The sequence below is a fragment of the Dipteris shenzhenensis genome, chromosome 33, assembly GCF_047967505.1.
Source record: "Dipteris shenzhenensis isolate YYH24624 ecotype China chromosome 33, Dip_SZ_1.0, whole genome shotgun sequence".
Lineage (NCBI taxonomy): Eukaryota > Viridiplantae > Streptophyta > Polypodiopsida > Gleicheniales > Dipteridaceae > Dipteris > Dipteris shenzhenensis.
In genome coordinates, this window is record NC_141628.1 from 83,558 (window position 1) to 371,915 (window position 288,358).

The 288,358-nt window shown below is 45.9% G+C and overlaps 1 protein-coding gene across 4 annotated transcripts; it reads right to left on the reverse strand.

Annotated features, from left to right (window-relative positions):
- Window positions 1-5,424: 5,424 nt before the first annotated feature.
- On the reverse strand, window positions 5,425-228,028 carry LOC147879503 (uncharacterized). Of its 4 annotated transcripts, XM_087371949.1 has the most exons (20): window positions 227,862-228,028; window positions 225,755-225,823; window positions 216,223-216,294; window positions 216,014-216,091; window positions 199,808-199,873; window positions 192,385-192,457; window positions 184,689-184,792; window positions 156,591-156,650; window positions 150,058-150,105; window positions 129,247-129,381; window positions 129,053-129,157; window positions 117,312-117,425; window positions 106,848-106,919; window positions 97,214-97,316; window positions 96,975-97,069; window positions 85,365-85,548; window positions 78,349-78,502; window positions 57,802-57,928; window positions 29,472-29,705; window positions 5,425-5,755 (listed from the first exon to the last, which is right to left on the reverse strand). In XM_087371949.1, exons 1-20 carry the CDS (start codon window positions 227,937-227,939, stop codon window positions 5,639-5,641), a joined length of 2,088 nt encoding a protein of 695 aa, XP_087228075.1. In that variant the 5' UTR covers window positions 227,940-228,028; the 3' UTR covers window positions 5,425-5,638. The 4 variants fall into 4 exon arrangements, with proteins under 4 accessions (XP_087228075.1, XP_087228076.1, XP_087228077.1 ...); XM_087371950.1 differs by lacking the exon at window positions 156,591-156,650; XM_087371951.1 differs by lacking the exons at window positions 216,014-216,091; window positions 216,223-216,294.
- Window positions 228,029-288,358: the final 60,330 nt, after the last annotated feature.

The following is a 288,358-nucleotide window of genomic DNA, read 5'->3' on the forward strand; positions in this document are numbered from 1 at the left end:
TCCAAACTATAGGCACTACACACACAGATACACACGCTCACACAGAGATAAAGAGAGTTGTGTGAAATTCTAAAGAATAACCAAGATCCAACTTGAAATTTTCATTAAAATATTGAGATTTATAAATAAAACTTAAAATCCCAATTCTTGAAATTGAACACATTCTAAGATCACACCTTGAGACTTGGTGAAGCGGGTCATGCTACTTGTCTCAACAAATTAGGCTAGGCACGTGCTATGCAGAGAGTAGTACCACATGAATCTTGACAGGCACAACTTGTTAGACCACTCCCCCATATGGCTTTGTCTAGAGCAGCACGAGTGATCTTGTTCAACAAGAAGTGCAAATATTTACTTGAAGAAGGTCAGGGAGGGAACCTCACGCATCTAGAGAACTAAGGGCTCCTTCCAACAAGATGGATGGGCACAATGGACTACGGAGGCCATATAAAGGAGCAGTGCAGCCATCCAAGAGCAAGCATTGACATGACAAGATTCCAAAAGCTGGCCTTGCAATTGAATTGAGAGACTCATAGAGCAACAACTAGATTCTCAAATTGTAACCATGATATTGACATTTAGGCGACATCCAATGCAACGTGGGAAATGAGGACACAACCAAGACGCCTTCTAGAGGGACAAATTCACTTGGCCCCTTCTTCTATATTTGTGCCTAGGTCCCTCGAGTGGTCTGATGAAAGACGTAGAGGTACTTCACGCAGTCAAGGTCTTTCCAGTGCACAAGTGCCAAAGACCTATTTTCTTCCGATGGTTTTAAGATTGTGTGATCACTCCGCTCCGCTTCATCTTGCCTATGAAGAGATCTTCAAGCTTTCCCATAGTTAAATATGCCTCATACATCAGGCAATGGTCGTCGATTACACTTTTGGACACAACCTACAAGATCTTGGACGCGATCTTGAGTTTGTTCCTCCATACGCTAAACTTGTTTCATCCAGGATTCAACATCTCCACTTTTTGGACAACCATAGCCTCATGCAATCCTACTTCTAGGTTTTGAGAAGGCTTAGGCTCAATACAAAAGCTAGATTTTTCACCTCAAGTTGTCTTCATAGGAATTATTGCTCTCTATGCAAGCAACTCTAGCTAGATGGCATAAGATCACTCCACAAACATAGCCGTGTCAACAATATATTTTGATGCCCATAGCTCCTATTGATTCGGGAGATGCTTCCTACCTACCTTGCATCTTGAGATACGAAAAAGTAGCCCAAGGTCTCTACAACAAAGAGAAAAAACAAAGGGGCCAATGAGCACTTTTGTTGGACGACTGTCCTGCATCAGTGGTCATCGAAGAGAGACTGCTTAGCCTCAATGAATTCAGGAATAAGTTGATAGATTTTCACATTGTGATGCACGAACAAATAGCGCGATGCCTAGCATGCCAAGTCGGGATCGATATCACAATTGAGAAGGAGATAGTGCTTTGGTGGTTAATTAGGTGCTGTTGGCCTTAGCTTGGTACATCGCCTCTCTTGCTAGTGCTTCCATCAAGGTTGCATGGAATAACTTAGACATCTAGTCCATAACTTCTAAGGGGAAAGATTGGATGGTACATGGAACATCAAGGCCAAAGTGGCATGGTAAATCATCATTCTTTCTCATGTAGAGGGTTACCTAGGTATCATTGACCCAAAAATGTACAGAAGAGCCCTCTTGGAAAGCTTATTTATTGGGGTCTCACTCTAGGCTCAAAGCAATGGAAGGTCTTGCTACAATGAGCGTTGCTCAGGAATACCCCACGGACCAGAGGACAATGGCAGCCCTCTCACAAGTGGATGTTCAAGGGTTTCCCATTGACTAGGATGGGTTCTCCCTTGATGAGGAGCTTGATGAGGGTCTATTAACACTTATCAATTGGTCTCACTTGTACCAGCTCTCATTGCATGGAGAAGATGAGGGTCAACCCGTTCTTTGGCACCTAGAGGTCCGTTATCGAGAGGGTTTCATACATGGGCATAGGACACATCAACTAGGTACTGAAGGTAGTCGACTAGCAAATCCATGAGATCATGGAGCTATCTTTTGTATCAGTTGGAGGAGCGATTGTGGGCATTGGTGTATATGAGGGGCGGCTTCAAGATAGAGGTGATTGATGCAATCATCCTAGAAGCCTAGTGCGAGGGACCTAGACAGAGGGTTGCATATGCCACAGAGGCACATTTGATTTTGTGTTCTCTTAGACAAGCTTGGTGAGGGTCTACTAACACTTATCGACTAGTATCATTTGTATCAGCCCTTAGTGCACAGAGGAGAGAGGGGGTCAACCGCTTCTTTAGCACCTAGAGGTTAGTGATCAAGGGGTTCATACTTGGGCACTTGACACATCAACTGGGTACCATAGGGTTGTGGACAAGAAAGATCCATTAGATCGTGGAGCCGTTCTTCCTATTAGTTAGGAGCACTTGCGGGCATTGGTGTATATGAGAGGGGCAGCTTTCAAGACAGAGGAGATTGATGCAATCATCCCAAAAGCCTAGTGCAAGGGACCTAGACAAAGGGTCGCAAATGCCACTCCATTTTTGTTCTCTCAGCCCTCAAGGCCCTCTTCACCACTCATGATTTCATGAGGTGCGAGAACAACAATTGGCAGAATATGCCCTATTCAATCTCCTTCCGCATAGGCCTAGGAAGGGTCCTATGGTTTTGAGTCGAACGACAACCTATGGATGATGACATTTCAGTCTCCCTGGAGTGCCAAAGGATGAGAATTGTGGGATGATTGGGATAGAGATGGGCAATTCATGCTAGACTAGGGAGAAAGGAGTACACACAATGGAGGCTCTAGCTCTTGAAGGGCTATCCTTTAAAAGGGCTGCAACAGAATCTAGGTGAGAGATGAGCTGTTGATCCTAGGCTAGGGAGGAAGTACACCCACTGGTGAGGCTCTAGCTTTGAAAGGGCTGTCATTGAAAGAGCTACAACGGAATCTAGGACAATCATTTTGGCCATCCCGAGTAAAGTAGTTAGAGAGGATAGTTCGGGTACCCTTCTCCTACACGAGTCACGGCTAGCTTTTGATTACAAATGTGACCACAATCTGCTAAGGAGGCGGTCTTCTACTTGGAACATTTGAGTGGCAAGCTATAACCTAGTGATTGGGCAGCACTAGCTTCCACCCTCGTCAACATTTGTCTTGACATCATCTACTATGCCCATGTGGAAGCAAGGTATAGAACGTTCCAAAAAGACCACTAAGAGGTGGGAGGATTTGTATAAGGCTTGGCTTGTTACACAAAATGCAAAACCGTTCTATAATCCACCACACTACTTGGAAGTGAGCTGGGATCCCACATGAAGCACGCTGCTAGACAACTAGCTTTTCTCGCTTCACAAATATCTGCATCTTTGTATTATTTTCAAAATCCTAATAGAATGTACTTTTCTATGAAAGAAAGAAGAATTTTGTAACCCTCATGAAGAATCGCAAAAGCCAAGGATGACTGCTTTTTGTAAACTACACCTTTTGTAAACTACAAAGTCAAGGTACCGTGGAGGTCTATAGAAAGAAGGTTGAATTTGTTAAACATAATACCACTTCCAAAACCCGCAAGGAGAGTGAAAATCAAAACCATGAAGGGAAGAACCAAAAAGGATGATTACAAGATGAAGCTAACATATGCCACACATTAGTCAGAAAGATGAGGTTGTTATATGGCAAAGGCACCGAGAACAGATGATGTTCACTGAAGAAGCCAAAAAAGATGATTACAAGCTACCCCACAAAGGATTCATATACCTAGATGAATCCAGGAACATTCCCAAACTCATCCTCTAAAAACACAACATAGTGCAGTTTCAATCTCATGATAGTCACAAGGTTGAAAACCATAAACTCCATCATGCATAGCAAGGACTAGCTACTACGACATCCCCACTGACGTCATCAGCGCCCAACAGTGGGTGTAGACCATAGTATAAAAATATGCTCTCACACATACAAATCCACACACCCACACATATTTGAGCATACATTTATACAAAGTCTTCGTACTGAGTTTCTGTCGGCACTCCGGAGGTGAAGGGCAGACTCAGCCATGATGAAGGCTAGCACTAAAGGAGAAGGCTAATCAAAAGGTAAGTCCAAAATCTCTTCATTCAAGCTACAACTGCTTGTGAAGTCTAAACATTTTCATTTGTCTCTCCCCAACGAGCATCTAAATCTAAATCTAGCTGATAGGGCAATGCACCATTTTAGATAGAAAGAATTATCACAATACTAGCAGGCCGCAACTTGGACGAAAACTTCACAAGGTGAAATTTGCATGTCCGCTAATACGGTAGAAGCATAGACCTAGATGAATCCAGGAACATTCCCAAACTCATCCTCTAAAAACACAACATAGTGTAGTTTCAATCTCATGATAGTCACTCACAAGGTTGAAAACCATAAACTCCATCATGCATAGCAGGGACTAGCTACTATGACATCCCCACTGACGTCATCAGCGCCCAACAGTGGGTGTAGACCATAGTATAAAAATATGCTCTCACACATACAAATCCACACACCCACACATATTTGAGCATCCATTTATACAAAGTCTTCGTACTGAGTTTTTGTCGGCACTCCGGAGGTGAAGGGCAGACTCAGCCATGATGAAGGCTAGCACTAAAGGAGAAGGCTAATCAAAAGGTAGTCCAAAATCTCTTCATTCAAGCTACAACTGCTTGTGAAGTCTAAATATTTTCATTTTAGTCTCTCCCCAACGAGCATCTAAATCTAAATCTACCCCACAAAGTTAAGTTGCAGCTAAGGAGAGATTGGAGGAGTTGTGGGGTAGGAGGGCTCAGTTCCGCCTCTACTCGCAGACTTTCTGGGTACAAAAGGGTGACATATGTTCTTCATAGTAGTAGGACAGAGATCTTTTTCCGATAGCCTGTGGAGACTTAGAGATGATGTGGGAGTATTGTAGGAAGACCCCCGTCATCTCATGGAGATTACATCCTGCATATTTTTTATGAAAACACGCTTGCTTTGGGGTCTGAGCCCAGAACAAGGTTAACACTGTTCCCTTGCCTCTGGCCATTCATGCAGAAACAAGGCTTACAGCTGAAACATAGCACATATAAGATGCCTGACATTGTCGGAAATTCGATTTACCAGCTCTTCTTTGATAATGTTAACTCAAAAGTCACCTGGAATACAACGTACACCAGTGCATGCTGTTTCTAGCACTCTCTCCAAATAGACACATAATGGTGACTAGACACTGGTACAAAGAACTGAAACATTCCATCATTCAGAGAAAATGACAGATTCATATTTCATTTGTAGATCCAAATTTATTCACAAATGTTTTCATGAAACCATGCATAGATTTAACATTTCAACCTTCTGTCACATAAGGTTGTTGAGCACACATGCATGCATGCGTGTGCCCACCTGCAGGTACACACGCACTGAATCCCTTGCATGCATGCACACACACACATACACGTGCCCAGACTATAAGTATATTGAAGGTGTGCAGGATTGAGCACTCAAAACCTGATATGGGAATGGCATCATTTTACTTATATTTATAACCCACAAACAATTGATTGCCTTACCATAGCATATTCAAAATCTGATATTTCCTAGTGGGTCTGCCATATGGAAATCAGAAAGACAATTTCAGCTATATGCAGAATCGTCTTTAACGTTGTAGTTGCGCACTTTTGGCTTGATTGGTTGCAATTCTTCACGCCTCCTTAAAAGAGATTTGAAGCGTACATGTTGACTTGATGTCCCCTTTGTATTGAACGAGAGTACAAATGCCATTTCAGCCGAGAAGAGAAGAAATACATTTCAGTCCCGATATGAATTTTTTACATCCCCTTGTTTCAGCACAATTTATTTTTTTCCATTCCCAAGATGTACAAGCTTCATAAAAAACAAGCAGCTCATGTCAAAACCTCAGAACTCAGCCAGCAACTTAAACATATCCTAAACATAGAATTCCCTAAAACCAAACTTTGAAGAAACTCAACTTCAAAATGCCAAGTAAAGTGAAGTATTTCTTTGCAACAGCTGCCGCTGCTCCCAGCCCTGCTGCCTTGACTTGCCCTCTCCCATCCATAGCTTTCCCTACTACGCTCCCCTCCCTTGTTGCACCTCTCCCTAGCCCTCCTGACTTCTCCTCTCTGGGCGCTTATGGTCTGTCTGGGCTGTTGAATGCAGCTCCTCCCTCACCTGCCTGATCACTGCCCTCCCACTGCCTTCACTTGCTTCTCCCTACTTGCCCCCCTCAGCGCTTGCAGCCCTCCCCTCCCTTAGCCTGTACAGCCTGTATGGATGCCCATACAGGACCGTACTACTGTTCCGTACGCATTGCCCCCCTCACCGCTTTGCCCCATTGTCTCCATTCCTCTGCTACATGCCTTCCTTCAATCTCCCTTCATCCCTCACCCACCCCTGTCATCTCCTTTAGTCTCCCTTAAGGTCTTACAGGGCTGAGCAGCAGATTGTTCTTTTAAAAGATTCAAACCATCTTTCCATTAGATTCACATTCACCCAATTCCTCTTCCACCCCACAAGGCCATGAGATCATGTCTATTCTCTGAAAACGAGTTGCAGCAGCTGAAGAAGGACATTGGAGTTAAGAGTGCAGCCACTCTCTTTGCACGCATCCATGGCTTTCAACCTTCTCGAGGCCAAGCTAGGGATTGGATGTTGGCAGCTCTTCCCCCGGATCTTTCTGTGCACATTCAAGATGTTCGACTTTTGGAAGGAGTTTTTTCTAGGTGGTCTTAGATTTCTCAAAAATTGCCTCATCTATTTTGGCAGTTAGTCCCCTAGCCCTTAGCTCCATAACATTTTTCTTCCTTCCTTTTCCTTGGGTTGTGATCTGGTTGTTGAGGAAGACAAGAGAATCATTTCCATATTCCTCAGTTTTCCTGGACTTCCTCACATGTACTATCGTCTGCTTCCTACCGTCAATGCCCTTTGGGGAATCGTTAGTGCCCTCTTTAGTGGTAGAGGCAGTCAAGATGGATGGGGTGCCGCATGTTAGGATCTTTGTCTTGGACCCTAACATCACTTAGGACCACATTTTGCTTCAGCGTGGATGGCTCCCTCTTTAGGTAGAGGATTATGGTTGCAGGACCATGAGACCAGTGCTGCATTTGTAGACCTTAGCGCCTACCAAAGATTGTCCAAAGAAGAAAAAGAGGTCTAAAAAGCAAAAGAAGAACACTTCTTCCTTGGATCAACAGGATCATTCTATTGCTCATGCATCTACACGAAAAAGGTGGGTAGTAGTGCGCGATGGCAAGTTCTAGTTACAGATCCAACATGTAAAGATCCACTTGATTCTGGCCACTGACAGTCATCCTAGTAGCAAACAATAGTCTCTTCCTCCTCCAACATTGCGAGTGTTTCCTTCAAGAGGAGAACCTCCATTACCTTCACTCCAAGTTTTATGCCTACTGATATTCCTACTGGGCTGAAGACTTCTACACACAACATAGCTGCCACTTCTCGGGTTGTGGGCTTCACTTAGTACAAACCTTTCAGCTTGTGCAGCATAATATCCTTACTCCCTTGGCTGATTGTGGAGACTTTATGGAGACTTGATGTATTCTATTGATATAGAATGTGGGGCTCTTAAGATCCTGGCATTCGATTCATTGTTTGTCGAGAGGAATGTTTGATTCAATGTGTATCGAGAGCAAAGGATGAGGCTTCGATGTTGAGGCGCGTGTACAACTTTGGACCTCATGGGTGGATTTGAAATATTGACAATGTCAGTAATTTTGAGTTCAGTGTACCCGCTTCTTGTATTGATTTGTATTGAGGTTGTGCTCTTAACAACTCCCCTTGAGATTGTAGAAAGTGTATGCTTGGAGATTGTTGGGTGTCTTATGCTGTCTAAAGCAAATTTATTTATTTTTTTCAAGAAAAGTACTTCATTAAGTATGAATAAAAACCGCAGAGCAAGCTCAAGTGCGGGAGTACATCATATCAAGCATGAGAAAAAACAGCTCAGAATGAGCAAACAAAAATCTCATGTTGCGGCTGAAAATGCCACCTCATCCCTGAAAAAGAGTTAGAGAAGAAAGGACAATCCTTCCAGACTTTGAGAAAGGCAACCCTCCTAGCAGTAGCAGTCCTCGAGGTTCCCTGTATGCTCACCCAAATGGCCATCAAAGTGTGTATAGTATCTGCCCAGATACTGGCCATAGTCTGCCCTAAAGCAAATATTTAATATAATCACCTATTCATCTAAGGATTCTTGAGGACTATGCAATTGATTTTGAGATTGAGTGCTTGACATATTTGTGCCTTCATGGGGTTTTGTTCTACATCTATCATGTCTAAATTAGAAAAACTTGTGCATATGCTTGAGGAACTAATATATGTGCCTAGGTGTGCGGACTTACGAAGTTGTAGGATTCGAGAGAATCTTATCCACAATTGTATTCATTGGTGCCATGGTCGTGGAACCATGTTGTTATTTGTGGTATGGTCCCCAAATGTAGACTTCTTTATTTGTTCTTATCCTTTTTTCTTTCAAAGGCCAAGATCATCATTTCCTTGAATCTCTGGGACTTGATTATTGTCAAGTGTTGAAAGTATTCCATTTGCCATTGGGATGGGGTGTAGCCCTTTTTGTTGAGGAACATTTGCAATTGATGACTTCATGCTCCCGTTTTTGTAGACATAGGACTAACAAAAATCCAAGGTGGAGGCTGAAAGTGCCACCTCAGCCCTGAAGGAGACTTAGAGAAGAAAAGAGATCCTCTCTAAAATGTACCTCTCCTGGCTGTAGCTGCTCTCGCCTCCGTAAATATGACCCTCCAAATATGCCAAGCTGCAATGCTAGCCAAAATCTCCCATGATGTGTCCCCCGAGGAATGAGCAGCTCTGAAAGGAGTGAAGGGAACATCCTGGAGAGAACAAGACTCCAAAGAGTGTTGTCATATAATGAAGGCTGAGTCTGAGTCATGTCCCTCAAAAAACACCTAAAGACCCAATAAGAGAGAACCATGCCACTGATCCCGAAGTCATGAAGAAGGGTGCTCTATGAAATATGCTAAAAATCCTAGCAACACCCTTCCAAATTGTCCTCGCCTGTCTGCACTCCCAAAGGCAATGCTGAACTAACTCAACTGCTGCGTGGCATCGAGGACAAGTAGGGTCAACCCTGAACTTGGATCTCCACAGGTTCACTGCAATCCCTCCATGCATAGAAAGACAAAAGAAGAGAGTGATCTTTCTATTCCTGAGGGATTTTCAGAGCCTCCTCCAAAAGTTTTTCTACACCTCTGCAGAAATATGAAAACTATCCCAATGAGGAGCTCTGGAGGGCCTCCAACCTCTACTGCTAAGCTGAAATATCCTGGCATTTCTGATTGTGTAATGAAAGAAGGGGATGCTCTTCTCTCGGTGCCCTTCATCAATCCATTCTCACTCCCCTGGGTCCCACTGCAAGAACCTAATGGGGGAGCCACCATATAACCAGAGTCTCCAAGACCCAAGTGCCAGGAGATCAGGGTCAGGATCAAGATACCACTGCCAATCCTCGCCCCACTCCATGTACCCTGCAATCCTAACAAGCTGGAAGACAATCTCCAAAAGAATATCATCTGAAGATCTAAGAAGTCTACCTCCCAACTGAACATCAAAGACAAGGGTCTCCTCAAGTGCATTCGGCAAGGCAATAACTTGTAAAGGAATACCCGTCCCTATAAAAGCTCCCAACCAAGTTGGCTTTGTGACAGGCATGTCATCTGTATCTATCCACTCTGTTGGTATGGCTGCATCTATTTGATGCATCCTGACTGTACTCCCTTTGAGGTGTCCAACTGATAAGAGTCTCTAATCCTCTGGAAGCTTCCTAAAAGCGTTCTAGGCACCTACTGTGGAAGCAGGTTCCCTCTCCTATCTAGACCACTGCATATAATATGACACTCCTAGTGATCTGCCATGCTCATCCAATATAGAGTCATTCCACATCTGGCTGCCTGTCTATTTCTTCACGAGAGGAGGGTGGAACTCTCCGAAGAGTGTCTCTGAAGTTGCCCCAAGCTTTCAGAATGGCAGCCATGAGAGGAGAAGAGGGAGATCTAAGATGGGCTGAGGTAAAGATCCATCTCGAGCTGTCCATCACATCTCCCCCGTGAGATGGTGTACAAGATTGAAAGCTGTGTAAGAAAAAATCTTTCCAAGGCTCTTGTCTAGGCATCAATCCTCTCACTACAAACTTGCAGAGCAAGGCCATACACTACAAGTTCAGATCAATATAACCTCCTTCCCCTGTGGGGAGAATGAGGGTCTCCCAAGCCACCCTGGCTACATATCTGAAGTGCCATCCAACCCACTCCGTAGGAAGTTCCTGATAGCTCATGAGCTGAGAGATACAACCTCTAGATCTGTACCAACATGAGCAAACGAACCAGGCAGTAGCCAATAATACCTGGTTCACAACCATTACTCTGGATGCAAGGTCAACTCTGGCAGAACTCAAAAAAATAAGTTTTCTCCTGATGCTCTCCAACACAGGAGCAAATTGTTGTGCTGTGGAGAGATGCCCACCCCAACCTTGCATCCTAGGTACATGATGGAAACACCCCTCTGAATCCAAGTGAATCCTTTGTCATTCCCCCAGTCTTGAGTGTCCTCATCACTTACCCAAAAGCCATTGGATTTATTCCAATTAATATGAGCCCCTGCTGCTGTTCAAAACAAATCCAAGGTTGTCCTGAACAAGGTGAGTGTCTGTGGTGTGGCATCCAAAAAAACAGCCGTGTCATCTACTATCCAAGAGCTCTTCCTCCTGCCTCAACGGAAGCCTCAACTCTATAATATCAGCTTGAGCTCTAAGTAATAGGTCATAGCTTCAACCACAAACAAAAAGAGAAAAGGGGTATCACTGAATTCAATGTTGCACCACCTTCTCCAGGAGCAAACGACACATACGTTTTCTTCTGTATCTCTACTCCAGTACCACACATACACCGATCACTCATACCACTTATCACACCATACACTTTGACCACATTCTTTTACCTAGCTACTCTACCTGACACTATACACTACTCACACATATCGATTTCATAGAGGATCGTGCAGCTTTGATCACTCGTTCACTCCATGAGGCTGCACTTCACCCCTTTCCATACAGTATTCGCTCCACTCATTTGCCACCTCTTGGAACCATCCCCTACAATAGTTGGTAAAATAATGAATGTAAGGCTCTGCATCATCAACTTAGATTTGAGACCAAACATAATCTTTCGACCAAACTGGAGACGATGGCTATCGCCGACGAATGGTCCGCCGGAAGAAGCATGCTTTTGTCCGTTGGAATAAGGAGTACTGAACATCCTATTTAGTAACTCCAAATATTTATGGAGGAAATTGCTTGAGTGACGGTCCCCTTCACCTCTAACAGATACTTAGGTTTGGCACACTTATGCACACACATTATATGACATCATATATCAGCCTGCTCCCAACCTCTCACACTCACCTTGCCCAACCTTGAATTCATTACGTATGGGATTAATATCCTAGCCCCGATCCTAGTGAAGCTCTTCAATGAAGTTGTTTGCAACTCTATTTTAGGCTGATCAGAGATGACACCCCTCTGATCTATGCATCTGTGAATCCAAAGTGAACGAGGGTACCCTCTAGAAAGCCGGAGTCTACTCTGTCATAAGCTTTCTCAAAGTCTAGGAGTAGAATGGCAAGCCTATGGCCATTATGCATGGCCTAGTCAGAAGCCTCCCAAAATGAGAAGATGTTATTGAAGATGCTCCTGCCATGCACAAAGCCCGTCTGTGTATCATGTATAAGATCTGGAAGAAAGGGCTGCAAACGTAGGCTAATTGCTTTTGCTAAAATTTTGTACAAAGTACCCAGCAGAGTGATCGGTCTCCCCACTGAGACACTAAATTCATGCAACCAACTTTTGGGATAAGATGAATGAGGCTCTCCGTAAGTGGGTATGGCATCTCACCCGAGTCCCCAATGCCCTACAAGGTTGAGGTACTGTGGTCCCCAATCTGATCCCAAAATGAAATAAAAAAAGAGGGGGTAAACCCATCTGATCCAGGGCACTTGCCCTTGTGAAGGGCAGAGAGAGCAATCCTGAACTCTATGTTGATGAAGGGTGCATCAAGTGAGACTATCATATCTCTAGTCAAAACATAGGTAAGAGCTGCCAAATAGCAACTCGAGCATCATCTCTGGCCTGTGTGTCTGAATCTGCTGTAAGAAGGGAGGCATAGAAATTTGTGGCTACCTGCAAGACGACATCTAGATGTGTCTGTAAAACTTCGTCTGAGTCAACAAGCTGTGAAACAGCTCTCCTTACTATGTCTGGGGCCAAGAGTAGAGAAGAACTGTTTGTTGACTCTACCTACCGTGTGAGTCCAAAATGACTCTTTGGCATGAAAGTCATACTTTGCGCTATAGGCCTCTTCTGCTTAAAAACAACTCGTTTTTTTCCGTTTTGGGGACTTTTTTGTGAAGGAAATAGTTGCTTACTATTGTAGAGATGTTTCTACTATTGGTCTCCCTAAAAACGACCTCATTTGGAGTCAATTTTTGAAGAAACGACCTACTTGAAGAGAGATGCTGCTACATCGACCATTGGTGTCATTATTTGTGCCATTGCTGCTCATTGCCAATTCTCCTCCACATGAGCTGAGCTATCCTCATTTCGCCCACAAATTGCTCCTCCATCTCCCGCATGATGACATCTCTATCCTCCGCCTCTTCTGCCTTCAGTTCTAGTCCTCAGCTTCATCTCTTTTCCCGCTCCTAAAGTCTTGAAGTCTGAAGTTGCCATTTCCTGAGATACACAATGAGTTCTCTCTCTTCAAACTCATTGCTCGTGGAGAAGTTCAAGGGGGAAGGATTCCCTACTTCGCAAACTAAGGTTCAGTTGCTCCTCATGAAAGAAAATGTATGGGATGCTATTGAGGATGATGCTCCCACAACGGATCCTCAACAACTCAAGACATGGAAGCAACACAACTCAAAAGCTATTGCTATCATCGAACTTTGCCTCAATGATACTTTGATTCATCACATCGACTTCAAATCAACGGCCAAGGAGCTATGGGCGCGTCTGGAGAATTTTTTCGGTAATAAAATCACAAACTCCAAGATTTTCTTGAAGTTGCAATTTTATAATTTGAAAATGGAGGATATTAAATACCTTGAGTGTACATTTAGCAAAAATGCAATCTCTTGTGCAACAACTGTCCAGCTTGAAGTGACCCCTAGACGACGAGGACAAAATGGTTGTCCTCATGAACAGTATAGAAGGAGTCACTCGCTTTGAGCATACTCTTGAAATACTTTTTTTTTTTTTTTCAAAGAAAGGAACCTTCTATTAATGCTTGAAAGATTTCACACGAGATAGCAGCCCCGAAGGTGTTGAGTATGGAAAAAACCCGGAAAAGGCTGAAAGAGAGAAACCGGCCTGTTCCAAAAACCCAGCTCACTGCCTAGGGGGTCTCTGGAACTGTGGCTAACAACCAAGTGGGGGGACTATATAGTCAACAAATCCCTCGCGGGGTGAAGATGTATAAAACTCTTGCAGGCCAAGTCTTGCAGAAACGAGCAGGCCTCTCGATAGTTGCCTTGAGCCTGGAGTCCCACACTCCTAGGTGGACCGTAGAGTGTATATGATATCTTGCTAGATGGCAACTAGGGTAGCCAAGGGTGGAACCGGGTGCTCACCCATCACAAGACGACAGCGAGCCACCCAAATGTTCCAAGCCGTGATACTGGCTACAACCTCCCAAACAATGTCCTCCCTAGGAGGGCGCTCCTGAAGGATCCTCCTCTGCCTAAGGGAGTGAGCCTGCAACTCCTCACTACTCCTCTGAATCGCATCGGCCACCCACGCAGCCCAACCCTTGCACGGTGTCATCTCTGACTGCTCCCAAATCCCTCTCCTGCAGGAGGTCCTCTGGAATGCGGACCCCCTTCTGGGGAAGACCTCAACGGGGCTGATCCAAGTGAAGTACCACTGGAGAGTGGTCTAACATCGTGGTACTTGCCAGAATCCCGGTACATCCACCTCTGTGTAGAACCCAATCCCCAACATAGAAATGGTCTAGTCTCTCTAGCAATCCATCGTGTCTCCTCTATCCAAAGGAGAAGAAAGGGCTGCCAAATGTCTTGCTGAAATCTGGCTCTCTCCACGGGTCTCTGCCACTAATCATGAAAATAAACTACTCCTAGGTGCTACGCTCTGCTGCTAGCATCTCAGAGAACGAGGCGCCACCCTGCTTGTCTTCCCCAAACTCCAGGTTGTTGAAGTCACCTCCAACAATCCAGGAGTCTACATCCGGAAGACACTCTGATAGCCTCCTCCAAAAGACCAGGCGGTGCTGTCTACACGCTGGGGCACACACGTTCAAGGTCCCAATCCTGGACTCTCCCGTCTGAACTCCCATCCAAACTGCCCGTCCTTGAATGAGCTTGCCCTGATCGTAGACCTCTGGAGCCAAAGTCTATGAGACTGAGATGCAGACCCCTCCGCTCCGTCATACTGCGGGGGACCACTCCTTTGGACCTCTCCTTGGGAGAAGGCGATGACGTCATTTGATGTCTGCGACTGAAAACATGTGCCCCTGAATCATAAGGATGTCCACTATCCGCCCTACCACTGCCCTCTGCAACTCCAACCGGAGTATTAGGTACTATGGCTGGCTACGAACACGGTCGTAGAGCTTTGTACGTTCCAACTCACTATGGTCCAGCTCATGAGGACGGGGGTGTTGGGAACAAGGCTCTCCTGTGAGTGGGTGCCTGTCCCAGAAAGACTGCCTTGTGTGACTTTGCCGAGGGTTTGAAGGGCAAGTAGTCGATGTCTGTGCGACGCCGTACTAGGGTGGATACCGGCTCAATACCAATCTTCCATGCCCACTTCATCATGAAGGAGGCTTCCACCCCGAACAGCTCCACACACTTCAGGATGGTGAGCCAGAAGTATGCATGTTGCACCTTTGCCTCCAGCGGCAATCAGATAACTCCTGTCGCCAAACTACACACCGGCTCCTCGCGCGTGAAGCTCAACTGAAAGTTCACCTTCACGCCATGGGCATGCCAAAGGTCCAGTCCTTGTGGCCCCATCCACTCGTCCATCATGAGTGTAATCTGATTTCCCATAATAGCATCGAACACCTCTGGGGACCACTTCTCCAACCCTATGAAGGCAAACTGAAATCTCCAAACAGGGTGTGTCTCAGATCTCACTGCATTGATCAAACCTCCCTTCCAAGGCTGAAGGACCATGAGCTTTACCTCCAGTGGTAGAGGATATGAGTCCGGAATCTCCAGATAGTTCCAGGGTCCTAACCTCCAGAAGTCCTGCGGTAAGGGACGCCCACGCTGGAGGTTGGGAGCTGCTGACCGGGAGGACGAGCCTCGTCCCTCAGGATCCCTCCCTGAACGGACCTGCTACTGCGATGAGGAAGCAGAAAGGGGCCTCATCGTTCCCTTGCATGCTGGCAGGGGTGTCGAGGTGGAAGAACCTGCTGCTGCTGAGGTGGAGAGGGGGGCGGCGGGAGAGGGACGCGGGGAAGAACCTACTACTGAGGTGGAGAGGGGTAGTGACGCGGGGGGTAGAGGGAGGGACGACAAAATGGCTGTCCTCATGAAGAGTATGGAAGGAGTCACTCACTTTGAGCATATTCTTGAAATACTTAGGCTTGCCACGACTACCTTTGATGATATGGTGACTCTTCTTCTCGAAAAAGATCGCCAAAACAAAGATTCTTCTTTGATCTCTTCTCAGATACTACAGAGGCTCTTGCCTCCACTAGCAGATGGAAACCCAAGCCTACACCAGCACATGGAAAGTCAAAGCCATTCAAGCCTCTCAAGTGCACCTTATGTAACAAGCTTGGCTACCAGAAGCTTGCCAAACAACAAACTAAGAATCATGCCAGTTGGGTTGCCACAAGTAAAGCAAACTAAGAATCATGCCAATTGGGTTGCCACAAGTAATGATGAAGATGGCAACCCTCCGACACAAGTTCATGCTCTTATTGCTGAAATCCGACATTTCTCTTTCCCTCCACAAGACGATGGAGATGATGATCCATATATTTTCTAAGCATGTTCTATTTTGGATACACTACCCTGTTTCCAAAAATGAATGGAATAAATGATATGTGTTGAGTCAATAATGATCTATGCCTTGGATAGTCCTCGTAACATGATGTATTGTTTTTATATTTATGCTGTTTGGCTTCATGTCCCTAATTAGTCCTTGGAGCCAAGAGAGGGATATATTGTGGGAGCCATGTGTTGGCTTTGATAGGTCTATTTATGAGGCCTGGCATGTGAGTTCCAGGATGTTGGTGCATTAGTCTCCTAGACCTCTGAGTTGGCCACACATCCATGCATGATGAGCCTCTGAGCCATGTTAGTTGAGCCTCTGAGTCTATATGAGCCATGCTCACTAGCCTCTGAGCCATGCTCACTTGCCTCTCAGATAGCATGGGAGCCATGCCTAGTTCTAGACTATCATTGCACAGTTCGATGACCGTCATTGTCATGTTCTTGGTTCCATTCCAATAGTCTCTCACCTTGCCTTCATGGGGGGGTGTTAGAATATGAATCCAAGTTGAGTCAGTTTGGTGTGTCCTAGAGTGTTCTAGTGTGAGTTCTAGTCTAGTGTGTCCTATGGATGTCATGTGTCACATTGGGAGCTATCCCATATGCATAGGTGTTCATATGCGTGTGTGTACTCTTATATAAGAGTTGTACTTGTCTAGTGTCACATCAATCAAGTATCAAGCCTACAAGCTCTTTGGTCTACATGTGAATACTTTCATTTTGTTAATTGCCCTTGCTATTTCATTGCCATTTCATTATGTCTCTCTTTAAGTATTATTATCTCTCTTCCTAGCCTACCCTCTCTCTCTCCCTCTGCCTCTCCACCATGTACCTTCAGTTTCGGCAACGGCTTGCTCCATAGATGGAAGCTCCTTCACATGAACATCTGAAGGGACAAGAGCAACCTCATCAGCACAAGGAACTTGGATAGGAATATCTCTTGCATGTAAGGGAAGGTCCATGGCGCCATCAATAGCCTCTAGAGGTGGAATTGGCTCAGCAACTCTAACTGGCACCCAACACGGGACAATTGGAATAGGACGTGCTAATGGTCCAGCTCATGCTATTGAAGAAGGTTCAAGACGAGAGGCTGTAGCTGACGGTCTTGGGGGAGAGGTGGGAAGGTCTAGCAGCACGAGAAGTGGTTGGATGTGCGGTAGATCGTGAAGTAGGTCCAACCGAGGTGGTGCTATGAGGCGCTACATCGGCGGACCTTTTAGGCCTTTTCTTTTTTCTCTTCCTTGGGCAATCTCTGGCAAAGTTCCCAGGGGTTCTACAAATCCTACACTGATCTTGTCTCCCAGAGCTATCTCGACTCTCTGTCTGAAGAATGAGCCATCTAGATGCTGGAGCATGATGTGGTCATCCGTAATGTTAGGTTCAGAGACAACGACCCTAACACGTGGTACCCCGACCTGACTACCTCTGCTGTCGAAGAAGGCATCCCAGGGAGGGGGGGATGTTGGCGGTGACCATCTTGAAAGCGGCTCCAATGAAAGATAAGAGTCGATAATACACTTGAGGAAGGTCGGGGAATCTAAGAAAGAGTGAAACTGTCAGGCTATCCTCCTCCACAGGGTCAGAATCCAACGAGAAGGGCATCAAGAAATCCTCGTAGAGCTCAATGCTATAGAACTGGTCTGAAGCACTGTACTAGCTGCATCCAGGGAATCAAAAACAACCGAAACCTCGACCAAGCAGACGAACATCTATGAGGTGCCCTGCAAGGTCTCTAGGTAAAGCGGCAAGCATCTAGTCCATGGCCTCTAACCTGGAAGGGTGGGACCCATGGATGGGAGCAAAGAGTGATGTCAAGCCCTCCTGCTCTGTATCTTTTCTGAGCTACTACTGCAACTCGTCTTTTGAGACTATGATGGTTTTCGCGGCCAGTGGAAGCAGGCGAGGATTGGCTGAAGGCTGAGCCATTGTCAATTGAGGTGGGAAGGCCGATTCGAACACTGTTGAACTCCGTCCGACTAAAAAAGCTGCTATGAGAGCAAAAGGGGAGGAGAGAGGTGGAACGGGGGAGAGGCTAGGATAGGGGGAGAGTAGAGAGGGAGGAGTAGGAAAGAGGAGGAGAAGGGCTAGAGAGGGGCAGGGGAAGAGAGGGAGGGAGAGGGGCTGAGGGAGGCGGGGAGAGGGGATGAGAGGGGTGGGGACAGGGGCTGAAGGAGGCAAGGAGGGGTGAGGCTAGGGGCGGGGGTAGGGAGGCGAAAGGAGGGGCAGAAGGAGGAGGGGAAAGGGGCTGGGGTAGGGAAGCGAAGGGGGGGACTGAGGGAGGAGGGGGTAGAGGCGGGGGTAGGGGCGGGGGTAGGCAGGAGTAGGGGCTGAAGGAGACGGGGGTAGAGGTGGGGGTAGGCGAGGGTAGTGGTTGAGGGAAGCGGGGGTAGGGAGGCAGGAAGGGGGCTTAGGGAGGCGCGAGAGGCTAGGCAAGGAGGGGGCTGAGGGGAGGGAGGAGAGAAGGGTGGGGATTTGGGAAGGGAGGCAGGGAGGGGCTGAGAGAGGGCAGCAAGGGGTACGCGGGGAGCAGCAGCAGCTGGAAACTTTCCACTTCCATTTTTCTTTTTTCCATTTTCATCTTCTCCCCCATTTTCCATCTTCTCCCTAATTTTATGTCGCCTCCCTTCTTGCTTCCTCCTCTCCATTTCGGTCTTCTACCCCATCCCCGTCACTTTTTTGTCGTCTCTCTCATTTCCCTCAATTCCATCTCTCGTTTCACCCATTCAACCGACCTCAGTTTCCCTCCCCCCGCCCCCCCGGCTTCCATCCCCTCTTTCCATCTCTCTTCCCCCTCCCTTCTGTTTCCTCTTTCCCTCCCTTGCATCTCTGGATTCGGATCGGACACATGGATAGCCGATATTTGTTTATCGCAGTTTGCTACTCCCCCCCCCCCCCCCGAGACCTCCCCTTTGCAAGAGATATTTGAGGGGAGGATGAGACATCCCCATTTGCTGCTCTGGATCATCAGTCCATCGTTGACTTCTCTAGCCGCAGGGAAGTCCTCTTAGTTGGGGACTTCAACGCGAGAACAGGCGCTCGTCAGGCACCATTCCTCGACTTCAGGGATGATTCCACTCTACTGCCAGACATTGATTTTGAGGAGGCAGGCATGCTACGAGTTTCGGCTAACAGACAAGGACCACTCACATCCTATGGGCAGGCCCTATTAGTTCTCGGCAAGATGCATGATCTCATTATTTATAATGGTCTTGACAGATGGCCCGCATCAGGTGGCTTCACTTGCTTTCCACATGGGGGAGGCTTCAGTGTTGTGGACTACATCACGGGATCCCTTGCCTTCACATCACGCATCACTGACTTTACCGTCTCCCTCTAGGGGCCAACCATACCTATCGTTTCTTTAGCATTTCTACTCCCCGCCGCACAGTACTTTCTACCCCGTTGAGCTCTTACTCCACTTACCATGAGATACGCTTTGATCGCGATCACTCACCTACTTACTCTGGCCGTCTGTACATACTTCTCGCATACATTGACTTTATACCCTTACTAGAAGACCGTGCTGCCCTAGTCACTCGCTCACTACAAGGCCGCTCTTCACACCTTTTCCCACACTACTCGCTCCACCTGCCCACCACCTCCTGGGACCGTACCCTGTAATAGCTACTACGATGATGAGTGTAAAGCTTTATGCTGTCAGCTCAGATTCGAAACAAAAAACAGTCTTCCGAGCAAACCAAAGATGCTATGCGAGTACCGCCTTCTCGTACGCAGGAAGAAACTTGACTTCGGGCTTCGGAACGAGGAGGAGCTACTGAACATTCTGTTCAGTAACAACTTTAAAAACTTCTTGCGGAGATTTCTAGAGGGACAGTCCCCCCCATCACTCACTGACACTCAGGTGTGGTCTGATTATGCACGCACGCTCTATGATATCCCTAATCAGCCAGCCCCTAACCTATTACATATGCCACGCCCCACATCCTGCACCCTCTTCACTAGGGGGGATAAAAGGATGCCGTAATGAAACTTCATAATGGCCGAGCGAAGGATCATGAGGGACTATGCACTGAGTTCATTGCATATGGGATTAACCTCCTAGCTCCGATCTTAGCCAAGCTATTTAATGAAGCTGTTTGCTTGGGGTTTCCACGCACCTGGACCATCAACACTATCTCACCCATCCACAAGGCAAGGGATCCCAGGAACCCGAAGAAGTACAGGACCATCATGATTGGACATGTCATGTCCAAGATTTATGCATCAGTACTTGCTTCTGAGGTCAGCAGATTTGCGGAGTGTCGAGGACTCAGAGCAATGGGACAGGCCGGTTTCAAGCGGGATCGTGGGACCATGGACCACATTCTCACGCTCAGATGTATCATCGAGGAGGCGAGGGCACTGAAGCAGAGGCTCAACTGTTGCTTTATGGACTTCCGCAAGGCATTCGACACCATTCTGAGAGCCTGTCTCATACGACGCCTACAAGATCTGAGTTATGAGCAAGAGATCATTTGGGCTGTCATGGCACTTTATGAGCGAGTTTCAGGCAGAGTCCGGACAGGATCTAGATGGAACAGACGAGATCATGAGCACTATCAGGGTCAAACAAGGATGCCCATTATCACCTACCTTGTTTGGCCTCTACATCGACAAGCTTGAGACAGTGATGTAGGCACAGGGTGGGGTAGGCTGCTCTCTGGCGGGCACGCTGATCCGGATATTACTTTATGCAAATGATGTGGCTCTCGTCTTCCTCAGCAGAGGGGCTCCAGAGACACCTTGACGCACTACAGTCCTTTTGTTAGTCTCATCATTTGAAGGTCAACTTGGGTAAAACCAAGGTTATGATCTTCAATACATCTCGAGTCGTCATGCGCGATAAGCATTTCACATTTGATGAGTCCCCTGTTGAGGTAGTTTCATCATATACTTATCCGGGGGTCGTCTTTTCCGGACCCACCTTCACCATGAGATCGCGATGCACGCGCGCTTGAGCAGAGGATATGCTTCTTTGGCTAGACTAGAGAGATGGTGCTTCCGCTCTCATTTTTAGGATCCCTGACCAAAGGGTTGCTTTTTGACTCCTTGGTCCGCCTTGCAGGGATGTATGGCAGCCCATGCTGGGGGGCAGATTTGTCGGATACAGAGTGGGCCAGGGTGGAGCGGCTACAGGTTCTTATGTTATCACGGATGATCCGTTGTAAGCCATCTGTCCCTCACCAGATCATTTGGGCGGAGTTTGGGTCACCCCCATTACAAGTAGATGCTGCATTTCAGGTCATTACATATCTGTACCGAATCAGGGAGTATGGGGATTACACATCCAGGCGCAGCAAGATACCATGGCTAGCACTGTCCTCTTCTATGGCACTTGCAGCAGGGGGAGATCAGAGGTGTTGGTATGCATGCACAAAGAGATTGTTTGCAGGACTAGGGCTCCACATGGACAGACTACCTCCTTTCTAGTACAGCATGGATGCTCCTTTCTCTCCTCTCCTATCACACGAGATCAACCAGGTTATCCATGAGGATCTTCTACACCTACACACATTCCGGACTTGGTTGGGCCCGAGTGATCTTCCAGTGAAGATGAGCTTCTACAGAGATCACTTCCTACATATCACAATGGAGGGTTTCATTGATCCACCAGGATACACGCAGATTCACCTACCCCACTCGGTGAGGATCTCCCTTGGGCAGTTCCGGGCCTCTTCACACAGACTTCGTATCAAGAGCGGCCAAGCAGAGCGGTTACCTAGGGAGAGGCGCATATGCACACTGTGTGACATGCATAAGGTTAAGACAGAGGAGCACTTTATCTTCAGGTGTCCTGTTTACTATGAGATCCGAGGGCATTTCTACTACCTCTTCAGAGATAGTTATGGGATGTTGGCCCATGTCCTCTCCTACCCAGACCAGCGACGCTTGGCTGGTTTCTTTCATGAGATGCTTAGACACCGCGATAGGATACTCCAAGCACAGAGACAGGAGCACACCCGAGGGGCTCCAGCGACACCTGGATGCACTGCAGGCTTTTTGTTTATCCCATGATTTGGACGTCAACCTTGGCAAGACCAAGGTCATGATATTTAACACCTCTCGAGCAAGATGCAACGGAAACAGTTTACTTTTACTTTGGGTGGGTCACCAGTTGAGAACGTATCCTCATACACTTACTTGGGGGTCATCTTCTCCGGCCCGATCTTCACGATGAGACCAGCAATGCAGGCCAGACTGAGCAGGGGATACGCCTCACTGGCTCGGCTAGAGAGACAGTGCTTTCACTCCCACTTCCATGACCCTCAGACCAAGGCTCTTCTCTTTGACTCCTTGGTCCGCCGACCAGCCGGTATGTATGGCAGCCCTTGTTGGGGGCCTGACATGTCAGAGATAGAGTGGACACGGGTGGAGCGCTTGCAGATCCTCATGCTCTCACGGATGATCCAGGGGAAACCGTCTGTACCACATCACATCATTCAGGCCAAGTTTGGTGCTTCTCCACTCCAGCTCGATGCAGCCTTTCAAACCATCACATATCTACACCGGGTTAGATCGTATGGGGACTGCACATCAGGGAGATAGAGGTTGCCGTGGTTGGCTCTCGACTCCTCCATGAGGTTGGCAGCAGAGGGAGACGAGCTAGGCTAGTATGCACGGACTCACAGATGGTTTGTGAGACTAGGGTTCCACATCGATAGGATACCTCCTTTTCAGTACAGTTTAGATGCCCCTCCGGTACTCCCACCCACCATCCGGATTGGGCCACATACCAACCAGGTCATTCGAGAGGACCTCCTGCAGCTACACACCTTTAGGACCTGGTTGGAGCCGAGGGAGCTTCCAGTGAAGCTGAGTTTCTACAAAGATTACTGTCTTCGCATTTCGGAGGAGGGATTCATCACACCACCGGGGTACACTGAGCTTCATATGCCTCACTCACTATGGATCTCCATCGGACAGTTTCGGGTATCATCACACCGCCTCTGCATAGAGAGCGGCAGAGTAGAGGGGATTCCTAGGGAGCATCGCTTATGCATACTATGCGCCTATCAGGAGGTTGAGTCGGAGGAGCATTTTATTTTCAAGTGCCCAGTGTACTACGAGATCCGAGGTCGCTACCACTGCCTCTTCGGAGACGGCTCCGGGCTCTTTCGAGATTCCTCGCCTACCCAGATTAGAGGTGCCTCGCAGCCTTCATTCACGAGGGTATCTGACATAGAGAGTACTCACTCAGGCGACGGGGCTTGGCCACATCATCAGACACCTCTCAGAGCAGGATCACAGAGTTCTTCCCATTGAGTGACATTGATCATCCAGTCTCTAGCCGCCGACATGACAGAGACCCCGACCCGACGATTGCAACAGGACACACGAGACATCGAGGGGACACACAGATCACTCTGGGGGACCTCCCGTCATTTTTTAGACCCGATATACGTCCCACAAGAGTCACGGTGGCTCTGGTCTTGCATCGAGCCTCGTCTAGGAGACCAAGACGCATCGCACCCCTTGACGGGCACCAACGTCCCATCACCAGCTATGCACCAGCCAGGGGGACATGACATACGGAGGATTCCGCTCCGCTCCGCTCGAGCAGTCCTTTTCTTTTCATTGTTACATCCAGATGTATTTGATTATGTATAATCAGACTTAGGATTCAGCACGGGTGATGATGCTCGTTTCAGTAGCTCCACCCTTACTGTGATTTGTATCAGGTTTTCTTTCAGTCTCATAGACCCATCGGTCTTCCGAAGACTCTAATAAAATTTCTTTCTTTCTCCCTCGACTGATACCTCTCAGAGCACTATCACGGAGTTCTCTCAGCTAGATCACATAGACTCCCTCGAGGCAAGACCCCGACACGATCGCGACCTGGAGCCTGTGACCCGACAGCTCAGACAAAGGGTTGACTCACAGATCACACTTGGGGGCATCCCCTCCTTGTTTAGAGTCGAAGCCCGACCGATTGGGGTCACAGTGGCCTTGGTTAGACACAGAGGTACGACCAGGAGACATACCAGGACTGCACCCTTTAGCGGGCGACAACGTTCTATTGCTAACCTCATGCCTCCACTTCCACAGCCTCATACATCCTGATGTCCTGTTGTTGATGATGATGATGGTTATGGTGATGCCGATGATGATGCTGAGATGGATATATATATAGTCAGGATATGACTATGTTGTACTTAGGACTTAGTACTGCCATTTTGCATTTTTTTGCATTCTGCATTGGTATGGATGCTCATTTAGTAGCTCCACTACCACAGCTCATTGTATCACGTTTTTCAGTCTCATAGACCCATTGGTCTTTCGAAGACTTTAATAAACTTTCTTTCTTTCTTTCTTTCTTTCTCATTTTCCCCCATTTGTCCTCTCATCCCCCCTCTTCCACTCCCCTCTTCCATCCTCCCATCCCTCTCCTTGCATTCCCTCTTCCTTATCCCTTCCATCCTCCTCCCCCCCCTCCCTCTTTTCCATTCCCTCTTCCTTTTTCCTTCCATCATCTCTCTCTCCCCGTCCCCCCCTTTCTATTCCTCTTCCCCTTTTTTCGTTCCCTCCTCTCCTCTTTTCCTTTTCCTCACCCTTTTTGCTCCCTTTCTCTTCCCTCGCTTCTGTTCTCTCCCTCCCATACCCTTTCCTCTTTTCCTCCCTTTCCCACATCCTCCCCCTTTCTCTTTTGCCACCCGCTTCTGTCTATTCCCACGCCCGATCCCATCATTCTCCCCCCCTTCTTCCCCTCCTTTTTCCCCGTCCCAACAAAAATCTCCTCTCCCCCACTAAAACTTCCTTCCCTATGTTCGAAGCCTCTACTCTACCCGCCGCCCCCCCACATCCCTTCCTCCCTAGCCCCATTCGACGCCTTCTTAGGCTAAACCCTAAACCCCCAGTCCCACCCCGCGCGACCCTTCCCCGCCATCCTAATCCTTCCTCTCTGAGTCCCTCCCCTATCACCCTAATCCCTCCAGTGGCATTGTTGCCGCCCCGATACCCTAACCCCACCATCCCCTTGCCATACTACCCCCTCACAACGCGCTCTACTCTACTTCCCCTCACCCCCCCCCCCCCGCCTTTTGCTCATTTCTTGCCACCTCCGCCTATGTCTTTGTATTTTTTTGTTCTTACAGCCCTCTATCCTAACCCCCTCTGGCCTCCTAGCCATAATATTCCAATTCGTGCCGCCCCTATTCATAGCCATGTCATCACCCCTATCGACAAATAAAAAAATCCCTGTCTGAGGGGGAGGTCCGCACAATTCGGGAGGTGTTACGCCTAAGGCCACTGATTGGAGAAGTGTGAAGTGGGTGATGCGTAGACGTATGACACAACTCTACCTCAGTTGCACTACATTGCGTGATGCGTGAACCGATGACACAACACTAGTTGAAGGTGCTACAGAGTGCTGAGACCTAGAATAGGAAGAACAAACCCAGAAAGGAGATAAGAAGGAACAACGCTAATAGCAGATAATGAAGAAAGAGGTAGACAAGAGCAAAACACGAGTAAGTGCGTATGATAGAATGAAGGGGTACTCATACACTAGTCTCTCCGAACAGAGATCAGAGATCAACAACAATGCAACAATAGCAATACACCATAACAATGCAACAAGTGAGCTCGTAGCTCTAGCCTCTCTCCTTCTCACTCTCAATCCCCATACAATGCTGAATGAATCCCCATCCCCCTCATTTTCCCTCTTCACCCTCGCCTTCTGGATGGGAAATCCCCTCCCTCTCTCCTATTGGCTGTCCCCTCATCCTTAGCCATCCCGCCGCCGCTAAGTCTCTTCGTGTCTCCTACAACGCCAGCTTGTGCTGAGTCGGTGCATTATAACTACTCCATGTACACCGCCTACAGGCACCCTGTATCTGACAAGGCCCCGCTAGATGAACATCTTTGCCACCAATGAGTCTGCAAAGGTTGGCAGAGCCTGACTGCACGGCCTGACTGCACGACATGAAGACCCTTGACACATGACCATGTGCTTGGGTGATATGTCCTCCTGATGACTATGTCCCCATGTGACTATGCCATCCTGGTGACCATGTCCTCTCCATGACTTGTCATTCTGCGACCATGTCATCGCCATGACTTGTGTCATCCTTGTGACCATGTCATCACCATGACTTGTGTCATCCTTGTGACCATGTCATCCCAAGGTCATCCCCTGACTTGTGTCATCCTTGTGACCATGTCATCCCCTCACTAAGTGATTGGACATAGCTGGTTCTGCACGATCTCAGTATAACAACACCCTTACCACTATCATTCACTGTCCCGGTGAATAGGTGATGTTGAAAGATGTGTAGGAAGAATGCCTTCGCTAAATACAGGAATCGTCATAGCTGAAGCAAAAAGTCCTATCAAAAATATATCAGAGTCACCTAACTTCCAAATGTATCACCAATCCAGATCCATTGTGTTTCACAAGAGTGGAGTTGAAAGAAAGCCCACCTTAAACTTTATTGAACCACTGGTTACAACAATTTGCTGATCAAACTGCTTTACAAAAGCCATTGGCCTACAAAAAGACCTCCTTTATTACGAAAGTGTGCTGAAATCCAAGAAAAACACCTAGAGAAGGCGGACTACGTACAAATTTCTTGAGCTGAAAATGGAACCAACCAAAGTAACCCAATACCAAAACCAGCGGAGAAGCCAACATGCTAACAAGAGATGGATCGAGAATGGTCTTGAATACCACCCGGAGTTGGGAGGGATGCTCATCATCAGTGGGTGCATCCCGAGGTGCCACTTGTCGTGGGGCAAGAGAGGGTGAATAATCGGAGCCGCCATGGTCCGAACTGGAGTTGCTTGAGGAAGTGGGAGAATGAGCTGTAGGATGATCCCGGTCCTCATCAGAGCTCATTGCTGTGAGGCTGGGACCCGCTGGAGTAGTAGATAGAGCAGCAGATACTCTCCCGTTTTTTGGTGAGTGGGGCAAGGACTCACAATGGTATCTTGACCCCGATCCTCTTCTCCTTGCACTGGGCTCTTGCAGACTCTAGTTATATAGTGGTTCCCCTATTAGGTTCTTGCAGTGGGACCCAGGGGAGTGGGAATGGATTGATGAGGCACACTGAGAGAAGAGCTTCCCCTTCTTTTACTATACAGTCATGCCCGGAGATTTCAGCTTAGTAGTAGAGGTTGGAGGCCCTCCAAAGCGCCTCATTGGAATAGTTTTTAGATTTCCACAGTTGTGCGGAAAAACTTTGGCATAGGCTCTAAAAATCCCTCAGGAATAGAAATATCACTCTTTTCTTTTGGCTTTCTATTCATGGAGGGATTGCAATGAACCCGTGGAGATCCAGGTTCGAGGCTGACCCTACTTGTCCTCATTGTCACATTCCAATTGAGTCAGTATAGCATGGCCTTTTGGACTGCAGACATGCGAGGACAATCTGGAAAGGTGTTGCTAGGATTCTCAATATCTTTCATACAGCACCTTTCTATATGATCTGGGGTTCAGTAGCTTGGTTATCTCTTACTGGCCCTCATGTGTTTTTCGAGGGACATGATCCAGATCCAGGTCTCATTATACGGCGACACTCAGTGGAGTCTTGTTCCCTTCAGGATGTTCCCTTCCCTCCTTTCAGAGCTGCTCATGCCTCAGTATACACGTCTTGGGAGATTTTGGCTAGCATTGCAACTTGGCATATTTGGAGAGCCACGTGTAGAAAGGCGATGGAGGGTACCCAGGTTCACCCTTTCCAGGCTATGGCCAGTATTTGGACCGACACATGACACACTCTGATGGCCATATGGGCGAGCATGCAGGGATCCTCCAGAGCAGCCACTGCCAAGAGAGTTACTTTTTTCAAAGTTTGGAGAGGATCTCCTTTCTTCTCTGAGTCTCCCTCAAGGTTGAGGTGGCATTTTTAGCATCCGGCTTGGTTTTTATTAGCTCCTTTTGAGCTGTTTTTTTCCCCCCTCATGCATTGCATGATGTACTCCCACATTTGAGCTTGCTCTCGCGGTTTTCATTCATAATTAATGAAGTAATTTTATTGAAAAAAAAAAAAAGAACATTATCACATTATGCACCAATTTGATGGTGCCATATATGTTTATATCTATGATCAACACCAAGATTGTTATGGCGATGGATCATCTAAGTAGATAGGGCTCATTGAAATGAAGGCCTTGCTTTAAACATCACCAAATTTGGATATGTAAGACTTATTTTATGAATGAAATAAAAAGAAACATGCATTAGGTACCAAAGAAGGGGTAGATAAACTAGAGTGCACTTTTATAAGGTCCAAGACCTTAAGGAGGGAACTTTAGTCATTCAATTGGGATAAGTGTATCCAAATTGAGTAAATGGGGTGGTACAAAGAGTTGTGATCCTCTTCATGTCTCATCGTGTATCTTCTTGTTCACATTCACTTCGTGCACACATTGCATGTGCTGTCTACTTGAGTATAAGTCAACATAACACCAGCCTGGGGCGCTCTTCCCCATGGAGGGCCATTTCTTGCATCACTTTCTCTATCCCTACATGCTTGTCTCCTGTAAAACATAAGAAAAAACAAACCGAATTTTGAAGTATTCATGAAAGAGAGAGAGAGTACTTGGCATTTCAGTCCTATTCTGATGAGAGGTGTAGGCTAAAGTGTGGAAAGCAACTCTTGTATGAGCCTAGTGAAAAAGACGTATTGTTTATGAGGTTTGCTGTAGGTTCTCACCTCTAGGGTTCAAGGGTTTAGGAAAAGTTTGTAGGTTTTTGAAAGAGGATAAGAAAGAGGAGAAGGGGATCATATGTACTATAGGGAGAGGAAGGAGAGAGTGAGATGATAGAGGCTTGAGCTATGAGCTCGCTCGTTGTATTGGGGATACTTGGTGAGTGATCTCTATACCAGCCCAAAGGTGTACTGTGTACTTTGGTTGGCATGGTAACATTGTGGCAAGTCAAATTCCCATTCTATTTTGCTCTAGCGCATGCATTCTTGGTCTGGTCGTTACAAGGATATGTAAAGATCTTTCAATCCATCTCTTCTTTTTGTTCCGTTCCTTTGTTGCACCATCACCAACATTGTACTCCCCATCAGTTTGCAAGTTCCACACATTTCTTGCACCTCACACTAATGGCCTTTGTCTTTTAGTAATACCTCCGAAAGAGACTAGACCCCACCTTAGACACACCAACAAGAGCAAATAAACCAAGACATGGCCAACAACACTTGTTTGGCATTTCTATTGGGGTCTACCATTATATACATTTCCTTACATGTACAAGATGAGCTTGAATCACTACAAAGTAGTCATATAAGATCCTATCAAGAGAAAATGAGTTGTAGAATGTAGAAAATTTCAATTAGGTATAAAAGAATGCAAATATTACAGCCAATAAAGACAAACTTGAGGTGAAAAGCAAGTTAATAAGAGGTCACATAAGACACAAGAAATATATTACCTTGTGTGTAACATTGTCTATGGCATTTGATCGTTCATGGTATTTGGCCATGCTCCCTTCCATTTGAAGCTTATTTTTTGATATGGTAGGATTTTGCTCTTGCATTGCACATATATTAGCATTTGGCAGTGGAGCCTCACTGTAACGTTTACAATCATTTGCATCCCCACAAATACTCCAAGTAGGACAACACTTAGGATATGGACATCCACATTTTGGAGAGGTTGCTGTAATCTAAAGAAATAAGAAGAAGAAATTGGTGTCAAGTAGCATAAGATTTTCATTATTTCACACAACGGAATTATCAAAGAAGACATTATCGCATTTACTTAAACTTTCAAACATAAGACAAAATTATGGATTTTTGAAGTTTCAATATGTTGGAAACATGCGCTCTCCTTGCTAGCTCCCCCTCCCCCCTTGTGTTGCCTGCTCCTGACCTCCATCCACCTCGCTGCTTGCACTTGCGAGCTCCACCCTCCCCCCCCCCTTCCATGGCCTACTACTCCATCTGCATAGGAACAAGAATGGAGATGGATTGTGAACACAAGAGAATAAGAAGCGAACACATTTGAACCAAATAAAGTACAAGTACTTGTATATATAGTCCAAGTACTAGAACACACTAAAACACCACAATAGACTACGTCCTAGTCTATCCTACATCACCATATCATTGTATATATCTCTACAAAACCCCCTCAATGATAAGGCTGAAGTACTCTGGAATGATCTCAGAAGTACCTAAAGTATCATGGTTGCACAAATTCATCCACATGTGGATATATCAACCTATGGGAGTACAAAAGAAAACAATGTCATTTTACAACCCCCCTTGACATTGGTTGAATGTCTCGTATCCCCAAGCTATGTCGATGTCATGTGAAGAGAGGCACTGATAGGATTTAAGTGAAGATATCTGCCACAATGTCCTCAGTGGAACAATATGTGAGGTCAATGAAGCCATCCGTGATACAATCCCACACATAACGATAGTGATTTTCTATGTGTTTCATGTGAGCATGATATATAGGATTGTTTCCGATAGCAATGCAACTCTGGCTGTCACAGAAGATCGGAGTTGTGTCACCATCCTAAGCATGATGCAATTCATGCAAAAGCTTCCTTAACCACATACATTCCATAGTGGCTGAATTTGCAGCTTTGTATTCTGCTTCACTGGAGGAGAGAGACACGCAGTCTTGCTTCTTACTAAGCCATGAGATGCATGCTCAGCCTAATGAGAAGCAATAGCTAGAAGTGGACTTGCGATCATGGATGTCCCCTGACCAATCTGAGTCGGTGAAGCCACTCAAAGAAATGTCACCTTCTGGAGCATAATGCAGCCCATAGGAAAGTGTACCCTGTACATATCTGAGAACCCTCTTCGCTGGACTTTTCGACTGTATCATGCTTACTCAGCTTGATTCCCTTTTCCAATGGAGTGGCCACAGGCTTACAGTTCTCGTCTTAAATTTCTGCAACAACCACTTAAAATATTTTGACTGTGACATAGAAATCCCCCTTTGGGTTTGCCAAAATTCAATGCCAAGACAATAGTGTAAGAGGCCCAAATCTATCATGTCAAAGTATGACACAAGACAAACTGCACTGCTGCAATTTGCTGCAAATTACTACCAATGAGTATGATGTCATCATCATAAAGCACAAGCACAATCAATTCTGATTTTTGTTGTAGAACATATAAATTTGGCTCTGTATGAGTGTTGACAAAGCCCTAGGACAGCAAGAACTGAAAGATCATAGTGGTAGGGAGAGAAGCAAGCTAACACTAGGAATGGAAGGGAAATATAACAAGCATAATGGAAATGAAATGCAAAGAAAATGAAAGCAATGGACAAGCACTCACATGATACCAAAGAGCTTGATGTTGACTGATATGATAGACAATAGACAAGTACAACACTATATAGTGAGCCACTAGACTCTAGAAAGTCACAATGTCTATGGGATATCTCCCAATATGACACGTGGCATGTCTAGGACTCACAAGACTATAAAACCACTCCTAGAACACTCATTTTAGACTCACTTTGGCTTCATATTCCAACACTTTGGCCTCATGAAGGCAAGGTGAGAGACTACTGGAATGGAACCAAGAACAGAACATGACAATGACAGTCATCAAACAGTGCACCCTATGTAACTCAAAGGCTAAAGTCTGAGCGTGTTCAGAGGTTGATCCAAGCACTCTCATGGCTTGAGACTCAACATGCTCAGAGGCTCACGTTATAGCATGGCTACATGGTGAACAACGTGCAAGTGGTGGGGCGAGAGCGGCTTGGCGTCGGAGTGTCACTAGTCGAGCATGTGAATCTCTGAAGCCAATGACTAGCGGCTGCTCTCGGTTGGGGTCTCTCCCAACACGCCATGCTCCCTCTATGCCATGGTCGGGGACCCCCATGGTGGTGGTCACAAAGGTGATCGCCTCCTCCATGGGCGTCGTAGTGGTGCTAGTGCTGTCTCGCGTGATCCCTCGTATCCGGATGTAGAGGGCCTTAGAAGCCCTCTGCTGCTGCTCTTGTATGGTGGCTGAAACGATTGCCTTTGCGGGCTCCCGTTTCGCCACGTCTACCCATCTAGTCGTCTCTGCTATAGCCGACTGTATCGTCGCTATCTGTGCCTCCATCTGTGTGACTGGGTCTCTGTGACTGGGGTCCCTCCAGGCGCTGCTTTGAGGGTCCCGAGCTCCTCTCGAAGCTATGTGATGTCGTGTCTGAGCCCCTGGATAAGGGTGCCCTACTCGTGTATAATGCGGGCCTCTGCCCCTGGGTGTATCGGGCCTGCTCCTGAGTGTAATGTGTCAGCTCTGCCTGACGGGCCTGGATGCTATGTATCTCAGCCGATAGGGAGTCCCAAGCATCTGGTGGGGGGCTAAGATGTCCTGGTCCAGGTGGAAACTGCATCTCGAGAGGGGTTGGAATGAAGGTGGGCTGCTGAGGTTGTACTGAGGGTGGGGACAGTATGATCTGGGGCGGGGGAGTGTTATGTAGGAGTAGTGAGGCCGGACGAGGTGATGAAGGGTGGCTGATTGAGAGGTAGAGGTGATACGAGGGGAAAGTACTGTGGAGCTGTGGCCGGTGGGGCCAATGGTGAGGCTACTGGAGAGGAGACCTGTGATGATCATGCAGGAGAGGGGGAGGAGAGAGGTGGCGTAGATGATGAGGCGAATGATGGTGGTGAAATAGTGGTGGTAGCCATAGAGGTCGAGGATGTGGTGAGCGGCATGGGCTTTGGGTAGGCCCCTTTCTTCTGGGCCACGGTGCTGTCCACTGTCAAACCGCTCCGGCTGCTGTGTTTGTTGAAGTCCTCCAGACTGAGTTGCTTTTGTGTTTTCCCCTTGTCACCGTTCCCCTTCCCCATCTCCACGCGTATGTAAATTTGGACCGAAAGTCTCCCGCCTAGTCTCCTGTCCTCATCCCCCTGTTCCCTTTATTATGGGGGAGGAAACAACGGGCAAAGACGGGATTGCAGGAGGTCGAAGCTGCAAGCGGGGGGGCACAAAAAAAAAAGGGGGGGGGCGGGAGAGCTAAGCGAGGGGAGGGGGGGCTGAGCGAGAAACCATGGCTGAGTTGAGCGGGGGCTGAGTGAGGGGGGCAGCAGGAGAGCTGAGCGGAGGCTGAGCGAGCAGGGGGCTGAGCGAGAGGGGGCTGAGCGAGGGGGGAGTTGGTTGGGGCAAAGGAAGAGGGGGAGAGGTAGCAGAGGGGTGGCGGAGGAGTAACGAAGGGGTGGCGAGGTAGCAGCAAGGGTGGTAGGGGGGTAGTAGAGGGTGGCAAGGGAGCAATAAGGGTGGCAAAGGGGTAGCGGGGGCATGGCGGAGGGGTAGCAAAGGGGTCGCGAGGGAGCAGCGAGGGTGGCGGAGGGGTAGCAGGGGGACTGAGCGAGGGTGGCGGAGCGGTAGCGGAGGGGTAGCGATGTTACGCTCTAGCCGAGGTAGCATGACCTTGGAAGAATCAGTCGACATTTCCCTTAAAGGATCTATATTTGTAATATATTTATTTGCGCTTCATGTAAATGATCAGGAGGGAATTAATGTCAAGGTCCTAGGTGAGGGTCGATAGCACCAGACTAGGTGGATCTAAGGCTAAGGGTCTAATGCAAGAAATGTGCCTAAGGGCAAAGTAAACTAAAGCATCCCAAGAGAGGGGTGAAATGTTGCATTAGTAAGGCCCTATGATGATGGCATGTGGCATCTAGATCCATCTAGGGAATTGGGGCTTGTTGGAGTTAGTGAGAGAAGAGAATGTACTGTTCACGTATGTTTTGAATTTGAATTCTCTGTTAGCTCTCACATTTCAGCAAGAAAGGCTGGGTGGAACAATATCGGTGCTACTCCCGTGATCTGCAGTAGGAAATATAGGGAATTGTGTTAGAGTACCAGTACACTGAATTGTGTCAGGTTGTAAATACAGTGTTCTAGCGGTGTTAAAAATAAACAAAACAAAACACCCATTGAACTGAATGGAAGCAGAAGAAGGGGCTTCCAGAAGGGACCCTGGTGAGTCAGGAGTCCGGCCGACCCAGCAGGTGTCGCGCCCAGGAGCTCACACCTTATCTCGCAGGATTGGATTGCTTGAGGATGCCTTGCAACAATTATTAGTGCAACAGTTACAGGCCAATGCAGGGCAGTCTGAACTTAGAAGAGTGATACACAGTATGTCTGCCAGACCTTCTCGAGATGAGAAGGGAAAGGCTCCAATGGAACCGGAGTCTAGTGTCCATACGGTCGAGCCTAGGAAAGCTAAAGTATCAAATTTTGCCAATTACAGGCCGAAAAAGTATTCTGGTCGGATGAACGACCGTAGTTCTGATGTCATTCAGACCTAGTTACACAAATGGGACGAGGCATTCGCCATTTGTGAAATCAGAAATGATATCAAAAAGATCCTCGAGGCCACCCACATGTTTAGTGAGGCAGCAGATCGGTGGTGGATTAAGCAACAAAAAGATGGTATAGCATCTACTACCTGGGAGGGGTTTAAAAGAGAATTCAGGAAACACTTCTTACCTCCTGACTAAGCATCCTGAGCTTGGGATCAATATAGGAACCTTTGTCAGAGAAATTTGTCAGTGGCAGAATACACTGATAAGTTTCGAGAGAGCGTAAGAACCCCTGCCTCAATCAATCCAAGTGAAAGATTTCATATTTGGATTGAATGATCGGATAAAAATGGAAACTCGGGCTAAGTACGCGAACACATTAGATGATGCAATAGCCATAGCCCTAAACTATGAGGATGCCAAGGGCAGCAAGCCAAGTGGGTTTGCACAGGTCGGAACCCAGTATGGGTATCCGAAGAAATCTAGGTTTAAGAAGAAATGGATTAGTAAAAAGAGTGGTTCTCAGCCGAGTGGTCAAGCCAAGCAAGCGAAACCAGCTGAAACTCCTAAACCAATTACCACCATTGAAGTGAAGAGGAAAGTTACCAATGGCAGCCCGGGCTTGGTCTTAGTCTCCCTTAAATCCAGAACAAAGAGAAAAAGCAAGGAGAGAAGGCTTGTGTTTTGGATGCCTTCAGCCTCATCAGTGGAAGGATTGTCCACGAAATAAAGATCGTCGGATGGCTGAGATGGTGGTCTCAGAATGCGACGTGGAAATGGAGGGAAGTCCCAGAGCGGAAGAGATGCAGATTCAGCTAGCGGGATCTTCTCAGAGGTCAATACCTTGTTTGTTATGTGTGTCTGTTGCTAAGGTAACGAGTGCACCTGATAACATCCTATCTAAGCCCGCAGCAACGGGGTATACAGCCTTTAATGATACGGAGTTAATTAAAATGAAAGGGCAAGCGGCCAATCATGATGTCATTGTGTTGTTTGACTCAGCGTCAACTCACAATGTGATTAACTCCAAGCTCGTGAAGAGGCTGAAATTAAAGACAAGTCCATCTGACTATGCGTATACAGTCAGGATGGCAGATGGAAGTTCAACTGAAGTATGGGACCAAAGGGTTACCCAGTTGGAGCTTTGTATTCAGGACTATGCTAAGAAACTTGATTTTAAAATGACCAAGCTTGCTCATGCAGATATAGCCCTGGGTATGGCGTGGCATTGTAGGAAGAATCTAGCCATTGATTGCAAAAAGCACGTATATCCATTCAAGATGAATGATGTGTTTTATGTCTTGCGAGGTGAAAAAGATGTACCTCAAGGACCGTTGGTTTCCGTGATGGAAATCCGAAAAGATCAAGAAGAGTTTTTACTCCTTTGCACAGCATCGGTAGAGCCGGTTGATGATTCTTCGGCTAGCACTAATGTTGCGCAAAGTGGTGAGATGGCCAAGCTGGCTAATCTTATAGCAGAGGAGTTCTCTGAATGTTTTAGGGATGAACTACATTATGGGTTACCTCTAGAGTGGAATGTTCAGCATAAGATTGAACTGATCCCGGGGGCAGAACCTGTAAATAGACCTCCCTATAGAATGAGTTTTACTGAAGAGGCAGCGGTGCGTAGACAACTGGAAGAATACCTCAAGTTGGGGCAGATTCAACCAAGTTTCTCACCTTTTACTTCGAGTGATATTAAAGAAGAAAAAGGATGATACGTTTCGCCTCTGTATAGATTATAGAGCATTGAATAATATCACTGCTAAGCACAGGTATCCGATGGCTCGGATTGATGATTTGCTAGATGCATTACATGGAGCCGTGATTTTCAGCAAAATAGATCTTAAGTGTGGCTACCATCAGATCCGGATTAGAGCCGAGGATGTGCATAAAACCGCTTTCAGAAGCAGGTTTGGTCATTATGAGTTTTTGGTAATGCCCTTCGGACTTACCAATGCTCCTGCTACATTCGTCATGCTTATGAACGATTTACTACGTCCGTATATCGGAAAGTTTGTAGTACATTTTATTAACGATATTCTAGTGTTCAGTACTTTGAGGAAAGCCATTCTTTATGTAAATAAAAAGAAAACTATACTGTGTATGGTTAGGCTTGAATATTTAGGATTCATAATTACTCCGGAGGGGGTAGAAATGGATCCAAAGAAAGTGGCTGCGATACTGACTTGGCCAATCCCTCAGAGTCTAACCGCATTGCGATTATTCTTGGGGTTTGTCCAATTTTATAGAAGGCATATCAAAGGATATTCCGAAATAGTATCGCCATTGACTGATCTGACCTCAGATAAAGTACCTTTTATATGGGGACAGAATCAACAAGAAAGTTTTAACACCATAAAACAAGCTGTGGTCACAGGACCGGTGTTAAAAATAGTTGATCTCCAGAAACCATTGTTCCTGGAAACCGATGCAAGTGGCATTGCGGTAGGAGCAGTTCTCCTTCAAGAGGGAAGGCCAGTAGCCTTTGAAAGTAAGAAGCTTTCTCCCTCTCAAAGGAATTGGCCAACTCATGAATTAGAGTTGTATGCTGTTATCCATGCTTTGAAAACATGGAGGCATTATTTGTATGGTTTAGAGTTTTATGTGGATGTAGATCATGATACTCTGAAACATTTTTGTTAACAGCCTGACTTGAGGGGCCGCCAAGCTAGGTGGGCAGAGCTCATGCAGGAGTTTAATTTAACGATTCGGTACCGAAGCGGGAAGGATAATAAGGTTGCTGATGCGTTGTCTCGCATTATGTACAATATGAGTTTTACGGTATTAGAGAGTGCTCTAATGACCGAGATTAGAGAAACTCAAAAGGTAGACGAGTTTGTCCAGAGCTTATGGCCTAAAGCTCATGTGTTAAAACCCAGGGAAAACGAAAAGGATGGCCTGGCATCCAGAAAAGGCCAAACATATGCAAGATATACCATAAGGGATGGTATGCTGAAAAGAAATGGCAAGGTTGTAGTACCTAGTCAGAATGATCTCAGGCAGAGAGTCGTTCGACAGTGCCATGATAGCCCGTGTGCGGGACACCCAGGAGTCGAGAAGACATATGATCTTGTAAAGCGAGATTTCTTTTGGCCAAAGATGAAAAAGCATATTCATGAATATGTGACACGGTGTTTTTCGTGTTAGGTAAGCAAGGCCGAGCAGGATAAGCCACTCGGACTTTTACAACCCTTGGAAATACCACTAAGTAAGTGGGAGAGCATTTCCATGGACTTTATTGTAGGGCTGCCTACGACACAAGGAGGGTATGATTCTATCCTTGTGGTGGTTGATCGTCTAACCAAAATGGCTCACTTCATTCCGACTAGAGAGTCTGTTAGTGCCCTGCAAGTAGCGGATTTGTTTATTAGACATATATTTCGTCTGCATGGATTGCCTAGATCCATAGTGTCAGACAGAGATGTTAGATTTATCCGTCAATTTTGGACCGCGGTATTTGAGACACTAAGGACTGAGTTGGGAATGAGTAGTGGGGATCATCCTGAGACGGATGGTCAGACGGAGAGAGTCAACCAGACTTTAGAGGATATGCTAAGGGCATATGTGTCATTGAGGCAACATACATGGGACAAGTGGTTGCCATTGTTAGAGTTTGCCTACAATAATAGAAAACATTCCTCTACCGGGTTCAGTCCGTTTGAGCTGAACTATGATTATATACCAGCAAATCCAACTATAGTTGGAGTACCTCAAAAAGTGCCTAGTGCCGCGAACTTTGTGGTTCAGATGCGGGAGATGCTAGCACTTGCGAGAGCTAATATCTGCCAGGCTATGGATAGAGCCAAGGTGTATGCGGATGAAAACCGGTCTATAAGAGTATTTAAGGAAGGAGAAAAAGTTTTTCTCAGAGTTCCTTCACACTCGAAGTCGTTAACTTCAGGAGAGTGTGCTAAGTTATCACCTCGATACTGTGGGCCATGGTTAATTCTAAGGAGAATAGGCAAGGTAGCCTATAAATTAGAATTGCCACAGGGGTGTAAGGTGCACCCGGTTTTTCATGTTTTGCGCTTAAAGAAATTTTTACATACAGGTGACTCACTAATCGAAGGTGTGGTTTTGTTTCAGAAGATAGAGGATAATGCGACGCGCAAACCAACAAGAATCCTGGACCGAGAAACAATGCAAATACGAAATCGGATGATACCCACAGTGTTGGTTGCATGGCATGGTCAGCCTCTATCCGAAGCTACCTGGGAATCCGTATACCAGTTGCGGAGAGTGTTCCCAGACTTTATCATCGAGGACGCTGATGTCTGAAGAGGGAAGGATTGTTACGCTCTAGCTGAGGTAGCATGACCTCGGAAGAATCAGTCGACATTTCCCTTAAAGGATCTATATTTGTAATATATTTATTTGCGCTTTATGTAAATGATCGGGAGGGAATTAATGTCAAGGTCCTAGGTGAGGGTTGATAGCACCAGACTAGGTGGATCTAAGGCTAAGGGTCTAATGCAAGAAATGTGCCTAGGGGCAAAGGAAACTAAAGCATCCCAAGAGAGGGGTGAAATGTTGCATTAGTAAGGCCCTATGATGATGGCATGTGGCATCTAGATCCATCTAGCGAATTGGGGCTTGTTGGAGTTAGTGAGAGAAGAGAATGTACTGTTCACGTATGTTTTGAATTTGAATTCTCTGTTAGCTCTCACATTTCAGTAAGGCTGGGTGGAACAATATCGGTGCTACTTCCGTGATCTGCAGTAGGAAATAGAGAAGGTAGTTAACAAGCGAGGGGGGACTGAGTGAGGGTGGAGGAGGGGTAGCGGGGGGCGTGGCGTAGGGGGGCTGAGCAGTGGGTAGGGGGAGAGGGGCTGAGGGAGGAGGGAGAGGAGAGGCGGGGAGTGGGCTGAGAGGAGGGAGGAGAGAGGGACGGGGAGGGAGGGAGGAGGAGGCTGAGAGGGAATCCTTAAAAAATATACCTAAAATAGAAAACTAGCATATTGTTAATTATTATGACGATGGAAAAATAGTTGAGAACGCTCAATGTTGACCTGGTGTTGGTACGCAGGGTACACGCAGGGGAGGGGGGGCACCTTATATATGTGTGACATAGCATGTACAAACAAGAGAATATTATTAATTCTCTTGTACGCATCCTAGTACTATTTTTAAAATCCCCTTATTTCTTCCTAAATCCCTCATGTACATACACATCCTTGTACTTTTTCATATATACCCTTGCTTGAATTCATTAAGTACTTACATCTTTTGCAGCATGCATATCATGTAAGAGAAAGGCCTTATGATTCAATTGTAACAAACTATATAAAGTACACTTTGAAAGCACAACTGAATTTCCTTTAGCATAACATATAATTCAATATATAACAAGTTGAATACTCTAATAGTTTTTAAATTTTAAATGCAAAAATAATCGAAAATATAATATCATATTTAATTTCTTGATATGATTATACGATAGACTTGTGTTCGCTGGTAGTTGACATTCTCTTATAGAGAACCAATGACTCAAACTCATTTAAATTCCATCCTCAAATTTATAGACCTGGATCACATGTGCTTATAACAAGGCAATAATATAAAAGGGAAAAATCTATAGAGAAACTATCATAGAGGCTAATTTCTCTTATTTCTTGATATTCAATGGCATCCTCAAACATTACACAACACATTATGTGTGTTAGTGCAGAAGTGATGATCTATGTGTTGGTGTGTCTGCAGACATTGTTCCAATGATGGAAGCATCTATAAAGCTAGATAGCAAGTTGTGATTTTTTTGCCAAAACATCAAAAGGACACTTTTGTGTCCTGTTTTGCTACCAAACTAGTGTTCAAACAATTTAACCTATTCATAAGACAGGGGATCCGATGAACTCGGAGAACTACAAGACCATCATGATTGGACATGTTTATCAGTACTTGATACTGAGGTCAGCCGCTTCGCATGCAGGGACTCAAAGCAGAGAGGCATGCCATATTCCGATGTGACGACGAGACCAAGATCGCATACTCATACTTAAGTGTATCATCGAGGAGGCCAGAGCATGGAAGCAGAGGGTTTATTTTTGCTTTGTGGATTTTTGCAAATCCTTTGATATGGTACCGAGGACCCGCCTCATTAGATGATAAGGGATGGATAGGGGTTGGATGGACAGAGGAGAGTATGAGCACTACTGGGGTCAAACAAGGGTATCCTCTTGCGCCCACCTTGTTTGGCCTCTACATAGATGAGGTTGAGACATTTATGCAGACTTTGGGAGGGGTTGGATGCTCCTTCTGGTACTTTGATTTAGATCTTACTATATGCAGATGATGTGGTGCTTTTATCCTCCTCTGCAAAGAGCTTTCAGAGACACTCAGATGCACTACAGTCCTTTAGTAGTCACATGATTTGAAGGTCAACCTTGGCAAAACCAAGGTTATGATCTTCAATACCTCCCGAGAAGCCATGCATAGAGAGCAGCTTACCTTTGATGGATCGCCGATTGAGATAGACTCATCTTACACATACATAGGAATTCTCTTTTTTGGCCCTATTTTTACGATGAGACTGGCTATACAGGCCTTTCTCAACAGAGGATATGCCTCCTTAGCCAGGTTGGAGAGGCCATGATTCCACTCACACTTTCCGGACCCCCGGACCAAGGCCCTCTTATTTGACTCCTTGGTCTAACTAGTTGCGAGCCCTTGTTGGGGACCGGATCTCTCGGATGCAGAGTGGGCTCGAGTGGAGCGTCTCCAAGTTCTCATGTTGTCATGGATGATTCACTATAAGCCGTAGGCTCCCCACCACATTATTCAAGCTAAGTTTGGATCATCCCTAATGATGCAGCATTCCAGGTCATCACGTATCTATATTGTGTTAGGGGACATTTCAGGATGTCGCAGAAGACTGCCATCGCTGGCATTCTCCTCTATGTAGCTGAGGGTGACCAGAGATGCTGATACGCACACATAGACAGGTGGTTTGAGAGACTGGGACTCCACATGGATAGGCTTCCCCCATTCCAGTACAACATTGACGCGCCGTTTCTCCCACTTAGGTACCACAAGATTAACCAAGCCATACGCAAGGACATCCCGCAGCTCATTCCGGACCTGGTTGGAGCCGAGTGAGCTCACAGTGAGGCTTAGCTTCTACAGAGATCACTGCCTATGTATCTTTGACAAGGGTTTTATTGTTCCTCTTGGATATACTCGGATTCACCTCCCCCATTCACTGAGGATCTCTATTGGGCAGTGCCAGGTTTCTTCACATCGACTTTGCATTGAAAGTGGACAAGCTCAGGGAGTACCTAGGGAGGGAGAGGCATATATGCATTACAAGATCCGAGGCCACTTTTACTCTCTCTCAGAGATAGCTTTTGGCTCTATCCCACTTCCTTGACTCCCCAAACTAGAGATGTTTTGGCCGCCTTCATCCATGAGGCAAGTAGACATCGAGAGCGCTTACTCAGATCATCGAGACAGGGATGGGGCGCATTGGCAAACTCTTTTTAGAGCATGATGGGGCCCACTGATAGTCGATAGCAATTTAACTCTGACTTATTCTACCACTTGTCGCTAGGTCCTCCATGATATTGGGTCGGATTTTTGCTTTGTACTTTGATGATATATGATGACAAGCGTGATGGGGAGGCTCATCTTGACATTATGTAATGACTCTGTTCATGTAGCATGTAGTATGGGTGTTGATGCTCACTTAGTAGCTCCACCCTTTAAGCTTGTTTGTATCAGGTTTCTCAAAGTCTCATAGACCCATCGGTCTCCTGAAGACTTTAATAAACTTTCTTTCTTTCTTTCATTCTTTCAGCGCTTGCCTCTAGCTAGGTCCCCAGGTCAAAGTGCATCGTCGTCTCATAGCTTTAGCCTCCTCCTCATAGCTTGAGGGCAAGACTCCTCTTTCCCCTTCTCTTAAACTAAAGGGACAACCCCTCCCACAAGAGTTCTAGTAGCAGCTAGGACATTGGATTTATCTTAATGTTTCATATGGCTGCTCTAGAGGTGTCAGTACTAACTTTGTAGCCCTAGAAAGGCATTTTATTAGCGCAATTGGGATCCTATCTTGTTCTTTCTAGGGCTTCAACTTCCCTTCCACTGGGGAGGAGCGGAAGATGCGCTTAACTGCCTGCCAATGCATAGTTTTTGGGCTGTGCATACACCTGCTCACTTGAGATACTGCAAATAACGGAAGATGCGCTTAACTGCCTGCCAATGCATAGTTTTTAGGCTGTGCATACACCTGCTTACCTGAGATACTGCAAACTGAATATCAGGTCTAGTGTTGCAGAGATATATGAGCATCCAACAGCTTGACTGTAAGATGTGGCATCAATTGAGTCTCCTGCATCATGCATTGTGAGTTTCAGCCCCGGCTCCATGGGAGTGGCTATGGGCTTACAATCATGCACGTTAAATCTGTCCAAGAGTTTCTGAGACATAACAGTGCCACGTCTCTCTTGAGAGAACTGAATCCCCAAATAAAAGTGAAGCAGCCCCAAATCTGACATGTCAAAGGTGGTCTGCAAATCAGCTTTGAAATTTGCAATATTATCTTCATTGGACCCTGTGAGCAGTAAGTCATCGACATAAAGAAGGATGACTAAAATTTCCCCCCCATCCATCTTGATGTAGAGGGTGCTCTCAGTAGGACTATTGTGCAGCCCTTTGCTAGTCAAAAAGGCATGAGTCTTGGCATACCATGCACGAGGGGCCTGTTTCAGCCCATACAAAGCTTTATTTAGCTTGCATACCTGAAGTGCATTTGCTGTAATTTCAAAGCCTGGAGGTTGTTTCACATAAACCTCTTCCAACAAGTCTCCGTTTAGGAAGGCTGTTTTAATGTCCAACTGATGAACATTCCACTCAAAATGTACAGCCATTGCAATAACAGATCGGATGGTGGTCATCCGGGATGTAGGAGCAAAAGTCTCCTCATAATCTATGCCCTTTTTCTGAGCATAGCCTTTAGCAACCAGCCTTGCCTTGTATCTGTCAATGGAGCCATCTGGCTTCCGTTTCACCTTGAAAACCCATCGTGTGCCAATGGCATGTTTACCTGGTGGCAAGTCTATAACATCCCAAGTCTGATTTTTCTTAATGGACTGCAACTCATCGTGCATGGCATTCATCCAATGCACATTTTCCTTTGCTTCTTCGAATGTTGCAGGCTCCTCCTCATCGAGAAGAGTACCTGCATATGCTGATTCCACTGAATTAGCACCTTCCATGTGCCTTGTTGCACTGCGAGTCCTGCCAGGTAATGGAGCATCAATCTTACTCTCCCTGAGAGTCTGTAACAGCCAGTTTGGGACTGTTTTTGCTGCATGTATGTCTGCAGTTTCTTGCTGAACCACCTGTTCCACTGCCTGTGGAGGTGGCAAGACATCTTGCGGCTGAACTAGAGCATCGGGAGGTGGCTGTAAATTCTGATTTGCATCAGAAATATCAGCAAGGGAACCCAAGGCAATCGGTAGCAACCCCTCAAAAACATCCTCTGAAGAAGAAGGCAAATGAAATTCAGCCTGAGTGTGAGCTGAATTTTCTGCAAATATCACATCTCTACTAACAATGATCTTACGTGTAGCAAGATTGTAGAGACGGTACCCCTTGCTTTCTGCACTGTACCCAATAAATATGCACTTAATTGCCTTATCTAACAACTTATGCCGAAATTCAACTGGCACATGAGCATATGCAAGGCATCCAAAGACTCGGAAATGATCCACTGAAGGCTTTCTCCCATTCCAGACTTCATAGGGAGTTTTTGTTTTCAAAGCCTTAGTGGGAGCCCGATTTAAGATGTAGTTGGCACACATTAGACCTTCAAGCCAGAATTTGTGAGGCATGTGTTTGCTTTTCAGCATACATCTGTCCATCTCCATAAGAGTTCTATTTTTCCTCTCAACTTTGCCATTTTGCTGAGGGGTCAACCTCACTGTGAGCTGATGCACAATACCCTTGCCTTTCAGAAAAGCATCAAAATCTGTAGACAAGTATTCCCCACCTCTATCTGTGCGCAATGTCTGTATCTTGAGTCCAGTTTCATTTTCAACCATGGCCGAAAAGTGTTTAAACACCATAAACACTTCTTATTTGCGCTTCAGCCCATAGACCCAAGTGAAATCGGAGTAATCATCAATAAAAGTGACAAAGTAGAGATGACCACCCAATGATGGAGTCCTCATGGGACCACAGACATCACTGTGTATAAGCTGTAATTTCCGGACAGCTTTAACTGAACCATCCTTTTTGAAGGGGGATCTATGCATCTTGCCTAAAATGCACCCTTCACAGGCATGTGGAGGAGGTATCTCAAGAGGTGGCAATGCATCAACCATAGAGTGCTTCTGAAGTGTCATCAAGCTATTGTAATGCATGTGGCCATATCGGGCATGCCATAATTTTGCATTCTGCATGGCAGCAGTAGGGGTAGAAACTGCAAGAGCATGGGCTGCTCTTTTCTCAAAAAGATCAAGCTGAAAAAGCCCACGTAGCAGAGTACCAGATAATCTCAAGGCATAATCATTTTCCCTGTCTCGGACAGCACATTTGTCATCCTCAAAGATGACCTAAAATCCAGCCCTGTTAAGAGTGGACACTGAAAGGAGATTCTTGGTGATACCATGCACATATAAGACATCTGAAAGTCTAAAAACTGAGCCATCAATGGCAATAAGCTCAACTTCTCTTGTGCCACGTACTGAATATGACGAGTTGTTGGCACAAGTGACTTTCTTACCAACGGGAGGTGGATGCAAGGAAGTAAAGAGACACTTCCTACAATTGATATGCTTGGATGCACCGCTGTCAAAATACCAAGTATTCAGTGTTTCATTGACACTGAAAGCAGATGCATCTGTAGAAGAGTCATAACTGCAAGTCAAAAAGGCATATGCATCATCATTACAAGTGGCTGTACTATCCCGAGCATCTGGAGCAGCCAGCCTAGAATCTGAAATGCAAGATAAAAAGGCATAATCCTGTCCAACAAAGTTGGCTGCAGCATCCCCACTATCAGATACATGAGGAGCTGAATCTGAAACAGCCATACCGGAGCTGTTTTTCTTCTCTTTTGCAAGCCTTTTCCTGCACTCTGCAATGTGATGACCTCGCTTTTTGCAGTAATGACAAAAACCCTTCTTCTTGGGCTTACTTGCATCATTTTTAGCCTTTTGTGAAGGCTGTCCTGACCCACTGGAAGGCTGATTTACTGATGTCTTTGCCTGTCTCTTTGTTTTTGACTTGAACTTTGAGAGCATAGCTTGTTCACCTGCACGTGAAGCCAAGTTTTTCCTGGTCTGCTCTTCCTGAAGCAGAAGTCCTATCAATTCATGAAAAGTGAGAGGATTTGCACCCCCCCTCAATGATAAGTTCAGCGAGGTATGAAAGCTGAGATAAGACTCAGGAAGAGAATTCAGAGTGGTGGTAATCATCTCTGAATCAGGAATAATCTCATCAATGTTCAACAATTTGCTCTTTGAGATCCTGTAGCTTTGTGAGGTGTACTGACATGGAGTCACCCTCTTCCATATGTGTATTACTTAACTCTCTTTTCAAGAAAGACACCCTTGCATCATTCCGGGCTGCATACATGCTTTCTAAGATATCCCATGCTGCCTTCGAGGTCTTACACGACCGGATCTGTGGAATGATAAATCTTTTCACTGAAAGAGAGATGCATGACAAAGCTAAGGCATCCCGTGAATCCCATCTCTTCTGCTCTGGAGTAGTGACTATAGCTGCACCAACAACTTCGACAGGATATGTGGAATGATAAATCTTTTCACTGAAAGAGAGATGCATGACAAAGCTAAGGCATCCCGTGAATCCCATCTCTTCTGCTCTGGAGTAGTGACTATAGCTGCACCAACAACTTGTCCTGCAGCTGCACCCTGTGCACGACATCTTCCACCTCCTTGCTAGGGAGGGGTGTTAGGTGCCATATCTTCTGGTCGGATCTCACCCCCATTCACATAATCCCATAAATTGAGAGAAATCAAAATATTGCATACCATAAAACTCCAGAGGGAGTAGTTCGTACCATCCAACTTGTCTTCCTGTGAAAGACCACCGAACTGGAAGTCATTCTGATTTTGCTAGGCCTTATCTGAGAAAGAGATTTAAGCAGATACAAAACTGAATTCCCTCACTAGGAATGAAATGCACAACTCCCAAAAAACACAGCCAAGCACTGGCTGTAAATGCAACTCAGATTTCTGCACTTGCACTGTCATAAATCTGTCCAAGCATCAAAAACTCTCCAGAATCTGCCAAAAGTGCTCCAAAACACTTCAAGAAAGGCAGTATGAACTGAAATCTCCAAAATCGCTAAAAGCCCCAAAATAGGCCCGAAATTGCAACCAGAAAGGGGCAAATTGATCAAAAGCCCCAAATGTTGCAAGAATTGCGCTCTGTCTGCAAAAGCCCCAAATTTCACAGCGAAATTGCAGTGTAATCACAAAATCCCCAAATTTCTTCAAGAAATTGCATTGCAAAATTGAAAGCCCCAAATTTCGAGCTTGAAATTGCAACCAGAAAAGGGCAAATTTACTAAAAACCCCAAATTTGCAATTTTTGAACAAAAGCCCCAAATTTCAGACCAAATCTGCAGATCTGTCTGCAATGTTTGCTCCAAGTGCAGCCCCAAATTTCTTCAACACCGGCAAATTGACCCTTGCAAAGAATCCTTTGTTAAAAAAGACCCTGCAAAGAAACAACTGATGCATGAAGCAAGTTCAGCGTTGTACGGGCAGTATGGCATTGAATCTATGTACGGGCCTACTGGTACGATCTGTACGGATGACAGCATGTACAACTGTACTGAATGCCTGTGTACGGACGACCTTGTACGGCAACTCTACGGACTAGCTGTAGGAACTGTACGTTGTACGGGAGTTCCCTACAGAGCAGCTGTACGACGACGAGACTACAAGTGTGTTGGTACGAGCAGCGCAGGTATGTACGGCTAACTTAGACTGTACGGCGACGAAGATGCAAGTAGTCGACGGAGGTGCAGTACTTGATGTACGGCGCTGCAGTCGTGCTGTACGGATTGTGTAGGATGGTACGGCGAACGTACGGACGACGATCAAGAAGGAAGCGCATGTACGACAGGACTGTACGGAAGGTACGGAAGCAGCATGTACATACGGTACGATAGGTACAAGCAGGTATGGACGCAACACTTATGGCATATGCGAGCAGGTACAGGATGAAGAGCTGCAACAGATAGAAGGTATGGCTAGCAAAGGGAGCGCTAGAGTCCAGGGGCTGAGAGCAGCAGGTCCAAGAGCACGATCTGCTCTGATACCAAATGTGAGTTTTGGGGAGAGAGAGAGCAAGAGAGCAGAGAGGGTATGGTGTCTATGTGAAGAGAGGGCTGCATTGTGAAGGGAGTGGGTGATAAGAGGAGGGAGGCGAGGGAGAGAGGAGGTGGGGAGGGAGGAGGCAGAGAGGGGTAGGCGGAGAGAGGAGGCGCAGAGGGGGTAGGGGGAGAGGAGGTGAGAAGAAGGACACGGGAGGGGGGGGGGAGGAAGGTAGGTAGAGGGGGAGAGGAGGCGGGGAGGGAGAGGGGGAGGTGGGGAAGGGGGAGGCCGGGAGGGGGAGGCGGAGAAGGGGGAGGCATGGAGGTAGAGGGGGAGGAGGGGAAGGGGAAGGCAAGGAAGGGAGGAAGGGGGAGGCGGAGAAGGGGCTGAGGGGAGAGCTGAGAGGAGGAGGGGCTGAGAGAGGGAGGGGAGGGCTGAGGGGAGAGCTGAGAGGAGGAGGGGCTGAGAGAGGGAGGGGAGGGCTGAGGGGGAGGGGCTTAAGGGAGAGGGCAGCTAGAGGGGGAGGAGCAGCAGCCGAAAGAGTTTTTTTGAACCGCCAGAGTCCATAAAATCCTTGCCTGTAAGAGAGCTGCAGATACGATCCCTAAGGTCAATATGAGCTACTTGCAATCCTGAGGGCTGCTCAGAAGGAAGGCCATGATCCTAAGATGGTGCTAAAGGAATGTCATCACTGGTTGCAACCAAAACAGGGTTAGAAACAAGAGAGCTCCTTCTCTGTAGATGGCAGAGAAGCGTCAATTCGTGGGACACGCAGGTGTTAGACGTGCAAGAGGTGCCACTCTGGAAAGATGGGACCACAAAAAAAGACTTCTTGGGCCTGCTCTTCTTCTTTGGGCAACCTCTTGTCAAATGCCCAAAGGTCTTGACTCTCTGCCAAAAAAGAGAACCATCCGGGCACTGGAGCATGATGTGGTCATTGGAGACGTTAGGTTTTGTACCAATGATCCTAGCTTTGGGAAGCCATTTGACCTAATAGAATTACTGTGGAAGAGAGTAAACCAAAGAGGGCGAATCTTTATGACCAACCCAAAATATGCTCCAATTCTGATGAAGAGTGAAGTGACCCATCTATCCTCCTCTACAAGGTCAAAATCTAGAGAGAAGGGTGGTGATAAAATGATCATCCTGGAACCATTTGCGAAGAGGCTAGCCTATGAGCACTGTACTCGTGGCTCCGCGAAAATCAAATGGCACCTGAAAGGCTTCCAGAAGATTGTCAACAACAATTGGTCAGTCACCTCAGAGGAACTGCACGGAGGATACTTCATATAGATGTAGCCTTACCCCACTCATGATTGGGTGGTTACAGATGATAGACCTATGGCCTGCTCACTTTGGAAGGGGGTTTTCTCTAGGACTAGTATTCCTCTTCAGGTCATTCCTTTCTTGGGGGCACAGGAGGATGCCTTGGTTTTTGATGTACAATCAGGTGGCCAGCTGTCTATTTCCTCATATGATATTCTTTTGGACACGCCATTTCAGCCTGTCAAGATTCATTACGTGGGGACCAGTGGTTTGGCTCTATTTATCAGGTCCTCATATATTCTACGAGTGGCAGGATGCTTCTTGCGCCATTTCTATTCGACAACACCTAGTTGAGCCTTGCTCTCTGGAGGACGTGCCTATCTCCCGGTACCAGTGCTTGCTGTTGGAAGATATTGGCTAGCATTATCGCTTGGCAGATCTAGAGGGCCAAATGCACAGAGGCCATTGATGGATCTCCAATCCACCCTTCTCATACCTTGGCTAGTATTTGGGCTGATTCCATTCACACTCTCATGGCTAGTTGGACGAGCATGCAAGGGTCCCTCTTTCAGGAGGGTTATATTCCTGACGGAATGGAGGGCCTCCCCTTTTTTCTCAGAGACTACGTCACGGTTGAGGTGGCATTTTCAGCCTCAACCTTAGAGTGTTTTCTCTTTTTTTTTTCAAAAAAGAGACTTCTATTAAATAAGAAAGAAACTCACTAGAGCAAGCTCTCTGCGGAAATACAACATGCTAAGCATGTAATAAAAAACACCTCAGAAGAATGAGGTAGAAAGAAACCAAGGCTGAGGCTGAAAATGCAAACTCAACCCTGTAGAAGTCTCATCAAAGAAGGGAGAGTCTCTCCAATCCCTGACAAAAGTAACTCTCCTGGAGGAGGCTCTGCAGAAATCTGAAAATTCTCCCAATGAGGAGCTCTGGTGGGCCTCCAACCCCTACAGCTGAGCTGGAATTTCTTGGCATTCCTGACCGTGTAACGAAAGAAGGGGATGCCCTTCTCTCGGTGCCCTTCATCTATCCACTCCCATTTCCCAGGGTCCCACTGCAAAAACTTAATTGGGACACCTCCATAGAGCCACAGCCTCCATGAGCCCAGGGCAATGAGTAGCGGGTCAACATCCAAGTACCACTATGAAAGAGAGCCATGCTCCATGAAGCCCACTATCCTGACTGGCTGAAACGGTACCTCCAACAAAATACCCTCTGTGGATCTGGACAGCCTGCCCCCCGAAGAAACATCAAAGACTAGGGCATCCTCATGTGTGTTACGTAAAGCAATCACCTGCAAAGGAATGCCCAATCTGGAAAATGCCCCCATCCAAGTGGAACAAGTAATAGCCATGTCATATGTGTCCACCCAATCCAAGGGCAACGCTGCATCAATCTATTGGACTCTCCTTGCACTCCCTCTAAGATTATGAACCACCTGGGCCTGTCGCTCTGTAGGAAGCCTCCTGAAGGCTTTCCATGCTCCCACAGTAGATGCAGGGCCCCTCTCCCATCTGGGCCATTGCATGTAAAGAGAAGCTCCAAGTGGTCTGCCATGCTCATCCAAAATACTCTCGTTCCACATGATAGGCTGCCTTTCAATCTTTTCACGGGTGGACAAGGGAATCCTGCGAAGAGTACTCCTGAAGCTGGCCCATGCTTTCAAGATAGCAACCATAAGAGGGGAAGAAGGAGATCTTAGGTGGGCTGTGGTCAAAACCCATCTGGTACTGTGTGTCCAATCATCTCATCAAGTGGTCGTGCGAGACTGTATGCATCTGATAAAAAAATCCTTCCAAGACTCTTACCATGGCATAAGTCCTCTCACAACGACCTTGCAGAGTAAGGCTCTGCACTATAGATCCGGGTCGATGATGTTCAAACCCCCTTCTCTTGTAGGAAGAATCAAGGTCTCCCAAGCCCCCCTGGATGTAACATCAGTTGTGCCATCTAGACCACTCCATAAAAAGTTCCGTACGGGCCTCTTGAACTGAGTGATACAATCCCTAGAGTGGCACCAACAAGAGCATACAAACCATGCTGTGGCTAGAAGAACCTGGTTAACCACCACCACTCTGGATGCCAAGTCAAGTTTGGCTGAGCTCCAGAAAAGGAGCTTTCTTCTGATGCTCTCCAACACCGGAGCAAACTGTTGTGAAGGAGAGATGCCCACCCCAACCTGGCAGCCCAAATATCTAACAGAGACACCCCTCTGTACCCAAGTGAAACCAATATCACTACCCCAATCCGGGGTGCCATCATCGCAAATCCAAAAACCATTGGATTTATGCCAATTAATGTGTGCACCTACAGCCATGTAAAATAAATCCAAGGCTATCCAGAAGGAAGTGAGTGTCCTGGGGGAGGCATTCAAAGAAACAGCCGTGTCATCTGCCAACTCACTATCCAGGAGCTCTTCTTCCCGGCGGAGAGGAAGCCTCAGCCCATAAATATCAGCTTGAGATCTAAGGTAGATACTCATACCTTCCGCCACAAACAGAAAAAGAAAAGGGGCAAGAGGACATCCTTGGCGGACTGATCTAGAGATCTGAAACCTATCCCCTCTTACCCCCCCAATAAGCACCTGGCTATGGGCTGATCTGTAGAGAGAGGATACTCCTCTAATCCATGCATCTGAAACACCAAAGCGAGATAGAATACCCTCTAAAAAATCCCAGTCTACTTTGTCGTAAGCTTTCTCAAAGTCCAAGAGTAGAATGGCCAATCTCTGGTGGCTCTGCATGGCTCATTCTGAGGCCTCTCAAAATGAGAAAATATTATCGAAAATACTTCTGCCATGCACGAACCCTGTCTGCATGTCATGAATCAAATCTGGAAGAAAAACCTGTAGCCACAGACTGATGGCTTTCGCCAAAATCTTGTAAAAAGTGCCCAATAGAGTGATGGGTCTCCATTGTGACACTAGATTCCTATTACCCCCCTTTGGGATGAGATGAATGAGACCATTTGTAAGTGAATCAAGCATCTCACCAAAGTCTCACACGCCCTGCAGGGCTGATGTAATGTGATCACCAATCTGCTCCCAAAAAGTAATAAGAAAAGAAGGGCTAAACCCATCCGAACCTTGGCACTTGCCGTTGTGAAGGGCAAGTAATGCAGTCCTGAATTCTGCATTGGTGAAAGGTGCATCAAGAGAAACATACATCTCATCCTTCACCAATACAGGAATTCACTGCCAAATAACCTTTCTGGCATCATCTATGGCATATCTGCCCGGATGTGTAGTATGAAGAAATGCAAAAAATTCTGACGCTACACGCATGACGGCATCGAGATCTGACTGTAACACCCCGTCTGAGTCAACAAGCTGCGAGACACTATCTCTACTATGTCTGGATCCATGAGTAGAGAAAAAGTGTTTGTTGACCCTGCCATCCATCTGAATCCAAAAGGATTCCCGCGCATGAAAGGCATACTCTACTCTCTGATCCAACAATGTCTGTATATGAGCACTTGCTGCAACAAGGCGCTCTGAATCCAAGCATCAGTGGGCCTCTTCTGCTCTTCCCTCTGAAGGGACGCTAACTGCTGGCGTATACCAATCTCACATCTCCTGGAATCAGCAACTGTATGATAATAGTCACTAATATCGGATAAGGCTGCAGCTACCTGAGATGGGCAGGCAACTCCACCCTGTATGTGAGAAACCCAAATCTGTAAAATATCCTCCGTGAGGCTCTCCTCTACATGATGTATTTCCGCATTGAGCTTGCTCTCGCAGGGTTCTTTTCATACTTAATAGAAGTCTCTTTCATGAAAAAAAAAAAAAAGAAAAAAACGGCACCTAAAAGAAACCTCGCCCAGGAATCAAACATGTTAAAGGCCGAAGGTGAGGTCTGCAGGTAAGGCAACAAGCATCCACTCCCTAACCTGAGTCCTGGAGGGATGGGACCCATGGATGCGTGTGAAGAGGGTAGTCAAGCTCTCGAGCTCCAGATCCTTTTGGAACTGCAGCAACTCGTCTTTAGAGAGAATGCATGTTCACTCGGCTTGTGGAAGTGGACGAAGTTTGGCTGAATGGGTAGCCACTTGCCAATCAAATGTGCAATACTGACTCAAACACAATGAAGATGCAGTGCCTCACTTAAAAAAACTTATGAAGAAAAAGGAGGGGCTGAAAGGGGGGAGAGCTGGAAGGAAGGGGCTGAGAGGGGGGAGGGGCTGAGAATGGAGAGAGGATGAGAGGGAAGGGCCTCAAAGGGGAGAGAGGGTGAGAGGGGAGGGCCTCGAAGGGGAGAGAGGATGAAGGGAGGGGCTGAGAGGGGAGTGAGGAGGAGGGGAAGTTGAGGAGGGAAGGGTGGGAGGAAAGATGGAGGTAGAAGGGAGAGGAGAGGCTGAGGGAGGAGGGGGAAGAGAGGAGAGGGGAGGGGAGAGCAAGGAAAGCGGGGGGGAGGCAGAAAAGAGCAGTGGGGCACGGGCAGGAGCAACGGTGGGCAAAGAAAGGGGTGGCGGAGAGGAGGCAAAAGAGAAGAGGGGAGTAGCACGCAGGGGGAGGGGGCAGCGGGGCAGGGAGAGAGGATGTAGAAGGCAGCAGGGGGTGACGGAAGCAAGGGGGACGAGAGAGGTGGGGGCAGCAGGGGGGAGGAGGAAGGTGGGGCAGCAGGCAGGGAGGGGGAGAGGAAACAGCCGGGAGGTTTCGTTGTAGGAAGGGAGCCGCATCTCCAACGAAGCAGCTCAAAGTTGCTTGATAGACTTAGGTGCCAGCAAACATGACAGGTCGAGCGTAGTGGTTTCAATCAGGTGTTGTGAGGGTTGCAAATGCCTACAAGCTGAATATCAAAGGGCATGGCACAATTCTAGTGCTAGCTTCACTTGAAAACTCCCTCCCTTCCTCTGCCCCTTTCTCAGCCTCTAGCCTGGCCTCAGCACCTCCCTCCTTCCCTCCCCCTCCCCTCCTTCTCACCCCTTCCCCTCCTTCCCTACCCTGCCCCTCCCTTGCCTGCCCCCCCCCTTCTAGGAAAAAGAGAGAGATTTTCTCTTTCTGGCAGCAGATTTTCGGACGGACAGAGCTTCTTCGTGTTTACGTCGGCCATTCCACCTTGATTGACGAATGGGTTCCCATTCAGCCAATCCTAAACCGCTTCCACTGGCCGAAAAAATGGTTACCTTTTCCAAAGACGAGCTTCAGCAGCTCAAGACAGATTCAGAGCATGAGTATGCCACCTCACTCTTTGCTTGCATCCACAGTTCCCACCCCTCCAAGCTACAGGCTAGGGATTGGATGCTTTCGGCTTTACCTAGAGACCTCGCAGGGCATCTCACCGATGTTTGTCTGCTTGGACGAGGGTTCTTCCAGGTGGTCTTTGATTCTCCAGAGTCAACATGTTCAGTACTTAGGGCTAGTCCTTTGGCATTGAGCTCTAGGAGGATCTTTTTGACACCCTTCACTTTGGAATTCGATCTAGTAGAGGAGGAAAGCAGGGTTACCTCACTTTTCATCAGATTCCTCGGCCTTCCTCAAGTTTACCATCGACTCTTACCATCCATAGGAGCCACTTTTGGGTTGGTCAAAGAGATGCCCCTCAATGGCATGCCCTCTTCAGCGGCAAAGGCGGTCAGATCGGATGGGGTGCCACGAGTCAGGGTCATCGTCTCTAACCCTGATATTACAAATGATCACATTATGCTTCAATGACCAGATGGTTCCTTTTTTCGACAGAGAGTCGAGGTTGCTAGGAGACAGGATCAGTGCAGGATTTGCAGGACCCTTGGGCACTTTGCCAGAGATTGCCCAAGAATGAATAAAAGGCCCAGTTTATTCCGCCTTCTCGTCCTACTTCTTCTACACGCGCTACCAGAGCCCCCCCTTCTTGCCCAGGACCTTTGGGACCACCAGCCCCTAGACCTAGACCCTCTTCTTCAGTGCGCACAATACGATCAGTACGTCCTGCTCCTGTCGTCCCCCGTTGGACGCCTGTGAGGGTTGTTGACACTCCGCCACATCTACGAGGCACCTCGGACCATTCTCAGTTACAAGCAGGTGATATTCCTGCAACTGCAGGCATAGATGTGGTTGCCCCAGTCCCCCCACCCGCTCATCAGGAGGGGCGACCCATAAGCTGAATGGGAATGTGCCCAACTTCGATGGTGTCTTGAGAAGCATCATTGGCACATGTAACCTGTCTGCCATGAACAGGTGTGATGCTCTCAAACCACTCCTGGCAAGAAGTCATGTGCTTAGTAGCACCACTGTCGATATACCATGTATCACTTGCAACAAGGGAAGCATCCCTTGATTGATTTTCAGTATTCAAATCCCCCCTGGCATCCATCTTCTCACTAAATGCAGCAAACACAAAATCTCCATCACCTTGGGCAAGATGAGCTTCACCATGTACATCTAAAGCACGAGTTTCAATGGGGGCAACAAAATTATTACTAGAGCTGTCCCTTTGCCTTTTCTTTTCATTGGCAATCCTTTTTTGACACTCTGCGATGTAATGTCCTGGCTTCTTGCAATAGTTGCATTTGCCCCTTGTGTGCCTCTTCACATTTGTGGCAATCAAAAACCTCACTTGGGCACTGCGGCAGTCAAACTTCTTCTGCTCCTCCGTCGACGCTATAGGACTAGCAAGAGGGGCTGTAGCAGTCTGCTATCTGCCTGTAGTCTGACCCAAAGAAGCTGTGCTAGATGTAGATGAGCCTGCTGGCCTCACCTCATCCCCGCTAACAATATCCCACAAGCCCTTACCAGCCAAGATGTTCTTAAGCATGAATGACCACAAGGCATAGTTTGGTTCATCCAGCTTGTCACCCTCGGATAAATTGCCAAAATTGTCTGAAAGAGTCGACATGATGCAAAATGGGATACCCACAAGCTGCAAATGTACCTGCAAAAAGAACTATAAGTCCTAAAAGTGCAAATGTGCCTGCAAATCCCAAACAAATGCTTGCTACAAATACAAAGTACAATTGGCTGCTCTGAAATGCCACTGACTGCACAATGCAATCACTGCAAAAATGGCATAAACCAATCATTGCACTCTGCTGCAATCTGAAGTGCAATCCCAACTGAAAATGCACTACCCAAATCTGAAATAGCGCACCCACAAGTGCTCAAATGCATCCAACGGAGCTCCGAGGCATCCACAACTGTAAAGTAATTGCAAATGCACCCAACAATGCAGAGTATCTGCAAATGCACCTGAGAGTGTAAGAGTATGGGCTGCAAAAACAATCCCGAAGCGAAATACACAGCTTAAAACACTTACTGAAAGCGCACCTTGGCCCGAACCACTTCTGAACACAATACATGTATAGGGAAGAGCCTGGAGAAGTATGGAGACACCTGGGGCTGCTGGAACACACCCGGGAGAGGCTAGAGCTGAAAAGGGTCCAGATCTGAGCAAAAACGCCGAGAAACAGCCAAAAACTACTCGAAATCTCCTTCCAACAAGTTGCACGAACTCCCAACACTGTCGCGCAACCTTATGGGCAGATCCGTATGGACGTATGGACGTCCGTAAAACTGTACGGACAAAAAAACAAAATTTTTCCCCCACCTAAAATGATGCAGGACATGTTTGTTTGTATGCGGCCAGCTCAAAAATTTCGAAAAACGTCGAAATCGGACCTCAAAAGGCCAAAAAACAGCCGTTGGACTGTGCGAGCTACCGAAAGCTGGAGAGCTGAATGTGAGAACCAGGAGCACGCACTAGAGCACCAAGCTTGCAAAATTCTAGAAGCAAGCGTGGGAATGGGCTCTAGAGACGGAAGCGCTCTGATACCAAATGTAGGAACAAAGTGGAGACAAGTTGTGAACACAAGTGAGCAAGAGTGCACACACAAGAAAGCTCCAATAGAAATGTTCAAATGAAACAATACAAGTACTTGGTATATATAATACCCAAGTACTACTGGTCAACCATAGGGTTGACTTTATGCCTACAACACCATATCTTTGTAATGTCTTATAAATCCCCTCTCAAAGATATGGCTGAAAGTACCCTAGAAACGTCTCAGGTGTACCCTACAATACCTAAAGTACCATGGTCGCACAAATTCATCCAGATGGATATGCAACCTATGGGAGTACATGAAAACAATGTCATTGTGAATCACTTCACCTAAAAGGGCTCACTATTGACCTTTAGTATAAGAGCAGAGCTCATCACTTGATGCTCATGGAATTTCTTCATAATCCATCACTTGATGCTCTTTACATTAGAGGAAATTTCATTTCAATTGATGCAAAATGAAAGTGTGGAAGAGCATAGACCTACTTTGTCTCTCCACCTCCACATCCACATAGATGTGCCATCGCTTCTTCTCAATCCCCTTTTGCTTGCCATTGGTGTGATGAGAACCATCCATGATCAGCAGCGTTTTGATGAAAGGCAGACAGGTTCCACCAGTTAGTTTCAATTTCCCACCACATGGAGCTAGTGTAGGTGGTTAAGGGCAGCCAAAGAATATGCCCGTATGAGTAGCCACTGTGCTAGACAAGCAACCAGGCGATATACGCTTCCTAGTAGCATCCACATATTATGTATGAGAATCATCCACTCAGTCACAAGCTGCCAAGTCATATGCATGATGAGCATCCCAACACAGGTACACATGATGGAAGGCAGCAATCCAGAGCAGAAACACCGATGACTTGAAGAGTGACCCAAAAAAGAGGACAGCCTCACACAAAAGAGGATTCCATGCAAGTTTTCTGAGGCATCAGTGTCCAAGGTCAATCATCTCCAGGTCTCTTGATGAAAGACGTTGGACTCATAATCAAAGCCCTCTCAGGATACACTTCTTTGAATGGTACAAAGAGTTTGTATTATTTTTCATTACACTGGCTGCTTCTGCATCTCCAAAACTGCTTTGAGGAACTATTTGTCTTAGTGGCATAGATAAACATACTAAACCGATGACTTGCCACATACGCAACAAAAAATTAGTGAAATTACCAACTGGTGGTTCTGTATTTGAACAAGTCTTTCAGGACAAGTTGATTCATGGCAGCAAAGCCCCTCAAACTTGTTCATATCTCCCACACCTTGGTGATGATGGCTTGCACATCTGCAATGCATTGATCTGCACATAAGAACAATCTAATTAGCAATGAGCTAGAAAGTTACACACCCAAAAAAAACATTTATGTTCAAAAATTGAACACGCATATGAAACTATATACCTACATATGTCTGAGGTGCATTACCATTAAAGTTTTAATACCACAATATGCATTATTAACAAAAACTAGCTGGCAAATGACATGATGACTTCTTTACTCAAAATTTTTACATTTTAACTTCAATTTTAAAATAACACTAAAAGTTAGATCCTTTTTATGTGATTAGTGTGACCTTCCAGAGTACACATCTGTAGCAACATTTGAAGAGATTGTAGGCCATCCTTTGCTGGTTCTAGTGATGCCCTATAGGCCATGGTATGTGCCTTGTAGGCATAAGTGTAGGCACTTATTGTGTTAGTGCCTTCTATGCCACATAGGACACATAGTCCTATGTGACACCTAGGACACTTAGTCCTAGGCCTAGATACAAGTACTTTGTACTTGTGTTTAGTAATGTTATCCATCTATCTAAGTTTGTGTGACTATCATCTTCGACTCGTCCTGTACTGCATACACTCTCTCTCTCTCTTTCTCTCAATCGTACCTTCAGTGGTATCAGAGCGCTCCTGGATCTGTTCTCCTGCCTCCGGATCTGCATTACACACAGATTCCAAGAAGTTGCGCTCCATCCGTACAATCCGTACGATTGTACGGACTTGCGTACAGATTCCTGCAGTACCCGTCGCACCTGCTCCGTCATACCTACGCGCTGTACCTGCACGCTGCATCGCTGTACTGCATTCCTGCTTCGCCGTACCTTCCGTACGTATTCCGTATTCTGCGTCATCACGTACCTTGCATTCCTGCTTCGCCGTACCTTCCGTACGTATTCCGTATTCTGGTAGTTCGCCGTACGCCGTACCTGCAGTGCGCAATCGTACTTTCAGTGGTACCACGCATTAAGTACTTTGCTGTACTTTGCCGTACTACCTTCCTCCCGCTGTACGGAATCAGCATCTACAGTGACAGCCGTACATTCTTCTCCGTACAGGTGTACTAGCTCCGTACGATCATCTGCTCCGTACGTACACCTGTAGATCAACCGTCGTGCGAATTTATCTACAGGGCTTTTGCAAGACATTGCAAAATTTGGGGCTTTCACACATTTGCCCTCTTTTTGGCCTATTTGCCCTAAATAAATTTGGGGCTTTTGCCAAATTTGCTGTTTTTGCATCAGATTGCAGTACATTAAATCAGATTGCAGGACATTCAGTTACATTTGCAGGACATTGAGTCAGATTTGCAAGATATTGAGTCAAATTTGCATACATTGGGTCACATTTGCGAAATTTCAGCAAGATTTGGGGCTTTTCTGAATTTGCCCTCTTTTTGGCTTTATTGCCCTCAATAAATTTGGGGCTTTTGCCAAATTTGCTGTTTTTGCAGTGAACATTGCCTGTCACAGTCACATTTGGGTCAGATCTGCATTTGCCCTTTCATTTGGGTCAGAAAGTTGCAGATATTTGCTGTCATTTTCTGACAGCCAGCTTATTGCAGTGATAGCCTTGAGGCTTTTTGGTTTTCAGGTCTTTTACAAGTTATCACAGTTGCTATGGCTGGGAACAATCAGGATTTATTTGGAGTTCTTTGTGAAGATGATAAGTTGGATGGCACCAACTATCCGATGTGGTCTTATCTCATGAAACATATTCTTGTTGCAAAGCATTTGTGGAATATTGTTTCTGGGGCTGATCTGAGGCCAGCCAATCCTTCAGTGGTTGTTTCTACTGCTGCACCTTCTGCAGGTGGTACTACTTCTGATGCCTTTTCATCTAGCACTTCTGTTGTTGCTCTTCCAACTCAAGAACAGTCTAGATGGGATGCAAGAGATGCAAATGCACATTCATGCATTGCTTTATCATGCAAGAGAATCATTATTCCACACATCCGTTCTTGCAGGACAGCAAAGGATGCTTGGGATAAATTGGCTTCTCTATATCAGATTCACAATGAAGCTCGTGTTGCATATTTGAGAAGGCAATTACAGGAAGTGAATATGAATGAAGGTGAGTCAATGGATGCATATTTGACAAAGGTCAAGGACCTCATGGAACAGCTTGCCAACATTGATGAAGTGGTGCCAAATTCACAGCTTGTCAGTACTACATTGAATGGACTACCAGATACATATCAAGGGTTTGCTACAACCCTTCGATTAGTGGCCATGGGTAATCCAGACCACTATTCTTTTGATCAGCTTGTTACTTTGCTTTTGCAGGAAGAGCAAAGTAGAGCTAACAGACAAGCAATTATTCCTGATCATGCATTTGCTTCACAGCAAACAGGAAGAGGCAAGGCTCCCAAGCCTATGGGCAAGCCAAAATCTGCACACAGCAGCTGCAATTCCTCTACGCATAGCAGCTGCAATTCCTCTCATGCATCTAAAAATACAGCAGATAAGGGAAAGAAGAAAAGATGCAATTATTGTCGCAAGCCTCGACATGACATTTCAGAATGCAGGAAGCGCATTGCTTCGGAGAAAAAGAAAGCAGGATTGACAGCTAATGCCTCACATGCCATTGAATCCCATGAGCCTGCAGATGCTTCACATGCACATGCTCTTCAGGATGATTGGGCATGGGCTGTCCATTGCTCATTTGATCCCTCCAAAGCTGATGCACTTTTTACTTCTAATGATGCTCAGTCCTGGTACTTTGATAGTGGTGCTTCCAAGCATGTCACATCTTGCAGACAGTTGTTTCATTCTTTAGCTGATGCACCTCGAGGGGGGACTGTTACATGTGCCAATAATGCTTCATATGCTGTAAAAGGAGTTGGAGATGTGCAGCTCACATCCATTTCCAGTCATCCTGTCACTCTGACAAATGTTCTTTTTGTGCCTGGAATTGAAGTCAACTTGATTTCAATTTCAGCAATTGCTACTTCAGGTTTCAGAGTAATTTTTGATGGCTACAGATGCCTAGTATATGATCTTCGTGATGACAATGCCATAGTTCTCACTGGCACCTTGCCAAAAGGGCTTTATCACCTTGATCATCATGCAGCTGCACTTTACACCGAAGCATTGGCTATTTCAGATTCACAGCTTGCTGAAACTCATCTGTGGCATGAGAGAATGGGCCATCTAAATTATAGAGCTCTTGCAAAGCTGCATTCACACCAGATGGCTAATGATGTACCTCAGACTCACACAGTTTCTAAACATGTGTGTGAGGGTTGTCTCTTGGGTAAGATGCATTGATTTCCTTTTCAAAAGAATTTTCCAAAACTCTCACAAAGGAAATTGCAGCTAGTACACAGTGATGTCTGTGGCCCAATGAGGACAAATGCCATTGGAGGATACAAGTATTTCATGACTCTCATTGATGATTTCACAAGGTATTGCTGGATATATCCTTTAAAGGCCAAATCTGAAGTTTTCTTATGCTTTCAGAGATGGCTGAATATGGTTGAGAATGAATCAGGCTGCAAGCTTGTCACCCTCAACACAGATAGGGGGGGTGAGTATATGTCAAAGGAGTTTGATGCATTTCTTTCTTCACGGGGCATTATTCACTCATGCACTACTCCTTACACTCCTCAGCAGAATCCTGTTTCTGAAAGGAAAAACAGGTCCACAATGGAGATGGCCAGATGCATGCTCAAGGCCAAGTCTTTGCCCAATAAATTTTGGCTTGATGCAGTAATGCGTGCCAACTATGTGCTGAATAGATCACCTACGCGGGCATTACAGACTATGACACCTTATGAAGCATGGAAAGGCAGGAAGCCTTCACTTTCACACATGAAAGTTTTTGGGTCTCTTGCGTATGTTCATGTACCATCTCAGCTGAGACATAAGCTTGATGACAAGGCAATCAAATGCATATTCATTGGTTACAGCCAGGAGAGCAGAGGGTATCAGTTATATCAACCAAATACTGGGAAGATTATTGTCAGTAGAGATGTGATCTTTGCTGAACATTCAGCTTCTCCTCTTGTGGACTGCAAAGCAAAGCCAGATATTGACATGTTTGATGCCTTTGAATCTTGGTTACCTCTACCATCATCAGAAGAAGATTTTGAGCAGCAACATGCACCTCCTGCAGGCCCTGCACAAAGCAATAATCAGCCTCAACCTCATGCTGATTTGCAGGCTTCTCTTCCGGCACCAAATGATCCCATTACTCATGATGCAGTCCTTGAAGAAAGAGCTGTTAATAGACAGCAAAGGCAAGTTCCCAGATGGCTTCTTGATTCATTGAGGGACAGCAAACAAGATCAGCCTTTTGCTGCCCGGACAAGATCAGGGAATAGAGAGCATGGTCACTTTCTTGAGTTTGCACTCCTTGCTACAGCTTGCAATGAAGAGCCTTTGTGCCATAAAGATGCTTTTGACAGCAAAGAGTGGATGGATGCAATGAAAGCTGAGTTACAATCTATTGCCAAAAATGACACTTGGGAATTAGTAGATCTTCCACCTGGCAAGCATGCCATTGGAACGCGTTGGGTCTACAAATTAAAAAGAAAATCTGATGGCAGAATAGATCGATACAAAGCCCGTCTTGTTGCAAAAGGGTATGCCCAACAACAAGGCATTGACTTTGAGGAGACATTTGCTCCCACATCCAGGATTACTACCATTTGATGTGTCATTGCCATTGCAGCCCATCATCATTGGCAAGTGCACCAACTTGACATCAAGACTGCCTTTCTTCATGGGGATCTGCAGGAAGAAGTCTATGTCACTCAACCTCCTAGTTTTGAGGTTGTTAATTCTGAAAATAAGGTATGCCGGCTTAGAAAAGCCCTTTATGGTTTGAAGCAGGCACCCAGGGCATGGTATGCCAAAATTCATGCACACTTACTATCCCTTAGTTTCAGAATAGTCCCACAGAACCCACTCTTTATTTCTGTGGGAGTGGATCTGATTTTTTAGTGCTGATTTTATATGTGGATGATATGCTTATCACGGGCCCCGATACTCAGCAAATTGCAGCTTTCAAAGCTGATTTGCAGCAGATTTTTGACATGTCCGACATGGGACGGCTCCATTATTATTTGGGCATTCAGTTTGCTCATGTTGAGGGGGGTATCATGATGTCTCAGTCCAAGTATATTGGACAGCTCCTTGATCGTTTTCAGTTTGAGGATTGCAAGCCAATCTCTACTCCAGTGGACCCTGGCTTCAAATTCTCAGCTCATGATGGGAGCCCAACATGTGATATCACTCTTTATCAGCAGGCTGTTGGATGCCTTATTTATTTATGTCACACCAGACCTGACTTGCAGTATGCAGTATCTCAGCTCAGCAGATTCATGCACATGCCCAGTTCACAGCATTGGCAGGCAGTGAAAAGAGTCTTCAGATATCTCAGAGGCACTCAGGATTTAGCCCTCTTCTATGGTGATCAGGGTTCACTTACCATGCATGCTTACACGGATAGTGACTGGGCAGGATGTTCCGACACCAGAGTGTCACATACTGGCAATTGTTTTTTGCTTGGCAATTCATGTATTTCTTGGCTCAGCAAGAAGCAACCGACAGTTGCCACGTCTAGTTGTGAGGCTGAGTACAGGGCAGCTTTCACCGCTACAGTAGAGTGTGTTTGGCTTCGACAGTTACTTACAGATCTTGGTATTTGCCAGACATCCTCCACTATTGTCTACACTGACAGCCAGAGTGCTTTGGCCATTGCGCGTAACCCAGTGTTTCATGCGCGTACCAAGCGCGCGTACCAAGCATATTGAAGTTCACTATCATTATGTTCGGGAGCGGTTGTCAGCAGGTGACATAGAGTTGTCCTATCTTCCCACAGAGGACAACATCGCAGATATGTTTACAAAGGCACTTCCTCGTCCCAAGTTCGAAGTCTTCCGACAGGCTTTACACTTGGTTCCCTTTGTTACATGATCTGACATTCCTTGTACATTCATAGGTGGCTATATCCTTTTGGAGGAAAATGTGCCACCATGACCAGAAACTACCAGGTATTCTGAGACGTTTCCAGAATACTTCAGCCCATCCCATGGAGGGGGGTTTGTAGGCCATCCTTTGCTGGTTCTAGTGATGCCCTATAGGCCATGGTATGTGCCTTGTAGGCATAAGTGTAGGCACTTATTGTGTTAGTGCCTTCTATGCCACATAGGACACATAGTCCTATGTGACACCTAGGACACTTAGTCCTAGGCCTAGATACAAGTACTTTGTACTTGTGTTTAGTAATGTTATCCATCTATCTAAGTTTGTGTGACTATCATCTTCGACTCGTCCTGTACTGCATACACTCTCTCTCTCTCTTTCTCTCAATCGTACCTTCAGAGACCTGCTGCACCAGATCTGTGCAAATGTTTCTCAAAATTTTACTCCTTTCGTCAACTCTGTTTGGAACAGTAATTTGAGATAGTAGATACAGTTTCTGACCCTATATACCTAGTTTGTGTGTGAAATGATTTGTTCAATTTTCTCGCTCTGTCCACTGGTTTAACAGGGAGACCTCCATGTAGGAAAAGCCAAAAAAACAGAGAGATTTGCTTTTTCCTGGATGATCTCCATAGCCTTCTCCAAAAATGGATATGCGTCCAAGGATTAATGTCACGAATCTCCTAGTGCAGCCTCCTGGTGTGAGTTAGATGGTGCTCCTTGTCATAGCTTATACTCTACTTTCTAGGCATGAAATATCCTTCTCTTCCTATGTTTTGCAGAGTGTCCCAAATGATCCGGCATGCCATAGTTCTTTTGATCCAGAGGATGCAGATTGCCCTTGCTGTAGTCCCTTAGGCATCTATAGCTTGGTTGGCCCAGATTGGTCCACAGCTCTTCTTAAAGGGAGCACCCCTAGACCATGCTTTGCTGTTTAAGGTAGCATCTCACAGGCTATTCCGTAAGCGTTGTTCCCTACTTGGGTCACATTGACTCAGCATGTGAGAGATCATCGCTAGTCTCACAACATGGCAGATCTAGTGAGCGAGATACACTGAGCCTATTGAGGGGGCACATATATTTCCCGTACAGCCTATATGCATCATTTGGTTGGACATGTCGACACCCTCATGGCTACAAGGGATGAGATACAAGGATCATCACGCACAGCTGAGGCTTGTTGTGCTGCTTTTTTAAGGGAGTGGGACCATGGTCTATTTTTTTCCCACTCCGTTTCTGGCCTTTCATGGCAGTTCAGATTCCTCTGGCTACTAGTCTCCCAGGTTAATTGCATTTTGTAATACTTAATAGGAGTACTCTTTCTTGGAAGAAATAAAAAATAAAAGATACAAACTATATGTCATATTGTGCCCCTTGGCAAAACATTATGCCTCTCATCTTTCTTTCACATGTTGGAAATACCACTAGGGTTCATCCTCATCACATCATCATGGTTCAGCATCAAAATCTCCATGAAACTGGTACACCCATTCAGTACAACCCCCTTCCCTTTATCTGCCAGGAAGGAAGACGTGGACGAAGGATGAGCCTGCTCGTAGGGTCAGGTGAGGGAATTGCAGTATGAGCGGCATCTGGAGCAAAATCATGAGGTAAGTAGAGGGAAGCCTCAATTACCACTGGGGGGATTGAGGTATGGGCAACCTCCTGAGTGATAGCCACTGGAACTACTGAATAAGTAGCAATGGAGGTCCCAACATGAATGGAGGTCCCGAAATAATGGTCATCTAAAATGTCGGTGGTGGGGATTGGTGGACCGAGACCAAAGACCATTGAAGGGCCACAGGTGCTGGTCATCTAAAGTGTGAGGATGATACAGGAGGAGCACTCTAATGAGGAGCTGTACTAACACTCTATCATGCTGGGGCTATATCAGTACGCTGTTGTGGATCAGCACTCCCTAGAGGTCAAGAAGGAGTTGTACGAGAAGGCTTTTTAGGCCTCTTCTTCTTCCTAGGGCAATCCCTAGCGAAATGCCCATAGGTCTTTGCTCATCCTGCACTGATCCTGTTTGCCCGCAATTTCGACTCTCTATTGAAAAAAGGATCCATCTTGGTGTTGAATCATGATATGGTCATCAAATATGTTTGAATCATCAACGATGACCCCAACTCTATAGGTACTCCGTCTAATTTGATTGCCTGTACTGTAATCAAAGGCAATCTAGGGATGGGGGGCGAACCCCTCAGCAATGAGGCCTAGAAGGTGATGATAAACCTGAGGAAGTCCAGGGAATCTGATGAAGAGGGAGGTTCCAAGCCTATCCGGTTCTACTGGGTCAAAGCCAACTATGAAGGGAGCCAAAAAATTCTTCTTTAAAAAGAGGGATGTGGACTGATACAGGAGGAAAGGATCCTCTTCCAAAGCTTACTCCAACCTTCACTAAACTGACACATGAACTGATGCCCCTCTCCTTCATGCATGGATTCGTTACGGATGATCATCATGAGAAGGACTTTTGGAATCCAAACGTGGATGCTCACACTGCACGGGTCACTTCCGTCCATTTTCCTCCCCTGCTCAACACTAACGACACTTCCTTGCATGAGAATGAGCTACGAAGCAATAGAAGCACCCTCTCCGAGTAGCCAAATACTCGTAGTAGATCCTCGTAGAAGACAGTAAGGCCCTCATACGCCAGGGTGGTGCAGGAGTTCAAAGGAGGGTTGTTCACTCCCCGTTCACGTGTAGTCCTCTTGGCGCTGCCAGCGACGGCGGAAAAGGAAAACCAGATAAGAGCTATAGCTTCTCCCCACAGGGAGCCACAGGTGGAGATCCCCGTGGTGCAACAAGAAAGCTTGAAAAGGTCCCAGCCAATGGACGGAAGAGAGGTTCCATTGAGTAAAGCTCCACGAGGAGGGGGGAGATACAGGGCCAGAAAAAAGCAAACCGCCAAGAGCACCGACGCAATCTCAACATCTGGACACAGAGCAGATGTCTACCCAAAGATCAAAACAACCTCCAACGCATGAATTACCAATGATGGAGCCACCAGAGGGTCCAAGCCAACAAGCACTAGACTCCAAGCTCAAGGCAATGAATCAATAGATACACAATCACCTCAGCAAGAGGATCCTCAGTCTGAGGATGAGGAGAAGTCATTTACTAAAGGTAAATTTGCTGCTTTTTTGGATGAGGATAGGCTAGAGCAATCTATAGAGTGGCTTTCTTCCCACACATTGATAGGATATCTCCCTAGATCTAGACCTCCTGCTGCTTTTCTTGAGGGTTGGCTGAGAGATAGCTAGATAAGAAAAGGCTTAGTTGTCACTAGTGTGAGGTTCTAGGAAGAGGTTTTTTTTCTTCTTATTTGAAACTGAAGACATGGCTTGGAAAGTGTTACGCTCAAGTTGAGGCAACATGACCTCGGAAGGGTCAGTTGACATTTTCCTTTAAAGGATCAATGTTTGTACTATATTTGTTTGGGCTTCACGTAAATGATAAAAAAGGAATCAAGGTCAAGGTCCTTGGTGAAGGTGACATGGCACAAGACTAGGTGGATCTAAGGGCTAAGGGGACAAGATGCCAAAATGGAAGAGGATGAGGTTAAGCCTAGATGGTCCAAGGAATTTGAAGATGATGTCAATCAGCAGGATGCTAGCATGAGTGAGTTAGGAGACTCAGAGGAGAAACTCCCTTTGGTTCAAAAATAGGAAAAGAATATTGAAGCCCCTGTGAAGCCTCAAGCCATAGTTCAGAATAAGAGAAGAATCTCTCAGGTCAAAGGCTAGAGTGCCCCTCCCAAAAGCCATGCCCCCAAGGCAAAAAAGGAGAAAAGTAATGATGTGTGTGGATTGACTAACCCATGGAGGAGTCAGGAATTCCCTCTCTTGGGTTCAATTTGTTGTCTGTCTACATCAGTCACTGGCTGCTCAGCTCCCCGTCCGAGCTGCTCCTTGCTGGCCCTCCGTCCTGCACTCCTCTCCCCTCCCTCCCCTCCCTTCCCTTCCCCTACCTCCTCCTCTCCTTCCGTGCCGCTCCTCATGGGCTGTTGCTCCCTCCCCTGCTGCCCTCTCACGCTCCCCTCCCTCCCTCGCCCACTGCCCTCCCTTCCTTGACCCCTTCCCTCCCCTACCCTCCCTGCCTACCCCCCGCTACCCCTCCCTCCCTACCCTCTGCTCCCCCTACCCACCCCTCCCTCCCTACCCCCGCTGCCCTTCCCCAGCCTCTCCCTACTCCCCTGCTGCCCCTCCCTCCTTACCCCCCACTCCTCCTACCCCCCGCTCCCCCTACCCCGCCTCCCTTCCCCTCTCCCGCCCCTACCCCCTGCCTCTCCATTCCTTCCTCCGCCCCTTCCTCAGCCCCTCCCCCCGCCTTAGCACCTCCCTACTTCCCTCCCCCGCCCCTCCTTCCCTACCCTGTCCCCCCTTGCCTGCCCCCCCCCCCCCACCCCCACCACCACCCTCCCCCCCCCTCTTCAGCCCCCTCGAGGAAAAAGAGAGAATCTCTCCTCCCGGCCATAGGTTTTCGGACGAACAGATCATCTTCGTGTTTGCATCGGCCTTTCCACCTTGATTGACAAATGGGTTCTCATTCAACCAATCCTCAACCGCTTCCGTCGGCCGCAAGAACGGTTACCTTTTCCAAAGACGAGCTTCATCAAGACAAATTTAGAGCATGAGTACGCTACCTCCCTCTCTGCTCGCATCCACGGCTCCCACCCTTTCAGGCTGCAGGCTAGGGATTGGATGCTTTCGGCTTTACTTGGAGACCTCGCAGGGCACGTCACCGATGTTCGTCTACTTGGACCAGGGTTCTTCCAAGTGGTCTTTGATTCTCCAGAGTCAACAGGTTCAGTACTTAGGGCTAGTCCTTTGGCATTGAGCTCCTAGATGATCTTTTTGACACCCTTCACTTTGGGTTTCCATCTGGTAGAGGAAGATAGCAGGGTTATCTCACTTTTCATCAGATTCCCCGACCTTCCTCAGGTTTACCATTGACTCTTACCGTCCATACGAGCCACTTTTGGGTTCGTCACAAAGATCCCCCCCTCCCTGGCATGCCCTCTTCAGCGGCAGAGGCGGTCAGATCAGATGGGGTGCCACAAGTCAGGGTCAGCATCTCTGACCGTGATATTACAGATGATCACATTATGCTTCGGCGACTAGATGGTTCCTTTTTTCGACAGAGAGTCGAGGTTGCTGGGAGACAAGATCAGTGTAGTATTTGCAGGACCCTTGGGAACTTCGCCAGAGATTGCCCAAGGAAGAAGGAAAGGCCCAAACGGTTTATTCCGCCTTCTCATCCTACTTCTTCTACACGCGCTACCAGAGCCCCCCCTTCTCGCCAGTTGATCATTGTTAATCATTTCAAGGATTTACTCAGCACAGTTGACCCAAGCAATGAACAGGTTTTGGAGGCTAGGAATAGATGCCAACTAGTCAGACACTGTAAAGTCTCTAGCTTGGACAGTGTAAAGTCCCTAGCTTGGACAGAATGCAGCTAGAGAATGCTCTCTCTTTGCAAGAACTTAAAGAGGCTTCTTTCTCTATGGCTGATGGCAAAACTCCAAGGGAGGATGGTCTTCCAGTAGAATACTACAAGTTCTTTTGAGACATTGTTGGCTCTTTTTTAATGGCAGTTTGGAGAGAGAGTGTTGAACAAGGATTCTTACCCAATCACCTAAATGGAGGAGTTACCAAACTCATTTCAAAAGATGGGAACAACATTGTATCAAAAAACTGGAGACCTCTAACTATGTTAAACTGCTCTTACAAGATCTTGGCCAAAGCCCTTGCATTGAGAATGAGAAACAAGATGGATAACTGGATCCTTCACGAACATAAAGGATTTATAAAAGGCAGACACCTTTTAAAGGCAATCATAAACCTATGGGAAGGATGCACTCATGCTGTGGAAACTAAACAAGATGTATGCTTTATAAAGATTGATTTTGATAAAGCTTATGACAAACTTAACTAGGATTTTCTTTTGGAATCCCTCAAGAATCTGGGGCTAGGGACAAAGTTCACATCATTTGTTGCTTTACTGCTTTCCAATGCATCTGCAAAGGTCTGTGTAAATGAAGAAATGCCTCAAAGTTTATTTTTGAAGAGATCAATAAGAGAAGGGTGCCCTTTGGCCCCTTTATTATTTGCCATAGCAACTGATTCTTTGGGGTGGTTAATAAAATAACAAGTGTCCATGAGGGCAATTAGAGGAATTGAGCTTCCCTCAGGGAAACATTTAGTTAATCAACAATTTTCTGATGACACAACACTAGCTATTAGAAACACAGATGCACACATTTAAGGGGCAATGGAATGTATGGATATATTTTGTGTGGCATCAAGGTCTAAGATAAATCACACTAAAACAGGTTATGCTCTACTCTCAGGTGGCTCTCAAATGCTTCTGGACCAGATGGGATGCACAAAAATACCACATGGACAAATTTTCAGGTTGTTGGGTATTCCTATGGGATTTAAAGTTAAAATGAAGAACATATGGGAGTGGTTCTTAGACAGATTCACGAAAAAAATAGACAAACTCAGAGGGTTACAAGCAAATCTTACAAGGAGAAGAGTTTTCTTAAACCATTGCATTTACCCAATTACTATTTTTTATCTCTCTTGTTGGTGCCCCTCTAAAACAGGCTTAGAAAAATTCATCAAAATCTGCAGATCTTTCCTATGGGGGGGAAGTGATACAAAAAGGAAAATTTCAAAAGTTAAATGGGCCTTCTGCATCACACCTAGAAAGGAAGGAGGATTGGGAGTAGTCAATATCCACTTGGCTGCTTATAAACTTACTGCCACTTGGAGTAAATAGCTATTACCTCTCCTTCCTGACACTGTCTGGGCCAACCTTTTGCTTAGAAATTTTGTCAAACCTTACAGGGCCCCTACGTGGAAAGGATTTCCTCTCCTCTCTGCTATTGACAACTCTGAGCCCTTTATGACTAAGGGGAGTCAACTCTAAAAAACTTTATGGGGGGCTTTTAAACAGATCAAGAGCCACATAGTCCTCTCTGGTAAAGGGAGTTTCATGGCTTTGGACTCAATTTGGGCATCTATTTTCTTTACTAAACAACAGCTAAGTGATGATGAGTTCCTGAAATTCTCGCAACTATCAAAGAAAGGTTTAACTACTTTGGGAGTTTTATGGGACAAGGCCAACTTTAAATGGAAGACATGGTTGGATATCATAAGGAAATTCAGGCTCAATAATGCAAATTAAGACCTGGTCATGAGTAGAATACAACTGTGGGAGGGTGACATTACTTGGAAAGGGAGCAGTGTCTTAAACTTCATCAGAGAATTTAGTTGGGTTGGCAGCTCATCTTTTTTACCCATACCCACTCCTTCTGAGGGCATAGAAGAGGTGGTTTCCATCCTCAATTTTAGGCGGAAACTCTTGGATATTGAAAGGAAATGGGATGTTAGGTTCTCATTGATTTGGGACAGAAAGATACCATAAAAAATGCCCACTGTCCTGTGGTGGCTAATCCTCCATAAAGCTGTCTGGACCAGCTGCACGAGCTTGAATATTGGCGAGGGAGATGGAACCTGTAAATCTTGTTTTAGAATCAAAGAAGACATTTTTCACCTCTTTATTTCCTACCCCTCGGCTAGAAAAGTATGGAAGGTGATCCAACTAATGCTAGGGGAACCAATCAATTGGAAATCACTTCTACTGGGAGATGCACTCAAGCTACTTTATGCCACATGGGTCAACATCAGAGCACATGCACTGTGGTTCATATGGAGTGCCAGGAACGCATATCAGTTTAATGATGAGTACATTTGTGCTTAACAGTTATTCATGAATTGGTATGGAAAGAATACAACTGCACTTACTAATTGATTCCTATTTTCTATGGTCCAGGACAAATATTTGTTGGATCACGAAATACATAACTTTAATGATCAGATCTATCAATTACACGTTGAATTGAATGAACACATTAGAGATGCTGGCAGCTATACCAACTCCAACCTGGACCTGCAAGCCCAGCTCTTACCTTCTTTATTTCATGTTAAGGATGGACCTACAAGCTGATTGCTGTTTACTTTTTCTTTCTACCTAGGAGTTACCAGAAAGCTTTTATGTCACCATGGGGAGCAGTTTTTGTCATTTCTCCTCTGAGCAGGAAATCTTTTGCCTACATACTAGATATCCCTCTCTAGAGAGGAGAATTTTGTTCATTTGAGACTTCTTTGTACAAAGCTTATTTGTCCATGTGAAACTTCTTTGTACATTCTTATTTGCCCCCAAAAAAAAAAAACTTCTTGTAGCCCAACTGCAAAGAGCCGAAGGTGCAACAAGCCGCGAGGGGGGCAACAGCCTGCAAGGAGGGGATGGAGGCAAGGCAAGGGAGGGAGAGGGGAGGAGGGGCTGAGAGCGGAGAGCTAGGGAGGTAGGCGAGGAGGGGCAACTGCTAGTGATCACGTTTTGGAGTAAGTAACGCAAGAAAAAATGTGTTAGGCAACCCTATTTGACTCCAATAGTGCTCCTAATCTCCTCTGTCCACCTTGTAGACATCCAAACCTATCTAAGACCCTCTCATAGAGTGCCATGACTACCCTAATGATCCTAACCATACGCCAAACCATGCAAGTGTGTGATGAGATGAGCTCTTGGCATTGTGTAAAAAGCCTTGCACAAATCCACAGAGAAACCATAAACCCTCTGTCTCCGTTCCTTGGCCTCCTCATCAATGACACCTCAAAGTGTGAGGATGAGATCTAGATTCACATGGCCAGCTCGAAAGCCTGCCTATCCATTAGATTTGAGTCTCTAGAGCTCTGCAAACTGGCTAACCTCCTTGTGAATGGGAGTTATGGTTTTTTTTTTTTTTTTTTGCAAAAAGGAGACTTCTATTAAGTAAGAAAGAAAGTCGCTAGAGCAAGCTCTGTGCGGAAATACAACATGCTAAGCATGTAGTGAAAACACCTCAGAGGAATGAGGTAGAAAGAAACCAAGGCTGAGGCTGAAAATGCCAAGTCAACCTTGTAGAAGTCTCAGCAAAGAAGGGAGAGTCTCTCCAATCTCTGAGAAAAGTAACTCTCTTGGAGGAGGCTGCTCGATATGATCCCTGCACGGTCGCCCAAATGGCCATCAGAGTGTGTACCGTATCTGTCCAAATACTGGCCAAGATCTGAGAAGGGTGAACCTGAGAACCCTCCAGAGCCTCAGTGCATCTGGCTCTCCAAATGTGCCATGCTACAATGCTAGCTAAGATCTCCCATGGAGAGTCAACCGAGGAATGAGCAGCTCTGAAGAGAGTGGCCGGAACATCCTCTAGAGAGCACGACTCCACAAGATGCCGTCGGATGTGAAGAGCCCAAGAGGAGTCAAGTCTCTCAAAGAAGACTTGGGGCCCTGAAAGAGTGAGCCAAGCCACTGATCCCCAGGTCATGAAGAAGGGTAGGCGAACAAAAGTGCTGAATGTAGGATCGGATAGGAGAGAGAGACTGCAGGTAACTAAAGAAGCGATGAGTTAGCCGTCACGTCAAATCTTGGATAAAACCAAAAACAAATGAGTACAAGGTACAAGTACCTAGACCTAGGACTAAGTGTCCTAGGTGTCACATAGGACTAAGTGTCCTATGTGGCCTAAAAGACACTAACACTATAAGTGTCTTTATTTATGCCTACAAGGCACATACCATGGCCTATAGGGCATCACTAGAACCACCAGAGGTCGGCCTACAAACCCCCCTCCATGGGATGGGCTGAAGTACTCTGGAAAAGTCTCATAATACGTGGTATTTTCTAGTCATGGTGGCACATGTTCATCCAAAAGGATATAGCCACCTATGAATGTACAAGGGATGTCAGATCATGTAACAAAGGGAACCAAGTGTAAAGCCTGTCGAAAGACTTCGAACTTGGGACGAGCAAGTGCCTTTGTAAACATATATGCCATGTTGTCCTCTGTGGGAAGATAGGACAACTCTATGTCTCCTGCTGACAACCGCTCACGAACATAATGATAGTCAACTCCAATATGCTTGGTACGCGCATGAAACACTGGGTTACACGCAATGGCCAAAGCACTCTGGCTGTAAGTGTAGACAATAGTGGAGGATGTCTCGCGAATACCAAGATATGTAAGTAACTGTCGAAGCCAAACACACTCTACTGTAGCGATGAAAGCTGCCCTGTACTCAGCCTCACAGATGAACGTGGCAACTGTTGGTTGCTTCTTGCTGAGCCAAGAGATACATGAATTGCCAAGCAAAAAACAATTGCCAGTATGTGACACTCTGGTGTCCGAACATCCTGCCCAGTCACTATCCGTGTAAGCATGCATGGTAAGTGAAACCCCTTCACCATAGAAGAGGGCTAAATCCTTAGTGCCTTTGAGATATCTGAAGACTCTCTTCACTGCCTGCCAATGCTGTGAACTCGGCATGTGCATGAATCTGCTGAGCTGAGATACTGCATACTGCAAGTCAGGTCTGGTGTGACATAAATAAATAAGGCATCCAATAGCCTGCTGATAAAGAGTGATATCGCATGGTGGGCTCCCATCATGAGCGTAGAATTTGAAGCCAGGGTCCACTCGAGTAGAGATTGGCTTGCTATCCTCAAACTGAAAACGATCAAGGAGCTGTCCAATATACTTGGACTGAGACATCATGATACCCCCCTCAACATCAGCAAACTGAATGCCCAAATAATAATGGAGCCGTCCCATGTCTGACATGTCAAAAATCTGCTGCAAATCAGCCTTGAAAGCTGCAATTTGCTGAGTATCTGGGCCCGTGATGAGCATATCATCCATACATAAAATCAGCACTAAAAAATCAGATCCACTCCCACGGACATAAAGAGTGGGTTCTATGGGACTATTCTGAAAACCAAGGGATAGTAAGTGTGCATGAATTTTGGCATACCGTGCCCTGGGTGCCTGCTTCAAACCATAAAGGGCTTTTCTAAGCCGGCATACCTTATTTTCAGAATTAACAACCTCAAAGCCAGGAGGTTGTGTGACATAGACTTCTTCCTGCAGATCCCCATGAAGAAAAGCAGTTTTGATGTCAAGCTGGTGCACTTGCCAATGATGATGGGCTGCAATAGCAATGACACATCTAATGGTAGTAATCTTGGATGTGGGAGCAAATGTCCCCTCAAAGTCAATGCCTTGTTGTTGGGCATACCCTTTTGCAACAAGACGGGCTTTGTATCGATCTATGCTGCCATCAGATTTCCTTTTTAATTTGTAGACCCACCGCGTTCCAATGGCATTCTTGCCAGGAGGGAGATCTACTAATTCCCATGTGTCATTTTTGGCACAGAGGCTCTTCATTGCAAGCTGTAGCAAGGAGTGCAAACTCAAGAAAGTGACCATGCTGTGATCTTGTCCGGACAGCAAAAGGCTGATCTTGTTTGCTGCCCCTCAATGTATCAAGAAGCCATCTGGGAACTTGCCTTTGCTGTCTATTGACAGCTCTTTCTTCAATGATTGCATCATGAATAGTGGGATCATTTTGTGCCGGAAGAGAAACCTGCAAATCAGCATGAGGTCGTGGCTGATTATTGCTTAGTGGAGGGCCTGCAGGAGGCTCATGTTGCTGGTCAAAATCCTCTTCTGATGATGGCAAAGGTAACCAAGATTCAAAGGCATCAAACATGTCAACATCTGGCTTTGCTTTGCAGTCCACAAGAGGAGAAGCTGAATGTTCAGCAAAGATTACATCTCTACTGACAATAATCTTCCCAGTATTCGGTTGATATAACCGATACCCTCTACTCCCCTGGCTGTAACCAATAAATATGCAGTTGATTGCCTTGTCATCAAGCTTATGTCTCAGCTGAGATGGTACATGAACATATGCAAGAGACCCAAAAACTCTCATGTGTGAAAGTGAAGGCTTCCTACCTTTCCATGCTTCATAAGGTGTAACAGTCTTCAATGCCCGTGTAGGTGATCTATTCAGCACATAGTTGGCACACATTACTACATCAAGCCAAAATTTATTGGGCAAAGACTTGGCCTTAAGCATGCATCTGGCCATCTCCATTGTGGACCTGTTTTTCCTTTCGGAAACACGATTCTGCTGAGGAGTGTAAGGAGTAGTGCATGAGTGAATAATGCCCCGTGAAGACAGAAATGCATCAAACTCCTTTGACATATACTCTCCCCCCTATCTGTGTTGAGGGTGACAAGCTTGCATCCTGATTCATTCTCAACCATATTCAGCCATCTCTGAAAGGATACCATTTGATGGTTAGGAGATGATAGAAGGATCAATGTACTCCTGAGGGGTTCGGGGGTAGCACCCTCGATCCTGGGGGTCTAGGGGCAATGCCCCCAACGACAGGATCTGGCCCACGGTATGCCCTCCATTGCATGCGCACGATCATTTGCATGTGAATTTGCCCTCACGCACGTGATCGATGGTCGGTGGTCAATGGCGGTGGTGAAAGTCAAGCAAACATGTGCCACCATCCTCACACTTAGTCACACACTATGCTAAGTCAATATGCATGTGCCACTGCCAGCCCACCAATGTGGTGGAGTTGGTCTACTACGAAGGGCTATATAAGGAGGCCACTTCTCAAGCCTCAACATCGAATGCCAATACCCGTACCTCCAGCCCTTCTCCCTCTAGAGTCTGTGTAGATCGCCATCAAAGCTCTACTGGAGAGCGCACGGGTGGATAGCACCATCAGTTGTATCTGATACAAAAATTTTATTCTGCTCTATTGTGACTATTCTCTTACTATTGTACTATTGTTGTTGTCAAACGATCTCTCCGCTGCATCGTTTTTCTACATTGTAGACTTAAATAGTTTCTTGTTCATATTGCCTCTTGGCACCCATGCTACTACAACCACCCAAGACCTTCAACCAAGGAATGTGGATTGTAGGGCTAGGGCTCCAAGTCAACATGCTTAATTAGCTAATAAATATATTCTTTGGTGAGAAAAAGTGAATATTCCTATTGGATATAAATACAAAATTATGAGGTGTAGGGAAATGCTTGTTTCTCCTAAAAATTTAGGTCTAATATCTTGTGAAATCATCAATGAGAGTCATGAAATACTTATACCCCCCAATGGCATTTGTCCTCATTGGGCCACAGACATCACTGTGTACTAGCTGCAATTTCCTTTGTGAGAGTTTTGGACAATTCTTTTGAAAAGGAAATCGATGCATCTTACCCTAAAGACAACCCTCACACACATGTTTGGAAACTGTGTGAGTCTGAGGTACATCATTTGCCATCTGCTGTGAATGTAGCTTTGCAAGAGCTCTATAATTGAGATGGCCCATTCTCTCATGCCAAAGATGAGTTTCAGCAAGCTGTGAATCTGAAAATAGCCAATGCTTCAATAGAAAGTGCAGCTGAATGATGATCAAGGTGATAAAGCCCTTTTTGTAAAGTGCCAGTGAGAACTATGGCATTGTCATCACGAAGATCATAAACTAGGCATCTATAGCCATCAAAAATCACTCTAAAACGTGAAGTAGCAATTGCTGGAATTGAAATCAAGTTGACTTCAATTCCAGGCACAAAAAGAACATTTGTCAGAGTGACAGGATGGCTTGAAATGGATGTGAGCTGCACATCTCTGACTCCTATTACAGCATATGAAGCATTATTAGCACATGTAACAGTCCCCCCTCGAGGTGCATCAGCTAAAGATGAAACAACTGTCTGCAAGATGTGACATGCTTGGAAGCACCACTATCAAAGTACCATGACTGAGCATCATTAGCAGTAAAGAATGCATCAGCTTTGGAGGGATCAAATGAGCAATGGACAGCCCATGCCCAATCATCCTGAAGAGCATGTGCATGTGAAGCATCTTCTGGCTCATGGGATTCAATAGCATGTGAGGCATTAACTGTCAATCCTGCTTTCTTTTTCTCCGAAGCAATGCGCTTCCTGCATTCTAAAATGTCATGTCCAGGCTTCCTTTCTTCTCTGCCTCTCCTTCAGGGATGAGGTGGCATTTTCAGCCGCCACCTGGAATTTTTGGTTGCTGATTCTGAGCTGTTTTTTCTCACGCTTGACATGATGTACTCCAGTACTTGAGCTTGCTCTGTGGTTTTTATTCATACTTAATGAAGTACTTTTCTTGCAAAAAAAAAGAATGTCACACCCTAACCCGCAATGCGACGAGTGTTCACTAGAAGCCTACGTTAAAGCCAGAACTTGTAGTAGGGCTCTGTGCCTAGAATGATCCTCTAACAACAAGCTTGCTTGGAAGGGGGAAGATCCTAATTTCACAAAAGAAAAGAAAGAATATAGCTATTGTTCAACATAAGGATAGATCACAGTTTGAATAATTCCCTCATATAGTAAAGGTTTAGGGTAGGATAACTTTCTCTTAATAAACATACCTGAAATTACGTAACTTTCATAACATTTACCTTATTTTTTGGGCATGAAGTCAGTAAGCCTTAGGCCTATTCCTGGGTTCAGTAAACTGAATGAAAATCAATTAGGTGCATCCATCAAGAGGGCAGTCAAAGGTAGGCCACGATCTTGAAGCTACAACTGAGAAAAGTCCATCAATATTGAGACTTAAGAAAGATACCTGCTCAAACCGGAATGAAGTGAGTTGTTGAGCTCCATGAGCAGATCCCGCTCATCCGCAAGTCGTGCTGCATTAGCCACTGTAGCTTCTAGCTGCACTTGTAATTTGGCTTGAGCTTGTTCCATTTCAGCAATCCGTGCTGATGTTTCCTCATCTAGACTACCAGTATAGAGCGAGAAATTTATTTGGAGCATTAAAACACATTCAAAGGTCAGAGCATTAAAATGCATTCAAAGGTCAACATCTAAATCTCAAATACTTCAGATACTTAAACTGAACTAATAAATAGCACGTAAATATATGCACAACGAAAAGGAAAGTAAAGCTAGTGAGTCGGGGGAAGCGGGTGAGGCTGCGTGCAAAGAAATGAGAGAGAATTTTTAAAATTTACAGATCCTATCCCTTTCAAGATGGAAATATTTTCCCAGAAGTTTGAATCAAAGATCTTAAAAAACCTGGAAATTTTTAGAAGACCAAAAAATTTCCTTTCTGCATCAGAAAATCAACATGGTATCGGAACTTGAAGATGCAGTCTTTTATATGTTCCTAAGCACTTAGAACACTTTCCAAATAGTGTTCTAGTGTGAGCTTCACCAATCCACAAAACTGTTCTCTCTCCTGCTCATTTGAGCAAAGTTTGAGCAAAAGATTAAAAAAGATGACGAGCTTCATGAATCCACAAAGTTGTCTCTCCTGCCCAATTTAGCAAACTTTTCAAATGGTGTTCTAGTATGAGCTTCACAGATCCATAAAGGATGGACAGAAAATACAAGAGCCGAAGATAAGACAGGGGGACGGAAACAGGGGGTGGGAAGAGCAAGGACTGGAAGACAGGGCACGGGTGGAAGGAGGAGGGGGGGATGGGAAGGGACGGGGTGGGTGGAGGGCTGGTGAGCGGGCAGGATGCAGGGATGGAAGGCACACTGGGATGGTGAGAGCTAGCAGGGAGGAGGGAACCAAGGAGGCAGGAAGTGCAAGTCCTTAGGCCTCAGTATTGACCTTACCTCCCAGGAGTTATATATAAAGCATATCCTCAGGACTCAATGGTATGAGACCTTGAGGTATCCTGAAGCATGATCTCAATGCATATGACAAATGTATCCAGGGATATCAGGGTCTTTTGATAAATCTGTCCGCTGTGGTATAGATGATGTGATGTGCATCACTTGGGATTTGTGGTAAGTGTCTAATGCTCTGTTTAGGTCCTTTAGCTATGTAGCTACTGCAACAGATTTGATATTGATAAGTTGGCTCCTCTGATATGTTGATAAACACAAGGCTGAGGCATCAAAAGAAGAGACTTTCTATTTCCAAGGGATTTCCAAAGCCTCCTCCGAGTCTTCAAGGTGATCTGAAAGCTAACCCAATCATGAGCTCAACCTCTTGCAGTTATCTGAAATTTTCTGCCAATAATTACCTTAAAGTCAAAAAAAGGAAGACCCTTCGTGTGCTTGTGTGCAATAATCCACTCCCAATTGCCCGATTCCAAAGTAAGAAACTTTATGGAGATACCCCTGAAAAGCCAAAACCACTAAATACCAAGAGGAATATTCTCCGGATGAGGGTCTATGTACCCGGGAGAAGTAAAATAACACTGCTCAACAAAGCCCAGTACTCTGATTTTCTCCAAGTGTGCATCAATAACCACATTAAAACCAAAGGATCTGACCAATACGGCTCTAGATTGCACATTGAAGACCTAAGTGTCCCCACCTCTATCCCACAAGAGAGCTATGACCTAAAGAGGGACACTTATGCCTGAAAATGCACCCATCCAGCTGCCCCTCTCCCCGAGCTCCTCTGCTTCCCCCTCTCCTTTCTTTATTTCTTTCTTTCTTTCCTTCTCTCTCCTCCCTCTCCTCAGCCAGCCCTCCTCCGTCTCCCTCCCTCCCTCCCTCCCTCCCTGCCCCTCCCCTGCCTCTTCTCCCCCCTCTCCCCCACCTCCCTCACCCTCTCCCTCCTCCCTCCTTCTCTACAGTGAGACGGAGGCACATGTAGCTCTACAGTGCCCCCGATATGCACATATCAGGGAGGACTACCAGCAAATACTGGGGGACTCCGCTCGGTTGACATCAGTTCTCTCCACTGCCTCTCCGGCAGCATTGGGATCTTTTGTCACTCGTCTTTTTACCTGTCGTCACGAACTCATGACTCCTTACCCCTCTCCTTGACGAGACTCTTTTTACATTGTATCGAGACGGGTCCCATGGGTCATTTTTGGCCCCCCGAGGACGCTAATAAATTCTACTTCTACTTCTACTTCTCTGCCACTACACCCGCCTCTCCTCCCTCCTCCTCTGCCCCCTTCCCCCTCCTCTAGGCCCACAGCCTCCCCTCCCCCTTCTCCGCCCTTTCTCCTCCTCCTACTCCCTCCCCCTTCCCCACCTTCTTCTCCCCCCTTCTCTGCCCACCTCACCCGGTTATCCTACCTCCTCCTAGCCTCCAACTCCCTCTCCCCTGCCCCCTTTCCTCTCCTCTCAGCCTCCCTTCCCCCGCCCCCTTCCTCTCCAATTAGCCCTCACTCTAAGCCACCCTTCCCCCGCTCCCTTCCTCTCCTTTCAGCCTCTCCCTCATCCACTTTCAGCCCTCTTCTCTTTTCCCTTTTAGTGTATTCCACACTTTGTCCCACAGGCCCGCGAAGGCTCCCGCGGACATTAATATTTCTTTCTTTCTTTCTTTCTTTCTTTCTCAGCTCTCCTCCCTCCTCCTTCCTCTCCTTTCCCGCAGCAATAGAGGTTGGCGGACAGATCTTCAAAGGGATCGAATCGGCCTCTTCACCCTGATTGACGAATGGCTTCCCATTCAGTCAATCCTAAACCGCTTCCACCGGCCACGAGACAAGTAACCTTTTCTAAAGACGAGTTGCACCAACTCAAAAAAGATGTAGAGCTGGAAAGCTCTACTTCTCTTCATGCCGGGGTTATTGGATCCCATCCCTCCAGGCTACAAGCCAGAGATTGGATGCTAGTAGCGTTACTTGGGGACCTTGCAGCCCATCTCACTGACGTCCGCTTATTGGGATGTGGGTTCTTCCCCATGTGGTTTGACACTCCAGAGTCTGCGGCCACAGTGCAAAAAGCTAACCCTTTGATGCTAGGCTCCAGAAGGAACTTCATCTCACAGTTCTGTTTGGGCTTTGACCCTGTTGAGGAGGATAACCAAATCTTTTTCCTCTTCATCAAGTTTCCTGGCCTCCCTCAGGTTTATCACCATCTCCTTCCTTCCATTGGTGCTGCATTTGGTCTAGTCACAGAGATCCCCCCCTCCCTGGCATGCCCTCTTCTGCACAGCAGAGGCAGTCAGTCTAATGGGGTGCCTAGAGTTAGGGTCTTAGTCACGGACCCTAATATTGCGGATGACCATATCATGCTTCAGCATCCAAATGGTTCCTTCTTTCACCAGAGAGTTGAGATCACAGGAAAGCAGGACCAGTGTAGGATATGTAGAGCCCTTGGGCACTTTGCCAGAGATTGCCTAAGGAAAAAGAAAAGACCCAAAAGGTCTTATGGTGCAGCTCCTCCTCGTACCACTCCTTCGGCACCATTTGCACGTTCCGCACCTTCGACATATGCTACTAGACCTTTGACAGCACGTCCAAGACCTTTGGCTTCAGCTCCTCGTCCAGGACCATCACATCCAGCATGTCTTGGACCTTTAGCACGTCCTCCCTGTTGGGTACCAGTGAGGGTTGTTGCTCCTACTTCTCCACATGAGGATGCCCCTAGTGCCACGAACCTTGCTAATAAGGCCTTAAGTGTGGGCTGCTCTGTACCTTTGATCCATGAATCCAAGAATCAAAAAAACAGCAGTGTACACTCCAAGAAACCCCAATCTTGGTAAAACCAAGGTTACAATCTCCAACACATCCAAGGCAGCCACACATAGATTTGAAGTAGTATACATGAGACAATAGTTGGGTTTGATTGATAATCCAGTCAAGGCCAATCAACTGAGCTACATTTTCGTTGCCATGTCGAGGACTATCTGAGGCGGGGGGTGTAGGGCAGCCTCTGCATGGCTACCATGTGTCCAAGGAAGCGCCGAGTATGGGGGGTCCCACTCCCTGACCTCCTAGCCACGCATATCTCCCCACTTCCCAAAAAGAGCCGGCTAGGATAGTGGGGAGGGTCTGAAGTCTTCTTTATAGCCAAGGACCCACAAGAGTCACCATTGTATATGGGATTTCTATCCCCCATTTTTCACGTGTGACCAACGCATCTAGGAGCCTCAATACCCCTTTAATCTTTTATATATCCAAGGTGCCACCATAAGGAGGGTCAGGACCACACAACAAGGCCCATAATTCCAACCCATGGGCCTAACCCCACGAATGTAGAACTACCAATCAGATGTTGTACACCCATTCAGGGCCCTAACAGCCAATCATATGTGGTCGCCCACTAAGGGCCCAGGCCGCCAATCAATACTACACAGTCCACTGATGCAGGCTATCAATTCCCGTGCCTAGTCTTCACATCATAGATGTACACACAGCACACGAGGGTTATCACTTCCCACGTGTGCAGTCACCATAGAATCACGCACGTACGTGGCTTTCAACAAACATTCGCCATCGTCGTCGCCACATGTCATCACCACAGTCCGTAGGGCAACCGCCTACTCTGATACCACTGTAGGGCAGCCTCTGTATGGCTGCCACGTGTCCAAGGAAGCACCGAGTACGAGGGTCCCACTCCCCCTCCTCCTAGCCATGCATATCTCACCATTTTCTAAAAAGAGCCGGCTAGGATAGTGGGGAGGGTCTGAAGTCTTCTTTATATCCAAGGACCCACAAGAGTCACCATTGTATATGGGATTTCTATCCCCCATTTTCCACATGTTACCACGTGTCTGAAACGGATTGTCACCAGAAAGCAAGACACATGATGCGTCGACTCCATGTCCTCTACTACTGTGAAGCCATTGTACCAAGGAAAAACGTAAACAAGGTGCAAGCCAAGATAGATGGGGCTCTTCTCTACCAGTGCTAGGGTGGTGTCGGGTGAGCAAAGTTGGAGAAGAAAGACTCCTCGCCCGTAGATGGTGACCTCCTGAATATGGTCTCCCTCTAGTGCTAAACTTGCATGTAACCAATCTCTGATCTTACTCCTAGAAGGTGTGAACCCTACTATTTGACCCACTATTGCCTTGTCCGTGAGGGACTAAACTGCATTCTTAACCTGTTGCTTATCCTAAGGAGAGAGTAAAACCTTAATTTTTGGGGGAGTCGAAGGTGTTGCCATTGAGCCCTTCTAGCCAAACAAGTGTCACAATCAAGGCTTCTTTCTCTGAGGCATAAACAATTAACCCGAAGCTGCGTGAAGGAAGAGGAGGGTCGAAAAAAGGAAAAAGGAAAGCTCCAACAGAGACCATGCGGAGAGGGATGGGGGAGAAAGAACGGGAGGACGAAGGGGACCGGGGGGGGCAAAGCAAGAAGGCAGGGAGAGGAGTTGGAGGTGAGGGAGACAGGGGGGAGAAAGAAATGGAGACGAAAGAGGAGGCAGGCGAGAAGAGGCAAGAGGAGGAGATGGAGGCTGGCGGAGGCGAAGGGATGGAAGCGAAGGCGAGGGAGGAGATGGAATAGGGTGGAGAGTTGGAGGCGGGCGGAGAAGATGGCGGGGGGAAGAATAGCAGAAGGCGGTGGAGATGGGGGCAAAGGAAGAGGGCGGAAGAGGAGAAGGCGGGAGGCAGAGATGGCTAGAGGCAGAGAAAGTGCTAGAGGCGGAAGAGATGAAGGAAGGCGGGGGGGCTGAAGGGCAAGGAAGAAAGTGGGAGGAGGAGACGGCTGAGGCAAGGGAGGAGGCGGAGCAGTTCAGGAGTGCAGCTCCAATCCTCTAACTAAACCTCTAACTAAACTGCACTTCAAGAGGGGATTCTTGTGTTTTCTTAGATCTTAGACTTTCTCCCTGAGAAAGCATATAAAGGGCATTGATAAGTAGTCTTCTAATCCAAGGGAGCAAGAACAACTACTTGGCATCTCTAACTATCCTTGTTTTTTATGAGGAGGAGCAGGGTCCAAAGAATGATCCTGTCCAAAAGAGAAAGGAGCATTACTCCTTTTTTGCTCGGGTCCTTTCTTCCAAATGCCGAAAGAAGAAATGCCACTAATCTTAATGACCTGAAATCTTTGTCAAAAAAGAGAGCCGTCTGGTCATTGAAGTATGTTGTGATCATCAGAAACGTTAGGATCGGAAACAATGACCCTAACATGAGGGACCCATCAAACCTGACTGCCTCTACTGTCAAAGAAGGCAACCCAGGGAGTGGAGAAACCTCCATGTGATGACTCTGAAAAAGGCTCCATTGGTGAGGATGATCCGGTGATATACCTATGGAATGCCCCAAAACTTGATGAACAAAGAGGTGATCCTCCTATCCTCTTCTACTAGGTCAAAACCCCAAGGCAAAAGGAGAAGGGAGAACAAAGGAAGCTAACAGAGAGAGGAGTGAGGGAGAGGTATTGGAGAAGGAGGGAAGGGGCTGGGAAGGAAGGGAAACTAAAAGGAAGACGACAAAAGGGGAAGGGAAGGAGGGTGGAGGGGCTAAGAAGGAAGACAAAAGGGCTTGTGACAAAAAGCTGATAGAAGGAAGGAATAGGCGGGTTATATGGAGAAGGCAATGGGGCTGTACGGGCACCATACAAGCTGTATGGCAGGAGGTGGGGGCTGGGAAGGAGGGCAGAGAGGCTAGGGAGGAGGGTGACAGGAAGGGGGGCAAGGAGGGGCAAAAATGAGGCAAGGGGCAGCGGGTAGCACATCGACAAGCAGAGAGAGGAGCGGTGTTTTTTATTCTTTTAGTGGTGGAGGGAAAAAATAAAATGACTTATGCCTACTTACTTGAGCTATGCATCAGAACCAAGACAAAAGAGTTGTCCTGACATGCATAGCAGTGTTCGCCCATTTATCTTCCTAAAAAAGATTAGATATGAAACAAGTAAAATAGACACTAAATCACTAATAAAGAGCTTATGCAAGACTTTTTATGTAGCTGTAATACATGTTTTCTTACCATCTCACCTTGAAGGATATTGGAGTCATGAACCTGTTTCGCACCCTGAGCTTCTTGTGATGATTTGAATCTTTTGCTCGATGTCAACGTGCTACTTATGCTGTGTTGAATTCCATCCAGCTTTGTAGCCATGTTCAGTATTCTTGACTTGACATATTTAAGCTCTTCTTGAAGCTCTTCTACTATGCCAATCTATAGATAAAAAGAAACCTTGAATTAGAAACGCTGTCTAACATAGGACGTATGTATTTTTCACAGGCATGGTTTTTGTACCTGTGAATGAGCATACTTCCATGTGTTTGCAGAACATGCATGTTTGTAAAATGGGGAATGGAATTCTAACCATATGTAAAATAGGGATGGAATTCCAATCATTTAGTATGCTGAACAAATAAAAGAAATCACTTAAGTACATATCTAAATTGTTGGAACCAGGCCAGGTGAAGGGCTCCCAAACGTAGAAGTTCCATTTAAGCAGTTACTCATGGCCGACATGTAGCTTCTATGCACCACCTGCAGCCATATGCGGCTTCCATGCACCACCTGCTTGAATTTTCCTATGAAGTTAGAAGTAGAGCACCCAATGTCAACCGTGGAACTCCTTGCTTAATTTAAGTTAAACGTCACATCATAAACTTCAAACTCATCCAGTCACTGAAGTGACCTTTTCCATTCACTTTTAGTCAGTTCCAATCTCTTAACTCGCTCTTGGAGGTAGATATTGGCTTGGGACCTCCAAACTTATCCATTGACTTTGAACCTCATGTGACTTTTGGAGATGCAACAGCCCACAAAGCAGTAGTTTTTTAGCCTTTGGATCCACCAAAAATTGTTTCGGTCAGTCTTTAGGGAGAGCATGAGCTGGGAGCCGGAGACAAAAAGAGAGATGGAAGAGAAGTACATCTGTTAGAGAGACGGTTTCTCGGAGCATCACAGTTGGCCAATACATAGAGAGAGTCAGACATTGGAGGATCACATCTCTTGCTTTAGTCCTAGGAGGCTCCATTGATGACATCACCACAAGATTCTTTGTAGAGGTTTAGTGGTGGCCTTATTTCGTCAAAGGGAGAGCCAAAGATAGGAGGTGCTCGTCTCACATGGCAGTCTCAAGAGGTCCCAGTTGCAAAATTACAGCAGGATGGGCTTCTCCTCCCAGTAGTCAGATCAGATGACCCATTCACATCTCAGGTGGCCTTATCAGACATACTTACAGGAGCAGCTCATGCTTTCGTCACTTGTCACAGTCCACACAACCTTGTCACTCTATGCTGATTTTTGTACCATGCGGAGCCTCATCCGTGACTTTGTCGCTTTTACATGAGCCCCACTGTCTTTGCTGGTCAGAGGTCTTATGCACATGTGGTCTCACAGTTTCTTGATAGGTTGGATGCTTGGGAGTCCCTTGGGGGGCAGAGATGGAGGGAGATAGTTATGCTCCATAGTCTCCTCCCACTGTTGCCATCCTAGTACTTGCCCCAAAGATTCACTTCACTTATAACCAGGAGAGGGACTAGGGTTCCCATGCAGTCTCTCTCTTCAGGTCTTGCTTCCAGCTTGGGAAGGGATGCATTGCCGTAGATTAGTGTTTTCAAGATAGGTAGTAGGTTGGCAGACAGAGATCTTACCTCTACCCTCTGGTCTCCTTGTCACAAGGTGCTAGAGAGAAGGGCTATCGCAGACTTGAGACGATCATAGTTCTTTGATGAACAATTGGGCGGGTTTGAGAAGTATCTAGGCTCTATGGTTTCTACCAGGGAGGGCCATACCTTACACTCTACTTCATATGGTTTAAGATCACATAGGAGCAAGTTATGGGTGTCAGAGCAGGTTGATAGCAAGATTGCTGGGCACACAAGACACAAACTTCTACTGTCCATAGTTTGGTCGGATCTCAAATTCACTTAGGTCAATGGATACTTTGGTTGGGCTTTGGAGGGTGAGCGTTTCTTTTTTTGTTCTTCACAATCCTTGGCAACATTTTCTTAGACTGTTAGGCCGCGTTGGTTTGACATTCGGGACCTCACTTTGAGATGGTGTCCGAGGCTATAGAGGGTGGCAAGACTTAGGAAACAATGGATTTTGAACCGGGTATGGATGAGCGGGCAACCCGCATGCTGTAGCTGCAAGCCCACTAGATGTCAAGTCCAGTGCTGAAGTAGGCACTACTCCCATTCAAGTGGTCGAAGTGGCTGTTTCTGATGAAGACATCATTCCAAGAGGAGAAGAGGGGCTGTCTTGACCTTGATAAGCTTCTGAGGAGCCCTCGTCCTTTGTACTTTCCTCTTTCACCCATTCCAAGAGGAGAAGAGGGGCTGTCTTGACCTTGATAAGCTTCTGAGGAGCCCTCGTCCTTTGTACTTTCCTCTTTCACCCGTTCCCCGGCCGCCGCTTTGTACTTCTTCTTTGGAGTCCGGATCTGACCACCACAGATCTTGTTGGTCCAAATCGATGAGAATTTTGATGAAATTACTCGCTTTGGCTATGCAAGGTGATGGTCACATCGGAATGAGAGTCCACAACATGAACACAAGGAGAGACAAGTCATCATGCACCGGAGAGTCATGAACAATCCCCATATACTAAGGAAACAGAAAGGATGAGAGAATGGCCAGGTTGGCCGAAGTACACATCACTGGAACAACAGCCACAAGTCACAAGAGGTGGCCATATCTGCCAAAATACGTAGGCCTATCCCCATAGTGAACATAGAGCTATAATAGGCAAGCTCATAGCTCAAGCCTTTCCACACACTCTCCTCTTGGCGAGCTCATAGCTCCAGCCTCTACCTCTCCTCCTACTCTCCTCCTCGAGGGCGGCCCGCTGAATATTCCAAGCCATGTCCCGCTCATGTATAGCTGATTCTTGCTGTTTTTTCCAGCCCTCTTCTTGCTGCCGAAGCGTCACCTCTGAGGCTCATTGATGTGCTGCTTGGGCTTTTTCAAATTCCATCTTCAAGTGTTGCTGCTGGTAGAGCAATTTATGTGTACAGCCTGTTGAATTAAATAGTGTAGCTCCCAATTGGGTGAAGGTGTCATCCATGATGCGCTGTGCTAGATGCAAGGACCTCTTCAGCCATGCGTATCTGTCACTGAAATTCAGCCGGTCAGCCATGTTTATCACATCTCCCAACGGCTGGCATAGCACTACTAGGGATTCCTATAAAGGGATGGGGAAGGTCTGATCAACATCCTCCTCTTCCAAGCAGACACAATAGCGTTTCTTGTGAAGGAAAACAATTTCCTGTAGTCTGCATTTTGTTACTCTAAAAGGGACACATTGGAGAAGGATGGGCTGGACGAAGCAGCTATATATGATGTCATCATGTCATTTTGATAAAGGGGTGGACAATCAGCTAACGTGGGCAATTTCCCCCCTTCACATACCTGTCCTTCGGGTGTAGCCGCCAGAAAGTCGACCTTGCTCCCATCTATGCACTGTGGAGTGTGTAGGGGGGTCTGTTGTGCTCTCCTTACTATGTTTGGGGCCAATAGTAGAGAAGAATTGCTTGTTGACCCTACCTCCAATCTGAGTCCAAAATGACTCTCTGGCATGAAAGGCATACTCTACTCTCTGATCTAACGGTGACTGCTGATGAGCCCTTGCTGCAGCAAGGCGCCCTTGGATCCAAGCATCTGTAGGCCTTTCTTGCTCTTCTCTCTAAAGAGCTACCAGCTGCTAGCGGATACCAATCTGTCACTTGAGAATTTCACCTCTTGTGACACGAGCAACTAAATGATAGAAGTCGCTAATATCAAAGAGGGCTGCCGCTACATATGTAGGGGATAGCTGCCCACCCTGCATGTGAGATACCCAAATCTGTAACACTTCCTTTGTGAGGCCTTCCTCTGCATAAAAGGCATCTGGAATCCTGATATTGGCAGAACGGCCTCTCACCAGAGGCTCTAAAATCATCAAAACAACCAGAAAATGGTCTCAAGTGGACACCCTTGTGCTAATACATACTGTCCCACCTCTATCTAGAGTCCAATCATCCACATAGAATCTATCAATCCGTGCATGGATAGACATCTGCAACCTCCTATTCGACCAAGAAAACAGAGGTGACTATGGCTGAGTGTGAAAAGCATCATCATACCAAACACCTCTGCCCACTGAATTGAAAGAGGAAGACATCCCAGGCTGCTCTCTCTAGGAAATGAATGCCACCTTCCCTACCCCCTCTTTTGTCTGCGGGCATCTCAACCATGTTGAAATCACCCCCAATAATCCAAGACTCTGCAATGGGGGACCAAGAAAGCAGTTCCTTCCATAGAAGGGCACGATCCCCTCTCAAATTGGGGGCATACAGGTTTTAAAATCCAGCCTTCATTTTTTGGCAGAGGCTCTAGAAATCCCACCGGAACATCGAGCTGCTGCTCCTCCCCACTCCCTTGCTGCCCCCTCTCCCTCAGCCCCTCCCTCCCTCTCTCCCTTGCCCTCAGCCCATCCCCCTCCCCCTCCCTCAGCCCCTCCCTCCCTTCTCCTCCTTTCCCTCTCAGCCCGCCCCATTCCCTTCAGCCCGCTCCCTCTCCTCTCCCTCTCAGCCTGCACCGCCACCCCCTCCCTGCCTCTCAGCCCGCCCCCTCCCTGCCTCTCCTTCCTCTCCCTCTCCTCTCCCTCTCAGCCTGCGCCGCCCCCTCCCTTCCTCTCAGCCCACCCCCTCCCTGCCTCTCAGCCCACCCCCTCCCCGCCTCTCCTTCCTCTCCCTCTCCTCTCCCTCTCAGCCTGCGCCGCCGCCCCCTCCCTCCCTCTCCTTTCCCTCTTCTCCCTCTCCTCTCAGCCCGCCCCCTCCCTGCCTCTCCTTCCTCTCCCTCTCCTCTCCCTAGCCTGCGCACTCCCTCCCTCTCAGCCCGCCCCCTCCCCTTCAGCCTCTAAGCCTCTCCCCTCTACCCCTCCTTGTCCCCTACCCCCGCTCCCTCCTCACCTCCTTTCCCTCTTCTCTACCCCCCTACCTCCGTCTTTTTACTTCCTCATTCTCCCGCAGCATTTTTTGGAGCGGAAGGAGCCCCCAAAATTGTTAGAGTCGGCCTCCACACCTGGCGATGGATATTCCGTCAGCCAATCCTACTCCACCAGTGGCCAGAATCTAGCCATTCTACTTTTGGATTTTGAGAAAGCTTATGACAGAGTAGATTGGGGTTTTTTGGAGGGCACCATTCTACGTTTTGGCTTTACTGATGCTTGGATCAGAGGTGTTTCCTCTTTGTACAAATCAGCCCACAGCCAGGTACTTATTGGTGGGGTAAGGGGTGAGAGATTTCAGATTTCGAGATCAGTCCATCAGGGATGCCCCCTTGCTCCTTTCCTTTTTTTGTTCGTGGCCGAAGCTATGAGTATCTATGTTAGATCTCAAGCTGGCATCTTTGGGCTGAGACTTCCCATCAGAAGGGAAGAGGAGCTACTTAACAGTGAGTTGGCGGATGACACAGCAGTTTACTTGGATGCCACTCCACAGACGCTCACTTCTTTCAGGACAGCATTGGATTTATTTTGCTTGGCAGCAGGGGCGCAAATAAATTGGCATGAATCTAATGGCTTTTGGATCAGTGATGAGGACACTCCAGTTTAGGGGCTTGATATAGGATTCACTTGGGTTCAGAGGGGTGTGCCTGTCAGGTATTTGGGCTGCCAAGTCGGCTTGGATATTTCTCCCACGCAGCAGTTTGCTCCCGTGTTGGAGAGCATCAGGAGGAAGCTCCTTTTTTGAAGCTCAGCCAAGCTGGATCTTGCCTCTAGAGTTGTGGTGGTCAACCAGGTCCTCTTGGCCATGGCCTGGTTTGTTTGTTCATTATGGTGCCGTTCTAGGGACTGCATCATTCAACTCAAGAGACCGATCAGAAACTTTCTTTGGAGTGGGCTTGATGGCACAGCAGATGCCTTAGCCAGGGTGGCTTGGGAGACCCTCATCCTCCCTACACAAGAAGGGGGTCTCAATATTATTGATCCAGATTTACACTGCAGAGCTTTACTATGCAAGATGGTGGTGCGGGGACTTATGCCAGGGCAGGAACCGTGAAAGGACTTTCTTATTAGCAGCATAGTGCACACCTTCTTTAGGAGGAGACTGGATGAGCAGTATTAGGTGGATCTTCACCACAGCACACCTCAGATCACCTTCGTCCCCTCTCATGGTTGCCATTCTGAAAGCTTGGGCCAGTTTCAGGAGCACTCTTCGGAGGATTCCTCCTTCCTCTCGTGAAGAGATTGATAGGCAACCCATCATGTGGAATGACAGTATTTTAGATGATCGTGGCAAACCACTGGGTGCCTCACTCTACATGCAGTGGTCCAGGTGGGAGAGGGGACCTGCATCATCTATGGGGTCTTGGAAAGCTTTCCGCAGGCTTCCAGAGGAGACCAAATCAAGGTTGACAGGACATCTCAAAGGAAGTGCAGGGAGGATCTTGCAGATTGAGGCAGCCCTTCCAGAGGTTTGCGTAGACACAGATGATATGCCACTCACTTGCTCCACTTGGGCAAGTACTTTTACGAGAGGCGGTGTTCCGCTTCAGGTTTTGGCCTTTCGAGATGCATAGGAGGATGCTTTAGTTTTTAGTGTGCAGGATGGTGGCAGATTGCTCAGGTCCACAGAGGACATCTTGCTTGAGTCTGCTTTTCAGCCTACAGCGTTGTAGGTCTTTTGGTACAGGGATCAGATTCAGAATGGTTCCTAGACCCAGACCCCCGGCTACTCTCCACATGGTCTTGGAGGCTTTGGCTCTATGGGGGAGTTCCCATCAAGTATTTGCAATGGGACCCCGGAGAGTGGGAGTGGATTGACGCAGGGCATCGAGAGAAGAGCATCCCCTTCCTTTGTTACACAGTCAGTATTGCCAGGAGATTTCAGCTCAGTAGTAGAGGTTGGAGACCTTCCAGAGTTCCTCATTGGGAGACATTTGATATCACTGCGGATCTGCAAAGGTGCTTCTGGAGGAGACTCTGGAAATCCCATAGGAATAGGAGGATTACTATCTTCTTTTGGTTCTCTATCCATGGTGGGATTGTAGTGAACCTTTGGAGATCTAGGTTCGGAGCCGACCCTACTTGCTCTTGTTGCCTCTCTGCTTCGAAGACTATTCAGCGTTGCTTATGGGATTGCAGACAAGCGAGGATGATTTGGATGGGGGTAGCCAAGATTTTCAGTCACTTTGCCCACTCCCCATTCTTTATGACATGGGGCTGAGTGGCTTGGCTTTCTCTTACAGGGCCTCAGGTATTCTATGAGAGATGGCCATTTCGGTTCGATGTCATCAGATTGAGTCCTGTTCGTTGGATGTGGTACCACACCTTCCTTTTACAGCTGTACATGCCTCTGTGGATACTTCTTGGGAGATTCTAGCGAGCATAACATCCTGGCATATCTGAAGAGCCAGATGCACAGAGGCTTTGGAGGGTACTCAGGTTCATCCCTCGCACATATTGGCTAGTATCTGGACAGACATCTGGACAGACACCGTACATACTTTGATGGCCATATGGAACGAGTATGCAAGGAGACTCCCGTGCAACCTCAGCTAGGAGGGCTTCTTTCTTCAGGGAATGGAAGGATTCTCCTTTCTTCTCTGAGACTACTACAGGGTTGAGGTGGCACTTTCAGCCTCAGCCTTGGTTGTTTTCCACCTCACTCTGAGGGGGTTTTATTTATCCTCATGATTTCATGATGTATTCCGCTTTGAGCTTGCTCTCGTGGGTTTTTTCTCTTACTTAATAGAAGTCTCTTTCTTGAAAAAAAAAAAAATCCAACCTTACGCCCACCAATGAAAAGAATGATCCACTGAGCTCTAGAGGGGACTATGACTCCGTGTCCAATCACCAAGGGGAGCATTAAAGAAGAGACAAAAATGCAAGTACCTCCCTTGGTGCCTAAGGAGGGTGACAAAAAAGTATGACTTGAAAGAATCTTACCCAACTTGGCACAATCTCTGACATCCAATTTGTGTTCCTAAAGCACAAGGATATCAATGGGTCCCCTAGTAACACCTGGATGAAGTTTGTTATGAATCAGCTGCCTATGGCGGCAATGCGGCACACCTCTGAGGCTCTGAATGTCCTAATTGACAATCCTCATCGATAAGAGGAAAAGGTCGGAGACAACCCTATGGAGGACTCAGAGAATAAGGGGAGTCCCTCTACTCCCTAAGAAAGAAGCCCTCCTAGAAGAAGCTACTAGGTTGTAAAAAGGATATCAATATAAGTTGATTTTCTTTATCTATTTATTGCCTATTCATTTATGGTGTCATGCACTCAATATTATTTCCATAAGTAATGTGAACTCGGTTCTCTCGTTACCATACCGTTCTCCCTTCAACAACTATCCCCGAACTTCGAGTGTTTAATGCTGGAATCAGTTCAATCACCTGAGCATGTTGCACTAAGGATTGCAAGAGCGAGCATCTTCACCGAGCACTACACAGAGTCAGGATGGCACCTAAGTTAGTCATGGGTGAGTGAACCGAGCCATCAACAACTGGGTACCTTTCATGGAGTGCTCCAGTTGGGAGAAAGGACCTGTCTCCACTGTGGCTACTTGGAAAGATTTCAAAAAGCTTACAGAACATAGGAAAGCTCAAATGATTAGTCATCTCAGAGGGAGTGCACGCAGAATTCAGCAAATCGATGCAGCCTTGCAAGTGGATTGGATGGAGACGGATGACAGGCCTATCCCTTGCTCCACTTGGATGGCCGCATTCTCTAGTACAGGTATTCCACTTCACATTATTGCAGTCAAGATGCACATGAGGATGCCCTAGTTTTGATGTGCTTTCGGGAGGCACGCTGTCCACATCTACAGATCACATCTTGCTAGAGAGAGCATTTCAGCCGGTCAGGATTGTAAGCTATGTGGACATTGGTCCGACTTTCAATGGTACATAGATCGTGACCCTCTTCTCATTTCCCTGGGATCTTGGAGACTACGGCTTTATGGAGGTGTACCCATAAAGTTTCTGCTATGGGATCTAGGAGAGTGGTAGACGAAGGGCACAAGAGCCTCCCCTTCTTTCATTACACGGTTCCTAATGCCAAGAAATTTCAGCTCAGCTATAGAGATCAAAGGCCCTCTAGAGTTCTTCATTGGGATTCCTTTCATATTTTTGCTGATTTGCAGCAAAGCTTTTGAAGGAGACTCTAATAATCCCACAGGATTAGAAAAATAACTCTCTTTTCCTTTATTTCTATTCGTGGTCAAATTCCAATGAACTTGTTAAGATCTAAGTTTGGAGCTGATCCTACTTGCCCCCATTACCATGCTGCTATGGAGACTATTCAGCATTGTTTATGGGATTGTAGACATGCAAGGGTTATATGGAAGGGGGTTGCTAGGATTTTTAGTTCTTTTGCACATTCTCCCTTGTTCATGACTTGGGGCTCATTTTCTTGGCTTTCCCTTTTGGGGCCTCAAGTCTTCTTTGAGAGGCATGACTCATCATGAGCTATAGCTATCAGTTTGATTGAGCCATGTTCTCTAGACGATGTTCCTGCCTCACCCTTCAGGGCTGTGCATACCTCGGTAGACTCTTCTTGGGAGATGCTAGCGAGTATATCAGCGTGGCATATATGGAGAGCCAGGTGCACCGAGGCATTGAATTGATCCCAGGTTCACCCCTCTCAGACTATGGCCAGTATATAGACAGACACTATACATCCACTGATGGCCATCTAGATGCAAAAGTGGTAGGAACCCCCCCCTCAGACAAGAGTCCACAAGTCCACTTGTGACTTGCAAGGAGAAAAATTGAAAGGTGCATTCGAAGCTGCAAAGTCATAGGTCCTCCACATGTGAGTTGCAGGGAGCAAAGTCCACTTGTGAATTTCGAGCCTTGATGTCCACTAGTCTGCTTGTGAGTTGAAGGAAGCAAAGTCCAACAGTTATTTCAAAGCCCTTAAATCCACTCGTAAGTTGCAAGGAGCAAAGTCTAAGGTTTTCGGAGCCCTAAAGTCCACAGGTCCTCTAAAAATGGATAGGTGAGTTTTAAGGCTCCAATTGAAGGACTGAGTTTGGGTGCTCCAAGTGAAGGCGTGAGTTGAAAGGATGCAACTCAGCTCTAAACATAGAAGACCTCTAAGTGAACTCAAAGGATGCTACTCAACTCCATAAAGAAACAGGTGACATGAAAGGCTTAGATGAAAAAGTAGAACTCAACTCTAAAAATAGACAGATAAGTTGGAAGGCAGCAGATAATTTTGAAGGCTCCAAATCAAGGGGTGAGTTGAAAGGATGCAACTCAACTCTAAAAATAGAAACTGATATTGGAGTCTCCACGTGATCTCAAAGGATGCTACTAGAAGGCTTAAATGAAACGGTGACTTAGAAGGCTACAACTCAACTCTAAAAATAGACAAGTTGGAAGGCAGAGAATAAGTTTGAAGGCTCCAAGTGAAGGGTGAGTTTCGAGGTACATAAGGCATAGGTGGAAGAGGAGGCTAAGGAGGCTCACTAAGCACAGAGTCTTTGGAGGTGTGGACAACTGACCATCAGGACGATGGCCAATTGAAGTAACCTCTTGTCTATGCCCGTGGATGGTGCGAGGGCATCAAGATGGACAATCCTTGATGAAGTCCCCTCGTCTCTGAAAAAAGAGACATTGCTCTAGCAGGCCCTCATAAGTAATCTTCTATTGTACCTGATATCCATTGCCAATGGAGTATGTCATCAATGTAGGCAAAGGTTATGGCAATGGAACTCCGAGTGAGTTTTACCCTTGTGGCTCTTATCTTTGTGACAGTATAAGCATAAGACAACCTAGCACTTGTAGAAGACTAGCCAGGTCCTCCATTGCCTTGCAGCACGAACCGATCTCATCAAGGAGCCTTGGGGAAAGGATCCAAAATGTAGTCTATCTGGGTCCCAGGGTGGCCGTGTGAGAAATTGTTTTTGCCATGGCAAAAGGTGGATTTGGAACCACCTTATTACTCTAGATGTAGTGCCATCCTCCTTGCACAGACATCCCCCCGCCCTCCCCTCCCCCCCCAATGCCGTTTGAGAGGTCATTGCTAATCTCAACGCATGGCGAACTTGGGGATCCAAATCCACAGAGGCCCTAGATGTGCACAGCAATGGCTGGGACCATTCACTTTCATAGCCATGGCACTTCCAATGATGCATCACATCTACATATGATCATTTTGGCCATCAAAAGTTAGGAATGATCAATATCTTATAATTCCTCCAGTCAAATGAATATTTTGAAAATTGGTTGTAAAGTCTACAGTCCAAAGCCTAGTTGTTTTCTCCCATAGTTGCTGAGTGATACTTAGTTTTGTTTTCCCTTATCTATACAAATTGCCCCCTTGATCCTACATCTGTGCATATCTATTCATCTGAAATTCCAGTGGTTATGTGCTGCAAATTTTGTCCAGTCTGTAGTGTTTTGAATTGAAGTGTGAAAATGATTGAGTATATAATGGGATTTCAAAGAGGGTAGCATAGTCGTGGTCAGAAGGTGCAAGAAAAATAAACCTGAACACAACCGTCCACACAGTTTGAGAAAGCATATCTTTATGTTAGGAGATGCTAACATCAGCACTGAAACAATGAATGACTATTAAGTGAGTTGCAAAAAGGATGAAAAGCTTGACAATAATAGGCCCAAATGGGGGGGAAAAACCGGTCTTTTTACCTCCATCTCTTTCCTTGGAACAGTTTCACATTTTATTCTAAAACTATCTTCAGTTGTGGCCTGTTGCAAAGCTTCCATTTCAGTCCGCAATGCAACTGTATACCAATATTATCAATTGTACAGTTAGAACATCAAACATCTTTTATTGCATTGAATTACATGTCATCAGATGAAGGTTGTTGTATTACTGTGGAAATTTCCATGTTTGATAATTAGTGTTTGTCTTAAGGGAACATTACCAACAACTTTTTGTATCCTTTCGTTTTGATTCTTCAGGTCAAGCAAACTCTCTTGCAAATGGTGATTTTCAGCTTCTAAATTGATCTTCTGAAGACAATTTTTCTGCAAAAAGTAAAGCAGCAAAGCCTCACGTAACATGAAACATCTTGATTTCATTTTTTATATTTTTCATTCTGTAATAATTTTTTTTCCCTGCAGAGAATCAACTGCTGAAACTATTTTCGAAGTACATTTTGAGTAAAATATAAATCAAGTACTATCAAACAGTTTTGAGAAATACTAAGTTTGCAAAATAGAATTAAACCTTGTGAGAAACAGTGTAGGCAAGTCCCTACTGTGAGAAATCCTGCATATGTAACTCGTAAGTCCCAATCCTAAAAGAACTGAGATGTATATCAAGTGGGAGCCAATATAGCTTCGTCACCTTTCAAAGCTAGTAAGCTGAAAGAGTGTGGTATGCACTTTATGCCATACACTAAGAAACAGAAAAAAATGCCGCCATGCTGCACCCTAAGAATCCTGGGTGCTATATCTCTACATCATGGGGCATCCGTCCCATTCCTCTGTAGGTTCTGTACAACCTCTAATTAGACCTGTGATATGACCTTGCCATCCTCTGTGCAAGTCCTTTCTAATAAAATGTTGGTAATGTGTCCACAAATTCTCATCAGGGTTTTACTACAAAATATGCCATACAACAAGGCATTCCTTAGCAGAGGTAGTGATGGTACAAGTGAAAATGGAATATAAAGGATTCCTCTAATCCGCCACTGCTTCATCCTATTAGAGAAAACCACCGGACAGTTGATCTCCATACATCAATCGAAAAATGCCACAATGCCTTTAGAGGATTCTAGCTGCCTGCAAGGCCACATACAATGCTGTAAACAGTCTACCTATAAAAACTTTGCATGGTTTCATCCTCTACAATCAGATATCTACTCAAAATCCTATTGAGTGTGAAAACGTGACTGAATATTCACAATGACATCCATAAATTTGAGCCTTGTTTGATCTAATAAGCAAGACTAGTTGGCTTGTGTTGACAAGCTTTCTATCCACTTTACCATGCAGAGATCCAGCATATTGTAGCCTTATGAAGGCTAATAACATGTACAACCATGAAACTTCAAGTAGCCTAGCTACTCTTCCAACTTTTCAATATTTTCATCAAGGGGGGCATTTGAGGATATAACAATGGAATGCATCATTATCTCGTAGGACCATGTAGGCATCATGTGGACCACATAAGCTTCCTTCTGTTAATTTATATTTTTATTTTGTTTAGATACCAATGTAACTGATTTTTGGGACCTTGTAAATAAGCCAATACCTTGCTTTGATTTCATTCATATCACTCATTCATTGTGAGATACAAGATTTACAATGTATTCTTATCAATTGAAAATCTAGTTCTCAATTTGTATCTTCAATGGTTAGCAATCACGTGAATTCCAGACAGAGTCATGGAATACCCTAAGGCACATATTACATTTGGTTCTAGACATGCAGTGAGCAACAGATTCATGAAAGGAACTCTTCTTCCAAACTAAATTCAGCCTCTTCTTTTCCTATTTAAAATTCTATTCTAATCCTATTCATGTAAGGAACTCTTCTTCCAAACTTGCTGCTCCTCCCCGACCGCTCTTGGTTGCCCCTCCCTCTACTTCAGCCCTCTCCGTCTCCCTTGCAGCCCTCCCTTCTCCCTCCCTCTCCGCCCTCCTTTGCAGCCCCTCCTCACCCTCCCCTCCACCCTCTCCCTCCCCTCCCTCACAGACCCTCCTCCCCGCCCTCCCTTCCTGCCTCCAACCCCCCCCCCCCCCCCGGCCTCCCTTCCTGCCTCCAACCCCCCTCCCCCCCAGCCTTCTGCCCCTCCCACCCCCCTACCCTGCCCCTTCCCGCCTCCTATTCCTCCCCCCTTCCCCCCACCCCTTCCCGCCCCCCCTCCTTCCTGCCCCCTCCCCCGCCCTTCGACTCCCCTCTCCTCCCAGCCCCCTTGCTTACTTTTTTTCCGTACCTCCTCTCAGCCTTGCCGCCCTCTCCTCTCAGCCTCGCTCCCTCTCCTCTCAGCCCCACTCCCTCTCCTCTCAGCCCCGCTCCCTTACCTCTCAGCCCCGCTGCCCTCCCATTTGCCGGACAGCTGTACAGCCCCCCTCTCTACCTACCCCCTCGCTCAGCCCCCCCACTCACCCCCTCGCACCCCTCCTCTCACCCCTCCACTCAGCCCCCGCAGCCCCTCGCTCAACCCCCCCACTCCTCTCGAGATCCAGTTCCCACCTAGACTAGGACATCTTAGGCCTCCACCAGATGCTTGGGACTCCCTATTGGTTGAGATACACAGCATCCGGGCCCGTCAGGCAAAGCTGACACATTACACCCAGGAGCAGGCCCACATAATACAAGAGCACAGCACCCTTATCCAGGGACTTAGACACGACATCACACAGCTTCGAGAGGACCTCGGGACCCTTAGAGCAATGCCTGGAGGAACCCCAGTCACAGAGATGGAGGCACAGATAGCCACGATACAGTCGGCTATAGCAGAGACAACTAGATGGGTGGACGTGGCGAAACGTGAGCCCGCAAAGGCAACCGTTTCAGCCACCATACAGGAGCAGGAACAGAGGGCCTCGACGGCCCTCAACATCTGGGTACAAGGGATCACGCGAGACAACACCAGCACCACTATGACGCCCATGGAGGAGGCGATCACCATTGTAACCACCACCATGGGAGTCCGCGACCATGGCATAGAGGGAGCATGGCGTGTTGGGAGAGATCCCAACCGAGAGCAGCCCCTAGTCATTCGCTTCAGAGATTCACATGCTCCACTAGCGACACTCCAACGCCGAGCCTCTCTATGAGAGCATCCCACCTTGTCCATGGACGAGGATTTGACACCACTACAGATTGAGGAGCGACGAGTTCTTCTGCAGCAGCGGGATGTTGCCCGCAAGGAGGGGAAATGAGCCGTGGTCCGAGATGGTAGGTTGCTGACCGGCACCCGTTGGGCTCCCACCCGTACCTCCTAGGGGGACGAGGCCTATGAGACTCAGGTTTCTGAGACCCTAGACTGCACCATTTGGAACTGTAATGGTACCTTATGGTCAAACCTAGGGAACTTCTCGGAGTCTTATACAAGACGAGACATAGTCTTTTACACGGAGACACACCAGAGCCCAGAGCGTCCACTACCGATAGTCAGTGGCTACACATGGGAGTCAGCCTTCTGGGATGAGACGAGGGATACAGGAGGAGTTCGAGGATCAGGCAGGGTCACAGTATTGTACAGGTCTTCCCTCGTTGGAGCCATCTCCATTGAGAGGAAGGACGCACACTCCCAATTCATGTGGATCCGGATCCCACGCACAGACACTCGTGACCTTTTCATAGCAATATGCTACTTCCCGCCAGACATATCCCACTTCGCTAGAGTGGCACGAGAGGAGGGTGAGACATCGCCATATGCACCCTTACATCAAGATATCCCAGACCTTTCAGCCCGTGGGGAAGTTCTCCTCGTTGGGGACTTCAACGCCACGACGAGCACACGCCAGGCACCACTCCTAGACTTCCGAGATGACTCTATCATGCTACCAGACATGGACCTAAACAGAGCAGGTATGACCAAGACCTCATCGGACCGACACAGGCCTGTTACACCATATGGGCACGCGCTCCTTGATTTGGGCAGGATGCATGATCTCATCATCTACAACGGGCTCGACCTATGGCCCTCCTCAGGTGGTTTTACTTGCTTCCCATAGGGGGGGGCACTAGTGTAGTAGATTACATCATGGGATCCCCTACCTTCACTTCATGTATCACCGACTTCACCGTAGCAGCACTCCCTCCAGGAGCTGATCACACATACCTATTCTTCACTATCGCCACCCCACGCTTAGCCACACCACACACACTACATAGGAAGCACGACACCTACCATGACATACACTTTGATCACAGCCTCTCACCGGCCTACTCTGGACGCCTAAACAGACTCCTAACCTACATCGATCACATACCACTCATAGAGGACCGTGCTGCCCTGATTAGTCGCACACTCCACGAGGCTGCCTTCCAAATCTTTCCCCACACCACATGGTCCACTAGACCACCACCTCTTGGTTCTGTACCCTGCAACAATTGGTACGATGCGGAGTGCAAGGCTTATCACCAATAGTTCCGATTTGAAACTAGATGTCACCTTCCGAACACACCAAACACGGTACGCAAGTACCGACGTCTCATACGTCGGAAGAAGCAAGCATTTCTTCGTCAAAATGAGGAGGAGCTGCTGCACATCTTGTACAGCAGCAACTCTAAGGATTTTTGGTAGAGATTCCTTGAGCGTAGGTCCCCATCACCCCTCACCGACACGAGAGTTTGGCACACGTATGCACACCATCTTTATGATGTCCCACACCAGCCCACTCCAAATCTCATACACATACCTCGCCCCACCACTTGCATGTTGTTCACCAGAGGGGGAAGTCAAGGATGCGACATTGAAACTGCACAATGGCCGAGCGAAGGATCACGAGGGGCTATGCAATGAGTTTATCGCATATGGGATCGACACGTTAGCCTCGATCCTAGCAAAGCTATTCAATGACGCTCTTTGCCTTGGCTTTCTCTGCACCTGGACACTCAACACCATCACCCCCATCCACAAGGCAAGGGATCCCATGGACCCGAGTAACTACAGGACTATCATGATTGGACATGTGATGTCCAAGATCTATGCAGCTGTATTGGATGCATCGGTCAGCCTGCTCGCAGAGATGAGAGGGCTCAAAGCAGAGGGTCAGGCCGATTTTAGGCGAGACCATGGGACTATGGATCACATACTCACACTCAGGAGTGTCATTGAGGAGGCCAGATCACGGAAGGAGATGGTATTTTGTTGCTTTGTGGATTTCCGCAAAGCCTGACACAGTACCTCGAGCTCGTCTCATCACACGCCTACAGACACTGGGATTTATCAAGAGATCATCTGGGCAGTCATGACACTGTATGAGAGAGTCTCAAGCCGAGTTCGGACAGGCGTAGGTTGGACAGATGAGATCCTGAGTACCATAGGGGTCAAACAGGGTTGTCCCTTATCACCAACCCTGTTTGGCCTCTACATCGATGAGCTTGATACTTTCATGGGGACGTTCGGAGGGACCGGTTGCTCACTTGCCGGGATCATCATCAGGATTCTTCTTTATGCAAATGACGTGGCACTCTTGTCGTCCACACCCAAGGGGCTCTAGCGACACCTAGATGCACTGAGGGCTTTTTGTTTATCCCATGATTTGGAGGTCAACCTTGGCAAGACCAAGGTCATGATCTTTAATACCTCTCGAACAAACATGCAACGGAAGCAAGTTACTTTTACTTTTGAAGGGTCACCAATTGAGATCGTATCCTCATACACTTACTTGGGGGTCATCTTCTCCGGCCCGATCTTCACGATGAGACCAACGATGTAGGCCAGACTGAGCAGGGGATACGCCTCACTGGCTCGGCTAGAGAGACAATGCTTTCACTCCCACTTCCAGAACCCTCGGACCAAGGCTCTTCTCTTCGACTCCTTGGTCCAACCAACCGGTATGTATGGCAGCCCTTGTTGGGGGCCTCACATGTCAGAGATAGAGTGGACATGGGTGGAGCGCCTGCAGATCCTCATGCTCTCACGGATGATCCAGGGGAAACCATCTGTACCACATCACATCATTCAAGCCGAGTTTGGTGCTTCTCCACTCCAGCTAGATGCAGCCTTTCAGACCATCACATATCTACACCGGGTTAGATCATATGGGGACTGCACATCAGGGAGACAAAGGTTGCCATGGTTGGCTCTCGATTCCTCCATGAGGTTGGCAGCAAAGGGAGACGAGCAATGCTAGTATGCACGGACTCACAGATGGTTTGTGAGACTAGGGTTCCACATCGATAGGATACCTCCTTTTCAGTACAGTTTAGATGCCCCTCTGGTACTCCCACCCACCATCCCGATTGGGCCACACACCAACCAAGTCATTCAAGAGGATCTCCTGCAGCTAAACACCTTTAGGACCTGGTTGGAGCCGAGGGAGCTCCCAATGAAACTGAGTTTCTACAAAGATTACTGTCTTCGTATTTCGGAGGAGGGATTCATCACACCACCGGGGTACACTGAGCTTCATATGCCTCACTCACTACGGTGGATCTCCATCGGACAGTTTTGGGTATCAACACACCGCCTCCGCATAGAGAGCGGCAGAGCAGAGGGGATTCCTAGGGAGCATCGCTTATGCATATTGTGCGACTATCAGGAGGTTGAGTCGGAGGAGCATTTTATCTTCAGGTACCCAGTGTACTACGAGATCCGAGGTCGCTAACAGTGTCTCCTTAGAGACGGCTCCGGGCTCCTTTCCAGATTCCTCGCCTACCCAGATCAGAGATGCCTCGTGGCCTTCATTCACGAGGGGGTCCGACACAGAGAGTACTTACTCAGGCGACGAGGCTTGGCCACATCATCAGACACCTCTCAAAGCAAGATCACAGAGTTCTTCCCATTGAGTGACATTGTTCGTCCAATCTCTAGCCGTAGACGTGACAGAGACCCCGACCCGACGATCGCAGCACGACACACGAGACATCGAGGGGGGACACAGATCATTCTGAGGGACCTCCCGTCATTGTTTAGACTCAGGATATGTCCCATGGGAGTCACGGTGGCTCTGGTCTTGTGTCGAGCCTCGTCCAAGAGCGAGACGCACGGCACACCTTGACGGGCGCCAACGTCCCATCACCAGGTCCCATCACCGGCTATGCACCAACCAGGGTGACATGACATACGGAGGATTCCACTCCGCTCCAGTCCTTTTCTTTTCTTTTCATTGTTACATCCAGATGTATTTGATTATGTTTGATCAGACTTAGGATTCAGCACGGGTGATGATGCTCGTTTCAGTAGCTCCACCCTTACTGTGATTTGTATCAGGTTTTCTTTCAGTCTCATAGACCCATCGGTCTTCCAAAGACTCTAATAAAATTTCTTTCTTTCTTTCTTTCTTTCTTTCTCCCGCCTCTTCCTTCTCCTCTCCCGGCCCGCCCCTTCAGCCCCCACCCTCCTCCATCTGCCTCCCCTCCTTTCCTTTCCTTTCCTTTCCTTCCCTTCCGCCCTCTTGTGCCCCTGGGCTTCATTCTCTGGCACCATCGGCCTTCCCACCTCGATTGACGATGGATCAGCCTTCAACCACTCCTCGTCTGCTTTCACCGTCCACGAAAACCGTTACGTTCTCAAAAGACGAGTTGCAATAGCTCAGAAAAGATAAAGAGCAAGAGAGTTCGACATCACTCTTTGCTTGCATCCATGGGTCCTACCCTTCCAGGTTACAGGCCACGGACTAGATGCTCTCCACTTATCTGGAGACCTCGTAGGGCACCTCATAGATGTTCGTCTGCTTTGGTCGAGGTTTCTTCTAGGTTGTTTTTTACTCCTATCTTCCATTGGAGTTGCTTTCGGGATGGTCACTGACATCCCCCCCTGGGATGCCTTCTTTGACAACAGACGTAGTCAGGTCGTACGGGGTACCGCACATTAGGGTCATTGTCTTTGACCCTAACATCACGGATGACCACATCATGCTGTAGCATCCAGATGGCTCATTCTTCAGGCAGAGAGTCGAGATCGTTGGGAGACAAGATCAGTGTAGGATTTGTAGGACCCTTGGGCACTTTGCCAGAGATTGCCCAAGGAAGAGAAAAAAGAAAAGGCCTAAAAGGTCCACGGGTGTAGCGCCTCATAGCATCACATCGACTGGACCTACTTAACAATCTATTGCACATCCTACCACTTCTCGCGTTGCTAGAGCTTCCACCTCTTGTCTGAAGGCAACTCAACCATGTTGAAGTCGCCACCAATGATCCAAGAATCTGCAATGGGGGCCCAAGAGAGTAACTCCTTCCAAAAGGAGATCCGCTCCCCTCTGTTGTTGGGAGCATAAAGATTGAGAAGACCAATCTTACGCCCTCCAATCAAAATAATGATCCATTGAGCTCTAGAAGGGGAGATAATACCATGACCAGCAACCAAGGGGAGAATAGAAAGAGAGACCGAAATGCAAGTACCTTCCCTTGTGCCCATAGCAGGCGACCAGAAGGTATGTCCTGAAAGCAGTTTGCCAGACTTAGAGCAATCACTAGCATCCAGCTTGTGTTCCTGGATAAAAAGGATATCAATAGCACCTCCAGTGACACCTGGATGAAGCTGGTTCCGGATCAGCTGCCTACGGCGACGGTGTGGAACTCCGCCTAGGCCCTATATGTTCCAGCTGACTATCCTCATCGACAGGAGGATGCTGGATGGAAAGGCTCACCCGACCTAGTAGAGGAGACCAGCTTCCCCTGGGCCGAAACACTCCTGCTGAGGGCAGGAAACTCAACAGGTGAAAGGATCCCCACACCTACTCAAAGGGAGGCCCTGTCAGAAGGAATCCCAATGACCGGGACCCCTACGGTGGAGGGCACACCTCATCATCCATGAAAGTTGTCAAATCTGCCAGTGCCGAAAAAGAATTCATGATAAGCAAGTCTGGCCGAGGAGTGCGAAGAATGCCTGCACTCGTGGAAGATGGAGGAGAAGGACCTGCCAGGCCTCTATCAGCAGAACTGGAGCTGGAGGTTGAGGAGGCCTGTGGCTGAGGTGGAGAGGAATCAGGAGCCCTCATCTGCGCCTGCACTTTCTCGATTGTCCTGACTGTGGCAGGAACAGTCTGCGGGGGCACAAACTCCTCATCATCCATGAAAGTCGCCGAATCTGCCAATGCCGAAAAAGAATTCCCGATAAGCAAGTCTGGCCGAGGAGTGCGAAGAAGACCTGCACTCGTGGAAGATGGAGGAGAAGGACCTGCCAGGCCTCTATCAGCAGAACTAGAGCTGGGGGTTGAGGAGGCATGTGGCCGGGGTGAAGAGGAATCAGGAGCCCTCATTTGCGCCTGCACTTTCTCGGTTGTCCTGACTGTGGCAGGAACAATCTGCGGGAAAAAAGTACCTGTAGCCCCCTCGTGGTCAGAAACCAAGGGGTCAGAAACCAAAGTGACTGGGGCTGGTGGATCTAAAGGCCCCTCCTGATGAGGAACTGTAGTGTCTGGGGCTGTAGCAACATCCACCTCTGGAGTCTGGAAGGCATCTGTCTGAACAGGATCAAAAGTCTCCTCCTGAGGTAAGGGAGCCGCTCTGATAGCTCTCCATCGTGGTACTGGGTGTGCTGCGGGCATTGGGCGCTATTTGTTTTTTCATGCCTTGCATGATGTACTTTTCCATTGAGATTTTCTCTCAGAGTTTCTCACACTTGATAGAAGTCTTTTCTTTGAAAAATAATAATCATAAAACAAATCTACTTTCTCCAAAACAACGGTGGAAAATTAAAATTTCTAATTGATTATTATTAGAACTTCCATGCATAATCAGGATACTCCCCTAGAATGTGAAATGTCCATTTAAACAGTGGTAAACCAAAAGTATAGTTCATTCTTCATTTGTGTTACAAGGACCGAGACCTTAATTGATAATAATGACATGTACCTTTAATCGTATGAAAGGCTTTCCATAAAAAAATCACTGAAAATCTGAAAAATATTTGTAACAAATTCATTATACCTCTAAGTATATACACTTCTGATGAAGTACATTGTACTCCTCTTTCCACTTTGAAGTTTCATTATTTGCTTCCTGTCACAAAGACAAATTGTCACACTACAATATCTAACAGTACATCATGCTGGGTAACTATTAAAACATTGTGGAGATAGTGGAATATTCTTTAGCACTTTTGGGCATGTTCATTTGCTTAAAATTGATGCTTCATATATAGTTAAGTTGTTAAAATAAATATTATTTCAAATGAACAGTTGAGTACGCCAAAATGCCACTCACGTCCAAAACAAATTCCCTATCAAACTACACTAGGTTATTCTGCCAAGAATGCACAAAAAATATAGGCAAGTTTCTCTTTGCTGGCTGGTTGGTAGAATATTTCTCCTTGGGTGTTGGCAAGCAACTAAGATTGCAACTATATATACATATGTAGATGTCTGCATGCTAACCTGATGTAGTGCCCATATCTAGAGGATTTTGTCACATTTCATCAAAATCGTGCATATGCAAATATTTGCCTTAATGTTAGGTATTATGCAACATGCTTTTGACTACTTTGTAGGTGCTTTGTGACTGCTTATGCATTTAACTATATTGACCTGGCATTTTTGGCACTTTATTACATAATCTTGGATATCCTTTTTCATTCCAAGATAATGAAACTGTATTTTCATAAGTGCATAAGTTCTTTGTATTCATGGATGTACATCACTTGGACCATCATAACATCCATACAACCTAACATCAACTATCCAAGACACAATACTCTACCCTTGCAGGGTAAGTAAACATCTTCTATACTAAAGTTTTCCATTGAAGTCCTTCGCTAATCTTTTTTTTTTCCTTGCAGTGCCTTTCGGGGCCTAGTAGTTAGTTGAACTCACACATGCTCACACACATCCACCTGCCTCAACCACCAGGCTAGATTCTTTGATTGCTTTCCATATTTCAAAATACTAGTATCGTGCCTGTATTTCTTTTGAAGGAGTCTAGGAAGTGAGTCTAGGAAGTCATTTTGGAATTGAGTAAAACTCAATTTATTAACCATTGGCATTCAACTAGCTAGCACATTAAATATCATTTTTGACATCTCAATTGAAAGTAAAATTTTGCATTAACTCAACCGATCAGCTATTCTTCCGTTAACCTCTGGCTCATTTCAAATCCATTTGATACTTTTCTAATGAAATAAGATTTCAAATTTGGCACTAGATAAGCAATGCCTCCATGCCTATCGAGCTTTTCTCCACTTAAGCTCTGGTTGGTTCAAATTTGGGCACCATATAAATAATGTTTCCATGTTCTCAAAGAATAGAGTATAGCATATAAGTCCTTTTCAAATGCTGAGTAATTTTGTTGTGTACACTCTACCCTTTTCCTCTCGAAAGCAACTGTTTGACCTCTTTGTAAAGACACCACACCCACTTCTAAGTTCTAAAGCGCATCTTGAGGACCATATCCACCATAAAGTATTACTGGTTACCATCTCCCAAGCCAAGCCATCGTGTGAGGAGGGATGTGAGGAGGGAAGTGGGTTCTGACGTGTAGGACCTATACCAACACCCTGTCGAGGTCGAGGAGGGGTGTTGGAACTGTACCAAGACCATGTCGAGGTCCAAGAGGAGGTGTTGGAACCGTACCACCCCCCTGTTGATGTCTAAGGGAAGACGTTCTACCAAAAGGTCTTTTGGGCCTCTTCTTCTTTTTAGGGCATTCCTTGGCAAAGTGCCCAACGGTCCTGCAGATCTTGCACTGGTCTTGTCTACCCTCTATCTCCATTCTTTGTCGAAAGAAAGAACCATCTGGACGCTAAAGCATGACATGGTCATTTGATAAATTAGGGTCTAACGAAAGGATCCTAACTCTAGGAACCCCATCAGAACTGATCACCTCTGCAGCTATTGTGGGCAAACCAGGGGGGGGGACCTCAATGACAATACCAAAATACTTCCCAATCAACAGAAGTAATCGATGGTAAACTTCCGTGAGTTCACTCCCGTGAGAGAGATTTCCGTCCATTGAGAGTTCTTTAATCCTTGGACGAATTTTCGTTTTCAAAAGCGTTGAGAAAGAGAGTTCTTGATCCTTCTTTCTTCATTGTGAGTGAGAATTGTCCATGTCTGTTCTCTGAAAGAGATAGGGAGAGACTATTTTATGTTCCTTTGAGAGAGAGTGCGATTGAGAAAGAAAGAAAGTTTATTAAAGTCTTCGGAAGACCGATGGGTCTATGAGACTGTGAAACCTTGGTACAATCAAGCTGTGAGGGTGGAGCTACTAAACGAGCATCCACACCAATGCATAATGTAAAAATAATGCAGAATTATAGTTTTAAGTATTAAGTACAGCATAGTCATGTCGGTGATCAAGCTACAAATCAGTCACATAATCATCATCATCAGGACATCATAGGTGAATGAGGCACTCCAGGCAAGAAGTCGGTGATAGAGTGTTGTCCACCACTCCAAAGGACTAGTATTCAATAGCCTACTCTGCAAGCGACTTCCAATCTTCAGCGGCATCTACGAGCTCACCGGCGGCAACACAACACTTGCAAGCTCCATTGACCTCACGGACCAACAACGCAACCTCAACAATTACTACCTAAGTGCAAAGCTAAGGCATCCCAAGGCTTGGCTCAACTGCATAACACCACGAACTACTTCTCAAACAAAGCAACGACCAGCGAGCCAGGCTCACGAGTCTCTAGCGCACCTAGTAGCATCAACGCCAACGCAAAACTACCATCTACAACTCCAACGACTAGGAGCTCTCATCTACACGGCCAAGGGCGACAACACCTTCATTAGCAAAAGCTCTTCAACAACGGCTAACTCCATCTCTAAACGAAAGCAGCGCACGTAGCAGCCGCGAGCGAAAATAGTGCCAAGCAACGAGCCCTACTACCTAAGCTTCTACACGTGACTACTTTCAACAAAGGCGAGCTAGGACGACCGAGACCCCTATGACCAACAGACTTCTATCAAGCAAGCATAGCAACAACCTTCCAAGCGACATGGGCGACATCTCTAATCGCCCATCGACCTCAAACTCTACGAGCTCCAAAGATCCAATTAACTCGGCTACACATCAGTGTTCTGCATCAACATGCAACTCTACTACAAGATACACAGTGCAGCCCTAACAATGACTGGCTCTACAAGATTACTGCCACCCTACGATGAGCGTGACAACACCACAAATGCTAGCCACCTAGCACCGGCCGACCAACAACAAGGCTCCACGCTCACAACAATGTGCAACTCTAGGAACCGGATGCTCCCACAGGAGCCATACCGACGAGCGGGACGATTCAACAACAAGACGGATCAGCCAACAACACTCTCCACCCACGAAGACTCCGACAACTACGGAAGAGAAGGCTTGCCGACGGCTTCTCTGTCGGAAACTTCCTTATCTGACCCAAGCTTGGTCCTTGGTCGGACACGTGGTAGTCCATCTACCTCAATGCCACGTGGCGACCTGGTCTGCCATGTCAGCAAGAATATGATATCTACCACGTCATCACAAACGACCACATCACCTACGACACTGTGTAGCCACGTCAACAGCTCCACGTCAGCAGTGCCATGTCATCATTGCCACCCTAGCTACCACATCATCCTGCTATCTCGGCATTGACACGTGATACAGTCTCCTGCCAAGCACACTTGCCTCTTCATAGGCACACTCGAAACACTACATGTGCACACAAGTGCCACCTAAGCACAATGCTCCCTAGGCATAGTTCTCTTCACATGCACACTTTTGCTCTCTGCACGTGAATCCACCTGCCACATCATCATTTCTCCTTTTTCCCCCCTCCACCTTGATCAAGCCATATCTCTTGATCCAAGAAGAACTTGAGGATGCTCCAAAAAGAAAAAACGCTCGATTTTTCGTGCTCTACTCGCTCGTCACATCACGCGCACATTGCCCAAGCACAGGTAAAATGGGACAAGAAAGACAAATATGCATATTATTTGATCAAACAAAATGTGCAAGATGTCATGCTTGGACAACTCAACACAATGAAGACATCCAAAGAAGCATGGGATATGTTTGTAGCTCTTTATGAGTCTAAGAACACATCCAAGATCTTCACATTGAGAAACCAGATCAATCGGAGTTTCCGCAACCACAATGAAACTGGTCATGCTTACCTATTCACAATCAAGGATTACAACAATCAACTTGCAGCAACAAGAGAGACTATGAATCCCGTAGAAATGGTTCAAGTCATCCTGAATGGACTAAGAGAAGAATACAAGAATCTAGTCCAAAGTATTTCCATTCAACGGTAAATTTCAACATTAGCGGTGTTTCAGGCAGTGTTACTTGGAATTCAAGCACGCAAAGGTCATTCCAAGGATTGAGGACACAAGGAATTCAAGGAATTGAGGACACAAGGAATTCAAGCACACAAAGGTCATTCCAAGGATCAAGGACACAAGGAATTCAAGCACGCAAAGGTCATTCCAAGGACACGAGGATTTTAAGCATGCAAAGGTCACAAGGAATTCCAAGGACACAAGGAATTCAAGCACGCAAAGGTCCAAGGAAGAATTGAGGACACAAGGAATTCAAGGACGCAAAGGTCATTACAAGGATCAAGCATTCATAGCTCCAGGCAAAAGTAAAGGCAGAGACAGAGGCAGAGGTAGAGCATCTCAGAGAAGTGGTCATCGACATCAAAGTCATCATAATCAAAATCAGCATCAACAACAACATCCACAGCAGCAGCCAAGAGAAGCACCTCTCGAGCAAGAGGTGTTCTTCATTTGATTCATATAGATGTATGGGGTTATGCACAGACCTGCAGCATCAATGGTTCACTTTACTACTTGACCTTCATCGACGACGACTACAGCAGATACTGTTGGATCTATTTTTTAAAAGAGAAATCTAAAGTCTTAATTCAAAGCCATTGTAGAGAACCAAACAAGCAGAAAGATCAAAGTCATGAGATCAAACAGAGGAAGTGAATATATGTCTTCAACATTCATGAACTTTTGCAGAAGTAATGGCATTCAAAGACAATTCACACGTGCAAATGCTCCTCAGCAAAATGCAATAGCTAAAAGGAAGAACGGTAGTTTAGTAAATAGTGCTAGAGCAATGCTCAATGAGAAGCATTTTCCGAATCAATATTGGACAGAAGTAATTGCCACTGCAAACTACTTGCTTAGTCAGAGCTTTTGACCGAACCGATTTAGGGTATAGACACCTTATGAAGCATTCATCGAATACAAGCCACACATTGGGCATCTCCAAATATTTGGTTACATAGCATATGCCCACATGCATGACAATCATTGCAGAAAGTTAGATGTGAAGTCACGCAAATGCATCATGGTTGGCTACAATGAAGAAAGCAAAGCATACAAGTTGTATGATCCCATCAACCGAAAGGTCATCATCTCCAGAGACGTAATTTTTTGATGAAGAATCAAAATGAAAAACATCAAATACACATGAGATAGTCACACCGATTACTTAGTCACCTACAAGAAAGGTTTATGAAGAAGAGCAAGAATTGCCAAAGAACCCTCCAGAAGAGCAACAATAACTCAGACAGTCTACCAGAGAAAGCAGACCACTGGGAAGATTAACTTATGCTCAGAAAGGGAAAGCAATTCAGATTGAAACAACCAATTATGCTCTTATGACTACCATCATGGCTATAGAAGAGCCATTGTACTTCGAAGATGCAACTGACAACCCAGAATAGCAAATTGCTATGAATGAAGAAATGGAAGCTTTGTACAAAAACAATACTTGGGATTTATGCAATCTTCCACTAGGAGAGAAGGCAATTGCAAACAAATGGGTTTACAAAGTAAAGTACAATCTAGATGGAAGCATTCAAAGATACAAAGCTAGCCTAGTTGCAAAAGATTTTGTACACCAACATTGTCAAGATTATGATGAGACTTATGCTTCAGTAGCAAAGATGGACTCCTACAATTTGGGATATCACTAGAGACACTCAACAAATGAAATGTATACCAGCTAAATGTCAAAAATGCTTTTCTGAATGGTTACCTAGACGAGGAATTCTACATGTAGCAACCGGCAGGGTATGTTGAACCACAGAAAGAGCACCGGGTTTGCCATCTCAAAAAAATTCTCTACAGTCTAAAGCAAGCACCTAGAAGTTGGTGTAGCAAAATCGACAAGTATTTTGATAATTTGGGATACATGAAGTCCAATGCAGATCATACTCTCTACTACAAAGTTTAAGGGGAAGACATTACTATTGGACTTTTATATGTAGATGATCTGATTGTAATAGGACACAATGATAGCTTCATCAAGAAGTTGAAACAAGACGTATTTGCAAAGTTCGACATGAAAGATCTTGGACTTATGCATTATTGTCTTGGAATTGAGTTTTGGAAAGACTCAGACAACACCTTTATGAGTCAAAATAAATATGTGGATAGTCTTCTGAGGAAGTTTCATATGACGCATTGCAAGATTGCAGCCACTCCCATGGAATAGAGTTTGAAGCTTACAAAGATTCAGACAAGCTTACAGTCAATGACAATTACTATCGATAGCTCATCGGATCTCTTATATATCTGACTATCACAAGGCCAAATATTTGTTATGCAGTAAGCTCACTTGCACAGTTTATAACAGTCTTACTAGAATGCGGCCAAGAGAGTCTTAAGATACATAAGAGGTACAAGACAGTTTGGAATTGAATACAAAGGAAGTCTTCCAAGGTTGCATGGATACTGTGACAGTGACTATGCAGAAGATCATGAGACCAGGAGATCCACACAAGGATATGCATTTTTCATTGGTAAAGGTGGAATATCATGGTTGTCAAACAAGCAGCTAACTGTTTCTTTGTCTTCACAACAGAAGCAAGATATAGAGCATTCACAACAGGTTTATGTGATGCTATATGGTTGAGAAGACTATTGTCAGAAATAGATTACTTTGATGAGACAAGACAACAACAAAATACTGTGATAATCAATAAGCTCAAGTATTAGCCAAGAATCCAGTATATCACTCCAAGAAAAAGCACATTGATGTCAGAGAGCACTGCATCAAAGAAGGAGTGTTACTTGGTGCCATCACATTGCAATAATGTGGCAACAAAGATAATGTTGCAGACATCTTTACTAGCCCACTTGGGAAAGAGCTTTTCGAGAAGCACCGACAAGCTCTTGGGTTTAAAGCAGAGGAAGGACATTCCCATTAAAGAGGTGTAATGGAATGTCATGTTCAATCCTCCTTCGATTCCTCATAATCATCATCTTGAGGGAAGGCATACTTCATGATGTTGATCTTGAGGGAAGGTGTTGAGGATTTATCTCAACATCATGTTTTATATTGTGCATAGCACTAACACGAAAGAGTACTAAAAAGCAAAAGGTTAGAAACCCTAACCCTAGCCCAAAAGGGGATTTGTATATATTCTTTGTTTTCAACTAAATCTAGTACACAATTAGTCATTTGTGGTGTGCTCTCTTCTCATCTCCACTCTTCTCCGCTCCTCTCTTCATATTTCTTCAGGCTATTCCACCATTATATACAAGGCACCCAAATCCCCACATTGCTTATGGGATTAGGATGCCAATAATCCACGTGTCCAAGCGCCACAACAAGCTCCATTTCTGTTACACCATACAAACCACAAGGAGGTATACTAAGATTCTTAGCCCACATCCAACTCCCCCCGTGGGCTAAGCACCTTGAAAGGTAAGCTTAGTCAAATCAAAGAGTAGCCCACAAACTGGAGGTGACGTGAGATAAATGCATGGGTATGACAAACCAAAGTCACCATGACTCAAAGTCCACATCAAACGACACGGCCAGCCCGCCAATGTAGAGTAGCCACCACTCTGACAAGTCGCACTTAAGCCATCTACTATGTATCATGACATTTCAAAACCGGCGGAGTCTGCTACTGCAAAGACATGCACCATCACGTGTCATTCACCCAATAGCCACCTAGGATAGACGCGCACAGTTCGCTGCAAAAAGAAGCTCGGATACCATGTAGGAAACCGCAAAAGACGCCACGGGTCGATAAGGGGAGCGTGTCTCTATAGTCCCACTTCCTGCCCCATAGCCACAAAGTTGATATTCAGCAGGAGATCAAGGAACGTGAAGCCAGACGGGATAATTCATTAAAAATCAGAATTGGGGGACTCCCAGAAGGATGGTACAAGGAGGACTCATTCAGTGATACCTTAGCAAATGTCAAAGCAGCCATGTCCGACAACATTGATTGGACGGCTGACAAGGATGACAAGCTTGACAAGTTTGATGATGATGGTGAAGCTAGAACAGTCTTTCTCGCTGACAGTAAAGGTCATGCTGTCCTTATGTTAATTCATGAGATTTACAACTCAAGTTTCTACGACAATCTTGCAAGCTGAAAGGTGCTAAGATATGGACAGCCGAGGAACTCACAAGAACTCAGCTGAAAGCTAAAGCAACGGAATCAGCCAAAGTTAAGGCTGCCAGGAAGGATGGTAAACAGGAGAAATAACACTTATTACAGAGTTTAAAACAAAACCAAAAGACTCTCAGTATTAAAATGATGTATGGCCGACTATATGTTTTTCTAGGATATAATCTAGGTACCCTAAATAAATGGAGTTGCTTTATGCACTCTCAGGTAGCTGCCATGTGCCCTCCCTAAGCTGATGTACTGGATGGCTTTTTTCTATTGTCCCATAGACCTTTGGTCTCCTGTGGACATTAATAAAATTTCTTTCTTTATTTCTCTCTCAAAAAGTCTCGAGAGGGATGAGAGAGAGAGGGCTATTCCACCATTATAAACAAGGCACTCAAATCCCCCACATTGCTTATGGGATTGGGATGCGAAACCCTCAAAGGGAATTTTGAGCAATACGATAAGCAGATGTCTCAGAAGGTGAATTTTCTACAAGAGAGAGCCACCGATGCAGCAAAGGTAGTGTAACTTAAGAAAAGTCTCACGGAAGCCAAGGAAGATCAGAGAGCCAAAAAAGGAGGGTCTTTACAAACGGCTCTGCAACATGTAGAATGCATTGAACGTTAAAAAAGACCAGATGATGAAGGAGCTGAAAAGGGAGAATGCAGAAAATAGAAAGGTGATGTAGGAACTACGAGAGAGCTTCAAGGACCAAGGAAGGATGGGACAGAGAGCAGCCGAGGTGGAGACGACAACGAGGCAGCTCCCTAGGCCAAGAAGAATGCAGAGAGCAACCACGGTGGAGCAAGTTCCAACCACCATGCTGAGGCAAGTTCCAGCCACAACGGTGGAGCAATTTGCAGCAGCTACAGTGAGGGTTGTTTTTTCAAAACACTGTTGGAAGTCCAAAGAGTAAGCTACAAGACCCTACAAGAAGATCATGATAGATGTGTACACGAGCTTGTCGTGGCTTTTGATAGTTATGAAAAGTAGTCCGTCGTCCTGAGAGATTTTCAAACTAGACTAGAAGTCTTGGAAATGCCCCATGTTGATGTTTTTGAGAAATTTAAGTAGGTTCAATAGATACTGAGGGATTCAAATGAAGGTGTTGCACAGAGTGAGCAAAGAGTGGAGGAGATGAAGGAGAATATCCGCAGCCTTAGGATGAGGGAGGAAGGAATCAAGAAGCAGCTTCGTCATGTACAGAGCAAGACTATGGTATTGATGGCTGTAATAGTTAAATGGGATGCCTATCCTGCTATGCAGCAGGGTCCAAAATGCATGGTCTGCCATACCCCCATCATAGATGACTGCATGATACAATGGCATGTGTGCTACCACCATGTACATGTTTTTTGCTTTGGGGTGTTTGTGCATAAAAAATTGCTATGTAGAGAATGCCATTTGCCATTGCTCATGTAATCCATGTGTCCAAGCTCCATTATCTATTACACCATACAAACCACAAGGGGTTATACCAAGGGTTTAGCCAAAATCCAACAAAAGTGAGCTAGAGTAGGAATATTCCAAGCCCATTAATAGTAACGTCTCACCCTCCCTTAGGTGCTGCATAAATTTTCTAAAGACATGAGCCTGATAGTCCCTCAAATGGCCTGATGTTGCTGCCTCAAATATTCGCACCAATTTTGATACCACATCTAGTGTTCTTCGATATGATGGCAGTACTCGAATGGGTGCATCTCCTACTTGATTCGAGGCTAGTTGCTTAGCAAGGAGGCAATTTTTCTAGCATTGTCTCTCTCCATATTTGTTGCAGAATTGTCTTCCATTGTCGTTTGGATATTGTATCATCGGTTTCCATGGCCTTCAATCTCCTCCCTCTATCCCGCAGACTCTCTATTTCTCTTGCAACCCATGACAACTTGCATCACACCAGTGGTACCTTATTTAAAATAAAGAAATCAAACCAAGACATGAGAAATGATTTATGTTAAATACAAAGGTGAGATATATCCTACATTTGTACAATAAAAAATGACAAGAAATAAAGGTGAAGTAGCCTTTAGAAGAACATTTTAAATTCAAACCTTTAAGCACTTTTCATAAAGAGACGTGGACTCTGAACATTGGTGCTTAATCTTTTGCAAATTTCTCCTCCAATTCTCCTCCATGTTTATCATTTCTTGATCAATGCATTGTACCTAATATTCAGTTTAAAACAGAGAATTAATTAGTCTTTTATTTTAGAACACACTCAAGGCAGACAATAAAGTGACATCAAAGGAGGTTTAAGTACTACCACCTTTTCTTTTTTTTCAAAAATATTACTTCATTAAGTATAAATGAAAACTGCAAGAGCAAGCTCAAGTGCGGAAGTACATCATGACAAGCATGAAAGAATAAACCAGCTCAAAAAGAGCTAAGAAAAATCCAGGGTGGAGGCTGAAAATGCCACCTCAACCCTAAAGGAGAGAATCAGAGAAGAAAGGAGATCTCCTCCAGACTCTGAAAAAAAATCCCTCCTAGCGGAAGCTGCTCTCGAAGATCCCTGCATGCTCGCCCAAATGGCCATCAAAGTGTGTATAGTATCAATCCATATACTAGCCGTAGTCTGGCAAGGGTGAACTTGAGAACTCTCCATCGCCTCCGTACATCTAGCCCTCCAAATATGCCAAGCTGAAATACTAGCCAGAATCTCCCAAGATGTGCCTATAGAGGCATGGACGGCTTTGAAAGGAGTGAACATAACATCCTGGAGGGAACATGACTGCACAAGATGACGTTATACAAAAAAGAAGGCTGAATCTGAGCCATGTCCCTCGAAAAACACCTGATGACCAGTAAGAGATAACCATGCAACTAATCCCTAGGTCATAAAGAAGGGTGCTCTATGAAATATGCAAAGTATCCTAGCAACATCCTACCAAAACATCCTCGCCTATCTGCACTCCAAGAGGCAATGCTTAACTGACTCAACTGCTATATGGCATCGAGGACATGTAGGGTCAGCCCCAAACTTGGATCTCCACAGGTTCTCTGCAATCCCTCCGTGAATACAAAGCCAAAAGAAAAGAGCGATTGTTCTATTCCTGAGAGATTTCCAGAGCCTCCTCCAAAAGTTTCTGCACATCTGCAGTAATCTGAAAATTATCCCAATTAGGAGCTCTGAAGAGCCTCCAACCTCTACTGTTGAGCTGGAATCTCCTGGCATTTTTGACTGTTTAACGAAAGAAGGGGATGCTCTTCTCTCGATGCCCTTCATCAATCCACTCCCACTCCCTAGGGTCCCACTGCAACAATGACCTAATGGGGAACCATCGTATAACTAGAGTCTCCAAGACCCGAGTGCCAGAAAAACCCACTGAATCCCTGTCCCACTCCATATAACCTACAATCCTGACAGCTGAAAGGAAACCACCAAAAAAATATCCTCTGAAGATCTGTGAAGTCTACCTCCCTACTGAACCTCAAAGACAAGGGCATCCTCCCGTGCATCCCGCAAGGCTATAACTTGTAGAGGAATACCCGTCCTTGTGAAAGCACCCAACCAAGTGGACTCTGTGATCAGCATGTCATTTGTATCCATCCACTCTCCTAGTATGGCTGCATCTATCTGCTGAATCTTGACTGCACTCCTTCTGAGGTGGCTAACTAATAAGAGTATCGGATCCTCTGGACGCAACCTGAAGGCTTTCGAGGCTCCCACCATGGAGGCAGGTCCCCTCTCCTACCTAGAACACTGCATATAATGTGACGCTCCAAGTGATCTGCCATGCTCATCCAATATACAATCATTCCACATGATAGGCTGCTTGTCTATTTCTTCGCGAGAGGAGGGTGAAAATCTCCCAAGAGTGCCTTTGAAGCTGTCCCAAGCTTTCAAAATGGCAGCCATGAGAGGGGAAGAGGGAGATATGAGATGGGCCGAAGTAAAGATCCATCTCGAACTGTCCATCCAATCTCCCCCAAGAGAAGGTGTACAGAACTGAATGCTATATAAGAAAAAATCTTTCCAAGGCTCATGTCCAGGCATCAATTCTCTCACCACCATCTTACATAGCAAGGCCATACACTGCAAGTCCGTGCTCTCCCCAATACGGGAGCGAACTGCTATGCTGGAGAGATGCCCACCCCAACCTGGCATCCTAGATACCTGATGGAAACACCCCTCTATATCAAAGTGAGCCCAATGTCTGTCCCCCAATCTGGAGTGTCCTTATCACAAATCCAAAAGCCATTGGATTTGTTCCAGTTTATATAAGCCCATGCTACAAAGCAAAACAAATCCAAAGCTGTCCTGAAAGAGGTGAGTGTCCGTGGCGTGGCATCCAAAAAAACTGCCGTGTCACTACCAGCTCACTATTCAACAACTCCTCCTCCTGCCTCAACAGAAGCCTCAGCGCAATAATATCAGCTTGAGCTCTAATATAGATGCTAATAGCTTCAGCCACAAATAAAAGGAGAAAGGGGCCTAAGGGACATCCCTGTCGAGATGATCTGGTAATCTGAAACCTCTCCCCTGACTCCACCAATAAGAACATGACTATGGGCTGATCTATAAAGAGCGGACACCCCTTTGATCCATGCATCTGAAAATTGAAAGCGAACAAGGGTTCCCTCTAGAAAGCCCCAATCTACCTTGTTAAAGTCCAGGAGTAGAGGCTAGCCTTGTGCATGGCCCCATCAGAAGCCTCCCAGAATAAGAAGATGTTATCAAAGATGCTTCTACCATGCACAAAGCTCGTCTGCGTATCATGTATAAGATCTGGAAGAAAGGGCTGCAAATGTAGGCGATGCGGCACAACTCCGAGGCCATGAACGTTTCAACTGACAACCCTCGTCGACGAGAGGAAGAGGTCGGATGAAAAATTCTACCCGTCCTAGTAACGGAGACAACCCTCTCCTGGGAAAAATTCCTCCTATCAAGAGGAGGGAAATCAAAACTGGGGAAAGCACTCCCACACCTGTTGAAGGGGAATCGCTATCCAAAGGGATCCCAATAACCTGCTCCCCAAAAGTAGAGGGTACAAACTCCTCCCCTAACTCAAACTCTACCAAGTTTGCCAGAACTTTGAAGGAATTCCTATGTGATGAGCCTGGTCCCGCCGGTCTGCGGCGGAGGATCCCTGCAGATGGTGAAGTAGAAGTGATAACCCCCTTGCCCCTATCAAGAGGTGAAATAAGAGGAGCAGAGGAGGAGGGGGGCTGCTGAAGTGGAGGGTCCGGAGACTGAGCAATAACATGGGGGTCAACATTGACTCCCTCCACAGGTGGTAGCTCCTCCTGATAACCAACTAAGAGGCAGGGGCAACCACATCAGCACTAGGAACCAAGACAGGGATGATTCCTACCTGTAAGGATGAAGGGTCCGTGGTGCCAAGAGTACCCTCCTGAAGTGGAGGGGGAACACCAACTCTGACTGGCACCCAACGGGGGACGATAGGAGCACGATGTGCTAAGCGTCCTGGTTGCGTTGAAGAAGAGGGTCTAGGACGAGAGGCTGTAGCCGAATGACATGGGTGAGAGGTGAAAGGTCCAGTAGCGCGAGAAGAAGTGGTAGGACGTGCAATATGTGCCGCTTGGTGGTGCGATGAGGCGCTGCACCCGTGGACCCTTTGGGTCTTTTCTTTTTCCTTGGGCAATCTTTGGCAAAGTGCCCAGGAGTCCTGCAAATCCTACACTGGTCCTGTCTCCCAGCGATCTCGACTCTCTACCTAAAGAATGAGCCATCTGGACGCTGAAGCATGATGTGGTCATCCATGATGTTAGGGTTCGATACAATGACCCTAACATGTGGCATCCCATCTGATCGAACTACCTCAGCTGCTGAAGAAGGCATACCAGGTAGAGTGGGGATCTCAGTGACCAACCCGAAAGCGGCTCCAATGGATGATAAGAGTCAATGGTAAACCTGAGGGAAGCCGGGGAATCTGATGAAGAGTGAAGTGACCCGGCTATCCTCCTCCATAGGATCGAATCCCAACGTGAATAACATCAAAAAAATCCTCCTGTAGCTCAGTGCCAAGGGACTGGCCTCGAGCATTGTACCTGCTGCGTTCGGAGAATCAAAAACCACCTAGAAGAAGCCTTGACCAAGCAGATGAACATCTGTGAGGAGCTGTGCAAGGTCTCCAGGTAAAGTTGGGAGCATCTAGCAATCCCTGGCCTATAATATGGAAGGGTGGGACCCATGGATGCGAGCAAAGAGTGAAGTGGAATTGTCCTACTCTATGTCTTTTTTCAGTTGCTGCAACTCATCTTTTGAAAACGTAATTGTTTTCGTGGCCGATGAAAGCAGTACAATGACCCTAACACGCGGCATCCCATCTGATCGAACTACCTCAGTTGCTGAAGAAGGCATACCAAGTAGAGTAGGGATCTCAGTGACCAATCCGAAAGCGGCTCCAATGGATGATAAGAGTCGATGGTAAACCTAAGGGAAGCCGGGGAATCTGATGAAGAGTGAAGTGACCCGGCTATCCTCCTCCACAGGATCAAATCCCAACGTGAAGAACATAAAAAAAATCCTCCTGTAGCTCAATGCCAAGGGACTAGCCTCAAGCATTGTACCTGCTACATCCGGAGAATCAAAAACCACCTAGAAGAAGCCTTGACCAAGCAGATGAAGATCTATGAGGTGCTGTGCAAGGTCTCCAAGTAAAGTTGGAAGCATCCAGTCCCTGGCCTGTAATCTGGAAGGGTGGGACCCATGGATGCAAGCAAAGAGTGAATTGGAATTCTCCTACTCTGTGTCTTTTTTCAGTTGCTACAACTCATCTTTTGAAAACGTGATTGTTTTCGCGGCCGATGAAAGCGGACGAGGATTGGTTGAACAATGGTCCATCGCCAATTGCGGTGGGAAGGCCGACTCGAACAAAATGACACTCCGTCCTCTCTAGAAAATTATGCCAGAAAGAAGAAACCCAAGAGGGACGCAGGAGCGCACAAGGCAAAGGAGGCGGTGGTAGACGGAGGTAAGGGGGGGCTGAGGGAAGCGGGGGAGAAACAAAGAAAGAAAGATATATTAATGTCTGCAGAAGGCCTCGAATGTGATCCAGGGTGGAGTGTTGTCTCCGAAATCCTACCTTCTCAAGTGCCCGCTGGCTGTAGCCCTTTGTGTGGCTGTTGATCTCCCTCTCTAGTACCGACCCATATATCTTAGCCATGGGATCACCTACCTTGTATATCAGTACTATGGTGGTGGTGCTCTAGGTAGGTGGGAAGCCATGACATACGGCATGGTTAAACAGTTGTGCTAAGATCGGTGTCAAGATCTCTTGCCCATGCACAAAATGCTCAGAGCGTAGTCCCTCATGATCTGGTGATCGTCAGTTATGAAGCCGGAGAAAGGCAGCTCGCACATTCTGTGGAGTAAACAAATGACATGTGGTGGGTCTAGGCATAGAGGAAATATCAAGTAGTGCCTAACTTGGGACATCATATAGAAAACAAGCATATGTGTTCCAAACTGCGGGATCTGTGATGGGAATGGGTGACTTCCCTTCTGATAAGAGCCCCCACACCGTAGTAGGATCTCCTCCGCGAAAGGAACTGATCACCTCATCCATCTTGCGCATGAGGAAAGCCCGCTTCTTATGCCATGTCACTAGGCGTAAGATCCGATGTGCCTCTGGTGAAGTCAAAATGTCCCGATGCTATCTCACGTGTAAGGTGGGCTCTCATCTCTATGCACTCATTATCAAACAAGGGATTCTGGGGCATCCTCCCATCTGAAACACGTGCAGATCGTGTCGTGGGAAAGGATCTGGAGGCAACATTATGTATCACCGATATAAGAGTGTCTAATGCATGTGCGAGATCCATCCCATTGCTAAGTAGTATTGGAAGCTCAAAAGCCAAGTCATTCACGCACGCCGGGTCAAGAGCACGGTCAAAATGGATCTGAACACGAGTGGGTGGTGGGGGATTCCTCCTCATTGTGGCTGGCGTGGTGACCGATATACAGAAGTAAGATATGAGTGGTCGGCTCCGAGTAGAGGAGGCGGCACAGTAAAATCATGTATCCGTAGGGCCAGTGCTAGTGGACCGAGTAGGTAGTCTACTGTACTACTCCCCCCTCCATGTGGGAAACAAGTGAGTCCGCTAGATGATGGCCGTCTTCGGAGACCGCTATATATGATCAAGTCATGTATAGCCCCAGCTCGAGTAAATGTCTTCCATATGCTGTCACTGGTGCATCTACATCTGCCGACTCCCTCACAATCCCCAACTCTGCTGCATCTCTCTCCAGTACTATGAGGAAATCCTTATCGAAATCTAACAAGCCCATTTGTTTGTTCCCAGTACATGCATTGAGGTGACCGAGGAGAGTGTCCCCGTGTCTGGAGAACTCTGTGATATCGTCATGAATAGTCTCATACGAACTCTGCCCATCATTGGTGACCTCACGCATAAGATGGTGTGTCTAGGGGAAAGCAACATACTGCAATGAAGGTCGGCTGTGTGTCTAGTAACTGGACCTGAATCCACATGTGCCGTGCATGCTCCTCCCTTCATACCATAGAGAGGAGTGGCCTCAGATGTGATCTGAAGAGAACAGCCACACCTCCGAATCCTCGTACCCCACTATCCCTCCTCAGCTCCCTCCTGTGTGCAATTTCGCATGTGTATCCTTTCAGTATGGGTAGACTCCCATGTGTATCTTGTCACTATGGGAGGGTGGCCGGGAGAGGAGGCTGAAGGGGTGGGGGAGGGGGAGGGTGGTCGGAAGAGGAGGCTGAAGGGGGCGGGGAGGGGGAGGGGGAGGGGGAGGGGGAGGGGGGTTGGGAGAGGGAGCTGAAGGGGACGGGGTGGGGGAGAGGGATGAAGAGTGGGCGGGGGAAGAGGGATGGCGGAGGCAGGGGAGGGAGCGGGTAGGAGAGACAAGAGGGGAGAGGGGGAGATGACGGGGGAGGGGGAGGGAAAAAGAGGGCGGGATAGGGGGCTGAGAGGAGGGGGAGGGGCTGGCTGAGAGGGGAAGGGGGGGCTGGAGGGAGAAGGGAGGGCAGCTAGAGCGGGGAGGAGCATACTACCACTTTTGAAGATGAATAGCTATCAAATGCAAATAGTAAGCCTTATTTGAGTATGGCCCTTGCCCTTCCCATTCCCTTCTATTTGGTTCACAGCCTTCCCCTCAGGATTTAACATTAGATTTCACAGCTCTATTCACAGCATTGATTGGCATTGCAAGGATAAAGCTTGTCATTTGCAGTGTGGATCAAGGAGATGCAATAGAATCTCCTGAGGAAGTGGACACGTCATATGTGGGCAGCAGGATTTAGAAAGGAGCATCTTTTCCTTTGAATTTTCCTGCTCCAGCATTAAGGAAAGGCTTGATAAGCTCACCCTCCTCAAGCAAGCTTTCTTTACTTGCGTAAGCGGCAATGGAAATTGCAATCACAATCAATAATTTACAACATTCTATACCATGTGTTTATTGGTAGATTGGATGTCTGTGGTGACAAGGAAATGTATCAAGCCTATGCATCGGAAGCCTTGACTGCTGTCACAGGTTTCAGTACAGAAACCATTCAATTGATTCTGCAAGCCACTAAAGCAGGCGATCTAAAAGCACCATGGTGAACACATCACATATGTTTGCTCTTGTAAGATACATATAACCACATTGGAAGCCTTTCCTATCACAGTTTTCAGTGCAGAAGTCATTCAAGTGATTCTGCAAGCCACTAAGGCAGACAATTTAAATCACCATGGTGAAGACATCAAGATACATATAACTAGAGCAGAAATAGAGGCCAATGTACAAGGCAAAAAGGAACCAAACGAAAAACTAGAACATGGAGCCCATGAAGAGGAGTCCAGAAAGAAAGAAAGAAAAAAATAAAGTTTATTAAAGTCTTCGGAAGACCGATGGGTCTATGAGACTGTGAGAAACCTGATACAAACAAGCTAAAAGGGTGGAGCTACTAAATGAGCATCAACACCATACTACATGCTACATAGCCATAAGGACATTAATATGGAGTCATCTCCCCATCACCACGATCATCATATTTCATCAAAGTACAAAGCAAAATCCGGCCCAACGTCATGGATGACCTATTGACCGGCAGGACAGTGGTAGTATAATGTCATAGATAGACTATTGTCGACTATCTATGGGGGCACTGTTCGGTGTGATCTCATGTCAAAGGCTCTGCATTGAACTAGGGCTACGGTGACCCCTGTCAGTCGCGCTCCAACGCTGAATATGGAATGGATGTCTCCAAGTGTAATTTGTGTGTCCGTCCTCTTTCGGATATGTCGAGCTGCTGCCTCCGGGTCCCATCCGTGTCACAGCCCCGCGGTGATAACTTGTGTGGTCCGTCGCGGCGGGAGAAACTCTGTATGCGAAATTGAGGAGAGCCCATGAGAAAATCACAAGGAACATCCCTAGCAAGCATATGAGGACCCCATGAGGTACAAGCTTAAGACAAAGCACTTTGAGCACATAAAGATCCCACACATGAACATGAGACAAAAAATTACTATGTACAAGAGGCAAAACCATGATATTCACAAAGCACATAATATGCCTCTCAACTTAAGCCTTGCTCAGCAAACCCAACATGATGATCCAAGTACATGGACGAAGAAAGCAGGCTCCACAAAAGCCAAAGATAGTGCTGCAAGCCTTGTAAGATCAAATGAAGCACCCTTGCATGGGCAAAATTGGCCAATGGGAGGGACTACCACCAAAAACACCTAGATTAGCTGAAGTAAAGTCTACAGGAAGGAGTAAAGGTGACCAAAGCACGGGGGAGAAAGAATATCAAGAGAGAAATGTATTCAAAGAGGAGGCATGTTATGAAGAGTATTGTGAGTGCAAGGTATGTCTCAAGAGGTTAGAGCTATGATCTCACCTTCTGATATTGTTTTGTTATTATTCACTGCATCCATGCTCATTCCATTGCATTACATATTTTTACTTGTGAGTGCAAGGTATGTCTCAAGAGGTTAGAGCTATGATCTCACCTTCTTATATTGTTTTGTTATTATTCACTGCATCCATGCTCATTCCATTGCATTACATATTTTTACTTAAGTGCATGGTGCATTTTTCAATGTGTATCTTCCATTCATACCATAACGGACCACACATACATTGCTCGACAACCATTAGTGCTCTATCACAGGCTTTATGCCATTGCAGTCTCATACATTGCCGACCCCCTCTTAGGCTTGACATCTCTACCAGCTTTAAATGATGATCATAGTGCCTCCAGCCGCCATCTTCTCCATGAGCTTAGAGATTTCTCTTTATGTATTGGTATCACAATGATTAAGGCTACTTTTGTAATCGTCACGGGTGTTGATGTCTACTTAAAGGCTCCACCCTTTCAGCTCTTGTATCAAGCTCTTTCAGTCTTATAGACCCTTCGTTTTTTTGAAAACTTCCATAAACTCTCTTTCTTTATTTCATGTCATGTTTTGTCATTTGCTCTATGCTCGTCTTATTCCATTACATCATTTTAGAGTAGTGATAAGGTGATTTGTCATTTGCTCTATGCTCATCTTATTCCATTCCTCTCCTTTCTACTGTGGGATAATCTTTAAAAGATTATAATCCACCTACCTCAAAGAAATGTAGCATAGCTTGCAAATTCAAGAACCAGAATTTTGGATGATAAAATTGTATGCAAGAAAAGTTCCTAGTAGCCTTAGATAGATGAAGCAATCGACATCCAACCATCGTTGAAGACTCGAGAGACAGGAGGAGTTCGAGGATCGGGAGAAGTAGCAATACTATACAGATCATCGCTCATTGGGCGGTGATATCAAATGCCTTTCAATGAGGAACTCTGGAAGGTCTCCAACCTCTACTACTGAGCTGGACTCTCCTGGCATTACTGACCGTGTAGCAAAATAAGGGGATGCTCTTCTCTCGATGCCCTGCGTCAATCCACTCCCACTCTCCAGGGTCCCACTGCAAATACCTAAGGGGAACTCCCCCGTAGAGCCAAAGTCTCCAAGATCCGGTGAAGAGAAGCCGGGGATCTGGGTCAAGGAACCACTCTGAATCTAATCCCTGCACCAAAAGACCTACAACCCTGATAGGCTGAAAGGCAGACTCAAGCAAGATGTCCTCTGTGGACCTGAACAATCTGCCACCATCATGCACACCAAAAACCAATGCATCCTCATGTGCATCTCAAAAGGCCAAAACCTGAAGAGGAACACCCCCTCTCGTAAAAGCACCTGCCCAAGTGGACTAAGTGAGTGGCATACCATCTGTGTCTACCCAATTCGCTGGGAGGGCTGCCTCAATCTGCAAGATCCTCCCTGCACTCCCTCTGAGATGTCCTGTCAACTGAGATTTGGTCTCCTCTGAAAGCCTGCTGAAAGCTTTCCATGACCCCAATGATGAGGCAAGTCCCCTCTCCCATCTGGACCACTGCATGTAGAGTGAAGCACCAAGTGGTCAGCCAAGATCATCCAATATACTATCATTCCACATGACCGGTTGCCTATCAATCTCTTCAAGAGAGGAAGAGGGAATCCTCCGAAGAGTGCTCCTGAAGTTGGCCCATGCTTTCAGGATGGCAACCATGAGAGGGAACGAAGGAAACCTGAGGTATGTTGCGGTGAAAATCCATCTAATATTGCCCATCCAGTCTCCTCCTGAAGAAGATGTGCACGTTTGTATGCTGCTAAAAAAATGCCTTCCACAGCTCCTGTCCTGGCATAAGTCCCCACACCACCATCTTGCAGAGTAAAGCTCTGCACTGTAAATCTGGATCAATAATATGGAGACCCCCTTCCTGTGTAGGAAGGATGAGGGTCTCCCAAGCCACCCTGGCTAAAGCATCTACTGTGTGCCATCAAGCCCACTCCAAAAAAATTTTTCGATCGGTCTCCTGAGATGAATGATGCAATCCCTAGAACGGTACCAGCAAGAACAAACAAACCAGGCCATGGCCAAGAGGACCTGGTTGACCACCACAACTCTAGAGGCAAGATCCAGTTTGGCTGAGCTCCAAAAAAGGAGCTTCCTCCTGATGCTCTCCAACATGGGAGCAAACTGCTGCATCGTGGAAGAAATATCCAAGCCGACCTAGCAGCCCAAATATCTGATTGGCACACCCCTCTGAACCCAAGTGAATCCTATGTCAAGCCCCTAACCTGGAGTGTCCTTGTCACTGATCCAAAAGCCATTGGATTTATGCCAATTTATCCGCGCCCCCACCGCCAAGCAAAATAAATCCAATGCTGTCCTGAAAGAAGTGAGCATTTGTGGTGTAGCATCCAAGTAAACTGCCATGTCATCTGCCAACTCACTGTCAAGTAGCTCCTCTTCCCGTCTGATGGGAAGTCTCAGCCCAAAGACGTCAGCTTGAGATCTAATACAGGTACTCATAGCTTCAACCATGAACAAAAAAAGAAAAGGAGCGACGGGGCATCCCTCATGGACTCTTTCATAATTCGTTTTAGAGAAGTATATTATTTGCAAGTAAAAACATGCTAGATGAATCTAAAGCATTATCTGAAAAAGGGTTATGATCATCGAATGTAAAGTGGAATCAAATCACTATACGATTTATGCGAGGGCTCCATTGTTCCCCATTTTGATAGAATGAATACAGCTTCACGTCCAAATGAATTTCTTTATTCTTATGGCCCTTTTGAAATTCTGTTGCATCTGACATAAACCAAAAAAATCAACTTTCACACTGGCAGGATAAAAGGTTGCTGAATCCCTTTCTGAAAGTACCTGCTCTATATGATGTCAAAAGATAGAAATGGAATTACTCACAACCCAATCTTTCCAGAACAGACAGCTCTCACTTCTAAATTGTGCGGTTGCCAGCAATAAAAAGGAAATCCTTGCCTTTCCTCCATATGCGCAAAGCCGGTCCATCATCATATTCTCAAATTTGTCAACATGGGATTGAGCAGCATCCATCCGCAACATCAATGCATTAACTCTCTCTATCTGAAACAAAAAAATCAGAAGTCACTATCTCAATATGACTTTTGAGCCACAAATTTTGCATAGCGTCATTTCTTGAATCCAATGTGCACCTCTCGTAAAAGGCATTTTGAGTGCTCTTCTTCGACACATCTTGCACTGTCTCTCAGCCTCCTGAGATCCTTTTCATAGAATGAAGTCAATTTATCCTCCTCAATTTTCAGCTTTGTGATATCAAGAGTAAGTTCCTGAAGAAAAGTGCAGAAATATCATGAAAAACAAGCATAAAATAGATCATGAGTTTCCGGTTGAAAGTTATCCTTTTCATAGGTTTAAGTCAAGCTATCCTCCTTAAATTTCAGCTTTTGTGATATCAAGAGTGAGTTTCTGAAGCAAAAGTGCAGGAATATCATGCAAAGCAAGTTATCATGTTCGTAGAATGAAATCAAGTTATCCTTTTTGTAGAGTTATCCTCCTTAGTTTTCAGCTTTATGATATCAAGAGTAAGTTCCTGAAGCAAAAGTGTCGGAATATCATGCAAAACAAGCATTAAAATAGATCATAAGTTTCCATTACAGTTGCAGGTTGTTCAGCATTCTTGAATTTCTGCTGCAGAAACACATCAACGATGTGATGACCACAATAAAGGTAGATACTCCTTTAATACGTGCCTACACAGCATCCTGTTTAACACTCTGTTGATGAACATGTTTAGCGAGCTTGAGATCATTCACAGTGCTGGAAACAACATTATCTCCAATAACTTGACCTGAATATACAAACACTCTTGACTTCAAATACTTATAGCTGAGATATTCAAAAGTCCAATGCTTTTGACAAAGCAACCATGTTGATCCTTCATTTATTCAATCCGAGTAGATGTTACCAGAATGGAGGACCTACCACGATTCATTTCACTCCTCGACTCCATGGTGGAGAGATCCTACAATAATAGCGGGTAGAGTATCTTGGTCTTCAGGACAATGCTTTGCTTGTAGACACTTGGGACATCTTGCAACATTTTTTCCAAGGAGTAGTCAGACTCGTCTTGCGCTAGTACATCAGGAGACAAGGAGGTGCTTCACAGAAGGGCTCCCAGTAGGGAGGACAACAGTAGAGACAACAAAAACAGCAAAGGATCTAGCAGCCAGGGCAGGGACCAGAGACAGCAGTAGAGTCCCCGTGGTGGTGAGGGAGGGGGTTGGCAGAACCTACATAGGAGATCAGAGAGAGAGAGAGAGAGAGAGAGAGGGCTACCAGAAGAGAGACAAAGAGGAGAAGTGGACAAGCTCAGCGCAAGAGTGCACGGACCATAGACAGCAGTAGCAGAGGCCCCATGATGAGGGAGGGTCTTGGCAGAACCCGCACAGGAGGTTAGAAAGAAAATTCTGCTAAAGACCAATTGGTCTATGAGACTGATAGAAAACCTGATACAATGAGCAAAAGGGTGGAGCTACTAGGCGAGCATCCTAACCCATGCTAGAAAACTGTGTAGACATAGTCAATAATATCATCGTACATGTCACCATAATCTGATCCAATACAATACAATACAATGCCTAGGAAAGCGTCAAGATACACCCGATGACGGACGAGGCAGTGTAGGCAATAAGCTCGTGATAGATCGCTATTTGCTATTTGGATGAGTAGTCCGTCACCCTCCTAGCAACTACCCGATGCTTGACCAGTACCATAATAACCCTAATCGGCCACCCTAGGTCTGAAAAAAGAAGAAATGTCATTGAGTGTGATCTGTGCGTCTGTCCTCTGTCGAGTGTGCCGAATCTTGATCTCAGGGCCTCTGTCTCTCCTGCTATCTGTAGCCGGGGGGGCAACATGCTCTACCTGGAAGAACTCTGTGAACATACTTTGAGATGGGCTAGGCAAGGCCCCCTGCTCCTGTCTCCATGATCTGATGAGACGCTCTCCATGTCAGACTGCCTCATGGATGAAAGCTACCAGACATCTTTGATCTAGGTGTGAGAGCAGTCTGGAGAGGCCATCAAATCGGTATCTAAAAAGGAAGTGGTATCCCACGGATCTCATAGTAGACGGTGCAACGGAAGATAAATTGCTCCTCTGACTCCACCCTCTCTCTGGGGATCCCCTCTGCTCACCCACTCTCGATACAGAATCAGTGCAATGACACATGGAACTGTCCAAGGGCAATCCTAACTGAATGTGGTTGTTGGATCTGGGTGTACCTTGGTGGCATAATGAAACCCTCATCAGAGATGTGCAGGCAGTGGTCCCAATAGAAACTGGGCTTCATAGGAAGCTCTGTCTATGCTAACCAAAACCTGAATGTGTGTAGCTATTATAAGAGATCCTCCCAGATGATCAGGAGTTTAAACTCGTTGCCCCGAATTGGGACAAACGGAGCATCAATGCTATACTGGAAGGGTGGCAACCTATCTATATGGAAACCCAGTCTCTCAAACCATCTGCATATGTGCGCGTACCAGCATCTCTGATTCAACCTAAGCTGGTAATGCCATAGAAGATGCTAATGCTTGTCTATATGGATACCAAGTCTCTCAAACCATCTGCATGTGTGCGCGTACTAGCATCTCTGATCACCCTAAGCTGCGAACACCATAGAAGATGCTAATGCCAACCAAGGTAGCCTGTGTCGCCCTTGGTACAGGAGCCATAAGCGTGCACACGGTATAGATACGTGATAGTCTGGAATGCCGCATCTAACTGCAGTGGAGATGCTCCAAACTGAGCCTGAATGATCTGACGAGGAACAGATGGTTTATTGCTTATCATTCGTGATAACAAGAGAACCTGTAATCTCTCCACTCGAGTCCACTCTGTGTCAGAGAGGTCTGGTCCCCAGCAAGTGCTGCCATACATGCCCGGTAGGTCAGACTTAGAAGTCGAAAAGGAGAACCTTGGTCTTCCAGTCTTGAAAATGCAAGTGGAAGCACTATCTCTGGAGTCGGGCAACGGAGGCTTAGCCTCTACTCAGGCAGGCCTGCATCGCCAGTCTCATCGTGAAGACAGGTCCAGAGAACACAACCCCCATGTAAGTGTATGATGAGACAATCTCAACTAGTGCCCCATCAAATGTAAACTACTCCGTGTATATGCAACCGCTCTGGAGGTGTTGAAGATCATAACCTTGGTTTTACCAAGGTTGACCTTCAAGTCATGGGACTTGCAAAAAGCCAATATTGCATCTAGATGCCTCTGGAGCTCCTCAGCACGGACGAGGATAGGAGTACCACATCATCAGCATACAAAAGAATATGGAGCAAGTGGCCGGTGAGAGAACAACAAGCTCCTCCTAAGGTCCTCATAAAGGACTCAAGCTTATCTACATAAAGGCCAAACAAGGTCGGTGAGAGCGGGCAAATCTTTGACCCCAATGGTGCTCATGATCTCATCTGTCCATTCACCCCCTATCCAAACTATGCCGGAAACCCACTCGTAAAGGGCCATAACAGCCCAAACTATCTTCTAGCCATAGCCCAGCTCCTGCAACCCCCTAATGAGACGTGCTGGTAGTACTGTATCGAAGGCTTTGCGGAAATCCACAAAGAAGCAATAGACCCTCTACCTCCGTGCTGTGGCCTCCTCTATGACACGCTTGAGTGTTAGTATGTGGTCCATGGTCCCACCCGGTCACGCCGAAAGCCTGCTTGCCCATTTGCTTTGAGCCCCTGCATCTCTACATAGCGACGACTGACCTCCATATCCAGTACTAAAGCATATATCTTGGACATGACATGCCTTATCATAATGGTCTTGTAGTTACCTAGATTCATGGGATCCCCTGCCTTGTGGATAGGTGTGATAGTGTTGAGGATCCGAGTGTGTGGGAAACCGAGACAAACTCCTTCATTAAATAGCTTTGCTAGGATAGGAGCTAGGATATCAATCCCGTATGCAACAAACTCGGTGCAAAAACCCTCATGATCCTTTGCTCGGCCATTCTGAAGCTTCATGACCGCGTCTTTGACGCCCCCCCTTACTAAATAGAGTGCAAGAAATCAATCGTGGTGTGTGTGAGAGATCAAGAGTGGGCTGGTTGGGGTTATCATATAGAGTGCGGGCGTAGTAGTGCCAAACATGAGTATCTTTGAGTGGTGAGGGGGACCGCCATTCAAGAAACCATCGGCAAAAGTCTTTTGGAATTATTACTGAATAGGATGTTCAGTAATTGCTCCACGTTTCGGCGGCAAACAAAGTTTCATTTCTTCTGGCGAGCTAGATGGTGATACTCGCGTAACGTGTCGGGTTCGCTTGGTAGGCCATGTTGGGATTCGAATCGGAGTTGTCGGTGAAGAACCTTATACTCGTCATCATCGTACCAACTATTACATGGCATGGATCCTAGAGGTGGTGGACAGTTATAGCGTGTGGTGTGCGGGAAGGCGTGAAGGGCAGCCTCGTGCAGTAATCGACTAATCAAAGCGGCCCAGTCCTCTAGGAGAGGTATGTGGTCAATATAAGTCAATAGAGTGTAGGGTCCTGCAGAATATCTTGGTGAGAGGTTGTGATCGAAATGTATGTTGTGATAGGTAGTGTAAGTGGATGGTGTGTACGTGGTATAGCAAGGTGGGGAGTGGTGATATTTAAAAAGAGATTTATATGATCAGCTCCGGGTGGAGGTGGTGAAACAGAGAAGTCTGTGATGTGTGATGTGAAGGCACGGGATCCCAAGATATAATCAACCATGCTAGATGCCCCTCCATGTGGAAAGCAAGTGAAGCCACTAGAGGAGGGCCATCGTTCAAGACCATTATAGAGAATGAGATCCTCTCGAAAGTCTAGCAGTGGCATCCTCTCAAAAATCTAGCAGTGGCACCTGACGTGCTCGTCCTTGTGTTGAAGTCCCCCATTAGGAGAACATCACCACCACGGCTCAAAAAATCCTAGATATCCTAATGGAGGGGTGTGTGGTGATGTCTCAGCCTCCTCCTGTACTGCCTGGCAAAATGTGATGTCTCTGGTGGAAAGTAATAGATCTCTATGAAGAGATATCGGCTAGTCATGCGTCATAGTCGGATACAAAAAAACCTGGAGTGTGGATCACCCCAATAAGAGATTATCTATATAGGACTACCATCCCTGATCCCAGTATCCACCTGTATCCCTCGTCTCCTCCCTTAGGCCAACTCCCAATTGTATCCACTACCAACCACCAGTATGGGGCGCTTTGGGCTCTGATGTGTCTATGTGTAGACGACTATGTCTTGTCCTATGTAGGACTCCAAGAAATTCCCAAGCTCGAACATTACAATTCCAAATGGTGCAAGCAAGGGTCTCAGTACGTGCGTCTCATAAAGCCCGCCTTCCTATGTGGGAGAGCGGTCAGGTGATTGGCACGGCCCAATGATGAGACGTCCATCCCGCACTACTGCCCATTTCCCCTCCTTGCGAGCCGCATTCTGCAGTTGCAAGAGAGCACATCTCTCCAGCTGGTTCACCCGACTGAGCCTCGACTTAGACCGGTTGCCTCCTTTTCAGTACAGCCTCGACGCTCCACCATCTCCCCTCTCCCCCACTGACCAGGAGGTCAACCGGCTCATTCGAGCAGATCTGCTCCAGCTCCACACCTGGCGGACATGGTTTCTTCACTCCGAGCTTCCTGTGAAACTCGACTTCTACCGCCGACACTGCCTCCAGATCTCACAGGAGGGCTTCATCACACCTCCGGGTTACACACAGCTTCATCTACCACATGCGCTCCGGATCTCCCTCGGTCAGTTTAGGGTCTCGTCACACCGATTACGGATCGAGAGCGGACGCGCAGAGGGTATCCCACGAGAGGACCGCCTTTGCCCACTTTGCGACTTGCAGGAGATCGAGTCGGAGGAGCACTTTGCTTTCAGATGTCCTATCTATTATGCCATTCGAGGCCGATACCACTGCCTCTTCCGCAACGGATTCGGCTCCCTCCCACACATGCTATAGTTCCCGGATCAAAGATGCCTAGCCGCTTTCTTACATGAGATGACTCGCCACCGAGATACCTCTCTCCGAGCACGGCGACACGAGTAGCACACACAACGTGAGGACACCCAGCGGCCTATCACTGACTTCTTTCAGTCACAGGATACCTCTTCTCAGTCTAGCCGACGACGCGTACGTGAGCGAGAGCCAGAGCCACGACAGCTGCGTCAGCGGACAGACTCACACATCCAGGTCCATGACATCTCGTCTCTGCTCTCTGCCCGCCCCACCAGGGTTACCGTTGCCCTCATCCACAGGGCCACCCGTCGCCCCCGACGACCGAGCTCGACTAGGCCGCGTGACGTCAGAGGCCAATCATCTATCGCAGGGTTTTTTCCGACCTCCCATTTGACGGCCCCTCTATGATTGGTCTCTGACGATCACCACCTGCACTATCTCCCCCCTCTACCCCATTTTTGGTGCCCCCCCCCTTCTTCTTTGTATCATCTGGAGGTAGACACATATTTTTTGTATCAGGACTCGACACACAGTCCTTCATAACCTCTTTTTTGTAGAAACGGTTGGTTGGCCCGTTTTGAGACCACCACCGTGAAGGATTAGAAAGAATGAGAGCCAAAGAGTGTGAGAGCTAGAGAGAGTGAGAGAGTCAAGAGCTTGGAAGCTGTAGATGCTCAATAGAGTGTGTGAAAGAGTACAACTCAAAGTAGTGTAGATAAGGTTTTGTCATAGTGACAAAACCTTAGTAGTCACTAACCATAGTTAGTGAACTAACTGCAGTTAGGGGGAAAAACCTCTAAATGAGGGAAAAGTGCCCCTAACTAACTTATTATATTACATTGGTCACTGCTGAATTATAGATATAATTCCAACACCCCCCTGCAGTGCCAATGTCATGTACAAGGCTGATCAATCACCAAATGGATATAAGTTCAGGGCACTGCGAAATGCCTCAAACTTCTCACGTGGTAGTGCTTTGGTGAAGATATCTGCAACATTGTCATGTGTGGACACAAAGATCATACTGATCTCTCCTGCATGTAACTTCTCTCTGACGTAATGATAGTGAACCTCAATGTGCTTCGTGCGAGCATGAAACACTGGATTCTTTGCCACTGCAATGGCACTCTGACTATCAGTGAGAATTGGAGAAGGACCCTCCAAAGACAGATAAAGATCAGCAAATAAACGTCTCAGCCAGACACATTCCACTGTTGCTGTGAAAGCTGCCCTGTACTCAGCTTCACATGATGAGGTAGCCACTGTAGATTGTTTCTTGCTTAGCCATGAAATGCAAGATTTTCCCAAAAAGAAACAATTGCCACTAGTGGACTGCCTAGTGTCATAATCACCAGCCCAATCTGAATCACTGTAGGCATGCATCTGTAAGTCACCCCCCCTGGGAAATAGTAAGCCAAAAGACTTGGTGCCTTGCAAATAACGGAAGATGCGCTTAACTGCCTGCCAATGCATAGTTTTAGGGCTGTGCATATACCTGCTCACCTGAGATACTGCAAACTGAATATCAGGCCTAGTATTGCAGAGATATATGAGGCATCCAACAGCTTGACTGTAAAGTGTGGCATCAACTGATTCTCCTGCATCATGCATTGTAAGTTTCAGCCCTGGTTCCATAGGAGTAGATATGGGCTTACACTCTTGCATGTTAAATCTGTCCAAAAGTTTCTGAACATACTTGGACTGAGACATAACAGTGCCACGTCTCTCATGAGAGAACTGGATCCCCAAATAAAAATGAAGCAGCCCCAAATCTGACATATCAAAGTGGGTCTGCAAATCAGTTTTGAAATCTGCAATTTTGTCGTCATTGGACCCTGTGAGCAGTAAGTCATCAACATAAAGAAGGATGACTAATATTTCCCCCCCATCCATCTTGATGTAGAGGGTGCTCTCAGTAGGACTATTGTGCAGCCCCTTGCTGGTCAAAAAGGCATGTATTTTGGCATACCATGCACGAGGGGCCTGTTTCAGCCCATATAAAGCTTTATTAAGCTTGCAGACTTGAAGTGCATTTGCTGTAATTTCAAAACCCGGAGGTGGTTTGACATACACCTCTTCCAGCAAGTCCCCATTTAAGAAGGCTGTTTTGATGTCCAACTGATGAACATTCCACTCAAAATGTGCAGCCATTGCAATTATTGATCGGATGGTGGTCATCCGGGATGTAGGAGCAAAAGTCTCCTCATAATCTATGCCCTTTTTTTGAGCATAGCCTTTAGCAACCAGCCTGGCTTTATATCTGTCAATGGAGCCATCTGGCTTCCGTTTGACTTTAAATACCCATCGGGTTCCAATAGCATGTTTACCCGGTGGCAAGTCCACAACATCCCAAGTCTGATTTTTGGCAATGGACTGCAACTCATCGTGCATGGCATTCATCCAATGCACATTACCTTGTGCCTCTTCAAATGTGGCAGGCTCCTCTTCATCAAGGAGAGTACCTGCATATGCTGATTCCACTGAATTAGCACCTTCCATGTGCCTTGCTGCACTGCGAGTCCTGCCAGGTAACGGGGCATCAAGTTTACTCTCCCGGAGAGTCTGCAACAGCCAGTTTGGGACTGTTTTGGCTGCATGTATGTCTGCAATTTCTTGCTGTACAACTTGTTCCACTTCCTGTGGAGGAGGCATGACATCCCGTGGCGGAACTGAAGCATTTGAAGGTTGCTGTAAATTCTGATGTGGATCAGAAAAATCAGCAGGGGAACCCAATGCAATGGGTAGCAACCCTTGAAATACATCTTCTGAAGGTGAAGGCATTTGAAAATCAGCCTGAGTGTAAGCTGAATTTTCAGAAAATATCACATCTCTACTTACAATGATTTTGCGTGTAGCAGGATTGTAGAGACGATACCCCTTGCTTTCTGCACTGTATCCAACAAATATGCATTTGATGGCTTTATCTGACAATTTGTGCCTAAATTCAACTGGCACATGTGCATAGGCAAGGCATCCAAAGACTCGGAAGTGATCCACTGAAGGCTTCCTGTCATTCCAGACCTCAAAAGGTGTTTTTGTTTTTAAAGCCTTAGTGGGAGCCCTGTTCAAAATGTAATTGGCACACATCAAACCCTCTAACCAGAATTTATGAGGCATGTGTTTGCTTTTCAGCATACATCTGTCCATCTCCATGAGGGTTCTACACTAGAAATTGCAGCCAGAAAGGGGTAAAAATGTCAAAAGCCCCAAATCTGCAATTTTAAAACAAAAGCCCCAAATTTCAGATGAATCTGCAATTTTGCTCTTGTGATAGCTTCAAAATTGCCCAATGATTGCAATGGCTTCAATCTGCAAAATGCCCCAAATGTTCTTGCAGAATACTTAGCCAAACAATGGCTGTCTGCAAACTCAGCCTGCCAAAAATCAAAGATGACCAGCCAAGAGACACCTGCAAATCTTTTGTCCAGAACCAAGAAGAATTGCTGCTGTACTGTACTGAGATTCAGTACAGATTGTACTGAATAGTGTACGGAAGTGCCGTACAGATTGTACGGCACTGTACGGGAAGTGCCGTACAGGTACGGTGACCACGACAGATACCGTACGGTATCTGTCCACGGTGTACGGCGCTGCAGATGACAGATACAGCAAAAAGCAAATGCAGTACAGGTACCAACAGTACAGGTCGACGGCGCTGTACGTCGACGGCGGAATCGTACGGCGATGTCTGAGCGGCAGGCGACAGGATCGTACGGCGATGTACGGGAGCTCCGAGCTGTACGGCGTACGGCGAGGTACGGTTGCAGGTACGGAAACTCAGAGCTGTACGGCGAACGGCAGTCTTAGAAATCCGTACAGTCGTACGGACTGTACGGTCAGATTTGCTGAGGCTGAAAGTCGAGGCAATGGTTGAAGCTGGAGGGAGCAAGGAGCACCATGCTCTGATACCAAATGAAGGATTAGAAAGAATGAGAGCCAAAGAGTGTGAGAGCTAGAGAGAGTGAGAGAGTCAAGAGCTTGGAAGCTGTAGATGCTCAATAGAGTGTGTGAAAGAGTACAACTCAAAGTAGTGTAGATAAGGTTTTGTCATAGTGACAAAACCTTAGTAGTCACTAACCATAGTTAGTGAACTAACTGCAGTTAGGGGGAAAAACCTCTAAATGAGGGAAAAGTGCCCCTAACTAACTTATTATATTACATTGGTCACTGCTGAATTATAGATATAATTCCAACACACCGTTATGCTCATTGTATCAGTTCTCTTTAGTCTCATAGACCTTCACGGTCTCCCGAAGACTTTAATAAACAAACAAACTTTCTTTCTTTCTCCTCTATCTGCAAAGGAGTCAAGTCCTCATCCATAGATATAGTAGGCTGAGCCCATAGAGCCAATCTACGACGCAAAGCTGCCAAGCGTGCCTAAGTGTCAAGGCCCTCTAGAGGTCCTGATCGGGATAGTTTTCAGATTTCTAGACAGGTGCTGGAAAACTTTTGGAGGAGGCTCTAAAAATCCCTCAAAAATATTTTGGCTTTCTACTCATGGAGGGATTGCAATGAGGAGATCCAGGTTTAGTACTGACGCTACTTGTCCTCAATGCCACGCAGCAGTTGAGTCAGTTCGGCGTTGCCTTTGGGATAGCAGACAGGCGAGGACGATTTGGAAGGGTGTTTGCCACGATTCTTTGCATATTTCATAAAGCACCCTTCTTCATGACTTGGGGATCAGTGAAATGGCTATCTCTTACTGGCCCTCATGAGTTTTTCGAGGGACATGACTCAAAGTCAGCCTTCATTATACAACGACAGTCTGTGTAGTCATGCTCTCTCTAGGATGTTCCCTTCACTCCTTTCAGAGCTGCTCATGCCTCGGTAGACACATCTTGGGAGATTCTGGCTAGCATTGCAGCTTGGCATATTTGGAGGGCCAGATGTACAGAGGCGATGGAGGGTTCACAAGTTCACCCTTCCCAATCTATGGCTAGTATATGGACTAATACTATACATTCACTGATGGCCATCTGGGCGAGCATGCAAGGATCCTCCAGAGCAGTTACAGCCAAGAGAGACACTTCTTTAGAGTTTGGAGAGGATCTCCATTCTTCTCCGAGTCTTCTTTAGGGTTGAGGTGGCCTTTTCAGCCTCCACCTTGGATTTTTGTTAGCTCCTTTTGAGCTGTTTTTTTTCCTCATGCATGACATGATGTACTCCCACATTTGAACTTGCTCTCGCGGCTTTCATTCATTCTTAATGAAGTAATCTTTTTGAAAATAAAAAAGAAAGGGATGTCCCTTGGCGCCTCTTATACATGCGGAGGCTATGAGCTTCTTTCTAAGAGACAAGGCACGGGCATGCATGGCATTAGAATGCCCATTGAAGCTTTGAAAGAGCTTCTTGGTGATGCAGAGTCTGCAGACTATACGGCAGCGTATCTTGACGGAGGGGTAGACAACTCCAGGGCATTGTTTCAGCCATGGAGGTGATTTGCCTCGCTTCAAGAGCTCTTATTAACTAGCACAAGTCTTATGAGACTTGGTTTAGTGATTCACCACACCTAGACTGGGACTGCACGGAAATGTTTTGCCTCACTTCGGAAGCTCTCATTAACTAGCACAAGTCCTACGAGACTTGGGTCATTGATTCACCACATAGACTGGGGACCACATGGAGATTATACTTGGGTGCCTAGAGGGTTTGCAACGCAATATCTAGGACGTCATGTAGGGTTGGACATCGAGTCATTCAAAGCAACAGTCTCAGTACCACTTCTAAGCATTCAGAGGACGCTCTTGCATTCGATCTCGTTCAAGCTATCCTTGGTAGGTGGACTCGTGGTTACCAACTAGGTTTTGCTTGCTACTATGTGGTACATGACCTCTTGTTGGTCCTTTTCTAGATCTTGCATCTGGCAAGTGAAGGAACTCATCTGAAACTTCATTTGGTCAGGAGGGGATGATGACTCAGCTATAGTCAATATAATATTGCAAAGTGTAGTGATGACAAAGAGCAACTTTACCCATAGCAAAGAAGAAAGCCTGGGCACATAAGTGAATGAAAGTATAGGAAGATGGATCTTAGGATGTTATTGCAACCATGAGAAGAGACATCCCACAATAGAGGTGCTAACATACGTAGAGAAGTTGGTCACTGAGCACCAAATGAGGATATTAAGAAAACTCAACAAAGGCTTTCAATTTAAGTCAAGGATGGATTGGGAACTTACAATCCATAGGAGGTCTAGGCATTGTATACCCAAAGTGCCAATGTGGAGCGTTGCTCAGAAAGTTCATTATTAGAGGCATACCTCCTGGCAATGAGCCATGGAAGGAGCTACTCCTTCACATTCTTCATGAGATCTGGCCATAGTTGGGAGGTCCTTGGGAGCCTAGTACTAGTTGGATTTTCTTCTAGGACGAGGGCTACCTACTTGGTAGGAGCTCAAAGGTGAGATTCGCAGAGCTATTCACAAGGCTGGGGGTGCAGTGCAAGAGACTTTTTTAGAGGCATCTCACGTCTTTTGCAGAGAAGAGGTGATCGCCCCTCATTTTCAATGACCTTATCAGATGTGCGTCCAGAGACAAAATTGCGCAGAGACGCGACTTTTTTTGGGGAGGTTTTGCTCGGACACGGCCGGTACAGTGCAATTGGTTCTCTTTCACAAAGTTGCTCCCACTTGAATAGAGATAGAGAGTTCAAGGACATAGAGGAGATTCAGAAAGCCGTCTCTGAGGTCTCGAGAGCATCAGTTCCCCCCTATGAAATTACTTCATTAAGTATGAATGAAAACCGCGAGAGCAAGCTCAAATGCGGAAGTACATCATGCAATGCATGAGGAAAAAAACAGCTTGAAAGGAGCTAATAAAAACCAAGGCGGAGGCTGAAAATGCCACCTCAACCCCAAGGGAGACTCAGAGAAGAAAGGAGATCCTCTCCAAACTCTAAAGAAAGTAACTCTCCTGGCAGTGGCTGCTCTAGAGGATCCCTGCATGCTCGCCCATATGGCCGTCAGAGTGTATACTGTGTCGGTCCAAATGCTGGCCATAGCTTGGGAAGGGTAAACCTAGATACCCTCCATCGCCTCTGTACACCTGGCTCTCCAAATATGCAAAGCTACAATGCTAGCCAAAATCTCCCAAGAGGTGTCTACTGAGGCAGTAGCAGCTCTGAAAGGAGTGAAGGGAACATCCTGGAGGAAACAAGACTCCACTGAGTGTCGCTGTACAATGAGAGCTCGAGCTGGATCCTGTCCCTCAAAAAACACCTGAGGGCAAGTAAGAGATAACCAAGCTACTGAACCCTAGGTCATATAGAAAGGTGATGTATGAAAGATACTAAAAATCCTAGCAACACCTTTCCACATCGTCCTCACCTGTCTGCACTCCCAAAGGCAATGTTGTACGGACTCAACTGCAACATAGCAACGAGGAGAAGTAGGGTCAGTCCCGAACGTACATCTCCACAGGTTCACTGCAATCCCTCAATGAATAGAAAGCCAAAAGAAAAGAGTGATCTTTCTATTCCTAAGGGATTTCGAGAGCCTACGCCAAAAGTTTCTCCGCACAACTCCGGAAATCTGAAAACTATCCCAATGAGGGGCTCTGGAGGGCCTCCAACCTCTACTACTGAGCTGAAATCTCCGGGCATTTATGACTGTGTAGCGAAAGAGGACTCCAAGTTCACGTCAATAATATTGAGACCTCCTTCTCCTGTGGGGAGAATGAGGGTCTCCCAAGCCACCTTGGCTACAACATCTGAGATGCCAACTAAACCGCTCCATAGGTCTCATGAGCTGAGCGATACAACCTCTAGACCTGCACCAACATGAGCAAATGAACCAGGTAGTGGCCAATAATACCTGGTTCACAACCACAACTCTGGATGCTAGGTCAAGTCTGACAGAACTCCAAAAGATGAGTTTCCTCCTGATACTCTCTAACACGGGAGCAAACTGTTGTGCGGAAGAGATACCCACCCCAACCTGGCATCCCAGATATCTGACGGAAACACCCCTCTGAATCCATGTGAACCCTATGTCATTCCCCCAGACTGAAGTGTCCTTATCATCACTGATCCAAAAGCCATTGGATTTGTTCCAATTAATGTGTGCACCTGCCGCAATGCAAAATAAATCCAACACCGTACTAAATGAAGTCGGTGTCTGTGAAGTGGCATCCCAAGAAACAGCCGTATCATTCGCTAACTCACTGTCTAAGAGCTCATTCTCCTGCCTCAAAGGAAGGTTGAGCCCTACAATACCAGCTTGAGCTCTAATGTAATAGCTCATAGCTTCAGCCACAAATAAGAACAGAAAGGGGGCTAAGGGGCATCTGTGGCGGACTGATCTGGTAATCTCAAACATGTCCCTCCAACTCCACCAATAAGAACCTGGCTGTGGGCTGATCTGTAGAGCACTGACACCCCTCTGATCCATGCATCTGAAAAACCAAAGCAAGTAAGTGTGCCCTCCAGAAAGCCCTAGTCTACCCTGTCATAAGCTTTCTCAAAATCCAAGAGTAGAATAGCCAGCTTTTGGCCATTATGCATGGCCCAATCTGAAGCCTCCCAAAATGAGAAGAAATGTCAAAGATGCTCCTGCCATGCACAAATCCCATCAACGTATCATGGATAAGATCTGGAAGAAAGGGCTGCAGACGAAGGCTAATAGCTTTAGCTAATATTTTATACAAGGTACCCAGCAAGGTAATAGGTCTCCACTGAGACACTAAATTCCTGCAACCCCCTTTCGGAATCAAATGAATGAGGCCCTCCACAAGTGAGTCTGGCATCTAACCCTAGTCCCAAACACCCTGTGGGGCTGAAGTACTGTGATCCCCAATTTGATCCCAAAAAGTAATTAAAAATAAGGGGGTTAGTCCATCTGAACCAGAACATTTGCCCTTGTGAAGGGGAGAGAGAGCAGTCCTGAACTCTACGTTGGTGAAGGGTGCATCAAGTAAGACAGTCACATCCCCAGTCACCAACCCAGGTAAGTGTTGCCAAATAACCACTGTAGCATCATCTGTGGCTTGAGTATCAGGATCTGCTGTAAAAAGGGAGGCATAGATATTGGTGGCAACCTGTAAGATGACATCCGGATGTGTCTAAAGAATTCCGCCTGAGTCCACAAGCTATGAGACGCTCTACCTATTATGTCTGAGGCCAAGAGTAGAGAAAAACTGATTTCTGACCCTACCTCCCGTTTGAGTCCAAAATGACTCTCTGGCATGAAAGGCATACTTTGCTCTCTGATCTAAAAGTGACTATTGCTGGGCCCTTGCTGCAGCAAGGCGCTCCTGAATCCAAGCATCTCTAGGCCTCTTCTGCTCCCCCCTCTGGAGGGCAGCCAACTGCTGACGGATACCTATCTCACACCTGAGGATCTCAGCCCTCCTGCTATGAGCAACTGAAAGATAAAAGTTGCTAATACCACAGAGGGCTGCAGCTAAGTCTAACAGAGAAAGCTGCCCATCCTGCATATGAGATACCTAGGTCCTCAATACTGTCTCTGTAAGGCCCTCCTCTGCATAAAAGCCATCTGGAATCCTAACATTGGCACAGCGGCCCCTCACATGAGGATCTGAAACCATCAGAATCACTGGACAATGATCCGAAGTGGAGACCCCATCTGTAATGTCAACAGTACCACCTCTGTCAAGAACCCAATCATCCACATAAAATCTATCAATCTATGCATGGATAGGCATCTGCAATCTCCTCTTCAACCAAGAAAATAGGAGCGAATGTGGCTGAGTGTGAAAAGCATCATTGTGCCATGCAACCCTGCCATTGTATTGAAAAAGGAAGGCATCCCAAGCTGCTCTCTCTATGGAGTGGATACCACCTTCCCTACCACCCCTTTTGTCTGAGGGCGTTTCAACCATGTTGAAATCGCCCCCTATAATCCAATCATCTGCAATATGTGACCAAGAGAGCAGTTCCTTCCAAAGAAGGACACGGTCCCCTCTAGAATTGGGTGCATAAAGGTTCAAGAGACCAACCTTATGCCCACCAATCAAAAGTGTAATCCACTGAGCTCTGAAGGGACTATGATCCCATGGCCAACCACCAAGGGGAGTACAGAAGAAGCAAAAAATACAAGTACCTCCCCGGGTGCCCAAGGCGGGTGACCAAAAAGTATGGCCTGAGAGAAGCTTACCCGACTTGGCACAATCCCTGACATCCAATTTGTGTTCCTAGATCATAAGAATATCAAGAAGTCCCCCAGTAACACCTGGATGAAGTTGGTGCCTACAGTGGCGGTGAGGTCACCCCCGAGGCCCTAAACATTCCAATTGGTGTCCTTCTAGAGGGGATCTAGAGCAGTTCCTTCCAAAGAAGGTCACAAGAGGAAGAGGTCGAATGGAAGATCCTACACAACCTAGTAGCGAAGAAAGCCCTCTACTCCGAAAAGTTCCTCCTATCAAGAGGAGGAAAGTCAACTGGGGATAGCACACCCACACATGCTGAGGGGGGAACTCTGTCCACGAATGTCTCAAAGATGTGTTCCCCGCGCATAGAGAGTACAAACTCCTCTGCCTCAAATTCAGCCAAGTCTGCCAGAACTGAAAATGAGTTCTTGCGAAGTACCTCTGGCGCAGGAGTGCAAAGGAGCCTTGCGGAAGGAGTAGTAGAACAAATAACCCCCTTACCTCTGTCACATGTAGACAGAAGTGCAAGAGGAGGGGGGTGCTGCGTGACCTCGGCCACAACTTTGGCATTATTCTCAAGTAAGGTACAGGTCTCTGCAATTAGGATCTCCTTAGGTGAGCGCTCCTACACATGAGGATCTGGTGGGGTAGGAGTAGTCTCATTTGCACAAGGAACCAGGACAAAAATGTCTCCTGCCTCAAGTGACGGGTCCGCGGTGCCATTAGTGGTAACCTGAGCTGGAACTTGCTCCCCAACTGTGACAGCCACCCAACGGGGGACGACAAAAACAGGACGTGCTGACTGTCTTGTCTGCGCTCAAGAAATACAAGGACGAGAGGCTAAAGATCCTGGCTGCACTCAAGAAGTACCAGAACGAGAGGCCGGTCCTGGCTTTGAAGTCGAAGGTTTTATCAATGCGGGAAGAGGTAGGAGCTGGTCATGAGGACGTTCCATGTCGGGTGGAGCTATGAGGCGCACCCGTGGAGCTTTTAAATATTTTCTTCTTTCTTTTCCTTGGGCAATCTCTGGCAAAGTGCCCAAAGGGTCCTACAAATCCTACACTGTGTCTCCCTGCTATCCCCTTAGACGAAGACATGCTCTTCAGGAGCGGGAGAGAGCACTTCGTCATGATCTAACATCTATAGAGCGACTCAAGAGCAGGAACTAGGGTCCTTGTGGCTCAGAGACCGCTTGGAGCGTCCACGGTTGGAGCTCCAGGGTATGGAGGTTCGTAGAGCTAAGTTCTCTTACCACTCTTCCCGGGTTGGATGGGTCTAGTAGAGGGGTAGGATGACAAGGCAGTTCTTTCAGACCACAGGACCATGGTTTGCAAGGATCCAGCTCCAGCGACTTCAAGACTGGCACGGACAGATGCACACAGACCCGCAGGAGATCCTTGAGCTGACCACAAATTACTGTAGCTGTTTCAGTCGGAGGAGTCGACCACGACTCTCCTATCTTGTGAGGCATTGTGCGAGCAATTTCCTTCAATAGTCATGCAGAGCTTGAGCAGATGATTAGAGGCGCGCCTCTCACCGATGAGGAGCTTTGGGAGGCCTTGTAGGCCCTACCGGCTTTGGGAGGCCTTGTAGGCCCTGACTCTTTGTCTGAAGAAGGAGCCATCTGGATGCTAATGCATAATGTGGTCATCCAAGATGTTAGGGTCAGAGACAATGACCCTAACACACGGTACCCCATCCATCCGACCTGACTGCCTCTATTGCTGAGAAAGGCATCCCAAGGAGAGGGGGGATCTCGGTAACCATCCCAAAGGCGGCTCCAATGGAATGCAAAAGTCGATGGTACACCTAAGGGGTCAAAAAATTCCTCCTGGAGCTGAGTACTAACTGGCTAGCCTGAAACATTGTACATGCTATCTATAACAGCAACCTCGCCCAAGCAAACGAACATCTGTGAGGTGCCCTACGAGGTCTCCAGGTAGAGCACCAAGCATCCAGTCCTTGGCCTGTAACCTGCAAGGGTGGGACCCATGGATGCAAGCAAAGAGCGATGTCGAGCTCTCCTGCTCTGTATCTTTTTTGAGCTGCTTCAACTCGTCTTTTGAAAAGGTGGTGATGGTTTTCGCTGCCGGTAGAAGCGGGCAAAGATTGGCTGAAGGCAGAGCCATCGTCAATCGGGGTGGAAAGGCCGACTCAAACACTAAAGAGATCCGTCCGACTGAGAAATTGCTTAGGATAAAGAAGAAGATGAGGGTGAGACGAGAGAGAGGCTAGAAGAGGAAGAAGGGAGGGGGTAAGAGGGGGGGGAGGGCAAGAGAGGTTTGGGGGGGGGGGAGGAAGGGAGGAGAGGGGATGAAGGAGGAGGGGAGGGGAGACGCAGAGGGGCTGAAGGGGTGGGAGAGGAGGAAGAAAGAAAGAAAAAGAAATTTTATTAGAGTCTTCGGAAGACCAATGGGTCTATGAGACTGAAAGAAAACCTGATACAAATCACAGTAAGGGTGGAGCTACTGAACCGAGCATCATCACCCGTGCTGAATCCTAAGTCTGATCATACATAATCAAATACATCTGGATGTAACAATGAAAAGAAAAGGACTGGTGGAGCGGAGCGGAATCCTCCGTTTGTCATGTCCCCCTGGCTGGTGCATAGCTGGTGATGGGACACTGGTGCCCGTCAAGGGGTGCCGTGCGTCTCGGTCTCCTGGACGAGGCTTGATGCAAGACCAGAGCCACCGTGACTCCCGTGGGACGTATCCCGGGTCTAAACAATGACGGGAGGTCCCCAGAGTGATCTGTGTGTCCCCTCGATGTCTCGTGTGCCGTGCTACGATCGTCGAGTTGAGGTCTCTGTCACGTCAGCGACTAGAGACTGGACGATCAATGTCACTCGATGGGAAGAACTCTGTGATCCTGCTCTGAGAGGTGTCTGATGATGTGACCAAGGCCCGTCGCTTGAGTAAGTACTCTCTATGTCGGATTCCCTCGTGAATGAAGGCCGCGAGGCATCTCTGATCTGGGTAGGCGAGGAATCTCGAAAGGAGCCCGGAGCCATCTCTGAAGAGGCAGTGGTAGCGACCTCGGATCTCGTAGTACACTGGGCACTTGAAAACAAAATGCTCCTCCGACTCAACCTCCTGACAGTCGCACAGTATGCATAAGCGATGCTCCCTAGGAATCCCCTCTACTCTGCCACTCTCTATGCAGAGGCGGTGTGATGATACCCGAAACTTTCCGATGGAGATCCATAGTGAGTGAGGCATATGAAGCTCAGTGTGTACCCCGGTGGTGTGATGAATCCCTTCTCCGAAATGCGAAGACAGTAATCTCTGTAGAAACTCAGCTTCACTGGAAGCTTCCTCGGCTCCAACCAGGTCCTAAAGGTGTGTAGCTGCAGGAGATCCTCTCGAATGACCTGGTTGGTATGTGGCCCAATCGAGAGAAGGGAGAAGGTGCAAGAGGGGGGGGGGGGGGGGGGGGGGGCGGGGGGGGGGGGCGGGCGGAGGAGAGAGGGGGGAGGAAGTAGGGGCTGAGGGGGCGGAGTTAGGAGGCGGAGGTAATGGGCGGGGGTAGGGGCTGGGCTGGTGGACAGAAGGGGTGAGGGTAGGGGCTGGGGTGGCGTGGGGGAAAGGGTGGGGGAGAGGGCTGAAGGAGCGGGGCAAAAGGGCGTGGGTAGAGGGTGGGGGAGAGGGCTGAGAAAGCGGGGGAGAGAGGCGGGTGTAGAGGGCGGGGAAGGGGGGTTGAGCTGTGGGAGAAGGGGCAGGTGTAGAGGGCAGGAGAGAGGGCTGAGGGAGCAGGGGAAGGGCGCTGAGGGAGGGAGGCAAGGAGAGGCTGAGGGAGGAGGGAGAGGTGAGGCAGGGGAGGGGAGGAGAGGGGGAAGCTAGGGAGTCGGGGAGGAGCAGCAGCTCTGATACTCTCCTGTCATCTTTGTTCTGGTGGCTCAGCTTCTCACGATGACTATACAGTCAGGAGGAGACCCTTTCTTCAAGATGCCCTTGATATTCCTTTCTTCCACTTTTCAGTGAGATTGGGCACACTAGCCGCAACAATAGAGCATTGGCATAGACAAGGACTCTCAAAGGTTTTTTTAGGGATTTGGTGCAAGCTCTTGGACAGTTACAAGCCAAATGAAGATCTCCTACTTCCTTTGGTTGTTGGCACAAGAGCCCTTATAGTGGGCTCATGGCTTGTGTTTGGTCATTTTCCAATTACATGCTCACGATGTGGTTTTGTAAAGGAGTCTTAGAGGCACTCTACTTGGATTGCCCACTGGTGCAGGAGGTATGGAGGAGAGCTTTGAGAATGTTCTTTGGTGGGATTTGGAATGAGATGGTAGTGACATGAGGAGCGGTGGCCTAGGTACAAACAGAGGACCTTCTTGTGGTTATGAGGACATTCAAGGGAGCTTGTCCTTTAGATTGGTAGGGAAAGAGTGACCTTCATCCATACTCCGAAATTTACAGAGACAATATGGACACCTAGACAATGTCATAGGTGGGAGTTGATAGCGAGCATCCATACGTGGTCCATACTGAACAACATTTGGCTAGATATCATTCATACTCTCAGAGACAGATGGGATAGAATCCAAGGAGACTCGAATCATGCTTGGCATAGGAGGGGCTTTTATTAGTTAATGGGAGCCATGCCACTTTATTCATTTCATAGCTAGTGGTACAATCTAGCGTTATAAACCACCAGAGTGGCTATTTGTTCAGCCCTTTGTATGAGGTAATCCAGCATACACGGACAGCCAGGGGGATGACCTTGTATTTTTATATTGTACCTTTATTGGGGAGTTGTATTTTCCTCAGTACCCATGTCATTAAGGAGTTTACTAATAGAATGTTCTAAAACAAAGAAAAAAGAAAATGTGAAAATGTTATTGTTAAAATTAATTACATTGTATACATGGTTTATTAGATATTAGAATCATACCTGGAGTGTTCTATGATTCTCATCAATGGATACATTTACATGATCTTCCTGGTTCCAAGTACACATCAAGTCCATGAGAATGTATTAAAATGATAAAGAGTAAGATTTATCATTAATCTTGAAAGTCTCTGAGGGAAATATGTAAAGAGGAAGGTTGAATTTGATAGCACCATTCGATCAACAAATTTAGAATACATTGTTTTATCCAATGTTTTTCGTGTCTTTAATATAAATTATGAAGTCATTATATATCATAAACAACTTGAATTTTGGACTTACGTTGTCATAGATTAAGCATAACTGTTTTATCCTCACTATATGTATCTTTTGACCATGAGTGGCATAACGTAGTGTTCTCTTACAAAGATGAAAGTCATCAATAAAATATAACTGTGAATCCCAAAAATCCAATCTAAAGTGAAAGAGAACAAGAAATAGAGGCAAATTTCTTACAATGAAATCATGTTGATTTTCAAATTTCAACAAAAATAGAATATAATTTGCATAAAGATGACACACTAAAAAGTATATGAAAGCTCCTCCGACCTGCACTCCCATCTCAGCCTTCCCAGCCCCCACTTTTTCCTTTCAACCCCCCGTTGAGTTGCTCGCCACAGCCCTCCATTTTGGCTGCCTTGCCCCCTGTTTCTGCAGCCTTTTCTTTCCGTCCCCTGTCAGTCCTCAGCCCTTTCCTAAGACCTCCACCCTCTTTCCTTCCCTCCCTTTCCCTTACCAATAGTCAGCTGGGATTTTTATTCATTAGTTTTAAGTCAGCCTCCCACTTCAAAAGCAGCGAATGGCTCCACCTTCAGCGAATCCTGTCTCAACCTCACCATCTGTGAGAACATGTCTTTTCTCAAAATACAAGCTACAATAGTTACAAAAATATGTCAAGCAGGGGAGCTCCACTACACTCTTTGCTCATATTCATTGATCCTACCCTTCATGAAGCTAGGCTCAGGATTTAATGCCACTTGCCTTATCTCTTGACATCTCCAGGCACTTATCGATGCCTAGCTTATGGGTGGAGGTTTTTTAAAGGTGGTTTTTGATTCAACACACACTGCAACACGCGTTGCTTTAGGCTAGTCCTCTAGCCCTTTTCTCCAAGATGTTGTTCCTCCTTGGGATCTACGCAGTAGAAAACATGCAAATCAAGTTTCCAGGCCTTCCCCAAGTTTATTATGTTAGGAAATGGAGTCAAGATGAGTCAGTCTGGTGTGTTCTAGTGTAATTTATAGTCTAGTATGTCCTATGGATGCCACGTGTCACATTGGGAGTTATCCCATATGCATTGGTGTTCATACGTGTGTGTGTGCTCTATATAAGAGCTGTACTTGTCTAGTGTCAAATCAATCAAGTATCAAGCCTACAAGCTATTTGGTCTACATGTGAGTACTTTCATTTGTTCATTGCTTAGTCATTTCATTTCCATTTCATTATGTCTTTATTTGAGTATCATTAACTCTCTCCCTAGCCTACCGTCTCTCTCTCCCTTCTCCACCATGTGCCTTCATGTGGTATCAGAGCCTCCCTTCCTACGTTCCCCTTCTTCTTGCTCTACCTAGAGGATGAGAGAAGCCCGAAATGGAAGCTACCCTCTCCTCCAAGGTAGAGCTCCCTTCCCTTAGCCTCACCTTCGGGAGCTGTTGGAGCTGATGTAGATCGATTGCCATGCCATTTGTTGCTGGTCATTGCCTCGGAATGCCTCTCCATCAGATACCCCTTCAGCCGCCCCATTAGCCTCGCCATCAGCTGCCCGTACAGCCAGCCATACAGGCTGTACAGCCAGCCCATACAGTTCATACAGGCTGTACAGACTGTTCCAGCTATACAACAGGCCGTATAGGGCCGTACCAGCACTTGGCACTGCTGCTGCTCCTGTCCGCGTTTTCTGCTCTAGTGAGCTGAGCTATCCTCACTTTACCCACGAATTGCTGCTCCATCTCTCTCATGATGACGTCTCTATCCTCCACCTCTTTGGTCGTGGAGAAGTTCAAGGGTAAAGGCTTTCCTACTTGGCAATTGCTTCTCATGAAGGAAGGAATTTGGGACGTCATTGCAACTGATGCCCTTCCAACGGATCAACAACAACAACTTATACTTTGGAAGCCAAAGCAGCAAAATGACAAAGCTATTACTCTTATTGGGCTATGCTTGGCAGATTCTCTCATTCATCACGTCGACTTCAAATCCAAAGCTAAGAAGATCTGGTACCAATTGTAGAGCCTATTTGGTAACAAGGTTACTAACTCCAAAGTTTTTCTGAAATTGAAGTTTTATGAGCTGACAATGCAAGAAATAAAGAGCTAGGTGATCATCTCTCCAAATTTCACTCTCTTGCTCAACAATTGTTATGTTTGCAGTGCCCTTCAGATGATGAGGACAAGATGGCTGTCCTAATCAAAAGTATGCAAGGTATTTCTCGCTTTGAGCAAACCATTGAGGTCCTATGACTTGCAGCTACCACATTTGATGATTTGGTTGCTCTTCTTATTGAGAAAGACCATTGGAACAAGGAAAAGGAATCTACTCCTACATTCGGCACTGAAGAAGCTCTTATTTCTACAAGCAAATGGCAAGCCAGTAAGAATATCATATGCCTATATTGCAAACGGAAGGGTCATATTGAAGCATACTACTTCAAGAAGAAGGAGAAAGAACAAGAATGACACCATACTAATCTTGTTTCTGCTGGTACACCAGAGGAGATTCCATACCTTGACCACGCACTCATTGACCATGTCACCCTCATTAAGGATGACAACCCATATGTATTCTGATTTCTCCTATGTAATAAAGGTTCTCTGCCTTGAGTAGTCCCTCTAAAATGAATGTTTGAAGAGTCAATAAAGGTTCTCTGCTTTGGATAGACCTCCTAAACTTATGTATTTCTTTTATATTTATGGTGTGTGGCTCCATGTTCCTAGTTTGTCCCTGGAGTCAAGAGGGGGATATACTGTGGGAGCCATGTATTGGTATTGATAGGGTCTAGCTATCAAGCCTGGCATATGAGTTCCAAGATGTTGGTGCATTGGTTTCCTAAGACCGCTAAGTTGGTCATGCATCCATGCTGAGGCATGAGCCTCTACGTCATGTTCGGGATGTAAAGCCATCTGAGTGCTCAGTCCGACCTCTGAACCATGCTCAAACTTTATCCTCTAAGTTAGCATGAGAGCCATGTCTAGTTCAGACATTGCATAGAGTAGTAGATACCGTCATTGTCATGTTATGTCCGTGGTTCCATTCTAGTAGTCACTCACCTTTCCTCCATGGGGGGGTGTTAGAAAATGGAGTCAAGATGAGTCAGTTTGGTGTGTTTTAGTGTGAGTTCTAATCTAGTGTATCCTACGGATGCCACGTGTCACTTTGGCAATCATCCCATATGCATTGGTGTTCATATGTGCGTGTGTGCTTTATATAAGAGTTGTACTTGTCTAATGTCAAATCAATCAAGTATCAAGCCTACAAGCTATTTGGTCTACATGTGAGTACTTTCATTTGTTCATTGCTTAGTCGTTTCATTTCCATTTCATTATGTCTTTCTTTGAGTATCATTATCTCTCTCCTTAGCCTACCCTCTCTCTCTCCCTTCTCCACCATGTGCCTTCATATTACCGCCTCCTCCCCAGCATTGATGCATCTTATGGAGTGCTGGAGTGGTCACGGAAGTTCCTCCTCTTCATGATTTGCCCTCTACTATAGTAGCAAATGTAGTCAAATATGATGGAATATCTCGGGTACCCATCGACTTCGAATTGAGAGTGTGGGTGAGATGAAGGAGTACCCAAGGAGAGGTGGACTTGTATCTCGTATGATCTACAAAAGATCAAGAAAGAGGATCATTTCATCTTTAGGTGCCCAGTGCACTATGAAATCCGAGGCTACCACTATTGTCTTTTTAGAGATAGCTTAGGACTGTTCCTCTCCTAACCAAATCATAGATGCTTAGTCGCCTTCATCCATGAGGCAGTTAGGCATCGAGAGAACCTATTCAAACTACAAAGATAGGGACAAGGAACACATGCAGGCCCATCTCAGAGCATGATCACACAGTTCTTCAAGCAAGATCACACAGATCACTGTTCCACGGCGGGTAGTCTGAAAGGTAGAGATCTCGAGCTAGTGACACGACACACCCGACAGAGGGAGGGCACAAATCATGCTTGGAGAGTCGAAACATCCCTTCCATTTTAGGCCTAGGTTGCGACATATAGGAGTACCATGCTCCTTGTCAGACTCAAAGCCGCAGCTAGGAGGCCATGCCGGACCACACACACAGATAGTTGCGAGCGCTCTATCTCCGATCTTGTATCACCATAGATCCACCAGCCATTGAGTCCTTCATGACCTCCCTTCCAAGGACCTCTAGTATCTGGTATGTTTACCGGACTAGACTTGACATTGGATTTCATTTGACATGATGATGATGATGATGATGATGATGATGATGTAGATGATCTTGATGTTAGGGCTAAGTAGTACTGATGCCTTTTTTTAATGACTATGTAAGATTGAGCATCTAGCATGGGTGATGATGCTCATTTCTATAGCTCCACCCTTTCAGCTTGTTGTATCCAGTTTCTTATAGTCTAGACCCATGGGTCTTCCGAAGACTTTAATAAACTTTAATTCTTTCTCATACTCATAGAAGTCTATTTCTTGGGAGAAAAATGAGAAGGACTGCCCCTTCCTTTCATAAGCTACAGGAAGCGACCTTAATCTTTTACTATTTGTAATAGGTCTTAAATTATAGATATTTCATTAAATGTCAGCAAAAGTTGCATCTCCTTAAGGATAACTGGTGCAAGTCAAATTGCATGGTGAATTTAAAAGCTAGGCCACTATGTCTTACAAATGCCACAAGGTCCCTTCTCATTGGCCTTGATGTGGGTCTCATTAGAAATCGCTTAGAAATCTACCTTCTGAAGGGGCTTCTACTTCATGTCATGGAAAAATGGGAGATTGAACTCAATTCATAGACAAAAGGAGCTGAAAAAAATATAAATTTTTCTCTTTTTCAGATCTTGATCTTTCCAACAAATGTTCTTGAAATGGAGCAGTATTGCTCATAAATAAAAGTTTACAACATCTCACAATATTGTACATTGATCTTCACAAACTCTAATCTGAGATTGCTTGACAATCAACATTGGAACAATGTGATGTATGTGGAGAAATCACTGTGCCTCAGTCATTACATCTCAGAGCCCATTAGTTAGAGATCCTATTTTCTGTAATGAGGAATGCTTGGAACTTGACATTCACTATTGGTTGGTTGCACCTTCGAAATAAGATATTCAAGATGATAAGAGGAAAAGGCTTGATAGCACTCCTATGTCTCATAAAGCCCAATTACATCCTCATAAAAGTCATTCAAGGTAAAATTCTCTACACGTCACCCGAGTCTTCTTTAGTCTCAGATTCACAATAACTTTGTACCGTGATGTCATTTCTACGTGTATCCCCAAACATTTGTTATCTATATGCTTGAATTTGCGTGTAGGCCTTTAGATCAATTTTTCATCTTCTTCTTCTTTTTGCTCTTTTTTTGTTCCCTGCATTCATAAGGAGCTTGAATGCAATCAACAGCAAACAATCAACTCTCTCTTCTAAGCACATGGCATGATTTTGTACAATTGCATAGATGAAGTTGCACTAAACGGTATTGCTAGAATACTTTGCACTTTTCATAGAGCACCCTTCTTCATGACTTGGGGATCAGTTGCTTGGTTGTCACTCACTAGTCCACAGGCTTTCTTTGAGGGACATGACACGGACACAGCTTTCTTTGTTCGATGCCATCTTGTGGAGTCATGCTCCCTCCGGGATGTTCCGTTTACTCCATTCAGAGCTCCCCATGCTTCTGTAGACACATCTTGGGAGATTCTGGCTAGTATCACAGCATGGCATATTTGGAGAGCCAAATGTACAGAGGCTTTGGAGGACTCCCAGGTTCACCCTTCTCAGACTATGGCCAATATCTACGCAAATACTATACACACTTTGATGGCCATTTGGGCGAACATACAGGGAACCACCAGGACTGCTACTGCTAGGAGGGTTGCTTTTCTCAGAGTCTGGAAGGATTGTCCCTTCTTCTCTGACTCTCCTTCAGGGATGAGGTGGCATTTTCAGCCGCCACCCGGGATTTTTGTTTGCTCATTCTAGGCTGTTTTTTCTCATGCTTGACATGATGTACTCCCGCACTTGAGCTTGCTCTGCGGTTTTTATTCATACTTAATGAAGTACTTTTCTTGGGGGAAAAAAAAAAGTTGCACTAAACAAAGGAAACACTTCTACTTTTAAACATAGGATTGTTTTTATCTCAAATGCCCATATTACTTGTATATATGCAATGTGAATCATCGTATTTCAAGTTACAGATAAATTTTATGAGTTTGCAGAAGCAATCCTATTAAAATGATGATTGGCTTTCCAGGCAATACAAGCATTGAGAAAATAAAGAGCCTTGACTCCATATTCCTTTAACCATTCAATATATACAGAAGTTTCAGGAGAAAGAAGCTTACAAGTTGCATATATTTCACCTCCATGGCGTGCAACTTTGAATTCACTGCCTCTGATTCCCACTGCATATTTGAAAAACGTAAGTTTCCCATGGAAAAAAGGAACCATAAAACAATAAGATAGGAATCACAAAAAACATATTAAGGATGCTCGATGGATAAAATATGCTCATTACTTGTACTGTTCCAAATCCACGTGTGCCTCTGCCTGCCCTCAATGATTCCTCCCACAAACGTTCTCTCACTCACTTCTCCTCCCTTATCTATCTACTATCGCATCTCATCTCAAAAACCCATTTTTCAATCCAGCTCTCCATGTCATGCTCCATAACAATGGATAAATCCTTCAAGTTGCAGGTTCTAGAGAAATGTTCGACCAAAGCTTAAGAAAAGATGCTTTCACAAATTAAAAAACTCGTACAATATAGCGAGAAATAAATCTATTTATGTTCCATTTATGCAAATTTCTATTATTTTGGAGAAAGAAATAATGAAATCGATGTCTATTGTTTGGTGGAGAGCATTAAGGTTTGTTCCAAATGCAATAACAGAAGCCCGTCATCTCCACGTCACCCTAGGCCCAATCTGGAGGTTAGCTTCAGCTTTGGGGGTACTCAGATATAGCTAGCATGGAATGGCCAACTCTTTCCTCGAAATCCTCCTCAACATCGGCAACCTCAACCAAGGCATGATATGCAACAATGACAGCCATGACGCCCTCTCCGTTTGCATGCAACTACCAACAAGCAGGTTCAAAGCTACCCATCATTGCGAAACATGAACAAATTTGTTATTTGCAGCAAACAGTGAGAGAGTTAAGGTTGGAGCTAGCAAAAGTAAAGGCTCGACTTCAAGTTCTAGAAGGGCCTAGCAAACAGGCAGTGATTGATGAGGTTGTGAAGTCTTGTAAGGCTTCGCACCCTACCCCCAGTTAGTCTCCACAGTCAAGGATTTAGTTCATCATGAAATACGGATGGCCAAACAGGAGGTCATTGTGGAGTTTCAGGCAAAAGTCAACAAAGTTGATATTCAGCAGGAAATCAAGGAACATGAAGCCACATGGGATAATGCACTGAGAATTAGAATTGGGGGACTCCGAGAAGGATGGTACAAGGAGGAGGACTCATTCAATGATACCCTAGCAAATGTCAAAGCAGCCATATGCCCGACAACATTGCTTGGATACCTGACGAGGATGACAAGCCTAATACTTCTATGATGGTGAAGCTAGAACAGTCTTTATCGACCATAGTAAAGGTCATGCTATCCTTGAGTTTATTTCACGAGATTTACGTCTCAACATTTTATGACAATCCTATAAGCTGAAAGGTACTAAGCTATGGATAGCCGAGGAGCTTACAAAGGCTTAGCTAAAAGATAAAGCAACAGAATTAGCCAAAGTTAGGGCTGCCAGGAACGATGGTACATGGGCAGTGTATCATGGAGGAATAGCAATCATTAAGGACTTTAAATCAAAACCAAAAGACTCTCAATCTTAAAATGATGTAAGGCTGACTATATGTTTTTTCCCAGGACATAATCTACATACTCTAAATAAGTGGAGTTACTTTATGCACTCTTAGGGAGCTGTCACATGTGCCCTCCCTAAACTGATATATTGGATGTCTTTTCTATTGTCCCATAACCTTTGGTCTCCCGTGGACGTTAATACAATTTAATATGCAAAATAAGGACCAGCTCACATGATCTAGAAGTGGAGAAGATGTTAGAAATTGCACAGCTCCTTGCACAGCTATCTCTTCCCTCAGTTGTCAGCTATCTTCTTCCCCTTTCCTCCCTCCAATCTTGCCCTCATCCGGGCAGAAATGAAGCCAGCACCAAAAGGAGTTTGAGGTCTTTTCCCGCTCAGTTTCGCAGGCCCTTCATTGGATAGCTGGCCATTCCACATTATGTATGACTCCCCTTTTCCCTTTCCACATTGGAAGGAGGAAATAAAAGAAGTTCTCCCTCATTGATATATTTACACATACACTTCTGCATTTTGTTTCCTTACGCATACGCTTCCATTTAGTTAGACATATAAGCACATATAGACGTATGCATATTAAATTGGTATCAAAGCTGATCCCTCCATAGAAAGCTCAGTTTTTAGCTCTAAGGTGTGGAGAGGTGTTTGAGCTCTTGCACCAACCAACTTTGACAATCGTTAATCTTCTCTTTTCATCTCTGTCCACGTCAAATAAAGTAGTCTTTATCGACTTCAACTCTCCTTCACCTCCAAGATGAGGCCCAAGGGAATGTCTTCAGGCTGCTCCTGTCTGCTCCTCTTTCTGCTGAGCTGTTGGAAGATGTATGAGGCCCAGGGCCTCTCCTTTTATAGGCCCCAAGGCCTGGTGCAAAAACCGACTGGCAGACCCCTTCCTGGCCGACTTTTGTCTGCCCTAAAAGCCGACCTGGTTGGCTGCCCCTACCAGCCCAACCAGGGCCCTACATAAGGGTCTTTTCTAGGCCCTTTTTCAGCCTTTGTTCCAGGGATTCAGCCCTCCTGGCCAGCCCATCTCCAGGCCTGATTTGCTGGCTCCAACCAGACCCAACAGCCTCCCGACACAGGTGCTGCTGCTCCCTTCCATGGTTGTGCCACCTGTAGGCTCTGTCGCAGGCTGTCCATCTGCACACAGATGCCCTCCAAATAGGCGCCTTTGTCTGTGCAATCCCGCACCATGTCTGCTGCCCCTGACTGACCTCCTGCCAGGTTAGATCCAGGACTTGCTGTCCCCGCCTTCTGCTCCTTCCACAGGTTCCGTCCGTTGCAGCCATGCTGGTCTCTTTGATGTGAGGTGCTGCCCATGTGGCAGCCCCCTCTCTTTCTTTTCTCTTGGGCACATCCTGCCCTAGGTCTCCCTCCCCCACGCTCTCCCTCCCCCACGCTCTCCTCATATGGGGGCTTACAGATGGGGAGGTGACCATTCCAACACCCCCTCTCACTGACACATCCAGGCCCAATGCCAACACGTCGATGAAGATGCTCCAGTAACTCCCTAGTCGTAGTCCTCTGTAACTTTTCAATGTCGAAATCTTTTCCTGGCTTTTCATCTAGTGGCTCCTGCTCCACCAGGTCTGGTTCCGCTTCCGCACACCATCGTAATACACAGGTCCATCTTTGGTAGCACCTCCTGGCACCACCTCCTTCAGTCACGTTCCCGCCTTTGAACTCAAGCAATCCAGCCGCACGATCTTCCAGCTGTCCCCCTCATAATGAGTGAACAACCTGGAGCCTTCTAGGCACCATCCTCTCAGGGTCTGTTTCAACCCGTCCTTCCTTTGGCAAGGTCTGCAACAAAAGTACATCTCCTGATAACCTGGACCACGAACTTTATATGCACCTGACTGAACCTGAGTCACCCTTCGCAAGGGCACAATCCTCCAGTCGTGGAAGTCGATTCCCAAGAGCTTCTGAATCAGGGTCGTCCTTCAGCAAAGTCCCTGCCTTCAGGCTCCCACACCTGTGAGCCTCCTACTTGGGCTCTAATACCATATTAGAAATGACCCAACAGAGGGTACGCACAGTGGAAGACTTATAGAAATGCCCAGGAGCTCACACAATGTGTGTGTGTGGAGTTTGGAATCACAAGCTTCTTAACTTATGTGCATAAAATAGATGTGCAGGCTCATAAATAGACAATGAACCAGCCAAATAGAGAAACCACCAATATAATATATTTCCGTCCAAAACTATGGACACAATACAAAAGAGATCGATCCAGAGTCCCACCAATGGCGTGGTCCTCTGATCTTACCACAAGGTACTTCTCCTATCTGTTGGCTATCTCTAGACTCGAGCCCGTGTGCTCCACCTCGAGCGTCTGTAGACTTTCCGTCTAGTGAGTTCTTCTCCACCTTACTGCCTGTGAATCAGCCTAGGTGGGCAGCCCCTACCAAGCTTTGTCTGCAGCACACAGGTCCCTTTGGTCCTCCTGAATGTAGGCCCCAAGATAGCTGTTCCACTGCTCCAACCGGCTTGTGAATGGCTGCTCCAGAAGGTATGATGATCACAACACCTTGCTGCCCTAGAAGACAGCCAAGGTCCAGCCTCTAGGGAACTCAGTCTGCAGCACACCTTCAACTCTCCTTCACCTCCAAGATGAGGCCCAAGGGAATGTCTTCAGGCTGCTCCTGTCTGCTCCTCTTTCTGCTGAGCTGTTGGATGATGTATGAGGCCCAGGGTTAGGCCCCAAGGCCTGCTGCAAAAACCGACTGGCAAACCCCTTCCTGGCCAATTGTTTTCTGCCCTAAAAACCAACCTGGTTGGCTGCCCAACCAGGGCCCTATATAAGGGTCTTTTCTAGGCCCTTTTTCAGCCTTTATTCCAGGGATTCAGCCCCCCTGGCCAGCCCATCTCCAGGCCCGATTTGCTGGCTCCAACCAGACCCACCAGCCTCAGCCAATGGCCGACCCAGGTGCTGCTGCTCCCTTCCATGGTTGTGCCACCTGTAGGCTCTGTCGCAGGCTGTCCATCTGCACACAAATGCCCTCCACATAGGCACCTTTGTCTGTGCAATCCTGCACCATGTCTGCTGTCCATGACTGACCTCCTGCCAGGTTAGATCCAGGACTTGCTGTCCCCGCCTTCTACTCCTTCCACAGATTCTGTCCGTTGCAGCCATGCTGGTCTCTTTGATGTGAGGTGCTGCCCATGTGGCAGCCCCCTCTCTTTCTTTTCTCTTGGGCACATCCTGCCCTAGGTCTTCCTCCCCCACGCTCTCCTCATATGGGGGCTTACATATGGGGAGGTGACCATTCCAACAGAAGAGTAGATGGATACGACCCAAGATCCCAAGGGAGGAGAGGATATGCACAATCTGCCCTACAAGGGAGGTAGAAGACGAGCAGCACAACTCCTAAAATGTCGAGCATTGTCTGAGGGGGAGGTCTGCTCACTTCTGGAGGTGTTATCGAAGGCCTAAGGCCACTGATGTGAGAAGCATGAAGTGGGTGATGCGTAGACCTATGAGACAACTCTACGTCAACTGCACTACACTGCGTGATGCGTGAATCTATGACACAACACTAGTCAAAGGTGTTGTGGAGTGCTGAGTGCTGGAATTGGAAAAGTGCTGAGTGCTGACACAGGAAGAACAAACCCAGAAAGGATGTAAGAAGGAATAACGCTAATGATAGATAACGAAGAAAGCAGGAGACAAGAGCATAACACGAGCAAGTGCGTAACATAGAATGAAGGGATCCTCATACACCAATCTCTCTGAAGCAAGATCACAGATCACTCATCCATGGTAGCAATACACCATAACAATGCAACAAGTGAGCTCGTAGCTCTAGCCTCTCTCCTTCTCACTCTCAATCCCCGTACAATGCTGAATGAATCCCCATCCCCCTCACCTCCCCTCTTCACCCTCGCCTTCCAGATGGGAAATCCCCTCCCTCTCTCCTATTGGCTGTCCCCTCATCCTTAGCCATCCCACCGCCGCCGCTAGATCTCTTTATGTCTTCTGCAATGGCCAGCTTGTGCCAAGTCAATGCGTTGGAACTACTCCATGCCTACAGCCACCCTGTATCCGATAGGGCACCGCCTAATGAAACATCTATGCCACCTATGAGTCAGATATGCAGAGGTTGGCACAGCGTGACTGCGCGACATGAAGACCCTTGACGCATGACCATGTGCTTAGGTGATATGTCCTCCTGATGACTATGTCCCCATGTCCTCTCCATGACTTGTGTCATCCAATGACCATGTCATCGCCACCATGACTTGTGTCATCCTTGTGACCATGTCATCCCCTGACTAAGTGACTGGACATAGCTAGTCCTGCATGATCTATGTATAACAGTTCCCCCGCCACTATCATTCACCGTCCCGATGAATAGGTCATGTTGAGAGATGTGTGGAAAGAATGACTTTGCTCAATACAGGAATCGTCATAGGTGAAGCAAAAAGTCCTATCGAAAACATATCAGAGTTACTCAACTTACAAATGTATCATCAATCCAAATCCATTATGTTTCACAAGAGTGGAGTTGAAAGAAAACCCGCCGAAAACTTTATTAAACCTCTAGTTACAAAAATTTGCTGATCGATTAACAAAAAATGTTTTACAGAAGCCATTGGCATAGAGAATGCCGACTATGTATAAATTGCATGAGCTGGAAATAAAACCAAACCAACGCAATACCAAACCAGCTCAGAAGTCAACATGCTAACAAGAGATTCCATAGTGAGGAAGCAAACAAGCCAACTATATACAAAATCCTCCTACTGAAACGATGTCACTGTTCATCCCTGCCATAAGATGGTGCTACAGAGACTCCAGACACTTGATCATTCTCTTCCTCAATGGTGTCCATCACATTCCGGAGATTCTCATATTTCCCTTTGTATCGGTGATATTTCAACCTGCATAGGTCATGCCTTTGCCTGTAGGGATAGTAGCTCTGCATTTACGGTGGCATGTGTATCTTGTAATGCAAAGTGCTGCTCCTGGATCTCCTTGCGGTCCTGCCTTGCGGTCCTGCTCTTGAGTCTCAAGTTGAGACTCTAACTCAGCTATCCTCCGCTCTGCTGCAAAATGTGGAGTGGCTAGACAATCATGGTTGGCTTTAAGTAGACTTAGGTCTTGTGTCAGCTTATCTCACTTTGCGGTATGTGTTCATAAAACTTCCTAGAGCTGAGAGTCCCTCTGATTCATGTTGTGCTTTCAGCCTGTCTATCTCCATGTTATAGGCTCTCTTCTTGTCTTGGAGTTATTCGTTGTACTGTTGCTCCTAGACTCGTACTTCTTTTTTCTTTCGAAATTCAGATGTTGCTTCTAGCACATGAGCATTTGTGTATGGCCTGTTGCATTAAAGACAACAGCCCCTAACCGGGCAAAGGTGTCATTCATGATACGCTGATGTAAATGCAACGACCTTTGAGACCAAGCATACTTGTTAGTGAAGGACATGTGATCAAACATATTTATAATATTGCCTAGCTCTTTAAAGCTGGCCTGCATACTTTCTGCTCCACTGGCTCCAAGGCTGCCACATGTGCTAGATGATCGAGCCCAATGTAGTCAGTAGGTGCTCTCGTAGCGCAGTTGTTTCATGCCAAGGTCTCATGCAGAGGAATAGTGAATATCTCATCAACGTCCTCTTCTTCAGGGTTCACAAGAGACCTTTTTCGTTTCATTCCAGTGAGCAGACGCCTGTAATCTTCCTCCTGGCTACGTGTCTGTGCCACAATGGAGAATGATTGACCAAATGATGAAGCAAGGTAAATATCATATCATTCTCATGCACAGGAGGACACTCCATAGACTCTGGAAAAACACTACCCTCAAAGAAATACCTTGGAATCGAGTCGACTTGCGTAGCAGCACTGGTGCATGTGACGACCTGAGTAGCAACACTGGTGCATGTAACGACCTGGGTGGTCATGGAGTGGCAGATCAAGTGGCTCCAAAGTATCATCTCCTTCCCGAACCGTAGCAATAATGGAACCTGTGATAGTGCTGACCATTGAGGATACCCTTGTGAGATGAAGGGATGGGACACTCGAAGAAGATGCCAAAGTCGTGGAGGAAGTATCTGGGACCTATGAAGAATTGGCCACTAACTGGGCTCCTAAAGTGCATGAAGTAGTTGGATCCTCCTGAGATGAGATATGTTGGAGAGGTGGTGGAGTGGTGGATGTAGCACTGAGAGAGAGAGGCTGAGATGCTTGAGAGAAATTATGGCACTCGCAGGGGAGGTGGAAGAATGTGAGGAAGAACCCGAGAAACAGAAGGGGTCGAGTGGGTAGATGGAAGCCGTGCAGCTACAATAGGAGGAGGGGCAGCTTGCCACCACTGATGGAGAAGGCCGGTAAGATGTGGCCCACATGTGTTGTGTCTTTCCGCGACGTTTTTGTACAGTGGCACGGAAGGTGGAATGAAACAGAGAGGCGAAGTCAAAAGGAGTCACGGTGAAAAAGGTGTTTAATGTAGGGCGAATACTCCTTAAGATAAAGAAATGGCCAGGCGCTGAATACAAACGTTCAAAAAAATACATGGCTAGTATTTCCTCTCTTCTTTTCCCTTCCACAACGTGTCGGCAATCTTCTCCGCGCCTGTGCCAATTACAGCCCGCGAGAAAAGATGCTAGGATCAGAGACTCACCATAGGCAGGCTGAATAGCAAGTGTGGGAAGATGCAAATAAGTAGACACCAGAGTTGGGGTCAGAATGTGGCCGGAACCCATTAACTCGAAGGTGTCAGAGGACATGTCATAACTCCGAACAAATGCTGTGCACAAGGAAATGTCCACTGGAGGAAAATCAATACCATCAAACTTCGTGAGGGCGAGTGCCTCAATCTCCCCTGTAGATAGGACAGATGAAAGAAGGAGAGATGGATCCATAATTGTCTAAAAGACCACCAAGAGTCTGAAGGGATGCTCATCATCACTGGATGCATCCCGAGGTGCCACTCGTCGTGGGGCAAGGGAGGGTGAATAGTCGGAGCCCCCGTGGTCCGAACTGGAGTCGCTCGAGGTAGCGGGAGAATGAGCTACAGGATGATCTCGGTGCTCGTCAGAACTCACTGTGATAATGGGGCCCACTGGAGCAGATGGTGTATATACAGCACAAGTACCCGGTGGAGCAGAAGTATCCTACTGAGCAGAAGTACCTGAACGAGAATCCGGGGCCGCAGATGCACCTGGTGCTATCAGAGAAGAAGTCGTGGTCTTCTTGAGGAGTGGCCGAGATGTAGGGGGATTCATGGAGATGCTTGCTTGGGTGCTTTGTGGCACTGGAGAGAGATGTGAAGGGGACCCTTGAGGAGTCGTCTTTGCATAAAAGGAAATGAATAGTTTGCCTTTTGGCAGTCTAGGTTTGTACTTAGTGCACCTCTCTAGCATAGAGGAGGAGAGGATAAAGGAGATGTCAGGGACGAGAAAAGTCATCATGAGCATGAAGGGAGGAGATAACCACAGAAGATGTTGGTGGGGGAAAGCAATTGATGGAGATGGTAGGGGGCGATTATCACCAGATGAGGCCCCCAAGAGAAGGGGAAGGGAGCAACAATGGCGCAGGAAGAGATGGCCAGGAGGAGATTGCACAGGCGGAGATGGCGTAGGAGGTGGAGCCTTTAGGAGAAGAGGGGAGAGGGAGTGATGGCGCAAGGGGGGACTGTAGGGGAGAGGGAGTGATGGCACAGATGGGAGGGCTGCAAAGACTGAACGCGGAGGGAGGGGCTATAGGGAGTAATTGCGCAGAGGGGGGGGGCTGTAGGGAGTGATTGCGCAGGGGGGGCAATGATTGCGCAGAGGGCAGTGGGATGGAGAGCAGTGATTGCGCAAGGGGGCAGTGATTATGCAAGAGGGGGGGGGTAGGAGTGATGGGGCAAGGGGGTAGTGATGAGGAGGAGGGGGCGCCCAAGGAGTAGCGAGCTAGAGGAGGGCGGAAGCAACGAGGACGAGGGGGCGCCCAAGGAGGAGGAGGTAGAGGAGGGGGTGCCCAAGGAGCAACGAGGTAGAGGAGGGCGGAAGCAACGAGAAGGGGGGGCAGCGAGGAGGAGGAGGGGGCGCCCAAGGAGCAGCGAGGTAGAGGAGGGCGGAAGTAGCGAGGAGGAGGGGGCGCCCAAGGAGGAGGAGGAAGAAGGGGTGATGGAGGGGATGGAGGATGTGAGGTTGCAAGAGAGAAGGGAGGCAAGTAGGGGATGATTGAAGGGCGCAAGATGAAAACGTTTGCTTGCAAGGAGGAGTGTGATGGAAGGAGTGAGGGGGAGCCGAGGTAGAGGAGAGATTCTAAACAACCAAAGTTGCAAAAGCTAAATTTAGCGAGAGCTTGGTAAAATTAGCATTGGGGAGAAACGCTCACCAGGGGAGGTGAGGGATCTAGAGAGAGGTGGGAAAGAGGGGAGAGAGAGGGATGAAGTTAGAGAGAGGTGAGGGGTGGAAAGAGAAAGGATTTGTAAGAAATGGTGGTGGGGTGGAGAGAGAGTATGCTTGTTAGAGAGAGGACGGCTCAAAGCGCTTTTCACTACCGAAGCTGGAGGACATGGGTTTACCTTTTGCGTCCACCACCAAGCCGAGAGTACCGAACCTCCTTGTCCATCCTTCACCAAAGCGAGAGGACACCGAGCCTCCTTGTTCACTCCACCACCGAAGCTAGAGGACAACAAGCCTCCTTGTTCACCCATCACCGAAGCTTAAGGACACGGAACCTCCTTGTCCACTCCCCACCGAAGCTAGAGATCAGCATGCCTCCTTGTTCACTCTCCACCGAAGCTAGAGGACACCAAGCCTCCTTGTTCACCCATCACCGAAGCTAAAGGACACCAAACCTCCTTGTCCACTCCCCACCGAAGCTAGAGGTCACCGTGCCTCCTTGTTCACTCCCCACCAAAGCTAGAGGACACAGTGCCTCCTTGTTCACCCATCACCAAAGCTAGAGGACACATTGCCTCCTTGTTCACCCATCACCGAAGCTAGAGGACACCGTGCCTCCTTATTCACCTAGGACATGGCACGTGGAGCCGGGAGGGAGATCACATCGAGGTAGAGGGAGCCGGGAGGGAGGTCGGAAAGAAGACGGGTACAGGGAGGGTGGGTGGCGCAGAGGGTAGCAGGGGGAGGTGGGTACAGGGAGCAGGGGACGTAGAGGGTAGCGGAAGGAGGCGGGTAGAAGGAGCGGGGGAGGTGGGTAGAGGGAGCGGAGATGCGCAGAGGGTAGGGGGAGGCAGGTAGAGGGAGCGGGGGTGCGCAAGGGTAGGGGGGGAGGCGGTTGAGCGGGTGCGTAAAGGGTGGCGGGTAGAAGGAGGGGGGTGCACAACGGAGGGTAGCGGGGGAAAGGTGGGTGAGGGGGGGGTGTTTTGGTGGTGAGGAAGGTGAGAAGAGGCCCAAGGAGGAGGTGATGGAAGGCCAAAGGAGGAGAGGATGGAGGGAGCAGATGGAGGAGGAGATGCAAGGAGGAGATGTTGCAAAGGATGATGGCACTAGAAGGAGGCATGCAAGGATGGGAGCGATGGAGCTGATGGAGGAGAGGCATGATAAATAGTAAGAAAAGTTGACAAAAACAAGAAAGCTAAAATTAGCAAGGTGCTAAAAATAGCCGGTAAGAATGGGATGGCTACTGTGAAAAGGGCAGGGCGGTAGAGGAACCGATGGAGGTGAGAGAGAGAGAGAGAGAGAGAGAGAGAGAGAGAGAGAGAATCTAAAAGAGGGCCAAAAAGCAAATCCGTCAGAAAGATAATCCGCTAAAAGTAGCGAAGGTGCTAAAAATAGCGTGGAAGCTCGATCACTCTGATGGTGATGGGGAGGTGACAAGAGGTGGAAAGAGAAGGTTTTTGTAAGAGAGAGGTGGGTTGTGACAAAGGGTGGAAACCAAAAGTGTTTGTAAGAGAGAGGTGAGAATGGGACACAGAGTGGGAAGAGAAGGTGTTTGTAAGAGAAAGAAAGAAAGAAAGAAAGAAAGATATATTAACGTTGCAAGACGCCTCACGGGCCTATGGGACAAAGTACGGAATCAAGTAACTCATACGGACCACCGTGGGCCGGGGCAAAGGACTCACTAAGGCCCTTGCGGAGTAGTACAAAATAGCAAAAAAGTAGCAAAATAGCATGAGGGTGACATGCAAATATCAAGTGCTCAGAGCTAGAGTTCCAAGTACATGAACCAGCTCCACGTTGGATGGACAAAAGTAGTAGAGCCCAATCCGCCTTCACAACCACCCTCATCCACGTTTAAAACAACCGAACAACACCACCAGAAGGTAAAAGGCATTCATTCAACATCATTGTCTCTACACGTTCAATTCATTCAATTCATACACTGGCTACATTTTCCCCGGAAGCCAGACAACCTCAAAAAAACCCAGTGGACCACACAGCCCAACACAAGCTCCTACTGACTGAGCTCAAGCTCACAAAGCATTCAAATTCATAATGCATCCAATCCCACAACTCACCGACCAACCACCCACTGCAATCCTCTCTTACGCACATTGTATACCCTCCATCATCTCATGCAACCGACGACCAACTGCTTTGTCGCCTCTATGGGGGTTAAAGGTCACCGTGCCTTTACCCCGGTTATGTACAATACTCAAACACATATATAAATGAATGAAAAAGAAGATTAGGGTGGTTCTGCACCCAACAAAACTTGTATGGCTCTCTGTTTCTCTCTCTCCCTCTTCCGTTCTTGCTTCCGTTGAGAGCACTCTCAACTGGTAGCAGAGCCCGGGTGATCTAGCTGAGCGTGTGTGAATGCTTGAAGCTCAGCAGCTCTCTGGGAGGAAGGAGAAGCTCTGTGGGAAGCTTTGTGGGTGACTTTACTTGCATCCGAGTGTGTAGAGACCTTGGAGGAACCTTTGGAAAAGTCACTTTGGTTTTGCGAAGTGGTTTTGAGAGCCTGTTAAGTGTTTTCAAAGAAAAAGTCGTTTTTTGAGCTTTTCTTTATTCCGTTCGATGACAGAGACTCCGTATTGACTTGTAGAGGCAACTATTGCTTGCTTTTGGTGTCCACTTCACTTCAGGAGCTTGGAAACACCTTCATTCTTGAATCTGGGATCATTTCACTGGATTTCTGACTCACTCTGTCAGTTTCTACGTTTTTTGCCCGGGTGTTGGAACTCAAGTTTGGAGCAACCATTTGCAGATCTGTCAGTTCCGGTGGACTCAGGAGGTCCTAAAACTTCTATGTTGCTCATCATTCGCACTCCGGTGGAGTTTACAAACAGCTCTGTTTCCAAAAACGTTTTTCAGTCCGTGTGTTGGACCCAGTGATTAAGACCACGGTTTCCAAAACCATCTGTCCCATTGCGTTCCGGACGCCCAAAAACCCCTACCTGTCAGTTCTTGCGCGATTCGGTGGAGGATTTCAAGGTTCTTATGTCTTAGATTCCCGAATACCAGATTTGGAAAATTTTTTGGCTTTTTGGTAGATGTCCTACTCCATTGAGACCTTATTCTCTACTCCTTCACTGGATTAGATTTTGGGCTCTATGGACCTTCTGGACTGAACATAATATGGCATACTTGCACAAACACTTCCATCAACCCTATGAATTCTTCTGAGCTTCCTTAAGGCAATCTGTTTATGATGCCTGTAAGGAAGGAGATTTAGACAGGTCCTACATGGAGATAGTTTATTTGTGTTTTTTATTTGGGCTCTCCACTTTTAGGAGAGTCTCTTTGTACAATATTAATCTTATAATGCAAGCCCATGGAATCACCCCCAATTCAGAGTTATAGATCTCTATGTATTCGATTTCGTCTCTCTGTTATGCATTTTTCATTCTAAGGTTTTGAAACCTTAGATTTATGCCACATGGCAGTGGATAAGTGTTGACTCCCATTTCTCACTCATCGGTTGGGATTTTGAAGTTCTGGCAGATAAGAGATATTTGCAGATTTTCTTGCTGAGTCCGATTATGCAATGGCGCCCATGTTTTGAGGCATCTCACGTTCTATTTTCAGTAGCGGTCATTACCGTGGGACTATGATTTCTTGAGCATACCTTATGCAGATCACTCTAGTTGCAGTTTGAGCAGTGTGCGCTCATTCGTGGTATGCATTGGGTTGCAGTGGATGATTTATAGGCCATTTGGATGCATTGCGGTCCTTATTGGATGCGCTGATAGGCCCAAATTGCCTTGTGGGATGCTATTTTTATAGACGCTTTGCACATGGATGCTATTTTATGCTGAGGGACAGCTTTGACACATTGCAGGTGATGCACTGATAGTGCTATGCTCTCTTGGATGAGATATTATTAATGCATATGCCAGTGGACGGTGTTTATGCTTGAGTCATTTGGCACTTATTAGCATTTTGGATTGCCATTGCAGTTGGCATTTTCTTTTGGGCCAAATTTGCTCATATGGATGCATAGTATATGCACATGAGTCAGATGCTTTGAGCTTTGAGTTTTGGTGATATTTCAGTCTGTTGTGGCATACACATTTGGGTGCACCTAATATTTGGTGTGATTCTCTCTTGCAGGCACTAGCATTTGGGATTTTGTTTCATTTGCATCATGGCATCCTCTTCCATGTCTGAAAAGGAGTTTTTCAGCATTAAAAAGTTTGATGGGACAAACTTTTTTTGGTGGAAAGAACAAATAAGGGATGTGCTTATTCAAAAGAAGCAGATTAAACCCTTGGCAGGGATTGAAGCTAAGCCTGCAAATATGTCTGAGGATGATTGGAATGAGTTGGATGCATTAGCAAAATCTTGCAGGCACTAGCATTTGGGATTTTGTTTCATTTGCATCATGGCATCCTCTTCCATGTCTGAAAAGGAGTTTTTCAGCATTAAAAAGTTTGATGGGACAAACTTTTTTTTGGTGGAAAGAACAAATAAGGGGTGTGCTTATTCAAAAGAAGCAGATTAAACCCTTGGCAGGGATTGAAGCTAAGCCTGCAAATATGTCTGAGGATGATTGGAATGAGTAGCAAAATCTACTATTAGACATCATCTTGCAGAGTCAGTTTATTTCACAGTAGTAAATGAGCAGACTACGGAAGATTTGTGGAAGAAACTGTGCGCCACTTATGAAAAGGAAACTGCCTCTAATAAAGTTCACCTCATGAAGAGGTTGTTTGAGCTGCAGATGAAGGAAGGGGTCTCCATTGCTTCTTACTTGAATGAATTCAATATTATTTTCAGCCAGCTTCAGGCTCATAAGTTGAATTTTGATGTGGAAGCAATATTTCTCTTATGTTCATTGCCATCCTCATGGGATACCTTCCATATAGTTGTCAGTAACTCTGTACCTGGTGGAGTACTGAAATTTGATGATGTTGTGGGTAGCTTGTTGACCGAGGAGATTAGACGGAAGTCCATGGACGGCAACAAGCAGGATGCAGCCTTAAATGTGCAAAGGGGAAGATCACAGTTCAGGGGGAAGTCCCAAGAAAGAGGGAAGTCTCGTAGCAAATCCAGGGCACGGAACATTGAGTGTTACCAATGTGGCAAGAAGGGTCATATGAAAAAGGATTGCTACAAGCTAAAAAGAGAGCAAAAGGATAAGAAAAAGAATGCAAATTGGTGTGCAAATCAAAAGAAAGAGAGTCCAAGGGAGGACAAAGGACAAAGGACAAGGGAGGACTCCAGTGCATGTGATCAATAGATCACCTAGGAAGAGTTTGGATGGTGGTATTCCTGAAGAGGCATGGAGTGGCAAGAAGCCCTCTTACTCTCACTTGCGTATAAATGGGTGTGAGGCATATGCACATGTGCCAAAAGAGCTTCGAAAGAAGCTAGATCCTAAGTCTAGGAAATGCATCTTTCTGGGTTATGGTGAAAGTGGAGAGATGGGCTATCGTCTCTGGGATCCAGAAGCAAAGAAGATCATACGCAGCCATGATGTGGTCTTCAATGAGAAGAAGATGCATAAGGCACCCATGAGGGATGTGGAAATTAGGAGAATCACTTTCCAGGATGTGAATCCACCTACATATGTTGATAGACAGCAAGCTGTCCATGCACCAAATGTGCAAGAGATGGTACCACCAAGTACTCCCACAGGTATACAATCAAGGGTAGATGATGGATCATCTATTGGTGGAAATGATGAGCCAAATGTGGCTGATATGCAGGTGGGACAGCAAGCTGAAATGCCCTTGAGAAGATCTTCTAGAGTGTCTAGACCGCCTGATAAGTTTATTCCAGGGGTAGACTATGTGATGCTTACTGATTGCGGGGAGCCTTCTTGCTACAAAGAGGCTATGATGCACGAGGATCAACGCAAGTGGGAGTATGCTATGCAATCAGAGATGAGTTCACTTATGAAGAATAAGACTTGGGACTTGGTTTCTTTGCCACATGGAAAGAAAGCCTTGCCATGTAAATGGGTCTACAAAATGAAGGTCACAGGTGATGATGTGCCTAGGTACAAGGCCCGTTTGGTTGCTAAAGGGTTCAAGCAAGAGAAGGGTGTGGACTTTGATGAGATATTCTCTCCGGTTGTGAAGATGACCACACTTAGATGCATGCTTGGACTAGTGGCAGTAGAGGATATGGAGCTTATGCAAATGGATGTCAAGACAGCTTTCTTGCATGGGGATTTGCATGAGGAAATTTACATGGTGCAGCCGGAAGGCTTTGAAGAAAAGGGCAAAGAGCATTTAGTTTGCAAGCTGAAGAAGAGTCTCTATAGTCTTAAGCAAGCGCCTAGAGAATGGTATCATAAGTTTGATGCTTTCATTCGGTCCCCGGGTTTTAGAAGGAGTGAAATTGATCACTGCCTCTACACTAAAAGGGCTAAGGATAATAGCCTAATAATCTTGGCACTATATGTGGATGATATGCTATTGGCTAGCAAGAATACTTATGAGCTAGATGCATTAAAGGCCAAGTTGCATGAGGCCTTTGATATGAAGGATTTGGGATTTGCAGGTCATATTCTTGGTATGCGCATCACGCGTGATCGAAGTAGGAAACTCCTTTGGCTTTCACAAAAAGAGTATGTTACAAAAGTATTGCAGCGTTTCAATATGGAGGGGGGGAAGGCAGTGAGTACTCCATTGCCTCCATATGTGAAACTGAGTCATATAGATAGTCCCAAATCAGATGAGGAGAGGGCCATGATGGCCAAGGTTCCTTATGCATCAGCAGTTGGGAGTCTTATGTATGCTATGATAGCTACTAGACCAGACATTGCATTTGCAGTGGGAGTTGTTAGCCGGTATATGGCTAATCCAGGAAAGAGGCATTGGAAGGCAGTTAAGTGCATCATGAGGTACATGAAGGGTACCAAGGAGATGTGCATTTGCTTTGGTAAAGGAGACATGCGTGTACTTGGGTACACAGATTCAGACTATGCAGGGCATGTGGATAGTAGGAGATCCACTTCTGGTTACGTGTTCACCTTTGCAGGTGGTGCAGTGTCGTGGATGTCTCGCGCACAGAAGTGCGTTGCTTTGTCTACCACAGAGGCTGAGTATGTTGTAGCCACAGAGGGTTGCAAGGAGGCTATATGGCTTGATCGGCTAGTGGGAGATTTGGGGATTCATACAGGTGTACCGACATTGCATAGTGATTCCATGAGTGCTATTCAGCTAGCACGGAATCCGGTCTTTCATGCAAAGACCAAACACATTGAGGTCAGGTACCATTTCATCAGGGAGGTACTTGAGGACAAGCGCATAGAGCTTGTCAAGGTTCATACAGATGATAACCCTGTAGATATGTTGACGAAGAGTCTACCTAGTCAGCGGTTTGAGTATTGTCGTGTATTGATGGGCATTGGATAGTATGCTCACTAGTTGTTCTCTCTTAAAGGCACATTGTCCTTTAAGTGGGAGGTTGTGGGGGCTAAAGGTCACTGTGCCTTAACCCCGGTTATGTACAATACTCAAACACATATATAAATGAATGAAAAAGAAGATTAGGGTGATTCTGCACCCACCAAAACTTGTGTGGCTCTCTATCTCTCTCTCTCCTTCTTCCGTTCTTGCTTCCGTTGAGAGCACTCTCATCAGGCTACTCAAGAGGGGCTGGAGGGGAGTTGAGGAGTACTGAAGGTAGGAGTACTCCATTGCCTCCATATGTGAAACTGAGTCATACAAATAGTCCCAAATCAGATGAGGAGAGGGCCATGATGGCCAAGGTTCCTTATGCATCAGCAGTTGGGAGTCTTATGTATGCTATGATAGCTACTAGACCAGACATTGCATTTGCAATGGGAGTTGTTAGCCGGTATATGGCTAATCCAGGAAAGAGGCATTGGGAGGCAGTTAAGTGCATCATGAGGTACATGAAGGGTGCCAAGGAGATGTGCATCTGCTTTGGTAGAGGAGACATGCGTGTACTTGGGTACACAGATTCAGACTATGCAGGGCATGTGGATAGTAGGAGATCCACTTCTGGTTATGTGTTGACCTTTGCAGGTGGTGCAGTGTCGTGGATGTCTCGCGCACAGAAGTGCGTTGCTTTGTCTACCACAGAGGCTGAGTATGTTGCAGCCATAGAGGGTTGCAAGGAGGCTATATGGCTTGATCGGCTAGTGGGAGATTTGGGGATTCATACAGGTGTACCGACATTGCATAGTGATTCCATGAGAGCTATTCAGCTAGCACGGAATCCGGTCTTTCATGCAAAGACCAAACACATTGAGGTCAGGTACCATTTCATCAGGGAGGTACTTGAGGACAAGCGCATAGAGCTTGTCAAGGTTCATACAGATGATAACCCTGCACATATGCTGACGAAGAGTCTACCTAGTTAGCGGTTTGAGTATTGTCGTGTATTGATGGGCATTGGATAGTATGCTCACTGGTTGTTCTCCTTTTAAGGCACATTGTCCTTTAAGTGGGAGGTTGTGGGGGTTAAAGGTCACCGTGTCTTTACCCCGGTTATGTACAATACTCAAACACATATATAAATGAATGAAAAAGAAGATTAGGGTGGTTCTGCACCCACCAAAACTTGTGTGGCTCTCTGTTTCTCTCTCTCCCTCTTCCGTTCTTGCTTCTGTTGAGAACACTCTCAGCCTCCCATAGCTAGTCCTACAGCATTCTAGAGCTCCCGAAGCTCACGACCCTCCTTCCAAGGTCTCCCAACCTCCACAATAGAGACGCCATGCCTTTGTTCAGAAAGTCACAACCAGCAAGAGCCACACTCCTTCACACAGTGATCATGGCCTCACAGCTTCCCTACTCCTCATGGAGTACACGCCTTCCTCTCTCTCAAGTCTTCTCCGCCCATTTGGTAGAAAGATCCCCCCGCCAAGTCCCGAAAACTCCCAGTGAGAGGGCAATGCATTGGGATGTGGAGGTACTTGGCTCACCCATGCCCAGTCCTATATGTGCTGGAGTATTCTCTCAACCAAGATGGGGGATAAGTAACTGGTGCGTTCTCTTGCACTAGCTAAGATGTAGAGTCGGTAGGTGTTGTGTTCCTTCGACGTCTAGGTGCATGTATGAGCATTCCCCTGTAAGGTAAGCCTTCCACATCATAAGTGGTTCCAGGAAGGTCTTCAATGGAGGGGTGGTTGGCTTCTGATAAGTAAAGGTCAAGTAGAGTAAAGTCAGCTATGTCCTCATCTCGTTATCCGTGCACCCTGTGTCTCCTCGGTGTTGATCCTGCTCAAGATCAGCAATGTCTGTGTCAGTGTCATCTAAAGCACCATCACCATCAATTTCTTCTCCACCAATGCTATTGTCTTCTGAATTACCATCATTGTACTCCATAGTACCATCATTGTACGCTGGAGTATCATTGGTGTCCTCTGCAATACCGGCATCGTATAAAGTAGTACCATCATTGTATACTAGAGTACCATAAGCATTAGCTTGACCAATGTCATCAATGTTGGGCACTATATTACCATCAGTGTTCACTGCAATACCATCATTGGCCTATTCCTGTCTCTGATTGGAATATTCCTGTCTTTGATTGGAATATTCCTATCTTTGAGGCATATTCTTGTCTCTGATTGGAGTCCATTGTAGTACCCCCTGCCCCCTGTCTCCGAGGCATATTCCTTCCCTCTTCACTACCTTGTCACGTACCTCTAGTCACTATTCTCTGATACATGTGTGGACTATTTGAAAGACCAAAAGGCGACTAGGTCTTACCCCCATCTCCTTTACAAAGTGGACAGACCTACTTGTACCTCATTCTCCCTATGGTGTGTGAGGGTTGTCACTTCTGTTGCAAACCTCATAGTTCTGGACTTGCGGGACGAAAACTGAGGTGTGCTACCTTCATCCTCAAAACTGGATTGAAGATCTCTCGTGACACTCTTAACCACCTCCCGATACCTTTAAGGCATAGAGTGATCACCCGAAGATCAGGCACTTCCGGAGTTAGTGGTAGACCTTGATGGTTGTGTGCCCTTCGAAATTGTTTCTGATCCACTATAAGGAGAAGGCAAGGGTGGTCTATTCCTTGGCATACTGTGTACCTTGGAGGGAGAGAATGACTTTGGTGGGGGAACACTTGCCGGATTGGTCGGAGATGAGGTCTCAGGTGCTGACTCTGAATCGTCCTTACATTTGTCATCTTTTGTTTGTGATCGTGTCATAGCTCCCAATACTATGCCGATCAAATGGGGGTTGTTTCGCTCCCCCACCACTACTACATCAACCATATTCACCTGGGATGCGAGTTCCACCCTTCAATTTGGACAATCTCTTGTGTAGTGGTCATTTGTGTTGCATTGTGTACAAGAGGGTCCCCCACCGACTGCGTACAATCATCTTGGTAGTGGCCATACTCGCCACATCTATAACACATGATCGGCCTTCGAAAGTTGGCACCTCTGCCTACACCTCCAGTCCACCTCGGGCGGAGACCACCCCATCGACCACGTTGATAAGGGGATCCATATCCACCTCCTAGCATAAGAGGTTGGTACGGTGCATAGTAAGGCTGAGGATAGAGATATGGGGCACCAACCAGATTGGGTGCAGAAGCTTGGATCAAAGGGGGAGGCAGAATGATAGGAGGAGAAGGTGGCTCAGATGATTTCCCATGAGGAGGAGCAACGGGCTAGAAGTTATTGGTGCGGCTCTAATGACAGCAGCAACTAGAGGTTCCCTCTAAGTATACTCTGGAAGAACCTTCCTTAATCCTTTGAAGTACCTACACTTTGAGGCATCATGTCCATGGATCTCACAAAATGTACAAAATGAGAAGTAGGTACCTTATGCTTGGAGGGACACTCCCAGTGACCATGGTTAGAACCCTTGCATTCTGTGCACCAAAGACCACTTCGAATTTGGGCCTCAAAAGACAACTGGCCATCCACCTTTATTCTATCCTTCATACCTTTTTTTATTTCTTCTAACTCCTCCTTGAGCCGCTGCCATGCTGATGATCCCTCCTCTCTTGGGCGCTGGGTGGTTGTAGTTGATGATGAGGCAAAACTTAATTGTGACCGTTCCATCTTGACTGCTTCCTTGAGGAAGTCTTGGAGTGAGGCATGTTCAGGGAGTTTGTCAACCAGCCTTATAACAATGGTAGGAGGTAATGCCTTCAAAAACCACCCCTTCATGACAACATCATTAAGTGGCACAGACATCTTCGCCGCCAAGACCCTCACCCTTGTATACATCTTAGAGATGCTTTCCCCAGGCTTCATGGTGTCAGTGGTCAACTCCTTGACAATCATATGTTCAAACTTCTCTAATTTGAAAGTCCTCTCTTAGAGTTGTTCAAGTTTGAAAATGGTCAGCGGGAAATCGGCTATACCATACATCAGCTGCATCCTCCAATGACAAGGGAAAGATGTGTAGAAAGGCATGCTCATTCTCCACACCTTTGGCTTTGCATGCGGTGAGAAATTTCTTCACATGAGCTTCCGCATCCTCCCGTACCTTCCGTACCTTTCCTCCTATACCTTTCTGTAAGATCTACTCTCCCGTACCTTCTGTACGTAGCCCCCCGTACCTTCCCATACCTTCCCTCCCATACATAGCCTCCCATAGCTTCCGTATGTTCCGTACGTAGCCTCCCGTACCTTCCGTACGTAGCCTCTCGTAGCTCTCCGATCGTACCTTCCCCGTACAACCTCTCCAGTACCATCCCTTCCGTACAGCCTCCCCGTATCTTCCGTACCTCTCTTGTACACCCTCTCTCCTGTACAACCTCCGTACATTTTGTTTTGTACCGTACCACCCGTACAGCCTCTCCTCTACCTTCCGTATAGATGTACCTTCCGTACAACCGTACCTCCCGTACAGCCCTACCTTTACCCATCAACACCTCTCCATCCTCAATATCTCCCGTCCGTACCTACTCTAATCCTAGTCTAGTTCTAGTCCTCCCTAACCCCGAGTTGGGCTAAACCCCCAACCCAACCCGGGGGTTAGGTTAAGCCAAGGGGTTCATCATACAGCCAACTATGGATTGGCCTACCCTCTCCTCCAAGTCCCCCTCAACTCCTTCAACATCCATTAGGACTCGGTACTCTACAGTTGCAGCCATGACACCCTCTCCATATGCACGGAATTACCAACAAGAAGGCTCAAAACGACCCATCCTTGGGCAATAGGATCAGGTTTTTTATGTGCAGCAGGCAGTGAAAGAGCTACCATTGGAACTGGCAGAAGTAAAGGCTCGACTTCACATTCTGGAAGGGCCTGGTAAGCAGGAAGTAATTGATGAGGCTGTAAAATCTTGTAAGGATCCCCCCCCTACCCCGCAGCTAGTCTCTACAGTCAAAGATCTTGTTCACACTAAAGTACAAACTACTAAGAAGGAAGTGATTGTGGAAGTGGACACCAAAGCAAGTAAGTCTGATATTCAAGCAGAGATTAAAGAACACGAAGCTAGATGTGATAATGCGCTGAAGATTAGAATAGGGGGACTCCTACAAGATTGGTACAAAGAGGAGGACACATATAGTGAAATATTGACAAAGATCAAAGCAAGCTTGGCCAACATTGAATGGGTGGATGATGATGAGCATGATAATGACGACTCCAGGCCACTTTCTATTTTGCACTATAAAGGTAATGCAATCCTTACACTGAAGTCAAAAGATATGCGGATCAAGCTTCTTCGACAATCTTACAAGTTGAAGGGCACCAAAGTATGGATAATAGAGGAGCTTACACAAACTCAACTTAAGATTAAGGCAACTGAATTAGCTAAAGTTAGGGCTGCTAGAAAGGATGGAAAATGGGCAGTTTACCGTGAAAGACGTAGCACTAATCAGAGAGTTCAAAACAAAACCAAAAGACTCTCAGTCTTAAACTGATGTATGGCTGTTTACTCTTTCAGACTATCATTTAAGTACTCTAAATAATGTGGGTTGCTCTTTGCACTCCTTGGGAGCTGCCATGTGCCCTCCCTAAAGCAAATGTACTAGAGGGTTTCTTGCTGTCCCATAGACCTTTTGGTCTCCAGTGGACTTTAATAGACTTTCTTTCTTTCATGTAGGTGACCTTTGAACTTCTGAGTCTCCACATGGACTTTGTTGAGTAGCTCAAGTAGTCTAGCTTTTTCTCCAGGACTGAGAACCACAGTACCCACCCCAGAAGCTGAAGCGGGTGGAAGAACTAAAGGGCCTCCGGACGGAGCAGTACTCAATGTGGCTCGTGGGTACCATGGAGACACATGGTGGAGCGGCTGATGATACAACACCCCGTGCAAGAGACCACACTGGTGACGTTACTACTGATGTAGCCATAGTGGAGATAGATGGTACTGCATATGGTGCAGGCACTACCGTTGCGAAAGTAGATGGTGAAGACATGGGGAACCTGGGGTTCAAGGAGGATGCAGAGGCAGTTGGGAAGGAGAAGGAAGGGGTCGAAGCCATGTATGATGGATAAGTAGCAGTAGGAAAGGGTAGAGATAATGGAAATGGCACCGTAAGGGTAGGGACATAACCGAAGAAAAAGGTCAACCCATAGGTGACAGTCTCCTCTCCACTCTCCTCAAATACCTGCTAGAGTTCTCTCACTAGCTCCTTCAAGGGTATCACAACTACTCGGCATAAGAACTCTCTCCTCTAGGGACCCTAGAGCTCCACTTTCCTCTTGCTACTCAACAACAGCAGTGTCCCACCGTGATCGGCATAAACTGCCTTGGGGGGGGGGGGGGGGGGTCCTCTCCCTTCCGGAGGTGTTACAGAAGGCCAAAGGCCACTGGTGTGAGAAGCATGAGTGTTGTAAGCTCTAATGCAATGGATCGCGTGAAGTGCACTGTGCAGTGGTGTGCGGGTGTCGTAGGCTATAATGCAGTGTATCATGTTGTATGAGTGCACTATGCCATGTGACGGTCACATGAGAAATCTACAACATGAGTGCAAGAAGAGATAGTCATCATGCACTAGTGAACAATCCCCATATAAGAAGAAAACAGAAAGAATGAGAGAGTGACCAGGTTGGCCGAAGTACACCTCACTACAATAGGATCCACATGTCACAAGTCACAAGAACCAGGATACACAGGTATATCCCCATAGTGGATGGAGAGGTTATGACTCTTGTCTCGCCCAATCCATGGCCTCCCAAAAGTTTAATATATTGTCCAAGTCGCTTTCCTATCTAAGTCCTCCTCTACCTTGGTGTGGCATTTTCAGCTACAATCTTGGCCTTTTCATGCCCACTCAGCCCTCCGCTACCCTCTGCTCCCCCCCCCCCGCGGCTCAGCCCTCCGCTACCCCTCCGCCACCCTCGCTAAGCCCCCCCGCTACCCCCCCGCTCAGCCCTCCGCCACCCTCCGCTACCCCCCCCGCTCAGCCCTCCCTGGGCGTTGCTGCAACTACCCGCACCCCCCTTCTCGCTCCTCGCTCCCGCTCAGCCCCCCACTCCCCTCAGCCCGCCGCCCCTCGCTCCCGCTCAGCCCCCCTTCTCGCTACCCGCATCCCCCCTTCTCGCTCCTCGCTCCCCTCAGCCACCCCTCGCTCTCCTCAGCCACCCCTCGCTCCCCGCTACCCCCTCACTCAGCCACCACCCACCTCCCTCCCTCCTTTTCCGCTCATCCACTGCCCCCCCCCCCTTCTGTGCTCCCCTCGCCACCTTCTTTTTTTTTTTTGGAAAAAAAAAAAAAGGAAACCACAACCATCTTTTTTTTTTTTTTAAATCCTTGCCATCTTAGCCTCTCCTCCTTCTCCACCTCTTGGCCACCTCTTGGCTGCCTCTCCACTTCAGGCTTCCGCACTACCTCTCCACCACCTCGCACTGGACGTGCCTCCCATTATGGGGGGGGAACCGGTGCTCCCACTCCCAGCTGTTCATTAACACTAAGATCTGCACCCGCACCCCAAGAGAATGGGGGACAAAGCCAAGAAAGACGAAATTAATAACAACAAAAAAAAGCAAACGACACAACTGAATTTGGAGGATGTGAACACACGTTACAACCGATTCCGAAGTGGACTCGAGGTAAACAGCAAGGCAAAGGTAGGACCCGCCTAGCTTCTTCAGCATCTATCTCTACCTCAACCTCAACCTCAACCTCAACTCCCGCTACAATGTCAGTTTCGTTTTCAGCTCCAACCTCAGCTCCCTCTATCTCTATCTCTACTTCGACTTCAGTCCCCGCTTCAGGCCTAGCTCTAGTTCCAGTCTCAGCTCCATCTACATCTACGATCAGTGACATACTCATGGCCATGGCGCCGGTTGTTGTTCCCTTTCCCTCTTCTCCTGTTACAGCTCTCGCACAGCTTATGACACCTACTTCGGAGGTGTCATACACTGTGCCGCATTACGCTTCACTCTCCCCTCTCCCTCTCAGTTATCCCACTCTCCCACACCCCGTTGGGACTACCTTATCCATTCCACTGTCATCTCCGTTCCTCACTCAGCCACCATCCAGTTTTCGGACTCAGTCCCACTCTTTCATGCCACAGTCACCACAGTTTGAGCATGGACATGGGTGCACTGACACACCAAAGGCTCGTGAGACCCTACTCACGGAGATACATAGTTTTCGTGAGCGTGAGATGGAGCTGGCTTGCTTCGCATGGGAGCAGGTCCGCTTCAACCAGGAGCAGAGCCGCATCATATAGGAGCAGGCTAGGGCCATTCGGGAGCAAGCGGGTCTTATTCAAGGACTCAGACAGGATATCATGCAACTCCGACAGGAGGTCACAGCCATACACACTGTCCCAGGGAGTACCCCGGTGGTCGAGGCACAGATTGCAAGCATGCAATCTGCTATTGAGGAGACTTCCAGATGGGTTGACGTGGCCAAACGGGAACCCGCAAGGGTCACCCTTTCGGCTACCCTCATGGAGCAACAGCAGAGAGCCAGTAAGGCTCTCAACATCAGAGTACGCGGGATCCCATGCACTGAGGCTACACCGATGGTAGATGCGACTGCGTTCGGGAGATCATTTGGGCTGTCATGGCACTTTACGAGAGAGTTTCTGGCAGAGTTCGGGTAGGATCCAGGTGGACAGACGAGATCATGAGTACCATCGGGGTCAAACAAGGGTGTCCTTTGTCGCCTACCTTGTTTGGCCTCTACATTGACGAGCTTGAGACAGTGATGCAGATACAGGGGGGTGTAGGTTGCTCTCTTGCGGGCACGCTGATCCAAATTTTGCTCTATGCAGATGACGTGGCTCTCTTGTCTTCCTTAGCAGAGGGGCTTCAGAGACACCTAGACGCACTACAATCCTTTTGTGAGTCTCATGATTTGAAGGTCAACCTGGGTAAAACCAAGATCATGATCTTCAATACATCTCGAGCCATCATGCGTCACGAGCAGTTCACATTTGCGGGGTCATCTGTTGAGATAGTTTCATCATACACTTATCTTGGGGTTATCTTCTTTGGACCGAGCTTCACTATGAGACCCGCGATGCAGGCACGCTTGAGTAGAGGGTATGCCTCATTGGCCAGGCTAGAGAGGCAGTGCTTCCGCTCACACTTTCAGGATCCACGCACCAAGGGGTTGCTTTTTGACTCCTTGGCTCGCCCAGCGGGAATGTACAGCAGTCCTTGTTGGGGGCCAGACTTGTTGGGCCCGTGTGGAGCGGCTACAGGTTCTCATGCTATCACGGATGATTCATGGTAAGTCATCCGTTCCTCACCAGATCATTCAGGCTGAGTTTGGGTCACCCCCTTTACAACTAGATGCTGCATTTCAGGTCATCACATATCTGTACCGAGTTAGGGAATATGGGGATTATAGCTCGGGGCGTAGTAGGCTACCATGGATAGCTTTATCCTCTTCTATGATGGCACTTGCAGCAGGAGGAGATCAGAGGTGCTGGTCTGCACGTACAGAGAGATGGTTTGAGCGACTGGGGCTCCACATGGATAGACTCCCTCCCTTCCAGTATAGCATGGATGCTCCGTTCTCTCCCCTCTTATCACACGAGGTCAACCAGGTTATCCGTGAGGATCTACTACAGCTACATACTTTTCGGACCTGGTTGGAACCGAGTGAACTCCCAGTGAAGCTTAGCTTCTACAAAGATCACTTCTTACATATCACAGACGTTTCCACTGCCTCTTCAAAGATAGTTATGGGATTTTAGCCCATTTCCTCTCCTACCCAGACCAGCGGTGTTTGGCAAGTTTCATTCATGAGGCACTTAGACACCGCGAGAGGATACTCCAAGCACGGAGACAGGAGCAAACTTCTTCCTCGGTTGATCCCTCTCAGAGCTCTATCACGGAGTTCTTTCAGCTAGATGACATGGATCCCAACGAGACGAGGCCTCGACATGACCGTGACCCGCAGCCCGTGACCCGACAGCTCAGACAAAGGGTGTACACATAGATCACACTTGGAGACATCCCCTCCTTGTTTAGAGTTGGAGCCCGACCGACGGGGGTCACAGTAGCCCTTGTTAGACGTAGAGCTACAACTAGGAGACGTGCCAGGACCGCACCTCTGAGTGGCCGACAGCACTCTATTGCCAACTTCATGCCTCCACTGCCTCATCCATCCTGATATCTTGCTGTCTCTGGGGATCATGATGATATTGATGATGATGCTGAGATTGATATATAGTTGACCATCGACATGACTATGTTGTACTTAGGACTTAGTACTGCCATTCTGCATTTTTCGCATTTTTTGCATTTTGCATTTTGCATTGGTATGGACGCTCATTCAGTAGCTCCACTACCACAGCTCATTGTATCAGGATTTTCACAATCTCATAGACCCATCGGTCTTCCGAAGACTTTAATAAACTTTCTTTCTTTCTTTCTTTCTTGAGTTTTTTCTTGAACTTTATTCATTATCAGCATGATATATCAGCACCTCGAGTCTCGCACTATTGGGGATTTCTTTCATAGACAGGGCCCAGAAAAGGGCAGAGACTAGGACCACCGAAACTAGTGACAAAGGGGGGAAAGGCCCCTGAGCAGCCAAGGAACACAACCCATACAAAATAAAGTGCAGGGCACAAGAAACAGGTGAAGGAGAGGAAGGAGCAAAAAGTGCAGCAACAGGCTGTTTTTAATGCTAGACGTGATGACGTAGACACACCGAGAAGAAAAAGGAAGGCGAATTGGAGTGAGAAGGAGCAGAGGGGTAGCGGGGAGGGATGAACTATAGCATCCCATCAAAAGGGCTTGTATGAGTGCAATAGGCTGTGCCTACAGCTGGGACAGTGAGGCTAGCTTTTATACTATGGTCATGTTTGTTTCCACTCTTTTCAATGAATACCTTCGATAGCTAAATGTTGATGTTCCTTCTTAGCCATTAAAATAAGCAAAAACAAAGATTCCAGCAAACCTGAGACATGATGATTTCTTTTTCCAGCTTCTTAAGGTACCCTGATCCTAGCTCACTCAACTCGAACACTTGTTTTTCTTTCTCCAAAAGCTGTTTGTTTAATTCTGCAAAACCAAACAATACCAAAACCCCAGTCAAACCACTAGCTACCAATCCCACCACAACTTTGACTGAGGGATTGATTATGATCCTTTTTGCCTCCTCAAAGCGACCTTGGTATTGGTATGCATATCAAAATGAACCCTATGGTGAACGCACTATCTAGCATTTCTGAAAAATAGTTATTTCTTTGAGTCTCAATTTCAAGTTGTAAATACATTTGTCATCAGATGACTGCTCTCATATGTTGTAAATACATTTTCCATCAGACAACTGTTCTCATATGTTGTAACACATCTCTGACAATAATTATTTTTCTTGACAAGGGTATTTAAATATGCTGCCCTTCCCTCCTGACCCCCTGCTCCTCCTACCCCGCTCCCCCTACCCGCCTCTACCTCCTACCCCACTGCCCTCTCCCCTCCTCTCCAAACCCCCCCGCTGCCCCTCCTTCCTCTCCCCCTTCTCCCTCCACCCTCCGCTCCTCCTACCCCGCCTCCCTTCCCCTCCCCCGCCCCTTCCTTCTGCCCCTGCCTCTGCATCACCACCTCCCTCCCTCCCCCTCCCCCCTCTTCAACCCCTGACGGAACAAGAGAGAGATTCTCTTGATTTTCTCTCTCTTGTTCCGTCGCTCAGCCCCCTCCTCGTCGCTCAGCCCCCTCCCCGTCGCTCAGCCCCCTCCCCTCGTCCATCGCTCTGCCCCCTCCTCGTCGCTCAGCCCCCTCCCCGTCGCTCAGCCCCCTCCCCTCGTCCGTCGCTCAGCCCCCTCCTCTCTCGTCCGTCGCTCAGCCCCCTCCCCTCGTCCGTCGCTCAGCCCCCTCCCTCTCGTCCATCGTCCGTCGCTCCCCTCGACCGTCGTCTGTCGTTCCCCCCCTCCATCCCTCGTCGCTCCCCCGTCGCTCAGCCTCCGTCGCTCCCCCCCGTCACTCCCCTCGTCGTGCAGCTCGTCGTTGCCCAGCCCGCCACTCTTGACTTCCCCACTTCCTCTCCCCACTCTTGGCTGGGCTGTACCCCAGGCCCAGCCAAGAGGTTAGTCCAGCCAAAAGGGGGATAGTCGATATGGCCAGCCCATCCTCCCCTCATCCCCCCAAGCTTTACTCCGCCATGGTAGCCACAACCCCTGCTCCCTTCGACAGGACGTACTCTAGGTATAAGATTCAACCTCCCCCGACGTCGACCAAGTCGCAAGAGCAGATTTACCATCTCCAGCAAGAAGTGCGAGACCTAAGGTCCCAGCTCACCCAAGCCCTAGCTCGTATTGCAGCTTTGGAAGGCCCAGGGAAGCAGGAGATTATTGCAGCAGACGTACAAACATGTAAAGCTGAGCCCCCAACATCACAGCTGATTTCCATGGTTAGAGAGCTCATCGAGGTGAAAGTGACAGCTGAACCCAAGGTTGACATCCAAACAGAGATCCAAGAACATCACCTTCGGAAAGAGAATGCTATGAAGATTCGAATAGGGGGAATACCCAATTGGCAGCACGAGGATGACACTTTCGAGGAGGCAATCGACAGAATCAAGGCAGCAGTCCCGGCCATTGATTGGTCAGCAAGCCCAACTGATAACAAGAATGATGATGAAGAGGAGTCTTCCCGAGTTTATTTATCGCCTAGGAATGGACACGTTGTCATCACCTTCAACTCGAAGACACTCAGGAAGAGGATTCTACGACAATCCTATAAGCTGAAGGGGAAAAAGATATGGATTGCTGAGGAGCTTACAAGAACCCAGCTGAAGAACAAAGCTACTGAGCTTGCTAAGGTTCGGGCAGCCAGGGAAGCAGGAAAATGGGCAGTATATCGTGATGGTCTTGCAGTGATTAGAGAATTTAAGACAAAATCTAAAGACCCTCAGTCTTAAACTGATGTAATGGCCACTCCATAGCCTAGTACTTAGTTCCTTTTATGTTTTATGTTCTATGTGTTTTGTTTTTTTGGAGGAATCTGATGATACTCCCAGGGAGGTTGCCTATGGCCCTCTCTGTACTGATGTATAAGCAGGTCTCTTTTGTCCCATAGACCTTTTTAGGTCTCCAGTGGACATTAATAAACTTTCTTTCTTTCTTTCTTTCTCTCTGGCAACAGGTTGTCGGACGGACAGAGCATCCTCGTGCTCGTGTCGGCCCTTCCACCTTGATTGACGAATGGGTTCCCATTCAGCCGATCCTCAACCGCTTCCACCAGCCGCAAAAACAGTTACCTTTTCCAAAGACGAGCTTCAACAGCTCAAGACAGACCCAGAGCAGGAGTATGCCACCTCACTCTTTGCTCGCATCCACGATTCCTACCCCTCCAGGCTACAGGCTAGGGATTGGATTCTTTTGGCTTTACCTGGAGACCTCGCAGGGCACCTCACCAATGTTCGTCTACTCAGACGACGGTTCTTCCAGGTGGTACTTGATTCTCCAGAGTCAGCCGGTTCAGTACTCAGGGCTAGTCCTTTGGCATTGGGCTCCAAGAGGATCTTTTTGACACCCTTCACCTTGGGTTTCGATCCAGTAGAGGAAGATAGTAGGGTTACCTCACTTTTCATCAGGTTCCCCGGCCTTCCTCGCATAGTACGATCAATACCCCGTTGGATGCTTGTGAGGGTTGTTGACACTCTGCCACCTCTATGAGGCACCTCGGACCAGTCTCAGTTATAGTCATGTGATATTACTGCAGGCGTAGATGTGGTTGCCCTAGGCCCCCCACCTGCTCATCAGGAGGGGCAACCCATTTCTTTAGGTCCTATCACTGATGTGCCTGATCAGTCCCCTTCCTCTGTTAGTCACACTTCACCTCTTGATAGAGGTAAGGGGGTTTTTTCTCCTTCTCCCTCGGGTGCAGGGATTCTTCACCCTCCTATGCACTCCTATGCTAGTTGCAGCCTACAGGAACTCTTTTGCAGTACTGGCAGATTTGACAGAGTTTGAGAGGAGTTTGTACCCTCTACCCTGGAGGAGCCAGTTATTGGGATTCCATTCGATAGGGTTTCCACCTCTGCTGGGGTGGGTTTTCTTTCACCAGTTGATTTCCCTCCACTTGACAGGAGAACTCTTTCACAGGAGAGGATTTTCTCCACCACCAGGTCAGGTAGGACCTTTCACCCGGCCTCCTCCTGTCGATGAGGATTGCTAGTTGGAACGTTCAGGGCCTTGGTGGTATACATGATTGCCGCCGCGGCTGTTTCGTTAACCAACTCCGTCCAGCTATTTCAGTGGTCCCATTGATATCCTTATGCTCCAAGAGCATAAGCTGGATGGTAGAAATTGTGCCAAGTCAGGTAAGCTTCTTTCTGGCCATACTTTTTGGTCACTTGACTTAGGCACCAGGGGAGGTATTTGCATTTCTATCTCTTCTTCGATGCTCCCCTTGGTCATTGGACACGGAGTCATAGTCCCCTCTAGAGCACAATAGGTTATTTTAATGATTGGTGGGCATAAGGTTGGCTTCCTTAACCTTTATGCACCCAACTTGAGAGGGGATCGTGTCCTCCTTTGGAAGGAGTTGCTCTCTTGGTCACATATTGCAGATTCTTGAACTATTGGGGACGATTTCAATATGGTTGAAATGCCTTCAGACAAAAGAGAGGGTAGGGAAGGTGGCATTCACTCCCTGGAGACAGTAGCATGGGATGCCTTCCTTTTTCAGTTCAGTGGTGGCAGAGATATTTGGTATGACGATGCTTTTCACACTCAGCCACAGTCTCTTCTGTTTTCTTGGGTCGAACAAGACAATAAGGATGCCTATCCATGCATGGATTGATAGATTTTATGTGGATGATTGGGCACTGGACAGAGGTGCGACAGTATGCATCAGCGCAGGGGTGTCCACTTCAAATCATTCTCCAGTTGTTTTGGTGGTTTCAGAGCCTCGGGCGAGAGGCTGCTCTGCCAGTATCAGGATTCCATATGCCCTCTACGCAGAGGAGGGCCTCACAGAGGCAATGCTACGGATTTGGGATTCTCACCTGCAGGGTGGGCAGCCGTCCCCGCCAGATGTGGCTGCAGCCCTCACTAATATTAGCAGCTTTTATCAGTCTGTTGCTAGTATTAGGAGAGATGAGATTCACAAGAGAGAGTTTGCCATTCGACAGCAACTAGCAACTCTTCAAAGAGAAGAGCAGAAATGGCCTACAAATGCTTGGATTCAGGAGTGCCTTGCTGCAGCAAGGGCTCATCAATAGACACTTTTAGATGAGAGAGCAGAGTATGCCTTTCACGCCAGAGAATCTTTTTGGACGCAGATCGGAGGTACAGTCAACAAACAGTTCTTCTCTACTCTTGGCCCTAGACATAGTAGAAAGAGTGTTTCGCAGCTTGTTGACTTAGATGGGATACTTCAAACACATCCAGATGCCGTCATGCAGATTCCTTCAGATTACTATGCCTCCCTTCTGACTGTAGATCCTCATTCACACGCCAGAGATGATGCTAGATGGTTATTTGGCAGCATATTCCTATGTTGGTGGATAGAGGTATGAGACCCTCACTTGATGCACGCTTCACCAACATAGAGTTCAGGACCACTCTTACTGCCCTTCATAAGGGTAGTTGTCCAGGGTTAGATGGGATACACCTTTTTTTATTATTTTTGGGGATCAGATTGGGGATTACCTCACCTCAGCCCTGCAGGGCGTTTGGGACTCGGGTGAGATGCCGGACTCATTCTCGAAGGGTCTCATTCATCTTATCCCAAAAGGAGGTTGCAGAAATTTAGTGTCTGAGTGGAGACCGATCACCTTACTGGGCACTTTATATAAGATCTTGGCAAAAGCCATCAGCCTGCGATTGCATCCCATCCTGCTAGATCTTATACATGACACACAGACAGGCTTTGTCCATGGCAGAAGCATTTTTTATAATACATCCTCATTTTGGAAAGCTTCTAAGTTGGCGATGCATGAGGGCCATTGGCAATTCTACTCCTAGATTTCAAAAAAGCATATGACCAAGTAGATTGGGGTTTTCTAGAGGGAACCCTTCTTCGCTTTGGATTCTCAGATTTGTGGATTAGAGGGGTTTCTGCTCTTTACAGGTCAGCCCATAGCCAAGTACTCATTGGTGCAGTCAGGGGAGACAGGTTTTAGGTATCCAGATCAGTCCGACAGGGATGCCCTCTAGCCCCCTTACTATTCTTATTTGTAGCTGAAGCTATGAGCCTCTATATTAGAGCTCAAGCTAATACTCTTGGGCTGAGACTTCCATTGAGACAGGAAGAGGAGTTGCTAGACAGTGAGCTGGCAGATGACACAGCTTTTTTTTTGGATGCCCCTCCACAAACACTCACCTCTTTCAGGACAGCCTTGGATTTATTTTGCATTGCAGCAGGGGCTCACATTAACTGGAACAAATCCAATGGTTTCTGGATAAGTGATGAGGACACTCCAGATTGGGGTGCTGAATTGGGGTGCTGATATTGGATTTACTTGGATTCAGAGGGGTGTCTCCGTCAAGTATCTTGGATGCCAGGTTGGGGTAGGCATTTCTCCAGCACAGCAATTCACTCCCGTGTTGGAGAGCATCAGGAGGAAACTCCTATTTTGGAGTTCGGCCAGACTTGACCTTGCATCCAAAGTGGTGGTTGTAAACCAGGTACTATTGGCTACAGCCTGGTTTGTTTGCTCTTGTTGGTGCCGATCTACAAGCAGTATCACTCAGCTCAAGAGACCTATCAAGAATTTTTTGTGGAGTGGATTAGACTGCACTTCAGTTGTGATAGCCAGGGTGGCTTGGGAGACTCTTATTTTACCCACTGGGGAAGGGGGCCTCAGTATTATTGATCCAAGCTTGCAGTGTGTGTAGAACCCTGCTCTGCAAGATGGTGGTTAGAGGTTTGATGCTTGGTCAGGAGCCTTGGAAGGATTTTTTCTTACGTAGTATACAAACATGCACACCTTCTCAGGGAGGAGATTGGATGGACAGCCCTAGATGGATCTTTACGTCAGCCCGTCTCAGATCTCCTACTTCCCCTCTCATGGCTGCTATTCTGAAAGCTTGGGACAGCTTCAAAAGTACTCTTCGAAGAGTTCCACCCTCCTCTCGTGAAGAAATTGACAGGCAGCCCGTCATGTGGAATGATTGCATACTAGATGAGCATGGCAGATCACTAGGCATGTCACATTATATGTAGTGGTCTAGATGGGAGTTGGGACCTGCATTCACGGTGGGTGCTTGGAAAGTTTTCAGGATGCTTCTAGAGGATCAGAGAGCTCATTCAGTTAGTCACCTCAAAGGAAGTGCAGCCAGTGGAGTGGATGGATACAGACCATTTGCCTATTTCTGAGTCCACCTGTGTTGGGGGCTTTTTCGAGGACAGGTATCCCTCTGCAGGTTATAGCCTTGCGGGATGCACATGAGGATACCCTTGTCTTTCAAGTTCATGCAGGAGGCAGACTCCACAGATCTTCAAAGGACATTCTTTTGGAGGCTCCTTTTCAACCTGTCAGGATTGCAAGATACATGGAGATGGGTAGAGACTCACAGTGGTATCTTGATCTAGACCCCGTTCTCCTAGCTATTGGATCTTAGAGGCTTTGGCTGTATGGAGGTTCCCCTATTAGATCCTTGCTATGGGATCCACGGGAATGGGAATGGATAGTTGCAGGGCAGGGCACCGAGAGAAAAGCATCCCCTTCTTTTGTTACACGGTCGGAAATGCCAGGAGATTCTAGCTCAGTTGTAGGGGCTGGAGGCCCTCTAGAGCTCCTCATTGGGATACTTTTCAGATTTCTACAGAAATGCATAAAAACTTTTAGAGGAGACTTTGGAAATCCCTCAAGAATAGGAAAATCACGTTATTCATCTAGCTTACTATTCATGGAGGGATTGCAGTGAACCTGTGGAGATCCAGGTTCGGGGCTGACCCTACATGTCCTCGATGCCACTCAGCAGTTGAGTCAATGCAGCACTAGCTTTGGGAGTGCACTCAGGCGAGGACGGTTTGGAAGGGTGCTACTAAAATACTTTGCACTTTTCATAGAGCACCCTTCTTCATGACCTGGGGATCAGTTGCTTGGTTGTCACTCACTAGTCCACAGGCTTTCTTTGAGGGACATGACACGGACACAGCTTTCTTTGTTCGACGGCATGTCATGCTCCCTCCGGGATGTTCCGATTACTCCATTCAGAGCTCCGCACGCTTCTGTAGACCATCTTGGCATGGCATATTTGGAGAGCCAGATGTACAAAGGCTTTGGAGGACTCCCAAGTTCACCCTTCTCAGACTATGGCCAATATCTCAGATAATATACACACTTTGATGGCCATTTGAGCGAACATACAAGGAACCTCCAGGACTGCTACTGCTAGGAGGGTTGCTTTTCTCAGTCTGGAAGAATTGTCCTTTCTTCTTTGACTCTGCTTCAGGGATGAGGTGGCATTTTCAGCCGCCACCCAGAATTTTTGTTTTTCTCAGTCTGGAAGAATTGTCCTTTCTTCTTTGACTCTCCTTCAGGGATGAGGTGGCATTTTCAGCCGCCACCCAGAATTTTTGTTTGCTCATTCTGAGCTGTTTTTTCTCATGCTTGACATGATGTACTCCCGCACTTGAGCTTGCTCTGCAGTTTTTATTCATACTTAATGAAGTACTTTTCTTGAAAAAAATATGCTCACCTGCAATACTCAACTCAAAGTCTGTCTGTTGGTTTCTAATGTCCTCTTCACTTTTTGCATGCAATTTCTTCACCTGAAACATGACAATCTTGATTCTTAGGTTGCACATATGATTGGAAGCAGGATATAATTGTTGCCAATTTTATTTTCTGAAAAGGCTCTGTCCTTAGTTCCAGATGAGACATTAAAAAAGTAACTCCAATCAAGCATCTGTATTGAATACAATTTCAATATGTGGAGATGTTTTTTTTGTTATCTTTACACATTGACAGTTAGAACTGTTCTATTCATTGATGTGAGGATTTGCTCTATTTTTCATGTGACATTGCATCATTTTATGTAGTGTCAACCCATGGGCTTTGAACTAAATTTGCTATTTTGATATTGCAAAATACATCTACTTCGAGTAGTGAGTAAATTTCATGAGTATAAATTTTTCAAAACTAGAACATATGGTACGAGAGCTGAACATACAGGAAGAAGCATGTCTAGTTGATACCATTTTTTTGCTTTTTAGGTGGAAATAAGAAAACTACTTGTAAAGTATTTATTGTTCTTGAAGTCATGAATAAAATTCTTAAAGCTACTTTTATGGATAGAAAAGATTCAACTCTCAAAGTGATTTTTGAAGCAGAAGCTTTCGAATTTTTAGGTGGGAGAATCGAAAAGCTTGGGTACATTCCTAAATCGTTTGTAGTACTGATTGGCCGTTACACGTTCGCCTAAGAATAGTCCAATCCATTTTGGTGGCATACATTTTGCTTTACCTGCCCTTGATCATGTTTGGCAAGGCAGACCTTACATGCTTTATGTCCGCCATTATGGAAACTTTTTGGCATTCCAAACATGGCCGAGAAAGTTTGAGAGTGCTTTCAATGCAATGTCTCTACTCGCCAAAGATGCACGGGGGTTTAAATATTCTCAACATTCACCAACATATCCTCGCTCATAAGGGCAAAATGATGCTGAGATTTCTGCAAGGTGATCAACCTTGGGCTGCCATGATGCGCTCTTTACTTTTGCGCATTACCACCTTTGCTTTTGGTTAATGGCAGCCCACTCAGTGGGATTTTTTACTATATCAATTCGTGTTGAGGGGAAAAAACAGATCAAGCTATGAAATAGCCAGTAAAAGGGGCCATTTGTCACTTATTGCCTCTAAATTCAGATGATATGTCAACAAGCATATTGTACAAAGTATATATCCAAACATTAAATGCCATGGTGAAGAGAACAAGGGGAATGCAAAGATGATTACTCTCAAAAGAAGATCCACAGATTCAGAGAATACCCTCAAATGCAAAGATGATACTGTTAAAAGCAGATCAAAAGATTGAGAGGTCTTTTTGGAGGAGACTTTTGAGTTCCCTCAAGAATAGAAAACTGATTCGCTTTTTCTGGATTTCTGTCCATGGAGTGAGTGCAGTAAATCAGTGGGCGAGCATTTCTGGAGCTCATCCCTCTTCTCCCCAGTGTGCCTCAGCTGCGAGTTTCTTGGGCACTCCCTTTGGGAAGCCAGGATCATTTGGATTGGGATTGCAGCATTGCTGCATAGGTTTTCCTCCTCCCTTTCTTCGTTAGTTTGGGTTTTCTGGTCTGGCTCTCTCTTACTGGGCCTCATTTTTTTAGTTGGAGTCACGATTCCTCATGGGATTTCTTTTCTGTACATGGCACCAAGGGCTAGCACTTTTGTATGAGTTCGCTTTTCTATGTACTTTGTCCCACAGGCCCGCGAGGCCTCCTGTGGATGTTAATCTCTCTCTCTCTCTCTCTCTCTCTCTCTCTCTCTCTCTCACCCACTCAGCCTCTCCCGCTAGCCCCTCCGCTCAGCCTCTCCCACTAGCCCCGCCTCTCACAGCTCATTGTAACAGGTTTCTGACAGTCTCATAGACCCATTGGTCTTCCGAAGACTTTAATAAACTTTCTTTCTCCCGCTAGCCCCTCTGTTCAGCCTCTCCGCCTCAGCCTCCCTCAGCCACTCAGCCTCTCCGCCCCTCTCTCTCTCTCTCAGGTCTCGCAATGACAGGGGGTCATCGTCCAACCCAACCTCAGGAGGCTGACCTGAGCCCCTGGCTCAGTCTGGGTTGTTAGCTTCAACAAAGGGGTACTGGATTGCACAGGTCTTTCCCAGCATGGAGTTCCCGAAGACGAAGCTCTTTCCATCGACTCCAGCTAACAAGAAGCCATCCTACGCCGCCATGGTGTCAACACCTTCTCCTTATGCCTTGACTTTTCACAGATTTCAAAGCAAGCTTGATCTACATGAGTGGATCTACTTCCTACAACAAGAACTCAGAGATGCAAAGCTCCACATTGCTTCCCTTTAGAAGACAGTTTCATAAATGAAGAATGAAGGCAGACAAAAGGTAATCCAAGAAGTCCTACAGCAATGCAATACTGCAACTCCTACACCACAGCTTGTAGCCAAGATCCAAGAAATGGTCAGCACTCAGCTCAAATCCATGGGACAGGAAATTACAGCAACAATACATAACAAGATCAACAAATGTGATGTTTATACAGAGGTATCAGCAAGCCATAGCAAGTAACAATAAGATTTTACGTATTGGGGGATTGCAAGATAGTTGCCTTAGCTATTTTAAAATGGAAGAGGAAGAGGAATGTATTGATGAGGAAAAGATTATCCTGTTAGAATATGAAGCCAAGTTGAGTCAGTTTGGTGTGTTCTAGTGTGTTCTAGTGTGAGTTCTAGTCTAGTGTGTCCTATGGATGCCATGTGTCACATTGGGAGTTATCCCATATGCATTGGTGTTCATATGTGTGTGTGTGCTCTATATAAGAGTTGTGTACTTGTCTAGTGTCAAATCAATCAATAGTGATTGCTCCTGGTCCTCGTTTGTGAGTTCAGTTCACTCCCGCATCATTTCCTGGTTCTCCCTCAGCATTGGCGCACATTCCTTGTCAGTTGGTCGCCAAACACTTGTTTTGGAGCAGTCCAGCGGCTGTTTTTTAACGTTTTGAGGTCCAATTTCAACGTTTTTTGACATTTTGGCACTGCCCAAACATAAACGACCCGCACCATTTTGAGAGGAAAAAAATCGAATTTTTTGTCCATACGCCTGTACAGAACTCTGCAGGTGGATGCGCGACAGTGCTAAGAGTCCGTACAACTTGTCAGAAGGCAATTCCAAGCAATTTTTTGGCATTTTTTGCTCAAATTCAGACTCCCATGACCTCCAGCAGTGATTTGAGCTTCCCGAGCTTACCCACAAGTCATTTCGACTGTACCAACACTCCGGCACATTGACTTGAGGCTTTTGACAGCAAGGAATACTCTTTTCACACCTTGTCATCTCCGACATTGCGGTGACTCCTTCACATGACTACTCCAACATTGGTGAAGACTTCCCGAGCTAGATGTGAGTTCTCCGATACTACTCCGACACACTCCACTACAGTGATCTCTCCGATTAGTGCATTACCTCGATCTTGATGTAGACCACTCTACATCAACAAGTGACTTCTTCAACATTGCTTATTCGATCGATGCCTGAGGTACTTCGCATTGATTGACTTCCCGATTGGTCATGGTTCCTGAGACTTCTACTTCGACATTGGTGACTCTCCTTCCGGCATTTTGAGAGTCATGATGTGATTACTCCAGGTAGCCGTCCCAAGGACTTCACCCACATATCTTGGGGCATCCCTGCCAAGTGCTTCATCGACATCGTCATCGACTTGCAGGGATGTGCACACATGTGCAGTGGCTACTTGGAGGACATCTCTTTCACAAAGAGAGATTTTTATTTATTACTACAGCTTTATGTATTTTGGGGTCCTCTGCCCTGGTGGGGGGGACGAGCATTTTCGGAGCAAAATCTTTCCAACGTCTGAGCGAAGGGAAAAAAAAGCTTCCAACTATATAAAAATATGGCAAAAATAGATCTGAACAAAACATAGTTTCCCTTAGAAATATGCAAAGTATTATAGCAATGCCCATTTTATATAAAAACCTTTACATGAATCTTTGGGAATGGTAACATAATGGGATGATGACTTTTGAAGAAACCCACATGTAGAGTAGACTTTTCTATGAAATTTCTCTTGTGATCCTTCTTACAACTTTTACTTAATAGGGGGTGACATTGAAAACCCTTTCATGAAAGGGTTTATCCAAAGAAACCTCATTGAAGCAAGCCATCAAGGTAGTTTCGCCAGCGAAACCCCTTTGAAGTAGTCTTCCAAGGTAGTTTCGCTGGCGAAACTACCATGGACAGCACTTTTAAAAGTGGCATAACTTTCACATCAAATGTCCAAATATAGTCATTCAACCACTCAAATTAATCGGAAAACCCCATTTAAGAACATCTATGGGGTTATATTTTGAAAAATATTGCATATATAGTATTAAATATTAATTCTATTTTATAAAAGTGATATATAAGCCCAAGTTAATACTTATTTATAGTAATTTAAACGTCTTTAGAAACATATCTATAAATATCTTGTTATTTATGCTATTAAAACACTAGAAAGCTCTTATTATATTGATATAAATGTGTTTAATAAGTGATTATATATGTATAATATTATTACATTGAGAGTGATTATGAGGGATGTTCCTTAAAGGAATTATTTTTCAACACTTTTTAAAGGTAATAACACGAGTACAAAGGATGTCTATGAAGAAGAAAATTTATGTTATGTAAAATTGAATGAGTGACAATTCTGTATATTTTTATGATAAAGGGATCCAATTCTAGTGAAAATAAAAGTGTAAAAACCATGTTTCCTAAGGAAATACAATTTTTTAAATCTCTTGAAAAACACGCTCGGATAAACCTGCTCATAGGTTTTTGCTCATAAAATTGACGCACCCCCTGGTGGGTAGTCTCCCTAAAATGATATGTATTGCAGATGTATTGGTTTTCATCGCGTCTAAGGGTACTCTACCCTGAGTAGTTCCCCAAAAATGATTGTAATTGGTTTTATTTGTGTGTGGCTTCCTACCACTTCATGTTATGAAGCCATGGGGGGATGTATTGGAAGGAGTCCTTCCATTGATGAGTTCTCCATTTTTGAGCCTCTGAAACATGATTGGTAGAGCCTCTAAGCCTTTTGAGCCATGCTCTCCAGCCTTTGAGCCATGCTCTTGGTCTTTTGCATCCATGCATGTTGGGCCTCTGAGCCATGCTACAATGAGCCTCTGAGTCTATTGTACCATGCTCACTAGCCTCTGATCCATGCACACTTGCCTCTAAGATTGCATAGGCTATAGTTGGCCATCATAGGATGTGGCTTCTATCCTCTATTCTCTCACCTTTCCTTCATGGGGGGATGTTAGAATATGAAGCCAAGTTGAGTCAGCTTGGTGTGTTCTAGTGTGTTCTAGTGTGTCCTATGGATGCCACGTGTCACATTGGTAGCTATCCCATATGCATTGGTGTTCATATGTGTGTGTGTGATCTATATAAGAGTTGTGTACTTGTCTAGTGTCAAATCAATCAAGTATCAAGCTACAAGCTCTTTGGTCTACATGTGAGTACTTTCATTTTGGTTCATTGCTCTAGTCATTTCATTTCCATTTCATTATGTCTCTCATTGAGTATCACTTCCTCTCTCCCTAGCCACAAAAGTACAAACTACTAAGAAGGAAGTGATTGTGGAAGTGGACACCAAAGCAAGTAAGTCTGATCTTCAAGCAGAGATTAAAGAACACGAAGCTAGATGTGATAATGTGCTGAAGATTAGAATAGGGGGACTCCTAGAAGATTGGTACAAAGAGGAGGACACATATAGTGAAATATTGACAAAGATCAAAGCAAGCTTGGCCAACATTGAATGGGTGGATGATGACGAGCATGAGAATGACGACTCCAGGCCACTTTCTATTTTGCACTATAAAGGTAATGCAATCCTTACACTGAAGTCAAAAAATAGGCGAATCAAATTTCTTCGACAATCTTACAAGTTGAAGGGCACCAAAGTATGGACAGTAGAGGAGCTTACACAAGCTCAACTTAAGATTAAGGCAACTGAATTAGCTAAAGTTAGGGCTGCTAGAAAGGATGGAAAATGGGCAGTTTGCCGTGAAGGCGTAGCACTAATTAGAGAGTTCAAATCAAAACCAAAAGACTCTCAGTCTTAAACTGATGTATGGCTGTTTACTCTTTCAGACTATCATGTAGGTACTCTAAATAATGTGGGTTGCTTTTTGCACTCCTTGGGAGCTGCCATGTGCCCTCCCTAAAGCAGATGTACTAGAGGGTTTCTTGCTGTCCCATAGACCTTTTGGTCTCCAGTGGACGTTAATAGAATTTCTTTCTTTCTTTCTTTCTCTCTTTTTTATTCTTCGCTTTCACTTGCTTTTCTTCTTTTTTTCCTTTCCCAGCAACAGATGGACATTTAATAGGTTTCAAAGTCGGTCTTCCATCTAAGAATGGCTATCCATTTAGCCAATCTTTATCCTCTTCCACAGGCCGTGAGAACTTGCACTTTTTCCAAAGATGAGTTGATGACATGGAACTTAGAGCTCTACTACTCTCTCCGCATCCATTCATGGATCCCATCCCTCCAAGACTCAGGCTAGGGATTGGATGCTTACTGCCCTTTCTTCTTACTTCTCTCCACACCTTTTCGATATTTTGTTTAGTGGGGAGAGGTTTCTGTCAAGCGCTCTTTGATCCCTCGGGAGTCATAGCTATGATGCTTCAGGCTAGCCCGTTAGGACTTGGCTCCAAGTTGATCTACCTTTTGACATTTTTCACTGGGGTTTGACCCAATGGGGGAGGACATACATGTCACTTCCTTACGTATTAGGTTCCCTAGTCTTCCCTAAGTCTATCATCGGCTCTTCAACATGATTGCCTCTCTAGGCTTCGTCACATAGTTACCTCCTCTCCTTGTGGTTTGCCTTCTTCCGCAAAACAGCGAAAAGTCATAGGGCTGATGGACCCCTGAGAGTTAGTACAAGAAAGTACACATAACTAGTTCTTCCAGAGTCATAAGCCAACAAGCATGGCTAGTCGCAATCCCATTCGCCATCGACTCTTAGTAGAGGAGAGGAGTCTCCACTTTGTTTTGATAAATGCAAAAACTTTGCCTTCTTTGGATGTCTTTCAAATATCCAAAACCAATAATACCCTCCAAACAAGTTTCTAAAGGAGTAGCTGAAAATCTTGACACAAAGTAAAAAAATAATTAATCTAATCAATAAATTCACATTTTGCCTATCACTTGATGAATACATTCAAAACAAAACTGTTTATCCTTAGTCAAGTAATTAGACATTGCGACGCTCTTGTAAGCCACATATCCTCTGCTCCATATCACGAAATCATACATTAATGATTTAACAAAAGTTTGCTAGATCTCACGTCTTGCTTATTGTTTGGTGATTTTACCTTCAACTTCTAAATGTTACAAATGATTGGGTATTCCTGTGTTCATGTAGGCCATATACCTCCTGCTCAAGAGAAAAAACTTTGTGAATTGATGACTTTTCATGAAGTTCCGCCCTTTCCTTTACCTGCAGTCAAATGATAAATCACCATAAAATCAAACAATGGACCTATGCTTTAGACATTTCCATGCTCATAAAAGCATCACAAGATGATAGCATCACAAATGAAAAAGATACACCTTTTACATAGGACAATTTTGCTTTTGAGCACATTTTAAAAAATAATCCATTTTTTCAATATTTTACGAGTTTTGGATAATGGGGTGTTACTACAAGGAGTAGTTGCTTGTCATGGTAATTGTTCCAAGGAAATGTGTTTAGCAAAAGACAAGTCCCTTTTATTTGTTCCACCATACATATTTATCTTTGTATGGAGACGTCTAAGATCTTAAAAACGAGAGGAAAGGACTGGCAAAAGACAATGAAGAAACTTGCAGCCAATGATACCTTCAAGTCCTTGCAGTCTGGCCCTAGAAAACACCACCTCTCAGATCTGAAAACACACTTCAAACAGGTTGCCCTTCGCTGTACTCCCGAACAGTCCACATCTTGTCGTACGTCTCTTCAAATGGCTCCGAACAGTAGCCCATAACACCTTGCAGCTCACTGGCTCCAGGCGCCCTCCACAATGCAAATCTTCAGCCAACCTTTGGCTTTGATATCATGTGAAAGTGCAGCGGAATATAGACAGCAAAAGAGAGCACAAGTATTGCGAACTGAAATGCGAGGAAGAGAGAGAGAAAAGTCTGCACAAGAACTCACGAAAAATGCCTCTAGTGCTGGGCAAAAACCTATTTATATGGCCCCCTCTCCAGACAACCTGGATGACCCAGAGGCCTGGACTGACTGACCCAATGTCGGGTATAACCTGACCCACTGGTCAGGACACTGACCTGGGTTTGGGGACTGGTTGGCCCCCAATCTGAGGTTCCCACATGGCGAACTAAGGTGCCTAGATGGCACCTATGTGGCGACCACCTGGCAGCCTACCAAGACCAAGAGCCCAAGGGGCGGGTGAAACAGCCCCGCACACCCCCTGCCTTGATCCTCGGCAACCACCTCCATGGTGGGCTCTCAAAGAACCCTGAATCTGTCCCCTCCCATCTCACATGGGTGGACAAACCCACAACAATGGCCCTCACCCTATGATACAAGAGATGCTACCTCTAACACCTTCCTTGCCTCAGCCTTTCCCCTAGGCCCCTCCCTCACCTCCAAGAAGTTTGCGGTCCCCTTCTCAGATTCAAGTGTACCTTTCCATCCCTCAATTGGTAAACAGCTTCGTCTCCAGCCGATCTTTCTTCCATGCTCAGAGTGTCACACACAGAGCAGTTGCTACCCCCCGCTCAGCCCCCCCGCTCTCAGCCCTCGCTCAGCCCCCCCGCTACCCCCCACTCAGCCCCCCCGCTCTCAGCCCCCCTGCTCAGCCCTTGCTCAGCCCCCCCGCTACCCCCCGCTCAGCCCTCCACTACCCTCCCCCCCCGCTCAGCCCCCCCCCGCTCTAGCTCTAGCCCCCCGCTCTCAGCCCCCCCGCTCAGCCTCGCTCAGCCCCCCGCTCAGCCCTCCACTACCCTCCGCTACCCTCGCTCAGCCCTCCCGCTACCCCCCACTCAGGCCCCCCGCTACCCCCCGCTCAGCCCTCCGCCACCCTATGCTACCCCCCCCCCCGCTCAGCACCCCTCCGCCACCCTCACTCAGCCCCCCCCGCTAAGCCCCCGCTACCCTCTGCTACCCCCCCGCTCAGCCCTCCGCTACCCCCCCCGCTACCCCCTGCTCAGCCCTCCCTGGGCACTGCTGCAGCTAACCACACCCCCCCCCTTTCGCTCCCCGCTACCCCTTCACTCAACCACTACCCACCTCCCTCCCTCCCCTTCACTCAGCCACTTTTCTTCTCTTTTTTTTTTGGGGGGGGGTCTCTTTTCCGTGGGGGGCCAAAAAAAAAAAACCTAGCCTCTCCTCCTTCTCCACCTCTTGGCTGCCTCTCCACTTCAGGCTTCCGCACTACCTCTCCACCACCTCGCACTGGACGTGCCTCCCATTATGGGGGGGGAACTGGTGCTCCCGCTCCCGGTTGAACATTAACACTACGATCTGCACCCGCACCCCAAGAGAATGGGGGACAAAGCCAAGAAAGACGAAAATAACAACAACAAAAAAAAGCAAACGACACAACTGAATTTGGAGGATGTGAACACACATTACAACCGAAGTGGACTCGGGGTAAACAGCAAGGCAAAGTTAGGACCCGCCTCAGCTTCTTCAGCATCTATCTCTACCTCAACCTCAACCTCAACTCCCGCTACAGTGTCAGTTTCGTTTTCAGCTCCAACCTCAGCTCCCTCTATCTCTACTTCGACTTCAGTCCCTGCTTCAGGCCCAGCTCTAGTTCCAGTCTCAGCTCCATCTACATCTACGATCAGTGACATACTCATGCCCATGGCGCCAGTTGTTGTTCCCTTTCCCTCTTCTCCTATTACAGCTCTCACATAGCTTATGACACCTACTTCCGAGGGGTCATACAGTGTGCCACATTACGCTTCACTCTCCCCTCTCCCTCTCAGTCAGCCCATCCTCCCACACCCCGTTGGGACTGCCTCACCCATTCCACTGTCATCTCCGTTCCTCACTCAGCCACCGTCCAGTTTTCAGACTCAGTCCCACTCTTTCATGCCACAGTCACCACAGTTTCAGCATGGACATGGGTGGACTGACACACCTGAGGCCCGTGAGACCCTACTCACGGAGATACATAATTTTTGTGAGCGTGAGATGGAGCTGGCTTGCTTTGCACGGGAGCAGGTCCGCTTCAACCAGGAGCAGAGCCACATCATACAGGAGCAGGCTAGGGCCATTCGGGAGCAGGCAGGTCTTATTCAGAGACTCAGACAGGATATCATGCAGCTCCGACAGGAGGTCACAGCCATGCACACTGTCCCACGGAGTACCCCGGTGGTCGAGGCACAGATTGCAAGCATGCAATCTGCTATTGAGGAGACTTCCAAATGGGTTGACGTGGCCAAACGGGAACCCGCAAGGGTCACCGTTTCGGCTACCCTCATGGAGCAGCAGCAGAGAGCCAGTAAGGCTCTCAACATCAGAGTACGCGGGATCCCACGCACTGAGGCTACACCGATGGTAGATGCGACTGCGTTCGTGACCGCTACCCTGGGTGTGGCTAAGCATAGGATAGAGAGGGCATGGCGGGTGGGGAGAGATCCCAACCGAGAGCAACCACTGATCATACGATTTCATGACACTCAGGCACGACTTTCAGCTCTACGACGCAGGTCAGTCCTTCGAGATCAGCCAGCGATCTCTATGGATGAGGATCTCACACCTCTACAGGTTGAGGAGAGGCGCTCTTTGCTGCAGCAGCGGGATCAGGCCTGAAAGGAGGGGAAGTGGGCAGTGGTACGAGAAAGAAAGAAAGAAAGAAAGTTTATTAAAGTCTTCAGGAGACCGTGAAGGTCTATGAGACTAAAGATAACTGATACAATGAGCATAACAGTGGCGGTCTCAAAACGGGCCAGCCAACCGTTTCTACAAAAAAGAGGTTATGAAGGACGATGTGTCTAGTCCTGATACAAAAAATATGTGTCTACCTCCAGATGATACAAAAAAGAAGGGGGGGGCACCAAAAATGGGGCAGAGGGGGGAGATACAATATATATGTGCAGGTGGTGATCGTCAAAGACCAATCATAGAGGGGCCGTCAAATGGGAGGCCGGAAAAAACCCTGCGATAGATGATTGGCCTCTGTCGTCACGCGGCCTAGTCGAGCTCGGTCATCGGGGGCGGCGCGTGGCCCTGTGGATGAGGACAACGGTAACCCCGGTGGGGCGGGCAGAGAGCAGAGACGAGATGTCATGGACCCGGATGTGTGAGTCTGTCCGCTGGCGCAGCTGTCGTGGCTCTGGCTCTCGCTCACGTCTGCGTCGTATGCTAGACTGAGGAGAGGTATCCTGTGACTGGAAGAAATCAGTGATGGGCCGTTGGGTGTCCTCACGCTGTGTGCTGCGCGTGTCGCCGTGCTCGGAGAGAGGTATCTCGGTGGCGAGTCATCTCATGTAAGAAAGCGGCTAGGCATCGCTGATCCGAGAACTGCAACATGTGTGGGAGGGAGCCAAATCTGTCGCGGAAGAGGCAGTGGTACCGGCCTCGAATGGCATAATAGATAGGACATCTGAAAGCAAAGTGCTCCTCCGATTCGATCTCCTACAAGTCCCAAAGTGGGCAAAGGCGGCCCTCTCGTGGAATACCCTCTGCGCGTCCGCTCTCGATCCGTAATCGGTGTGACGAAACCCTAAACTAACCGAGGGAGATCCGGAGCACATGTGGTAGATGAAGCTATGTGTAACCCGGAGGTGTAATGAAGCCCTCTTGTGAGATCTAGAGGTAGTGTCGGTGGTAGAAGTCGAGCTTCACAGGAAGCTCAGTGTGAAGAAACCATGTCCGCCAGGTGTGGAGCTGGAGCAGATCCGCTCGGATGAGCCAGTTGACCTCCTGGTCAGTGGGGGAGAGGGGAGACGGTGGAGCGTCGAGGCTGTACTGAAAAGGAGGCAACCGGTCTAAGTCGAGGCCCAGTCGAGTGAACCAACTGGAAAGACGACTATACCAGCATCGCTGGTCCCCATCAACGGATAAGGCCATAGAGGAGGATAGAGCTAGCCAAGGTAGGCGGAGGTGACCGTCGGCGGAGGAGCTGAAATCCCTGACTCTGTGCAGATAAGTGATAGCCTGGAAAGCCGCATCAAGCTGTAGGGGTGAGGCACCGAACTCTGCTAGAATGATCTGGTGTGGTACCAATGGTTTGCTGTGGATCATCCGAGCAAACATCAGTATCTGTAGGCGCTCGACTCCAGCCCACTCTGTGTCTGAAAGATCGGCTCCCCACCACGGGCTACCGTACATGCCTGCTGGGCAGACCAAAGAATCAAAAAGGAGAGACTTGGTCCGTGGGTCCTGGAAGTGGGAGTGGTAGCACTATCGCTCCAGCCTGGCAAGAGCGGCGTAGACCCGGCTGATCCTGGCCTGCATGGCCGGGCGCATCGTGAAGATCGGGCCTGAGAAGACAACGCCCAAGTATGTGTAAGAGTCAACTATCTCAACAGGGTCGCCGGCGAAGAGGAACTGCTCTCGGTGCATAGCGGGTCTAGAAGTGTTGAAGATCATCACCTTGGTTTTCCCAAGGTTGACCTTCAAGTCATGTGTATCACAGAAGACCTGAAGTCCATCCAGGTGTCACTGAAGACCAGTAGCAGAAGAGGATAGTAGTACTACATCGTCTGCGTATAGGAGAATCTGGATGACAGCCTCCGCAAGAGGATAGTAGTACTACATCGTCTGCGTATAGGAGAATCTGGATGACAGCCTGCACCACCGAGTGTCTTGATGGTGGTCTCGAGCTCGTCGATGTAGTACTACTTACAGGACCCCGTAGGACACCTGCCCCCTCCCCTACATAGGGAAGCAGGGCCTATGAGACTCAGATATCCGAGACCCTGTCCTGCACCATTTGGAACTGTAATGGTACCTTATGGTCAGAACCAGGGAACTTCTCAGAATCCTATACAGGCCACGACATAGTCTTCTATACAGAGACACATCAGAGTCTAGAGCGCCCTCTCCCAATAGTCAGCGGATATACATTGGAATCTGCCTACAGAGATGAGACGAGGTATACAGGAGGAGTTCGAGGTTCAGGTGGAGTTGCAGTCTTTTTCAGATCCACACTTCGGGGGATCATTTCAATAGAGCAGAGAGATACACATTCCAGATTTCTTTGGATCTAGATACGACACATGGATAGCCAGGATCTGTTTGTCATAGTTTGCTACTTCCCCCCGGAGACCTCCCACTTTGCCAGAGATATTCGAGGTGATCATGAGAAATCCCCATTTGCTGCCCTTTATCAGTCCATCGTTGACTTTTCTAGCCGCGGAGAAGTCCTTCTAGTGGGAGACTTCAACGCGAAGACAAGGACCCGTCAGGTACCACCTCTTGATTTCAGAGATGATTCCACTCTACTGGCAAATGTTGACCTTGAGGAGGCAGGTATGCTACGGGTTTCGGCTGACAGGCAAGGTCCACTTTCATCCTATGGGCAAGCCCTATTAGACCTGGGCAGAATACATGATCTCATTATCTATAATGATCTTGACAGATGGCCCACTTCAGGTGGTTTCACATGCTTTCCACATGGGGGGGGTTCCAATGTTGTTGATTACATCATGGGATCCCCTGTCTTCACATCTCGCATTACTGACTTCACTGTAGCACCTCTCCCCCCAGGGGCTGATCACACATACCTTTTCTTTCGCATCTCCACATCCCTTCACACAGCACCTTCCACCCCACTCAGTGCTTACTCCACCTACCACGATATACGCTTTGATCGGGATCACTCACCTTCTTACTCTGGCCGTCTGTACATACTTCTCGCTTATATTGACTTCAAACCCCTTTTAGAGGATCGTGCTGCCCTTGTCACCCGCTCACTACACGAGGCTACCATCCACACCTTTCCCCACACCACCCGCCCACCACCCCCTGGAACCGTACCCTGTAATAGTTGGTACGATGATGAGTGTAAGGCCTTACGCCGTCAACTCAGATTCGAAACCAAAAACAGTCTTCCGAGCACACCAGATACGCTACATGAATACCGTAGACTGGTACGATGGAAGAAACTAGACTTCGTTCGTCGAAACGAGGAGGAGCTACTGAACATTTTGTTTAGTAACAACTCTAAGGACTTCTGGCGGAGATTTCTAGAAGAACGGTCCCCTCTGCCACTCACTGACACCCAGATCTGGTTTGATTATGCACGCACACTTTATGACATCCCAAATCAGCCAGTCCCTAGCCTCTCACACATGCCTCGTCCCACATCCTGCACCCTCTTCACTAGAGGAGGGTAAAGGATGCTGTAATGAAACTTCATAATGGCCGAGCAAAGGATCATGAGGGACTATGTACTAAGTTCATTGCATATGGGATTAACCTCCTAGCCCCGATCTTAGCAAAGCTTTTTAATGAAGCGGTTTGTTTGGGATTTCCACACACTTGGACCATTAACACTATCTCACCCATCCACAAAGCAGGGGATCCCATGAGCCCGGAGAACTACAGGACCATTATGATTGGACATGTCATGTCCAAGATTTATGCATCAATACTTGACTCCGAGGTTAGCAGACTTGCAGAGTGTCGAGGACTCAGAGCAGCAAGACAGCCCGGATTCCGGCGTAATCATGGAACCATGGACCACATTCTGACGCTCAGATGTATCATTGAGGAGGCGAGATCACGGAAGCAGAGGGTTTATTGTTGCTTTGTGGATTTTCGCAAGGCATTTGAGACAGTCCCGAGAGCCCGCCTCATACGGCACCTACAAGACTTGGATTATGACCAAGAGATCATTTGGGCTGCCATGGCACTTTACGAGAGAGTTTCTGGCAGAGTTCGGGTAGGATCCGGGTGGACAGACGAGATCATGAGTACCATCGGGGTCAAACAAGGGTGTCCTTTGTCGCCTACCTTGTCTGGCCTCTACATTGACGAGCTTGAGACAGTGATGCAAACACAGGGGGGTGTAGGTTGCTCTCTTGCAGGCACGCTGATCCAGATTTTTCTCTATGCAGATGACGTGGCTCTCTTGTCTTCCTCAGCAGAGGGGCTTCAGAGACACCTAGACGCACTACAGTCCTTTTGCGAGTCTCATGATTTGAAGGTCAACCTGGGTAAAACCAAAGTCATGATCTTCAATACATCTCGAGCCATCATGCGTCACGAGCAGTTCACATTTGCGGGGTCATCTGTTGAGATAGTTTCATCATACACTTAGCTTGAGGTTATCTTCTCCGGACCGAGCTTCACTATGAGACCCGCGATGCAGGCACGCTTGAGTAGAGGGTATGCCTCATTGGCCAGGCTAGAGAGGCAGTGCTCCCGCTCACACTTTCAGGATCCACGCACCAAGGGGTTGCTTTTTGACTCCTTGGCTCGCCCAGCGGGGATGTACGGAAGTCCTTGTTAGGGGCCAGACTTGTCAGATACAGAGTGGGCCCGTGTGGAGTGGCTACAGGTTCTCATGCTATCACGGATGATTCGTGGTAAGTCATCCGTTCCTCACTAGATCATTCAGGCTGAGTTTGGGTCACCCCCTTTACAACTAGATGCTGCATTTCAGGTCATCACGTATATGTACCGAGTTAGGGAATATGGGGATTATACCTCGGGGCGTAGTAGGCTACCATGGATAGCTTTATCCTCTTCTATGGCACTTGCAGCAGGAGGAGATCGGAGGTGCTGGTATGCACGTACAGAGAGATGGTTTGAGCGACTGGGGCTCCACATGGATAGACTACCTCCCTTCCAGTATAGCATGGATGCTCCGTTCTCTCCCCTCTTATCACACGAGGTCAACCAGGTTATCCGTGAGCATCTACTACAGCTACACATTTTTCGGACCTGGTTGGAACCGACTGAACTCCTAGTGAAGCTTAGCTTCTACAGAGATCACTTCTTACATATCACAGCGGAGGGTTTCATTGACCCACCAGGATACACACAGATTCACCTACCCCACTCGATGAGGATCTCTCTTGGGCAGTTCCGGGTCTCTTCACACACACTTCGCATCGAGAGCGGCAGAGCAGAGCGACTACCCAGGGAGCGGCGCATATGCACACTATGTGACATACAGGAGGTTGAGACAGACGAGCATTTCATCTTCAGGTGTCCTGTGTACTATGAGATCCGAGGACGTTTCCACTGCCTCTTCAGAGATAGTTATGGGATTTTAGCCCATTTCCTCTCCTACCCAGACCAGCAGTGTTTGGCAGGTTTCATTCATGAGGCACTTAGACACCGCGAGAGGATTCTCCGAGCACGGAGACAGGAGCAGACTTCTTCCTCGGTTGATCCCTCTCAGAGCTCTATCACGAAGTTCTTTCAACTAGATCACATGGGCCCCAACGAGACGAGGCCTCGACATGACCGTGACCCGACAGCTCAGACAGAGGGTCGACACACAGATCACACTTGGAGACATCCCCTCCTTGTTTAGAGTTGGAGCCGGACCGACAGGGGTCACAGTAGCCCTAGTTAGACGTAGAGCTACGACCAAGAGACGTGCTAGGACCGCACCTCTGAGTGGCCGACAGCACTCTATTGCCGACTTCATGCCTCCACTGCCTCATCCATCCTGATATCTTGCTGTTGCTGGGGATGTTGATGATATTGATGATGATGCTAAGATTGATATATAGTCGACCACCGACATCACAATGTTGTACTTAGGACTCAGTACTGCCATTCTGCATTTTTGGCATTTTGCATTTTGCATTGGTATGGACGCTCGTTTAGTAGCTCCACTACCACAACTCGTTGTATCAGGATTTTCATAGTCTCATAGACCCATCGGTCTTCCGAAGACTTTAATAAACTTTCTTTCTTTCTTTCTTTCTCTCATCACCAGCCATAAGAATGCTAAGTCCCCAGATGTTTCCACTAGGACAAAGACATTGGTCTTTGAAACAATAACCAATTCTTATCACGTTGTGGCTCACATTCCAATCTAGGCACAGTCCCCACCCACATGAGACCTAAGCTTTGGTTGGGTATTAAGTCACATTCCATTAGACATGTTCCGCACGCTGCTCATCTTTCTCCAATGGATTTTTCAGGACTTGACGTATGCTTGGGGATCGGTCACAGAGGCGGATGGTTTTTCCATCGCGTGGTCTGGGAAGCAATTCAAGGCTTCATCTTCTCGCTGATGAGGATTATTACCTACAACTGGAGATCTCAATAGGGTGAAACAGCCCACATATAAGAAAGGCAAAAGGGAAGGACACGTTCACCCTCTTGAGAGAGCCAATTGGGATTCATTCGTATTTCACCTCAGAGGCAAGGATTCTTTAGTTCAATGATGTTTTTCATATCCAAAACGTCTCCAAAGGAGTCTTACATGTTAGAATTATTATTATATTCTAGCAGTGACCAATGTAATGTAATAAGTAGGTTAGGGGCACTTTTCCCTCTAAAGAGGTTTTTCCCCCTTACTACAGTTTGTTCACTAACTACGGTTAGTGAAGGATAAGGTTTTGTCACTTAGACAAAACCTTTCCCTCTTCTTCTATTACTCACTTCATCTATTGCAACGTTACGTTCAGCTCTCTTGCTCTCTCACTCTCCTCCATCTCACATTTGATATCAGAGCCACTACTTCTTCCAGCCCTGCTCGTAGCTTCCTGCCCAGCTCCTTGCTCCTTGCCCGCAAGCTCTTCCCGCTCGTCGTCCATACAACCAATTGTACGTGCGCCGTACAATTCTCCATCCGTACAACGTATGGACTTCCATACTGCAGGCGTCACTTAGTCCGTACTGCCCCATACCAACCTGCGCTGCCATTCCATACAAGTACCTAGTGCAACATTCGTCCATACAGTCTGTACAACGTACGGATCGACAGTTTCACTGTACAACGTTGCAGTAGCTTCCGTACAACGCAGTCTGTACATCCGTACGCTCTGTCAGCACCGTACAACCTTAAGTTCATGCTCGCATTCCGTACTTGCAGATTCAACCGCACAGCTGCGCCGCACGTGTGGCCGTACTGCACTGTCCAGCCACTATACGGATTCCGTACACAATCCTGCATTCCGTACAATTGCAGGTTTCCGTACAGTTGCAGGTACATTTGTAGATTTTCAGAGCAAGTGGTCTTTGCCAGGAATTGGTGCCCAGAGCCATTGTTCGGCTGTAAAATTTGGGGCACTTTGTATTTGTGGGAAGACATTTGCAGTTGGTTGCTTGGCAGACATTTTTTGCATTGAGCCATTGTTTGGCTATGTATTCAAGGAGTTCTGTGGGCAATTGTGACCACATTTGGAGAAATTTTGGCCTTTTTGGCAAAGTTTGGGCCTTTTTGTGAATTTGCCCCAATTTCAGCTCAATTTCTCCCCAAAATTTGGGGTTTTGACACCTCTTGGGAGATTTTGGCTAGCATTTCCTCTTGGCACATTTGGAGAGCCAGATGTACTAAGGCCTTGGATGGCACCCAGATACACCCATCACAGGTGTTCACGGGTATTTGGACTGACACGGTTCACACTTTGATAGCCATATGGGCTAGCATGCAGGGCCCTTCACGGGCAGCCTCTTCTAGAAGGACTATATTTCTTCGAGTTTGGAGGGGTTCTCCCTTTTTCTCGGAGGTTTCTACCGGATTGAGATGGCACTATCAGCCTCAATCCTTTCTTTTTGGCTCTTGTGCTTTTCGTGCATTGCATGATGTATCCCGTATGGAGCTTGCTCTAACGGTTTTTCTTTAATACTTAATAGAAGTCTCTTTTTGCCAAAAAAAACAAAAAAAATTGGGGTTTTTGGTTTTGCACTGCAATTTCTTGCATAATCGGGGCTTTCAATTTTTTGGATGCAATTTCCCTCAAGAAATTGGGGCTTTTGCAAGTGGGTTGCAATTTTGCAGTGAAAAAGCAATTTGGGAGTTTGCAGGCAATTTTGGACTCATTTTGAGTGACATTGCAGACATTGGCAAATTTTGCAGTGTTTTTTGGCAGTTTTGGAGAGCATTTGCAGGATAATTGAAGTGCATTTTGAGCCTTTGATAGGCTGTCACAGTATTTGTCACTGTGGGCAGTTTTTTTGTTTGCAGATTTTACTTGTGCATTTTATATCCCAGGAAGGGATTTCACTTGGTCAGTCTGCTGTATTTTTTTATATTTTCTGGTATAAATGGCTCGGAACAACTCCAATGAGGTGTTCGGGGTTCTCACACAGGAGGATAAGTTGGATGGCACCAACTACTCCTTGTGGGGTTTCATGGTTGGCAATATCTTAGTTGGCAGACATCTTTGGGATTATGTCAATGGGGATGAAGCAAAACCAGATACAGCTACCACACCTGTCACTCCTACAGCTGGAGGCAGGGGTAGAGGTATAAATGCACCACATGTGGTTGCAGCAGCCACTCCAAGAGCTCCCACAGCAGAACAGAAAAGATGGGACTCTAGAGATGCACAAGCTCTTTTAGTAATTTATCTTTCTATCAAGAGGTTCATTATACCTCATATTCGGTCATGCAAGACATCTATGGCAGCTTGGGTATGTAGCTTTTGCTGCCCTTTACCCTTGGGCTTGAATTTGGAGAGCCTAGCATGCTCGTCAGCTCGGGTTGGCATATTTCTGCGAGTTTGTTCCTCCTACAACAGAAGTCCTACCAACTCGCGAAAGGAGAGAGGATGGCTGCCCCCCCTCAATGACAAATTCAGCGAGGTGTGGAAACCGAGATAGGACTCAGGAAGAGAGTTCAGAATGGTGGTGATCATCTCAAAATCTGGAATGACTTCATCAATATTCAGCAATTGTTCCCTGAGGTCTTGAAGCTTTGTGAGGTGAGAATTCATGGAATCTCCCTCCTCCATATGTGTATGCGAAAGTTCTCGCTTCAAAAAGGAAACCCTAGCATCATTTCTTGCTGCAAACATACTCTACCACACATCAGCATAAAGCTGATTCTGGACAGCCTTCTTATAAGGCAAAGGGTGATACAAATAAGCAGAAAAAGAAGGGCATCTGTCATTATTGTTAGAAAAGACCCAACATAGGGTACACGCAGCGGAAGACTTATAATAATGCCCAGGAGCTCACACAGTGTGCGGTGTGGGTGTGGAATCACAAACTTCTTTACTTATGTGCATACAATAGGTGTGCAGACTCATCAATAGACAATGAACCAACCAGATAGAGAAACCACCAAAATATATATTTCCATCCACAACTATGGACACAATACAAAAGAGACAGATCCAGAGTCCCACCAATGATGTGGTCCTTTGATCTTACCACAAGGTCCTTCTCCTATCTGCTGGCTATCTCTAGACTCGAGCCCGCGTGCTCCACCTCGAGCGTCTGTAGACTTTCCGTCTAGTGTGTTCTTCTCCACCTTACTGCCTGTGAATCAGCCTAGGTGGGCAGCCCCTGCCAAGCTTTGTCTGCAGCACACAGATCCCTGTTCCACTGCTCCAACCTGCTTGTGAATGGCTGCTCCAAAAGATGATGATCTCAGCAACCTTCTGCCCTAGATGACAGCCAAGGTCCCAGCCCTTTCCTGGCTAAGTCTGCAGCCCTTCAAGCACCTCTCTATCCTCCTGGATGTAGGCCCAAAGGGTGGCTTCCTGCTGCTCCTTTCTGCCCTGGATCTGCTAGCTGCTGGATATTTGGATATGAAATGAGGCCTGAGGCCTCTCCTTTTATAGGGCTCAAGGCCCCCTTGAAACAACCGACCAGCCAGCCCTAAATGGGCCGACTGGCTGGTCTGTAGCAGCCCTAACCAACCGACCAGTTGGTTGGCTGGTTGGCTGCCTATCCAGCCCTATTTAGGGCCCTTTGCTGGCCCTTTGTTCCATGCAGGGTCCAGCCCCTTTGCTGCTGCTGTCCTGCCACCTGCCAGCCCTGCTTGCAGGCCATAGACCTGCCCATATACTTTGCCAGGGACCCCATCATGCAAGCGCCTCTGCCAGGCCCTTCTCCAGCGCTGTACAATTCCGTACATTGCTGATGTCATCGCGCCTTTCATAGGGTCCTGCTGCAGTCCACTGAGTGCCTCGTGCCAAGCCTGATCCAAGACACCGTGTCCCCGCCATCTTCCTGCACATGAGCTGCTCCTGATGCAGCCTTTCATCCTTGGGATACCCCACCAACCATGAATGCTCCAGATCTGTCGCAGATCCACACATCCAGGTAATCTCTCTTTGGGCACATCCTGCCCTAGGTCTCCCTCCCCCACGCTCTCCTCATTTGGGGGCTTACAGATGGGGAGGAGGTAACCTTTCCAACAATTATTACAAGAAGCCAGGTCATTATATTGGAGGAGGAGCCTGAGACATTTGAAGAAGCAAAGGATAATGTGCATTGGATGAATGCCATGCATGATGAATTATTCATAAAAATCAGACTTGGGATGTCGTGGATTTGCCACCAAGTAAGAATGCCATAGGTACACGTTGGGTTTTCAAAGTCAAAAGAAAGCCAGATGGGTCCATTGATCGGCACAAGGCAAGGCTGGTTGCAAAAGCATATGCTCAGAAAAAGGGCATAGATTATGAGGAGACTTTTGCTCCTACATCCAGAATGACCACCATCACGTCAGTTATAGCAATGGCTGCAAATTTTGAATGGAATGTTCATCAATTGGACATTAAAAGAGCTTTCCTTAATGGAGACTTGTTGGAAGAGGTTTATGTCAAACAACCTCCGGGCTTTGCAATTTCAGGAAATGCACACCAGGTATGCAAGCTGAATAAAGCTTTGTATGGGCTGAAACAAGCCCCACGTGCATGGTATGCAGAAATTGATGCCTTTCTAACCAGCAAGGGGCTGCACAATAGTCCAACTGAGAGCACCCTCTACATCAAGAAGGATGGGGGGGATATTTTGGTCATCATTCTTTATGTAGATGACATGCTGCTCACCGAATCAAATGAGGAACTAATTGCAGATTTCAAAGTCCAATTGAAAGCTACATTTGATATGTCAGACTTGGGCTTGTTACATTTCTTTTTGGAAATCTAGTTTATTCAAGAGAAACGTGGCATTGTTATCTCTCAGTCAAATTCAACATGCATGATTGCAAGCCTATCTCCACTCCCATGGAGCCGGGGCTGAAGCTTACAATGCATGATGCGGGTCAATCAATTGATGTCACACTCTATAGCCAGGCTGTTGGATGCCTCATTTATCTCTGCAATACACGACCTGATATTCAGTTTTCAGTTTCTCACGTGAGCAGGTATATGCACAGCCCAAAGATTATGCATTGGCACGCTATAAAACGCATCTTCCGTTACTTGCAAGGTACAAAGTCTTTTGGCTTGATATTTCCCAGAGGGGGTGACTTACAGTGACTCAGATTGGGCTGGAGACTATGATACTAGGCAATCCACCAGTGGGAATTGTTTCTTTCTAGGACATGCTTGCATTTCTAGGACATGCTTGCATTTGTAGGACTACAGGGGGGTGTTAGAATTATTATTATATTCTAGCAGTGACCAATGTAATGTAATAAGTAGGTTAGAGGCACTTTTCCCTCTAAAGAGGTTTTTTCTCTTGACCACAGTTAGTTCACTAACTACGGTTAGTGAAGGAGAAGGTTTTGTCACTTAAACAAAACCTTTCCCTCTTCTTCTATTACTCACTTCATCTATTGCAACGTTACGTTCAGCTCTCTTGCTCTCTCACTCTCCTCCTTCTCACATTACACAGCCTATTTCTGCATGGATCGATAGATTCTATGTTGATGATTGGGCTCTTGGCAGAGGTGGCACCATTTGTGTTGCTCCAAGTGTCTCTACCTCTTATCACTTTCTAATCGTTCTTATCCTTTTGAGCCCCAATGCCTCCTCTCGCTCAACCATTGTCAAGATTCCTTATAGTATTATACTAAGGAAGAACTCACAGTGTCAGTTATTTGGATTTGGGGTTCCTACTTACATGATGATGCCTACTCCCTCAATGCTCTGGCAGCAGCACTCGTTCATACTATTCTGTTTCAGGATGTCAGAAACAAGATATTATCATGAAAGAAGCTTCCATTTCGCTAGCAGTTAGAGCAAAAGAGGACTTCTGATGCTTGGGTGCAAGAGTGCCTGGCTGCAGCTAGGGCTCCAGCAAGCAATCACTTTTGAGCAGAGGGCTGAGTTCTCTTATCATGCAGATGCGAGGAAAGCCATGAAGGTTTACACTAGGTTTTCCATAATGCGTAGCTTTCCATTTCTTTTCCTATTTAAGAAAATTCTTCTTATTAAGAATGGAAAAACCCAGCACACCTGCACACATTGCACAAATCTAAACTCAGAATAGCCAAAGCAACCTACGGTAAGAAAAGCACAAGAAATCCTTACCAAGTCCATGGTTACACAAGTTATGTCCCAGAATGGGCAAACTAACTATGTATCTAAGAGTGTGTACCTGATTTTCACAAGTTTGAGTCTCGCAGTATTGTAAGAGTGACAGAATGGGCAAACTAACTTGTGTATCTAAGAGTGTGTACCTGATTTTCACAAGTTTGAGTCTCACAGTATTGTGAGTGACAGGCTAAAAAACAAGAAAGAAGAACTCACAGCTAGCAAGGACACTTTTTCTGTAAACAACAAAAGAATATGATGGTTCTCCTGGTGCTACCTGCAACTTGTCTGTATTAGCTTTAGTTAGTGCATCCCTTAATTTTTGCATCGCTTCCTCTCTATCTTTCAAAGAGGCCTGTTTCAAGATTCACAGAAATTTGGCATTAGACCTATGTGTTTTCGAATGCAAATAGAAGTTTAAGTAATGCAAGTCGGTGAAGGCCCTATATCTTGATAATCAAACAGCATAGTTTACAAATGACACACCTCGAATGATTCCAATAAAGCATCATGTTCCTCTAGCTCGGCATCTCGTTCATCAAGAAGTCCAAGATTGTACTGCCACAGTGTTTCTCAGGTATCCAAAGTTCACAAAGCATTGTGGCATATGAAAATATGGAGCTCAAAATGTACGAATACCAATTAAATTTGTAAATGAACATGAAAGTGCAAGGGAGTCAGATGTAGAGAATGCAAGATACATAAGTGTATTCCATACTGAACCAGGAACAACTGAAGAGTCGATTTATATAGGAAATCCATTAAAATTCAAACCTATAATCGACTGAAATCCATTCCCATCCCATTGTAAATGCTCCTACAGTTACCCCTAAATGGTACGGCTAAAATACCCATGAAAATGTCTCAGAATTACCTAGTGCACCTGAAGTACCATAGTTGAAGAAATTCATTCAAAAGGAACATAGCAACTTATGTCTATTTTACTAAACCCCTTGGCATTTCCTTCTCAAATTCGAACTGACTATCTGTGCAAAGGCTTTTGATGAAAAATCTGCCACGTTGTCCGTAGATGGATAATAGATGAAATCTATGAAGCCATCCTCAATACAATCCCAAAGGTAAGTATAATAATTTTCAATATGTTTCATGTGTGTATGAAACTCGGGATTTTCACAATGGCAATGCAACTCTATCTATCGTAGTCATCGGAGAAGCCACGTTGTCTGTGAATGATGCAAATCATCTACTAGAGCACCTCATTCGATTGGGATTGGCCCACAGTTGCATCATTGAGAGGGGGTGTTGAAGTCATCAACCCCACCTGTGAGCCCCACGACAAGGGTCAGTATTCTATAGGGGGTTCGGGCATTCCTGAACCAGAGGACTGCGCAGCAGCCTGCATCAATATGGAGGATTGGATGCAAGGAGACAACATGTTGGATCTATAGTCCTCATCACTGCCCAATCTAGGTCATAGAAACCACCCAACTCCATACCTGTGCTACATGCGATACCATATGTGCTAGTATCCTTCAAGTACCTTAGCACCCATAATCCTGCCTTCCAGTGATTCTCCCTGGGTTTCGAAGAAAACTAATAGAGCACACCAGTAGAATAAGAAATGTCTAGCCTGGTGTTGGTTAGATAGTGCAAACTGCCTACCAACCTCTAATACCTCTACTGGCATCAATCAGCTGGGATGTATCTTGAGCACTCAGCTTCAGCCCAGCCTCCATTGGCGTCACTGCCTCCTTGCAGACATCCATCTAAAATCGCTTCAGAGTCTCACAGCAATACTTCTCTTGAGACATGAAGATGTTGCATTCTTTGTACTTGACTTCTATCTCGAGGATGTAATAAAGAAGAACCAGATCCCTCATCTCGAACTCTTTCATCAGAAGCTTCTTTACATGCAAGATCCTCTCCTTATGATGGCCAGTAAGTATCAAGTCATCTACATACAAGATTCCATTAACCTTCCCCTCCCAGAACAGATAATGGTTAACATCCGATGGAATTCGATTCAACCCAATTCTGGTGAAGAAATCTTCGAGGTGTTGGTACCACACTCTAGAGGCCTGCTCAAAGCCTTCTTTAATCTGCAGACTTGAGAAGTGGAAGCTACAACTTGAGAACCCTAAGGCTGATCCACATACACCTCCTCCTCCAGGTTTCCATTCAAAATTGCAGATTTCACATCCATTTGGAAGATGGACCACCCTTGATGGGCAGCCAAGCCAAATGGTGACCATTCCAGTTGTAGGAGCAAAAGTCTCATTGAAGTCGAGACCATCTGCCTGCACATATCTCTTGACCACTAGCCTAGCTTTATATTTATCCAAAATCCCATTGGATTCACTTAGTACCAATCACCTTCCTCTTGAAAGGTTTGTCCACCAAGTCCTAGATCTCATCCTTTCAAATAGTATCCATCTCAGCCTTCACGGCTGCCTACCATTCAGGTATATCTTTCACCTCCTTGAAAGATATTGGCTCATCAACCTGAGCCACCAATCCAAAGTTCACAATAGGATTTCTCAAAATGCGTTGATAACTCCTTACCCCAAAACTTGAATCGGGTAATTCTGTCAACCGAGACTCCTGCAACGTCCTCACATACAACCGTGGAAGCTTCTTCTCATTGGTGGTGGTTTCTTAGGTGGTTCTTTGGCTACTGGTGCCTCTTGCTCTGCCTCGGACTCCTCGAACTCCTTATCCCTTTCGTTGATTGCCAACCTGGGTACCATTAGGGGTTCTTCTAGAGCTTCTTCTGTCACTTTGATTTCTTACCATAGTAGACTTCATAAGGAGTTTTGTTTTTAACAGCTTTTGTCTTCGACTGGTTCAAAATATGCACGGCTGTCACCCCAATAGGCCTTGGAGAGGTGCTTCCCCCTCTTCATGGTCAATTCTATTTCTACTATCACACGGTTCTTCCTCTCTGCAACACCATACTGTTGAGAAGCGTAAGTTGTAGTTAGTTGTCTTTTGATTCCATGCTTCTTACAGAAAGCGTCAAATGCTTTTGAAGTAAATATATCATTGAGACTTCTTAGCCAAGCAGTGCCCAAATCATGTGGCTACAATCATCAATGAAAGTTAGAAAGTAGCGAGAACCTACAAATGAGTTTGTTGACATGGGCCCGCACAAACTGGAGTGCACCAACTCTAGCAAGGCTTTGGCCCTCGATGTGGCCTCCTTTGGTACTAGATCCCGGTGCTACTTGCCCTCCAAGCAAACCGTGTAGACCTCATCCGTGCCTCCCCTGCAATCGGAGGAAGTCCATCCACATCTTTGACTTTTGCATCTCTGACAATGTCCTATAGTTGATGTAGCCGAATCTCCCTGCCATTGGAGCCTCCTTTGTCACCATGGATAAATAGTGCATAGATCTTGTACAGCCCATTCTCTTCAACTCCTCGAGCCATGATCTCTCTGGTCGCCTTGGATCGTACCACAGCTTCTTTGTCATCGGACTCTACCTTCATCTTATTCTTGGACATTCGACTCACAGATAGCAAGTTTTTACAAAGAGCAGGCACATAGAGCACACTAGAGATTACTTGTTTGTCTCTCGAGTTTGTCATGAATGGAATGCTGTCAATACCCTTCATAGGGCATGTCCTGCTGTCCCCCACCATCACGGTCAAGTTTGGGTGTGCAGACTCCATGGATTTGAGCCATGATTTCTTGTTGTCAATGTGTCGTGAAGCTCCATTATCTACATACCACCTTGCTTGCCTTCAGTCAACACAAAATCTTAGCAATGCTCAATGACCAAGAAAAGAAATCCCATAGTCATACTGGCTGATTCAGAGTTGAACTCCTCCTTGGCCTTAGACTCCTTCAGATCTGCCTTCTGTTTCAACTAAAATTTACAGCTTATTCGTGACCACGAATTGGACGAACACCAGTTAACAGGTGATAGCACTACGAATAACCACCCAGCCGTCCTCTAGTTCAGCAAGCTTATTTCAATCATAAAAACGTGAGAAGGACCTGCAAGCTGAAGCCCAGAGCTCACAATACCCTAGATGGATCTAGTATGCCACATGTCTTCATTCTAAGGTACCTCCTAAATGCATCATTTACCCCTCTCTTGGAGTATCATTAAATCATTTGCCACTTGGCACAGTTACTTTCCCATATGCCAACCTGGATCAATCTTCCTAGAAAACCAAAGTGAACCCAACCAATTTGATTTGCAAAGAAGAAAATATATATGGGATGGCTGGACTCTTGCATGTTACTTTTTCATATGCCAACCTCAATCAACTTTCCTAGAAAATTGAAGTGGACCCAACCAATTTGATTTGTAAATCAAAAAATAAGCAATGGGATGGGACTGTTCATGTTACTTTCTCATATGCCAACTTGGATCAACCTTCTTGAAAAATCAAAGTGGAAAAATCAAAAAATGAGACCTCTCAAAACCTGCCACCTCCATCATCCATGGCATTTCTAGTATTCAAATAAAAAATTTAATGCATTTAGACCCTTTAGCCTTAGATCCACCTAGTCTAGTGCTATAACACCCTCACCAAGGACCTTTCTGATCATTTACGTAAAGCCCAACAAATATAATACAAACATTGATCCTTTAAAGGAAAATGTCGACCGACCCTTCCGAGGTCATGTTACCTCGACTTGAGCGTAACATTCCTTCCCTCTTCAGGCATCAGCGTCCTCGATGATAAAGTCTGGGAACACTCTCTGTAACTGGTATACGGATTCCCAGGTAGATATGATAGAGGTAGACCATGCCATACAACCAACACTGTGGGTATCTTCCAATTGCGTACTTGCATTGTTCCTCGGTCCAGGATTCCTGTTGGTTTACGTCTTGCATTATCCTCTATCTCCTGAAACAAAACAACACCCTCGATTAGTGAGCTTCACCTGTATGCAAAAATTTCTTTAAACGAGAAACATGAAACACTGGGTGCACCTTACAACCCTGTGGCAATTCTAATTTATAGGCTACCTTGCCTATTCTTTTTAGAATTAACCATGGCCCACAATATCGAGGTGATAACTTAGCACACTCTCCTGCAGTGAAAGACTTAGAGTGCGAAGGAACTCTGAGAAAAACTTTTTCTCCTTCCTTAAATTCTCTAGCAGATCGGTTTTCATCCGCATACGCCTTAGCTCTATCCATAGCTTGGCAGATGTTAGCTCTCGCAAGTGCTAGCATCTCCCGCATCTGAACCACAAAGTTCGCGGCACTAGGCACTTTCTGAGGTATTCCAACTATAGTTGGATTCACTGGTCTATAACCATAGTTCAACTCAAACGGACTGAACCCTGTGGAGGAATGTTTTCTATCATTGTAGGCAAATTCTAACAATGGCAACCACTTGTCCCATGTATATTGTCTCAATGACACATATGCTCTAAGCATATCCTCTAAAATTTGGTTGATTCTTTCCGTCTGATTATCTATTTCTGAATGATCCCCACTACTCATTCCCAACTCAGTCCTTAGTGACTCAAACACCGCACTCCAAAAATGACCGGTAAATTTGGCATCCATGTCTGACACTATGGATTTGGGTAATCCATGCAAACGAAATATATGTTTAATAAACAAATCCGCCACTTGCGGGACACTAATAGACTCTCTAGTTGAAATGAAGTGAGCCATCTTGGTAAGACGATCAACCACCACAAGGATAGAATCATATCCACCTTGTGTCGTAGGCAGACCTACAATAAAGTCCATGGAGACGCTCTCCCACCTACCTAGTGGTATTTCCCAGGGCTGTAAAAGTCCAGGTGGCTTCACCCGCTCTGCCTTACTTACTTGACACGAAAAACAACGTGTCACATATTCATGAATATGCTTTTTCATCTTTGGCTAAAAGAAATCTCGTCTCACGAGATCATATGTCTTCTCGACTCCTGGATGTTCCGCACATGGGCTATCATGGCATTGTTGAATGACTCTTTGCCTGAGATCATTCTGATTAGGTACTACTACCTTGCCATTTCTTTTCAGCATACCATCCCTTATGGCATATCTTGCATAAGTTTGGTCTTTTCTGGATGCCAGGTCATCCTTCTCCCCGGGTTTGAACACATGAGCCTTAGGCCAAAGGCTCTGGACGAACTTGTCCACCTTTTGAGTTTCTCTAATCTCGGTCATTAGAGCACTCTCTAATACCGTGAAACTCATATTATGCATAATGCGTGACAGCACATCAGCAACTTTATTATCCTTACTCTTCGGTACCAAATCGTCAAGTTAAACTCCTGCATGAGTTCTGCCCACCTAGCTTGGCGGCCTCTCAGGTCAAGTTGTTTACAAAAATGTTTCAAAGTATCATGATCAACATCAACATAAAACTCTGACCCATACAAATAATGTCTCCATGTTTTCAGAGCATGGACAACAACATACAACTCTAATTCATGAGTTGGCCAATTTCGTTGAGAGGGAGAAAGCTTCTTGCTTTCAAAGGCTACTAGCCTTCCCTCTTGGAGGAGAACTACTCCTACCGCAATGCCACTTGCATCGGTTTCAAGGAAAAACAATTTCTGGTGATCAACTATTTTTAACATCGGTCCTGAGACCACAGCTTGTTTTATGGTCTTAAAACTTTCTTGTTGATTATGTCCCTATATAAAAGGTACTTTATCTGAGGTCAGATCAGTCAATGGCGATACTATTTCGGAATATCCTTTGATATGCCTTCGATAAAATTGAACAAAACCCAAGAATGATCGCAAAGCCGTGAAACTCTGAGGGATTGGCCAAGTCAGTATCGCAGCCACTTTCTTTGGATCCATTTCTACCCCCTCATGTGTAATTATATTCAAGTCTTACCATACACAGTATAGTTTTCTTTTTATTTACATAAAGACTGGCTTTCCTCAAAGTACTGAACACTATTCTTAAGTGTTCGTAATGCTCAGCAATACTTTTGTTGAATATAAGAATATCGTCAATAAAGTGTACTACAAACTTTTCGATATACGGACGTAGTAAATCGTTCATAAGCATGACAAATGTAGCTGGAGCATTGGTAAGTCCGAAGGGCATTACCAAAAACTCATAATGTCCAAACCTGCTTCTAAAAGTGGTTTTATGCACATCCTCGGCTCTAATACAGATCTGATGGTAGCCACATTTAAGATCTATCTTACTGAAAATTACGGCCCCATGTAATGCATCTAATAAATCATCGATCCGAGCCATCGGATACCTGTGCTTAGTAGTAATATTATTCAATGCTCTGTAATCTATACAGAGGCGAAAAGTATCATCTTTTTTCTTCTTTAATATCACTCGCGAAGTAAAAGGTGAGAAACTTGGTTAAACCTGCCCGGTATTCTTCCAGTTGTCTTCGTACCTCCGCCTCTTTGGTAAAACTTAACCTATAGGGAGGTCTATTTACAGGTTCTGCCCCCGGGATTAGTTCAATCTTATGCTGAACATTCCGCTCTAGAGGTAACTCATCCCTAAAACAATCAAAGAACTCCCCTGCTATTTGATCAGCCAACTTGGCCATCTCTCCATTTTGGGCAGCATCAGTGCTAGCCGAAGAATCATCAATCGGCTCTACCAATGCTATACAAAGAAACAAAAACTCTTCTTGAGCTTTTCGAATTTCCATTACGGAAACCAACGATCCTTGAGGTATATCTTTTTCACCTCGTAAGACATACAGCACATCATTCATCTTGAATTAATAAATGTGCTTTTTCCAATCTATGGCTGGATTCTTCCTAGAATGCCAAGCCTTACCCAGGGCTATGTCTGCATGAGCGAGCTTTGTCATTTCAAAATCAAGCTTCTCAGCATAGTCCTGAATTCGAAGCTCCAACTGGGTAACCCTTTAGTCTCATACTTCAGTTGAACTTCCATCTGCCATTCTGACTGTATATATACAGTCAGATGGGCTAGTCTTTAGTTTCAGCCTCTTTACAAGCTTGGAGTTAATTACATTGTGCGTTGACGCTGAGTCAAACAACACAATGACATCATGATTAGCTACTTGCCCTTTTATCTTAATTAACTCCGTATCATTAAAGGCTGTATACCCCGTTGTTCGCATACTTAGCCCGAACTTCCATCTTGATCCGATCATTCAATCCAAAGATAAAATCTTTTACCTGGATTGACTGAGATAGAGGTTCATAAACTTTCATTACACTTTCTCTGAACTTATCAGTGTATTCTACCACTGATAAATTTCTCTGACGAAGGTTTCGATACTGATCCCAAGCTCGGGATGCTTCCTCTAGAGGTAAGAAGTATTTTCCAAATTCTTTTTTAAACCCCTCCCAAGTAGTGGATGCCACTCCATCTTTTTGTTGTTTTATCCACCACCTATCCGCTGCCTCATTAAACATATGGGTGGCCTCGCGGATTTTCTTCATATCATTCATGATTTCACAAATGGCGAAGGCCTCGTCCCATTTGTGTAACCAGGTCTCTATGATATCGGAACTACGGTCAAACATCCGACCAGAATACTTTTCTGGCCTATAATTGCAATATTAGGCACCTTAGCCCTCCTAGGCTCGACCGTATGAACACTGGACTCCGGTTCCATTGGAGATTTACCTTTCTCTTCACGAGATGATCTAGCAAACATACTATGAACCATTTTCCTGAGCTCAGATTGCCCTACATTTGCTTGTAACTATTGCGCTAAAATCTGTTGCAAGGCATCCTCTAACATTGCAATTCTGTCAGATAGTGTATGGCCTACTGGGCGCAACACCTGCGGGGTCGGCCAGACTCCCGACTCTACGGGATCCACCCTAGAAGCTTCTTCTTCAACTTCCATTTAGGTCAATGGGTGTGTTTTTTTAACACACCTGAATTGTATCTACAATCAAACGTCTAACTCCAAAAATATATATCAACTGCAAACCAAAACCGCTTTTCCCTAGGCTAGGGAAACTCCTGTACACCTAAACTGCAAATATGCCATGCATAATAGGCATATACCGAATGTTTGCATCAATCCAATATGCCTCCCAAATCTAGAATCCAATACGGCGAGCAAGAACTCCGAACTAAAGACAAATAAAACCTGAAATAGCTCTAGAAAAACCAAAATTCAAGAAAAGCAGAGTAAGATGCTCCCTGGTAATTTCTGCTCCATGAAAGACCACCTCATCTGCATATAGGAGTATCCGAAGCAGTCCCTCCTAGGGTGCCAATAAAGGTCTCAAGCTCATCTATGTACAAACCGAACAAGGTCAGTGATAGTGGACAACCTTGTTTTACCCCGATGGTGCTCATGATCTACTCTGTCCACCCTGCATCAATCCAAACCCTACTTGAGACTCTCTCATAAAATGCCATGACTGCCCAGATGATCTCTTGATTGTATCCCAACACTTGTAGGCATATGATGAATCAGGCTCTTGGCACTATGTCAAAAGCCTTGCGAAAATCCACAAAGCAACAATACGCCTTCTATCTCCGTGCCTTAGCCTCCTTGATGATCCCCTTACGTGTGAGTATATGGTCCATGGTCCTGTGATCTACCCGGAATCCTGCCTACCCCATGGCTCTGAATTCCCAAAGCTCTGCGACCAGGCTAACCTCTACATCGAGTACTGATGCATAGATCTTGGACATAACATGTCCAATCATATGGACTTCTAGTTTTCAGGAGTCATGGTATCTCCTGCCTTGTGTAATAGGCATCCACCCTCCAGCTGAAGATCATCTTTGTCCACTCTTTATTGTGATATCAAGAATACTCTCTCTTCGACCTAAAGATCTCTCTTGCTGATATACCAACACGTGCTTGAGGTAGCATGTGTGACAATGAACAAGGGAAACAGTCTGCCCTTTGATAGACAAGGCCAAAAACTACACCCAAGAGTGCACACCCCAACATGCGATGAGTAGGTGGAGGACCATACCTCCTCCCCGCAAACAAGGAAACAAAGACAAGATAGAACCATGGATGAACATAGCATTCTATCTAGAAGTTGAATAAAATGAATCTTTTATTCAACTCATTGCTAAATAAAGTTTCAATATTAAAGCTTTAATCAAACAAAAATAGACCATTGAGAATCAAATCATACCTTGAAGTCTTCTTGCAAATGGAAAAATGCCCTCTTTAGTTCAAGCAACTCCTCCTCTTGCTCAGAAATCTGATAGAATTCACACATAAAAAACAATCATGGTCTTAGCTTGAAAAAACATAGTGTAAGGGAATAAGAGGCATCCCGTGTTCCTTAATTAGACCATTTATTTTTCTCTCTTTTGTTCCTGAAGTCTTAAGGAAGCAAACCTGAAAGTGACGGCGGCCAGCCATGCTAGTTCCACCCTCCTTTAACTAGACAAAATTGGTTGCCTTTTCAAGAAGGCTCTGTGGAGATGGTATACCATGTGTATCAATGGGATTAAAAAGGACAATATAGCTTGAAAGTTAAGGCTTGTCTACCACGTTGTCGTTTTGTCCACTCACACCCCCATAAATTGTGCAGTTTTAAGGCACTCACATGATTTGCCAAACGAAAGAGCATGCCACATCAAGTCTAAAAGAGCTCTAGTCTTTATCAGTATGTAACCTTATGGCATTTGCAAATATTTCTTAAAGCTTGTAGGATTGCTACTAGCCTCATACGCACAATCTACTCACAAACATTTGTTTTTTAAGTTGCATCGTCACAACTTGGAATATAAATTCGCAATAGTCTTTTAGTGCAAAGCTGGCAACGAAGTTTTCTTTGTAATGAGGTCAAATAAGATCACAAAAGTGTCAACTCCAATGTTCCTTTTTTGAAATTTAAATACTCTAAACTTACGTAAGGTTCCTCCTAGGTGTTTTCAATGCCAACAATCTTTACAATGAAGCCCAAGATAAAGGATGAACAATAAAAGGGGGTTTTTCTCCTTAATTTATAGATAGTCTTACAATTCATAAGCACTGAATAGCTATCCTTGAAGAAAGTGTTGAGACTTGTACATGAAGGCTCACAAGTATAGAAATGCAAGGAAAAAAGGTTCGCTAAGCCCTCTATGGGGTCCAACCATATGATGATCATGATATTCTCCTCTTGGGCTGTAAATAGTCGTCATTTGTCAAAATTGGAAGGTAATATTATGTTTTGTCATAATATTTTCCACAATTAGTGGTAGAGGTGCTTTTAACATACCAATATTGAAGTCTCCATCATGCCAATTTGTTATGATTTGGTTGATGTATAGTAAACATTTATAGTATGATGTGGATGATCGATAGAAGTTCACTACAATTTATGGTTCATTGTCTTAGATATGTACAAAATAGTGATTTCTATGCCTTCATGTTGGAGTAGAGTTTGTTATAATTGTCTTCTTGATTGAAATACAAGCTGGAGAAATTGCTAGTAAGGAACCAACTGAAAAAGGAGAAATTATTCAAATTTGTTAACCGAGACCTAGAGGATGACGAGGATTGGGGATACGATTGCTAAGCACTACATGAACTTGGTCTTGTGTAGGAAGTTCACGATGAGTCATTGACACGGAATATATGGTGGGATAGAGGTAGTAGAAATTTAGAAAAGGAAAAGAAGTTGACAATTTCTTTTCCTTTACTAAATTTCCACTACCAACTTGTTCAACCAGGAATCTGAACTGATTGAGCAAGAAACTGGTTGGGAGACGTCCTGCAGCCATGGTCAAGTGGAAGGAGCTTTGATTCGGATCATGAAGGCTGGTGTTTGTTTGCAGGAGAGGAAGAGAGGACAGATATTGATGTCAGCAAGGCAGTAGGAACTTATACAAGTGCTCGTTGAGAGAAAACCAATATGGCATTGCCCTCACTTTTCACATGAGAACTTAGGGATTCGGAAATTGTCATTGGGGGTGGTCATTAGAATGAGTGGGAGCGAACGATCTTGCAGTTGCTGCAGAAGCACAAGATCGGCTCAATGTCCTTCCGGACGGCGTTCAAGAACTTCGTTGCAGAGCCTGTTGCAAAGTGCATCCCATCCAAAAACTGGAAGAAACATTAGTTATCAAGATGAAGGCCGGCCAAAACTACATTGCTTTGCAATCTGCGGTACGTTTCAAGTATGATATGTGTCTGTCAACGTTTTAAAGACTTCACCTAATCTCTTCTTTAGGGTAAAGGAAAAGAATTAAAACGCAGGCAAGGAGAATGTCCTCTGAGTCTTGGAGAGGCAGAGGATGGGAACGAACCTTGTCAAACAACTCGTCGAGGGCATCGTTGGCGAAGGTGCTAATGCTCGCTTTGCGGTACAGTTCGCAGTTCGCCATCCTGCACTTGCTCCTCTGCCAATCACGGCTTGCCTTCCTCTTATATATGCCTGACCTAGCCTCACTCTAACCCCGGTTCAAGGTGCTCCTACGCGTGGCAGCAAAGGGAGTAGCATTAATCAATTCTTCTTTGTTTCCTTTGTACCAAATTTGGTCTAGACATAATTCTTCTCTCTTCTCTTTGAACCAAATATGGTCTAGATATAAATTGTAAATAGTGAGTTCCTTTGAAGAATTGGTTCACGTTGTGTGATACCATTGTCTTTTTGTTAGCACTGCCTTCCAAGTGGCACTTTTTGTAAAAAAGTGTCCCACACACTTTCTTGCCAAGTGTCCCCCTTCCATTTTGGTTTAATCCCTCTCTCTATCATCTCCATGTTAATGTCTCCAAGCAACATTATTTCATTGTTTGTATTTGGTGTATATGTTTTTGTGGTTATATATATATATATATATATATATATATATAAGTAGTCTCTAGATGTGGATGATCATGTAAACTTTATTTATTTTTTTCACAATTACATTATCTTAGGCGATGTGTTTGTTTAGGGTAAACGTACCAACATATGAAAATTTGTTGATTCCTATGAGATGTGTCGGTATGTATTTGTTAGGAATGCTTCTTGCAAGTTAATACTCTGGGATGTAATCAAGATTTGTGTCTTCTATATGTTAATTTTGTATTTGGGTAGGGGGCTTGTGGTTATGTTTTATTGGACTTAGGTTGTGTAGAATTTCTTAGTCTTTGCATTTCTTTGTTGATGTTTGCATGTATTGTGACGTGTTTGTCTTCTAGTGACTCAAGCAAGTATAGGTATTTAATGGTATTCACTCTAGATAAAACATGTATGCCAGGTCCCATTGGAGAAAAAGCTAGTCTCTCCATTGTTAGTCTTGGTGACCTATGCACTGTTTGTCCTCTATTTTGGGGTGTATAAGGAATTCTGCTCAACTCAGGATGCTTGCTTTGGATGGACCTTCTTTGGTTGTTCGAAAAATGTCTATGGTGGGTGGTGCTATATTCTCTTTTGCATTTGTGTTAATTTGATAATTGTAGTAGGAGGGAGAGAGCATTGAAAAAGCTTAGTTTAGCACTTATTTGTTGCACATAGAAAAATGCATTCCCTAGTTTTTGCATTCACTCTTGTGTAGACCTATTGGATTTTATAGGGGCTCTCATCATTTGTGATTGTGTTATACATCTTTGTTATGTATGAGGAGCAATAAGTTATTGTTGCATGTAGATTCATGATGAATTGGATATCAAAATTAGATTGCCAAAGCAAAGTAGTTTTTTGTTGGAATTGTTGTGTATATGTCTCTTGGCTTCCTTCTCAAGAAAATAGCAAGTTTGGAAGTTTGTGATTGAATTGCTATGATGTAGTCATTATTTTTCATTCCTATTGAATGAATCCATTTTTTGTAATTTATTGGTTCTTCTTGTAATAACTCTTATTGTTTGGTAGAGATCATTGTTTTGTTGAGTGGATTTTTGGGAAAATGGAAACAACAATGCTTTCACATTTCTTTATCGCATGTAGCTTTGTGATTGTGAGTTCTTATCTCCCTTACGTTTTTGTATAATAAGTTCTTTTTATAAATGATATGCTTGATGAAGGAAAAAAAAGTGATATGCTTCTTGATGAAAGCTATGATCTCCTCATCTATGTATAGTTCGTAGATCGATGCATTTTCAACCCATAAAATGCCATGCTCACATTTGCTTCCTTTTTATTGGAATTCACTGTGACAAAAAAGTAGTTTTGAATTGTTCCTACAATTGACAAATCTTTTCTCATGTGCAAGAACATGTTCTAGTTCCATTCACAGGTAGATGCAATAAGATTGTCAAGAATGTATTCTAGCTGTTTGGTTGTTGCCTTCTCATAATTTAGTAAGCATCATAGCAAGGGTGCCCACACCTACTTTGCGCAAGAAAAAGTTATGGGTTGGAGGTCCTACTTGATGCATCATTAAATATGTGTCTTTACAAAGTTTTTCTTTCTAGTGAGATGATGTTTTAAGACTCTCAAAATCATTGTATATAATCTTTGATGGGAATAGCCTTTCTACATTGGTATTATCTATGAACATCCTTCACTTTTAGATCTTTTTTTTGCAACACCCTATTCTCAATTGGACTCTTGATTGCATTACTTTTTGTATGAATTAATGGTTTTAAAAATAGGTTCAGTATAGTTTTGCATAACATAGTCTCATGTGTTGAATCTCCCATTTAATAATGTCTCGATGTTGGAAATTTAAGTTGCTCACTCTTTTTGTCTTGGAATATGCTCAAGGGTGATCAATTTTCATAAGTGGCTACATAAACTAATATGTGTCTCTTAATCAACAACTAGCACTACATTCACTAACATGTGAAGTCCACTAATTGACTTGTATGATGATGGACATTCTTGTGCATTTCTTGCAAGTTATCAAAACTACTTCCATCGTTTTCATAGAATTCATTGTCATAAAATGTTGTAAATTCTCATAGGCTAATCATGAGATGCAATCATTGAATAGTAATGCACCATGATTGCCTTGCAAATCTAGATCATGCTGAAAAAGTGGATTTTCATAAGCTAGCTTTGTCACCTTCTAGACGTTGATGTTCTTCAATGTTAGATACCCTGATGATTGTATCTGTATCACTAATGTGATTATGGTTAATTGCACATGTTAAAGACTTGATATGTCTTCACATGTGGAAAGAATTTGATATTGATTGTAATTCACACATACCTATATCACATCTCTTAATTGATTGTTCAAAAAATGTTATGACATTTGAATACTCTTGTCACTTCTTTTATAGAGATCACTTGGGTTGAATTTGAATGCTGAGTATTTTTACAAAGTTTTTTGGCATTTTCATCAAAGAAATAATTATGCATATACACTTTGGAATGCATCTACATTTGTGAATAATCAATTGGAACTTTCAGTCCTATTGCTTGACTTCTTTTTCATGCATGCATGAATTTGGAGACAAGTCGAGTGCAAAAAATTACATAGAATCAAAGTTAAGCATGTTTGAATGCTTGTGTTCTAATAACTTTTTTTTAAACAAAAGAAAGGTAAATTCTATTAATGCTTGAAAAACCATACAGAGACTCATGTCGGCCATGCCTAGCAGAAACACTACTACCTTTCGATTACAAGCCACTCCTTACTCTTATGGAATGCAACTTTGAGTTGTCAACAATTCTCTAGCTTCAAATCCTCTTTAAGATGGACAACTCATTGACTTGACTATCACTAGGACCGACATTTCTTATCATGTGGATATAGCAACCTATGTGTCACATGCACCCCTGCACTTGGGTGCAATGTGACATAGTGGCTACATTGACAAGTGCGTTATAGTTCCCTGATAGGAGATTTTGTCATATGCTGTGACCCCTTTGTGAGCCCTTGTCTAGGGACAGTCAGGCACAAGCTACGTAAGTAAGTCTCTCAGCCTTAGGTCAAGTTAGAAGTTCAGTTCTTGTTCACTGATACCCACTGGAGAACAGCCGGTTAGTGTTTCCATCTTAGGATTAGTGATAGGTCTAGGTCCATAGGTCTAGGTCCAGCCTAGGATAGGAGCCCCTCTGGGTCCCCTTAACGCTGGAGCATATGAAGAGGAATGGGCTGGGCCTTTATAGGCTGCCCTGCACATCACCCTAGGTGGGCTTTTATGGGGCAAAGGGCCTGCAAAGCCAACCCAAACCACGCTAGTTTAGGGCTGGTTGGCTCGGCTCTAGCTCCCTATTTAAGGGGGAGGCCCTTTCCTTCATTCCTCACTCAGGAGTCCTCCTACCTTCAGCACTCCTCAACTCCCCTCCAGCCCCTCTTGAGTAGCCTGATGAGAGTGCTCTCAACGGAAGCAAGAACGGAAGAAGGAGAGAGAGAGATAGAGAGCCACACAAGTTTTGGTGGGTGCAGAATCACCCTAATCTTCTTTTTCATTCATTTATATATGTGTTTGAGTATTGTACATAACCGGGGTTAAGGCACAGTGACCTTTAACCCCCACAACCTCCCACTTAAAGGACAATGTGCCTTTAAGAGAGAACAACTAGTGAGCATACTATCCAATGCCCATCAATACACGACAATACTCAAACCGCTGACTAGGTAGACTCTTCGTCAGCATATCTACAGGGTTATCATCTGTATGAACCTTGACAAGCTCTATGCGCTTGTCCTCAAGTACCTCCCTGATGAAATGGTACCTGACCTCAATGTGTTTGGTCTTTGCATGAAAGACTGGATTCCGTGCTAGCTGAATAGCACTCATGGAATCACTATGCAATGTCGGTACACCTGTATGAATCCCCAAATCTCCCACTAGCCGATCAAGCCATATAGCCTCCTTGCAACCCTCTGTGGCTACAACATACTCAGCCTCTGTGGTAGACAAATCAACGCACTTCTGTGCGCGAGACATCCACGACACTGCACCACCTGCAAAGGTGAACACGTAACCAGAAGTGGATCTCCTACTATCCACATGCCCTGCATAGTCTGAATCTGTGTACCCAAGTACACGCATGTCTCCTTTACCAAAGCAAATGCACATCTCCTTGGTACCCTTCATGTACCTCATGATGCACTTAACTGCCTCCCAATGCCTCTTTCCTGGATTAGCCATATACCGGCTAACAACTCCCACTGCAAATGCAATGTTTGGTCTAGTAGCTATCATAGCATACATAAGACTCCCAACTGCTGATGCATAAGGAACCTTGGCCATCATGGCCCTCTCCTCATCTGATTTGGGACTATCTATATGACTCAGTTTCACATATGGAGGCAATGGAGTACTCACTGCCTTCCCCCCCTCCATATTGAAACGCTGCAACACTTTTGTAACATACTCTTTTTGTGAAAGCCAAAGGAGTTTCCTACTCCGATCACGCGTGATGCGCATACCAAGAATATGACCTGCAAGTCCCAAATCCTTCATATCAAAGGCCTCATGCAACTTGGCCTTTAATGCATCTAGCTCATAAGTATTCTTGCTAGCCAATAGCATATCATCCACATATAGTGCCAGGATTATCAAGCTATTATCCTTAGCCCTTTTAGTGTAGAGGCAGTGATCAATTTCACTCCTTCTAAAACCCTGGGACCGAATGAAAGCATCAAACTTCTGATACCATTCTCTAGGCGCTTGCTTAAGACCATAGAGACTCTTCTTCAGCTTGCAAACTAAATGGTCTTTGCCCTTTTCTTCAAAGCCTTCCGGCTGCACCATGTAAATTTCCTCATGCAAATCCCCATGCAAGAAAGCTGTCTTGACATCCATTTGCATAAGCTCCATATCCTCTACTGCCACTAGTCCAAGCATGCATCTAAGTGTGGTAATCTTCACAACCGGAGAGAATATCTCATCAAAGTCCACACCCTTCTCTTGCTTGAACCCTTTAGCAACCAAATGGGCCTTGTACCTAGGCACATCATCACCTGTGACCTTCATTTTGTAGACCCATTTACATGGCAATGCTTTCTTTCCATGTGGCAAAGAAACCAAGTCCCAAGTCTTATTCTTCATAAGTGAACTCATCTCTGATTGCATAGCATACTCCCACTTGCGTTGATCCTCACGCATCATAGCCTCTTTGTAGCAAGAAGGCTCCCCGCAATCAGTAAGCATCACATAGTCTACCCCTGGAACAAACCTATCAGGCGGTCTAGACACTCTAGATGATCTTCTCAAGGGCATTTCAGCTTGCTGTCCCACTTGCATATCAGCCACATTTGGCTCATCATTTCCACCAATAGATGATCCATCATCTACCCTTGATTGTATACCTGTGGGAGTACTTGGTGGTACCATTTCTTGCACATTTGGTGCATGGACAGCTTGCTGTCTATCAACATATGCAGGTGGATTCACATCCTGGAAAGTGATTCTCCTCATTTCCACATCCCTCATGGGTGCCTTATGCATCTTCTTCTCATTGAAGACCACATCATGGCTGTGTATGATCTTCTTTACTTCTGGATCCCAGAGACGATAGCCCATCTCTCCACTTTCACCATAACCCAGAAAGATGCATTTCCTAGACTTAGGATCTAGCTTCTTTCGAAGCTCTTTTGGCACATGTGCATATGCCTCACACCCAAATATACGCAAATGAGAGTAAGAGGGCTTCTTGCCACTCCATGCCTCTTCAGGAATACCACCATCCAAACTCTTACTAGGTGATCTATTGATCACATGCACTGCAGTCTTCATTGCCTCAGCCCAAAAACCACAAGAAAGACTTGCATTGGAAAGCATGCATTGCAACCTTTCTTGAATGGTACGGTTCATCTTTTCCGCAACTGGATTTTGCTCTGGAGTATGAGGGGATGTGAGCTCCCTCTTAATCCCACGTGTATCACAGAAATGCTGAAAGTCATGAGAGAGATACTCTCCACCATTGTCAGTCCGTAGGCATTTAAGCGTTCTACCTGACTGATTCTCAACCAAGGCCAGCCATTTCTGAAATACCTAGAACACATCACTCTTCCGAGCTATAGCATAAGCCCACACTTTCCTAGTTGCATCATCAATGAATGTCACATAGTATTCAGCCCCGCCTAATGACCGTGTAGGCATGGGACCGCATACATCTAAATGCACCAAATCAAGCATTTCAAACTCTTTCTTTCCCCTTCTTTTAGTGTTCTTCCCATAGAGACAATGCTCACAAAATTCAAAATCAGAGAAACTCAAATGCGGTACATAACCCAAACGGCATAAGAGTTTCATTCCATTCTGGCTCATGTGCCCCAACCTGCAATGCCATAGAGAAGTGCTTGGCTGCTCGGTTATTGCAACAACATGATCAAATACCCCTGATACATGTAAGGGATACAAAGTCTCGCACTTGGCACCCCTAGCCAAAAGCATAGAGCCCTTTTGAATTTTCCAACTTTGAAAGCCAAAAGTGGTGTGAAAACCAGCATCATCTAGCTGACCCACTGAAATAAGACTCTTGGTCAGCTTAGGCACATGTCTCACATGTTTCAAAACAAATGCAGACCCATTTGCAAAAGAAAACTTTATGTCACCTGCTCCCACTATGTCACATGCATAGTCAGATCTGCAAATGGTTGCTCCAAACTTGAGTTCCAAGACCCGGGCAAAAAACGTAGGAATTGACACAGTGAATCAAAAATCCAATGAAATGATCCCAGATTCAAGAATGAAGGTGTTTCCAAGCTCCTGAAGTAATGTGGACACCAAAAGCAAGCAATAGTTGCCTCTACAAGTCAATATGGAGTCTCTGTTGTCGCACGGAACAGAGAAAAGCTCAAAAAACGACTTTTTTTTTTTTCAAACCACTTTGCAGGCTCTCAAAACCACTTTGCAAAGCCAAAGTGACTTTTACAAAGGTTCCTCCAAGGTCTCTGCACACTCGGATGCAAGTAAAGTCGCCCACAAAGCTTCCCACAGAGCTTCTCCTTCCTCCCACAGAGCTGCTGAGCTTCAAGCATTCACACACGCTCAGCTAGATCACCCGGGCTCTGATACCAGTTGAGAGTGCTCTCAATGGAAGCAAGAACGGAAGAAGGAGAGAGAGAGATAGAGAGCCACACAAGTTTTGGTGGGTGCAGAATCACCCTAATCTTCTTTTTCATTCATTTATATATGTGTTTGAGTATTGTACATAACCGGGGTTAAGGCACAGTGACCTTTAACCCCCACACCTGACACTTCTAGAAGTTGGCCTCTGACAGCCTCAGCTCTTGGCCTTAGTTCCAGCCCTCCTGGAAGGTGTCACGTAGTGCATTAGCTGGGGATTCGAATCAGCAAACGGAGTAAGGTTTGAGGTATTGTTTCGACAGCTCTTTTCAAGTATCTTTTACAATTTGCACAGCTCACTTCTCAGCTCTATATTTCAATCATCTCTCATCTCTCTTTAGAATCTATTACTCCTAGCTTTCACTCTCTCACTCACGCAGTAACCCTGCATCCCAATGGATAGCATGCGGAAGGATGTATATGGCTATGTTCAGAATTGTCAGATATGCCAAAAGGTCAAGGCTTCCCACAAGAAAGTGGCAGGCTTACTTATGCCATTACCAATACCCGACGGTCATTTTCAGGACATAGGTATGGTCTTCGTGAGACCTCTTTCAGCATCTACAAGTACGCGTAACACTCAATGTCTTACTATTGTTTGTCAAAAACTGAGAAATCATCCAAAAATACCTTCATGAAGGATGTCAGCTACTCTGCAAATACCTCTTGTATATATTTTTGAAAAGTAGGTGGGGCATTCTTTAGTCCAAAAGTCATCACATTGGATGCAAACACACCCATTCTGTGACAAAAGCAGTTTTATCCCTGTCTTCTGGAGCCATTCTGATTTGGTTATACCCACTGAAGCCATCCAAAAAATTATAGATTTCATGTCCAACTACAACATCAAGCAATGAATCACAAAATGGTAGTGGGAATGGATCAGTGATAGTGGTTGCATTTAATTTTCTATAGTCTACACAGATTCCCAATTTGCCATTTTTCTTTGGAACAATAACAATAGGAGATAACCATGTGACATGTGTCAGGGGATATATGAAACCAACTCTTAATAACTTGTCAATCTCCTCTTTGACCAGCTTGGCATAATTTGGATTCATTTTGTATCTGCTTCATATGATTGGTACTGCATCAGTTTTCAAAATGATTCTATGTTGGTAGAATTTAGGATCTACCCCCTTCATATCAATGAAGTGCCATGCAAAAATATCTTTGTACTGCATCAATAATTCTTTGAGTGCTATTATAAAAGGTGGAGAGAGATTTGTGCTTACCATAACTAGTTGTGGGTTGTCACTTTTTCCCAAGTTCATCTCCTCCAAGTCATCCTGCGTGACCTTGACACTTTTTTGCATATGTTCTTCAAATTGAGTAAGCAGAATCCTTTTTCTCCATTTTGAGCACTACAAATGTGATTGTGAATGTTAGTCGCATGATTGTAATCTCTTGCGCTCTAAATATTTCAAGAGATTGGATTCTCCTTTGGTCAGCCATCCTCACCTTGAATGGTGCTGGAACCAATTCATTACAACAACATTTTTTTGAATATATCCTATGATAGGATATTGACACCTGAGCCTCCATCAACCAAAACTTTTGGAATCCTTTGCCTTTTGTAGTCTACATCAATGAGTGGTACTTGGTAGTCCACATCTTAATTTGTTGATGTGTAGATATATGGAGTTTCCTCCTCATCATTACTTGGTTGTTGAGCTTTTGTTGAATGTGACTCTTTTGGATGCAATCTCTTACAAATTTGTTGTTTGAAAGCTGGAACTAAGTTTAGTAGTTGATCAAGATTAATTTGTACCTTGGAGTTTATTAACTCTTGGAAAAAGAGTGTGTTGTCTTCATTTTGCATGCTTGTGGCTTGTTGCATCTCTTGGGACCTTGTTGTAGTATCCTCACTTCTTGGAGTTGTTTTGCCATTTATCATAGTCCGTGGTTTTGCCTATGCAGTCGTATTCTATAATTTTGGGATCCGAATTGGTAGTTAATTTTCTATTTTGGAGTCATATATTGACTTGAGTAAGCACTTTCTATATGTTGGCTCTTCCTTGGAATCTGTGCTGATGTATTGCTTGATGTTGTACCAAGTCTTCTCTCTGCCCTCTAGGCAGCTTCCACCATATTGTTAAAATCATTTGCTCCTCCAAGCTGGTCCTTGCCAGCTACTATAGTTCTCAGTTCCTCGTTTAATTCTTTGCAAAAATAGTCTCCCACTTGATCTCGGGTGGGTCTTTGGTTTGTTATTAGCCTTCTATTAAGATTTCTAAACATCAGTGAATAGTCCTCAACCATGAGGTCTTTTTGTTTCATTGTTATTAGTTTTTTCAAGATGTCCTCTAGTGATTTTTCTTTCCTAAAATGACTTAAGAAAGCAGTCTTTAAATCATCATACGTGGCAAAATGTGCAACACCATACTGCATAAACCAATTCATTGCTTTACCATTGAATGTTGCTGCAAATTGCTCCTCCTTGGTATCATCTGGCAGTTGTCCAAATCCACTAGTTGTCCACCTTGTCTCAAATTGCCCAACATGGCTATCAGGATCTTGACCTTTCTTGCCAGTAAACTTTGTAGCTTTGACCAATGGGTTCTGCATTTTTTGTTGAGTTGCTACTAGAGCTTGAACTTTGATAGGCTTCTTCTTCTTTGGAGGTGGTGGGAGGGGATTGAAATTCAGTTATTTCCTTGCAGCCACAACGTGTGATATAAGGTTCTAGTGACTTGGCAGTTAGGTATGTCAGGTTGGTGTGATGTGTGGATTTGGATCAATCATAGGAGGTGACTAATTGAGATAATCATGAAGATAATTGTGGATCTGGGATTTACTAACATGGAGGTAGTTGCCTATATATGTAACCACTCATGAATAAAGTTTAGTTCATTGTTCTTCATTGCTGCATCTATGAACCAACATGTGGTATAAGAGCCAGGTTGAGAATCCTAGTGCCTAGGAAGAGAATCCATGAGATTCTTTGAAAATTCCCTCTTCTTCCCCAAATGGAGTTTTCTTCCACCTTCCTCCCATGAATTGCCTTAAGCCTATTCTCCACCTACAAGCCACCATTGCTCCTGCCATTTCAGTTGTAGATTCTCCTAGTTAGGGCGCACTTCGACCTGGAAGGAATTGAAGAAATAGTGCTTCTATAGCGCGTGCTGATACTCGCTTCATCCTACACCATTTTTATCAATTCAGCTTGTTGGAGCCACCGTTCCCAAAATGGTCTAAGTTGTACTTAGGCGACTCTATGGGCTACTTGGCTGGTGAAATCTAAGGGCAAATGGTTAAGAAAATGAGGAGAAACTGAAGAAAAACAAGTCGAGTTTTGAAGAAGACATGGCTTTTGAGTTGGAGAAGATGCTGCCCCCCCGGGTGGTGTGACACTTCATTTCATCTGAGACTTGCACTAAGTATTCTCCTTTTACCTTTGATGGCATAGCAAATGCCCTCTACTTAATGCTATGTGGAGTGAGGTAGCAATCCTCGAAGGTTCCTTTGTTTTCTATAAGCATTTCTAAACTATTTTTGAAGTTTGATGCTACACTAAATGCTAAGGTGATGCTTGAAGAGCTAAAGTACAAATCAGAGATTCAAAGATTCCTTTTGCAGTTTAGAGAATGTTCTTTGAAGTTTAGTTGATTGTGATTTCTTGACAGCATGCCAAGTTCTCAATGTTCTTTAAATGCTAAGAAGACTACAAGGACAAAGTACAAGGTAAAGAAGACCCCAGTTAAGAGGTTGTGGGAGAAGCCAACTAGTTATGCATATGGCAAACAACTAGGATTTTTTGAATTCTTATCTAGCAATTTGCATCTATATGGTGAAGGTGATTTCTTTGTTCAGAAAGATTGATCTTTTGTAAAGGGATTAGACATTGCCATTAAATTGGGAAAACCTTCCCAAATGGCCTCCAAACTCAAAATAGATAAGTTTGAGGGAGAGACCAAACTAAAATTTATTCTCATGAAAAAGGGAATATGGAAGGTGGCTAATGGAAAAGAAACTAAACCTACAACTAGGGAAGGAGAAATTAGTGGGTATGCATTCTCTCTTGGAAGTGGTGTGATTAGTTAGAGTAGCAAAAAGCAACTACGTTGCATTGTCTAGCATGGAAGCTGAGTATAGAGAGGCTATCATAGTAGCATATGAAGAAACTTGGCTGAGATGACTTCTTCATGAGTTGCATCTATGCATTGATGGTCCAATAGTGAAATTTAATATGACAACATAACCATGCAAGGACTAAATACATAGAGGTCCAGTATCACTACATCAAAGTGATAAGCAGAGAGATCACATGAGATATGTCAAGCCAGATGCACGGGTTGTAGATATCTTTACCAAGACATTGGATAAAGATAATTTTTCTTTTTAAGAGAGGCTTTGGTCCTATGAGATGTACAAGCTCATGGTGAGCTTGAGGGGGCGAATCGTTGATGTATAGACATCATATGCATATGTATGTAGAGTATGGGTTAAGCCATGGTGAGTAGGATTCTTTATAGTACATGTGTAAAGGGACTTAAGGACTCCCTCCTCTATGAGGTATATGAAGAACGATGACTACCCTGTGATGAGAATGTATCTCCCCATAATGTGAAGAAATATGTCATGAGCATTGTGGTTTTTGGCTCTGTCCCCCCTTGTTTTCTCTTTGCAAAGCTTATCCTCAAGAATTTTCAAGGGCTGCTCTCTAGATTGAATGATAATCTTATGTAAGTTAGGCATAAATCTTAGCAAAGCTAGGGAAACAGCTATGGAAATTTTTGAAAAGTTGTTATTACAAGCACTCTTACACTATCAAAGCTTAAAGAGGCTAGTTGATGGGAAAACCCTAGGCTATTGTGGCCTTCTTATAGCATTTTGTAAGGAGTTTTGGAAACCTATTAGATCTTACATACTTGATTGTGGCAAGAAAGCCTTCTACTTGGCTCTCCATGGACACACATGAATGGAGGTAGAAAGATGAAGATGATTATTAAGCGAGGCTCAAAGTAGAAACAAAAGATTGGAGACCACTCACAATGCTCAATTATAGTTATAAGATCCTAGCTAAGGATCTAGGTCTCAGAGAATTTTCCCAAACGAGTCTTGTCATCTCTATTCATTGATTCCTTGTGGCAAAATGAATGTCCTTTCTATAGAAAGCTATCACAAAAGGCTCCAAGCATAGTAGACTCCATTGATGCAAACCCTTAGGACCATACTTTAGGAGAATCTCCTACAAATTTGTTGAACTAGCATGCTTCTCGGTTCTTCAAATACTTCTCAAACTCACTCAATGCCTCAATAAGAAGAAATTACTCATGCAAACCACACATGTCCTCATGATAGACTTTCTCTTATACAAAGGTTAGATTTTAAGAGCTTGCAATTTGTGCATACTCCAACACACAACTCAAAATATCATGAAAGAACAAATGGTAGGATAGATTTTAAGAGCTTGCAATTTGTGCATACTCCAACACACAACTTCTCAAAAAATCATGAAAGAACAAAATGTAGGTGATCAATAGAGACCCAAAGAAACTTCTTTAATTTACCTAAGGCTTGATAGATTGCTACTTACAAAAACTCAAGCCATGGAGGTTGAACATAAAGAACTATGCTAGTAAATAATCATCATATTTGAGTTCATAAACCCATGTACCATGAAGATACCCAAGCAAAAAGTTTCAAAACTGTTGAAGGCATAGCCTCCAGCCACGTGGACACTTACCATGGGATAGGATAAATACACCTCTGGTAAGAGGAGTTACTAGAACAAAGTAGTGGGATCATTTTGTAACTGTAGGGACAATTGTAACTGTGCCTCCCATCACTCCTTGATCCACCACATAATGTTTTGTACTATGACTATTACATTTTGAAACTTACTATTGCCTTACAACAGTGGACTAATCTTGGATGGCTATATAAACCTTGTATCAGCTCCTGTTGAAGAGAGAGTTGTTGAGTTGATGTATTCTCTACTAAAACATAATATACAAGAAACATACTACCTTTGCAATGTTTCCTCTCTATTCTTTTTATACATCTCATGATAGCTTTGTAGTCCGATTACTTTCCGATTATACTCTGACTGCTGGCACCTTGTTATCAAGAGTAGAGACGTGTTTGTGTTTTTCACTTGTCTAAAGACACTCTGAACACTATTGGCGATCCTATCATTGTTCCTACTTAGAATTTCCAATTTTTGCTCACAATAAAATAAGTGACACTGTCGATTACGATGTGATACAATAATAGAGAAACATACAAACTACAACTTCAAAAACATCAAAGCTTCCAATGGCATCATAGGATCACACCTACATGCACAAAGTTGGCGAATACACCAACGATTACAAACGGCATTGTAAACTGCATATGGCAACGAGTGTTGGAAAGTAGTAGTACTTGAGCAACACCCAAATGCTAGGAAGGAAATCATTAAGCAACTCGCATGTCACCCAAAACTCTAGCCTAGTGAATACACTAGTAGAGGAAGACCTCACAGTGACAATTCCGCAATACATGCACATCCGTATTGTAAAGCAACTCTCCACCAAAGTGATCTTTCACGAGACTTAATATAGTTGTCATTAAGCATCAACTACAGGAGCAATCGTTTCAATCCAGCAAGGCTCAAAGCTTCAAGCTACAACTCACAAGAAAGATCTTAACAAAAGCAACAACAAGCAAAGACAGCTGATAGCCAGAATCCTATTAGAATAGCAATGTATGACAACAACATCAACAAGACACCAAAACAAGCACAATACATCAAGGTTAACAAAGAAGATCATAGCACTGACATCACAGTTTCACTGTGAAAGCAGCATGCAAAGCTTAGCTGACAGTAGTGCATTCCGACCACCCAATAAGCTACTATAATCACACCTCTCTCCTTCGCTTTCATGGCATGACTAGCCCATGTATAGCTTTAGAGAGGAAATGTCACCTTGCCATATTGGTATTGCATATTTTACAAGAAATAGAGCTTGGGTAGATGCTGCTCTCCAAACAGATGATCTAGAGGATATCTTTCATGACCCTAATTATATCTCTAGTGGGACAAGTTCCTCTGATAATTCCCTACACAGCCAAGAGGTGCAAGAGGAAAAAATTGTTGGTTCATAGATGGAGCAATGAAGCACAATGAACAAAACTTTATTCATGAGTGGTTGCATATATAGGCAACTACTTCCATATTGGTAGATCCTAGATCGACAATTATCTTCATGATTATCTCAATCAATCACCTCCTATGATCACTCCAAATCCACACATCACACCAACTGCCAAGTCACTAGAACCTTCTAGCACACCTACACTCAGAAACTCCTTGCATAGGACTCTAAGCCCATAGGCACACACACACACACATACATCAATTTGCCCTTCATTCCCCCCCCCACAAATTGATGACCTTATCCCTTAGCAGTAGTACATGGGATGCTCCATGGCTTGCCCACCATCATGTGGCAACATACATGGACCCAACCTGTGACTCACTCCTAGGACTCTTAGTTTACAACTGGGAGATAGACAATGACTATGTATGGGAATCCCCATGAGTCCAAGAAGGAAAAATCTCAAAAGACTAACAATCATTTAAGGATGGACTATCCATGGCGAAGAACCATTATTGACCTCACACACACATCTTAGAAAACATATGGGTCTTCACCCTTGTCAAAATTGACTTGGGTGTTGTAAGCAGTTAGAGCTTTAACATCCTCTAGTTCTTCTTCTTCTTCTGTCTTTGCTTCTTCAACAAGGTCTGTTCAGCATCTCTTCTTTGCATAACATTCTTTTTCAAAGTGTCCAGGTATTCCACAAAAGTTGCACTTCATTTTGCTCTTTCCCTTGAAGTTTCTTTTGGCCAAATATGCCCCATGTTCTTTGTAGTCACGTCTTTGTTTGATCTTCCTCTCCTCTTCCAAGAGGGATGCTTCAATTTGATATTGCCAACCCAATCTGCATGTATATACCCAATATTCCTCCTTCCTTAGCATAGAACAAACCAAGGTTGATTGTGGCTTTCACATATCTATCCTCATTGCATCAAGGTGACTCTTGTAGGTGTATTATCTAGCAGAGACATGTGCGTGTTGTGGGGATGTTGGAAGTATGCCGACAGAGCTCCTAACTCCCATGCTACTCCTTGTGGGAGCATTGCATAGTAAAGCCTTCATGCATGTCACTCGAGTGCCTATCGAATTGTTGCAATGGGGTTTCCATTGAGAAGAAGGGGATGAGAAAGAGAGAGGGGAGGGGGAGGGAAGAAGAGAAGGGGATGGAGAAGGAAAAGAAGGTGAAGGAGGATCGTGGCAAACACTAAAGGCAAACAAGGAGAGCAAGCAAACTGCAATCTCAACAATGCACAAGAAGAGAGCTTGTATTTCTCAAAAGTTGCATATAACAATGAAGACCCAAGTCAACCACTGGGCCTTTATACATGTCACCTTTGGAAGGGAGGGCCAAACTTATTCCTCGTACCACTCTCTATCTTTTGTTACAACTAATTGGGCCCATATGGCACCAAGGCATATGTCATGACTCGATTTTATAGCCTAGAATGTATTAGGCTAGGTTGATTGAAATGTATAAATTAGAAGGTAGGCTAGGTAGGCTTAAATGGCTAAGGCCATATGGATAATGTATTGGATATGTTAATTGATTAATATAAATGGAGCACTCACACATGTAGGTCCTAGGATAGGAAAGGGTGGGAATGCATGCATGCATTAATAAATGGTAAACATAAAAGTGTCATAGACTAAGGGTAGAATAATGGGGTATGCCCAAGGGATAGATCCCAAGAGGCATGAGAGGTTGTGACCTCTCGTATGCATGGAGTGTGTGCATGAGGCATTATGCATTCATATGTTGTATGTGGATTACAGGAGCATTCTGAATGTCAATAGCAAAAGTACACTCATGTGGGCACTCCTTCCACCCCATTTGGAGGGCCAATGCTTCTCACATTATGCATCATTCCTCCACACATGTGCATCCTCCAACTGGTACGTGACAAGTGGTATCAGAGCCAAGATCCTTTGACTGTGAGAGCCTGCCATGTGGAAGTTGCAATAGTCACTGACATCGATGTGAAGTAATTGAGGAGAAGCAAGAATCATCCATCAAGAAATCACCAAGGGGCTTTCCTTTGTCCCTCTTTGAAAGTTGAATTTTTCAAAAATGACAAAAAGAAACAGGAATCTCATGCAAGCAAAATTATAAATTTATAGATGTTTAAAAAGGGAGGGAGAGGGAGACCGAGAACTCAGACAAGGCACCGCCGATTAATGACCACCACATTAGTTCTAACTAGTATACCTCCCCTTTTCTTAATAGGGGGAATGGGGTAAAGGAGGGAGGGCGCTGCCCAATATATGCAAGAACCCAGTATGTCCTCCCCTCTTTAATTAGGGGGGGGCTTGTAAACAGTAAAAGGACAAACCCCCCTACTGTCACACAATCCAAACTCCACTCGCTGTGCTCTGTCGCATTGCTCTGTCGCATGGCACATCGTGATCCATGCTGCAAATTCTACAACCATGCATATCTATCATGCCATTGCCTCTATCCTCTGTCGTAATTGTAGTCCCGCCAACCACTGATAGCCCTTGCCTCTCCCCATATACCCGCCACGTGCTGTCGCCTATAGCCACGTCAGCCCCCCAGCCGCCTCTGCCACCACTGCTTCTTTTTATTGAAGAGATCTACTCATATATTACTCAAAAAACACCAAACAAAGTTTCATACAAAATGCTTTGTAAACGAGCTCTGGCAACTTCATCCGGCCAATTGGCCACTAGCCATCTAATCTAGATAGTAGCATCCATAACAGCTTGCTTACTGGACACGGAAAAAATAACATTCGTACTCTAACTGAAGCCTCATATCTAGCTACCCAAATCCTATGTAGTATCGCTTCTAGCCCCTCTACAGCCCCATCATAATTAAGCCCTCCCCTCTAATTGCCATTCAAATTTCCCCCCCCACATATATCGGATTTCAAACCCCCCCCCCTCTCCTTAGTTCCCTCTCTTTAGTCCCCTCTCCTTAGTTCCCTCTCCTTAGTCTCCTCTCCTTAGTGCCCTCTCCTTAGTTCCCTCTATGTTCCCTTTTATTTTTCCCCCTCTCCTTAATTACCCCTCTAGAGCTTAAAATAAAAATGAGGATTAAAAGAAAATAATTTAAGAAATCAAAAGATTATGGAGAAAATAAAGGATTGTGAAAGGAAAGAAAAGAAGAGAAGATAATAGAGAGAATAGCATGATAGTTAAAGATTAGGAAATTGAAGTACTATAGAGAAGGTAGCGGGGGCAATTGAGTAGATGTGTATGACAAAGACACAAAAGAGATTATCATGAGAACATCTTAGAATCTAGAACGTTGTAATGGTTGGAGAATAGCGGATTGAAGTATTTTGAATGAAGCATGGACGCGCTTCGCAAATAGCAAGGAGGGAATGCTACAAATCAAACTTTTGGTAAAAACCAAAGTGGTGGTACTAGATCATAAGAAGCAACTAGGAAGGTATGGCCACATAGTGAAAGTTATAAGGACATAAGAGATGTTCCATGGGGATATATCATGGCAACTTGATATGGTGAAAACCTTGAAGAAAGTGATCAACATTGATCAGAATTAACTAAGCCGCCCAGGCACATAGGAGGATGGAGCTTGGAAGTAGATTAGTAGGAGGAGGAGGTGGAAACAGGATGGTGAAAGTTCCCTATTGGATTAGGCATAGGAGGACAATTATGATCAAAGACAAAGTTTGAATGGTGACAAGGGTCAAAGGATTGATCTACTTAAACTCAAGATGAGCATTTAGGACAAAGAATGAATGAATAATGCATTTGCATGTAGGATAATGAAGTAGTAGATGAATTTGCATGTAGGATCGTATAGTAGAAATAGGAAAAGCTCAAGAATTGAGCACGTGCACAATTATTACCTTGGAAATGTCCACAATAGTATACCAAATTAGTTGCGTATAGAGATGCTGGATAAGGATCCTTGGGAAGGCATCCATGGTGCCAAGAGTCTTGAAGTTAGAAAAGCTCAAGAATTGAGCACGTGCACAATATTACTTGGAAATGTCCACAATAGTATACCAAATTAGTTGCGTATAGAGAGCTAGATAAGGATCCTTGGGAAGGCATCCATGGTGCCAAGAGTCTTGAAGTTAGAAAACCAGAGATGGTTAAGTTATTCTCTTGGGTTGGGTTGATGAGCCAAGGTAGTACTTGGGCTCTTCCCAAGCAAGAGCATGCTAGAGACATATTAGGAAAATTAGTAGATAAAAACTTCCTTGCTAAGTATAGCAAGTGGGAACCTATACATGGCCATAGGTCTTGCAACCTTAATTTAGACTAGGATAGTTAAGTAGTATCTAGGATATCAAAAATAGTGATTCATTTGAAATGATCATTAAAAGGGTTCATAGTCCTACCTTCTTTGAGTTTCCTTCAGGGTTGAGATGGCATTTTCAGCCTCCACCTTGGTTCTTTATTAGTTCACTTTGAGCTATTTTTTCCTCATGCATTGCATGATGTACTCCTGCATTTGAGCTTGCTCTAGTGGCTTTCATTCATACTTAATGCAGTAATTTTCTTAGAAAAAAAAATGATTGGTCTTTCCACAATGCTTGCATGCTTTGTACTTGCCTTTTGATCAGAACGTCACTGTAAGTACTCGAGTTTGATCTTCTACCTTCCTTGAAGTCTTGTTTCTTTCTTCTTCTTATAAAGCATTGATGATGCTCTCTAGAGTTGGTTGGGGAAGATTCTTCAAAGTAGTCACAACATAGTCAAAATCCTAATGCAATAATTGCATAGGCTTTCTCTAGCCTTTTAGCATCTGCATAAAGTCACTCGCTTTCTCCTTTCCTTTGGTAGTAGTGGATTTACCCTATTGTGATGATTGATTCCACTGATTCCCTGGCTTGACTAAATCCCACAAATTCTCCTTCATAAGCACAAAGAATGGTAGGTTCATCCAATTGGATAGATCATGCCATAGGATGGGATTTCCTCTTAGTAGGGAAGCGATTGGCATTTTCACCTTTGTTGATAGGAAGGTTGCCAACCTGGCACTATCGCAGGGCTCTTATGAAGCTTCTTTCTCCATGGACAACATGTCCTCAAAGCCATACAGGTCTCCTTCCTCCTGGAGGTTATGAAAAATTGGGTCTTCTTGGAACAGCTTCTATGTCAAATCTAGAGCTTCTAACTGCTCGAAGCTCAGGTGTTCCTCTTCCTCCACCCTCTTGTAAGAAAATAGTACGCAGCGGAAGATAACAACAAAACGCAAGTACACGATGGAAAGCTGGAGAGAATACAAAAATTCTGATATACCAAACTGCTGATACAACTGATGGTTGGCTGTCCACCCGTGCGCTCTACAGACAGAGCTTCGATGGTGATCTAGACAGATGCTGGACGGAGGACTATGAGCGTGAAGCACTGGTGATCTGATGATAGGGGGTGGCCACTTATATAGTGTAAGTGGTTGACGGTCGGCCCTGTAATAGGCAGTCGGCCTAATAGACAGTCGGCTTTGCCCCCAGACCCCCACCGGGGGCCTGCGCCCCCCGGACCCCCTGCTATCGGGGGGGCTATCGCCCCCCCGAACCCCCCCTTTGTGCAGACGGGTATCTACTCTTGGCTCCTAAGCCGTCTCATAACCATCTGGTCTACTCTAAGACCCCTTCCAGTGTCTAAACTGGGGATCCCTCCCAATATCTGATACCCATCATGGCTTCTCCTCATATGGGGGCCTTACAACATTGGGTACACAGAATATTGGTGGGTTACATGAGAGGTGGACATTTGAGCTAACTCTAACACCCCCCCTCAATGTTCACCCGAAGATGAACTACGTGTTCGGACCAATGCCGAGTCGATGTAGATGCCGCAATAATAAATCACTCCCAAGAGCCTTCGTGAAGATGTCTGCGCAATTGTCCTCTGTGGGACAATACTCCAGCTCTATGACTCCATCCTCGATGAGCTCTCGTACGTAGTGATACTGGATCTCTATGTGCTTTGTACGAGCATGGAACACAGGATTCTTTGCAATGGCCATGCAACTCTGATTGTCGCATTTTAGTACCGTCGCATCTTCGATTGGAACTCCTATGTCTTGCAGGATCCTCCTTAGCCAAACTGCTTCACAAGCAGCAATGCATGCTGCCTTGTACTCAGCTTCCGTCGAAGATAGTGCCTTGTACTCAGCTTCCGTGGGGGCGCAGACCCCCACCGGGGGCCTGCGCCCCCCGGACCCCCTGCTATCGGGGGGGCTATCGCCCCCCCGAACCCCCCCTTTGTGCAGACGGGTATCTACTCTTGGCTCCTAAGCCGTCTCATAACCATCTGGTCTACTCTAAGACCCCTTCCAGTGTCTAAACTGGGGATCCCTCCCAATATCTGATACCCATCATGGCTTCTCCTCATATGGGGGCCTTACAACATTGGGTACACAGAATATTGGTGGGTTACATGAGAGGTGGACATTTGAGCTAACTCTAACACCCCCCCTCAATGTTCACCCGAAGATGAACTACGTGTTCGGACCAATGCCGAGTCGATGTAGATGCCGCAATAATAAATCACTCCCAAGAGCCTTCGTGAAGATGTCTGCGCAATTGTCCTCTGTGGGACAATACTCCAGCTCTATGACTCCATCCTCGATGAGCTCTCGTACGTAGTGATACTGGATCTCTATGTGCTTTGTACGAGCATGGAACACAGGATTCTTTGCAATGGCCATGCAACTCTGATTGTCGCATTTTAGTACCGTCGCATCTTCGATTGGAACTCCTATGTCTTACAGGATCCTCCTTAGCCAAACTGCTTCACAAGCAGCAATGCATGCTGCCTTGTACTCAGCTTCCGTCGAAGATAGTGCCACTGTTGGTTGCTTCTTGCTAATCCAAGAGAACACTCCTGAACCAAGTGAGAAACAATATCCAGAAACTGACTTTCTAGAATCACAATCTCCCGCCCAATCTGAGTCACAGTAACCCGCCAAGGTCTTCCCTGCTCTGTAGGTAATGCCATACTCCAGTGTACCTTTCACGTACTTTAGCACACGCATCCCTGCTTTCCAATGGTTCTCTCGAGGTTGATTTGAGAACCTACTAAGTACACCAACTGCAAAGCTGATATCAGGTCTAGTGTTGCACAGAAAAATGAGACTCCCCACAAGTTTCCTATACTCCTTGATGTCGACAAGTGGTGATGCATCCTCCACTGAGAGCTTACCATTCACCTCCATGGGAGAGACCACGTCCTTACACTCGGTCATATCGAATGCCTTCAAGATCTCGCGAGCATATCTCTGCTGAGAGATGAAAATCCTGCCAGGTTTTTGCCAAACCTCAATGCCGAGGCAAAAGTGCATGAGCCCCAAATCTGTCATCTCAAACTCGGAACTCAACGACTCCCTCAACTGTTGCAGCATCTTCTCATGATCTCCTGTGATGATCAAGTCATCCACGTAAAGGACTATTACCACATACTTGCCATCCTGCTTACAAACATACAGGTTAGCATCAGAAGCACTTTTTGAGAAACCAATAGATATGAGAAAGCTATCAATCCGTTGGTACCATGCCCTTGGGGCCTGTTTCAGCCCGTACAATGCCTTCTTTAGTCTGCAAACCTTGTTCTCTGAATTGGGCACCTCAAATCCTGGTGGCTGGAACACATATACCTCCTCCTTGAGATGTCCATTCAAGAACGCAGATTTCACGTCCATTTGAAACACCGGCCACTGCTTATGAGCAGCCAAGGCAAGTACCACCCGAATAGTTGTCATCCTTGCTGTAGGATGAATCCTCAAAATCAAAGCCTTCAACTTGAGAGTATCCTTGTGCAACAAGCCTAGCCTTGTACTTTTCCAAAGATCCATCAGATTTGTTCTTGGCCTTCCATACCCATTTGGTACCAATGATCTTCCTTTTTTCTGGACGATCAACCAAGTCCCAAGTCTGATTCTTCATGATGCTGTCATACTCCTCTTGCATGGCAGCTTTCCAATTTGGATCGCCCATTGCCTCATCCAAATTCGTAGGCTCTTGAACTTTCATAATCTCAGCCATCAAGGCCATATTGACTATGTGTTCAGAAGCCCTTTTCTGCTCCTCTATCCTCTTTGATCGTCGAAGTCCATCTGCAGATGACTCCGCCAAGTCTGGAACCGGATTCTTCTCATCAAAGAGCTGCCTTGCCCACTTTGGAAGTGGCTTACCTTGTGGAGCCAAGGCATGTTGTGGTGTTGGTGGAGTCTGTTCCTCGAAGTACTCCTCCTCATTCTGCAACTCTGCTTTAGATACGGGCACAAGGTGAGTTACTTTTACGGCTGATGATAAAGTGGAAGGGCATACCTCCTCCTCCACTGTATGTGGCTGTTCCCAAAACACCACATCACGACTGACCACGATCTTCTTTGCCTCTGGATCATATAGCCGGTACGCCTTTGACTCCTGGCTATAGCCCATGAAGATACACTTTCTGCTCTTTGGATCTAATTTCTTTCTGGTGCTATCTGGAACATGAACAAAGCACTCACATCCAAATGTTCTGAAATGAGAAGCGGAAGGCTTTTTACCTGAGTAGGCCTCCAAAGGTGTTTTGCCCGTCAAGGCCTTTGTGAAACTTCGATTGAGGATGTAGACTGCTGTATTGACTGCCTCAGCCCAAAAAGACTTAGGCAATCCTTTACCTAGTGCCATGCATCGTGCCATCTCCATGGTAGTACGATTGCGACGCTCTACAACACCATTTTGTTGCGGAGTATGTGCAGTCGTGAGTTGGCGCTTAATGCCATTCTCGTGCAAGTATGTGTCGAACTCTTTTGACAGGAACTCTCCTCCTCGATCCGTGCGAAGCTTCTTTACCTTCAGCCCGCTTTCGTTTTCCACCATCTTTTGCCACTGTTTGAATTTTCCAAGAGCTTCAGCCTTATCTCGTAAAAAATACACCCACATGTATCTACTGTAGTCGTCGACGATAAGCATATAGTAGTTACATCCCCCCAAAGCTTGAGTCTTCCCACTGAGATCAGCATGAACCAATTCTAGAGGAGCCTTTGCCCGATAGCCGCTCTCATGTGGAAAAGCCTTCCTTTGTTGCTTGCCCATCATACAAGCTTCACAAGGTTCCTGCACCTTTGAGAGTGCAGGCAAGTGTGCAACCATCCCTGTTTTTTGCATTTCCAAAAGAATAGGATAACTAAGATGACCAAATCTTTCATGCCATACCTTACTGATGCCCACTCCTGAAGAGACTGTTAGTGCCATCAGCTCATAGAGATTGTTCTTCCTTACTGCCTTGCCGACCACCTTGCCCGCTGCATTAAGGATTTCTGCTCCGGTCCTCTTGAAACGTACCTCCAAGTTGCGATCAGTTATCGCAGCAACCGAAAGCAAGTTCTTCTTTAGCTGAGGAACTAGTAATACATCAGAAAGCTCTTTAGTTTCACCCTCTTGAATGGAAAGAGAGATAGTACCTGTACCTTCCACAGGGCATTTTGCATTATTACCGACCGTCACGTTCATGGGCTCTTGTAGAGGCTTGAAAGAGCTATACCAGTCCTTCTTTCTGGTCATGTGACGGGACGCTCCACTATCAAGGAGCCACGAATCATTCGTTGTTGAAACTTCTGTTGAGGAGCATATTTCTTCAATTGCAACCCATAGCTCCAACTCAGTTTCAACTGTGTTGGCAGATTCCTTGCCTTTCGAAGAAGACTGTGTAGTGCCATTCTTTTCGTCCTGCTGCTTCTTTCTGCAATCCTTGATCATGTGACCGCTTTTGTTGCAGTAGTGGCACTTACCTGAAAACTTCTTCTTCTTACCATTCTTCTTCTCTCCACCCTTCCCTTTGGATGTGGTTGAGAATGCTGCATCACTTCCGCCATCGCGGGTCTTCATTCGCATCTCCTCCTCTAGAAGCATCGCGCTGAACTCTTCAAAAGTGAGGGGTGGATTTCTTACCTGCGTGTTGAGTGTCGTGACCAACGCATCGTACTTTTGTGGAAGGATCCGAATGCACCTTCTGGCCAACTCTTCACTGGTCTTTGTAATCCCAACCGCCGCCATCTGATCACGTAGATTCTTGATCCGTGTGATGAATGTCTCAGCTGATTCTCCATCAGAGCACCTCTCTGCAGCAAGCATATTCTCCAGATTTTGAATTCTGGTCTGATTCCGCGTTTCATACTGACCTTTCAGTATGTTCCAAGCCTCACTTGCCTTGTCTGTGTGCTGAATCAGAGTCAAAACAGAATCACTTGAACTGGTAACAAGAGCACAGAGTGCATCTGCGTTCCTTCGTTTCCATGCCCGAAGAAGATCTGCATTCGGTGGCGTTATGACGTTGGGGTTGTTTGGATTCGGTGATCCAACCGGTTCTGGATCCAATCCCAGAACAGTATCCAGAAGCTCATATGAATCCAAGATCGCGCTGATCTTGAATTTCCACAAAGTATAATTCGTCCCATCGAGCTTGCCTTCATTGAAGGCAGGTGGACGAATTCGCAACGGGGTTGGTGCAGCCATCACTCCTAGTAGCCTTTGCTAACAAAGCTCGTTGAACTTGCAATAAAGTCGTTACTCAGATAGCCTGAGCTCTGATACCATGTAAGAAAATAGTACGCAGCGGAAGATAACAACAAAACGCAAGTACACGATGGAAAGCTGGAGAGAATACAAAAATTCTGATATACCAAACTGCTGATACAACTGATGGTTGGCTGTCCACCCGTGCGCTCTACAGACAGAGCTTCGATGGTGATCTAGACAGATGCTGGACGGAGGACTATGAGCGTGAAGAACTGGTGATCTGATGATAGGGGGTGGCCACTTATATAGTGTAAGTGGTTGACGGTCGGCCCTGTAATAGGCAGTCAGCCTAATAGACAGTCGGCTTTGCCCCCAGACCCCCACCGGGGGCCTGCGCCCCCCGGACCCCCTGCTATCGGGGGGGCTATCGCCCCCCCGAACCCCCCCTTTGTGCAGACGGGTATCTACTCTTGGCTCCTAAGCCGTCTCATAACCATCTGGTCTACTCTAAGACCCCTTCCAGTGTCTAAACTGGGGATCCCTCCCAATATCTGATACCCATCATGGCTTCTCCTCATATGGGGGCCTTACAACATTGGGTACACAGAATATTGGTGGGTTACATGAGAGGTGGACATTTGAGCTAACTCTAACACCTCTCTAGTACCTTGAGCGATTTCGCCCCTCGGCAGGTGGGCTAGATGAATAATATCTGACCCTCTACTAACCTTTAGTCAATGCTTGAACTTCTCTTGGCAATCCCACACCAAGTCCTGGGCATCTTTTATGTATTGCCTTTCGAGGACCGGTTCTGGGGTGCTAGGCCTTACGCCCACACTAGATTGTTTACCTCTGGGATTGGGGGCACTTCAGGGTCACCCTAGGTGGAAGATTGTTTGAAACTAGAGGAGGTGGCAAGGGTAGCTGTCTCTCATTAGAACCGTCCTGGATGAGCACCTGGTCAAAGCCGTCACCTACTCGAATGGCCTTCTTGGACCGGGTTAGGGGATGTGGGGGAATCTCAGGGTCAGGCAATGGGTATCCCTTATCCTTCCTTGTGAGCTTCCTCATTACTTTGCCTAATTCCTTGGCTTGCATCCTTGTGATGACTTGTAGGAGAACTGCAGCCACGTGGCCCTACTCGATGCTAAGCAGATTAAGGCTGGTACTCTCTAGTAGGCTCCTAGTAGGATGATTGGGGTAGTTGGTCTCCTCATGTCTCCTCATGTCTTGGAACAAATGCTGAGTTCCACACGCACATGCAAGGGTGTGGGGTTGGAGCAATGGGGGTACAATCCCTATATGGACAATCCTTCAAGAAGTGTGGGCCTTGGCATTTGAAATAGGACACTGAAGAGTTTGAAGTACCTTGGCAGGGGCATTCACTTGCTCTATGGGGATCGTTGTAGGTGTAACATTGGAGCAGGGGTCTCTGAGCAATTGAGTTTAGGTCTCTTGCAGCTTGCGTTTATAGGGGTGGTCTAGAATACGGGAACCTGTTGATCCTCTAGCAGGAGTTAGTGGATTAGCGTGCCACTTCTCTCCTCATAGGGGTAGTACTCATGAGGTATGTGATCAGGATCCATCTCCTCCCAGTCGTTGGGCACTTCTTCAACCAGCACTTGATTGATTGGGGCTATACAAGGTAGTGGGGGCTGTAGACCTAATATGGGTGGTGGTAACGGAGCTGATTGATCTCTGTACTGGCTAGGACTAGCTGTGGGACCACCTTGAGTGATTCGGGGGTTAGGCGGGGCCGTTAGGGCTAATAAGGGTCTCATTTGATACATGGGTTGGGGAAGGGACCTAAAAAATCGACATTGGGAGGTATCATGATTTCCCCACCTATGGCATGTGCACAGTAGAGTGTTGGCCTTACCCTTAGGTGCGGGCACTCATTGGAGGGGTGGTTGCCATTGCATACCCCACACCAGACATTGTCTCTCCATGGAAACAAGTGGGGGTTGCTTGACTCCTCCTTGGAGGTTCCTATCCTCCATTGCTAGCCTAGCTAAGATCTAAGAGATAGGAGGCCAGCTCACTCATATCCAAGCCCTTGGGATCATTAGTCTCCTTCTTGATCGATTCTACACTGACCTAACCGATGGAGCTATTTTTGAGGGGTTCGGGGCTTTATTCGAATTCACCTTGTCCATCATGTTGTCACATATGTGGATGGCCACCTTGCTGCATAAATCAAAGGAGGTAGGGTTCATCACCATGAGGTGGTCATGCAGCTTCGGGTCTACCAATCCGATAAGGAAGCGAGGCAATAGTCATTTGTCACTCATCCACTCATATGGTTCACAGCGGGCATTGAGGTGTTTGATCTTGGCAATGTAATCCCTTAGGGATTCCTTATCGTTCTGCTTTACACCATACAATTGATTGATCGGGCTCCATTTATGGCCGCTGGGAGCGAACCCCATAATAAATGCCTTTCTCAATGTCTTCGAGTTGATCTTCTCTTTTGGGGTGAGAGCCCTATACCATTGGCCTACTTTGCCATCTAGGCTCATACCAAACACGTTGGCCATCTCTAGGTCTCCGGAACCACCAAAAGCCTCACAAATCTGTTCAAACCGCTCCACATGGGAGCCCAGGTCTCCTTCTCCAAGGAACTTGGTCAGTAGCTTGGAGATGGCTATGGGTCATCTCCTCGAGGGATTCACAATCCCTGTAGGAAACACTAGGGCGGGTGGAGGTGGTGTGGCCCTCCTTCCTAGGACGTTCACCAAGATATGCATTACCTCATCCTTCAACACTGTTTAAGCAGCTAGCGGAGGTGGTGTTGTGGTGGGCCTGACGGGGTGCAAGGCTAGCCTTAAGCTTGGCCCAGGTGGTGGTATCCACCTAGTTGCTTGTACCGGCATTGGAACAAATGTGCCAAGGCGTGCATTCATTGGTGCAACCAGGATGGATGTGAAGGGATGTACTCCTCGAGGGGGTGGGTCCTGGGGGATGGGATTGTTAGTTCCATGCAATGGGCGGTAGGGTGGAAATTGTGGTGCCCCATAGTTGGCAAAGGTTGGTGGCACCTCGATTATTGGAGGTTCATAAGGCGCTCTACCTTGGAAGTTCCTAGTATCCCCTCGGCTAGGGTCTTGCCTTCGAAATTCCTTCATCTGTGGATCTTCATCATCCATGTTTTCCCATTGGGGGGCCTGGCATGGGCAGAGGGTCCTAGATCGCGGTGAAGGTGGTTTGTATCCCAGTCTGTGGTTCAAGAGTTGGATGTTGCAGACCTTCCCTCCCTACAGACATGTCGGGGAAGGGGTTCTCCATGTCTGCCAACTCTGCTCGACCTAAGTGGCCGAACATGATGGAGAATGTACCTCTAAGCATAGATGCAACCGAAGGTGCAGGCGAGTTGGGAGAAGTTACACTTGTAAATGGAGCTTCTGAGGCCCTTGGACCCGAGGGCTCTTGCATCACTTTGTCCAAATTCTCTGTTTCGTTGAAACTAGATAGAGTTTCTAGTCGAGGGCCTACTAGCGAGTGGAGGCTAGGGATCGAGCTTCCGGATTCCCAACTAGGACGGAGGGTGGGCTGAGCGTAGCGTGAAGCACTCTCTTTGGGCATGGGATCCTTTGGCAAAATTCTTCCAAACCTCAAGTGTATGTGGGAGGCCTCTAGCTGAGCACCCCTCGGCTGAACTAAGGTTCTAGAATTTTTTAATTCTTTGGCTACCCCAAAGGTATCGCGATGCTCAACGAGATAGCTCTATAGAGATGCTCAGAGGGGTAAGGTATCGCACTGAGCGGTGGGATGTGGGTATAGTGGCAGGTGGTGGCATAAGTGTATAGTGACGACAGCATAGTAAGAATGACCACGAGCGGTGAGATAGCGGTATGGCGACAATCGGTGGGATAGGTCCTACCACATGGTCAGTGGGATCAGACGCAAGTGGTATCCCTACGAGCATAGGGATAAGTTTAAGACAATGGGCAGTGGGATAGATGTATCGGTAGGATACTTACCAATGCACCGGTCGGTGGTATCGTTATCGCGATAGGCGAGGGAATCGAAATGGCGATGATCGGTGGAATAAGCGTAGAGTGATGAGCGGCATGATAAAAAGAGCGACAAGTGGCATGATAAACGTAATGCATCAGCAGTGGAATAAAAAAAGAGACGATTGGGGGGATACAAATATGGCCACGGGTGTGGGAGTGGGTTCACCGCACCGGCGGTGGAGTAGAAGGATAGCACCAAGCGGTGGGATGGCTCTAAAGCCATGGGTCAACGGTTGTCAAGTCAATGGGATAGCAACTCTAACAGCATTTAATCGAGGCGACGGGTTAGGCTGTGGTTAGAAGTTAGGTCGGTGGGATAGCTTTATGGCACTGGTTCAATGAGGTTTGACCAGCAGGATATAGCTAACGCACCGGTCGATGGGATATTTGGTCGACGGGATTGCTCTACGGAGCCGACTTGATGGGATAGGAAAACACAGTGTCGCCGATTGATTTTTGTGGATTTTTTACACGTTTTGAGTTTATGTCTTGGATTTGTTATGCTAGGGGGGTGGTGCTACACTACCTAGTTCACCTATACAATCAAAAAAAACTTGAAGAAAAAACACTTTTTGGACGCAAAAATGCAAATTTTCATGTAGGGTGAGTTTTAGAACACAACTTCAAGATTTGGCAAGAATCAACATTTTGGTTGTTTTTTTAATGGGATTGGACCTCACACACTCCTTAGCAATCACACCCACTACATTCCTATCATCTTAAAACACTAAAAAGCATCAAAAACAAGATTCCAATGCTCCCAAATGACTTTCCAACAACAAAAACTAGTTTTCCTAATTTTTCGTCCACACTCTCACTTCCTCCCTCTCTTTTCTCCTACAACTCCACTTATAAGCTCCAAGTTAGGCTTGGTAGATATCGAAGGGAAATAAGTGCAAATCCAAAAGCATATCTTTTCTCCTCGATAGCGCCACCAAAAATGTTGTGAGTCTCGACCGTGACTCACGTGTCGTGGGGATGTTGAAGATATGCAATGGAGCCTCCACTCCAAGCTACTCCTTGTGGGAGCAAGCAACCTCTGGATTATTGCAATGTGTCCCCATGTGAGAAAGAGAGAAGGGGAAGAAGGGAGAGGAGAGGGGAGAAGGAAAGGAGGAGGAGAAGGGAAGGGGATGGAGGAGGGAAGAGGAGAGTGGAAGGGGATGGAGTGGCAGACACAAGGGCACTACAATGGAAACAAGGAAACACCCAAAACACTCTCTTGGAAGAGAAGAGGGAGCTTGTATTCAAACTTGTGCAAACAACAATGAAGACCAAAGTCAACACTTTGGCTTTTTATACAAGTCACCTTTTGAAGGGAGGGCCAACCCTTTTCCTTTTTAGCACTCTCCTTCTATTTTACAACCAAAGGCTCTTGGGCCCGTAGGGTGGGGTGCCAAGGCATATTGCTATTCTTCCCATCTCTCCCTCTACTAGCAAAAATAGCACTTATGTTAACCATATTAAAGCGCTTGGGACAAACCTAGTATTAGGAGGTGGTCCTAACCAGTTCCTAAATAGCACTTGTGTTAGCCTCGTGCCTCCTAGGCTTAGGTGATTTGGGGCTCAAAATCCCTAAGCACCCTTATGCCTTAAACCATTTGGGGCTCGAACCCCGTGAACGCGGTTCAAAACCTGGAGTGGCAAGGCTTAGCTTCTACGAGACACTCAACGGTAACCCTGAACATTGCCTGCAATCTTTTGCCTTGGGATATTTGGCGATCAAGCTCCCTGAGTTTGATTTGTACTCCTTTCATGGCTATCTTTGTTGGCATAGCTATTTCAATGGACGTGGACCTGAAATGTGCACGTTGCCTGCAATCTTTGGTCTTGGTGTTAGTTGGAACATACAACCTGTGCCTAGAATCCTTGGACTTTGGGTATTTGGTAATCAAACTCCTTGATCTTGTCCATTGAAGTAGATCATGTGGCTTGATCACATTTAATCATTGATTACCCTGCATTTGGCGGTTGTACTCTGTGGATATTAACAGTAGGTGATCTATTGATCACATGCACTATAGTCTTCATTGCCTCAGCCCAAAAACCACCAGAAAGACTTGCATTTGAAAGCATACATTGCAACCTTTCCTAAATGGTGCGGTTCATCTGTTTTGCAACTGGATTTTTCTTTGGAGTACGAGGCGAGGTGAGCTCCCTCTTGATCCCACATGTATCACATAAATGTTGAAAGTCACGAGAGAGATACTCTCCACCATTTTCAGTCCATAGGCATTTAAGCATTCTACTTGATTGATTTTTAACCAAAGCCAGTCATTTCTTAAATACTTGGAACACCTCACTCTTCTGAGCTATAGCATAAGCCCACACTTTCTTAGTAGCATTATTAATGAATGTCACATAGTATTCAGCCCTGCCTAATGACCATGTAGGCATGAGACCACATACATCTGAATGCACCAAATCAAGCTTTTCAAGCTCTTTCTTTCCCCTTCTTTTATGGGTTGATTGTCATATGTGGAGAACCATTCCTCCCTATGGGGAGTAACATGGAATGAAGAACTAGAATCCAAAATACAATCCTAGGAATATGCATCACCTAAAGTGGTAAGCAACTTTGCAAGTAGACTAGACATGAAGAGAATGTCATTGTTACTATCATCAGTGAGACTGCATTGATCTCCTTGATCTTCACTTTTCCTTTGTCCTCCCCTGGATTCTCTTACTTTTTATTTGCACCCCAATTTGCATTATTTTTCTTATATATTTTCTCTCTTTTCTACTTGTAGCAATCCTTTTTCATGTGGCCCTTCTTGCCACAATGATAACACTCAATGTTCTATGCCCATAATTTGCTATGAGACTTCTCTCTTTCTTAGAACCTCCCCTTGGAATGTGATCTGCCCCTATGCACACTTAAGGTTGCATCCTGCTTGTTTCCTTCCATATACTTCCATCTAATCTCCTTAGCCAACAAGTTACCCACAACATCATCAAACTTCAGTACTCCACCAGGTAGAGAGTGACTGACAGTTGTATGGAAGGTATCCCATCAGGATGGCAATGAACATAAGAGGAATATTGCCTTTGTCTCCGTCTCAAAATTCAACTTCTCAACCTAAAGCTTACTGAAATTAATATTGAATTCATTCAAGTGAGAAGCTTGGATACCCCTTCCTTCATCTGTAGCTCAAACAACCTCTTCATGAGGTAAACTTATTAGAGGTAGTTTCCTTCTCACAAGTGGCACATAATTTCTTCCACAAATCTTATGTAATCTTCTCATTTGCTACTGTGAAATGAGCTGACTCTGCAAGATGAAGTCTAATAGTAGACTTTGCTAATGCATCCAACTCATCCCAATCATCCGTAGACATAGCTGCGGGCTTAGTTGCAATCCCTTCCAAGGGTTTAATATGCTTCTTTTGAATAAGCATATCTCTTATCTATTCCTTCCACAAAGAAAAGTTTGTCCCATCGAAATTTTTAATGCGAAAAACTCCTTTTTAGACATGGAAGAGGATGCCATGATGCAAATAAAGCAAAATCCCAAATGCCAATGCCTGCAAGAAATAATCAAACCAAATGCCAGGTGCACCCAAATATGTATGCCACAATGGAGAGTAATATCATGAAAAACTCAAAGATCAAAGCATCAAAATGCATCTGACTCATGTGCATATACTATGGATCTATATGAGCAAATCTGGCCCAAAAGAAAATGCCAACCTGCAATGAAAAAACAATGCAAACCCAATGCCAATAAGAGCCAAATGCCTCAAGCATAAACATCATCCATGGGCATAAGCATCAATAATGTCTCATCCAAGAGAACACAGGCATATCAGTGCATCAAATGCAATGTGTTAAAGCTATCCTTTAGCATAAAATAGCATCTGAGTGCTAAATGTCCATCAATAAAGCATCCCATAAGACAATCTCGGTCTATCAACGCATCCAACAAGGACCACAATGCATCTAAATGGCCTGTAAGTCATCCACTCCAACCTAATGTAAACCACAAATGAGCACACATGGCTCAAACTATAATGAATAATCTACATAAGGTATGTCCCAAACAAAACGGCCCCACTGCATGTTGGGGTAAAGGGCAGTGTGCCCACCCACTTGTACAGTGCCCATGTATACTCATATATATTAGATAGAGGAATAAGCTAGAGTAGCTTTTGCTCCACCACTTTTGGTGTCTCTTTATCCCTTTGTGTGTGCTCTCCTCTCCCACAATTGGTATCAGAGCCCATGGCATTCGATCTACGAGGAGCTCGGTGAGAGGAGAACGGGCACTGCTTCGAGAGATCTACCGGGAGCTTTGGAGAGCTTGATTCTCTCGTCATGAAGAGATTTTGGGTAGACATTATCCAGATTTGTTTGCTCTACAATGCAGCTACAAGAATCACTTTGGGTTATGTTCTAGCGCTCCAGTGCTCCAGCAACCTACAGAACCCATCCATGGGCATTGTTGGCTGGATGATAGAGCTTCGGAGCTAAGAGGCAACTTGGCTCATGAGCACTATCTTTGTTGATGTGCTGCTACTACGCAGGAGCTCAGAGCTATTGTCTTTGGTGGCTACATAGTTTTTGTTGTAGGCCATTGCCTTTGCTGTAGAGAGAAGGAAAAGCCCAAGGGAGCTTCTACAGTGTGGGAAAGGGCTCTTCTCTTTGTGAAAGGGCTAAATCTAGTCATGTTACCAGTTTTGGAGTGAAGAAGCTTCTTACAGAAAGCCACAAAGTGTGTCGTGGAGGTAATGAGAGCTCACTGTGAGTCATACATGATTGCAAGCAACAGTTTTTTACCAGGATCTATTCTTTGGCAAAGACTATTGAGGCCATAAGCCTCAAACTTGAGCAAGAGGGAGGAAATCAAGCGTCTGTGCTAGGCGCCTTTGCTAGGTAAAAGAGTGTCAGTTTTGCTTGTTGCAGTTCGCACAGTCCTCCGATTGCGATTCCGTTGAGGCCAAGCTTCCTCCAAAAATAACAATTGTGCTACGTATCATCTCACATCAAGGTTTCCTCCCGGCAGATTTGGGTCTTATTTTGGCGCCATAGCCATTCTTGGCACTTGCAGGTTCCAGTCTTGGCATAGTCCTTTGCCATTGTCTCTAGCTCATCTGGGAGCTATTGGGGAGCCTCTGGATTGCATGTTTGATGCTATTGTATGACTGGGAGATATTCGGTGTTGCATTTGAGGTCTTGGAGCTGAGCATTGGCTGATTTTGGTCTCTTTGCGGGACATTTTGCAGAAGTACGCCTTGTGGACATTGTGTGGGATATGTGCTTGTGCACTATGCAGCTTCTTTCGGTTGCAGTTGAGCTTTGTTAGCTTGTGTTTTGCCATGAATTTGGGTCCTGTTGGACATAATTTGGCTGCATCTTGTCCGTGCTGGGCATTAGACAACGTTAGTTTCTTTCAGTTGGTTTTGGCTTGGCTCGAGGACATGTGTAGGTCTCCTCGAGTGACAGTAGGCTAACAGAGACTCAAGTTAGGAGTTCTCTTGTCAGAGGCCATTGCAGATACTTTTGTCAACTGGTGACACATGCTTTGACAATGGTACATGCCTGGTTGAGATGCATTGACAGTTCATTGGATGCATGGGTAATACATACGGTGGTACAGTGATGTATTGAGATCCTGTCAGATTAGCATTGTTTGGAGCTGTTCTAGGGCTGGTTTGTCAGCATTTTGGGGCTGATTTGTTACCGTATTCAGGGCTGATTTTATGGTATTGTGTTTGCCATTGGTCAGGACAATACAATTGCTGCTGTTGTTGTTTTTTATGACAAAACAGTCATTTTCAGGACTGAATATCTCTTTCTTGGTGCAGAATTGCACTTTGTGCCGAACTGAAAAGTTGTAGTTCACAGAACATACTACAACTTTGCTTTTGGAAGCAAGTTGATCCGGTATAAGCTGCAGGAGTTACAGCCTCTGCAATACCACAAAAAGTTGCAGTCTACTGTCTATTTGTGACCAATGTGCAGGAAGCTATTTTTCAGGTGAGAATATCTGAGAATCCACAAGGATTTGGCTCTTGAAGTCAACTGATAAGTTGTAGATCTTTCTACCAGCTACAACTTTGCTGTTTACATCTTTGGCATCCGGTCTTTCGATGAAAAGATATCACTATTCAAAGACAAGGATAGCGTGTTATCCTGCCCAAAGTGGATGTGATTTCTCTTGCACAACAGTAAATTACAAAAAGTGATTGGGATCTCACTTCAGTCCAAGGGCATTATTGGCATTTTGGCAAGTCACTTTGGCACATTTGGCAAGTGGTGAATGCTTGATTTTGTTGCCAAAGGATTGCACACTTGAGGTGATGCATTGGTGATGCAGTAAATGCCATTTCGATGCATTATGGATTTGCATTGGTGGATGCCGCACTGATGTTTATGGATAGTTGAGCTGGGCTCCTATTGCCATTGGTTGAGTAGGCATTGCTCATTTGATTCAATGCATTTCTTACTTGGATTGCCAGGCATTGGCAGGTTACTGGGCTGCATATATTCTTATTTATGATTCTTTATGGTTGAGTGTTTTTTAGCATTGGATCAGCCAGTTTATTTGGAGACCTGATTGGTCTGGACAACACTATATTTTTTGGTCATTTGGGTTGCCTATTGCACTATACTGCTCTTTGGTTGTGAGCTAAGTGTAGTTTGTGGACCTATGCCTACCGTTTCACTGGGTGGTGCCTCTTACTTTGTGACATTTATTGATGCTGCTACAAAGTACATATGGGTATATCCAATTCGGTAGAAGCATGACGTATATGATACATTTCAGCGCTTCTTGGGTAATGCTGAAAATCAATCAGGAAAGAAGCTATTGAGCTTGATGACTGATGGTGATGCAAAGTTTACCTCTTCTAGATTTCAACATCTATGTGATACATTTGGTATCAGGAGGGTGTTGACCACTCCTCATCTTTCTGCTCACGATGCCTTGGCAGAAGGCATAAATCGGATTCTATTGGACAAGATTGGTAGCGTGCCACTGTATGCAGGTCTTACCGAATGCAATTGGGCTGAGGCATGTAAGACAGCTGCATACTTGCTTAATAGGTCAAATGGTAGAGTGCCATTTGACTTCTTGACAGGCAGGGCATCATGTTATGAGCATTTACGTGTGTTTGGCTGCGAGGCTTATGCTCATGGTTCCCGATCGAGGAGGTGTATCTTCCTTGGATACAGTGAGTCTAGTAGGGACTACAAGTTATGGGATTCTTCAACTAGAGAGTTGATACGCAGTCATAACTATTTCAGAGAGGATGCTATGTTTGGATAGCCCAGGACTGTGGATAGCAGGAGAGTGGTGTTCCAGGAGGATGTAAGTGCACTAATACCTCCGAATTCTATGTAGGGCCAGCCCATATCCCTTGGAGTGGGAGGTTTTTTCCACAGTGAGTAGGTTATAAATTTGGGATAGCCACGATTACTTCCTGATTTTGGTTAGAGATTGTCAGATGTCTCTAGTATTCCATAGGTTTATACTCCTATGGAGATTGTTGATGCATCTTCTATGGACAATTACAATTTACTCCCAGGATGCGGAGTGCCTCTTGCAGATGAGGATGAGGCTATGCATGGTGAGGAGGATACCTTGGCTAATGATGCCCGGTATGATCCATTGGCTAGTTGTGCCAGGACAGATGTGGCTTCTGCAGTTATTGACTCGGGTCATATTGCGCATAGGCAGGAATCGTTGATATGTTTGCTTCGTAAGTGCCTCCATGCCCAAAAGCAATCCCCTCGAGCTTGGCTTCATAGGTTTGATACTGTTATAAGAGCTCAGGATGTGATGCGCAGTGAGACAGGTTATGGTCTCAGTATTCAAGAGGTTGCTATCCTTCTGAGGTTACTTGCCATATGGTTCCTTATGGACAAGGATGCTTTGCAGTGGGAGCTGCATGGTCTTGATGATGTTTGTTAGATACTTGGTTGTTTCAGTATGGAGAGGGGAAGTTACTGAGTACTCCATTGCTTATATTGGCTACATACTTGAAACATTGCAGGTTTGACGATCATAGATTAGTTGAGCAGCAAGTTATGGTTGATATGGTAGCCATAGTACCTCATGCATCCATGATTATGTTGAGACTTGGTTCTCACATGTTTGCCATTGGGGCTACATTTCCGGTTCTTGCTTTCGTTGCAATGGGAGTTGGTAGCATGATTATGGCCGATTTCGGCAGTAGGGAAGCGGTTGTGGACATCAGGTCCTTATGCTTCTAGGAGCAGGATGCAGGTGATGCAGGTTGGGTAGACCAGCAGAGGTCTATTGTAGGTCATGTGCTTATGGTCACAGGTGGTACAGAGACATTTTCTCTGCACAGTGACAGTCTGGGTGCTATGGACTTAGCACAGGAGCACATGGTGGTGAGAGTTATCTCTCCCAGTGAGATCTAGCATGAGATCTTGGTTGACAAGCATCTATAGCTTGTCATTTTTTAACTTGCAAACCTGATGTCTGCTAGCAGCTTATCCTCTATGCACTTTGCACATTGTAAAGTGCCGATGGGCATAGGATGACAGTCTGGTCATCTTGTTTTTTAGCCTATGGCTGATTGTATTATATGTGTACTATACTCCCTTAAAGGCACACTACCTTTAAGTGGGAGGTTGTTGGGGTAAAGGGCAATGTGCCCACCCACTTGTACAGTGCCCATGTATACTCATATATATTTGATAGAGAAATAAGCTGGAATAGCTTTTGCTCCACCACTTTTGGTGTCTCCTTATCCCTTTGTATGTGCTCTCCTCTCCCACACTGCAATGAGCACTACAAAAAATAGGACCTAAGATGCCTCAAAGTATGGGCATCATTGCATAATCAAACTCAGCAAGACAATTTGCAAATATCTCTCTTCTGCTAGAACTCCAAAATCCCAACCGATGAATGGGGAAATGGGGGGTCAACCCTTGCAATTGACTTGTGATCAAAAAATCAAAGGTTTGAACCCTTTGAATGGATTCTTGACAGAGAAAGAGACAATTCGATGTCTAGGAGAGTCAAAACTTCTTGAAATCTCCACAGAATTGTGCAAGAGCTGACAGGTAGGGGTTTTTGGGCCTCTAAAATGCAATGAAATACACGGTTTTGGAAACTATGGTCCCAATCACCAAGTCCAACTCATGGACCGAAAACCGTTTTAGCAAACAAATTTGTTTGTAAACACCACCAAAGTGCAAATAATGAGTAACACAGATGTTTTAGGACCTCCTGAGTCCACGAGTGTTGACAGATCTGTCAATGGTTGCTCCAAACTTGAGTTCCAATACAGTGGCAAAAAAACGTTGAAGCAATCCAAAGAAATGATCCCAAATGCAAGAATGAAGGGGCTTTCAAACTCTCGAAGTGTAATGAACACTAAAAGTAGGCAATGGTTGCCTGTGCAAAGTCATTCCAGACTCTCAGTTGTCGAAAGGAATAGGGGAATCATAAAAAAATGTATTTTTGCTCCAAAACCCCCTACAAGCTTGCAAAAGCCCTATTGTAGGCTTCTACTATTAAATTACACAGCACAGTGGAACATAAACTGAACAAATAATAGAGAGTACACAGCAAACTGGAGAGGAATAAACTTTTCCTTCAATACTGATGTAGTACAAATGATGGCTCTATCCACCCGTGCACTCCCACAGTGGAGCTTAGAGGGCGATCTAGACAAATACTAGGTGAAGAGCTACTAGCTAGAAGATCGGATCTGATCTGAATTGATCCGATCCAATGGACTGGGGAGGTCACCTCTTTATAGCTATGAGGGTGGTAGTCAGATCAACATAGTTGGTGGAGTCGACCAGTTGACCTAGTCGGTGGAGCCAACCTGTCAACCTAGTTGGTGGAATCGACTAGTTGTCCATGAAATATTTAGGGAATATTTACTATACCATCACCTCAGGGGCTCCTGCCCCTGAACCCCCACCAAGGGGGCCAACTGGCCCCCAGGCCCCAACAAGAATAAGGGGCTCCCACACAATCACCTTTCTACAATCAACAGTCTCATTGATAGACCTTATCTGAGATGCAAGTCAGGATCCATCCAGTGTCTCGGGCTCACACATGGCTTCTCCTCATATGGGAGCCTTACAACTTGAGCACCTTGGACCACTGGTGGTTACTAGGAGGGTGGGGCATTGAGCATATCTAACACCTCCCCTCAATGTCCACCCATAAGTAAACTACCTTCTCAGCCCAATGTTGAGTCTCTGAAGATGACCCTGAAGCTTATCCTTCCCGATTGCCTTGGTAAATATATTTGCTCCATTTTGCTTTGTTGGATAGTAGACCCAATTCCACTATCTCATCCTCGATCAAATCATGCACATAGTGATACTAAATCTCTATATGTTTTGTGTGCGCACGAAACACTGGATTTTTAGCAATGGCCATGCAACTTTGATTGTCGCATCTCAGCACAGTTGCCTCATCCTCTTGCACTCCCATGTGCCATAAGATCCTCCTCAGCCACACTGCTTCACATGCAACAAAACATGCTACCTTGTACTCACCCTCGGTAGAAGACAATGCTACTGTTGGTTGTTTCTTACTGATCCAAGAGAAGATACTTGAACCTAAAGAGAAACAATATCCAGAAACTGATTTCTTAGAATCAACATCTCCAACCCAATCTGAGTCACAATGACCAGCCAAGGAAGTGCCCGTACCATAGGTGATGCCATAATCAAAAGTGCCCTTCACATACCTGAGCACCCGCATCCTTGCATTCCAATGATTCTCTCGAGGCTTATTGGAGAACCTACTCAAAATGCCAATAGCAAAACTGATGTCCGGTCTGTGTTGCACAAATAGATGAGACTACCAACCAACTTCCTAGACCTCCTGATGTTTGCTGGTGGTGAGGCATCCTCCATAGACAACCTCACATTTACCTCCATAGGTGTAGCTATCTCCTTGCACTTGGACATACCAAATGCCTTCAAGATCTCCCGTGCATATTTTTGTGGAGAAATGAAGATCTTGCCTGGCTCTTGCCAGACTTCAATCCCCAAATAGTAGTGCATCCTCTCATCTCAAACTCTGTGCTCAATGCCTTTCTAGTCTGCTGGATCATGTCTTCATAATCACCTGTAATAAGGAGATCATCCACATATAGAACAATAATAGCAGTTTTTCCACCTTTCATGTACACATACAAGTTAGCATCTGAGGCACATATTTTGAAGTTTAATTTATGAAAGAATTTGTCTATCCATTGGTACCATGATCTTAGGGCCTGTTTCAGCTCGTATAGAGCCTTCTTCAGCTTCATACCTTGTTCTCAAAATGGGGGGCCTCAAACCCAGGTGGCTCGAGCCACATACACCTCCTCCTTGAGGTCACCATTCAAGAATGCTGATTTAACATCCATTTGATAAATTGGCCACTTTTTATGAGCAGCCACTGATAGTACTTTGTGAATAGTGGTCATTCTAGCAGTCGGAGCGAAAGATTCCTAAAAATCAAACCCTTCAACCTGCAAAAATCCTTATACAACCAATCTGGCTTTGTACTTTTTCAAAGTCCCATCGGCCTTGTACTTTACCTTCCAAACCCACTTGGTGCCAATAACCTTTCTGTTAGGTGGTCGATCTACCAGCTCCCAAGTTTCATTCTTCATGATGCTATCATATTCTACTTGCATAGCATTTTTCCAATCTCGGTCTGCAAGTGCTTCCTCCAAACTCGCAGGCTCCTTTACTTCTGTAATAATCTCAGCCATCAAGGCCATATTGACTATGTGAGCAGAAGCCCTCCTTTGCTCCTCGATTCTCTGAGACCGCCTTGGTCCATCTGCATGCTACTCAATAGACATTATCATGGTCATAGAGCTACCTTACCCATTGCGACAATGGCTTTTTCGGTGGTGTAACAACAGGTTGGTGACATACCTTCATCATCTGATATTTCCTCTTCCTTTATAGCTCTTGGGACAGGTCCATAGTGAATTACCTCTTCACTTGATGATAAAGTAAAAGAGCTCTTCTCTGCCTCCACTGCATGTGGCTGCTCCCTGAACACTACATTGCCGCTCGCTATAATCTTCTTTTCCTCTTGGTCATACAACTTATAGGCTTTCTTCTCATCACAATAGCCTAAGAAGATACATTTGGTGCTTTTTGGTTATAGCTTATTTCTCTCTTTGTTGGTAAATGCACATAGCATTCACACCCAAACGTTCTGAAGTGAGAGACAGATGGCTTCTTACTGCTATAAGCCTCATGTGGTATTTTACCTTTGAGTGCCTTTGTATAGCTACGATTAAGGATGTAAACCACAGTATTGATAGCCTCAGCCCAAAAGTGGTTTGGCAGCAGTCCAACAGCTTTCAACATACACCTCCCCATCTCCACCGTCGTCCGCATTCGGCATTCAACAACTGAATTATCCTGAGGTGCATGTGGTGTCGTCATTTGTCGCTTGATCCCTTTACTCTTGCAAAAATCTCCAAACTCTGTAGAAACAAACTCACAACCACCATTCGATCTGATTTTCTTCACTTTTATTCCTGTTTCATTTTCAACAAGCTGTAGCCATTCTTTAAATTTACCAAAAGCTTGAGCCTTTTTGCAAAGAAACTACACCCACATATTCCTACTATAGTCGTCGATAATCAATAAAAAATAGGAAGATCCCCCCAAGGCGTGTGTAGGCATCTTACCACACAAGTCAACATGCACCAACTCTAGAGGAGCGTCTGCTCTATTCTTGCTTTCTTGTGGGAATGCCTTTCTTTGTTGCTTGCCCATCATGCAAGCTTCACATGGTTCTTTGATTTCTGCGACTGTAGGTAAGTGAGCACCATACCTTACTTCTGCATCTCCTTCAGCACTGCAAATCCAATGTGGCTAAATCTTTCATGCCAAAGTCTACTTGTGCCCACTCCAGTGGTGGCTGTAAGAGCACTTAGCTCATACAGGTTGTTCCTCCTTACTCTTGTGCCAACAAGATTGCCTACACTATCCAAAATTTTTGCTCCTGTCTTGTTGAACCTCACCTCATGGTCAAGGTCACTTATGGAAGCAACTGATAGCAAATTCCTCTTGATTTGTGAAACATACAGCACATTAGATAGTTTCTTAACATCTCCATTTATAGAAACAAATGAAATCATACCTATACCCTCAATAGGAAATTTTGCATTATTACTAACCGTCATGGTGATGGGTTCCTGTAGAGGCTGCATGGAACAATCTAGACCCTTCTTGTAGGTCATGTGACGGGAGGCACCACTAACCAACACTCACGAATCAGTGGTTGAAGCTTCTTGAACTAAGGAACACTCTTCCTCAATGGCCAGAAATAGATCCAACTCTGCTTCCGCTATGTTAGCTGTCTCTTTCCCCTTATCTGTCTTCTTCAGGATACCATTCTTTTCATCTGCTTTCTTGACCCGGTAATCTGCAATAATATGGCCCTTCTTCTTGTAGTAGAAGCATTCTCCCTGAAACTTCTTCTTGCCGCCCTTCTTCTTTTTGTCACCACTAGTAGAGGACTCACCTTTGGTGGAGGAACCACCTTTGCCTTTCGCAGTGGCAGAGAAAACAGCATCCCCATTGCCGCCTCCATCTCGAGCTTTAAGCCCCAATTCCTCCTCCATAAGTAAAGCAGAGAACTCAAATGACAACGGTTGGGGTCTCACCTGAGTGTTAAGCACTGTTACCAGTCCATCAAACCTTGGTGGACATATTCGGAGACATCACCGAGCTAGCTCTTCACTAGTCTTTTGTATCCCAGCACTAGCCATCTGGTTACACAGATTTTTGATTCAGGTTATGAACACCTCCACTATCTCTCCTTCATTAAACTTCTAAGCTGCGAGCTGATTCTCCAGTGTCTGGATCCTTGTCTGATTCTGCATCTCATACTGACTCTTCAATATGTTCCAGGCCACAGTTGCCTTAGATGTATGCTGAATCAAGGTCAAAACACTATCAGTAGTACTTGTAACTAGGGCACATAGAGCATCTACGTTCCTGCATTTCCAAGCTCATAGAAGGTCGGCATTAGGAGGTATCATACTCCCCAAATTTGCTGAGTCGAGGGTTCCTTGTGGTTCTGGGTCAGTCCCCAGTACTGTCTCCAGAAGCTCATATGAATCCAAAATAATAGTAATTTTAAACTTTCACAGAGTGTAGTTCATACCATCTAGCTTGCCTTCAGTGAAGGCTGGTGGGCGAATCCTCAACGCCTGGATTGTTGGTGCAGCAGCAGCTGCTGAACTCGAGCCGCTTCCTATTGCTTCCTATTGCCATTACTCTATATGCTACTGAAGCCCTTGCCTCTCTTCTATTCTTCAATCCTTAGAGCCACCTGGGCTCTGATACCATGTTAAATTACACAGCACAGCGAAACAAAAACTGAATAAAGAATAGAGAGTACACAGCAAACTAGAGAGGAGCAAACTTTTCCTTCAATACTGATGTAGTACAGATGATGGCTCTATCCACCCGTGCACTCCCACAGTGGAGCTTAGATAGCGATCTAGACAGATACTAGGTGAAGAGCTACTAGCTGGAAGATCTGATCTAATCCAATGGACTGGGGAGGTCGCCTCTTTATAGCTATGAGTGTAGCAGTCAGATCAACGTAGTCGATGGAGTCGACCAGTCGACCTAGTCGGTGGAGCCGACCAATCAACCTAGTCGGTGGAACCAACTAGTCGCCCATGTAATATTTAGGAAATATTCCCTATATCGTCACCTCGGGGGCTCTCGCCCCCAAACCCCCACCTGGGGGCCACTGGCCCCTAGGCCCGAGCAAGAATAAGGGGCTCCCACACAATCACCTTTCTACCATCAATGGTCTCATTGATAGACCTCATCTGAGATGCAAGTCAGGATCTATCCAGTGTCCTGGGCTCACACATGGCTTCGCCTCATATGGGGGCCTTACAACTTGAGCACCTTGGACCACTGGTGGTTACCCGGAGGGTGGGGCATTGAGCATATCTAACATCTACAAGGTTCCAATACCACTTAGGTAGCTCAAACAAGCACCCAGAGGCTTGTTCCATCCTCTCACATATCTGCAGCAGTAGACTCCAGGCTCCAAGCACACACACACAAGCTCAACTAGATCACCCACAAGCATCAAATAGAACACCCGAGCTCTAATACCAGTTGAGAGTTCTCAATGGAAGAGGGTGAGAGAGAGGGAGAGCCAAAAGAGACCCATACAAGTTTTGGTGGGTGCAAAACACCCTAATCTTCTATGTCATCCATATATATATGTGTTTGAGTATTGTACATAACTGGGGTTAAGGCACAATGGCCTTTAACCCCCATAAGAACAAATGGAAGCATCAAATTTGGGAGAGGGATGTCGATGTACAAGCCTATTATGGTGGCATATGGCATGTGATAGGTCGCACTGGTAAATATCAACATGTGTGGCTTGTTGTGGTCTCCTCACTATAGCCCTACAATCAACGAGTGCTATCATCACGCTTGTGGGTTTGTTCTTGGTATGATGAACAAGGAAGGGAGTTCCCCTAGTGTGAAATGCCCCTCTATGTGCCTACGTGTCTAGTGTGTCTCAATGTATTTGATAGTTTTGGTCCCCAACACGGGTCCCATACATATTTACTAGTTGGGCCAAAGAGTCAAAGAGAAGATTCTTGTTTGAGGATCCTAAAAATGAGAGTGAAAGCATTGTCGCTCGAGTCTAGCCAGCGAGATGTACCCCTTGCTCCATTGAGCCTATAAGGTTGGTCACATCGTGAAGATTGGGTCAGAGGAGTGCATCCAGGTGCCATTGGAGGCCTTCAGCTGAAGAGGATAATAATACCACGTCATTCGCATAAAGGAGAGTCTAGAGTAGAGATCCAGCTAGAGAGAAACCAGCCCCTCTGAGGGTCCTAATAAAACTCTCAAGCTCATTAATGTATAGACCAAACAAGGTTGGTGATAGTGGACAACCTTGTTTGACCCCAATGGTGCTCATTATCTCATATGTCCATCCTATACCTATCTGAACCTTACCCAATACTCTCTCATAAAGTGGCATAACTACCCAAGTGATCTCCTGATCATACCCCAGCTTCTGTAGGCATCTAATAAGTCGAGCTGTCGACACTATGTCAGAAGCCTTGCAAAAATCCACAAAGCAGAATAAACCCTTTATCTCTATGCCTTGGCCTCCTTAATGATTGCCGTGAGTGTTAAGTATATGGTCCATAGTCCCATGATCTATCCAAAACCCTACCTCTCCCATTGCTCTGAGATGTTAAAGCTCTGTGGTCATGCTAGCCATTGTATCAAGTATTGATGCATAGACATGTCCAATCATAATGGTCCTGTAATGTTTTGGACTCATGGGATCGCCTACCTTGTGTATGGGAGAAATGGTGTTGAGGGTCCAGGTGTGTGGAAAGCCTATGCAAACTACTTCATTGAAGATCTTTGCTAAGATTAAGGTTGTGGTAGTTATCCCATAGGCAATGAATTTGGTGCATAGCCCCTTATGATATTTAGTTCAGAAGTTGTGAATCTTCAGGGTTGTTTGCTTAACACCATTGACTGTGAATAGTTTGCAAGAGGTGGGGCATGGTATGTGCAAGAGATCCTGATCGAGAGCATCATATAGTGTATGTACATATGATTTCCACATTTTGGTGTCCATGAGGGGGGATAGGGCTCATCATTCCAAGAACCTCTACTAGAAGTGTTTAGAGTTATCACTAAATAAAGTGTTTAATAACCCCTCCTCGTTCTAGCGAATGAAGGCCTACTTGTTCTTATGAACCAAATGGTGATACTGTGTACCATCTCTACCGCACCCCATAGATGGTGCTTAGTTTCAAGTCAGAGTAATCAACGTAAATCCTTACACTAGTCATCGTACCAACTATTGCAGGGAACTAAGCCAAAAGGTGGAGGGTGTGTAGATCGGGTGGTATATAGGAAAGTGTGTAGATCGGGTGGAGGGTGTGTAGATCGGGTGGTATATGGGAAAGTGTGTAAGGCAGCCTCAAGAGGAGAATGTGTGATCAGGGTGGCCTAATCCTCTATCAATGTGTGATTAGGGTGGCCTAATTTTCTAGCAATGGTGGCAAGCAATGCCCCTAAGCATGTCTGAGTGTGGAGTAAATGGGCTTTAGTTTCTTATCAAAGTGTATATCATGGTAAGTGGTGTATCTGAGTGGCGACAAGAGTGTGTGAGCTAAGTAGAGGTGTGGATATACTAAATAACATATAAGTGTGGTCTACTCTTGATGGTGATGGTGAGACAAAAAAGTCAGTGATATGTGAAACAAAGTGAGGAGATCCCATGAGATAGTCAACTATGTTGGACCCCCCCCCCATGAAAGCAAGTGAATCTACCTGTGAGGAGAGCTAGTAATGTAGACCTTCAAAGGGGTGTATGTCTGATCCAAGGTTAGCCCTACCATGATCTTCCCATGTGTCTTCCTAAGCTATGTATTACTTGATAGAGGTTTACCCTTGTATGCCTGAACCCACTCTCCTCTAACTTGTTGAGCTCCTCCACATATTTCCCCCAACCCTCGAGCATGGATAAGGCTCGGTTGACTAGCCCATTGGCATCAATTTCGAGATTATCCAAGAGGCCCAGTTCTTGCCGAGGAGTAAGCAAGTAAAGGGATCGGCGCCAGAATCCGTTGGTCCTATCTTGAGGCTTATATACAAGGCCATAATGAGGAACATGATCTTTCTCGAGAAGGAGAAACACCGTGTCACATATTCATGAATACACTTTTTCATCTTTGGCCAAAAGAAGACTCACTTCATGAGATCATACATTTTCTGAACACTTGAATGTCCCACACATGGGCTATCATGACATTGTCCAATGAAACTCTACCTAAGATCATTCTTACTGGGTACAACTACCTTGCTATTACATTTTAGCATAATCATCCACTATGGTATATATTGCATAATTTTGGTGTTTCCTAGATGCCAAGTCATCTATTTCCTCAGGTTTAATCGCATTATCCTTAGGCCAAAGGCTCTAAAGTCATCCACTTTCCAGTTCCCTAATCTTTATCATTAGAGAACCTCTAATACCATGAAACTCATATTATGCATAATGCAAGACAATGCATTGGCACCTTTGTTCTCCTTCCCTCTACAATATCAATCTTCATATTTAACTCTTCCATGAGCTCTACCCACCTTACATAGTTGCCACTCAAGTCAGGCAGTGTACAAAAATACTTCAAATTATTGTGGCCCACATCCATGTAAACCTCTGAACCATCCAAGTAATGCGTCCTCCATGCTTTTAAATCATGAATTATAGTGTACAAATCTTGTTCATGACTTGTCTTATTGCTATCTACTGGCCTTCCCTCTTGAAAAAGAACTAATTTGGTCGAATGCCACTTACATTAATTTCTAGGGGAAATGGTTTCTAGGGATCAGCACTGCATTCTTTATTAAACTCTCTTTTTATTCTATCCCACACAAAAGGTACATTATTTGAGGTCACTCAGTCCATGGTGACAATATCTTCTTATATGCCTCCAATGAAACTAGAAAATTCCAAAGAATGATCGTAATATAGTCAAATTCTCAGAAATTGGCCGTGCTAATTTCTTCCACCCCATAAGGGGTAATAATGAACCCTAGATACTCAAATTTAACCATGCATAGAATGGTTTCCTTTATGTTCACAAATAGACTAGCTTTCCTAAAAGTATTGAACACTACTTTTAATTGTTCACAATGCTTGGCAATCCATTTGACGTAAACAAGAATATCGTCAATAAAGTGTACTGCAAACTTCCTAATACATAGGCATAGTAAGTCATTCATAAGCATGACGAACATAGACGAAGAATTGGTAAGCCAAAATGACATTACCAAAGACGAACATAGTAAGTCATACTTTTTGAACATAGTCAAAGCTTTGCTAAGCCCAAATGGCATTTCCAAAGACTCATTATGTCCAAACCTGCTTCTAAAAGTTGTTTTATGCACATCCTTGGCTCTAATCCAAATTTGAAAGTAGCCACTCTTGAGATCCATCTTGCTAAAAATCATGGGTCCGAGCCATTTAATACTTGTTCAAAGATGAAAGGTAGCATACTTTTTTTCCTTCAATATCACTGGAAAATTGAAAGGTGAGAAACTGGGTCGAATCTACCCCAGCTTGAGGTATTCTTCCAATTGCATTTGTACCTCATCTTCTTTAGTAAATCTTAATCTATAGGGGGGCCTATACACAAGTTTCCCCCAAGAATAGGTTCAATATGGCATTGAACATTATGCTCTAGAGGTAACCCATGAGGCAACCCATCACTATAATAATCCAAGAACTCCTCTATGATCAATTCAGCTAGTTTGGCCATTTTCCCATCTTGTGGCTGATCACCAATTGACTTTACTGCTATTATATGAAGAAATAAAAACTCGATCAAAAAAATTTGAACTTCTATCTATCACAAAGACCAAAGGTCCTTGAGGTAAGTCCTTTTCACCTCGTAGAACATATTGCATATCATTCATCTTGAATTGATAAGCATGCTTCTTCATATCAATGGTTCAATCCTTTTTAAAACGTAATGCCTTTCCCAAGGCTATATTTGCATGATCAATCCTGGTCAAGTCAAAGTCTAAGCATCTCCACATAGTCCTAAATAAGAAGCTCTTAACTGGGTAACCCTTCGGTTCTACACTTAAATATAACTTCCCATCTGCCATTTTGATTGTGCACATAGTCTACCTTTTATTTTCAGCCAAGTCATGAGCTTGACGTTAATTACATTATATGTAGATGCTAAGCCAAACAACATAATGACGTCAACCATTGTGTGTTCTGCCTAGCACTTTTTCAATCTATTTTATGGCCTTTGTTCTTTCTTCTTTGTAAATTCATACTACCTAACAATGGAATGAGAGTTTGGATGCATAGGCCTTAGTCATGTACTATTGTCCATGAGCAACAACAAGCATGCAAAAATGAAAGAAGCACAAACTTGCAAATTGCAAGAAGAGAAATAGAATAATAAGCTTAGCTACGTAGCCTTTACAAACCAAAATAGATGAATGCTCTCGAAAATTGACAAGAATACAATTTAAAGGGAATACTTCTGGTCAGAAGTATATCTTCTCACAAGCATATTTTCTTCAGAGCTATAAAAAAGTAAGCTTAGGTAGGTCATTGAATTTTGGTGGCACCTAAGACGATTTCATGAAGAGGGTTCCTTTGACTTGCTCAAGATACACATGGAGAGAAAGGACAAACTGAATGCTTACTTTGATGCATGGACACGAAGCCTTTTTGTTAGCAAGCTTTGAGATGGAGACAGACACGCACGCGCATGCAATTACACGCACACACACACACATAGATGGAATTGCATTCAAGAGGCAGTTACATAATTGACCACAATTCAAAATTAGACATGTCGAGCAGAACTGAAACAAGATCGTGCTAGCCAAGGTTTATGTGGTTGACCTTGACATGAGGGGAAATTGCAAAAAACAAAAGGGGATTGCTATCAAACTTGTGCTTTTTAGCAATGTCCATGGACATGTTATTATGTATCATGTTAACTTGCTTACAACCATAACCAAGTCTTGAAACTTCCACAAGTACGGTTGATCTAACAATAGGCCTCTACAAGGGAGGACCTTCAGTAAGAAAATGGGGTGTGAGCACCATCATCCAATGATTTGGATATGCCTTTAGAGGGAAGCACAATTATGTCATGTAAGCTTCTTACAAAGGCATTGCAGTAACAACAGGGAATCATGGGAGATTTGTCACTGTCTAGAAGATGGCATCAATCTAGAGTGGTATCATAACAAACTCTACTTGTACTATCTGGAGAGGAGTTGAGGGCTTACTCTGAATCATCCTGGATCTGATAATTACTTTAAGCCTCTCAAATCTCTGCCAATCCATCACCAAGAGATCACTCCCCTAGAAGGGTGTTGCATACATGGTTGTCGGCCCCACCAATGTATCATATAGCCATCCCTTCGTCTTGAGGTCTTGGAAGTATGCCTTTAAACACTGTGGGCTAGAGATCCTTGTGGTCATGTAAGCCATGCCCTGGCTACATGAATCATCATGAAAACTGGTCTTGTGAAAACTGCCCCGACGAAAGTATGATTACGCACTCCACCAGCTCTCCTCGATGAGTGAGGTGTTGTCAGCTACTTCGTAAGCAAGCTACGACCACACAAAACGACGATAGCTTTGGGCTACCGAGGAGGCAATTGTGACAAAAAGAGAGGGAAGGAGGCAGCTGTGCGTGCGTGCGTGCGTGTGTGTGTGTGTGTGTGTGTGTGTGTGTGTGTGTGTGTGTAGATCACTGGGAAGCAGTCATGACCACATTCAAGGGAAAATTCTAGGCTGTCCTATCTCTACTGCTTTTATTCATGACTGGAAGAGCATCCTCTCTTATGCTAAATGGTCAGGTGCTTCCTCCCATCATGATAACTCCCTTCGTTTGGAAAGCATCCATTGGAGCAAGGTGTTTGAATCTCCTCTTGCTTTACAGGCACCAATTAAAGCATATAATCTTATGAAATTGGGCATAAGATTTGTTGGAGATGTGGTGGATCAACATGGTTATGTGCTCTCATTTCCACAAGCTTGCAGGACATTCCCCTTGGACCTGCATCATAGGCCCATTTGGAGAATACTTACAACTATGTTGCAGCCATTTGTTCCTGTTCCTCTGCTATATTTGTTCAGGACAGATTACTGGACTGGAATCTGATTTCCTTGTCTCCTGCTACCTGTTCACTTTCACTGCATAATTTGACATCTTCGATGGTCTACAAATTTCTTCTTCCACCGCCATGGATTGATAAGCATGCCAACACTCTTTGGAATTTGGATAGGCCTTTATCTTGGTGGCAATCAAAACTCAGGAAATTGGAAAGCTAAATTGCCATTGAAACAGAGGCTCTTCCTTTGGAGATGTATAGTGGGAGCTTTTTCCATTGGGGTGAAATTGGAAGCATGCCGTATTGCTTCCTCTTCCTACCCCCATTGCTCTCATCACCATGAGACAGTTCCCCATTTGTTATGGTCTTGCCTGCACTCTCGAATACTGATCACTCATGTCTCTCATTTGCTACGGCTCCGGTTTCCCTCTATCAGATTCGGGAAACTCTTCTGGATGTTTGGATGCTTCTCACCTCAGATGTCTCCATTCCTCCTTTTCCTTCACTGGGCTCGCTTTTGGGTACTATGGACTATTTGGACACAGAGATTGCATTTTAGGATGGGACAACAGTTTCCTCAGGCATATGCTTTCTTCAGAATGTCCCTCAAGCAATCTTTATATGATAGTTATGCTGCGAGGGACTTGGATGCTACTAGCCTTGAAGTGTTTTCTCACTGTTTTTGAGTTCTTTCATTAGGCTCCCCTTTGGAGTCTAATGTCATGTACATTGATTTCATGTTAATTTTATAGTTACTGGTTTCACAAAAAAAAAGTGTGTGTGTGTGTAAGAGAGAAAGAGAGCATGCATGTGTATACCACCTTTGAGACATGGTAATTGACTCTAGGTCAAGTCATCACCTTTTGAAAAAGGAGAAAAAGTTGTGCTTCTTGGCACCTTTGCGCCCCCTTGTTTAGTGTATGCTTAAAAGCTATAGCCTTTTCACTCATAAATGGTACATTATGCCTACACAATAAGCTGCAATCCAATTGCACCTATTTAAATGACGTTATGTACTTTTGCTCTTGCACTCCATTAATTTTGTCTCCCATGATCAAGCAAACAACACCATGTGGTAGAGTCTACTTGACTCAAGCGTGTACTTGCTCCCCTTAATAAAAGCCAATTTGCCAAATTATGCTTCCCACAAAACAAGAACTATATATTAAGCAAGAGCTATATATTAAACAATTTCCCTTGTGTTGCTTTAGTACACAACTTGTTCCAATACATTAAACAATAATTGGAGGATCAAACTTGGACACTTTTCCTCAAACACAAATCACCATTATGGTTGGATATAGAAAATCCACGATCCCAGATCGTGGCCCACACAAGAGAATTATTGACCAATTGATGAGCCATGTAGAATCAAGGCAAGTAGAGTTGTTTTACGAATGGATTGTTGTAATTCTAAGTGTCCCATCACCTCCACGAAATGAAGGCTAGTAATAGATATAGACCCGAAAAAAAATCATCTAGGTCACAATTCAATTGTACAAAGTTTTCTACCATCATTGAGAACATTAGGGCAAGAAAAATTGCACAATCATGGAGACAACCAAAAGATCTTGATTAGACTATGAAGCTGATGACTAAGCAAAAAATGTGCTAAATAGAACTCTTTCTAGGGGAGACTCGAGTTTGCAAGTTTCGAGGTGAACTGCTCACAAGGTTGCATGATATTTTATAGATTTGGTTTTTCTATAGATCCTGGCCATTTGATCAAGTACTCTAAACCAAGCTCATACAAGAATTGACACATGATTCTAAGGCTAAGCCTACGAACAGCAAGTGATGCTGACTACCTTCGGAACAAGCTTCTGTACTCCACTGTGGAACAAACCAATGAAGAAATCACCAATTTGCTGGATCGACTTGTTCATTCTGCCTTTGTCCTACAAGAGTTGAAAGAAAGAGAGAAAGATGTTTCTTTGTTCTCTACAAGAAAAGACAAATCCATCAAACTAAAAGAAAGAAGGAAAGCTATCTATAAGGAAGTAAACTAACTACAAGCTTGAAAGCACAATGGTCTACATGATACACAAATGTACACACAATTTTTAGAGTGAAACACAATTGTATAGATGAGCCACTTGCAAAGACGTTGACCACAACTAAAGAAATGTTCAAAGGTGGTGCCCAAATGGGCAACAATGCCAAAGAGGGTGGCATAGATGCAACAAACACTAAAATTGAGGCACCAATGGAATGCAAATACCTTGGAGATTCCAATAACATCAGAGATTAATGTTCTCTCTGAAGCACTTTTAAGCGCTCATAATGATGTACCATAAGTAGACCACACACATCACATCTTAAATTGTTCAATTCCAAGTTTCAATATACTAACATGTACAAGGCTTTTAGTTTGTCTTTAGGTCTTTGCAAATTTGTGAGTGAGGGGGTACCTAAATCTTCATTACCAAAATTCAGCACTCTCTTAGTCCCAAATTTTGTCATAATGGACTGTTCAATCATATGGCTAAGCTGAGAAACCAGCTTATCGACGGGAGAGGACTCTCTTCCTCTTGCACTTGGATTATAATCCATGTGTCAACGCCTTGCTCTTGGATGGATTGGTTTCTCCCTTCATTTCTAAAGGAAAACTCCCTATCAAGAGATTCTTGAAGGAGAGATGAAGGTAATTCTATACGTGGGTTATCATACTCAATATGTGTGTAACTCTCATCTACATAATCCTCTTCAGGAGGAGGTGATGGTGTTCTCTCCCTATCTCCTTTGGTAGTGGAGGAAGAAGGACAAGTTCATTTCAATATCCCTTCTCCTTCCATTCTTTCCTTTTAGTAATACAAGAGAGAAAATCACTTGCTGTAATTTTAGAAAAGGGGTTTATTTTACAACAAAAGTCAAGTGTTGTAGAGTTGGTGGTACTTATCTGACTCCCGCTTCGCTTGTGTCGAAAAACCACTTCAAATGATTCACGCAGCAGCAGGCTAATTGCTTTTTTATGAAGATCAACCTTGACAGTGACCCTTGGTCTGGCAAGAGGGGCTCAAATGGCAGCACCTTCGACTCTCAATACTGTTAAGGTTTTGCTCTCTCTGGAGGATAAGCAACAAGTTCAAAGTGCAGTGGAGGCTCTTCAGGACAGGGCCCTGGTAGGCCGGATTGTTGGGCTCACCCCCTCGAGGCGACAGATTCGGGATTGGCTTCAGGCGAGTTTAGCCTAAGGGATGACCACATTCAAGAGGTCACCATCTATGGGAGAGGGGTCTTTCTTCTCCAGCTGATCTCTCCAAAGACCACCTTGTCACTTGTGGAGCACAGCCCTATCTTTCATGGTCCTCATCTGGTCTTCCTCTTCCCTTGGTACCATGGCTTCACAATGGAGGATGACTCACCACGTACCTCGCTTCTCGGTGATGCTCCGCTTCCCAATCCATTCTCCAGTCTATTGGAGGATGTTTTGGTACGGTGCTGGAGTCTCCTCCTCCCTCGGTAGCCACAGTGGTCGCAGATGATGGGGTCCCTAGGCTTAGAGTGATTGTGAACACCCCCGAGACGCTTCCTGAGGAGATCCTTCTAGAGACCTTGGATGGAGGTGAGAACTATATCAGAGAGTTGAGGTCTCTGGGCTTCCAAGCCAGTGCCTTCGACGCAGACAGATGACGCAGACAGATGGGACACTTAGCTCGGGATTGCATGAGAGGCCAGGGTAGGGATCCTCCAGGAGCAGGGGGCTCCCCCCAGCCTAGGCAGGGGCAGAGGGCTCCCCTACATCGGGCCAGGCAGTCAGATCGTCAGTAGCACTCGCAAACACCTTGGGTCAAGCCCTCTCAGGGGACCTGGATCAAGGTTGAACACACGAAGCCCAGCAAGGCAGCCCTCAAGTGTCGCAGGTATCGGGCTAGGGTCAGAGAGTACGCGAGAGCCTGATCGATGATCCCCCAACCTCAGAGAAGCTAGTAGAGGTTGCCCCTGTGGAGCAGGAGGAGGAGATCTTCTTTGATCTCCCGACTGAGTTGCAGGTGCTAGCAAAGCAGAGCGCCCAGGTCTCCCCCCTCCCCGTGAACCTGCAGTCACCCATACCACCCGCCCCCCCCTTCTCATTGCCCGCCTCCCCTCCATGCCTTCAAGACTGTTGCCCCCTATGCCCCCTCCGGTACCCGCCCCCCTTCTCTCTCTAGACCTGTGCCTTCAGGCAAGAGTCCTCCCCCTTGCAGTAGGCCTTGGGCACCTCTTCCCAGGCGCAACTTGGTCCTGGTGCGTCCACGTAGCAGATCTCAGGCGGTCCGTTTTCGCGGCTTCCAGGTTCCAAGCCTCGTCGAGGATAGCCTCTACCTAGAGAGTTCTAACGGCTAGGACCGTGGAACTATCTTGAGATCCCTCACAGATACCTGATGGCTCTAGAGGTGTCTGTCCTGATTTTGCAGCCCCAAGGAGGCTCTATAGGAGTGTTTGGCTCACGATTGTGCCCTTTCTGGGAGCTTCTCTTCGCGGCGTCTGGAGAGGAGCAGTGGACTCCCACATTGTTCGACCTTATGATGCAGCAGCATATGTTTGACATGATGGAGGAGTGGCTTGGCCCTCAGGGGAGGGAGATGTGGGTGACCCATGGTCACACTGCCACTTTTCAGCTTGGCTTCTTAGCTGACCGTCGGGAGCTGGGTGTTGCAGTCTGTGTGCTTCATCTGGGACCCGAGGTTCAACTGAAGCAGGCCACGTATTGGACTCTACAGCTTTTTGCATTCCAGATGCTTTGCTCCTGGAGGAGGAGGTACATCAGATTATTGCAGGGAGGTTGGGCCGAGTGGGCAGCTGAGGCGATTCAGCGAAGCAGTGAGGAGCTTCGCACCCACGCTATGTACCGCTGTCATACTCTTCAGGAGAGAGGGCTTTGCGGGACGGGACTTGGCCTCCATTGAGTATCTTCGGGAGTAGGATTCAGAGTCACAGACGGTATGAGTGTGCTCGCTTAGAGCTTTAGGATACTGAGGTGAGACGGGCTGAGTACTCCTACCACTCCTCTGGATCTCGGTGGGTACAACAGGGTGACAGGATGACCAGGTAGTTCTTTCAGGCCACTGGCCCTAGATCAACTAGCGTACAGTTGCAAAGATTGAGAGACTCTAGTGGGCAGATGCACTAGGATCCGTAGGAGATCTTGCAGTTGACCTCGGATTTCTATCAGTGCTTGTTCCAAGCCGAGGAGGGGCCCCCACAGATTTTGGCAGCCCGAGATTCAGTTTGGGCGCATGCTCCGGAGGTGGTCTCCCGGAGAGTGAGCAGCCATGTAGATGCACCTTTTCAGATGCAGAGCTTTGGGAGGCCCTTCAGGCTCTTCCATCCCAGAAGTGCCCCGGGGAGGACGGGGCTGTCCCCAGCTTTCTTTAGGTGCTTCTGGGAGTGCATTCTTACCCCCCTCTGCTTGGCTTTTCAGGAGATCTTCGACTGGGGCTCTCTCCCTTCGACCCTGAGTCGTGGCTGGATATGCCTGATCCTGAAGGGGGGGGGATCGCTCGGACCTAAGACAGTGGAGACTGATCACTTTCCTTGACATAGCGTACAAGATCTTGGCCAAGGTCTTGAGCTTGTTGCTTCGCCCTCACCTAGTGGACATCATCCATGACACACAGACAGGTTTTGTCCAGGAGTAGCATCTTGGACAACATCTTTACTTTCTGGGAGGCACTGGATTGGGCCAGAGAGGAGTCTCATCCTCTCGCGATTTTGCTTTTGGATTTCGAGAAGGCCTATGACAGAGTGGAGTGGTCTTTCTTGGAGGGTACCATGCAGAGGATTGGCTTTTTGGATCGCTGGATCAGGGGTGTCTCAGCCCTCTATGCAGGTAGCTGAGACAGATACTCATTGGTGGCTACACGGGGGAGGCCTTTTCACTTTCCCGCTCGGTTCGGCATGGATGTCCCCTTGCCCCTTTCTTATTCCTCTTTGTGGCTGAGGCCCTAGGGTATTTTTTGAGGTCTTAGTCGGTGGGACTCAATGGGACGATGCTCCCGATTCGGTAGGAGGAGGAGCTCTTGGACTCAGAGTTTGCAGATGACACATCCCTTTTTGTAGAGGGCTCTGCTCAGAGCTTGGATGCAGTTAGGGAGGCCTTGGCAGTGTATTGTCTAGCCTCAAGTTCCAGGATCAGGTGGACCAAATGAGTCGGCTTTCTTGCATCGACAGGAGATCCAGGATTGGGGTTCAATACTAGGCTTCCAGTGGATTCTGAGGGGGCAGACAGCGAGATACCTTGGCTGCCAGATTGGCATTGATATTTCAGCAGAGCAACAGATCTCCCCGGTCCTAGAGAGTGTTCGGCACAAGCTTTTGTACTGGAGCTCGGCCAAACTCTCTCTTGCAGGAAGGGCCTTGGTGGCTAACCAGGTCCTCCTTGCTACCGCCTGGTACATAGCCTCGTGCTAGTGTTTTCACAAGGGATGCATGGGACAGCTGAGGCGCTTGGTGCGCAATTTCCTGTGGGCAGGATCGGATGGCGTACGTAACACCCGAGCCAGGGTAGCTTTGTAGACAGTGATCCTACCCCAGGCCTAGGGAGGATTGGGCATCATTGATCTGAAAATGCAGAGCAGAGCTTGTTGGGCAAGTTGGTAGTGAGGGGCCTCACTCCAAGTACAAAGCCGTGGAAGCTTCTTCTGTAGCGCGGTCTCCTTCGGAACACCCCCTGCATGGGTGGTGGCAGTAGTTACACAGATGGCTCTTCTCGGAGGCCCCCCTTTACAGGGAAGGGCTCTCTCTTGATGCGGAGTCTCTTCAGAGTTTGGCAGCAATTGGTAGGGGGTCTTATCCGGGCTAGTCCTTAGTTTTCAGAGGAGTTTGCACGACAGCCTCTGATCTGGCACCCAGAGGTCCGGGATCAGGGATGGTCGCATGCTGGGACAGAGGTTACACATTGGGACAGTGGCCCAGCTCGATTTTTCAGGACATCGGCAAGACTCCCGGCTGACGCAAAGGTACGATTAGAGACCCTCTCACATCTTCGGGGCGCGGGCCCGAGGATGGCAGAGATTGAGGCAGCTATCCCAGAGTCTTGGTGGGCGGGCCTTCAGAGTTTCACACCAGCACAGTGGTTGGGCCAGTTCTCGGGGACAGTGGTACCTCTTCGGATCCAGCTATGCCCCTCCCTCCCATTCTCAGCCGAGCCTAGTTCTACAGTGTGGGTCCAGGTGGACTCTTGCAGTCTCAGACAGATGGAGATCCGGAGATGGATGGAGCCTTGGATCAGTTAGGGTGGCAGAGGGTCGGAGTAGTGGGCCGTCTAGGCAAGGAGTGGTCGATCGACCCTTCTCGCATCTCAGATCTCGATGCAGCTCGCTGGCGCTTATGGGTATGGGAGGGTCGTCCCCTCAATTAGGTACAATGAGATCTAGGCGAGTGGTTCTGGCCATCAAGAGTAGGCCACTTAGAGAGAGTGGAGGAGGTGCCCTTCTTCTCTTATACTACATGCATAGGACGCCGCTTGCAGTTGGAGGCGGTAGCCTGGATTCCATCAAGAGAGAGGCATTGGGCAGCGCAGCAGGTACCTCGAGAGGTGAGATCCAGGTTGGGGTATAATATATAATAATGTTTTAATGTCTACTAATCACGGATTAGTGATTTCTCTTGTCGTGATAGAGTCTCGGGGGGAATTCATTAGAGGGAGACTTGTATCTATCAGTGAAAATCTATCTCATGCTTGGGAGCCAATTAATGCCTCTATGGGGAGTGCAGCCATGAACCTACTCAGTGAAGCAGTCTTTGCGAGGAAGGAGTCCTCTGATTACCAACTCACCTGGCAAGGCTCCAAGGCTCTGCTAGGAAGGAGTACTGATCACCAAAGTAAAGAGGGAATTGTCTAGATGGTATTGTAAGACTATAAAAAAAGATGCTATGCTTGATCAACGTGAAGCTAGCAAGCAAAGCGTCTGTAGATCAGCTCCCAAAATAAGTAGCATCAACACAAGTAAGCATGTAGCTTTGCACCCATGGGTTTCATGATGAATGCAAGGGAACCTCAAAGCCTTGATGTGCGCATGCAATAAGACATTGAAAATGGATACATGCAATGGGATTACACAAAAATTATAAATAATGACACTCTTGGTTATCAGGAGAAAAGAAACCCAGTGCTGTAAATACGTATACAGCGTAAAGAATAAGATGGATGGGCATGCTACACAATGTTAGGGTAGATGTATACAGATCTCAGCTGCTTAACAGCAGCTGATGAAATCAAGAGATGGATGGCAAATTATTTAATCAGTCAGTTGCCTTTTATAGGCTTGATCACCACCAGGTCAGACATCTCATAAGCAGTTGGTACAATGAGCCCATTTACGACTTTTCCAAAGAAAACACTCTGGATGGCAGCACAAAGAGGATACTTCGACATCTTTATAATACATGGCAATATACCAGCATGGATGTGAAGTGGATTGGTTGGTTATGCAGATGCAGACTGAACTGTGAGCATAGATGATCATAAAGTCACATCAGGCTTTGCACTTAGCCTGTGGCAGTGGGGATATATTGTCAAGAAATTAGAAGGAACCTAGAAATTAGAAGCAACCTATTGTTGCTGATAGAAGCAAGTATAAAATGCAACCAATGCTCCGTGTGAGCTGATATGTCTTACTCAAGGAGTTGGAGCTTCTGCAACAAGACCCACTATTATTCTTTTTGACAATGTTAATCATACGCAACCAGCAAATAATCATGTCTTCCATGCTTGAGATACATCATCATTTCGTACCAGGAAAGAGACAAGGTGGAGATATTTAGAGATCATCTTGGAGTCCAACAATATGAAAGAAATATGTTGGAATCCGTAGTTTTGTTTTTCATGTACATTTACCAGACAACCTCTTGTGTCTTGTCACTCCATGGCATGCACCATAGTAATCCCATTACAATTGTTGTACATTATGCAAATCACGTAGGTTTACATGGCTGATGGAGGTTGCCTCTATTTAGCACTACATGGATGGGCGAGGTGATGTCAGTTGCAGTCTATAGGGAAGTGCAACTATCATGTCTCATTTGAGAAATCCTTGTGAATCTAATAACACATATCCAGGGGCCCACTGTGCACCCACTTCTAATAGCCACTAAGGGGGTGCTGCTCACAATAACCGCTAAGTTATTGTGCTCCCATGTAATTAGGGGATAATAGCCATTACGTTATGGTGCTACCAGGTACCATGGGCATAGTAGCCAATAATGTAGATATCCTAGTTGGTTTTTGGATGGACTGCATCTACAAACTCAGTTGTTTTTGGGAGAGCTGCAAGGTTTCATCCTAGATAGTGCACAATTCATGAATGCTAACAGATTTTCTGGACTTGGAATCAATCGCTCCTGGAACTACTGTCCTGATAGGTGGCTACCAACTAATGGGACATCTATCTTTTGTACAACGAGATTGATTATCTTCCACTGTTTTGTGTTTCACAAACGTCTCTTTTTCAAGTACGAGCAATGTTATAAAACATCCATAGGCCTTTTACAACCAATGCATCTTCCAAATAAGTGTTTTAATGTGTCTGCTTTCTGGCACTGTGAGTTATTACATCACATACCCTTCCTTTCCAACTATGTTATGAGCAGCAAATTGTAGTTGAGGTTGTGAGCCGTAGTGCAAACCTTTGCTCATTGTAGATCTTTCATACATTTGAGTTTTTCATAGTCCACAGCTCAATGCATG

What these genes read in the sequence shown, in the direction of transcription:
- LOC147879503 (XM_087371949.1), bottom strand. Translation starts at nt 227,939, where the DNA reads ATGGCGAACTGCGAACTGTACCGCAAAGCGAGCATTAGCACCTTCGCC. An exon ending in ATTTGCAAGAAGACTTCAAG is followed by an intron (nt 216,295 to 225,754) that starts GTATGATTTGAT and finishes ACACTGTGGCAG; the next exon opens with TACAATCTTGGACTTCTTGA. An exon ending in AGAATCATAGAACACTCCAG is followed by an intron (nt 129,382 to 150,057) that starts GTATGATTCTAA and finishes ACTTTTCTTCAG; the next exon opens with GAACTTACTCTTGATATCAC.